Below are 288358 nucleotides of genomic sequence, written 5' to 3' on the forward strand. Positions count from 1 at the left end.
TTCCTCCCCGCCACGATCCCTTGCAGTGAGTCCTGCACCTCCTTTATCTCCCACAGCACCCATCCACCCCCTGCTAGGCCACGTGTGTCTCAGCAACTTCCTGGGAGCAGAGCGCCCCGGCATGTGTCATGGAAATTGTGGCATGATTATGGAAGTGACACATGAGCAGTGCCGTGGTAGCCAGGGTGTCCCAGGCTGTGTGGCACCCAGGGTGGATGAGGGAGCAGCTTTGAGCAGCCCTGCTTCTGGTGGCGAGAAAGAGAAGCTTTCAAGCTCCACCCCACATCTCAGAAAGCTGCTCTGGGTCATGCCTGAGGAATGCCAAATGCCTGCACCACGGGGAAGGGCTCAGGGTAGGTGGCATCTCTCTCGCCACCAGAAGTGGGTGTTCTTCCCTCACCCTACGGAGCAGTGCAGCCCACCTCCCTCCCCAGGGACTCCTGGCAGAGGGACGTCACTGCGGCAGTTCTGACAAACACGCACAAACTCCCCCATTTTGGCCCTGAAGCTCTTTGGGGTCCAGATCGCAGGCTGGTGCCCAGGCTCTGTGTCTCCTCTGAAGGGCCCCAGCCTTATTCCTCGGCCCCAGGCCTGGGCGCAAGCAGTGTCCCTATACGTGGGGTGAATGGTGCGTCCCACAGGGTGCCCTGGTGCCTGCAAGCTTTCCTTTCTCTGGGAGCTGGTTGCTTCGTCCCAGCAGGGCTCTTGCCTGCTGCCTGCTTTGCCTAACCTGTGGGTTTTAGGGCTCCTTCTATTAACTCATCTTAAAGACAACTAGCCAATTTTTTTCCCAGTCTGTTCCTCTTACAAAAGGATTTCAGCCTGGGCTCCTTTCAGCCTGGGCTCAGGCCTCTTATCCTGTGTAGTTTGATGGCCTTGGGCTCATAGCCCATTTGCCGCCATCGTCCACCCATTGTGGATCCTGGGTGCTGCATGGATTGGAATGCAGGCAACCCAGGAGCATGGTCCTGCAGCCAGCGCTGGGGAGTGGCCCTGGGGGGGGCCATATTGACCCATCTGAATTTATAAGGGATCATGAGGCTGGCTGGAGCAGATGAATTTGTGCCCCGCACACCCCCCCCCGCACCCCTTCAGTACCCAGAGGCCCTCGTGCTCTTCCTGCCATAATGTGAGGCTAAGGCCAGGCTCGCGGTTGTCTGTCTGGTGTGGGCTTGAGTTGGTTCAAATCCCTGGGCCGTGCAAGTCTGCAGCTGTTGCAAAGTGGAAGCTTTGCCTGTGGCGTAGAGGATGTTCGTGGTGCGTTCAAGTGTCCATAGGAAAGCGGGACACTGATTACACCTCTGGGACAGCCACAAGCTGTGGAATTTGCATTCTCCATCTTGTTAGCATAACCATGACTGGACTGAAGGCCTGTTTCTGTGGCATGAGGTGACAGAGCCATGGCCAGATGGACATAGGTGGCAGCGTTGGTTCCGCTAGTGATTTGGGCAGAAAAACCTTTAAGTGCAGGAGCTCAGATGTGGCTGAAGATTAGAAATTATGTTTCCCTCTTCTTACCGATAAAGCCCTCTTGTCCACCCTTAAGCCCCCAGTTGGTCCCTGCATATGTTAAGCTCCAACAGCTGTCTCTGTGCCGTGGTAATGATGACACTGGGGACCCTGGATGCCTTTCGCAATGCTGGAAGTGCATGCCCCCCACCCCCCCCCGTCCCGCCCATCCCCAGTTCTGTCGGAGTGGTGCGTTTCAGCTGGCGCTGCCGAGGAGGTAAGGCTAGGCTGTCTTTCCTTGGCATACCCTAGTGTTGTATAGTTGGATTTGTCTGTATATGCTCGGAAATCACCGGGGTGCTGATTTGTGCTATAACCAAGCATGTGTTGTGAAATTCAGTAGGTAGGTTTTTGGACTCCCCACCCACAGCCTTGGGTGCTCGGTACTGAGCTAGAATTCAGCCAAAGCGACTCTCACTGTTGCCTGTTAATCAGCAAAGGGTGAGAGCCAAGCCTGGCGCAAGCCAGAGACAAAGAGCTGGATGGGGCATGCACCAAGTCGGTACCAGCTTGTGATGGGAAATGTATTGCCAGAACTAGAGGTTCTGGCCCCATGAGCAAGGGCGGCTTTTCTGGAAGTTTGGCATGCGAGAGAGAGGGGTTTGCAATGCTTAGCTGGTGAAATTGGCCTGCTAGGGAATGGGATGTGATTGCTGAGCCCCATTCTCCCCCCTGTGCACCACTGGGCCAGGCAGTCTTCATGAGAAGCCTCAGGTGACGAGGTCGCTCCAGCTTCCTCAAGAAGGGCTGGGTATAGCCACCGCCCATGACCACCTTTCCCAAAGCCACATGGTGCCATGAGCAGCTGGTGGTGTCTGTAGTGGCAATGGAGGTTGGCAGGCCTGCCTAGCATTTTATTGGGGGTGGGGGGCACCATCACCCCTCCAGGCCAGGGGATTGTGTTGCTTAGCTGCCCGGTGACCTGCAGCGGGTGGACTACGCTGGAGGCTGGTGGATTTTGGAATCACCAAAGCACGGTCCCCATCCCATCAATGCCCTCCGGGCGGCAGGGAGGGGGATTTATCCAGTGTGCCACTGAGTCATTGTCTGCCACCAGGGAGACCGTCCATTTCCCAGGAGCACCAGTGCCTCTGTTACCCGGTGCCCAGCTGACAAGGGACCCAGAGGGCAGCACTAGCTGCCCTGGTCCGCACTGGGTAATGCCTAGCTGGTGGCTGGGAGCAAGGCTGACTTTTGTGCTGCTGCCCACATGCCCCTGGAGAGGGCCAGGGGCTGGGTAAGGTACAACAGGCATCACTGGTAGGAAATGCTGTGTTGGTCCCCTCCTGTAGCTCCACCCTTAAACCCCCTTGCAGAAGTTGGGGGCCTGATGGAGCCAGGACCAGGTTCTCCACTATGCTAATCGACCAGCCATTGCCTCCCTTTGGGCCTGATGGGCTGGTCCAGCATGAGCAGGCACCAGCCAGGCTTGCTCCTATGCAGGGGGCTGGGTGCTGGGCACTCAGAGGGTGATGGGCACCCAGCCCCCTCCTCCCAAAGCTGGGGCCTTGCTGGAGTCTAGCTGCTGCTGAAATTGCACCCAGGTGTGGCACTGCCTGGGCCCTACCACTGGGGCGGCTCCCTGTGGTGAAGGCCAAAGGCTGACTTGGAATTTGCAAGGCTGGGAAGTTGGGCGACTTCCTGGGGCTTTGGAATAGAAATGCTGCTCAGGGCCCTGCTCTGGCCTGGCGGGGTGTGTGTGTGTGTTGGGTCAGCCAGGTCCTAGGCCTGGGTGGTCGTGACTTGTTTACACAGCATGGCTGAATGCAAATGAAGGGTGAAACAAGAAAATAGTCTGCTGCTGCTTTTGTTGCTACGGCAACGTATTCAGACAGAGGAGGTGGTCCAGGCCCAGGCTGCGGCTTGCCATCCCTACCCCTGCTGGGTGGGCGGTTCCTCGCTGCACCCTTTAGGTATGGCTGCCTGCCAGAGGCTCAGAGCCTCTGCTGCCAGGTGAGTCTCAGCCCATGGGTGGCCCCAGTTGCCTGTTGCAAGCCGGGTGGGGTGGCACAGGGGTTAGGTCAGGGCTGGACCTGCAACAGGAGCTGGGCTGCTGGCCTGGAGTCAACCAAGTAAGTCTGCTGGTCAGAGCCTGCCTGTGGCACCCCAACCATCTACCCCTGCCCCCCCATGGCCCCTCTCTAGCCCAGGTCACAACCCCCTTGGTCACCCTGCCCCCCCCCAATCCCCCTTCTGCACCCAGCCTCCACTAATATCCAGGCTGAGTGCAGTCCTTGATCCCCTTCCAAATTCTAGGAGGGACCCCCCCCCCCCCACAAAAAACACCCACCCCTGGTCGAGGTGAAAATAAGCCTGAGGAGCTGGTCTGAGCAAGGCTGCAGACCAGGGCTGGCTGGGTCCCTCAGCTCTGGGCCCACCCCTGCCCCATTCCCTGTCATCCCAGCCTTAGCCGACCCAGCAAAGGGCCTGGGTAGGGCCCTGGGAGAAGCTGTTTGCCGGCAAGGGGCAAGCCCAGTGTGAACAGCAAGGCACTAGTCACTGTTCCCAGGCTGTTCCGTGGCATGTGGCCTTGCTCAGCCGCCTGTCCTGCAGGCTGTTGCAGCCTGAGTCCCTCTGATGAGCGGAGGCAGCTGTGGGGTTAGTAGCTGAGGAGTGTGTTCTGGGCACAAGCCCTCCTGAGGCTAACAGCAGGATTTGGCCTGGGGCTCAGCACAAGACTGCCACAGAGTCTGCGGTGACGCCCTGCTCCTATGGCACCTCTAGGCCTGGCTCATTGCATGGTGGCTGGCTGCACAGCTGAGGGGGTTGCCACACTGGGGGTGTGTGTGGGGTGTGTGTGTGCTGTACTGAAATTGATTTCAGCTTTCGCTAGATGTCAGTTGTAGGTTTGAAGCAGAGTTGGGCCATGGGGGGTGGGGGCATGCAGCATAAATCCTGGCCTGGTGTTTTGGCATTGAGCAATGGGTTGAATTTGGTTGGGGGCTGGCACAGCCAGGTAGTTACTATTGCTTGTTCTGCTCAGGCCCTGAGGAAACCACTTGGCTGGCTCAGCTTTTACCACTGAAGGGGCAAAGGGCACTGCCTGCCAGGGTGTGAGTGGCAAGCAAGGTTGCGGAGCAGCCAACGCTTTCATTTCCACAGAGGTTTCCATGTTCGCTGCATTCTGTGGAGATGCAGCCTTGGTTGCTTTGTGCCTCCTGCCAGTTGTGGCTGGCTCAGAGCATGGGGCGCCTGCATTTGTTGGCACTAGGTCCACTTAATTGGACTCTATGATTGTAAGAACTTGTAAAGCCTGTGATTATCTTTGTATCATTGTGGGATGGTAGGAACTCTAGGAGCTTTCTGTCCTCTGTACATGAGCACCTGGGAGAACAAATCTGTTAACCCCCTTTTAACTCTTCTCAGCTGAAGATGGGGCAGCTGCAGCTCTAACTCTTTAGCCAACTTTCACTGACTACACCATGGCCCAGCAGCGTTACGTCTTTCTGCAGTCCCCTACCTTGGCCAGCCCTGCTGCATCCTGGCCCAGGCAGAGGGGTTGGGAGGATCTCTTTCCACATAGTGCCAATTACTGGAGTTGGGGAGGGGGGGGGGGGGGTTAGTTTCATTAACTCTTAAACTCCTGCCCTGAATGTCATTCTTGAGAATTTAGAAGTCTGTTTCTGCTTGTGACTGTTAAGAGTCCTCTGTCCCTGAACCAATAGTGCTGAGTCCAGCAGGGCTGCTGCTTTGCAGCCCCCTGCTGTGCTACTTACACATTTCACCCTTTCCAGGTGTGCCCCAGCTCTCTTGCTGCATCTAGACACTTACCTTCTCCTTCCAGCATAGTAACCAGTCCCCGAACCCCAGCCTGACCTCCCAGCCCCTAGAACAGGGGCATTTCACAGACTTCCCTTCCCTGGGACTTAGAGATTTACTGCTAAGGAGTGGTCCCCTGGACTGTGCTGTTCCTTTGCTACACAAGATTTTGGTCTGAAAAGGGTTAAAACTGGCCCTATAGAACCATGTTTTTGGAACACCAAACACTTGTTACATGAATTTGAAGTAGCAAAAAGACACTGCTGGTATTTGCAATTCCTGTGACTCCCTTTTTAATTTTGGGGAAAGGGGTGGGAGGGTTAATCTCTGGCTGATCATCCTAGCTTAGCTTTGTCTGTGACTGTCCATAGTGTACTGTGTGTTTTAACAACTGGTTTACACTGTTGCTGTACAAGTGAATTTGGAAATAAAAGTCATTACTACAATAAAAACCTGCTGCCTTGGTGTGTCTGTGGGGGAGGGACTGCGGGTATCTTGCAAACACACTTTGTGGGGAGCTGCCCTAAGAGTGGAACGTTCCTGCTGCCCAGGGCCCTGCAAAAACCAAACATTTAGCAGTGTGGAAAATCGTCCTGTACTGCAGAAAGTACTAAGGACAAAGTGACACCTGGAGTTGGATTTTGGGCAAGTGAGCAGCTGGAATTCTTCCCCTCCCAGTGTTCAGCTTGGATTTGTCACTGAGTTAAATGTATGTGATGCACTTGCCAAGAGTCATGACAACTATGTTTCCACCTGCATTTATCCCCAGATAAGCTGGGGGCCATGATTTATAGGCTCCTACCCAGGTGAGAACCAAGCTCTTGCCAAGGACATGGGTAGGTTCTGCATATTAAAAGCAAGTCTGTGTAACTTGCAAGGGCTCTGAACACAGCAAGGGCTGCATGATAAGGAAAGGGGAAACAGGCTAGAGCCTGAGAGATTTCTGGCTGCCCAGGAATTTAGGTCACATGCTTTTGGGGGCCTGAGCTCACCACCACACATCTGCCTCATGTTTGTCCCAGCTGTAGGGTTCAGAAGGATTTTTTTTCCCCCATGCCAAAGGCTGGATGGGGGTGTTTCTCAGGGACATTGGGGTTGGATGTTGGGGAAGTGATCAGCTGGAATTCTTCCCCTCCCAGAGCTGCACTTGGACCTGAGTTACTCAGTTGTCATGACTCTGGGCAAGTGCATCACACGCTTGCTGACTGGCGATGCCCTTTAGAGCTCTGGAAACAGGGCATACGTGAATCAGAGCAGCAGGGCTGAGGGGTCAAGGTGCTTCCCCCCCCGACTCCTCAGTGAGGGAATGCTCATGGCAACTCAGGTTGCCAACTCAGACCACCCCAACTGGTGCACAGTCTATTTGTTTTGGGAGAGGTGGGACAAGCATTCTTTAGAAGCTGAGCAGGAGCCATTCCAATACTGCCCAGCCATCTAGCCCTGTTATTGTTCAAGCCAACTAGCACAGGATTAGAGGGAACAGTGGTTAGAAACCTTAGCAGCCACCCTCCCCACACCCTTGCCTCCTGCCCTGGGAGTCTCCAGCAACTGACAAAGGCTTGGGGTGGGGGTCAAGGATGAGACTGTGCAGGGTTGGTTAAACTAAACTCTAACCCCCTCCTGCCCCAGCAGACCACTAGCAGAGCAGAGTTCTTTTGGGAAAGAGCCCCTGGATGTATTGGCACACCACTGCTGTTCTCAAATCCTGAGTGACTCCTCTGCCCTGTGCCTCAGCAGCATGAGAGCAACACACTCCTCCCAGTGGTCATGCCCCCTCCAGTCTAGTCCAAGTATGGCCTCAGACATTGGGGCTGTGATTTTTATGTAACAAGGGTACTTGTCTTATGGAAGGACAGACCACACCCTATGCACCTCAGGCCTGTAAAGCTTAGCTTGAACACACCTGCTGGAGAGCATGGGACAGGACATAAGCAATCAAGGAGGTATTACTGGGGGAAGAAACAGGACTCAACCAAGCTCAAACAGCTTCTGAACATGGCTAGAGAAATTATTATAACAACATGACCCTAACATGGCATCTTCAGCCAAACATGGGAGAACCCTGCCTCTCAGGTCAACCAAGAGCTAGCCCAGCCCTCTGCAGTCAAACTATCAAAGCAGGGAAGTGCAAGGTGGGGCAGGCCAAGGTAACTAACTTGGCCTACAGGGTAGGCAGTAGCTGCTTAAAGCCAGAGCCAGCTGAAGTGGAAGCCATCAGATTAGCCAGTGCCCCAGACTCAAACAGATCCAGGCCTTCACTGGGATGGCAGAACACCTAGGGGGTTTGTACCCTACTTCAGCTCCATCCCAGCCCTGCTCATGGCACTATATAAAGTTAAGCCAGACAAGGTGATCTACAGCAAGCAGAGCTGGGGGCTCTCTCTGTGCTGAAGGTGGCCCCAGTGCTGGTAGACCCACATTCTGACAAGCCCTTTATGGCACTCGCCAATGCCTTGCATTGTGCAGCTGCCAAGAACCCCCACCACCCACTTTCCTACCCCTGCCCCAAGGGAGAAGGGCACAGATGCAAAGGTGGGTCAGGGTTGACCTAAACAGGCTCAACTTCTCCCAGGGTGGGAAACAGGCAGCCAAATTTACTGACCCTCAGCCACATACCACCATCTTCAGAAGCTCACAAGTCACACACTCTGTCTCATGGCATGGTACCTGCTGAGGTGTGGGGCTTCTGTCCCAATACCCCTCCACTGGGTTTGGACCACCTCTTGCAGCAAGGCAGAAGCTCTGAGGGGGCCCCCTGCCCCCGTACATGAAGCATGGGAGAGGTGGGGTACCAGGTGCTGTACTTTGAATGAGCCACAAGGGGCTCATGAGCCAGTGTGGCAACACCTGGTTTAAAAGGTGCTTCTTTATGGTAACAGCTGGCACCTCAGGGTTCCCCCTCCCCCACCCTTTGCCTGTTTTCACCTTGAAAATAAGAGCCTCAGAGACCGACTTCCCTGCCTGCTGCAGGATTCAACACCACGAAACCTGAGCTGCTGTGGGGGATTCTGTGGGGCAGAGGCAAAAGGGCAGAATGGTTACAATGCAGTGAAGTCCCTGGCTTGCTCGCACACCTTAAACAAAGCTTCCAAGCATTGGCAGGAGTTAGCCCACCACCCCTGGAAGCAGGAATGCTAATTCCATCCTGGCTGCCGACCTACTCTGCCCGTCAGTCCACAAAATGGGCTTTGCAGAGCACACGACGTGTTTTAAATTTTTTTTTTTAATCTTTTCTTTTTTTTTTTTTTTTTATAAGCACATCTGTGCTTTGCAAACAGAATCAGGACATTAACAAAGATCAGCTTCTCAGAAGAAAAGCGTTTCTATAGAACAAGGACATTACACAGCTCAAAGCAGGAAAAGAAAATATTTACAAAATACAAGGTGGTTTTTTTTTTTATATAATGCTAAAAGGGTTATTCAGAATTTTCAACCTTATAAATAAAAAAGCACTTATGCAAAGGGATATGGTAGCATTGTTTTAAAGAAACGATGACAAATCCTTTAAACTAGAAGAGAACCAAAAACACTAGATAATGTTGAAAATTGTGAAAAAACCCCAACCATTAAGCAGTTTAGCTACTATTTCTTTACGATTACAAAATGGAAAAAAAAATTATGTCTTTTTTTTTTCCTTTTGGTGATGTGATTATACATAAGACAGGCACAATGCTAACAACAGGAGAAGGACCAAGAGCCGCACCACTGGGGTCAGAAAACATTAGAGGCAAACAGTGTGTGGGATCCAAGAGTCTCGGGGGCAGGGGAGAATAGGTGCGGGGAGTGGTGGTGGCATTTTAAAATGAAATACACCTGTCAAACTTCATGGTCATTGTCAGACCAAAAATGAAACAGACTAAACATTTGTTTTTAAAATGTGTGTGGCAGTGGAGTTAAGCAGTGGTGAAAAACTAATTCCTGATCTCTTCCTAAGCCATGAGCCAAGACAACTCTTCAGAATGGGACTTCTGAGCAGCACGTAGCACCTGCTTTTTCTTAGGGCTTTTATTTTTAAATAGCTCAAACCAACTGAGGTGAAACAAAAATTAGCAGCCTATGCACCGCAGCCTACACCCTTCACAGGGTGAGCTGCCAGAGTCCTGCTCCTCCCAGCTGAACACACCTCCTGGCAGCTGCAGCTCAGGCTGGCTTCTAAGCAGTAACAGAGGTTGACACTCTGCTAGCCAGCTGCTAACTTAGCCTGAAACTTACTGTGATGGGAAGAACATCAACAAGGCAAATTCACAAGTGGGTAAGAGAACTGCATTTCCTGCAGCAGAACTTGGACATCTGCATGTCGGAGCCGAGCAGAGGGAGTCCTTAAGGGTACTGGAAAAACTCCACTCCTGCCGAGGAGCTGAACATGCTGCTTTGGGCTCCCACTTCCTTGCTCTCCACCTAATGCAGAACCACAAGGTGTGAACTGAACCAGGCTGCTTCTGAACACCCCCCCTCCAGGCTGTGCATTAAGCAGCTGTGAGGGGCCTTACTTTCACTGGCCGACGGAGGCATGCCCATGCCCTCCTTGAGGCAATCTGCTGCTCTAAAAGCATGAGTGGAGACAGGAAGAGATCAAGGGCAGTGCAATGCAGCCTGGGGAAGTCATGGAGGTATCACCTGGAACTACAACCTAGCAACCAAAGTGACACAGGGAAGGGAGGAGGGGGAGAGATCACTAGTGCAGGGAGGTTGCATTCCACAGACATCACTTTTCATCACTAGTTTCACTCTGCTAAAACTTTCCAGGGAGGAGTCAGCAGAGAGAGAGAGAAAAAGACCCTTTGCTTGAGAAAACCAGCCCCCCAGTCTGCTTCTCAGCTAAATCCTGTGCTCTAGGATCATACAGCCTGCACCCGGGGAGGGCGGAAGGCTGCCTGACAGACTGCTCTCCGCCCAAGGCTTCACTCTGCTGGGAAGAAGCGAGGGGTTGGGGAGGTGGGCTCTGACTGTGTGACAAGGAAACATGGAGAAAAAAAAAAAACAAAAAAAAAAAAAAACAAAAAAGGAAAAAAACAGTTTCTAAACTCCTTAAATTCACTAAAAACTGTGAAAATTCCCGGCAGGATGTTTGAATATCAAACGCAGATTTCGGAAGCTTTAATGCCAAGAGTTAGTTCTCTGTGTTGGTTTCGCTCCTTCCTTCTCGTCCATCTCTATCTGTGCGCCGGCCGCTGAACTGCTGCTGCTGAGGAGGCCACGGCTGGGTTCCGGCTCTTGGGGCTGGGGAGCGCCGGCAAGGGGAGGGTGCTGTCTGGCTCCCGGGCCGACTTGCTGCCCGATGTGCGCCGGGTGCAGCGTGACAACCGGTCTTGGGGATCAGCTTGGTCCTCGCACTCCGTCTTGGGGTTGTAGGCGAGTGGGAAGTTGCGTCGCTCCCAGGGCTGCACAGCCTGATGGGGAACAAGGAACAGCTATTTGCAGGGAGCATAGGTGCAGATGTGCACAGGGGCCCTTTCGGGTTATACTCACAGAGCTAAGGCAGGGGTGCAAGTGGGTTCCACCTCTTACCACTACCGGGGGATGCACCATCGGGGGGGGGCAGCACAGGATCCCTCTTGTTCCCTGCCCACGATCCACCTCCCTCATCTGGTGCCTCTGTCATCACAGTGGAGAACGGAATGGAACGTGGGGCTGCCATGCAGCCCCACCAGCCAGCCCCACCAGAGGAGAGCATGGTGGGGGAAGGGAGAGGCACAGTTACCCAGTGACTCCACTCCTTTCCCTGCTGTGCTTCCCGGGAAAGCCCTGAACCACAGGACTCTGAGGAACCGCAGCAGGTAAAGAAGCAGAACATAGGGCCATCAAGTGGCCCCACCACGCAAGCCCTCCAGCATGGCTGTACCAGCCCTGTCACCTCCAGCTGTGCAGACAACTCAGTGCTTGTACCTGGAAGTGGTACACATGTACTGGGAGAAACTGCTGCCCCTTGTTCCAGCACACTGTACCCATTATAATATCCTGCTGGTCTGGTTCACTGTATTGCACCTGCTTATACTGCTGGGCTTCGGATATCCCACCTCTATCCACTCATCCTTGACATACGACAGCCCTGGCCAAAGCTCCCTTTAAAGGTGCTTCACATATTGTGCAGGTTCAGCCACTGCATGGGGAGAGTCCACAAGGGACCAGGCCAAAGCCAACGCCCCCCAGTACTGGCAGAGTGAGGCTGCACCACCTATGGCCAGCCAGGACCAGAGCTAGCTTATTTCCCAAATACATACAAGGGGAAAAAAAGTGAGACAAATTGATGCAAATGGGAAGTATCATTGGACTTTAATCCCCACCACACCTCACACACACGGGCCACATGGACCCAGTTAGATCTCAGTTCAGACCTGCCAAGAATTCGCTCCTCCTCACTTTTCAGCTTGCTGGAGAGCTTTAAAGGGAGAAGCATCACAATGTAGCTGCTCAAAAAACTAAAACACACATCAGGTGGCAGTAAGATCAGCTGACACAGCCCCTCACACTGCAGAGAGTTTCACTTGGGGTCATTTCTGAGCATTTGTTCTGCCCCCACGTTAATATCGTAGGAGGATGAGGTTCTTCGAGTGCTTACAGCGAAGGACAAGTGCCCAAGGAAAAGCTGCCAGACAGGTCAGATCTGGCCTTCCAAAGCGGAATAAGAACGGATTTTTCCTTCAATTTGGCAGTCTCCCGCAAACTCTCTGAACTATTTTCCCAGGGAAGTAAGCTCTACTTTGACAAACATACCAGAAGTCTAAATTAGACATTTAGCCTCAAAAAACCAACAGCTCCTCAGTCCTGGACCCTTCCACCCACCAGAAGGGACAAAGTTCAGGCAGATGCTCACCTGTTCGTCAAGACCAGCCTCAGGGGTGGAGCAACGGGTGTCCTCATTGGACAGCAGTCGCATGGAGTCCCGGGAAAGCGGCGTGAGGGGAGCTGAGTGCAGTTCAGGGCTGACAGGACTGCATGGTGAGTGAGTGTGGGAAAAGTCAGAATGGGAGTGGCAGGTGCCCACGTCAGGGGATGGTGGCTGGGGCGTGCAGGGGTTCCCCAGCTGAGGGGTTGTCCGACCGTCTGCTGATCTGTAAGACCTGGAATTTTTAAAAAAAAAGCATTTAAGAGGCTCATTTTACATTTCACCACTGGCAATCCTCAAACGCCTCATTTGCCACTAGCCATACCATGCCCTGGAGCAGTGTTACACGACCCGCCCCCCTCCAAATGTACAACATGATGTGCCAGTCAAATCAGCAAGACAAACATACCCAAACTGAGTCACTGCTTGGCCTTAGTCCTGCAATCTGTCTGATCTGACCAATGTGTCACTGTATCAAGTCACGCTCAGAATCATCTTTTTGGGAGAGGTTTGGTTTGTTGTGGGGGAGGGTGTGGGCGGGGGGTGTTGCTTCTGTAGAGCACATGCCTACTATACATCTCAACACTGTATACTTATAGTAGCCACCCCCCAAAGCCAGGCACTTAAGTCAGTTTTCCTGTGTTCTCCTGACACCACCTATACACCAGGTAACAAAGCCATTTGTCCAAACAGCTGAACTACTAAATAATGGTGACTTGAATATAATGACCCCTTTGAGCAGGTTAGAAGCCAAAACCCGAAGAGAAAAGGGAATATAAAAATGAGGAAGTTTGTCAAAGACTCAAACATCAAACCTGAGGGATTTAAAACCCTTCATAAAGGCACAAACATCTGACACAAAGGGAATCACCAAACAAACGTATGGCTGAATGGCAAAGTTCAAAAGGGTTGTCTGAACTCATCATATAGAAATCCAACCTAGTAAAACTAATAAAAAGGAGCACATGCTACAGCTGGAAAAAAACAGAAGGACTAATCATGCTTTGTTCTTCACATTCTAAGACAAAAACAGCCAAGGTATTCTCCAAGTACATCAGAACCAGGAAGATCATGAGATCATCAGTAGGAGGGTCTGCTTGAACAATTACAAAGAAGCTAGACAATGTATTTGCATTGCTCTTCACCACAGAGAAAATGTTGGGATATTATCCATCTCACTGTCTTCTGGTTCCAGGGATGAAGGAATCAAAAGTAGTAGTACTGGAACAAACCGATACATTGGACAAGAATTTAGTCATCAAGTCCAAAGGGTAAGTGTTACCCAAGAAGAACATGGCTCAGAGCAGCTCTTACAATCTTGTTACACTGAATATCTGGAAGGGAACAAACACTATACCCAGGATTTTTTTAAAAGACTGTAGACCAGTAAGCCTTATTTTTGTATCTGGCAAAACAGTTGAAATTATAGTTAAAAAAAGAATCATTAACCCTCTAGATCAGCGATTCCCAACCTGGGGTCTGTGAAAAAAAATAAAAGATACTTTCTATTATCATTTTTATGTAAGTTTTAAATAAATTGCAAGGGTACAATCTATTATTTTTAAATGAAATATCTTCCAAGAATGTTAACTGCTGTCCAAAAGTCACTGTGTCCCTTTTCAGTTAAGTGTACATAGTGGCTAGAATCGGCTTTGACGGGGGAGCGTGAATGGTTGGTTGGGGAGCGGGGTGTAACTGAGGGGTCTGCACTAATGAAAAAAGGCCAGGAACCACTGCTCTAGATGATAGTAAAATAACAGGATCTAAACTACCATGGTTGCTGTAAAAGCTCCTCGTGATTTCTGGCATCAGACGGGGATGGACAATTCACACAACAGCATCCCATTGGAAAAGATCAGCCAATTAGAAGCTTACCAGTTCCACTGCCGTGTATTTGCAGACACTCCATTGCTTCCCCAAAGCCCAACACCTCTTAGCCCCTACTGCACAAAGAGCCCTTTAAGATTCTCCAATACTACTGCTATTCAGGGCATGAATCTCAATAAATCAGTCTTTTGCACCCTGCTCCCTCTCTAGAGAAAGAGGGCTTTTTAGTTAACATCAATACAAGCCGGAATGAAGGACAGCTTTCCCACACAAGGCTCATCCAGCAAAACTGAGAAGCAGCAGTCTGCGCCCCCTGAACATCCTTTCCAGTGGCATTAGAGAGCTTGGAGCACCAGAATGGCCAAGGCCAGGACAGCTGCAGAGAGCAGGCGACTAGGCTTACCTGCTGCCTCGCCGCTGAGGGGGCAGACTGGTGCTCCACAGCCACCTTGCCCGCTCAATCTCTTCACACTTGGCATGGAGAGCAGCAAAGGCGGAATCAGACAGGTCCTCTATCTGGAAAGGGATGGTCATGGCAGTGTGAGATCTTTGACACAAGGGGTTTGCATACACAACAACATTATACTGGCATAACCCAAGGTGTGAATTTACACCAGCACAGCTGGAGGACTGTGCGAGAACCTTTTCTCAGTTTAGCTTAGGGAGGGGGTTTAAGCTAAGTGGAATGCCAGAGTTAAGTGCGTCCACACAGGCTGATACAGCTCCGCTGGTTTAACTAATAGTGGTATAATTACACCAATAAAAGCGGCAAAGCTTGTGTGTGTAGACAAGGCTTCAGGTCTTTCTCAAAGGCTAAGGCACCTCATGAAAGAAACCAGCCTCCTGGCTGGAACACAGACACATGCAACACTAACTAACTAGTGTATTCTACCTCAGCAATCACTTCCCCCCCAGCGTGGGTATCAGCTGGGCTTTGTACTGAAAAGCAGGAAGGACTGACCAAACCCTTCCTATTAATCTCTTAATAGCAAATCAAGATGCCTCACACCTCTGAGACACGTATCAGCGTCTCCTTTCCAGGCACTTCACACTCTCTTGTGCGGAACATCCTACTTGAAAGGAAGTTGTGGCTACCACCAAATCCATCCTCAGGAGAAGGAAACTCCTGAATTGGTTACAGATATCAAACAACCATCATTACCTCCTCATTGTCTTCCTCTGGGCTCACTTTCAGAGCACTGATGTCCACTTCACGCCAGCTGCAATACACCATTGAAAACAGTGTCAGTCACCGTCATGGGAAAGCACGTGTAACAGCCAGAGTTTTGGGTGGGGATACTGCAGGGGAGAGGAGCAGTAAACCCACCTTGTACACATGGTAATTTTGCCTCCCCAAATAACTGGTGGCCTACAGAAAGGCTACAACCTACTACTAAGTGACAAATTCCAATTCAAGTAGTTACCTTCTGCCTCCTGAACACCCCCAGCAGTTTCAAATGCCTATGAAATTTTTCACTTCCAGTACTACTGCTTCATTATGAACAAGTGTCATTCCATACAAATGGCCACCGCTTTCAGAACTTGGTCAGCAGGAGTACACCTACGGGTGAATGCAATGCAGGAGGAGACAGGAGCACCTCCCAAATCTGCCATCCTTGTGTTTTGGTGAAGGAGGACAAGGAAGGCTTCTAACCCTTCTCTTAAGGCATGCCTCCTTGCTGGTCTTCCCCACTAAATGCTCCCCTGGTCCAAACCATTCCATCTCTCCAGCCCAACTCCCATGGGTGCTGGTGCACTGTGCTGCAGTGGGCAGAGCCTGCAGCAGGGGAAGGAACTAGTTTAGGTCCTGCAAGGCCTCCTCCTTCTCCACACTGAAGAATCAGGAGCACCTACAGGTAACAGGTGGGCAGAAGAGACCAAAGATCGCCTTTGACGGAATGATATAATATTTTAAAAGGTTAAATGATCTCTCCGGGGGTTCTAACAAAGCATTCTAAACTAACACACTGCAGTGCAGAAAGTGAGCAAGCAGCAAAGAGCAGTGAGCACTTAGCATGGATTGTGAAACAGCCTCAATCTCACTTGAGTTTTTACAGGTTGAACCTCTCTCATCCAGCACCCTTGGGACCTGACCAGTGCCAGATGAGAGAATTTGCTGGACAATGGGAGGACAACTTTTTCTAGCACATTACCAACATTTCCACTTCTTACAAGGTCATTTAGGGGATTAAATTACATTTACGTAACAGCACAGAACACAGAGCCAGGACTGGTAGCTGTAAACAAACTTTATGGGACTGAGGGAAACTTGGCCACACCCATAAGTGGTCATCAGGCTAACTAAAATCATGCCAGATTATGGAGTTTGCCACACGAGAGTTCTGGATTAGAGAGGTTCAACCTCTAATCACTTTTCAGTTGTCACACACACTCCTGCACACGGGTGTACTGTTTACATTACAAATGGAGCAATGGAACATCTTCCTTGTTTAAAATAGTTTACACTGGAATTCTTAGAATCTGATTACATTTCTATTGGTTGTGTGTTCCATACAGTTTTTATTTTACAGAACTGAATATTGCAGAAAAGACAACACCCTTTTAAAAATCAGAGAGAGGAGAAAGTTACATTTCATTATTTTAGGTTCTCACCACAATTTTGGGGGTATTCTGTGGTATTTTCTGCCTCAAAAAAAAATTCTTTTTGAAGATAGTAAGTTTTTCCTCCACTGCACAGATTGAGTCCAGACAGATTTATTTAGCCAAATGGCAGCAGAAGCACGTTTCACCTCACAAGCGATTAACTCCAAAGTCTTATTTTGCACCCTGAAAGGCTAACAGCATAAAATCAGAGACTCTTAATTTCTCTACCATTTCATTAACAGACAATTAACAAAAGGAAGCTGCACTGCCATATGACACATGCTCTACTCCTGAAGTTTTGGTTATATATGAAATATAACTACTGTTTTTGTTTAAAAAAATATACATGAAACAAGGAAGATGAGATACACTACTGTGGATAAATTAGTTTTGCTTTGAAGAAAGACTTGTGAGGGGGAAAGCTTCTAGTCTGGTGTCACAGCTAGTGACACCTCCATCTATTAGAATAGATCTAACTATCTGTAGGTGTTGAGGGGGCATCTTCAGGATTCAGAGTGAGCAAAACCAGCTGCAATGAGGTTTAATGTTGCTATCGCTATTCAATCAAAGGGTACTTTGTCTTTGACCAGCATTGGCATGGGGCAACTACCTTCTTCCCAACACTGTATTCATAAGCTTGTCAGTCAGCCCCTATTTATTACAGGTTGAATCTCTCTAATCAGAAACTCTCTTGTCCAGCAACATCCATAATCTGGCATGATTTCAGTTAGCCTGACCACTTATCGTCAGTGTGAGCAAGCTTCCTGTGGTCCCATAAAGTTTGTTTACAGCCACTAGGCCTGGCTCTCGGCGTTCTGTGCTGCGATTTAGCTATAACATACCCCTAAATGTCTTCTAAGTGCCCAGTGAGCAGCAGAAGTGTTGGTAATGTGCTGGATAATATTGACCTCCTGTGGCCTAGCAAATTTTCTCCTCCACCACCAGTCAGGTCCAGAGGGTGCAAGACAAGAGAGGGTCAACCTCTAACTGTACTTGCAAATCCAGAGAAAGTTATAATTACACACACAAAATGACAATATTGACATTCAGGCTGCCCAGTAGGAATCAGTGAGAGAATATGATCTTCAGACAGTGAGGCTCCCTATGCAGTGTAACCCCTTCTCCATGTGGAAGACGACACTGCAGAACGGAAGCTGCCCAAGCACATCAGTCACTCCATGCTAGTGGAAAATCATTTTCCCGAGCAGCACTAGCAGCTGCTCAGAGAGCTCCACGGGGGTTAAGTCCCAGGACAACAGCATACTAACTACACTATACTTCCCGAACAGGGGAAGGTGAGGCACACTGCCCGGAGGCTGGGAACGCACAGCACACATACCTCGGTGTGAGGATCTCTTTGTATTGTAGTTTCTCCACACGAGTTGTTGCAGCAACAGACATTGGGATGACAATGTTATTGATGTCAAAGGAACTTTCACCTCTCCGCCTCCTCGGTTGCTGCAAAAGACAGACAAAAAACCGGTGACGAAAGCAAAGGGGGAGGAAGGGCCTTTTGGGTTCACACTAGTGGTGGGGGGAGAAAACAACACTGACTGACTGCTTCTCTAACGAGCAGCCATCATCTGCTATTACTGCCCTCTCCCGGGGGGGAGCTGTTAGCCAGAGGAGCGCCCTACACAGAGTGCTTCACTCCGCAACTGCCAATCCAACACTTTCTTCTTCTTATTGATAATAAAGAATGACAACTCCCAGCTATTTTAACAAGAGGAGCTAGAAGGGAAATTCTAAATGGGAAGCACCATCACCAGCATTCCCTGTAAGCTGAGCACTTGGGTGGCCACCCAGCAGAGAGTCAGGTGCCACCCAGCTGATTAGCAGAGCTGCCCACAGCTGGCACCCTCTGTTTCTACTGGTGGTGCACATCCCACATCCCTCGGTGCACATAACAAAACTTATTCTGCCATGGAGGGAAAAAAAATTAGGGAACAATGGTCTCAGGCCAGCGCTTCCCTGTAAGCTGAGTGCTTGGGCTACCAGCCAGGGTGCTAACCAGCTGACTTGCCGAGTGCCCACAGCCACCCACGGTGGGGGCAGCGTCTGTTTCTATTGGCAGTGCACCTCCGCACATGCTTCTGTGCATATGAAATTCAGTCTGTCCCTAGATGGAAAAAAAAATTTGAGGGAAAACCTGGTCATCTCTCCCATCTATATTCTTGTGCCTTGAAAAATTCCACTTTCCATGCAGTGAGAATTCTATTCATCAAAGTCACGTATGTTAAGAGGGAGAGGGGAAGAAACAGAGGAGGAAGTTACTTTTTTTTTTGCTTATTTGTTTTAAACAAAAGTAATCTGAACTAGTCTTAGCTCTCTAGTACACATATTTTAAACACACGGTTCAAGACTTTACTTTACTATTTAAACCTGTAGCCATCCTGGCTTTAAGAGGCAACTAAGGCACAGTCAGAAAACTAGTAGGTCTTTCACAAATGGGTAAAACCTGATTTTCAAACAGTTCAATCCATCTTCCCATCACCTTTACCAAGGGGATTTGCCATTTACCCCTTTATCTGCCTCCTCCATGTCCCATTACATGGAACACGTGGCTTTCACTCGGATAGCGTAAGACATGCAGGCAACTAATTACACTGGATCCACAATATGACACTAACAAAAGTTGGATAACATGCTTTGATGAAATGTGCTGCAGAAGTGGAGGCACCAACGGATTAAGAAGCCTCCAAGAGCCATGTATGAAGCGCTAGTGTTGAGCTGACTTACAAGAAAAATTCTGTCTCTGGATTTGCTAAAAATAGTCATGTGACAAACATCAAGTGGTTTCTATTGTTTGCCTCCTCATAGACCAGTACTGAGGTGTGAAGCAATGTTGACCAATCAGAGGAAATATGCAAATTTTGGTTACCTGACTGCACTAATGTCCCCCCCCACACACACACCCCCAAAAATATCTCCTGTCCCTTTAGCACATTAAGTTTAAAAGCAGAAGTTTTGCACTTTGGGAATTTACAGACAAAACAGAGCTTTCTACTTCTGACAAAAACATTCAGAACACATAGGAGCTAAAAGGCAGGTTCTGAGTACGTAGTACACCCAAACCCTATAGCACTTGAAGTCAAGACTCCTAGTCAGTCAAAGAACTCTTTGGGTTCGGACCAGAGTAAACCCAACACCTAAACGGACATAAATTCACTGCTTGTCCTGAAACTTTCAAGTCTTTCCCTTACTTAATTGATTTAATTCATGGTACAATTAAAAGAAAATGCCAAAAATATTCAGATGTCAGATCATCAAGCACAGGCATAATGTAGCAACACAAAGATGTAGCATCTCTTCAATTATTTAGTCCCAGAGAACAGAAGGGAAGTAAGTGCAGCTCTAAAAAGACACCAGCAGCAGCCACCATTAGGAACATTCAGAGTGGGCATGTCACGCCCCAAAAGGCATTCCTATTCCTCAGGTGCAGGCAGGATCTGAGAAGGGCAAGGAACAGGCTCAATGGGAAAATAAGACACCTTCCCAGAACCCCAATACAGAAAATAATGGGTGCTCCCTGCTTCTAAGCCCGTCACTAAATTTTCTTGGGAGGTATAGAAGTTCTTCTGACCAGGACTTTATTCCAGCAGCCAAAGATGGCAGGGGGCACACCAAAACCAGACTGCAATAGTTCACTGATGCGGAGATAGGTGAGCCAGGGATCCAGACACACAGCTGGATCCTCTCTACATGTGTTGCCCTTGAATTTATTTGCAGAATACCTCCTACAGTAAAAAGGAACCACAACTTACTAGTCCTTTACAACTAATCAACGAGAAAGGCATGAGCTAGTTCACAGTGAAATAAAATGCTGGACCTTGGTCCACCCTCCTCAGAAGGATTCCCAAAGCATGCCTTCTCTACCAACTCCCCACAGGTCAACTTGGCTTTGTCACCAGTTTGACAAATGGAGGAAAAGACCGGCATTTCACGTCAGTGACCGAGGTGAGCAAGGAATCCAGTTACAAGTCACATGAGACATTTCTGCGCCACTATGATTCAGCTGTAAAACCAGTTCCAATGCACCTAACAACATTCTGATCACCCAAACGATTCTGGCTAGTAGGATGCTTTATAAACTCAGAGCAAACAGATCTGTCCCAGTAGTGCTACAAGCAGTCCACTGAGCTGGAGACCTCTACATGCCCTGCTTGGGACCTTTTATTGGAGGGACTGGCACTGCCTCATGTGGAAAGGCAAGCCCACTGGCACCACTATACAAGCTAGGGCAAACAAACTCTATTCAGGTCTCTGTTAAAAAGGCTAATCATAGCTAGCAAAACATTGAGAGGCTATCATCTACTCTCGTACCTCCCAGCCTGGGCACACCAAACCATGGTCATGAAGGAAAGACCAACACCTCTTTCTCAAGTTCCTTGCTGATGTTGGCTCAATAGTTCAGCAGAATTTACAACTGTTTTTCATGAGCTCAATAGGACTACAGGATCTGGGAATAAATGGAGCCATGTGGTTCTAGTCTTTCCAGTCAAGCTATTCCAGCAAGTAGTGCTGGGTGGAGCTTCCTCGCCTCTTCAGCAGCTTTCCCAAGTGAAATCCCCCAAAGGTCAAATTCTGCCACTGCTTCAATATCTTCTGCAAATCTGAGGGAGACTAAAAAGAGACCTGGTATAAAGGGGTGGCTGTGGTCTGACTAGGCACAACAGAAGAGGGAACCAGAGAGTCCTGTCTCTACTAGTGATTCGCTTTATGAAGATGTTCAAGCCTGTTCACCTCTCTGCTTTGGTCTCCCTTCCTGTAAAAAAAAAAATGCAAATAGTGCTGGCCCACTGCTGTAAAGCAGTCTGAGGTCCACTGATGAAACAGCAGTGTGAGAGGAAGTGATTTTGCTGGCATCAGTGTACTGACCCCCACCACATGCCTCCTTCCCATCAGATTTAATCATGACCATCCCCAGGCTCTTGCAAAGAATGACAAAGCCTGAGACTTGGACTAAGGCTGAAGCTCAACCAAGGTAAGACAATTAAAACTAAACAGCAGAAGGAAACACTGAGAATACTAAACCATCAAACTGCTCAAGCAGTTAAGGCCATCTGCACAACCAGGGCCAATTACTAAGCTTATAATTTGCTGTTATAGTCCCAAAATGCACCAGTGACCACCAATACTGTCAATCTATAACTGACTCTCAGCAGCTCAGCCACTCTGTCAGTGCATGACCATGCCCTGATCAGATACTTACAGACATGCTAGAGGTGCTCTGTGAACTCGTGCTGGCAGGAGCAGAACTTTCAGAGGACGTGGACAGCTGCCGCACTATGGGGCTATGGGATATAGAGGCTGCTGTCGCCGCCAGGTAGCTCGGGCCTCCAACATCTGTGTGATGCTTTAACACTACAGGAGAAGAGAAAAACGGACAATGATTTTTTTAGCAAAAAAATAAATAAATAAATAAATAGGTTTACAGCATGTGCTTAAAAGTAAGCAGGGTTGAAGACCACCGTGCATGAAGTAGAAGCTTCCTCTCACTGGAGCCGCCAGCTTTGCAGGCCCTGGAGGAATGAGCCATTAGAGCACGCAGGAATAGCTGCAGGGTAACAGCAGCCCATTAGTCCCAGAAGCAGCACACTCCCCTTCTCCAAGGGGAAAGAGATTGGGAATGCAGCAAAGCCCAAGCTCCGGCTGAGAGACCTGACTATGGGAGCCTACCTTCACTTCTCTCAGGTGAGTGGTCCCACAATTGCTTTTTATCATGTGCAGGAGGCAGGATAAGTGAGCGCTCTGGCGCTCTGTTGGCCTTGGCCACAGCCATTAGATCATCTAAGGGCTGCCTGTGGGCCTTGTCTGGCTGGATTCTGTGTGGTGAGCATTCTGAGGAGGGGAACAGAAAAAGAGCTATGAAACATCTGTTTTCCCCTTCTCTTTGTTAGCACAGGAGAGGCACTGGGGCAGATGCAGGTAGAGCAGTGGAGTCCTTTAGGACTGCCCATGTCTGACCAGGAAAAGTCACATTGTGCAGGAAGTAGCTCCTATGCCATTTAGGCCCAATTGGATTCTCACCTGCACACACCGTATCTCCATCCCAGGTCTTGCAATGTAACTGCCACAGGCCCAGTCTAAAACTCACCATAAAGAGGGCAGTCACATGTAGGTCTCTTTTTCACTGCACTCCCTTAGGTAATTAGCAGGGTTAGTTGGAGTTTACAAGCAAACCCTTGTGAGAAAAAAGGGACTCTTACTGGCTGCAGTGAAGAAGGAGTTGACCAACTTGTGGCGGTCTCGACGAGCAGGGTCAGATAGGCTGTTGGCAGATATGGAGGCTCTATGCTTGAGCGAGAGCTTTTTCGGAGGTTTGATCTTCTCATAGGGCTTGTTCTGCCACTGGGATTTCAGCATGCTCTGGAAGTGCAGGCTTGTCGGTACATCTGCAGACGGGTACAAAGAACAACCAAGTCACGCTTGAATTCAAAACGTGGACTAGATCTTTCACCCTGGACTAGAGCCCAGGAGAGATCACAAAGTATCTATGCTGCAGTGGGATGGCAAAAGGCTTACTCCCTCCTCAACCTCAAAGGGAGGCTGAGATTGGAAGGGCTGTCTCCTCTTTAAGAAGAAAGCACATTATTCCACCTAACACAAGGACCTTCTTGGCATGGACACTAGAACAGGTAAGAGTCCAGTGCCCTTCCACATTCAATCTCACCAGCCCCATACCATCATCCTCCATCTACCAAGAAGATGGAACACAGACATAGCACACCAACATTACACTGGGAAGGGCAGGAAGGGGAAGATGCAACTTTCATCCTTCATTTAGGGTCAAGATAGAAGACTGGACACATCCACTTAATGGAGAAAGGCCTAAAAAGGGAGTCCACTTTAGAAAGCCATTTACAATTAATTGATCCTCATTAAAATAGGAAGCCACTTTAAGCTACCAACAATGGCTCTTATAACCTTACCAGTCTGAGCACAGAGGAAAAAGCAGACCCAAAACACGTTCAACCAAATAGATACTAAATAAATGGATCAGTTTTATGTGCTCTAGAGACTCTCTGATGCTGTAAGTCACCAAAAAGGGCACCTTCTGAAGAAATATATCAGAGGGCTAGCTGTGTTAGCCTGCATTTGCAAAAAACAGCAGCAAGCCCTGTGGCAGCTTATGGCATAAGCAGATTAATTCCACATATGGAATTTCCACTCCACGCATCTGACAAAGGGGGCCTTCGCCCACGAAAGCTTATGCTCCAAAATATCCGCTTGTCCGTAAGGTACCACAGGACTTCTTGTTTCTTCTGAAGAGAGGGGGTTTCTGAGGTTAAAAACACTGCGGTCCTGTCTTCCAGGAGAATTTCAGAATGAGATTGCTATCTGCCAAGACAAGATATACAGCAAAGTCTTCGGGATATATATTAGTTGTGCACAGCATCTGCCTAGTCTAGGCAGCAGGAGCTACACTGCACCAGCTGGATTTCAAGGACCTTGCTGCACCAGCTGGATTTCAAGGACTGTGACAAACAAAACTCTTTTACATTGGAGGACCATCATGACCTCTGCATTCCTGGCCAGTCCCAAGTGAGGGAAGGTATTGCAGGCTGCTGCTGCAACTCAAGAATCTCACAGCAACTGTGAGGATCCAGGAGGATGTTGCCTAAGGCTTGCCATAGGCCATCAATACGAGTTCCTGTCCATCCCTCAAATGCTGCTGCAATCACAAGAAGGAGTCTCGTGCCAGGCTTGCTGCACATTTCTCTCTCTCCTCCAGATTGTATCCTGGTAAACCACGGACAGTTTCCCCCCAGCCCCAAGTCTCTAACATGGAATAATTATCTACTCATCTACTGTGGTTCCAACAAGCTCATGGGTACGCAGATGTACTGACACACTCCTGCTGCATTTCCACTACATATATTCAGCCCCATCCCCAGGTGTGGGCACATACAGACCCCTGCACTCACCTGATGACCATGCCTATACACACATGGTCTCAACGTAAAACTCCTGGTCCCACCATAATGCACGTACATAGTCCTGGCATAAACCCATTGGCCCAGCTCACCCTATGGGCCACTCTCCTCTTCTCACAACCTTCTCTTCCCCAGAAAGCTTAACCCTATTGAGCTTTAGGAGACAATGCCTGAATTAGCAGAAGCCACTGATGAAATGGTACAGCATTGTCCTTGCACAGACAAGTTAGGAGATCACAGCTGCCCCTCGCTGGCTAGAAGACAGTCACCAAACAGGCCTTGGGATCCCAAGTGGCAACTCCCCCACATGAGGAATTGCTTACAAGTCTCACACTGATTTGGTTGCCAAAAAATATGGCACACAGTAGCAGAGCATCCTGCATGACGTCTGTTTTGTCCCTCAGACACCAGTCATCAGGGTTTCTCTCACTGCTCACAGAGCAGCAGGAAAAGCCTCAGCCTGAATAGAAGAAAGTGGTCTGCTGATGTAAACGGTGAGAAAGGAGGCCTGTACCCAATGCCACTACCTGCTATCTAACATACATTACTGGTAGCCCATCCATCTGCCTTCCTGCTACACAGCAGCAGAACAACTGGCATCTTGCCTCCACCACCAAGGAAACATCTCAACTGCTCAGGTACCTCATTGCCTCAGGGACTAACACCTTCACCACAACTGACAGAACAAATACTGACACCCATAGAGAGAGGGCAACATCCCTTTCTCAGATCCCAAGGACACACAGCATTTTCATAGTGCCTTTCATAAAGCAGCTCAGATCAGAGCTGAGACCTCTTCCTAGCCCCTACAGGACTGATGTATCATTTGAAATCTCTAGCACCCCCATCCACAAGCATCAAGCCTCTTGACTTGACTTAAACCCTTGTACTCCAAGTGAAGCATAGGTCAGCTACAAGTTTTCCCCCCACCTCGGCGTCTTGAGACAAAACATCTAGCTGGCTCCAAGGAGTACCCCAGGTGCTGTCCTTCAATCTCAGCAGATCTTCTCCACGCTCTGAGGTCTTCCTCTTTTGCATTTTCCTTGTGGGTTCCAGGTGAGAGGCTGGTGGACTATCACCAACCCGCTTACGCCCCACAATACGGGTCAGCAAGTTTATCAAGATTAATTATTTTAGTGTGTAACTGGAAGAGAGGAGACTTTGAACAGTGCTTGAAGCTGCCACTGGAATTCCCATCACGCCCAACCAGTTGGCATGACAAGCAGAGGTTGCCAATATGGCCCAAGGGCTGAGGCAAATGCAAACCATGCACAGGCAGGTTGGGGAGCAGGACAGAGCCCAGCAGCAGGGGACAGGGTGGACTTTGTTATTAACGACTGGACCGTGGGTTCCAGGAAGAAGGTGCTAAAGTGGTAGACATAACCTGACAGTGGAGGCTTCTGCTTTAGACTGCTATCTCAGAAGGAAGGCAAGCAGTGACGTGAGTGCAGCTGTCCTTCCATCCCCAGCACTGGAGCACAAGGAGTTCACAGAGGCATGCCCCATGCAAAGCCACAAGGAGTAAAATTAGTCAAAGCAGCAGTCAAAAAGGCTGCATTGTGGATTTATGAAACTGATTTGCCACAACATGTATTCACTTCATTTGTCTCCCTCCTCCAGACCATGCCACAATTTATTCAGAGGCTTGAAGATTTACCTACTATGGTATTTAACAGGGCTTCTCACCAGTTGTGATACAGTCTACACATTTTCTCTTTTACTTAGAACACAGCTGCAGTTCTCTTGGGGAGCAGCAGGTGGCGATCAGACAGTGCAGTTTTCAACCCAAGTGAACATCCTTGTTACCAAGGTTATTACATCATCTCAAAATTCCCAGACTAAAAATCAAATGAATCAGACACCTGGAAGGACACAGCGCTGATGATGTAGCACTGCAAAGGATTAAAACCCATGACATACATGCCTGCTGACCAAAGTGTAACATGGATCCTCCTCCAGAGGTGTGTGTCTGGCACATAATGGCCAAGAAACCCAGCCTTGGGCACCACAGTTTTAAAGGTGCCAAAGAGAAGTGGATTCAAGATGAGAGTTTAATGAGAGAGAGCCAGTTCAAGTCCAGGCACTGAAAAAGTTCCATCCTCAAGTTCCTCCAGATTTCCTGTATGGAAACGTACCACATCTCTCCAGCTAGTCTAGAAAGGTTGTGTTATATTTTTGGAAGTGGGCACAGCGAAAATTTGAGAGAGAGAAAGAGAAACAGAGAATGGCCAGTCAGGTTCATCCTAGCTGTGACTATGGAATCTCTCTGTCAGCTGGGGAATTGTGATGCAGCCACAAAGAATATTACCCGGATTTCCCTGCCCCCAACAGCCCACCTTCTTTCAGGTTGTGAGAGGATTAAAACGCCAGCCTCTGGGATAATCAAAGGAGGTCACACATGTCTCGGAGGACTGAGGGCAATCTAAACTAAGACAAATGGTCGTGTTTTTTATGGGTTAGTAAACATGCTTAACACCGAGTTCAAGGAAGATTTTATAAACCGAACAAGTCAGGTTTAAAAATGTCAGGAGATCCAGACAACCCCTATGAATATGGGATTTACTCTACTTGTGACTGCTAGTCTCTGGCTGTGGCAAGTGACTGATTTGAAAGTTTATTCACCCTCAGAAGTATCTGGCCGAGAGTGCATGCAGGGGGTGGAAGAAAAAGTCCTTCATGATTCCTGGAACATGTTTACACCTTGAAGCATTAAAACTTAAGTTCCTATCTAGGATCTGAACGCTCACAAGAGATGCTCCACACTACTGTCCCGACTCTACTAACCCCATTTTACAGTTGTGGAAATTGACTCTCAGAGATTCAGCAAGTTGCTCAAGGTCACCCAGGGAGCCAGCTGCTGTCAGCCTGAGTGGACGGCCTTGAAGGAAGCTCTCTAGCCACAGAGCAGGGATAAAAGTGGAAGCTGCAGTGCAAGCTCCCCCAAACTGCCACAAGCCAACATGTCTCATACCTGAGGTGGACAGACATCTTCTAGTGAAGGACTAGGTTCAGCTAACATGGCCTATTCACACTGAGAGGGTGTGTCTGCTGAGAGCACCACCAAGGGAGCCAGCATGTATCAACTGTAGTGAGGTTTCTGTGATGGGGGTCCCATATGTAGAGACACTGATAGTTCTTGGTCACCACAAACCAGGCTGGTTTTTAGCTGATAGCTCAAGGGATCTGGAAACCATTACCAAACACAATACACTTCATAGACTGAATCTGGAAATGCTGCCAGGCTTTGCTGTAATGCACTACAGTCTGTTTATCACCTAGGGCGTACGCCACTAATGGAGAGACCTTAAAATATAGGCTTAGCGCTCCCAAGAAATCCTGTAATGGGAGTTACATCCTCGTACTAGTTGTACATTAACCTCAAATTCACAGCACATTACAGGTAATGCAGCTAGAACAGACCCTCCTTGGAGCTAAGACACACTTTTTATATAAATGTTTCCGAACAGTGTGATCAAATACATTCTAGATTGGTTTCTAAAACACAGGCAGCAGAACGCTTAAAGTCTGATGCAAGGCTCCCAATCAGCAAGTTCTGCTCTCTAAGCCCACAAAACCAGATGCCAAGCCAATGACACACCAGTGCATTCTCATAGTAATATGGAGTCAGTATTTATGAATTTCCTTTCACCTTTCCGCTAAGGTCATGTCTATCTCCCTCGGTCAACAACAGCAGCACACACTTCAGTCCAAGCAATGTGCCTAGTACATTCCTAAGGAAAGTGGATGAGTATCTTAGGGCAGGTCTACACCACCCCCAGATGATCAACCCCTCAGGGTCAATTTCCCCAGATTGGATTTTGCACATCCAGCAGAGATGTGATGTCAATGAGACAAACTTCCCCTGTACAGACATCCAAGCCAGCCAAGCGCAGATACATCCATTTTAGCTATACCACTGCCATAGCCAGAACTGCATATAGGAGGTCAACTTTCTTAGCTTACAGTAGACATAGCCTAAAAGTCCTACAGCAGAGCCAGGTGGGCAGGTCCTCGAGCAACTGGATTACAGTAGCCCCAGTGCTACCCAGGCTCTGGCCTATTCATTTCATGCCCTTTGGTATTTCTCTCCCCAAACCTCACTGGCCATTTCATTAAGTGCCTGTGCTTACCATCTGGGAATGATAGAACAGGGTGGACGCAGGAGTCCAGCTGGGAGAGGCGCTCCAGCAAAGGGGCTTCATACTGGATTTCTGGAGACAGGGAGCTTCGGGTGCCACAGAGGACACACATTGGGTTTACATCACAGCTGCATCGCACCATGCTGTTACGCTGAACCTGTCCCAAAAAAGAACATATATTTCAATATACTAAGCTCAAAGCAGCTATGATGTTTAGCCCTGCTCATTCCACGCACAATCCCCCCGGCCATTTGCTGAAAAATCCTAGAAGCCGTATCCTTTTTAGACCAAAATACGAGCTGCTAGCCTTACGAACACTAGGAAGAGAACTTCCTCCACCCCGTATCAAGTTTTAAACAACCAAAAATCCTACTGAACACCAAGATGTAGCTAACCTTGACTGAACATTCTGAACTGTGTTGACAAGGAGGTTTTCAATCAACTTGAGATGGCTCACGCCAGCTAACTAAGGGGGAAAGCACTTTACTTTCTAGCCTACACAAGGCCAGCATGAGAAATGACTGTGCCGAATGTTGACATTACAGCTATGGCTTGAGAAAGAAAGAAAGAGGGTTTTCAGTGATGTTAGCTCAATTAAGAGGGGCACTTCAATTCACTGATGTACAGACTAAGGCCTCAAAGGACCACTAAGATCATCTAGTTTGATTTCCCGCATGACTCTGGCCACAGACTCTTCCACCCTCAAAGGTCTACATCAAGCCCATAATTTGTGAGTTACATGAAACATTTTTGAAAGACACAGTCTTGACTCAGAGTTCAAGTGATGGCAAATCCACACACCCCTAAGGCATTGTTCCAACTGGTTGTTAACCACTCTGTTAAAGTTACCTACCTCACATAACTGTTGTTCTTCAAGATGTATTGTTCATGTCCATTTCAAGAAGGTGGGTACATGCTGCATGCAGTTGCCAGGAGTGCTCCCACAGCAGGACCCATTGGGTTGGCTGGGGAGCCTCCTGGAGCTGCACTGTCATAGCAATGCATATAGGTCTCTGCAGCATCTTTAGCTCTATCTTCCAGATAGTCCAACAGAAAGAGCCAGGTAGGTGGGTCTTGGAATGAAGGTGTGCAATACATCTCAAAGAACAGTTACGAAAGGCAGGGAACTGTTTTTATTTTGAGTGATTGTTCACGTCAATTCCAAGCAGGCAATTCTCAAGCAGTTCGTAGGAGGTGAAGGCAGATTTTATGAAGTCAGAGACCATTCTGCTAATTGCAGCAGCATCTCTACCCTTCTCTGCGATGACATAGTACAATGTAAAAGTGTGAACAGATGACCATGTCACTGCCTTGCAGAGGCCTTAACTAGGGAACTGCAGCAGAAATGCTGCAGAGGAAGCTTGCACTCTGGTGGAGTGCGCTGTTAATGCTGGAGCTGGTATCTTTGCTAGATTTTAGCACGCACTGATACAAGCCATGATCCATAAAGGGATCCCTTGGGATGACACCTGGAGCCCCCTCAGTTGCTGAGCAACCGTAATGAAGAGCAGCGTCATTTCCAAAATGGCTTTGCCGGCTCAATGTAAAAAGCTAATGCTTGTCTGACATCCAAGGAATAGAGCAGCCATTCCAGTTTATCAGCATGAGGCTTGGGGGTGGGAGGGACAATGCTGGAAGAACAACGTACTGATTTATGTGAAACTGCAAAACTATCTTGGGAGGAAAGCTCAAGGTGGCCCTATACTTTGTATTTATAAAACGCAGTACGAGGGGTCAGATGTCATGGTCTTGAGCTCAGACACCTCCCCCCGCCCACACTTCCAGACAGTATTCCTAGGCCAGACTGCACAACCGCTCCAGCTGGGGGTGGCCTGCAAGCTGGGTGTTTGAGACCCCGGTCTAGATCCCCCTCCTTACACTCCTGCACCAGGGAGTCCACTAGAACCAGACTTTATGGACCTCACTGTGAAGCCAGGGTCAATGGAGCTACATGGAGTTGGAACAGGTTGTCCTTGCATGGGAAAAACACCACACTGGTGCCTCCTCAGTCCACTACTTTAGTAGGTAAGCAACCTCCATCCATTATCTTTTCTTGTGCGGCACCAACGAATGGGAGCAATGCCAAGCTCCTGCACTGGAGGAGGTCTTCAGTACCACGGAACGGTGATACCAAGGGTAGCCAGGAGGGAAGATGTAATTGGGGGAGAACCTCAAACTGAAAATTATCTGAACTAACGAACAATTTAATCAAAACCCACTAAGTATTTTTAACTATTTTTGTGCAACGAGAAAAAGTCAACTGGGGGTTTGCTTACTGTTAGCAAGAGAAGAGCTCCTCTAATAAAAGTCACTGGTGATAAGATATACACTATCAGAACAAAAAGCAGTCAAGTAGCACTTTAAAGACTAGCAAAATAGTTTATTAGGTGAGCTTTTGTGAGACAGACCCACTTCTTCAGACCATAGCCAGACCAGAACAGACTCAATATTTAAGACACAGAGAACTAAAAACAGTAAGCAAGGAGGACAAATCAGAAAAAGATAATCAAGGTGAGCAAATCAGAGAGTGGAGGGGTGGGGGGGGAAGATCAAGAATTAGATTGAGTTAAGTATGCAGACGAGCCCCTATAGTGACTCAAAGTTCACATCACGATTTAAACCATGTGTTAATGTGCCAAATTTGAATATAAATGTCAATTCGTCCACTTCCCTTTCTACAAAAGGAGCGATAATTTCTTTTCAGTAACACACATACCTTGAGGTCATTGACAGAATGGCCCATTCCATTAAAATGTTGACTGACTGGTTTGTGGATCTGGAGTGTTTTGATGTCTGTTTTGTGCCCGTTGACCCTTTGTCTAAGGGAGTTAGAAGTCTGTCCGATATACAAAGCATCTGGGCATCGTTGGCACATGATGGCACGTATGATGTTAGTAGAGGAGCATGAGAAAGTGCCCGTGATTCTGTGAGTAACCTGCTTAGGTCCAGTGATGGTATTTCCAGAGAAGATATGGGGACAAAGCTGGCAGCGGGCTTTGTTGCAGGGAAAGGTTCCAGGACTGGTGTTCCTGGGGTATAGACTGTGGCTGTTAGTGAGGATCCTCATGAGGTTGGGAGGTTGTCTGTAGGAGAGAACAGGTATGTCACCCAGGGCCTTCTGGAGTGTAGCATCCTGATTAAGAATAGGTTGTAGGTTGCAGTGGTCTGAGTTGGGGGGCTGTAAGTGATGACCAGTGGTGTTCTGTCCTTGGCTTTTTTGGGCTGATCTTGGAGTAGCTGGTTTCTGGGTATGCGTCTGGCCCTGTCGATTTGGTTTTTTTTTTTTTTTTTTTTTTTTTACTTCTCCTGGTGGGTAACTCAGGTTTATGAATATTTGGTAAAGTTCTTGTAGTTTTTGGTCTCTGTCAGCTGGATCAGAACAAATGCGATTATACCCAAGAGCTTGACTGTAAACAATGGATCTAGTCACATGTGCAGGATGGAAACTAGAAGGGTGTAGGTAAGTATAGTGATCAGTAGGTTTTCGGTACAGTGTGGTACTGATCAGGCCATCCTTGATTAGTACTGTAGTGTCCAGGAAATGTATCTCTTGCATGTTGTAATCGAGGCATAAGTTGATGGTGGGGTGCAGATTGTTAAAGTGTCTGTGGAATTCTTCTAGAGCCTAAAACCTACTAGAACCTGATCGCTATACTTATCTACACCCTTCTAGTTTCCATCCTGCACACGTGACCTAGATCCATTGTTTACAGTCAAGCTCTTGGGTATAATCGCATTTGTTCTGATCCAGCTGACAGAGACCAAAAACTACAAGAACTTTACCAAATATTCATAAACCTGAGTTACCCACCAGGAGAAGTAAAAAAAACAAATCGACAGGGCCAGACGCATACCCAGAAACCAGCTACTCCAAGATCAGCCCAAAAAAGCCAAGGACAGAACACCACTGGTCATCACTTACAGCCCCCCAACTCAGACCACTGCAACCTACAACCTATTCTTAATCAGGATGCTACACTCCAGAAGGCCCTGGGTGACATACCTGTTCTCTCCTACAGACAACCTCCCAACCTTATGAGGATCCTCACTAACAGCCACAGTCTATACCCCAGGAACACCAGTCCTGGAACCTTTCCCTGCAACAAAGCCCGCTGCCAGCTTTGTCCCCATATCTTCTCTGGAAATACCATCACTGGACCTAAGCAGGTTACTCACAGAATCACGGGCACTTTCTCATGCTCCTCTACTAACATCATACGTGCCATCATGTGCCAACGATGCCCAGATGCTTTGTATATTGGACAGACTTCTAACTCCCTTAGACAAAGGGTCAACGGGCACAAAACAGACATCAAAACACTCCAGATCCACAAACCAGTCAGTCAACATTTTAATGGAATGGGCCATTCTGTCAATGACCTCAAGGTATGTGTGTTACTGAAAAGAAATTATCGCTCCTTTTGTAGAAAGGGAAGTGGACGAATTGACATTTATATTCAAATTCGGCACATTAACACATGGTTTAAATCGTGATGTGAACTTTCTGAGTCACTATAGGGGCTCGTCTGCATACTTAACTCAATCTAATTCTTGATCTTTCCCCCCACCCCTCCACTCTCTGATTTGCTCACCTTGATTATCTTTTTCTGATTTGTCCTCCTTGCTTACTGTTTTTAGTTCTCTGTGTCTTAAATATTGAGTCTGTTCTGGTCTGGCTATGGTCTGAAGAAGTGGGTCTGTCCCACGAAAGCTCACCTAATAAACTATTTTGCTAGTCTTTAGAGTGCTACTTGACTGCTTTTTGTTCTGATAGTGTATGGACTAGCATGGCTTACTCTCTGGTGATAAGATGTAAGTGAAAAGACAGCAGGTCGACCAAGACCCACACCCACACCCGTCTAGGGGACTTCTCAGCTGACCAGACAGATACTACTAGAAGAGATGCCTTCCGATGCCTGTGCAATGTGCATACACCTACTTGAAACTGGCATGAGCAATCACGTGAAGAAAAACCTGCATCTTTTTTTCTAATCTCAGATTGGAAACTGAAGCTAGAACAATCATTGACCTTGTTGTGCTTTTCTCAGCTAGACTGGAGAGCCATATAGTCAGAAATCTCGTTCCCACATAAATACCTATGAGGCAGTGATCAAAGTCTTCATTGAACCTTCTTTAGAATAAGTCCAAATCTCTTTAAACTTTCTCCCTGCAAGGCATGTTTTTCAATTTTCAATCATTCCTGCAGCTCATTCCTAAATCCTTTCCAGTTCAACAGCACTGCATTAGCAACTCACTGTTCAACTGGTTATCTATGGTGATCCTTAAGTGCCTTTTAAATGTCACTGTGTATCACGGCATAGTTCCCCCATCTGGTAACAATGACCTACCTTCTTTGTTCTGAAAGGCGTGTCCTTGCATTTGTCTGTGTTAGGACATATGTAATTAACATGAACCCACATCCTCAAGTGAACCAGATTACTCATTACAGCTTCTGTCACTATCAGCATTTACCTCTTAAATTTCACTCATCTGCAAGTTTTAGCAGCAATGATTTCATTAATTTCTTCCAAGCCACTGAAAAGTATTCAAAGTCACTGGGTCAAGAAAAGATCTTGCAGAACCCTTTAGAAATACTCACAACCGGATGATAAATCCCATTTTACACGTGTATTAAACTAAACTAATGTAACTGATCTAACAACTGAAATGTGCCCTTTTTGTTCACGAATGGAGTACCACACTGAACCAACTGTCTAAATGATAGTACCTTGAGACTTACACTTCCACGCAGCTCACTGGACTTATATAACCTTACAATAATACAGTCTGGATTGAAACCCTTTGTGCACTGCTGTAACAAGACTGGTTTGTCTGTATAACGGTTCTTTAATCAAGAGCCACCCCAAATCCAACTAAACTTCCACTAAGCATGAAGCCACAAAGATTCCCATACCTCCATTGCTAATGCGGTCCTCTAGACTTGTGTCTAAATGGTTTGCTATGACCAAAGGACGGAGATGGTGATGCTGCTTTACAAAATTCCTTTCTGCATTACTTACCCAGACGACATCATAAAAAGCAAAAAGTGAGCTATGATAGTCCCTCCACAAAGAAATGTGCTCTATCTCCCACTCTGCTCCAGCCCCACCTCCCATCCACCTCTCCTCCACAGCAGGGCTGGACATTGCTCTCTCTAGAGTTTGGGTGAGCTACAAGCAAGACTGAAGAGAGAAAAGTCTTACGTTCCCTGAACCAGCTCACCAGAGCAAAGCTCCTTTCCTGCTTCAGCAGCAGAAACAGAAGCATTGCAAGAGGAAAGGACGGCAAGAACACATGGAAGAGCATAGGAAAAGGGGAACAATACAGGAAAATAAGATCATCTGTCTCAAGACTGAAGGTAACAGATTATTTTTATATTATACATATTATGAAATCGGGTAACAATGCCTATAGTTAGGGCTCCAGGTTTCCATGACCTCCAGGACTTCTGTGAGCCTCTAGTGTGCCTGACCCTACAGATACCAATACAGCCTAGAGAACAGCCACAGTGGCCACTAATGGAGTAGTCTGGTAACCAGCCACACATCAGATGCTGATAGAAAAGCTCCAGGGCCAGCTGCCATGGCCATGCCTTGGGGACCACTAAGTAGCAGCAGATGAGACTACCTCAAAGGGCTACCAAAATAGTCCTGAGTGTGGCCAGAACAGTTGTGGGTGGACAGTCAACTGGGTAACCCTGTGGCCAGCTGGTGCAACCCTAGGGCCAACACACCAGCTGCCTTCCTCATGGGCTACTCCAGTAACCAAAAGATACAGCTGGTGGATGCAGCAGGGGCCAGAGCTGCCGCTGATCATTGCCATGCCCCCTCCCACAGCAGTAGCGCCCAAAGGAAGCCCCTCACACATAACACTCACCAGCCTCAGATTTGGTTAGGGATATTTTATATGGACCATGAATTTTCATTTATTACCTATGACCTGCTCGTGAATTTTCCTAAAAATATCCACATCTAAATCGTACCCTCTCTGACAGTTATGGCTGCGCAACAATTCTATTTTAAACTGCTTATAACTTTACTAAACTTTTAATAGTTCAGAATGAAGTTTGCCATCCTGGGTACCTGCCTCTGCCTTTTTTTAAATTTTATCTAGTGTTCAGTAAAAGATAATTGTGATACAATTCCTCCCCAAATACTTATTATCCCCTCTTCCCTTATGCAAGAGTTGCAATCATCATCATCACAATCAATCAACTGAAAGATTGCATGGTTTTCCTACGGCGTCTACAACAGCTTCAATGCCTTCTGCTAAAATTCTCTCCCTTTTTTAATAAATGACTGAGCTCAATCCTCATAAAAAAAAAAAGCAAACATTCATACATTAGGGGAATAAGGGACTATTTCACCTTTGTCTTTACTGTGGTGGAAGTACACCACTGACTACTGCATTAATACCTCAGTTCTCTCTCGGGTCACGCAAACTTCCTACCAACAAATCCCACATCAAATAAAGCAGAGCAAGAGGACACTGGCACACACTGACCTTTTTGGAGAGGGGGATGATGTTGATAGGCCGAACTAGCCGTCGCTTCTTGCAGCTCAGTACCGGGCGGGTGCGAGCTGCGACACAGGTTCCATCAGAAGAAGAGACCATGTTCAGTCGCTGCTTTTTATGCAATAGCTCCTCAACATCTGAGCCATCTCCCTGAGCATGTTCTGCCAAGCCAGACTGAAGACTGCCCAAGAGCAGAAGAAATTTAGAGGATTAGACATTTTTACTCATTTTGCTGTGCAGTGGATAGTCGCCACCCAAAGAGCCTAACTGAGCTCACAATTCTGAGTACACTGTTCTGTTTCCTTTTCCCCCATGACCTTTCAAGTTAAAACAAAACAAAAAACCACAGACCTCCAGCTGTATCAATGAATACCTCAATCCCGACATGGAGAATTCCCTGACATCCCAGTCCTGAATCTCTTGAGATACTAACAGGTTATCTGTAATGGGCTGCAATGCCAGAGCATAGCAGTCCAAGAAACAAATTCACAGGAACTGATCCTTGGAACTGAGACTTGAACCCCAAATCTGAATGCTAGTACAGAACTGTGTGACTAAAATGGTGCAATGTTCGCCTTATCTTCTTGTGCGCACCAAATACCATGTCCACACACACCATCCCTGCTGTAGCATCATACTGTGTACCTACCTTAATTCCAACACAAAACCCCATCCCATTGGTCAGAGCAGTTTTCTCCTCATTAGTGTATAATGCGTAAGTTTTATAAGTGAAATACATGGCTCTCAAATGTGCAGCCTTGATGACAGAACTAACTACAGGCATATCAAGGCATTCTGTTGGCATACTAGGATAATCAATTATACTGAGGTAACTGATATCATAGCTTTCTGTTCAAAGAGCGTATCAATAAGAGAAAAAAATGCAGCGGTGCTGGAAACATCTATGAACACCTGCAAGCACCGGTGAGTACCAGATGCATGGCAGAAATTTCCAACAGTGCTTGCAATACTAAAATTCTCTACGGCAGATCAGGTTTTCATTCCTTCTTTCACCTAACAATAAATCCCACTATGTTCTCTTAATGGCAACACCTCTAAGGTAGGACCAATTCCATCTTGGTCTATGGTACCAATCTGAGGTACAGCTAAAGGGTCCATGGGGGGGGAGGGGGGGGGGGGGAGGGAGAGGAGACTGATCACAGAAAATAGATTTGAAATAAATTGCAGAGTTACAAATCAATTGTTATTTTTAAATTAAATACCTTCCAATAACGTTATTAATTGCTGTCTGGAAAAAAAACCTGTTGTGTTTTCTCTTTTCATTTAATGAAGTGTACATAGTGGCTACAATTAGCTTTGATGGGGGTCTGTGTACGGTTGGGGGTCCACACTAGTGAAAAGGTTGGAAACCAATGCCTGACGTAGGTAGCCTACAGCATTATTTCTGAGCACATCCCCAACTAGGGTTAGGTGTAGACTTAAGCAGTACTACAAGGGAGACTATATCCATACTTTTTTCAGGTAACCCAGGTACAAACTCTAGAGTGGACCAGGCCTAATTCATAAAGGAATATTGGCATCATCACCAGAGGCACAAAACTTCCCCAGGCAGCCCATGCAAGAAACTTACGCATTAATAACTCCGTTGACCGGTCTCAGCGCTCCACAGGCTTTGGAGGGAAGGGTTTCTGGAGTATTCCCAGCAGATGTACCAAGATTTGCTACTGGCTGGGAAATGGAACCACCCTGCAGAGGAAAAAGAAAGGGCACAATAGATAAAGTTTCCCACATAGCCATGCACATTTCCCTCATTCCTACCGCTGCACTGCCAGAGACCACAACAATAGGCTTCCCATGCAGAACTTCAATTCCCAGAGGCTTCACAAACAAGCAAATGCCATAAACACAGAAATCAGACTGAGGAGGAGGATTTTGGAAAAGGTTCTCCACCAGAGCTGGTCAGGAGCACATTTCCAGGCTTCTCAGGTAGTTACACTGCTTCAGTGGCCAGGAGCAAAGCAAACCATGAAATAAGGTCCTATTAGGAAGATTTTAGCATTATGCCTCACTGTAGTTCAATAACCACTCATGTAAACTAGCCTCAAGCTCCACTACAATGCAAACCTTGAAGTTCAGTAGCTTTAGACCCCAGAAGCTGCCAGCACCACCCTGCAGCCTGTTCTGTGTTAAGGAAAAAGTAGCAAATTAAGGAAGATACCTGTACACTGTCAGGCACCTAAACTCGGTCCTAATCGTATTTTAAAACATGTTACAACCTTGGTGTACATAAGGGTTTTGTACATGTTGGATGCCACACTACAGCTTCTGCAAATGCTGTGTGTTTAGTAGGTATTTTAAACCTGTCCCATTTTCCAAGTGCAGTCCAAGCGCAGTCCAAGCAGGGTAACAAGTAGTCAGCCCACGATACTCTGAAGATCCCCAGGAAAAGGCTGAAGAATAGGACATCAGAAGATAAACACCAGAAATTTCCTCTTGGTGGGATGGTGTGTGTGTGGAGGGTGAATGACCCATTTCATCCTCTCATCTGGCCCCTCTTCCTGAATGTCCTCGATAGTGGTGGGCACCCTGCAGCCCACCAGGGTTTTACATTTGGTCTGTGACATTATTTACTATTGCCCATGCGCAGGCTTGCAAGATTCTGCTGGTTTCTGTCTATGTGGTTTGTGTCCTATGGATATTATTACAGAGACATGCACATAAAGCAAAGGACATGAAGTGACGTGTGTGCTGACGGCACACAACATTGACTGCAAACATCACACACACTATCTGCAGCCAAAGTGCTACTTTGGTTCAATCGGCATGCCCACAAACCCTAGGTAAGCAAATGCAGTTAGCAAAAAACTACCTTATCATGGGGGATAGTCTTGGTTAAAAAAATATTGTGGCCCACTGAGATGGGCTACTCATGCAGCCCACTCACTAGCCTAGATTGCTGCTCTGACTTTTCAGAGGGATTTCAACAGATTCTTCTGCCTCCCAAGTTCATGGGCTTTAAATTAAAGAAACAGACTTTAGGACAGCGATGGGCAATCTGACCCCCTGTGCAGCTTGCCCATTCACTCCCAGTAAGGGATGGGATGAACTGAAAGTAAGGGAGAGGGAACCGCTGAGTGGTGATCCAACAGGGAACATTCTATAAACCAAGGCAGGATAGCTCCTTTAGACTAAGCAAAGGGAGGGAAAAGTTGTTACTGAGGTCCTTTATTTTCTGTGTCCTACACCTTGAAATTTCTGGTGCTCTCTGGGAGCACAGCAGCAGGCTGCTATTTCACTCAGGCCAGCGGCTAGCCTGCCACAGTCATACACAGAGACCCTGAATGGAGACTATTTTTGCTCTTCGTTGACTTGCTTACACCAGGATAAAGGAAATTTAGAATGTGGTATTGGTTTGCTGCATCTATGACGTACAAGGGGGTGGAGTGAAGGTAGCAAGAGCAGCCTGCTCTGCACTCTAGGCACAGAGGCAGTGTTGTTCAAATAGGCCTAGACTGAGAGGCAGCAGAGCTAATACAGTTGTCTGGTGACTACAGCTTGGAAAAAGTGGGCTGGAGACCCTGGAGCAGTTGAAAACCCAGGATGAGGGGAAGCTCCTAAAACAAAAGCAGGACCAAGCCTCTAGGAGGCTGTACCTATAGTTGTGCTAACCAGGTTCGTCTATTTGCTGCATGGGAAGAGCATCTGCTCTGCTAGGGCTGTGGGTGTTGAGCCATTCACCACAACAGAGTATCTAAGGGCACTGGCAGCCTCCTAATCACCCTGCAACTGGTTTCAAGTATCAGAGGGGTAGCCATGTTAGTCTCTATCCACAAAAACAACAGGAAGTCCTGTGGCAACTTATAGGCTAAGAAATATTTTGGCACATAAGCTTTCATGGGTAAAGACCCACTTTGTCAGATGCAATGTCACACACAAGGAATTTATAATGAATTTCTCCCAACAATTATGAGGCAACATTCCACACGCCCTGCTCAATGCTGGAGGACAGAAAATCACTCCACCCAATGGCCAACACCTGTGAGAACATCCCGGAGCCCCACACACTGACCAGAGAAAGTGACTGAATGGGGGGGCTGGGGGGGGGGAAGAGAATATGGACACTCAGGAACCACCAGCGATGGATCCAAGCTCCCTTCCCCTTTCATACCTCATCTCTCTTCCCGTTGCAGCTTACTCTGCAGCCAGGAAATGGGTGCAGCCAAAGAGAATGGTATTCTTCTCGCAGCATTAAGGATGGTGAGATAGTACTGCAGAACTCTGGAGCCTGGGCTGAGCTGAACAGCTAGGGTGTAACATGAAAGAGGAGATAAAGCTGTCCTAATATGAGTTCTAGTGCAACATGAATGTACTCTGGATTTGTTTTCTGGCTCTGTGCAAGCCAGACCTCTTCCTGACTCACCACTCCACCCTCTTTGTGAGCAAGTGTAACTAAGCTCATGAATAATCCTGCAGGGGGAGCATAACTGCTTGGTGCCTGAAGGGGACATTTCCTGTGGCTGACGCCCTCAGCATTATCTCCCGCAGCCAGGAGGCTCAGAACGAAACAAAAGGTGGGAGACTGGGAAAGGACTAAACAGGCAGCCGCATAGGGGTGATAAGACAACTTCAAATGAGGCCCCTACATGAAGGGGATAAGGATGAGTATTTCTGCTGTCAGGTAAGAGCCCTCAGGAAGAATAGAGTTTGAGGAGCAGGTTCCAGCAGTGACCACACGCCTGTGTTATGCAAAAAAGCAATCTCAGCACATGCTTCATTATTTCTTGGCAGCTATTTTTATTGCTGTAGCACACAGGAGGATCAGGGTCCCCTTGTGCTAACAACTGTACAGACAAATATAGGGCACTATCCTGAAAAGATGACTTTCCAAGTAAAAGAAGAGAGACAAGTAGATCTAAAACTAAGAAACAGAAACACAAGACAGCAGTCAGCGGATTACTATCAGTGTGACCCCATGGTACCAGCACACCATCTGACTGGACAGACTTTACACCTATATTTTTTTCCTTTTGGAAAATCAAATTGGCATTGGTATAATTCTCAGCAATACTTCATGATTTAAACAGACAATCAAGAAGAAAATGAAGTCTTCCTGCCACTATTCAACTTAACTATTCATCCCCATCTTCAATCACTGCTGATTCGCTTAAGTAACAGGAAACTTATCACTGTACGGGTTTGCCTTCTTTGAAGCGATCACAGAATTTTGTTTTATTAATTTTCCTGTTGTTCCCTGTCAATTATTTGGCTGTCATGAGAGACTGTAAATCATCAGTGGTCACTGTGTGAGCTAAAGCACCTTCTGTTATTCTTGCTCTGTTAGTGTACCTGAATCTTGACCTATAGCATATACTCTGCCATTCTGGTCCTAAGCAAACCCTGTTAAATGGAGCAAATGATGCAGTAAGTTTTATGATGGGAAGAACCCATATTCAAGGACTAAGAAGAGACCCCAAATAAGCGTACAGTAGGGTCGCAACGTTTGTGAGTGTTCAGTGTTAAGAACCCTTGCGAATGTTGAATTTTGCAAATACGGTGGGACTTAGAGCCCCGGGGAAGCGGCAGCTGCCAGCGCTCCCAGCCCGGGTGAAGCAATGTTCGCGAATGTCAAACATTGCTGTATCTGATTCCCAGTTTCAAGAGGCAAAAATCCAGTACAAGTTATCTGTACCACCATCTGTCCTTTACAGTTCAATCTGACAGTAATTTGGTATTCTTGTCCATTACTGATTGGTATTGGTAATTTTACATTCTTGTCCTTTATAAGGTTTGGCAAAAAATAGTTTTGACAGATTATTTCAATGTTTATTTTTCAGCTTTTTTATATGTTTTAACTTACATTTCCACTTTGGGGGAAATTATGCCTCCAATTACTCCATGACTGCAGACATTGAGATTCAGAATGATACACCTTTGCAACAGTTAAAACTCAAACGGTCAACATAACATGCCAAAATATGCAAAGAAAGTAATTTTAAATCAAGTAAGTTCCTAAGTTATATTTTTTCTTATACCAACTCCCTCCCATGTGTGTCAGCAGAGAAACTGGCATTAATTAATTAAAAAAAAAAAATCTAATCTTTCCAAGCCTAATTATGAGAAAAATATCAGGGCTGACACTTGTATGTGTCTGAGAGAATACTCAAAGCTTTCAAAACAGGTTCTCAAAATAATGGTACTCTCTCTGTTTTGGAAGCCAAATTCCAAAACTGGCAACAAAGAAAACCACAGGTTTTGTTCAAAAGTTCACCCACAGAAGGAGGTCTCTATGCCAAGTAAGATTGCCACTTGTTCAATTTGGTGATTTTTATCTGTGTGGCTCCATGATCGTTTATCTTAGCTTATAAATTCACAGGAGGAGATACTAGTTTTTCTTCTGTACAAGGCAAAGGGTTGGTAAGCAAAGTGTACACATTCCTTGGGTGCCCTTAAATTTTGCTCCATTTCTAAAATTTACCCACACCCCAGCAGCTGGTCCTTTATTGGTCACTTCCAGCGTGATGAGCTAGAGGTCCATCCAAGTGTGGTTTACAGTACTGTGTAGCAGTTTGCAAAAGCTCATCTTTAATATATGGGTGTTACCATACACGACTACAGGATCACACTAAGCCAGCCTGGACTGCAGGATGAAACCCAGTCTGTATTAAATGGTAAATATTAAGCTCTTCATATAGTTCCCACCCATGGATCTCACAGCATCTTATTCCCATTTTGTGGATAGTGCAAGTGATGTACAGATCAATCACTTTTCCCAGATGCATTCATAAGCCGTGTGCCCCTCTATCCCTTGATGTGTGATCAAGACATTTTTGCTAAAGGGAAGAAGGTCAGAGACTGATTTAGGTCTTTAGAGTGCTTTTTAAGGACATACATACCCATTTAATTACTTAACCAGTTAAATGTTAGGTGTAACCAGTTAACCAATTAAGGGAAGGAGGGGCTGCTGCTCCGTAGCACTGGAGAAGCCCTTGTCCACAGTGGCCCAGCCTTGAAACGCTGCAGGACAGTGGGCTTACAGCCTGGCCAGAGCAGCCCTGATCCCTAGCCCCTACCAGTTAACTGTAACTGGTAAGTCTCATTCATTTAGGGTGAAGCTTTCAGGTTAAACATCCCTAGTGCTTTTCACTTGTAAAACATTACATAAATGTTAAAGCTTATTGTGAGGGTTTCTAGGGGAACCCTGTTCTAAAAAAAGTCCAAATCACTGTATTTGTTAGACCCAGACCTTGAAAAAAAACCATCCTCACTGCTATCAATTCTCTAGTAAAGCCCCACTAAGAGGCCTCATTTCAGGATTTCCATGAAGTAGAAGCTGACCAAGCTGTGCACCACTTTAAAAAGGGCTTCCAGGCACCACAGTAAGGGTCTGTCTTCCAGGACACACAATATGCACCAGTACATGCAGACATGAATCCATTTCTGTTCTTATCTTTGACGCTTACCAGTCTGTCAGTCCCAGGCTCCAGCTTAACTTCTGCACTAAGAGGATGGGATGAATCATCTACTGCAGGATCCAGGCATGATGCTTCACCAAGGACTATCAGTCCCTAGAGGAAAAGAAAAATAAAATTATTACTGTAGCACGGTGCGTGGATTTCGCCAGACTCATGTTGTCTCCTCCTTTTTCACTCTTCAGAAACCACTGCCACCACGTGAAGTTTGTGTGCCTACAGCACTGTCCGAGTAGGATGCAAACTGAATCCGAGCTGTACTGATTTTCACATCATCTAACCTAAACTGCTGAGGATCCCATGGCTTTGACCCCATCTGCAGCATACAGTCAGCTCCCTCTCAGACAAGACTGCTGAAGCGGTGCCCTTCCTCTCTCATGTACTGAGTATATGCTGAAGTCAGCTAGCCATAAGTGAGCAAATACAAAGAGAACATTTCAATGGCATGGGAAAAGGAATTCCTTCTCGTAATAAAGGAACAAGCTCGAAGCCCCATCACAGCAAGACAAGGGGAAGGCAAGGAAACAAAGACAACAAACCCTGGCTAAAAACCTCACAACCAACTAGGAGCTCAAAACAGATTTTCCTCAATGGATGCTGCAGTCTCACAGTTCAATAAAGGAAAGAAGAACGTAATATTTTAATCAGTGACAGGGTGGAGAGTTGTTTTATCAAGGCTCTAATTATATTAATTCTCTTCTGTTTTTCTTCTTTTTGCACCACAGCACTTGGATTTGATCTATGGCTAGAACTATTCTAAGCATATACTCAGCAGATACTCATAATTCATCATGGCTGTATGGGAATTAGGAGCTGACAAAGATGACCTATTTAACATTCACAGGGAGGCGGAGAAGAACCCTTTTTCTATGATCTAACTGGGAAGCAGTGGGGGGAAGGTAAGAGGTGGGCCACAAGGACAACATTGGCTCCGATACGTGCAACACCCTCCACCCAACGTATACATAATTTAAAGGTGACAAGGGAAAGAAACTGTAAACGAAAGGGTAACAGTAGTGACGGGGCAGCACTAATGAGAACAGAAGGACAATAAAGCTTTCTAGAGTGGTGGGAGCGGGTGCAGAGCTACACTGTGAAGAGAAGGCAAATTAGGACAATGGGCATCTTTGATCATGGGGATGACTGGTTCTCCCCTGGGATGCAAGCAAGCCTATTTGGAATGAGGTAGCCAAACTGGAATCAGCCACTTAAAAGCTCATTGGCTACACATGGAATCCGAGCCTTTACAGAAGGCTAACATCACGTCTTGAGGGAATCAGATCTAGAATAGTAGCCCACTGGGTGTCCAGAAAAATCATGGTGGCTGCCCATAATCTAGTAATTGAATTTCTGTCTGCCATGCTTCTGCTTCATTATTACACATAGGAAAACTAGCCAATGCCCAGGGTGGATGTATTACATTCCATGGTTTTTTGAGTGTTGTATGATGGGGCTGGGAGTTACTGGCTTCTGGAATCCTAGTAATGATTAAATGTTGTTGGGCTTCTCCCAACCTCCCAAAATGGCCCATCACCTTCTGCAATCAGCTCCAAACTCACCAGAGCCTGGGAACCAGAACCAGGAATGTAGGTTACATAGAGAGTAACCGGCAGTGAGCTAGGAAGAGAGACTGGCCATGGTGAAAGGTGTGATGGAAAGCCAAGGGGACCCTTTTTTTCTCCTAACATTCATGGATGTATGTGCCCACTGTTTTGCTCAGGGAAAGCAAAAGGGGAGGAGGCTGACAAAGTCAGGGTTGTGAAGGACTTTATTAATTTTCAATTCATCTTAAGTAAGAACAAAAGTGGATGAGGAAAACAGTTTTGTAGATTCCCAGGAAAACTGCAGTGATGATGTCTAGGGCCTTAGGTAAGTATTAATAGTAAAATGGATTTGTATTTTTAAATGTCAGTCACCATTTCATTCTCAGCACCCAAATACTCCATCAAACCCCCCATTGTATAGTTCTTAGCCAGAGAGAGAGTTTCTAGTCTGATGACAGATATATATCTCAATATCAAATCAGAGCTTTAAGAATGCAGCTTACCACATGGAATGCAGGGGAGAGGAAGTCTATTTTAAAAATAAAAGCTGATGTTTTAAAAACCTTCATTTAAAATTTTGAAAGTAGCTCCTGAGCTTTTTATGCTTCCATATGGGATATTTATTACCAATGCTTACCTTACATTCTCTTTAAGGGCCCTCTATCCTGACTTGGGCTGTGGGAAATGGCTACTACTTTCATCCAAAACCTATGTAGTTTATCATAGTATCAAAAGGGCATCATTTAGATGGTTTTGTGTTTTACTTTTTCAAGCTTCAATGACTTGCTCTGCTTTAAAACGGAGATTAGAGCACTAATTGAGTTTACAGTTCAACTCCTCTTTAATGTATGAGAAGTAGAAGGAATCACTGAGCTCTGTCAAAGACTCAGAAGGACTCCTTGTATTTACTACTTAGTCTGATAACTTCACCCCATGCAGATTTTATTAATTAGGACGGGATTAACTGGAAGCCATCTGTACACCCCATCCGAGAACATGACATCCCCCAGAAGCAAAGTGCTCATGTTCCTACAGCATCAGCCAGTCTCTGACAAGGGGCAGGAATGCAAACTTGTACTAGAAGAGGCACAGTTTTAGATTAAGCTCCTCACGCAGAGGCTGTAGAGTTATCTTCACACCCTAATATATAAATCTGGTCCATAGTTATTCCAAGCTTTAGTAGGAGGAGATGTGTACATGGAAACTGCTAAAAAAAAAATTTATATTACTTTTTCTAGCAACAAGCTCCTCCCAGTAGCTGTTTCAGATCCTTCCCTCCCATCCCCACCCCACCCCCCCACCCACCAATGACTCATACATAACAAAATCCCTGGGTTTCTTCCAGATTAGCAACATTAAATGGGCCACATAACTGTATGCACTGGGAAAGGTTTACCACCAAGCATCTAGACTAAGAAGGGATTTATTATACTACGTCTATCAGTCTGAATCGAGAAACAATTTGAACCCAGTCTGCAGAAGTTTTTTGTTTTTGTTTTTTAAAAAAAGGCAGCAAGCTACCCCAACCCCTACCTGCTTTCCAGGAAGTAATTTCACTCAACCTCTTTACACTTGAGCCGCACTGATAAGAGCATATCATTTAATGCAAAGCTCTTAAAACCTACAATTATGCCTCACTAATCCCATGCGAGATCTTTCACAGGAATGAAAACTTGAAGCAGAGAGAGAGTACATTCACTGATCTCCTCCTCAGACAGGATGCTCTACCACCCACAGAGGCACTGCTCCCATTGCAAGGGTGGGCAAATTTTTTTGAAAAAGCATTTGCCTGTTTGCCAACAGCTATGTTCCGGGATAGGTTTGTCTTTCTCTAATCTGAAAAACCAAGCAATGGGAGAGATGGCCAAGAAAGTTTTATGAAATTAAGACAGACACTATTATGAAATTTACTTAATAAGCACATTTATTCCCTCCCAAACATAATAAGCAGACACAGTTAAGTCCAAAATAAAGTGACTACAATGAGTAAAAAGAATTACATAAAAACAAGTCTCAAGTTTGCTACTAGCTAGGCCTACAACCCTGGGAACTTCTCTGTAAATACATGCAGATTTCACATATTTGGGTTTTCAGCACGCAGCTCGTTATAAAAAAAAAGTTTCAATTCAACCCATCCAGATACATTGAAAAAAACACACCTGACTGATGCTGAGCTGGCTTGATAGCCTTACAGATCTTGTGAAAACTGATATTCTGAATTTAACTCCCTTGTCGTCCAATACTTCACTTCCACAACTCTGCCCTATTTTGATGCAGTGAAATGATGCCGTTTCCTTTACAAATGGAGATTTGGAATAAAAAACTCTGAATGCTCAGTTTTAAATCAAGTAAAAAAACGGAATTCAGGACTGACTCAGCAGCAACCATATTTTAAGTCTTATGCATGTTCTAACTTCAACTTCTGACTGATCTGGAATCAAACTGTGTTGTCTAAGCAATCAAAAGATTCTACTGCTGTGAATCACTGTTCAATTTTGTCCTTGTGCATTTCCAGACCCAGCCAGATTTCTAGAGACCATAACACTAGTATCAGCTGCTTTCACTTTATCAAGTCCATCTGAAATCTCCTTCAATTGCTCTTTCTGAAGTCAAATCCCACATCTCTCCCATTTACTTCCTGCTTCAAAATGTCCAACTTTTTCAGGGTCACGTCTTCTCAATTTGCCTCTGATGTCACATCCCACACAGACCATTACAGCTTATGTAATAGCACAGTGGAAGATTTGTATAAAGGTCAAGTGTGATATTATGACCCACAGGAAGCAAATCTGTGTCTGTATCCACATAAAAGCAGTTGCTCTTATCCCCCCAAAATCCTAACTGTAGTATTTTCCTCCCCACTATCTCCTCTTTCAATATTTGTGTAAGTATCTCACTATTTTTTGCCCCTTCACCCATTCAAATGTTATCCATTTCTGCTGGGGGAAATCTCCCCCAACATCTGAAACCCCATGTATTAACGCTATGGCACTTTAACTCTGTGCCATCTGATGGTGTTCAAACACCCCCCCGTCCCCCATCAACCCACCCCCCCTTTTGGGAATAAAGTAGAGATTAGCTTCTTCTTCCCCAGACTTCTCTGGCTCTGCCACTCCTTATACGCACCCTCAAGTACTCTCACGAGAAAAACAAAAACAAAAAAACTAGCTATAACTACCTTCCCAGCCAGTGCGTGAAAGCAACGCTCAGCACCAGCCCTGTTTAACAGTTACACTCACTAGCTTAAGCAGCACAGATGAATTTATGCTCTTTGTCACCCCAGATGGAAGAATTGTTCCTGACACGTGTTCAAATTAATATTAGAACTAACCACATTTGTGCAACGTGCCTAGCGGCAGCAGACACACATATTAAGCCACAACATCCAGAACATGACGTATGATTGCCCACGCACACCCTGCCTTCTCTGAAATTAAATAACCTTTGGGGGGAAAAAAAACGAGTGTCCCCAAATCCCCCCATTCCTTACCTTATTGGCGCGAATTTGCTTGTAAATATCTGTCTGTTGTCGGATTCGGTATTCCAGGTCTGAGACATGAGCCTGGAGCCAGTTCCAGCGACTCACTATAGCTGCTCGGTCTGCTGCCCATCTCCATTCTGCCCGTCTCCTCCTGAAAGGAGGAAACAAGTACTTGAACCCAACTCCAAAAAACACACACAGACAAAACTTTGAGTGGCTCAAAGAACTGATGCATCAAAACAAACCTAAAATGGCATAAATACTTTCCTCTCAAACACAACATTAATCTGCTGCAGAATTAAAGAGACCTATTACAATAGACTACATTGTTCATGTTTGAAGTTTCTAAACTCTCATGCTTCAGTGTCTGACAGTCACCCACCAGGGTCAGGAAGGAAATCAATAAGAAAAAATGGTAGTTTTGCTAAGGGCCCACCCTCCCAAGGCAGTCTGGCACACCGCGATATAGGGTGGAAGCCATAAAGGCTTCGTTTCTCAACAGCAAGGAAATCCACTTAGAAAGAAAAAAGGAAACTATATTAAGTTTCTTACTTTAACAAGTATAAACAAACACAGATTAGAGACGATACAGTCTATTTCAATTCCAGTCCACTCAAACAAACCTTCAAGTACGATACGGATATCTAATCTGCATACTGAAGGGAAGCTAAACGTATGTGGTATGCACTAAAAGTTAAGTTTCAGAACACCTGAGCAATTATCACAAGATTTATTTACTTTTTAAAAGCAGCTCCTCTCCAACACACATAGCTTTGTTTCTGCTGTTGTCCTCAAGATGCTCCATTTAGAGAAGCAGCAGCAGCACTTGGCACGTTGCAAAGGACAAGGTACATCAGTCAGCTTGAGCTTTGTTCCTGATAATTGGTTCTGGTGTACAGAGAAACATTAGGAACCTACTAACAGCTAAAATGATCTGTCTCACCTCTGTAACAAAAGGCAGAAAATCAGACCACCTTCATAAAAAAAACCTGTTTGACCTTTCCCTAAATTCACCACCCCTGCAACAAACACTACAGTGAACTCTGTCATATACAGCGTTCTATCATACAGAACTCTCAAATAACTGGCATTTTAGTTATGTTTTCTGTAAGTATAGTATAGTGAAAATAAATACAAATACAGCAAACAGTACAAGCTTACAGTGTACAATACTACTGTTGCTGGTAAATCAAGTACTCCGCACACATTTGTTTCTTAACATCTAATCTTGTTTTTCTTTTGTGTTATGCATTGCCAGGTATACCACTCAGTTATCCAGAGTGTCTGGCAACCTGCCAGTCTTGGAGCTGCCAGATATGAAAGTGTTTACTCTATACAGTACTGCAAGATGTTAAGAACAGCCATAATGGGTCAGAACAAACGTCCACCTAGCCCAGTGTTCTGTCTTCTGACAGAGGCCAATGCCAGATGATGCCCCAGAGGGAGAACACGGAACAGAATCGATGAGTGATCCCTCTCTGGTCATCCATTTCCAAACTCTGACCAAGCGAGGCTACGGACACCATTCCTACACATCCTGGCTAATTCCATTGATAGAACTAATCTTCATGAATTTATCTAGTTTGTATTTGCAGGAGATAATGCTGCCCACTTCTTTGTTTACAATGTCACCTGACAGCAGGAACAGGCGCTCTCATGGCACTGTTGTAGCAGACATCACAAGGTGTTGTCCAGGTGGACAGATGGAGTTGGATGGACATGTCCAAAAGTTTTGTAATTTCCTTTACTCACCTAAAGCAAGGACATGGATTCAGGACCCTTTCCAACCCACCCTTCTATGGAGAGAAGGCTATAGCCAGATGATTTTCCAATGTGTTTGTAAGTGACTTAAATCTACTGTTTGGATATGACCTATGAAGGTGATGGGTAAGAGGGGATTGGAAGGAATACAGATGATATATTTTTGCCAATCCCAGACAAGCTTCACGAACCCGCCACCCCCCGAAAAAGCAAAAACCCCTAAGCAAATGTGAAATAAGACACATACACTATGTAGGCATAGTTACTAAAATAGTGAGGGGCGGGGGGAGACATTTTCTGCCAAGAATGAAGCCTTCACTATTTACTGCAATGACCAAAGTTCCTAAATTCATCTATGGCTCTTTTGCAGCTGCCATTAAATACAAGCAGCTACCAATATATTTGCCTTTCCATCGCCAGATCTGTTCCAAGTAAAACAAACAAAAACAAGAACACCAAAGCAATGCATCACAAAAATACACAAGAAGTGTTAAAAACTTGCTGGGCAACAGAGCTGGTTTTGAGAAACTGATGAAATTCTGAATTCAACTGTCATGTTTTCTATGACTCTCTTTTATTTTCACTGTTTTGCTTTAACAAGCTATGTCAATCTCCAGCAGAGCTTTGTGTGAGGAGACCTGGACCATCAATGTTAGAACTGAGAAAAATTTAGAACAGCCTTTCAGAAGTCACAGTTCAGCCTCCTCCTCTTCCTCTTCCGAGCTTTACCCATGATTGACTTGGAAAAAAATTATCCTTGTAAGTACTGGAGAGACTCCATAGTTTCTTCAAATCATTTTATTTTGTCTTTATGTGGTTCCAATTCTTCCCTGTTGAAGAAAATCATGCCAGATTTCCACAGATTGTAACAATGTCAGTTGCATGTAATTTATCACATCCCTTGGAAACCACATTCAATGGCTTTTGTAAATTTAATCTTTCTCCCTGCTGTCCCTCTGTGTAAAAAATGCATGTTATGTTTTAGTCAAAGATGGCATCACACTCAATGCGTGTTCAAAACACTAATGGTAGCTGGATCTTGACACAAATAGAAAAAACTTGACCAACTGCATTCCACACATGCGCATGAGCCAGAGAAGGCTACAACGGTGGCCCAGTGTTAACGTTGGGCAAAGATCTAATGAGCCCATGACATCCTCAGAGCAGTCACAGGACTAGTCTGACTGCCCTGGCTGGTACAGTCCCCTTGGGTCTATTCTGCCATTCCAGCATCATCAGATCACAATTAGCTCTAGCTGAGCTCTTAAGCTTTGTTATGCTCTATTTTGCCCCAAGAGGAGAGGTTGGTAAGGTAACTGTAAGCTGCCATGGAACCCCTTTACAATAAGATTTCCTACCTACCTCTTCATGGCAGCATTAAATCATCTTTGTACTACTGAAATGGAGCAAAGTGGATGGTAATGTGAGCAGAGAATGTTTTTCTGATTTCCAAGTAATTGGTCCAGTTTTCAAATCAACTATAATGACAGTGACGGCAGCATATTTTAAATTTCCCATGAGTACAATCCTGAAGTTTGTTATGTTGCATTTTTCGCAGTTTGATTTAAATGGTATATGCATACTCGCACAAGAGTTTGGGATGTTATGAGCTGGGTTTTTCTGTGTTTTGTTTGAGCAAATGGCAAAGACCTCCTTGTCACCTCTCCCTGCATTCTTTGACAGCATCTTCAGTATCTAGGGACACAGTGTTTTGCTCTGCCCTCCTTGCAGGAGTTTCTAGATACTCAAGAGAAGCATGAGATAAAAATCAGTCTACTGCCCTGGATTCTACCAGGGGCTCCTCTCCACTACTGACATTATCTATTCCCTTCCTCACTAGATTTCTAGAAAGCTTTTTGATGCAGAATTAGTCTTAACATGCTTAGGAAGCTTTATGTGATTATTCCCATTCAAATTAAAATCCTAGAGTTTCTAGTATTAAAAACTATTTGTGTATCAACAAAAAGGCAGTCAAGTAGCACTTTAAAGACTAACAAAATTAATTTATTAGATGATGAGCTTTCGTGGGACAGACCCACTTCTTCAGATCATAGCCTTACCAGAACAGACTCTATATATAAAGCAGAGTCCAAAAATTGTTATCAAGGTTGACAAATCAAAAGAGCAGAGAGAGGTGGCAGGAAGAGGTGTGGGGTGGGGAAGTTAAGAGTTAGATTTAAAAAGTATGCATACGAGTCCTTACAATTGGCCAGGTAATTGCTGTCCCGGTTCAAACCGCATGTTAATGTGTCAAATCTGAATATAAAACAACAGTTCTGAGGACTCCCTCTGTAAACGACTGTTAAACTTCCTTTTCAGTAAAGCACAGAGTTTCAGGTCACTAACAGAATGGCCCATCCCATTAAAGTGCTGGTTGGCAGGTTTGAGAGTTAGAGGCGTTTTTTGACATCTGTTTTGCATCTATTCATTCTTTGTCAAAGAGTGCTTACAGTCTGTCCTATATACACAGTGTGTGGGCATCGTTGGCACATGATGGCATATAGGATGTTAGCTGAGGAACAGGAGAATGTGCCCGTGATTCCGTGAACAACATGGTTTGGTCCAGTGATGGTATCTCCAGAAGAGATAGATGGACAAAGTTGGCAACGGGGCTTGTTGCAAGGAAAAGTTCCAGGACTGGTATTATTGTGGTATAACCTGCAGTTGCTAGTGAGAATCCTCATAAGGTTGGGGGGTTGTCTATAGGAGAGAACAGGCCTGTCACCTAGGGCCTTCTGGAGTGTGGCATCCCGATTTAGGATAGACTGTAGGTCTTTAGTGATGCGTTGCAGTGGTTTGAGCTAGGTAATGACCAGGGGTGTTCTGTTATTGGCTTTTTTGGACTTATCTTGGAGCAGCTGGTTTCTGGGTATTCGTCTGACCCTGTCTGTTTGTTTTTTCACTTCTCCCAGTGGGTTATTCAGGTTTATGAATGTTTGGTAGAGATCTTGTAGTTTTTGGTCTCTGTCAGCAGGATCAGATCAGATGTGATTGTACCTAAGGGATTGACTGTAAAAGATGGATTTTGTTAAGCGTGCAGGATGGAGGCTAGAAGCATACAGGTAAGTGTGGTGGTCAGTGGGTTTCCGATAGAGTGTGGTACTGATCAGGCCATCATTGATTTGTACTGAAGTGTCCACGAAACGTCTCTCTCATGTGGAGTGGTCAAGGCATAAGTTCATGGTGGGGTGCAGATTGTTAAAGTCTCTGTGGAAGTCTTCTGGAGTCTTTTTACCATGGGTCCAAATCATAAAGAGGTCATCGATGTATGGTAAGTAAAGGAGGAGTAATAGGGGACAAGAGCTGAAGAACTGTTGTTCCTAGTCAGCTATAAATATATTAGCATATTGTGGGGCCATGCGGGTGTCCATAGCAATGCCACTGATCTGGAGGTATAAGTTGTCCCCAAATCGTAAATAATTGTGGGCGAGAACAAAGTTACAGAGGTCAAACACCAGATTGGCTGTGGTAACATCAGGGTTTCCTGATCGCTTGTAGTCCATCTTCATGTGGAATATTAGCATACAGAGCCTCTACATCCATGGTGGCAAGGAAGGTGTTGTCAGGAACTTTTCCGATGTTTTGTAATTTCCTCAGGAAGTCAGTGGTACCTCGGAGATAGCTGGGAGTGTTAGCGGTAAAGGGTTTGAGAAGGGAGTCTACACATAACTGGACAGTCCAGTATTAAGGGTGCCAATACCTGAAATGATAGAGCGTTCAGGGTTTCCAGGTTTGTGGATTTTGGGAAGTAAACAGAATAATCCAGGTTGGGGCTCAGACAGGGTGTCTGAGTGAATAAGGTCCCAAGTAGCAGCAGGGAGTTCCTTAAGTAGCTGTTGTAATTTCTTTTGGAATTCCAAAGTGGGATCAGAGGAGAGAGGTCTGTAAAATGTGGTGTTGGAGAGTTGCCTGGCTGCCTCCTGTTCCTAGCCTGACTTATTCATGACGACAACAGCACCCCCTTTGTCGGCTGGCTTGATTATATTATAATGTCTGGGTTATTTCTGAGACTCTGGACAGCACAGCGTTCAGCATAGTTGAGACTGTCTCATTTGGTATTGTTTGCGCATAACATCAGCCTGTGAATGGTTGCAGAAGCACTGTATGTAGGAATCCAGACTTTCACTACAGCCATTGGGGGAGTCCACAGAGTTCTTATTTTGGCCCTGGGTTTTGGGGGGCGGGAGGGGGGAGGTCAGAGTCAGACTGATGTTCATAGGTGTGTTGGAAGAATTACTTTAGACAGAGACAGCAAAGGAAGGCTTCAAGGTCACCACAGAATTGTATTAAGTTTGTGGAGGAAGTGGGGCAGAAAGACCCCAAGATAAGAGAGACTTCTTCTGCTGGGCTGCGTTTGTAGCTGGAAAGGTAACAATATTGTTCATTGAGCTGTGGTTGTTGGAGTTGTAGTACATCCTGAGGTATGAAGTAATTTAGACAGTTTATTGTCCTCTCTGTTTTTGCACTCCAGTAACACAGTTGTTACCCAACTGACGTTCCATCTCACAGCTTCATCAAGAGGCCCGGGGGGTGCAGTGGGGGACACGACAGGTTTTTACATCCCCACTGAACATAAAGTACACAGCCCCACTCACCTGATACCTTGCAGCACAGCTGATGGATATGGAAGGCTCAACCATACTTTCAAACATGGCATTGAACACAGCCTGGGCTTTTATTTATAGATCATCTGATCAGCAGTGTTTCAACTACACCAACTGCCAACAGCATAGCCACCGGTAACTTTATTTTTTAAAAATTTCCATGCACTAGGAATCTGTATAACTTGAAGTCCCTTCTTCTCTGGGCTTCCTCCAAGGGTCAGTTCCATTTCTCTGACCTGCACTAAAGGGCAAAACTTTGTACACCACCATTCATGAAGTAGCTGAGGCAGTTAACGTTTTGGAGGGGAGAGAAAACAGTCTGTCGAATCAGTGTGACAAAAAAAGAAGCCTCCAAAAGAGGCTAACATGCATTTTTTTAATCAATCTTCCTCACTTCCTAAATACGAGAAAGTCACACTCCTATTTTAAGTGACCTGTCTACTTCAGCTGTGGTGCAGTTTCAGATTTAACACAACACCACAATGTGCAAGGCAGCTAGCCATATGGCTCGGCAGGATCTGTATCATTCCCAATGGGCTACCTGAGATCTTTCGGAAGTGCTGACAAGGCCAACTGTACCCCAAGCCAAGGTGGACCAGTCGGTGCACACTAGTCAGGGCAGAGTCATTAAGGACTACCATGGTGGGCAGTTCCTGCTTCCTCCACAGCTAACTGCTAAAATTATCTATCCTGCTCGTGTGTGTTCCGTACATTTGTCAGCGCACACAACAGCATGTATCACTGCTTCTATGTGTGTAACAAAAATATTTATGTACAGAACTAAATGCCAATCACATTCCACAACATATTTTAGTATCAGTGCAGAAAGTCAATTTATAAAGACTGTTCAGTATCTTTCCATTAATCCTGAATTTCAAAACAGCAGCATGTAGAGATTATGAATGATGCACAGGTGTGTGAACACACGGGACTTCAGTCTTTACACAGTCCCGAGACACGAATTCCTGTGTACTTCTACTGGGGATGAGGGACAGGAGGCCGAACAGAGAGCAGGCAGAGCCAAGGGCAGCAAGACGTGCCGTGACACTGCAAAAAAATGAGGTGCCTGAATTAAAACAGGAGCTGGGCTTCACTATGAAGCAGTGGGTCTGTCCCATGAGAGCTCATCACCGAATAAATCACTGTTAGTCTTTCAAGTGCTACATTTCTGCTGCTTTGTTTTGCCAAGTTAGCTTTGAAAGAGACTATGACTCCAGAGGATACTTTGAAATATCTTTAAAACGCAGATGCAGATCCGAGGCCTGTTCTCTCAAAAGCAGCGAGTGACACCACTCGTCTGGCTGGGGACTCCTGCCAGGCAGTGCTTCTTTCTAGAAGTACCGAAGAGAGCAAGTGCGGTTGCACAACACCAGGCGGCCAGAAGGCAGACTGCTGCAGGACAGGAAGTTGGCCAGGAGATGTAGCTAAATGGCACCAAGCCCACTCTAAGTGCCTGCGCATGCACACGGCTGGCAGTACACAGCTTGACTGACAAGGACACTGGCCTAGAAATGTAAGTGGATGGTAAACAGAGCGCGTGTGCACAGAATTAGCTGCCATACGTCTCCTTGCACGCTAACATCACGTCACAAAAAGGAACAGAATTAACGGGTGCTCAAGTCCCAGCCCTTTTTCTTTGTTAAATGGGGAGGACCCCAGCAGGGAAGGTAAAGAGAGGCAGCAAACCAGGCTGACCAGAAAGGGAGAAACCAAGAGGAGACTGGAAAGGCTCAAGTTCAGCCTGCAGGGTTATAAATACTGCACGGGATGATTAAATGCCATGACTTCCAGGTAGGTTCCCTCCTCCTCCTCCCTTTGAAGGGGTGGAGTCATGCAGAAGGATCATATCTCCTCAACATGCTCATGTGACCCATGGCAGAGAGCCCTGCTGTCATTTGGCACCTTGAGATAGGCAGGGAAAAACCTCAGGATGTAAACAACTCTTTAGGGAACAGGGAAATAGGAGAGCCTGTGGGAGACGCAGCCCATGGCAGGGACAATCATGGCTCTAAAAATGAGCCTTGTGCAGCTATTCAACATGCAGGTCTACCTCAATATGAAAAGCATTCTTCATTAGGCAGAGTATAAAATGAAGGGAAGCATCCCGGAGATCCACCCCTATGAGCACACTTCTTCCTTACCTGAAGGAGGAGACAAGGAAGTAGCAGATATAAGCCATATGACCTGGCCAGACAAAGCAAGCTTTAGGAATACACCCCTTTGAGGACAGCATTTAATCCTATTTTAGGAACTAGCAAATGGAGGAGGGAAGGACTTGGCCCAGGTCATACAGCAGCTCCCTGGCAAAACTGGGAAGTTACTCAACTTGTGCAGTAACAATCATTCCTGAGATGTGTGAACCTATGGGAACCCCACAGTAGGTATGCCTGTCTCCCCCTACTTCTGATCAGAGATTTTTGGTCGCAGTGTCCATTCAGCCAGTGCACGTGCTCTCCCTCAAAGCTAACGAGCATGGGGCAAACCACCCACTCTGTTCCTTCTCTCCCACAAAGCCAGCACTGAGATCTCCAAAGTAGGGGGTGGATTGTGGAGCACTCACAGACACACAGATCTTAAAGAATTATCGTTACTGCACATCATGAAACTTCCTCTTTGAGTAGCGCTCCTGTGAGTGCTCTGCTGTAGGCGTTTCCTGAGCAGCATCCCGATGAGCGGCGGCAGCTTCAGAGCACAGTCTGGTATAGGTGATGACACTGTGGAACCAAAAATAGAGCTGGAAGGTGACTCTCTAGTAAGTGTGTAGTGTTCTGGGAAGAAGCAAGCAGGTGCCCAAGTCACTGCCATGTAGATTTCCCACATAAGAACACTCCTTAGGAAGGCACTAGAGCTGGAAACCAATCTCACGGAATGTGTGCAAATTCCAGACAGACGGAACAAACTGAACACACAGTAATACAGTTTGAGACCTAGCTGGAGCATCTGGGCCAATATTGCTACACCTTTAAACCCTTCCACAACGGCTAGAAATAGCTTGGGAGATTTCCTAGAGGGCTTCCTCCTGCTCAAATAAAGAGGCCAAGGCTCTCTTAATGTCTGATGTACAGAGCACAACCTCCCTGCTGTCAGTGTGAGGGCTTGGGTAAAAGCCAGGGAGATGAACAACAGGGTGTATGACAAGACACTGCCACTTTGGGGATAAACTCTGAGGCCTAACTATCTTTAAAGAATGCTGTGAAAGGGGTGTTTGTCATTAGGTCCACTAACTCCTCTATTCTCCTTGCCAAAGCAATAGCCACCATAAGTGCTGTCTTCCTGCACAGGTATGTAAAGCAAGGAAGTGGCCCTAGGTTCACATGTCTAATTAGACTCCTAGTAACTAGATATAGATCTCCGCATTAGAGTAAGGAGTCTGGGTTGGGGAAAAAGGAGGTTCACTATGTCCTTGACCAAGCATGTTGTAGTTAGTTGGGGGTGGGAGGAGTGTCCTTCTGTTGGCCGCCACATGGTGTACTGGAGCAATATGAGGGATAGCCTTGTTCTTGTAAGATCCGGTACGTAATCTGAACACCACGGGGAGCACAAAAGATGTTGGGGTGGATTTCTTTGAAAATGTACCACCAAAACTGGAACCTTTCCCACATTTGCAGGTAAATGCATCAGGTAGCAGGATTTCAACTGTACAGAAGAACTTCCTGCACTTTCACGAAGGAGGCAAGGCTTAAGCCAGAAAAAGCCACAGGTGGGGTGGAGAGTTTGTCCCTCATTCTGTGAGAGAAGGTTAGGAGTGGGTTGAAGAGCGATTTGGTGAGGGAAGAGAGATCCCTAGTTTTGACAGGCAGTGCTCCCTGTAAGCTGAGCACTTGGGCGGCCTCGCAGGAGATATTCGGGTGACACCCAACTGATCAGCACAGTTCTCACATCATGTCTCTCTACTGGTGGTACATATCCACAGATGTCTTGGCACACAAAAATTATTCTATACATGGATAAAAAAATTGGAGGGAACACTAGTGACTGATACAAGCAACCAATGTGACTTGGCTAGATGGCAGCCATCAGTTTAAAATGTGTGCTTTTTCTCTTTCCTTTTATCAGGGCCTTGCACAGCAGAGGAAATGGTTGAAAAAGATGCACAGGAGGCTTTTGTCTCATTGGAGGAGGAGTGTGTTGCCTAATGAATGTTTTCCCAGTCCAGCTGTGGAGCACAGAGTCAGCATTTCCTGTTCCAGTAAGCTGTGAACAAAGTTTGTCAGAGTCTCCAACTGAAGGAATATTCTGCTGAACACCACTGGGCGTGGGAGAACTCGTGGCAGACTGCTGTAGTATTCTGTACACCCAGTAGATAAGCGCTAATACCAGAATGTTTGCCACAACATACCAGCGCCATAGCTTTAGAACTTCCGTGCACAAAGATGATGAACTGGTGCCCCTGTGGCTGTTAATGTAGCACAGGCATATGTCGGGTCATGATTTTCATGAGTGCATCCCTGTTTGCAGGGAAAAAAGTGAACAAGCATTTCCGCTTCCGAGTTCAAGGAGGTTGATGTGAAGAGTCGATTCCATGGGAGGGGACCAGTTGTCCAGGGTCTTGAGCTCCCTGGCCTATTAAGGGTATGTCTGTAGTTAAAAGCAGCATCTGCAGCACCAGGGAGGGGAAGGGGTGGTCTGAGTGAACGAGACAGCCATACAGATACACGTCGGTCTTTCCACCTTTGCAGAGATTGTTTGACCCTGGAAGGCATTGAGAGAGATTTAGCTAATGTGTATTTGGTCAGTAGACAGGTCTGAGCTATGCCTGTAAGCATTTTGTGTGGGGCATGCCCTGAGATACTACAATCATACCTGTCAACATGTGACCAAGAAGCTGGAGGTAAATGTCTGGTTGGGGTGTTTGCAGAATTACCTGAACTGTGTGTGGCCAGAGTGTAAAATCTGTGTTGTGGTGGAAGTAGTCTCACTTGTAGAGAGATAAGATCAGCCCCTATTAACTCCAAGCACCAATGCTGATTTGTAGACCCATACTCCCATAGTTACCTTGGGTGGTTTGTAGGACAACTTCAACAGGAGCAGGTTCTGAGCAGCTTAAATAAGGTAAATCATGGATACCCACGGAACATAGATGAGCTGCTACTACAAAAACGACCTTGGAAAAACACTCTGGGAGACAACAAAAGGTCGAAAGGAAGTACTGTGTGTGGGTAATGGTCTTCACCTAGAAAAGATCTGAGGCACTGTCTGTGGGATGGTTAAACACCAGAAGAAAAAGAGACACTAAGGCTCTGTCTACATCTGCAGCATTAAAGCACTGCTTTAATGCAATAGTGTGGTTGTGGCACCAGTCCTGGGAGAGTGCTCTCTCAGCCCTTTAGAGAAACTTCCATGACAGGAATTACTTCCAATTCCAGGAACCTGTCTATACTGGCAAGCTTCCGGGCTAAAGCGTGCTGTCCTCAAGAGTGGCAATTTTGCACACCCAGAGCAAGAACATTTCAGGGAAGTAACTTGTCGGTGTAAACAAGCTCTAAGAATAGCTGCAAGAAAATAGTAAAGATTACTCTGTCTCAGCCAGTGGCTGTCGAGAAAGACAGAGGGTGGTTCCTCCACAACAAGCTAATTAGCCTTGAGGCACCAGAAAAGGGAGGGAGAGCACATGCGTGGGCTGAATGGACACTGCTACCAAAGATCTCCAATTACACGGGCAGGGAGGCAGACTGGCCTGCAGTGGAGCACCAACAGGGGCAATACTCAAAGAAAAATGAACCATTCCCACATTGCCAGTTGAGCTGGTTTCATGGGTGGCATTATTAGGAACACAAATGCAGGGTGGGTCTAAGCCATCTTTACATGGTGTAAGCAAATTTTGATTAGCTGCATGAATTTTCTTCCAAAATCAGTGTTTAGCAGTGTAAGTCTTGAGCTGACAAAGTATAGTCACTTCCCCTTGCTCTAGGACAGTGATTTTCAAAAACACTGAGTGTGAGCCACCCCCTTGTAAATGAGACACTTTTTTGCGTTTAAGACAACATAAATGCTAGAGGGCAAAGAAGAGTGGAGGATGAAAGCCCACAAATCCCCAGTTTGAGAACTACTGCTCTATTGAGCAAGCTGTACCAGTATGACACATACACTGGTATCATTACATCTATGCTAGGAGTGATATCCTGCTTAATTAATGGGGTACCCCTGTGTGTACACATGAACTCAGCTAAGCCAGTCCTTCAATGTAATTCCTTACCAAACCAGCTTAAAAAAATAAACTCCGGCTAAACCAGATTTCAACCAAATTAAGAGCACTTTCACAGGATTTCTGCAGGGTTTTTATTCAATTCATTTTGGGCTGCTCTACAACGATGTCAGATAAATATTTAAAAGTTTCTGCTTACCTAAGAGTTCAATTATGTTTGCCTGAATTTGCAGGCAATGTGAAAAAGCACACAGGTGTACAAACTGCTCCATTCCATCTTAAGTACAGAGAACTTCAGCACACAACTAAGCAGCCTGGTTACAGAGGTCCTGAGCACGTAAGTCAACTTTGAAAATAGGGATTAATGTTTAAAAGGTCACTACCTCAAGCTACCAGTTTGCTGCAGCATTCACATACAAAAGTATTACACATCCTGCTGCAAGATTTAAGTCCAACTTGCCATAGTTAAGCCTTTACAATAAATCCCTAAATAAGGAAGCTTGCATGTACAATCAGAACGCATATGCCTCCGAAACTACAAATATGCTAAAAACAGCACTCTGCCAAAAATTAGGACAAACTGCAACAGATGAGTTGGGCGTATAATACAGGAACTTCAGAATGCAAACAGTGAAGCAAAAGACAGGACACTAATACAATTAGTAAACAAATGAAAAGTGATCTGTCTGCCAGAATCCAACAATATGATCCAAAACTCTCTGTACCTGAGAGTTGTTAACTTACTGAACTACAGGAAACACCACTCTTAAGTAGAGGTGAGGGGTGTTAGAACATGATTAGGGCCCCTAGCATGCTACCAGTAGGACTGCGGGGGGGGGGAGGGGGGGTGGGCAGGCAGACACACACATACCTAGTATTTTTTGCAGCTTGAATTCCTCAGAGCTTTAGAAACCAGATGAAAGTGAGGGCTATTCATTTCTGAGTTATTACACCATTAGCTTTAAATATAACCCAAGGAAAAAAAACGTGCTGCTGTTCTACGAAATTGGGGAGCAGAGCTCATCAAGTGTAAATGGTGCAGACCCTACAAAGTCTAATCAAACAATCCACAGGAAGGTGTGCGTGTGATGCTGAACAGCTTCAGGTCTGAAGCAAAGATGACTTCACACCCAGGAAAATCTGAATTGTTTTTTGGCAGTTTCCACACAACCTACTGCCCATGCTCATTTTCTTTTTAAATAACCATTAGCATACGGTCACTTCTAACACAAATATATTATAAGCTCTAGGGTTGTGTCGTCCCTTCAGAACTTGTCAAGCGAAGAAGGGCATAGCCGATCAAATCTATTTGAACTGGAAGCACAGAAAAGTACTTGGAAATGTTTGGAAGTCACTCATGTTCAGATCTCAAAGCTCCAGTCCAAGGGACTGCTGCCTCTTCCCTCTCTTCCTCAGTAACACTACCTAATTTATAACCCTGTGGGCCTTCCCTAGAGGAGAGGCTGAACACAATGCTACAGGTCCATGCAAGCAGATCACCATGATTGCATACTAGTGGCCACATTCAGAGGCAGTAATTGAAATGAAGCAAGCAAGACTTCCCTAAAACCAAATATAAAAAGGAGCCACTGCTGATATCATTTACACACAAGGAGGAACTAGCAGAATGTGCAAATTTAGTTTTTGAGCAGAGATGGGCTAAATGTACACCTTTAGTCAGAACTTCTTGCTACATTCCTCAGTTTTGTATCAAGTCAAAATCCTCATTTAACCCTACAATATGTTGAACAAATTTCATGAATAGACAGAAGTGTTCTCCAATTTCCAGGGCAGGACAAGGAAACTTCATGTATGAAGAACTAGTAACGTGGAGTGATCTCCTAGAGTCTCCAAAGGATCCCTTCAATTCTGACTGTGCACCACCTCTCCCCACAAAATTAAGAGAGTTTATCCATGCAGCTGTGAAGGAAACCAGTGCTCTATTACCAGACAGCTTCCTCCTCCTTTGCAGGTACACCAAACAATACTAGACAGCCTGAATAGAAACATGCCTACAAAGGATTTCAGGAAGATCATCCCTTTGGTTTCTTCTGAGACTAAAATTGAGGGAAGGGAAGAATTCCTATAATTTTTCTTAAGCATAAAAGAATGGAATCATCCTAGCTCCCTGAGACCACTGACAATCCTTTTGAAATAGTCATGTATCCAGAGCTTGAAACCCTCATTTGCTATTCCGAAGGGTTTTGATTTGTAAGAGCCCAATGTAGCAAATGTGAGGGAGACTAGGTCTGTGACCTGAGGAGCCAGAGGCTCATGTTTCTCAGACTATAAACTGCAGACAGTTGCTTACACTGAACAGGCACAGATATAAGCAGTCTTGTGTGTGAACAGTCTGGCCTAGTCCGAAAAACTTAAATCAGTGACACACACCATTTTTTATTACAATCTCATACCGCTGCTCCACCAAAGAGACAAAGGCAAATCCACAAGATCGAAAACCAAAGCATCACTAAACAGCAGCCATCCTGTGGCTTTCAGCTTACTGGTAAAATGGGGTTATGTGGCTGTACCAAAGAGCATCTGAAGTAGTAACATCCCTATCCGATTTTTGTCTGAGCAAAGTTTTGATGAATCACTTTTAGGCCCCCTACAGGCACATGTTAAGCTGCAAACTCCACAGGACACACCCTAACTCTTTAAAATACACTGTTCTGATAACTAAAGAGGCTATTGCCCAATGCTGAGTCAGGCTTACAAATTCACATCCTGGGGAAGAGTAGCAATATTTGAAAAAAATTTTAAACAGTGATGTTAGCGAGAAGGAACATTCGTGCTACACCTGCACTCCAACTGGTCGACGTACTGTGGTAGCAGAGACCTAGCCTTAGGATCAGAACAGAGGTGGGCAAAAATGAGCCGGGGGGGGGTGGGAAGGAGGGTGCCGCCTGATCTGACCCACCAAGCATTTCTCTCCAGCCCGCCCAGCTATTAGTAGAGCATGCACACTTACAGCCAGCACCATGTATTCAGCTGCCCTTCCCCCAACCTTGTTCCTCCCACAGCTGAGCTGCTCCTAAGATTCTCCTGCTAGCTGTACAAAGGAATAGGTGATGGAGGGAAGAGGGTAGTACTAAAGTCAGGGTGTTCCACTACCCCCTGTGCCCCATCTCTGCAGAGTAGGGATTGGTTAGAGAGGAGGACACAGAGGGACTGCCCCAGTCTGAAGCATGAATGGTAAGTGACTCACTCTGGAATACAGAGCAAGGGATGGAGAGACAACAGAGCAGGACAGATTTCCCTTAGAGGGGCAGAGGGTGACTTCTCAGAAACTTACCCAGTAGCACCCAGCACCCACACAGTCACTGTCACACATACCCAGTCTGCACCAAACGAGTATAGTCACTGTCACATATACATTGCAGCACACACAGTGTCACGATAGCTCAATGTCAGAGCACTGTCCTCCTAAACCCAGGTTTTGAATTCAATCCCTGAGAGGGCCATTTAGGTGTATGGGGCAAATAGGTCTTGCTGTGAAGGCAGAGGACTGGATTCGATGACCTCTCAAGGTCCCTTCCTGCTCTAAAAGATATGTATATGTAAATGTAAATCACTCACACTGTGTGTGTGTGTGTGTGTGTCTGTCTGTCTGTCTGTCTGTCTGTCAGTAGCCTCTGGCCCCACCCCTTCTACCTGAAGCCCCAACCCTTTTGGGGATCCCAGAGCTGGCCCACAACCACTACCAAAATAAGTGGGAGTGGCCCCCTCTGTGAAAATTACCATTCCCCTTGATCTAGAAGTCAAAGCCTGAACTCTTTGTCTGGCCCTGCTACGCTTCAGCAAGCCTGCAAACTTGGTATCAGCTGTTACAAACACAAAAAAGAGGGAGAGCTGAGGCATAGTTGTCGGTAGGGGGGGGAAATAGAGCCCACCAAAGTATCAGAGAAGCCAGCTGTGTGCAGGCAGAGACCGCTTGGCAGGTGTTTTTACATGTGCGTGAGCACACTCACTCACCATTTAAAACAAGAATATGCTAAACTGTAATGGAAAAAAGAGAATCCACAATGTTTTGCCTGCACAAGAAAGTCAGTATGAGCCACAGCTCGAGCTCACTCCTTTCAGCTAAGCCCCTACCCCATACTCAATTTACATGAGGACAGGGCTACCCCTAACAATACGCACCCAACTGCCACAAATTTTGTACTATCCTAGCAACTGCATGCTGCATATTGGCTCTGGTGGCCCCCAGCCCTGCCCCCCAGCTATACCCCAGTGCAGGCAGAGCCCAGCTACTGGCTCACCAAGTGGTGGTGAGTGGTGTGAGCCTGTGGACCAAAGGATTTTCACACAGAAGGGCGAAGTGCTTCTCCTCTCCTGCCTACGGCTCCTCTTGAGTCCTTCTGGCTGCAAGCTCACACCATCACTGTATACTCCCCAAGGCTGCAGGTGAGCCTCCCTCCTTGAAGTGCTTCTGTATGCCCATGGGAGGGACAGAGGGGGACGGTTTGCAGATGCTGGGCTGCACTGAGTACGAGTATTGTTGGGACAGCCTCTTTTGCAAGCTGCTAGAACCACCTCTATGTAGTGAAGATACAAGTTAGTGCCAAAATATAACTGATCAGGCTCCACTGTTTCCCAGTGTTTCCTAGGTCCATTATCTTGCCATTTAACTAGTCCATGCATGTATTTAAGGAACATCTGCCCCATTCACAACTCATGGGAGGAGCCAAAGCAACAGTTGCCTTGCAGACACCCTTTGCTAGAGAAGCAACAGCTTACCCATATCAAAATTATTTAACACAGATGTGTAAATGTGGGGTAGACAGCTTCATTTGTCAGTAGCAATGTGCTTCTTGTCCAGTATGTTCCTTCTCGTTTGAATGTCCTAGCGTTTAAGAACTGGAATGGAGTTATTTGCATAGACTCTGGAAAACAGTGCCTCTCATATGCAAGCTGAGGTCACTAATGGCTGCATTACAAATAGAGTCCTACAATTCTGTTTTTGGTTCTGTTACATAACCAGTCAGCATAAGAGTCATCAGGCACTAAAAACTCCATCAGCTGTCTCTACTCCTCCAGCATCACATGGCACTTGTACTTTCTCCTTAAGAAAGCATGTCACTGCTTTCTCATGGCACTAAGCTTTCCTCATGCCCTCTTTCTCCCTCCCCTTGCAGAAGTGTAAGTTGCATTTGTGCCAACATGAGACACAAGTCATTGGTCCAAGCTGGATCACTACTTTGCCACCAGGTAGAAAGCCAGCCAGATGCAGACAGAAGACTAGAATGGGCCATGCTGGAATTAGTTTACTTAAGTTACTTGGGTTTGTGCCATGTTTGCCCATGATCCGCAGGAAAGGAAGAGATTTTGTACAATGCAGTGAAAAGGCATTAGAGTAGCATAGTTTCTGTGCCCCCAAAAGTCTTGGCAACACACACGCACGTAGAGTGTTAGAGCAGCATTAGATTAACTATTCCCACCCTTTAGCACCTCACTACTACTCTGTACTGTGGCCACTCTCCCCTATGATAGGCTCACATGGGGAAATTAACTCCAAGTTAGTTTGCTATGGCAGACTGTGTTCAGAAATAAACTGAAATCCATCTCACTGCCTCAATGGAGAGCGAAGAGACAGATTTGGAACAGATTTGCAATCACCCAACTTTTTTCCACCCCTTACCCTACTTCCCCCCTCCCGCCCCAAAAAGCCCCACACCATATGTAAATGCTCCACAGGCTTTTTTTTTTTTTTTCTTTTTTTTAAATGGAAAGAGCAGTCCTCGTGGCAGTCGATTTTCCGATCCCTGTCCCATTCTTTCGGAAGAGCAGGGGCTATGTGGACACAATCGAAAGAGCAGACCGATCTTTCAATCACCTTTTTTTGTGAGCGGACACGCTCTTTTGAAAGAAGATCTTCTGGAAAATCATCTTTTGAAAAATTACTGTAACGTAGAAGTGGCCAAATATAAATTGTCCATTGAGCCATTACCTCCTCTTTCAAGATCAACTCACAACTGGGTCTCCCGAGTGGGGAAAGTTATCTGTGAAGAAAGATGGCCCTGCAACTCTTAAAACCCAACAAGTACTTAGATATTATGAGCTGCTAATGAGATCAGCTTCTTCACAGGCAGAAATGAACTGAATTTGTTCAGCTCCACACCCACCCCACACCCCTTCTGGAAGGAAAGAGGTTCTGAAGAATCCTTCTATTCATAGCCTGCACTCAACAGTGATCTGCACCAACAAGAGTGTTTTTTCTGAAAACTTACATCTAGTTCAAACCTGAAGAACAATTCATACATTGCAATATTGTGAAAGACAACTGAGGTCTTCAGGCAGAAAGCGAAGAGCTCCACTGTTCCCCACTGAATAGCCCAATGGTGAAAAGGAAGTTAATGAACACAGAGCCTAACGCACTTCAGTCAGTTAGCACTTCTAAGAGAGGCACCCAAACTGTATCCAATAAAGGGCAGCACTGGTAGCCTGCCAGGACTCCAAGGGCTATGTGTAACTAGCATTAAAATGAAGCAGACCACAACCACTCATTTTTTAATTGCGAGAAGCACACAGGCACTACTGGCCCCAACAATTAGTCTTGGAGAGTTGCCTCTTCTCAGACCAAATTGCATACCTCTGCATTGTAACCAGCTGTTACCTCCTAAAATCTGCTTTCATGATTAAAAAAAAAGGATTGACCTAGGCCAGATCAGTCAGCACAGAGACACTTAATTCCCAGTTTGGAATTCTGGCAGGATGAATCCACTGGGCCTACAAGTAAAGCAGAGTAGAATAAAAAAAAAAAAAACACAGACATAAGCTACAGAGCAACTGGTCTCCAGTCAACAAAGCACGTGGCACCAATGACAACATGCAATCAGCTACAGATAATCTGCTGCAAGCCAATACATTTGGCAACCCATATCACTGAAGTCATGCTGGACAACCTGGGGAGGAGAGAGTCATGCCAACCCAGCTGAGAGCAACAAATCGCTGAGGCTATGTCTACACTTGCAATTGACTGAAAACTTTTTATTCACGGGTGCTTGAACACCTTTCCCTCCACCCCCAAAAAAACTAAATTTTGCTATTGCAAGCGCTCTGCTGCCAAAGTGAAATCTGCTTGTTACCTGCTCTTACCCTTTGCTGCTGTGGCCAATGCCCTGGTCCTGTTCAGTTTCTTATTACCAAATCCTAGGACAGCTTGTCACTCTTCTAAGAGCTGGCTCCAAGGAATGGTAAGTGGGGCTTCAAGCCTTGGTGCAGCTCTTCCCAATTCTCAGAACTGATGGCAGTGCAAAAGTGGCAAAGGAAAAGGGAAGACTCCTGAATTCTATACATACCAGTTTTCCCAATAAGTTGAGCACTTGGGCAGCCACCCAGGACACTTTTAAATGCTGCCCAGCTGCTTAGCAGACCTCCCGCAGCCAATGGCATGTGTTTCTACTAGCGGTGCACATCCACACATACCTGTACACATAACATTTACTCCACGCAGATGGAAAAAATTAGAGGGATCATTGACACTGACCCCCCCAGTCCCCAAACATACCTCTTCTGATCTGCAACTGAAAACGTAACCTGAAGTCCATCATCCTATGATTCATGTGTCACAATGCTTTTCAATTACAATCACACAATTTCAGCAAGTTGCAAAACAATTTCTCTTGATTATTTTATAAAAGAGTTGTGTCCCCTGGAATACTGACAAATAAAATCCAGGAATGTTATCTGATCTCAGGGAAGGAACGAACAGCAGCCTAGAAATGAGGAGAGGCTCAGACCTTGAATTTATCATTGAATTTTTACATTTATGCTTTTCTAGTATCCACACATCTGGCCACTGGGCTTATCCAGGTAAAATTTACCACTCTTGTAAACACACCATAGGATAAAATTCCCACAGAATAAAAAACCAAATAAATTTCCTCACAAAACTGTTTTTTCTCCCCCTCCCAATTATATTTTCAGTTTTTAAAACAGACCAAATTGAAAGCAGAACTTACTCTAACTCTGCTGAAGCCTATAATACTCAGAAGGTGGACACAGAACAGAACCCTGATTTTTTTTTTTTTTTTTTTTTTAAAAAAAACCCACACGTTTCAAAGAAATGTCCAACATGCAGGGAAATACCACCCCACTTTCAGGTCTCCTGCAGTTGCAACGAACGTACCCTCTCCTTTTCTATCCATGTGCATATTTTTCCATCCACTTGTGGAATACACTTTTCTACATGCACTGAGGCACACGCACTACCAGTAGCAACAAAAACCTGAACTTGGGGCACTCTACTAATCATCTGCAGGGCATCTGAATCTCTCCTGTGCATGACACAAGAGCACAGCTTAAAAGGGACACTTGGTCCCCATGCATACGCTTTTGGTGAGGCTATGTACCAGCAAAACAGCAGTCATGCTTAACCTCAAAAGGTGATCATGTAAAATTGTTGCCCAAGCAATCCTTACATACACCCAAGCTTAGGGTAGGCAGGTGCTATACAGAAGGACGCCAATGTGCTCGTTTCTTGGACTTTACACATTAACTGCCACTCTTCTCTTTAAAACTATTATATAAAACACACTAGGTCCGGTACTGAGCCAAGTTATAACCCTTCAAACTCATGTTTCACCATTTAACAAGCCTTCAACCTTCAGTACTGCAACATTCAAGGACAAAAACTGCCACTCCAGGGTAGGCAGCTGTGCATCTCATTCTTCTGTGTCAGAGAGATGCTGAGTCATTCTACTGACTGTACATACTGGCTCCTTCCCCCTGCCCACCATATAATCTCCACAGAAAAATGATTCATCTGTAGATTAACAGAGATCAGCTTTCATGAAATCTATGCAGTGTAAGAACCACCTGTATTTAAAAGGCAGAGCACCATGATTAATATACTTATCGAGCACAGTGTCAGGATTCATCGCCATAGAAGACACACCCTGCTCTTACAAGTACTGTTTTAGGGTATGCTTACTTCGGCACGGCTACTGTGTCACCGTAGCATAGACACTTTCTACACTAACAGGAGTTTCTCCATTCTATGCAGTCAATCCATTTCTCCAAGAACAGGTAGCTAGATGAAGGGAAGAATGCTTCCGTCAACCTAGCTCTGCTCTATGGGGATTAGGGGGACCTAGCTAAAGCGCTCAAGAGTGTGAAATTTTTCAAAGACCTGAGCAACATAGTTAAGCAGAGCTAATTTCTAAGTGTAAATTAGGCCCAACTAGGCCATGAATCCCTCTTTGAATACACCACTCCTGCTACAAAGGAAAGCCAGAGTTCTATATATGTTATCAGCTCACTGTTCCTCCACCATTATCTCATTCATACATAAAATTATCTCTTGCCAAGCCACTCCTTGTCTACAAACAGTGAAAGGAGCGAGGGAACATGCACTAATGAGTCTAGTATACCCAGATGCTGACCAGTGAATGTGGATGGTATTTGAGCGTGACAACACCTGTGCCTAACGGCAACATTCAAATTCCGGATCCCAAATACAGTCTCACAGAGAAAGCTCTGGCTAATTCACTATCTTTTTGAATATGAGGCATATGTAAACCCCTCCATCTGCCGCAAAGCCACAGAATGGCTTCTGGAACACCACACGTCTACCATTCATACGCGCAAATTGGGCAGAGTCTGAAAACAGGATACAAGCAACAAGATGGTAGAGAGAACAGTGCAAGACTGATTAGAGATTGTTTACATTGGGAGATATTCCTGATTTATTCCAAAATAGAACACATCCCTACAGGCGCTTAGATGGCCTTATTTTAAAACTATCTGAATTCACTTCCAAAAAGGATTAAGACTTTTCGACTCTAAAGATAGGGGCATCTGTGCAGAGAGCTCATTGGGAATGGCTATTCTGCTCTAAAAATAACCTATTTTAATCTAAATTAACTTCCTAGTGCAGACAATTTAGCAGGCCCCGTCTTCCCTCCTGCCCTGTGCCTCTCCTGCCCATTAGGGCAGAGCAGCAACTCTGCAGCAGCAGCCTTCTGACTGGGCCATGCCATTGCATCATAATGCCTTCCAGCAGCATTAGATACTTTCCTCTCTGCCCCTCCTCAAAACATCACATCCTATGTGAACTGGCTTGGAGGAAAACACGGTGACAGCATGCTCGTTGCTCCTTTAAAACTGAGGAGGAAGAGCCCAATATGGGACAAATTGGAGCCAATTCAATACAGCAGTGTACATCTTTGCTAAAATTCAGCCCCTAAGTGCTGTGCATATCCCCTTCGATATCTCCCACGGCTCAGACTCCTCCATTAATAGGAGATTCTATTGTGGCTGAAGGACTAGGGAGAGGGGGGGAACAAATACAAAAACACACGGAGCAACAGCAACCAATACTTAGGCTTTCCCATTGTATTTTCAAGCTACTGGACAACCCAATCAGTTTTACCAATGCACATAATACTGCACTTCAAACAGGTGTTTAATATACAACGTGACAATAGGTTGGAGAGATTTTGTTCACTTGTATTTGCTGACTTCTCTTTACCTCCTTCCCCATTGGCTGAGTTCTACTGATCATTTACCTTGGTTCATTTAAATTGTTTTGAGCACTTGTGTTCTGCAAGCATATGCATTCTGTTTGAAGTTGGATCTCTTGCTACATCTGAACACATTCAAATACAGCTCTAATTATTCCTTCTCCCCATAAACATAAAACCTACCCCTACGCTCTACCATTATACTAGTTCTCAGGGTTATTTGCATTTTCAAGCCGGTCAGTAGGTCTTTGTCTACAAAAATCTTGCTGTTGCATGAGGTTAGGAGAAAAGTAAACTGCACCAGGGGCCTGATTTTTAACACCCCTCCCTGCTGCAGCATGTCAGTTACGCCCGAACTGGTTCCAGACCTACAAAATACTGCTTTATTATACTGCTTTTTGTTGCATCATGACTCATCCACATTCACTGAGCAATGCACCGGTAAGAAGGAACAAAACAGCCCAGGTCCAGAGCATTTCTTGAGCAACAGACCATGAACTTATACAATTCTCTCTTGCTAACTTCTTGGAAGCTTTAGCTCTTACCTCTAGTTCCTCACACTGGCTCTCAGGTTTCCTCACAATGGCTCTCAGGTTTGGGTTTGTACCCCTTTTTGTAATTTCAGGCACGAAGCTCTCCAATTAATAGAATATAAGCATTCATTTAACTGGCAGCCTGGAAAATGCCAGGATTCTGAGGTACAGCTGCTTTTAAATGTGGTTACTGGTAACAACCATTTCAAAAGAGCTAAACCTAATTTTTGGTTTCTATCTGCCCCATCCTGCCACTGCTTCACCATGTGGATCCTTCAGTGACTTGATAGCCGGGGTGGTCAACCCGGAGCCCTATGCAACTCTTTGAGCCATTAAATACAGTTGCTCCTCAGAGGACCGCGCTGGGAATGTTGTCTACCATTCTGTGCATGTGCCCCACCATTTCTAGGGAGAAGAATGTGGCGGAAGTTCCGGGGGGGCTGCAGCAACAAGTTAGAGCTGGAGAGGCTGGGCTCTAGGGGAGGTGGGGACTGAGTTAGAGCAGGAGGGTGGAGATGCCTGGCTCTGGGGAGGCATGGGGATTGAGTTAGACCATGGAGCTGGGTGTGCCTGACTCTTGGGGTGGGCACTGAGCCAGATATATTTAATTTTTATCTATATATAGATGTTTATCCATCAATAGTGGCTCTTTGTCCTTAACTAGTTGGCCACTCCAGATATAACCTCAGAGAAGTAGCTGTTTTAGTCTGTAGCTACACAAAAAAAAAAATCATGCTGTTCTGTGGCACCTTAATTTGTTCGTCTTTAAGGTGCTACATGTCAGGGATTTTTTATCCCTTTGGGCATTATCGTCCCCGTGGGCCAGGGGAAACAAGCCTTTGGCCTATTTAATATCATTGCAGGGGCAGGCAGACTCTAAAGATACAGGGGGCTGCTAAATGGCAGCCGATGTAACGGTCACTCTGTGTCAGCTGGTTTCCCTGGTAACCTGAATTCACAAACATCTCAGAATCATGGATTTGAAATCCAGGCTCCTCATTGGGTGCAGGTGAGCAGCTTCTAGAAGCTTCCCTGGCCCAGAGGACCTGTTTGAAAACATGTGCTTAGAACCTTCGTATGGAAATTAGCTTATGAATCATGTTTGTACTCTACCTATATAAGCCAGGCTGGTCCTGGCATTCGGGGCCCTTGGGTACTGCAGGCAAGCATCCTGCTGACCCTATACAGAACAGCGAGGCCACTAGGCGGCTGCTGAGAGTTCCGAGGCCAGGCTTAAAAGCCGCGTTTGCGGCTTAGAGCTGAAATCACCTCAGCACTCGCCTCTGAGCGGTGCTGAACAGAGCTAAATCTCTGCTTGGCTAGTTACACCTAGCCACCTCAGCCATTGCTGACAGGACCCTGAGCCGCCTTGTGGCCTGAAGCAGCATCTTCGCGCCATCACGCCTCACCGCTCTCTAGCGTCGAGGAGCGGCAAGCAGCCCTGAGGTGGATCAGGCGGGTGGCGACCTGGCCTCACCACTAGGGTGAGGTACTGAGTGCTCGCCTGCTGAAACCCAGGGCCTGCCATCACAGCGGCACCTTCGCTCCCGCCGCCAGCCATCTTGCGGCATCGACACTTCACCGCCACCAGACTGGACTCTTACTGGACTAGACCTTACCTAACCGGACTGGACACACAAAATTGCCTTAACACAGCTATATACATATACTATATTCACTCCCACCTGGGAAATCAGGACCCTCTGTGAGGGAACGGGGGGGTTGCTCCTCCGTTGTTCCTTCCTCTGACGAGGGGAGGGAAGCGCCCGACCCCCTGAGGCCAGGCCTGGACACCCCAGGCAGGGTTCACTATATTAACCAGACCTCAGCACATTTAATTAATAATTAATGTTTGTTAGTAAGTTTAAGTTGTTATAGTTTATCTAGCTCTTAACGGTTTAACAATAAGGCAAAAGTTCTAACTTCCCTTTTCCCTTCTGTCCTTTTCCCCCTATCCTTACTCACCTCCTCTAAATAGATTGCAGGAGAAGGCATCACCTCCCTCAGTTGTCAAATCCTACCATAGTGACCTGAGGAAGAGCATAAGCCTCCCAGGTACACTTAGTTGGACCCACTAAGGGAGTACCGTGGGCCCCCCGAAAGAGGGACAGCCCAGACTGGCTCTTGCGTACCAACCCCTTGGGTCAGGCTATTAACCTGACCCCGCACGGAGGTGGGGCTTAGCACCCCCACCCCGGCTTTGGAAGGAGACAGCGGAGATTTCTCAAACTCCCAACACCCCTCATTCCTAAACTCCTCTATCCTTTACCTTTTGTTCCTATAACCAATTCATTTGCCTTGCGGTACAATAAAACCAGCTCAAGGTCCAAAAGAAAGCCACCAAATGGACACAGTTTCAAACATAAGCGTACTTATCATTAGAGCGTAAATAAGTTTACATCTTAGAATTCCTACTTGTTATAGTTCTAACCTTGTTGTGTCCCTTAATAAAAATCTTAGTTACTTTGTGTTTTTTTAACCTTACAACCCTTGTCCTTGTCTCATTGTTCCTGCCAGCCTCTCTTTTCCAGGAGGCTCTAGTGGAGACCCAAAAGATTCACCTGAGTAGCATCATCCGGTTTGGGGTTTGTAGCAGGGATTTGATCTGGGTTCTGGCATCGAAGAAACAGGGGGTTCACGTACTCCCTTATTCAGGGACTCATTTAAATATTTTAATTACCTGTCCATCCAGAGAGTCCCGTCACTACAGATCTGCTTCTGAAGTTTTGTTTGTTTGTTTTAAAATAACCTCTGCTTCTAGATACAAGAATTGGAGTGTTAATGACAGGACATAAGAAAGAATGTCAACATTCAATTCAGTGGGGAAGGTTTGGTGAGGTTCAACTATCTATAGCTAGCTATGCTGGGAGAGTAGGACGAGCCACCTACCATCATCAATAACAGTTATTAGAATTGTGAAGGTAAAACTCTCCACAAGTCAAATAACTACCAGCGTAACTCTAACTTAGTTCATCTCAGCACGTATGTTTTAACGACCAACAGATTATAAAATAAACTAGAATAGGCTGCATGATCCTAGAGAACAGATCCTGGAAGAAAACAACTGGAGTACACATGCATGAAAGCAGTTAAATTAATACCGCTGTGGATGCCGTAAGACATGCATTTTGTACAATACTTGACTGAAACAAAACCCTTTAAAAAGTTTCTAAGTATCCCACGCTTAACACCAATATCTCAATGAAATTCTCATCTCGCTAAACCTTTCCCTTCCCAACCATGAAGCTAACACACACACTAGGGTCAGACCCCAGCAGAACCCTGCTGAAATTAATGGGGTGCAACCAAAGAGCAGGATATTCCAAGTGCCCTAGAATTTACAGAATTCAGGTCTTTGTTGCTATTGTAATTTCTTTTGCCGGACAGAGAGATTTCTGCAGTACTGACCTAAACAAGGCAGAAGCATACCGACTAACATTATGCCTAAATATTTACAATGAGAAAAAAAGTTTTAATGAAAGCTTCACATGGCATTTTAAAAAATTATTTTTCAAAGATTATCATCGAACAATTTGTCAATGTTTTTCCTTTATCCTGACATGAAAGCTGGATTTTAAACAATTTTTTTGCTGCCGCTTTCTCAAATGAGAACTTACTAATACTCTGGGGGGAATTCTGCACCAAAAAACAATTAAAAATTCTGTGTACAATATTTTAAAGTACTGCAAGTTTTGTCAAAAACACTACATAATCTGTGCCGGTTTCAATTTCAAAACACTTCTCAGCAAGTATATTCGTAACAATAGAGAGATACACAATACAAAAATTCCCCCAAGCGTAGAGAGTTAGTCATTACGAGAACCCATACCCTGTTTTTCTGCATCCTTCCACAGAGCCAAGCCACTCCCCTCCACCCCAGTCCAGACACTCTCACCCCTGTCAGGCTACCTCAGGAACCAGCCATGTCCCTCCCTCCCAGGACAATCACACCCCCTTCTCTCCAGAGCCCAAGCATTCACATCCTCTCCCCCATCCCCTCCAGCCCAGTGATTCAGAGAAACACCTCCTTCCTTCAGGACTTGCTTGGAACCACAGCTGCAGGGAATACTGCAGTTCCCTTTCCCTTCCCCTCCTCTTCTATTTGCAAGCTGGGCTCTGCCAGATCTGACTGGGCAGCCAACATTTCCGTAGCCTAGTGGTGCAGAATTCCCCAAGGAATAAACTTTACAACCTGAATCCGGCAAAGTCCCTGTTCAGGCCAGGTAGGAAAAACCATGAGTAGAAGAAAATATTACTCAAGGGATTTTTCTAGAACAACTTTATTTTTACCACCAGCTCTCGCAAAACTGGTAGTCCTTGGTAGCTGGGTGCCCAGTGTAAGACTGCACAGCAAGAGACCAATTCTTTTTTGGTATTCTCAAAAATAGCAAATAACGGGCTTGAGTAAAGGAATAAGGGAATTAGAATGGAAATTGCTTTTGAAATCTCAACTACCTGCATAGCAATTGCAACCCACATCTGCTATTCTTAGTTCTCCAGAGCCATCCATTCCGAGGAATCCCAGAGGGCTTTACAAGATGCAATACAGCATGTATACCTCTGCCTGGTCGCTACCCACTGACCCCGTACACTAAATGTGAATATAGAGAAGTTACTCCCCTGTAGTGACGATGGTTCTTCAAGATGTGTCCCCGTGGGTGCTCCACAATAGGTGTCGGGCTCACCCAGCACCACAGATGGGAATTCTTCTAGCAGTTTCTACTGGATCGCGCATGTGCCGACGCGCGCCGCTCCCTTGCGCGTCCCCCGCCATGTGCGCGATCCGGTCCACGCCAGTTCCTTGACCAACCGCCTTGAATGCTCCTGAAAAACATCAGACAGAGATTCCGAAGCGGGGAGGATGGGCGGGTGGTGGAGCACCCACGGGGACGCATCTTGAAGAACCATCGTTACTACAGGTGAGTAACTTCTCTTTCTTCTTCAAGTGGTCCCCATGGGTGCTCCACAATAGGTGACTACCCAGCAGTAACCCAAGTAAGGAGGTGGGTAATTGATTCATGTGCAGCTTGCCCCCGAGAGGACTGCTGTCGACAGACGGGTATCCTCCTCGAATACCCGATGTAGGGCATAATGCTTGGCGAAGGTGTTGTAGGATGACCAGGTCGCCACTCTACGTATGTCTTTTAATGTGATGCCCTTGAAGAAGGCTGTTGACACTGCCACTGCCCTGGTGCAGTGAGCCCTAGGTGGGGCCAGCAAAGGGGTCTTTCGAAGCTTGTAGCACATTTTTATACAGGACACGATGTGCTTTGAAATTCTCTGGGAAGAGAGGCATTTCCCTTTTGACCTGGGAGCAAGAGACACTAGAAGCCTGTCTGTTTTCCGGAAGGACTTAGTTCTGTCTATGTAGAAGGCCAACACCCTTCTCACGTCCAGGAGATGTAGGCGTGCCTCCTTGCCGGAGCTGTGAGGCTTTGGGTAAAATGAGGGTAAAACTATTGGTTCATTAAGATGGAACTCCGAAGAAACTTTTGGAATGAAGGCTGGGTGTAATCGTAAGGCTACCGCCCCCTTTGAGAATACTGTGCAGGGTGGCGTTGCCATCACTGCTGCAAGCTCGCTCACCCTGCGGGCTGACATAATTGCAAGCAAAAAGGTTGTTTTCATCGTAAGGAGTTGGAGGGGTACCGTGGCTAACGGTTTGAAGGGTGGTGCCAATAGCGTGCTGAGCACCAAGTCCAAACTCCACAACGGTGGAAGCGGTTTTCGAGGAGGGTACAGGTTTACCAGCCCCTTCAACAACCTTGTGACGATAGGGTGGGCGAATACAGTGGGCCCTTCCTCTGTATGCCGAAAAGCTGATACAGCAGCGAGGTGGACCTTTAACGAGGATAGAGAGAGCCTGTCTTGTTTGAGGTCCAATAGGTATTCTAGTATTACGGTTATAGGAACGTCAAGGGGAGCTAACTCCCTGGCGGAACACCAGGCTGTAAATCGAGTCCATTTCTGTTCCTAAGTCCTCCTGGTGGAGGTCCTTCGGCTACACTCCAGGACTTGTTGTACTCCCTCCGTACACGTGCTCTCCAAGGCGCCAAGCCATGGATTAACCATGCTTGTAGACGCAGACCCTGAGGGTGCGGGTGCACTATGGACCCCTGAGCCTGCGTGAGTAAGTCCAGCGCCACCGGTAGGGGAAGTAGTGGGCGATCCGACATGCGCAGAAGCAAGGGAAACCATTGTTGCCGGTCCCAAGTTGGGACTATAAGTATCAGGCGAGCTCTCTCCCTTCTGGCTTTCTGCAGAACCTTGTGGATAAGCGTTGGGGGGAGGGGAAACGCGTAAAGTAGAGGGCCCTTCCATGAAATCACGAATGCGTCCCCCAGGGACCCCCCGCCCTATTCCTGCTCTGGAGCAGTACTGGGGACTTCTTGTTGTACTGGGTGGCAAACAAATCGACTTGGGGAAACCCCCATGTACGAAATATACGCCGTAGCAGGTCGGAGCGGATCTGCCATTCGTGCGTGAGTGCGAAGCTCCTGCTCAGCTGATCTGCCTTCACGTTGCGAGCGCCCGGCAAGTACGAGGCTCTCAACATTGTGTTGTTGGCAATGCACCAGTTCCACAATCGGACTGCTTCCGCACATAGCGCATGGGATCGTGCCCCTCCTTGTCGATTGATGTAGAACATAGTGGAGGTATTGTCAGTATTGATCCCGACTACTTTGCTATGCAGGTAAACTCGAAAATGTCTGCACGCGTTGAACAGTGCTCTGAGCTCCAGTATGTTTATGTGCGGTATCTGTTCCGCAGGGGACCATAGCCCTTGCGTCACCTTGCTGCCAATGTGCGCTCCCCATCCTATGTGGGAGGTGTCGGTAGTAAGAAAAATAGAAATTTGTGGTTGGTGAAAAGGCACCCCCACTAGCAGATTCTTGGGATTTTCCCACCACGCTAGGGATCTGTGCGCCTCTGTCATGGGCGACACTACCTTGTGGACAGTTTGGGATGCCAGTTTGTAAACACTCGCCAGCCAATGCTGCAGGCTTCGCATGTGTAATCTGGCATTCTGTACCACAAACGTCGCTGCCGCCATGTGGCCCAACAGCTGAAGGCACGTTTAGGACCGGCACCGTGGGGCTGTACGTCATGACTTGCACCAGTGAGCTGATGGCGTGGAAGTGGGCATCGGGCAGGTATACTCTTGCTGTGATAGAGTTTATGCGTGCCCCTATGAACTCTATATCTTGTGTGAGTTCGGTCTTTGACTTTGCGAGGTTGATAACTAGGCCCAGCGAAGTAAATGTGTCCGCAGTGACACGTATCATGCGTAAGACCTCTGCCTTTGAGGCCCCTTTCAGCAGGCAGTCGTCCAGATATGGGAAAATAAAGACCCCCTGTCTGTGCAGGTAGGCTGATACCACTACCAGGGTTTTGGTAAAAACTCTGGGAGACGAGGATAGGTCGAACAGAAGAACCCTGTACTGGAAATGTTCCCTGCCAACCGTGAAGAAGAGGAAGCGTCTGTGTGCTGGGTGGATTGTTATATGGAAGTAAGCATCTTGTAAGTCAAGGGCTGCAAAACCAGTCTCCATCATCCAGTGCCGTAAGTATGGAGGCAACTGTGATCATCCAAAAGCGTTGCTTGCGCAAGTAACAGCTGAGGCCCCGTAGATCCAAGATCGGCCTCCAGCCTCCTGTTTTCTTCTCTGTTAGGAAGTAGTGTGAATAAAAACCTTTCCCCTGGAATTGCTCCGGCACTCTCTCCACCGCCCCTATGAACATAAGGTGATCCACCTCCTGCTTGAGCCTCGCCTCGCGGGCAGCGTCTCTGAGATGAGGCCTGGCAGGAGGCTTCGTCGGTGGAAGTGACTGAAGGGGATCGTGTAACCCGTGGCTATAATCTCTAGCACCCATCTGTCCGTGGTGATCTCTTGCCATTGGGAGTGGAACGGTTTGAGGCGATGAGGGAACATGAGATGAGAGTGACATTGAGCAATGGTGTTGATAGTGCAGCCCCCGACATACCCGTCAAACTTGTCGTCTTTGGGCCTGCCCCGAGGGTGTACGGCTTTGTTGAGAACGTCGCCTGGGAGTTCTGTACTGCTGCTGCTGTTGATGGTGCCCTTGGTCGTAGTCTCGCTGATATTGAGCACACTGTGGTTGGTAAGCGTAGCGTCTTTGCTGAGGATAAAGTTGTTTCTTCTTGTATGTGGGGAGTATAAATGCCCAAGGTTCTAAGTGTGGCCCTCGAGTACTTGCTGGAGTGGACGACCGAGTTGGTTGAGTCCGCAAACAGCTTTTGTTTATCAAAGGGAAGATCCACGATCTTCACCTGCAGGTCCCTCGGGATACCAGACGTCTGGAGCCAGGATTCCCTACGCATGACCACTGCTGTAGCTGTTGAACGTGCCGCTGTGTCCGCCACGTCCAGGGCAATCTGGACCCCTGTCTGCGACACTGCATAGCCCTGTTGAACAATCACCTTTAACACCGGTTTCTTGTCTTCCGGGAGTGAATCCATGAGGGGAGTAAGTCTGGAGTAATTGTCAAAGTTGTGGTTTGATAGGTGTGCCGCGTAATTTGCCACTCTCAATAATAGGACAGAGGAGGAATATACCCTCCTGCCAAACAGCTCTAGCTTCTTAGCATCTTTATCCGGTCCCCACGATTTGTACTGAGACGCCTTCGAACTCTGCTGGGACGATTCGACCACCAAAGAATTTGGTTGTGGGTGACTAAAGAGGAACTCCATGCCCTTGGCTGGGACGAAGTACTTCTTATCCATTCTCTTGTTCATAGGCGGAATAGAGGCTGGGGTCTGCCATATGTTAGTGGCTGACTCCATAACGGCTTCGTCCAGTGGGATAGCGATTTCGGATGAAGCCGGGGGTCTCAAATTTTTCAGGAGTTTATGATGCTTCTCCTGCACATCTGCTATTTGAATGTCCTGCATGAAAGCTAAGCTTTTGAACAGTTCCTGGAATTGTTTAAGGTCATCCGGGGGGGAGACATCCCCGGGGGCCGTGGCCTCATCTGGGGAGGATGAGGAGGAACCACTGGGGTAAACCTCCCTCAAATCCTCTGGTTCCCGCGGTCGATGATATACTTGCTCCCTGGAGGATTGTGAAGGAAGGTCCCAGGATTCTGGACCTAACTCCCCGAGACAACCGTGTTCCCATCCCTGAGCGAGAGAGTGTACACGGGGGTATTGAGGACCTGCCCCTGGATCTAGACCTGTGGTGTCTGTGTTCAGCATGATGAGGACGACCATAGCAGCATGGGCAAGGGCTCGGTGATGGAGACCTGGACCACGATCGGAGAGTGTACCCATGACGTCTGGAAGAGCGGGACCTCCGCGACAACATAGATAGTGGTGAAGCTGGTTTGTGATAGTACTCAAGGGGATCCGTGCCCAAAAATGGTGAAGGTGGCCCAAGCCACGGCAAAATTGGTTGGAGGAATGGAGAGGGAGGTCCTAGATAAGCCGGTGGAGTCACAGCCCGCCGGTGTGGCATGTGTATCTCGGGGGGAGGGCTAGGTGATAAGGGCAGCACAGCCCTGTCTGGAGATGGACTGCGGTGCCGAGCTTTTGCTTTTGCCTTGCCCCTCCCCTGCAGGGTGGGTGCCGCCCCTTCCCGTGCCGGGGATCTCGGCCCCGTTGTCGGCACTGCGCTCGGCACAGTCAGCTGCGGTGCCACGCAGGTAGCTTCCTCCGGCACCGGTAGGCTCCGTGCCGGGTGCCCCTGCACTGTCGGCGCCGCCGATTCCGGCGCTTGCCTCGCTGGCACTCGCAGCGTCTTACGTGCCATCTGTTGTGTAATCGGAGGCTCAGCCTCTGCCACGTGCGCTGCCGCTTTCATGAGCTTGCGGCTGGGGACTCTGCGTTCCACTCGTCCTGCCCGCTGGGCCCGCCAGCAAGGATGGAGCCGGGGAAGAGTTTCCTCCTCTTCTGCACCGAGGGGGTCAAAGAGGCTGCCTTCCTCTTATGCAACCCAGAGGGCCCTTCTGCATGAGGCTTCTCCAGCGGTTCAGGCTGGAGAGTCTTATCAAACAAGAGCATTTTGAGCCTCATCTCTCTGTCTTTCCTGGCCCTGGCTGTAAGCTTAGCACAGTGAGAACACTTCTGGGTAACATGCAATTCCCCCAGGCAGCAAATGCATTCACTATGCCCATCGGAGGCTGGCATAGCTTCGCGGCATGACTCACGCTTCTTAAACCCCGAGGAGGCCATCGTGCTGAGTCTTTACTGTTAATAGGGTACTTAGCCTGTAATCAGTGCCTTTTTACCCCAAATAATCACCGGCCTGCGGGGCAGCGGATGGCTTAACTTGCCTTCTTGTCTGCCCCTCTCTCCTTCATTCCTCTTCTTTCTGCTAGCTGATATTCTCTCTCTCTTTCCCCCCCCCCCCCCAATAGTGACAAAACAAACAAAACTACACGTAAAAACAACTCTCTTATCTGACTCTGGCTTTAGCCTGAGCGGATTCCGTCTGCAGCCAATGGCGGTTGAGAAGGAACTGGCGGGTACCGGATTGCGCACATGGCCGGGGGCACGCGCAAGGGAGCAGCACGCATCGGCGCATGCACGATCCAATAGAAACTGCTAGAAGAATTCCGATCTGCGGTGCCGGGCGAGCCCAACACCTATTGTGGAGCATCCCCAGGGACCACTCAAAGCAGCAGCAAGGATTCTGGCAATGGGGGTGGGGGGAGGTTAAACCTCCAGAATGCACTTGCACAAATCCAAGCTCCCCACTCAGCAGCTCACTAAAAACAAACGGCTTTTAACACTCTTAACTGCAGACAACTGTAGAGCAGTGACTGACAAATCTCATCAGGAGGAACCAATAGTTTAAAGGAGGTTCCTATGTCATCAAGCTGCTCCCTACCTGCCTCTGTCTCCTCCAGACGTCAGAAACAAAGTCGCCCCCTCACACTTCACAGCCTGGGGAAAAAAAGACTGTATAGAGATTACTATAAACCTAACTTCCCAGCAGCGACACAGTTGAAGCAGCAAACAGGACAGGCAGAGGAGATGCAAGGAGGCTTAAATAAATCCTTTAATTACCTATAACTGCACACCATAGGAAAGAGAGAACTGCAGCACAAAGTAAACCGTGGCAAAAAAGTTATTATCCTTGTTCAGTAGCAGTTTTTTGTACGTGTGCAAACAAAAACAGTTCGGTGCATGTCCTTCCACTTTGATACTGTAGAACAGGCGTGTCCAACCCGCGGGCCGCATGCGGCCCTGGACAGCTAGTAATGCGGCCCCACAAGATCGTAAACTTTTAACATTATTATGTGATTTATTAACTATATTATATATTTTATATGCGGCCCAAGACAATTCCTCTTCACTCAATGCAGCCCAGGCAAGCCAAAAGGTTGGACACCCATGCTGTAGAACTTCCGTGGCACACTCCCTGGAGAACAGGGAATGGAAACTATGCAAATCAGAATTATTGTTAAAAGGGTTAATTTATTCACATTCCCGAGCAGCAGCAATCCAGGAGCATAACAATTGGTGAGGCCCTTCTGCTGAAGCACATTTTATATTTCACAATAAATCAAGTATCCCCAATATAGAAACCATGTTAAATATTACCAGTGCAAGGAGGAAGAGGGCTCAGAATGCCGTTACGTATACAGGAATATTAATAGGGTGTTGTTGTGAAAGGGTAAGTCCCTGGACTAGATTAGCTTTGTTTTAAAAAACAAAAAAAAAATGGAGTTTACAGAAGGAAGACACGGAACAGACCTCCCAGGCTGCTGAAGCCCTCAGCCTACCCCCATAACAGGTACATAACCAGCCTCCTGTGTGCAGCCCCTAGACGTGCCCTGAGCAAATTCAACAATAACCTTCATGCTGGTGCACGACTGCTCTACAGATTAGTGATGTTACACAAACTTGCAGACAACTAGTGTGCCTCCACCCTGAGAGGCCTCAGTTTCCCTGATCCGTTCACTCCTTGTCCTTTTTGCCTAATAGAAGTTGCCAAGCAGTCTTTAATGAGCACCATCAGGTGGACGGCTGCCCAACGGGTAGAGTCCTGTGTGGGTACAAAAAATGTGGATCCACAGCCTTCAGGCTCAATTCCTCATGTGACCCACAGAACAGCAAGGAGGGAGCAAGGTAACACAGGAAAGAATCACAGAACACTAGAACTGGAAGGAACCTAAAGAGGCCACCGAGTCCAGTTTCCTGCCCTCCAGGCAGGCCAAATAATCTAGATCATCCCCGACAGGCGTCTATCTAACCTGCTCTTAAGTATCTCCAGTGACGGAGATTCCACAGCCAGCCTAAGTAACTTATTCCAGCATCTAAAAGAGGCAAGCAGCAGGAAAGCAGGGATGGGGGTTAAGGGGCAGGAGGTACCCAGGGCTGACCAGGCAGGGATGGCACTCAGCACCTCCTGAACAGAGATTTAGGAAAAAGGACACAAACAACAAGCTCCATCCTGTCAGCAGGGCAAGGTCCTGCCCTCCTCTCCTCCCCCTGGCTCAGCAGGAGAGGAGAGGAATGGGAGCCCCGCATGGGTATCCCTCCCAAGATCCGCAAACATGCAGGGTGCTACCAGTGGGGCTTCGGTTCATGGTCTATCCTTTTTCATGTATGCCACGGCACAGTAACCAACTTTTAATTGTTACCAATCCAAATTGCTTTGAAACTAGCGATACAGGAATGAAAGGCTCCAGTCCGCCTTTTTGAGAGTCATCCACTCAAAGAAATAAAGATTTTTTTATGTTGTTCCATCTACTTCCCCTTGCCACAGTAAGTACCAGATCTCAACATGAAGATACCCATGTAAAAGGAAGAAAGAATTAAGTACTTCAAGTCTGCCATTAGAGTTTGGAATCACTAATATAAAGACACAGACACAGTCCAAAACACCTGAATCAGGAAGGCTCAAAAAAGTAAAGCTTTTCATCCAGCCTTAAGGCACCTTTTTAAGAAAACAGGGCAAACTGCTTAATGCTACAGTGGTGGTAAAATGAAAGCTATTTTAAATTAATGAAGTTACTTTGAGAAATGTGACCCATCTCTCCACTGTAATAGGCAAGTAGTGGGAACAAAAGGAAAAAAGTTGCCTCTATTTCATAACTATTATTCTTTGAGATGAGTTTCTCACATCCATTCCATTTTAGGTATATGCACACCCACGTGCACAGCTGCTGAAGAAGATTTCTTAGTATTATCCATAAGGCTGGCTGTGGAGCTCCCATGCACAGGTATATCAGGCATCATCAGCCCTGCACCCTCTCAGTTCCTTTGACAGCAGGGTAGCAGGGCAGGAAATGGAATGGACACAAGCAACTCAGAGCATGTTACAAAAAGGTAAGTAATTTTCTTCCAGTGCTTGTTCACGTCAATGGGATTTAAATTTGACTCACAAGCAGTATCCAGAGAAATGAACTCAGAATTCACAGCTTAGCAGCTTGCAGCACTGCCCCAGTTCTGCTGGGTCAACCCATAGTGGGATGTTAACAATACGGACAGATGACGAGGTGGCTGCTCTGCAGGTGTCCTCCACAGGCACATGGGCCAGAAAGGTGACGGAGGAAGCCTGTGCCCCAGTAGAATGCGCACTGACTATCTCAAGAGGCAGCACCTTCACGTGGTTATTAGCAGAGTGAATGCAGGCAGTGATCCAAGAAATTCTTTGATTGGAGCCAAGGCAACGCTGCAGCCTGTTAGCCACATGACAAATTGCCTAGACCAGGGGGTCAGCAACCTTACCAAGGCGGACTGCCCAAACTTGACCTTTTTGTATGGTCCAAAATGACACTTTTTTTTTTTTTAAAGTCATTAACAGTTCTACATATAAAAGAGCTTCATTACAGATGCAGAGCTTTACCATTTAGGTGGGGGTTGGTAGCATTAGCTCATCTTTTGTTGATTCACAGGGGGGCATGGCTTTGAGCAAGCTCCTGGCTACATGGGGGAAGCGGAATGGGTCAGAGCTCCCACATCACATGCCTCTCTTGGCATGCTGACCCCTGGTGTAGACTTGCAGAATACCTTGGTTCTGTCAGTGTAAGGCCACAGCCTTCCAGAAGCCCAAGGCCCCTTCTCCAATTTGTGTGGCCTTGGAAAAGTGACTGAATCGACACCAAACCGAGAAAAACTCTTGGGAGTGGGGGGGGAAAAAACACCAGGTGCAGCGTGAGCTGGACCACGTCCTTGTACAAAGCAGTGTATTGTTCTGAGATGACCGCATGAATCTCAGATACTCCCTGGTCCAACATCACTGCAGATAGGAACATGGCCTTCCAAGAAAGGAGAATGAGCACACACAAAGCCAAAAGGCTCCAAGACAAGACCCATGAACTTCGACAGCAGCATATTTAAGTCCCATGGCAGAATGGAATCCTTGACTGGCAAGCAGAGATGCTCCAAGGCCCTTAAGGCATCTGGCTGTGATATCCTGAGCAAAACCAACCTGTCCTCAGACACCAAGTGGAAGGCCAAGACAGTTGTTAAATGGGCAGTGACCAATCAAAGGCACAAGCCCCTGAACCTGAGGTGCAGGAGGCAGTCAAGCTGCAGAGAAGCCCACTGGGGCTGGACACCTTTATCTGAAATCCTTCAGATGAACCACATCCATTACATCGCAGCAGATGGCATATAAGGTCAGCCTAGCACCGCCCTCTTGCTCATTCAGTCACACATCAGATAGACCATCAGATGTAATGCTACCGGGATGGGTGCAGCAGACCATCATGGTTCTGGTACAACTAGTCGGATCTGAGAGGTTCCTGGAAGGGCATTACCACTGAGAGGTTCAGTGCCCCGTAAAGTTTTGACACCACATTGGCTGGTACTGTCCCCTTCTTTCTCAGAAGCACTCCCTCAATGCCGGGCTTCAAACCTGCTGCCTCAGCCTCAACACCGTGCTCCGATTATGGTGCCAGCGGTGTGTCACAGCTGGCTTGTCCCATGCAGCAAGGCAGGGCTGGGAATAGTCAATCACTGGCATGCCTCACAGGTCCCAGTACTGCTACAGGGCAGAGGGAGCACTACCCCTGTTGCACAGGCACCAAGTGTGGGAATCTGGGACAGCACCACATCTGGTGAGTCATCGCTTCTTGGCAACAGGCTACGGTCCAACTCCAGTCCCACCCACTGTCCCTTCAGCAAGAAAGGAGGGACCACTGAGGCCTGCATTTGTCTGCTGATCCTGGTGGGCAAACAGCAGACAATGGAGAGTACCACTGCCTGCCTGAGGGACAGTAAAGGGGCAAGCAAGACGGACAAAATGCTGAACAACTCCTTCAAGAGAGCAACCAACACTGGGGGTGAGGGACACTATTTGAAAGAGGCTGCTCAACATCTAGGTGACCTGCAGTTGGGGGTCTGCTGATACTAGGATCGCTGCCCTGAATCTGGAGTCTTGTGCATGATAGGCAAGGATATCATCAGGGTCCTGGGCCTTCTGGACAGTGACATGGGGCACAGTGCTGGGGACCAAAGCCAGAGGAGGGAGAACAAAGAGCGCTCCCACTGGGCCCAGTCCTCTGGTTAACTGGTAAACATGCCAGTAAGGCTAACGCTTACTGGTCAATCATTTACATCCCCACTGCTAGCTAATGACTACAGTTAGCATCTCCTTAACTAACACTATTAACATATTATTTACAAAGTCCCTAAAGCATGAAGTCTATGGGGAAAAAACTGCTTATCAAGAAAAGGCCTTTTGACCAACCCCACAGGTGTTAATAAGGAACTGAGAGGGCACGAAGCTGACAGGGCCTAATATACCACTGCCTGGGAGCCCCACTCTAGAGGATGCCACCACCAGCTCTACAGGTATTTTGAAGGCTAAACTCTCCAGTAACCACACAGGCAGGTGGGCACACACCTAAAATGGAATCAACATGAGCAAGCACTTGAAGGAAAAAAACAGTCAGATATTAGCATTTGTTTCTTAAAATGATGATGAAGAGGACGTACGTCTGTTTCACTGAACACAGAAGAGGTCAGAATTAAAAAAAATGCTGAATTTTAAGGGTATTTACAAGCAGCATATTACTGCTCAAAACATATCTGCACTACAGCTGGTTTCCTGCAGGACTGTGTAAGTTTCTTTCTGAAATACTGAACTGACCTCTCAGCTTCTTTCTCCCCATATTAGCTGGGGCTTTGGAGGGAAGGACAAGGCATGTCAACGGTGTTTGTTGATTTAAATCTAAAATGTCATATTCCTGATCATTCAAAAGGCACAACTTGACTGCCTTTGAACTACAGAACAAGCCTAGAATGGTGCCACTGTCCCTTATTATATGATGCTTTCTACATTTAAATTCAGAAGCCAAGGAGAAGAAAATGAACTACTAGAAAAAACACAGTGCAGACAGAAACCTGGAAGGATTTCCTGAAGGACGAGAAGCTGAGTGTTAATTATTTCAAGTTGCAATACCGTGGAAATAAATGGCTGGGGTGGGGGATTTACAGAACTATTTTATGACATGTTAACTATAAACACAGGGTGGCTGACGTGAATTCTTCAGTAATGGCACCAATGCCTCCAAATAGTCCGCCCTTGAAGGGAGAGCTGAAAATTCAAATTATTTCTTTAGTAGTAAGCACACATGTTCTAGGATGTTTCACAGGGGAAGGAGAGGGCAGCAGAAAGCTGCATGCATGTGTGGGCCTCCATCTTATGCCCACTCAATCATGAAACTGCCCTGATTTCCACGTCTTTGATCTGCTTTTATCACTTCAGTGCAGAAGCGAAAACGAGAACAGTTTTAGCTGGAAGAACAGGGAGGTCATTTTTAGTAAGGTTCAATGAAGAATTCCAATACTAATCTGTCCGGTACAAAGTCCAAAACAAAATTGTATTACCCCATAAACTACCGTGAAAGCAGAAGCAACAAGTCTGCCTCACAAAAGGGATACGATAGTGGTGGACAAGGCTGGCTGTTTTGTTTACGGTTAGTGTTAGCGAATACTATTCTTTTGCAAAGGCGCCCTTCAACAGTTAGCAAAACCACGTAGTCTAAGCTTAACGTCCGAGTCTGGCTTTAAAATTACATCCCTTCTCCCCATACCTACCAGTCTTATTCAAAGCAATGAGAGCATCTGATTTTCTAAGAAAAAGGGACGCAAGAAGTACTCTAGTAATATTTTTGAAGTGCGTATCAGTCCCACGACAGTCCTCCTCATGCCACCTACCTTTGTACCCAGAACTACAGAAAGAAGGAGAATTTGAGAAACTGTATATACACACACAGAGAAATACCACTCCACCTCACCCACTATAAGTCGCCCAGCAACCTCTGATCCCCTCCTTACTTTTAATTTTTTAAGAAGATAAAACTACACCATATTAACAGTGAAGGTCACTTGGTGTAGAGAAAAGAGTAGTCTTGCTTTTCTGGCACTGATCCAAGCAAGCTTTCATCTTCTAGCCCAAAACAATTGTTAAAGCTAACACATTACAAATACAGTAAATGCTACTGACTCTTCAGAAAATGGGGTTTAAAGAGTCATGACAGAAAGGTGTATCAGCTCCCTCACTAAACTGACTAGTCAGTGCGACAGTGTCAAGAAGTCTTGAGAAAATGGTGGCAAGGCCACAGGTGGGGAGAGGGAGGAGGAGATGGGGATGGGATTAAAGGGAAAAACAGAAGCTTCTGTGCAAGTTAGTGCTGTATTCGGTTTTGCTTCAGGACATGGGGGGAAAAAAGGCACATGGTAGAAACAAACAAGGACATTTAAAAAGGTCCTGGTGAAGGGGGCCTGCTTTGTCACCTAATGGGCAAAAAGTGATGTCAGAAACAGAAGACCAGAAGACAAATTAAGAAATTAGCAATTATACTCCACATTGAGGGAAACAGAAAGGCTTCCCGCCATTAAATCAATTAGGAGAACTGGACTGGACAAACCACACTAGGGTAATGAATATTTGCTCATCTAGCAACTTGTAAGGCAAAAGTGGAGATGAATTTAGCTCAGTTTTCACTGTCTTGGTATGGGCAAGGTAGACTCTGCCAATGCCCCGTACTGGAAGAGCAAAGGGCCAAAGAAAACCCTACTAACAATGTTTCAGAAAAAGCTTTCCAGTAAATGGAGGCACAACTTTTGAAGAGCAAGAACTAGTAGCTACAGCATGGGACTCAAAACACACAAGCTCAAAAGACCATGTTATGCCACTACTCTCCAAAAAAGAAGTAACCCAAGGCCAGGCTGCACAATCTTTAGAAAAAGCCACCATAGCTACCCCTGTGGTGTGCCTATTTTACTCGGACTGCATCTTACATTTCATAAGCCTCTCCCTCTGATGGGGGAAACATAGGGCAGACTGAAGTGTCTCTCTGTCAACCCTGTATGTTATTTATCTGTGTATACTGACATCTCCAGAGACTCCATTTAGCAGATCAATACATTTCAAAGGGTAAGGATGTAGAGAATGAATAGGTCCTAACAAGTCTGTCTCTCTCTGAATTTCTGTGACTAAAAGGTCATTGAAGTCAATGGGAGATTGAGTCCTCAGAGTTTCGTAAAACCAAGCCATTTTTTAGACAACAGTATATCAATTTAGGACATCTAACTTTAAATACCCAGTTTTGAAAGTTCTGGATCTAGAATAAATACTAAGAGGTTCTTACTCACCATCCTGGTAAATGCAAGTAAAGAACATGCTTTTGCATATGGCTAAATGTAAACATATCCCTCTACAAAGAAAGAATGTGGGCCGTACTCACATAATGAGGAACCCTATGCTGGGAAGCAGCAACTCTGCAAAGGATATGAAGCTTATGGCAGATAGCCAGTTCCCCATGAGCCCACAGAACAGAGAGGTTATTTTAACCTGTATATTTGGTACTGATGCAGCAGCAGCTGCTGAAATGCTATGTCTAGTTCTGGTATTTTGTAATTCATGAAAGGAGGTTGATACCCTGATGAGGGTTCACAGAAGATGTGTGAGAATGAGTAAAGTAGTTTACCACTGTGAGGCATCTTTGCTAATCAAAGAGTTCAATTTATGTAGACTTTTCAAAAATATAGTTACTATTTGTAAGTATTTAACATGGTGAACAAATATTTAATGGGTTCTTCAATCTAGCAGAGAAATGTATAACATGCGCCAGCAGCCAGAAGCTAAAATTTGACTAATTCAGACTAGAAATAAAGGCGTAAGGTTTTAACAGTCAAGGTAATTAACTATTGTAACAATGTATCAATGGTCACGAGGGATTCTCCATCACTTACTGTTTTTAAATTAAAACTGGATATTGTTTCAACAGGTATGTTCTATGAATTAATTTGTAGAAATTCTATGGACTGTGTTGCCCTGGAAGGCAGACAAGATGGTCATAAAGGTTCCTTCTGGCCTTGGAGTTTATGAGTCTATGGAAAGTGTCCCGTCCCCGCCCCCCCGCCCCAACCCTCCCACTAGCTAGACTGGAACATTAGGTTCAGCCTGCACCCTTTCCTACTCAGGAGTATTTTCCTGAATGCGACTGCTCATTTAAGTAAGTGCTCCCCAGTGAGTCAGATGCACATGATATGGTATGACATGTTATGTCTACACTGCAATTGGGACCTTGCTTCCTAATCTGTGCAATGCAGATAAATGTGCAAGCTGAGCTTGAGTTATCATGCTAAGAATGGAAGCGAGGACACTGCAGTATGGGCTAGTCACCCAAGCGCTACTTTTCAACTAGGGCTGGGTGGGAAACTTCCAGGTACAGTGCAAAGCTACTCTAAAAGAAAAGGCCAACATTTAAGCAAATATTAATGGAAACAAAGTCACAAGGGAAAACCTATCCTCTTGATGGCCAGGCTCAGCAGACATCAAAAACTGAATCAGTCTGAATCAGTTGCACTTTGATACAAGAACAATATGCACCAGCAGTGAGAGGAGTCAGTATGTCTGTGGGCATGGCTGAGGAGAGAAATATTGAATTACCGCTGCATATATTTACCCTCGTGACAGAAAACTTCTGTCTCCACAGGTCTCAAGACGACTTCTTTCAATTGCACCAAATCCACTAGGAAAAAAAATTAGGAACCCCTTTCCAAGAATTCCGGTTCAAAGAAAACCATAGCTATTCATTGTGAGCTGACAGAGGCTTTAACATTTGAACTTAAGAGATACTCTTTACTTGGCTAGAGAGAGCATCAGGTAATTCAAACCCACTGAGCGCATCCATGCCATCTGTGGGAGAGGGCAGGATTTGAAGAAATCTTCACAGCTCCCTCCCTTCTTCAGGAATTAAGGCTATTCCACTGCATGTAAACATCACTAGCTAAATGCAAAGTACCTACTTCTCAAACCCCTATCTGCTGAATGGATGCAATGCTTTGCAAACTACCATGAGAGCCTACAAGCTGGGAACTGGTCACCTATTCTGGGGCCCCACCCACAATGACCTGGTAGTTTGTTCATTAATTGCATATGCAGTTGCATGTATTCTGGCAGCAATTTCAGATGCAGCACCCATACCAATAAATAGAAGGGCCGGGGCATGCCAAATACATGCATCCAAACCATGCCACTCAAGCGCATGTGGTAGAACAGGGACATGCAAAGTGTGCATGGGCCCCCTTGGGGTGTGTGAAATTTTATAAGGGGGCCACAGCACAATCAGCTGATGGGTCACAGACTTATCCATCCAATTAAAAATGTTGAACTGTTACTGCTTTTATGTATGTGTACTCACATTTATATACTTTCATAATTTTTTTTTATGTTCTACACACTTATTTTCTTACGTGTGCTGAAAGGTCTTTTTTTCATATGACTAAATAAAATTTCTGTGGGTTTGGATTCATTTCATAGTTTGGGGGGCCCTGCTAATTGTAGGGATGAAAAGTGGGGCCTGACATAAGGTTCGGTCACCCCTGTGATGGAGCAGTGCTGAAGTGATGTGGAGAACCACATTGGCATTTAGGTGGCTGTGAAGTAGGCTTCAAAAACGGACACTATTCAAAAAAGAACACTACTCAAGAAACACGTGGGGGTCGGTAGTTCACACCTCTGAGGTTTCCACTTCAGTTTGGCTGCTGATTCAGGACAGAAAGGTTTACTTCAGCCAAAGCTACAGCCACAGAAAAATCAGAAGTTTTAGATAAAAGATACAGGTATGTTAAACAACAAAACGTGTAGGAAATCCCAGCCTCACAATAGAGATTATAAAGGTTAAAACAAATTCTTGTAAAGCACCGAGATCCTTGCATGACACTGGTAAGTTCCGAGTAATAATATTTTGAATTAGCGATTTACAGTACGTTACATCTTCATTACTCTGAACATTTCAGCCTTTTTAAGACCAGTCCGGCTTAGCATCTACACAAAGAAATTAGAAATATCAAAATATTTCACCAACTCTTCTATGTCTCTTTCACGCTTCATTTCAGCTTACATCAGGGATTCTTATAAAGCAGTTAGAAATGCAATTTTGTTTCACAATTTATTTTAAAACTATAATGGACAAGGTGCCCCAAAAAATCTTAGGGACCACTTCGAACTTGCCTCAATTGCACAATACATTGAATACTCTCTCTCTCTCAGGTCTGCGGATGCACCTCAACTCTTACCCAGTCAGGCTCTTCATCCAGAAAGACCATTCTAGTAAAAATCCCCAATGACGTTAGAGTGGATGGACATTTTCAGAGAGGAAAAAAGTGGTTACCCCCCCTTTTTTTTTTTTGGTAAGTGTTGTTCTTTGCGATGCTTTGCTCATAACTATTCCAATTAGGTGTGTCTGCATTGCATGCGGCAATGGTTTGAAGGTTGTCCCTAGCAGTACCTGTCAGATCAGCTGTAGAGCTTGCTGGAGTGGTACCTTCATGACAATGTATATAGGCCCCTGCCAATCCACCACCTGTTCAGTCCCTTTTTGTTGGAAACCTACAACAGAGGGAAGGCAGGTGGGCCTAGGAATGAATATGAACAATTCATTTAAAAGAAAAAGGAGTTACCAAAAAGTAACTTTCTTCCTGGAGCGTTGGCTCATGTCCAGTCCAGTTAGGTGAATCCCAAGCCGTTTCCTCAGAAAAGGGGTCAGAGCTCACAGGGTTGCAGAACAAAAGGGCAGTTCTGCAAAGCTTGCATTGTCTCCAGCTGGTTGGGTAATGCCACAGTGCGACAGAAAGGTGTCTACTTCCCAGGGGAACCTCCGCAATCAAGTCCAAGCACTGGTGTTCTGATTGGTCCAACTATGGAAGAGGGTCTGTGGGCCACTGAGACTACCAACATGGCTCTGCAGCTCGATTCCTGGGCCTGATGGTGGGCCCATTGTGTTCAAGAAGGCCACTTGTAGTAGATGTTGCCATTGAGTTGGCCAGGCCACAAGTGACATCATTTGTCCTTCATCTCACATGGGGCAGCGACAGGGTCAGGAGTGGCACCAGCTTCATTGAGATACAGAGGACTCCACCTCCAACTCAGAGGAACAGGCAAAGTGGATCCGGAGAGTGCTAGAGAGAGTGGTGCTCCATCATCAGTCTTGTTAGCATGCTGGATCAGAGGCAGCACAAACCACCAGTGTCAGAACTTGCACTGGTTTCTGTGCTGGTGAGAGAACTGGTGTGCAGGTTTGCAGGGTCAGGGATTGTGCTACCAATGCAGTCAGCTCCTGCATCATCACTTCAAGTATGTATGGTGTGGAGGGGAGAAAAAAGGTACACCAACTCCACCCCAAATCAGGGATTCCACCAGCATCTGATTCAATGGGTCTCCTGAGAAGCCAAAGTCAAAAGGTGCTGGTAATTGTGTCCCAATTTAATTGGGGAATGGCACCCCTCTACTCCCCCCACCCCTGCCTTTCCTTGCACAAACACCAAAATCTGCCATTGGCACCACATGCTGGAGCTGGCATTCTGAGACAGAGTGATGATGATGCTCTTTAGAAGAGTCCTTTGTCAGCGCCATGATGTCCTGCACTGAAACTGGCATGCTATGCACCAAGAGCACCAGAGTTTCAGGCACAAGTTCCACTCCTCCTTCGTTCAAGCCCACGCAAATCTTGCACCTGTCCATCTAATGACCTTTGTCCAGACATTTAAGATAGGAGTCATGTGGATCCTCTCTGGACATAGGCTTAAAGCCCTGAGACTGAGGCAGGCCAAGGTCCATGGGGAGAAAAAAAGGAGGAAGGGTTCCCCAAAGTAAACTTACTACCTCTAATACTATACCTATAACAAGAGAGAAAGGGGAAGTCTACTAGGGAGGCACTCGTGAATGCAAAAGACTGAACTGCTCCAACCATAGCTGCTGGCAGTAAGAACAACTTCAACAGGTGGCAGGGACCTATGTACAACTGCCATGAATTTACCTCGGGGGCGGGGGGGTGGGGGGGAGTGCTTCACTCCCAACATGACAGGTACGGGGGGGGATTTCCATGAGACATACACATATTTAAGTGGAATGGACATGAGCAACCACTCAAAACAGCAACAAATCGTCCATACAGAAATGCAGAGCAAACTAATTCACTTGCAGTCCTGGCCCAAAAAAATATTTTTAAATGGGGCTTTTGATCTCAGGTTTGTAGCATCAACAATCCTTGTATTATTCCACTGACCCATAGAAGCTACCTCCTTCCTCTCTAATTTTCCACATATGTAAGTTAGTTTCTCATCCCACAATGCAAAAAGGGCTCCTCTTTCAAGAATTTTAAGACACCGGTTTGAGGCTGAGTGCCAGGTTCCAGTTATTTCTATTTTATAGCATAAAACGTAGCCTGAGTGCTAGTCTAGAAGCAAATCTAAAACCACAATTAGCAAAATTTGGTTTAGATACACTCTGTAGATTTCAAACGCACAACAAAAAAACTTAAGATGCCACAACGTGCAGTTCAATTATCATTCATAAAATGCACATGGATGTCATTTCACTCCATCTTTACATCTGCGCCATATATACAGATGAAACTCAAGGCCACCCCTGCACCAAATTCTATACAGAAGTACAACACAAATTATATGCCCCCTCTGATCTGGTTGAAATTCATCAACAGGGATCATTCTTAACTCTGTTAGTGATTCAAACAGGCCTGCCGGTAACTGAGTAAAAGCGTGGCCAAGAGATGTCGTGAACAAAGCACATGCAGCACCTTCCAACAAACATACTTAAGCTAAACAAAGAAATTCAAGTTCACGTATGCTCCAGCTTCGCAGTATCTAACCCAAATTTTCACTTCTGGCTTTGGACTTCTGAATCTAGTTTAAAAGCCACATACAAGAAACAAAATTCCTCACTGCACTAGCAATGGATTGATTTTCAACATTTACCTCTCCATTAATAGAGCATCAGGTTCTTCTATATTCCACCATATACTGTAAGACATTCGATGCTACAGCCCCTCTGCAGCTCTTGCTGTCCAATACAGATACTCTGGACTGTGTCTGCTTCAGCCAGTTTGTAACAGTTTCCCCTACCCAAAAGTAGGCCTAATACTAGAGGCCTACTAATTGCAGTCAATATGAGATCTTTATTAAAAACAGGAAAATATTACATTTAAAGATACAGCATGAAGTGAAGGAAGCATGCAAGGCATCTGTACCCAAGCTCCACATCCAGCTGAGAGTTTCTGCACTTAGAACCAGTTATAAATTGAAGGGTAGCTTTAGCAACCCCTCAGTTCTCTGTATCAGAGGGGTAGCCGTGTTAGTCTGGATCTGTAGAGCAACGAAGGGTCCTGTGGCACCTTATAGACTAACAGAAAAGTTTAGAGCATGAGCTTTCGTGAGTTAACTCACTTCTTCAGAAGTGAGTTAACTCACGAAAGCTCATGCTCTAAACTTTTCTGTTAGTCTATAAGGTGCCTCACTTCTCTGTAGTAACTTAGAGAGCTCCCCATCTAATGGGTCTGACCCCTGAGGCCACACGCCTCTGCAGGCAGTCTTACCCTCTCCCTGAGCCTGTTAAGTTTAGGCCTGAAACTAGTTAGGGTTTTTACCCCTACTGCTCCTCTCAGAAGACTACTTCAGAATTTAGCTATCAGCAGAGTGAACTTGATGTAAACTTGTTGATGGATAGAAGCTTCTATATGGGAAAACCAAAAAGGTAAACCTAAAAAGATCAGAACATACTGACACTTCTATCACATTTTACTTAGAGAACAGCAAAAACTACAGAGATGCAGTGAAATCTGGGAAGCCCACAACTACTCTACTTTGAGAGAAACAAGCCTTTGGCAGCCTGCACAACACATGAAATCATGCAGTTTAAGGCTACAGCATAAACAAGCTGGCAACCAACCATATCATGACAGTCTCACATGACAAAATCATCAAGGAAACCAGGTGCTGTATACAACATTGTTATATACTATCTCCTCCTCCTCCTCCCTGCAGTATATTAGAATGCCCCAGAGACTTACTCCATTCCCTCTTAAATTCATTTTTTCCATGCGTTTGCTATTTTATAGAATCACAGAACAACAGAGCTGGAAGAGACCTAAAAAAGCCATTGAGTCCAGCCCCCCTGCTCTACGCAGGGCAAAACCCATCATATCAGCCCTGCCAGGGCTTTGTCAAGGCAAGACTTAAAACACCTCCAGGGATGGAGACTCCACTACTTCCCTGGGTAGACCATTCCAATGCTTCAGCACCCTCCTAGTGAAAAAGTTTTTCCTCATGTTCAACCTGGACCTTTCCAACCGCAACCCGAGACCATTGTTCCATGTTCTGCCATCCGTGACCACTGTGAAAAGCCTCTCTCCAGCCTCTTTGCAGCATCCCTTCAGTAAGTTGAAGGCTGTTATCAAGTCCCCCCTCAGTCTTCTCTTCTGCAGACTAAACAGTCCAATTCCCTCAACCTTTCTTCATAGGTCATATGCTCCAGCCCTCTAATTATTTTGGTCGCCCTCCACTGGACCCTCTCCAGTGTATCCACATCCTTTCTATAAATGGGGGCCCAGAACTGGACACAGTACTCCAGATACGGCCTCACCAAAGCCAAACAAAGAGAAATAAATCACTTCTCTTGATGACCAGCAATGCTCCTCTTGACTACTAGCAACGCTCCTATTAAGGAGCAAGACATTAAAAGTGGACATCCTGTAATCTTCATTGACTGCTAGAATTCTACAGTCATTTGAAATGTCAAGAGGCGGCACTCAAACCAATTCCAAAATGGTGCTGTGGTTAAGGCAGCACAAGATCAGTAGCTGGATGATGAGAATTCCCTGCTCTGCCACTGACTCACCACTGCAGGATCCTGAACCTTTCATTTCACCTCAATCTTAGGTTCACCTTCACTAAGAAAGGAGTATTAAGGATTTTACTTAGTAGAGAACAGTTAACCCAGCAATATTTCATCTCGTACTCTGAGGGCTACTTAAAATGTTCCTGAATTTAGAAGCCAAGTAATTCCATCATAACTATTAATTTAAGAGTTGTACATGCTGAAAAGCCTCCCTTTGAACTGGAGGGAATCCTCACAACCACAGCTCATGTTAGCCCATAAGACTGAAAACACACAGCAGAGGGGGTTTTCACATTATGTCAGAACTGCTCACAAGATTGCACACACAAACCACAAAGGGTAAAGCCTGCAGGTAATTACACGTCTTATGAAGCAGAAAATACTAAAAGGAACTGAAATAAGATCCAGAAAATTGTATTTAATCTTGTTAATCCACAGCTCTTCTTAAGTGTAGCAAATGGAACAGTCCACAGTTAGTAGCAGTGGTTAAACAAAAGTTAATCCTTTATTAGCTCAGCAACATAATGCATCCTCTCTCCAAAATTTAAAGGAATAGGAATGTTCAGCCCTTCCTGCCCTGTGATTGGCTATACGGTCCCCATTGCTTTATAATCATCTCCCCCCACAATGCAGGTTCTTCCAGCCATGCTCTGGCCTCTGTTAATTTGAAAAACAAGAGGGAGGACACTTAGTGCTCCCATTTTTCCCCCCTTGTGGGCCATTTCTTCTTTCCATATCACAAGAAGATTTTAGCCCTCACCCACAACAAGTGCGCGCATTTTTGCATGCATCCATGTGGGTGAATCAACCCATTTCATCTTCCTCTCCCTACCCCCTCCTTCAAAACAACATCTCTAACTTCAGACAACCTTGCCTGCTTGTGCTTCAGAGAGTAGACAAGCGGGTGACTTAAAAAGGAAACTACAAAATTCCCTAGATCTCTAAATAGAGACAAAGCCAGATGCAGTGGTAACAAGGAACTCAGATAAGCTTACTAAAGCCTGAAATCCTTTCAGAACCAGCTGCATTGAAGTGCTCTAATTATGAGCAGCTGTATTAAACATCTAGGTTGACAGGAAAACACCTGGGCATATACACATTACAACAAATGGCCCAATACTCAAAAGCAACTTGAACTAAAATGCGCTGTTTCCCACTACAAGGTCAGAAGAGGTTAAAAGAGGACTGAATTCTCACCCATTCTTAAAACAAACACAAGCAAGGTGTACCCCTGGGGAAGCAGGTAGAAAGAAATGAGTGAACAAGTGACTAGGCAGAACTGCAAAATTAAAGATCTCATAGCCAATTCTAAATCTCACTGCACTGATTGCTGCAGCATAGCACAATTGGGCCTTGCTTATTCTAGTTTTTAAAACTAAAATTATGTATGTATAATTTCCCACACTAAACTCAGAAACTCAAGCACGTCCTGAATGTCCAAAATCGTCTACTCCTACTGGATAGCTGCCTGATAAGAATTCTTCGGGAGCAGTAATGTAGAAAAGGTCTTTGTATAAAGACTCTACTTCATAGCTTCTGCCAACATCAACCCAAAACCATGACCTCTCATATCACCTTTATAGTCATATCAGGTTCCTCAAAGCAGCAGTTGGACAATTTATGAATACGGGTGTATACTGGAAATGTCTTTGTCCATATTGGCTGGTCTGCAGACCAATGTTCCCTGTAAGCTGAACACATGGGAGGCCACTCAGGAGAGACTCGGGTGCAGTCCAACTGTTCAGCAGAGCTCCCACAGTGGGAAGCATGAGTTTTTGTTGGTGCATGTAGAATTTATTCTGCCCATGGATGGAAAAATAAAAAGAGGGAACCGTGATGCAGACAACAAAGAACTGAATGAATGTTAAGCAGGACCATCAAGGGAGGGCTAGGGATATTTGATAGGGAAGAAGCTGCTGTAGCATCATGCATCCCCAGGAAGTGGATCAGAAAAGGGGGAACTTATCCAGTGGTTAAGGACTTTGTTATTGACCACTTTAGAGCAGGCATGAGAAACCTACAGCTCAACTTGTGGCTCCCCCACGCCCCAGAGGTGCAAGCTCACACACACTCAAGCCATGGAGTATCAATACCAGCTCCATGCCCAGGGTGGAGGAGAGCAGAGCCCAACGTGCAACAGCGAAGTATTCCCTGCAGCTATGTACACCCACCCACCCTACAACTCCCACTGGCTGGGAACCGCAGTCAACAGGAGTGGGGAAGGCACCTTCCTGCTGCACTGAAAGCCAATTGAAAACATCTGTCTTCCCATCACTCCCATCCTCCGCCCACAAGCTGTACCAGGTAGGCAACCCCATCCCCTGCCTGTACCCAGACCACTCCCCCAACCACTCCTGCCCCCTCTCCCTCCCACCCAATCAACCCACACACTTCCAGGCCACTCCCAGGCAGACCCCTCCCACACACTGAACCTCTTGTTTTTGACTCCAAATCAGATCATGGGGGGACCCATATAGCCCACTAGTCCTGGGCCTCCAGAAGAGTTAATCCAGCCCTGGGCGTAAGCCTTGAGCTGCAGCACATCCCCACCCCGACATCTTGTGGGGCTGGAGCTTGAGGGGAATCACCCCCCCGCCCCCATCGCTTCTCGGTCGGGGGCCACATCTGTGAGGGCTGCAGGGTTTCGGGAGAGGGGTTGTGCTTCTCATTTGTGTGCTCCCCAAGTGACTTTTCTGTGCATCACTGCCCCCAAACCAGAAGTTTCCTCACCCCTACTTTAAAGGCTGTAAATAGGCAAAGCAAAACACTGAAGTGGAAGTGAGGATTAGGCATTTCTACAAAGGAAAAAATTTAAATCAAGTGGCAGAAACAACTGGTTTTAAAGATGGCTACACTCCTACTTCTGCATGTAAGCTACAGGGGCAGATTTCTTTGCTTCTACTAACCTAGATAACTCCGATGATTCTGACTCAAATCCAATGGATTTTGAACCTCTTTCTCCCTATACACTCCTGTCCTGGGAGCTGGGAAAGAAATGAGCCACTGAAGAAAAACTGGACAATGAGTTTGTCTTATTGCTGCTCACCTGACATACTTACGAACCAAGCATCACATAAGATTACAATAAAAAAAAAAAAATAGAGAGAGTCCTAAAAGCCATCTCAATTCTGAGACCTACTGAAATCTTACTCAGGTTTACAGACTTCTCTCTCTCACTCTCTAATAAATGCAACCACCACGCACAATAAGGGAGAACAACAGCGATCATACGGAGGGTAGGGACCCAGCATAAGTCTTCCCAAGATATGCCAGATCTCATATCCAAGTCTATGCTTTAGTACATTATTTTGGAAGAAACTTTTAGGACTACTGCTGGCAACAGACTTTTTCAGGAATCTATGCTGGGAGACAAGAGCAAGAAACATGAAAGCAGCAGAAAATGGGAACAAGTACAGTACATTATAAGATTCTACCACTGTTGCACAGGAGCAAGAACCTGTAACTGCCATATTTTATTCCATTTCTCACTGTGTCGCCTAACTTTTTTTTCCCCCCAGGCAGCCTGCAGCTGGCTGAAATTCTGAACCCCAATGCAAAAAAAGACAGAGCAAACAGATCTGCTGAAAGACTGAAGTGATTGGCTTCCTCTGCCTGACTAACAGGTGTGTGGACTCAACCTGGACTGGTGACAGAATCTCAAACTCCCCCTCACACCGCACATTCCTGGGGCAATGAAATCAGTGCCTAAAGCTTCAAAAATAAAAACCCCTCTGTGAAAAAGGCCCACAGGCACCACTACTACAAGTAACCCCTCCTAAACAAGGAGCATACAAACACCAACCTCCAGACAGAACGACTGCTCTCACATCCTGTCTCCAACCCCTCCTAGAAAATGTTGACCCATATGGATAGCAAAACTGACACTCCTTGAATTTAGAATGTCACAGAAAGCATGAAAGCCCCAAACGATTCTGGCTGGGCACCTGACCGTTCTGAAAAGCAGAATGAAAGGAAAAAGAGGAAGGGAGTCTGTTCAGAATTCAAAAAACACTTTTCTGCAATGATTATATAAAAAGGAGTTGTGCATACTGATTTAATAAATAGGCCAGTAAAAAGTACAAGCAAATGAGAACCAGCTGGCTTTAAAGCAGGAAAGTCAAGAAGAAAAGAGTAACAATGATCCAGAAAGAAATGTCCAAAGAATTGTGAAGTGAAATAACTCGCCTCAGCCACATCATCATCAGGGAGACTCCCATGCTCTGATAAAAAAAGTAACTTCACCTTACCTTCCTAACCTCATTTAGGAATTTATTTTGTATTAATACACATCCGCCGCTCAGCACACATTATACTATATACTTCAAAAACTCCTCCCTTCACAGGTGTTTAAAAAAGCGTTCTATGGAGAAAGAACTTTATTTTTAATTAATCTGTAGGATACAAGTTTAGGACAGAGCCCTCAAATTCACAGTGGAATGTTGACTTACACAGACCTGCCCTGCCAGAATGCAACCCCCACATAAGTTGGGAGCCTACTCTATGTAATAAACAATTTTTCCCCCCTATAGCATAATAGCTCATACAGCTGACATTCTGCTGTAAAATTATAGCCATGACTTGCTTAGTTGTAACCTTTGACTTAAAACAACACACCTCACCTCCATTTCTCACCCTCCACTTGTTTGCTTTGCTCCCACCCCTTTCCCTATTACGTTCTTTAAAGTCCAAATAGTTACATCAATAATGTCATCATTCGGACTTAGCCCCAAACACCTCCCGTAAGTGCTGGGAAGTTCAGATCTCCCTCGTCAGTTTCAGAGCACCTGTGGCCTGAGCAATGTAACACTGCATCAGATTGAGGCAGTATTTTTTGTAACCATGAGAACTAGAATTTTAATGAAGTGAAAACAGGTTCTTAAGAATCAGAATATAACCTCCAAATCACATGAGCACACCACACAGGCCAGGGGACCTGAAAGACCTTTCTCCTTGATGCTTCCCTAAGTCTGACTATCATTATGCTGCACAACTGTGCTCCTCTCCTTCAAATTCACTGTTGGTAGAAACAATAGATAGGAAAAAGGTCACGACTCCCTGCTTTTACTTGATTTACTGTAGTTCAGAGGTCAGCAACCCCCAGCATGAGCGTGAAGAGCAGCAGGCAAGCAGATTTTCAGTGGCACGTGAGGCGGGAGCTCAGCCCCACCCTTCCCTCCCTCTGCAGGCGGGAGCTTGCAAAGCCATACCATCTGTGGATTAACAAAAGACCACCTAATGCTACCAACCACCATCTAAACAGTAAAGCTCTGCATTTTTTTTTTTTTATTTATTAATGAAGCTGTTGTAAGTAGGACTATTAGTGACTTTAAAAAGTATCACCAGCACTTGGACCAGACAGAGGTCAAAAAGGTCAAATTTCAGCACTCTGCCTCAGAAAGGGCTGCTGACCCCGTTAGTTCAACAACGTAACAAAAGCTTGGGGAATAGTCTATGCTTAATTTGGTTGTATGACCACTTTGCATTTGTGCCACATCCCTATGCCTCAAAAATTTTGATTGTTAGCTTTCTTAAATGCTTTTGAAGTACTTACCAACACTGACGAAAACTGCATAGAGTAAAAATATAAATTACAAGTTTTAGATGAGATTACAAATTTGACTGGGAAATGTTGCTCTGCCATATCTGGGACTTCTATAAGGCTTCTGATTTGGCAATACACAACATTTAGTTCTGAAACTAGGACAATTCAAACAACATAGCATACATTAAGTGAATTTAATTACTAACTGATCAGTCTCGGTATAACTGTAAATAGGGGAGCACTGTGTTTTAACATGTTTCTAATGGGGTCCCACTGGGACCAACTCCAAGGCCTATGCTATTTAATATTTTTAATCAGGTCACCTGGAAGAAAACAAAATAAATTAAGGATAACAAAAGATCACAGAAGTGTTAAATGATGAAGAGTGTGTCAGACTGCCAAGCAATCCAAATTGTACTAACTGAATAAAAGCAAACAATATGTACTCTAATACAGCCAAAATGTGAAGCCAGACATCTATGAACAAAGAACATATGCCTTATTTACAGGATGTGAATGAGGCTACATTGGGAAACAGTGACTGTGAAGAGAATAACTTAGGGGTCAGGGTGGGTAATCAATTCCACATGAGCTGTCATTGTGAAGCAATGACCAAAAAGGCTAATGCAATCCTTGAACAACCATCTTAAGGAGTAGAAGAGAGATTATGTTACCTCTGTGTTTGGTACTGGTACAACCACTGCTGGGACATGGAGTCTAATTAGGATGTTCGCAAAACAAGAAAGGTTGATAAGCTGGGGAGGATTCAGAGAAGAGGCACTGGAAAAACCACAGCGTGTATGGAGTTTCTCAAAAGACCAAACACGAAAACTTATGCTCCAATAAATTTGTTAGTCTATAAAGGTGACACCAGCCATCTCATTGTTCCTCCATCATTGGTAGTTTTTAAAATCAAAAATTGGTTTTTCCTCCTCCTATATGAGAATAGTTGAAACAAGAATTAATTCAGGAAAAAGTTCTGTCGCCTGCTTTATGCAGGAGGTCAGACCAGAATACCAAATTAGTCTCTTCTGGTTTTATAACCTAAAAACCAGAATAGTTTGGTCAGGCCTACAACTGGTGTCTTCTATTATTCCTGACTTATTGTCAGCTCTCTCCACGTCACAGTGTCTCTACATGTCGTCCTAGTGCTCCTTTCTCTATTTCGTACTTCACCCAGATTCATCTGCACCAATTTTATCCTGTTCTCATATTCCCATCAGTGTTCCCTGTAAGCTGAGTGCTTGTGCGGCTGCTCAACAGAAATTCAGATGCCACCTAGCTGATCAGTACAGCGCCAACAGATGTACATTTCTACTGCTGGTGCACACTCCCCATATGCCTTGATACATGTCATCACCATCAACCATGGGCTCAGTGCCCCTTGGTGTCCAAAGCCTCCTTCAGTATTTCCTTCCATCTTTCCCTCTCCAGTGCAGAGTGGCCTCACTTCTGTAGACTAGCTCCATACCAATCTACCCATTTTCTGTGGGATCTGCCTCTCCTATGCGAGCCGTGCCTCATGCCGAATACCGGAGTCTTGACTTTTCACTTCTTATTCATTCTGCCGTAACAAAAAGTTTCTTCAACCCATGGATTGTGGGGGGGAAAACCCTGAATCCCTTCCTTACTTTTGTCCTCTTCTTTTTTGTTCACACTGCATTAGACAGACAGATTGCCAGCCAAATAGAGACTCCCAGGGACACACCAAAATCTTTTTATTTTCAATTTTCTTCTCTTGAGTCTGGACCTTGACTAATACTTTGACCAAATAATTTTGACAAACAATAACTATCTGCTCCCCTAGATATTTTCTTAAACTGCTGTCTAAAGAGGTACTTAACTTAATTTAAAAAAAAATTGAGAGAAGTGGGTGGCTCAGTCTGACAATGGAACAAGATTTTTTCAAGTTTCTGACAGAATGCATTCCAGATCAGTAGTGACCAGAGATGTCACCCAGTACCTGCTTGGCACCAACTATGAAACAGTCTGTTCTCATCAGGGATGGTATTACAAAGTCTAACAGTACTAGAGTGTGTGACTGTCTGGCACAGCTCAGGATGTGTGTGTTTCAACTATCTGACTAGATCAGAAGTTTCCCATTTTTTTTTTTTTAAATTAAAGATGGCATACCAACCAGTAAAGTTTTGTAGCCACTGGTCTGGATATTTGCAGCATCCTGAGGAGTGACATATCAGATTCTCTCTAAACAGACCTGAGCTTATCTGCTATACTGTTTTGTCCACATTACAGCCTCTCATGCTAGAGCACCGGGATCCCTAACCTTGCCAGTCAGTACATATAGGCTTGATTAGCTTTCCATCAAGATAATAAATTAGACTTAAGCTTAGCTGGGACCTGACTTTACTAGACGACAGGCACACATCCCAGATGACAATGAAAGTAGCACTCATGAGTCTGTTTGCCAATCTCCACAGAAGAGCCAAAGAATGGATGTCTTTCACCCCTCTAGAAGTGTTCTCGGCCAGTGGGTGTGTAAACACAGTCAGGCAAGAGGGCAGCCTGGAGGAACCGACAGCAAGTGTTCCTACCACTGCTACATTTCTTTGGCTGATAAAGGAAAAACAAGTCTCCAGTGCACTCAAGCCAGTACTTCACTGCCATTAAGCCCAGTTTAAAAGAAAGACTCACCAGAAAAAAAACAGATGATCCACGCCAGTACACCAAAGAAAAGTGACTCAAAACACCCTCTTAGCTCAAATCTCTTACAGGTACTGGAAGTGCAAAACAACAATGGAGTCCTTTTTAGGGACCATGGTTTGCATGCTCCAATGATCCTCAGAGCTAAACTGTCAAGAGCTTCAAGCTGTTGGGAGGGTCTCCCAGTTCCAAGGTAAACAGGCCTCAGGGAAGCTCCCAAATGAAACACGATCCAATCCCTCAAGTCCTCAGCAGTGGATCAGGTGGAAGAGAGTCTGGAACCTTCCCCAACACTAGGCCCCAGACTTCCAGCTTGTCACGATCTACGAGATCACTACAGGTGTACCAGCTTCCCCACGTGATTTCTTTTAACATGTAGGCTTCTACCAGAGAAATATCTTTCCAGCCTTCCAGGCCCTGCTATGAAAGACTAGTAGTGACAGGGATAAAAAAAGTCTAACAGTCATGAATCTCCACTTACGAGCATTTGTTAAATGGTCTTGCACCTCGACTGAGATAATACCTGCCAAAATGCAGCCCTATCATGACTGAGCAGTCCTCTTTAGAATCAACTCTGCTCACTCCACACGGGGCGAGGACTACAAAAGATGCCCTAAATCTAGGCTGTCCGACACTCCTGGCTGGATTAGCACTTCCCAGTGGGATTACTCCACTTGCTGTTAAACCTGTAACAAGTTAATGACTTTTGAAAAACAAAAATCTGTTTCCTAGCAGACAGCTGGCTTGCCACAGAACATCTATGAGTGGTGTTGGGGTTCCAGGATTGGAACTAAGTCAACTCGTGATCCATTTGTAAATCCACTGTAGGGATCACCCTCAAATCAAGGGACTGCCAATGAATGCAACAATGAAAAGGTACTATAGCAGGATGACAACAATGTTCATACTCATACAGATAAGGATTTGCTAAATTTTTCCCCCCTTCAAGAATGAGAAGTGCTAAGAAAGGAACTCCCTTTCCCAAGAGAAACACACACACTCTTTCACACCCCTTGGGGTTTTTTTGGCCCAGTCTGGAGACCCCCCCAAAAAGAACTACGTTCCCTATCCAGCTCTTCCGAAAATGAAGCTGGCTGACGCTAAGGGGAAAGACACAGAAACAAGCATAAATGTCCCAGTCAGACAGGGTTTCCCCCAAACTGGGTGATGGAATAAGTCAGTGCTTTAGATCTCAGAAATCAAACCTGTTGAAAGATGTAACGAAAGATAATTTAAGAAAAGGGATGTAAAAATACCCATGTGGTTTTCCAAAGCGCTACAAGCAGGCCCCAGGAGAGGTTAAATGACTTGCACATGGTCACAGTGGCTTGGTGCTCAACAAATATTAGGAATCTGGATTCTCACCCTCACTTCTTCCTGAGAAGCAGAGTAAAGGCAAAGTTTTCCTGGCACAGATGCCCGCTAAATGTAAAATGCAATTAAACACTTGCAGCTGACTTGGGCTATAGGGCTCTTTAATTGTGATGCAGACCTTTAAACTGCAGTCCAGGCACTGGAACCCTCTGGCACTTGCAGGGTCCCAAAGCTCAGGCTAGAGCCTAAACATGTACACAACAATGAAACAGCCCTGTAGCTCAAGCCTGCAGAACTCCAATTTCACGTCCATACAAGAATTGACAAAAACACAACAGGTTGCCTTTCCTGTTCAGCAGAGAAGCAAGGGACATGACGACAACAGCCCATGTAAGGAAGGAAGAAAAGAGAAAGGAACAGACCAGGAGAAACCTCAAAAAGCCCATACATGACAAATATATTCACCTCTCCAATACTTAGTATTCCAGGACAAATTCTCATCCCCTCCCCAGAGATATCAGCTACATACCACCAAGACTGTCCTTTTGCTCACATACTACCATAAGCTGCTTCTTAGATCCTGTGTTCATATGTACATTCAGCAGCTTGCTTCCCACTTACATAAACTTTACCAAATGAAAGTTTAAAGCTTAAAACTAAGTTGTCTGTAGAATGTTTAAGATAAAAGCAACACATGACAAGCATCATCATCAGATCTAAGGAAACTAATCTTAGTTCTGGTATAGATGCATGAAAATTACACAATTTTAAACACAAATAAAAACAAGTGAGCCCCTTCCAATGCAGCTGATGAAGACTTCACTAAGTATACAAATATGATGCATGCATTCAATGAAAAGCAATCTCAAAACCAAGATGACTAAAATGGAAAAGTGCTAAATGGCCTGAAAATGCCCTGAAAACCTGAAGACCAAGAAGCAACCTCGGGGGGGGGGGGGGGGGGGGGGGGGGGGGGGGGAGGGGAAGAGTGGGAACTTATATCTTTGGGTCTTCCATTTTTATTTATTTGTTTTTTAAACTATCTGTGGTATTATCAGTTCAAGAGGCTTCCAGAGCATACCTGAAAAAATTCAAGTTTTCCTCCTTAAAGTGTATTAAACGCCAAAGAACTGGCCACTTTACTGGCTGATAAACAGATTTTGAAAACTCATGAAATCAAACACACATTCAGATTTGCAGAATTTGTTAATTCAGAACAAATCCAACCCTAGAAACAATGAGCTATGCAAGTGGTTCTCAAACCCAGAGACCACTTGAAAGTGTTGAGGGTCTTGGTACAAATGACATTTGGAAAGATCATTACGTGGTCTGCTGTTTAGATCACTCTTTTAAAGTGCCTTGGATAAGAGTGTTACATAAAAATCTTTATAATTAATTCTTCCCGCCACTCCCTCTTCTAACCCCACTGTCCCTCTCCTAACTACCACTTCACCTTAGATATGATAGTCCAGGCACCTAACTAGTGGCCTGTGAGCCATGAATTGAGGGGTGGGGTTAACCACTCTCTTCTGTGCATCCACCCAGGTGCACATCTTATAGATAACTATGTGCAGATTACCTGAATGGAGCTTGCAGACCACTGATGGTCCACAGAACACCGTTCAAGAATCTCTAATCTACACAACCAAATGTCCATGCTGTTACATCAATGAAAGTCTATGGAAAAAAAACAAATTTAAGCGCTACAATCAGAGATTATAGTCTGCTGCTACAAAAGCCTGAAGAAGATGGGATCTCATAGGAAAAAAATGGGAGGTTACAAGAACCTTGTGGGGGGAAAGAACAGCACTATTAAATCTCACCACCATCACATTCAAGGTAAAATCAGAACAACTGCTAGAACCAGCACTCAGCATCTGGCTAAAGAAGTGGCTACACTAAAAAGAGAATGTTCAAGATAAAAAGCTACAGAGTCAGAAAAGGAGCTTCCCATGGCAAGTGCATGAAACAAAGTGCGGAATACAGGGTTACGAGGCTGTTCACTGAGGACAAAAGAGGTTACTCCTTGCGGGGGGGGAGGAGAAGAGAGACCCTCAATGGAGTGCCCTCCTTCCCCTACCTGAAAGGGCTCTTTAAATGTTACTCAGATAATCTGCAGAGGCTAACCTACTCTTCAAAACAGAACTACATTCCCCCCGCCCCCTGCCACAGCTGATAGTATGCCTTGGCATGTCTGTATTGCAAGAAAGAAGGCAGAATTACTAAACTGAAAACTCTAGCCCCTTTATACTTATTTTTTCTCCTTAAAAGTAACCAGATCAATTTGAATTCTTAGGTTTTTGTACAGAGAGCAAACCACCATCAAGGGAAACAAGAACCAGACTGCCTCCACAGACCTCATCCATGCGGGCCACTGTTCTGCAAGAAACTGAGTTAGTTAATAAATTTCTTGTTTTCCTGAGCATTTGTGGAGTTGGGAAGCTCTCTCATGGAAGAGACAATACGAAAATAAAGGTAGCCCACATATTGGTGAACTGAAAGCGATGTTAACAGGAATTAACCATATCTGCCTCTTGTTTAACCACATATAAAAGATGTCAAGATGAGACTTTCAAATGCCTGCCAGAGTTTGTAGGGAACATTTTTTCCATTAGATAGAATGTAACACTTAGCTGAATTTTCATATTCTCTTCCTGCCTTAATTAACAGCACAACAGCCACTGCAATTCATCCTCCCCTATAGGTCTCTCCCTAACCCACAGTGAGCTCCGTCAGGCACACCCTACTGAGATTTGCAAAAACGGACCCCAAAACCTTGCCATGCAGGCACCTGTTCTGCAAGAAACCAAGTGAATCAATTCACTTGATACAAAAACGTAGGAAATAAATTTCACTCAGTTGTTTCTCCATCTGACCATCAGAGTAGCTGGAAGACAGGTGCCCCTCCCCCCCAAACACGCTGGAGGATGGGTGCTTATCCTGCAGCCCCAGAGCTGCCATGGCAGTCAGAAAAAGCTGTGGGGAAGTCTTCTCTCCCTGCTGTAGCCTTGGAGCACCAACATGAAGTGTTACAGACAGGAAGCCTTGTTAGTCTGTATCTTCACAAAACAAAAAAGCAGTCAGATGGCACTTTGAAAACTAAACAAAATAATTTATTAGGTAATGAGCTTTTATGGGACAGACCCACTTTGTTGTGTCAGTATGAAAAGTGTCACACATCACCTCTACACTGGTGCACATAAAATTAATTCCTGCTCCTGGATGTGAAAAGCTAGAAGGAACATGGATGCAACTTTCTTTCAGGTTGCAAAAGGGGTTGGATGACTAGAAGGGGGAAGAGATGATTTGCAACCTTGCTCACCCTTACTTATGCACGGTCTTCAGCCATTCAGGTCTGAAGAACAGCGATGGTTGGCCAGACACCCAGCCCTGAAGGTAGCTCCCCACAAGCAGAATCACAGAAGGGTGGCAGTACCACACAATCCTTCTGTGCTGCTTAGAGATTTAAGGGTTAAACTTAGCACTTGTTAAACTTGGCAATCTCCAGTCTCAAACTGTAATAGCCACAACCCCCAGGCTCACACTTGGCCCAGAAGTAGCTCAGCATCTGTCCTGCTGTCACCAAAAAAATCATCCTTCAACTTAATGAGAAAAGAAATATTTTTAAAGCATTTCACTCCTCTGACAAAAATAAGCAATAAGTTCTATGGACCCAGCACAAAGAGCAGAAGTTGCTGAGATACCCTAGTGAGGTAAATTAGTGCAAAGGAGTCCTTGCTGATGGTGACACACACAAACAGAGCTAAAAAAGCCTCATGTACTGTGATGTGTGGTCAATATGAATGTGTGCGCACCCATACACAAGAGAACTGGAAGGGGATGTAACCTCAAGGACTTTTCACAAATGCTTCCTGATTCACAAGAATCTCTTCCTAAACAAGTTCAACCCACATGCATCAGTTCCTCTAGTCAGGCAAGTTTATGCTTGGCACTGTGTATTAGCATGCTTTTCCACAAAGGGGGTGGGGGGGGGAAAGCCAGCAGTTCAAAGGGTTGAGCAGTGTTTAAAATAAGTACTGTGCTCATGGGTAAAAACCGTCTTGGACATTGTTCTAGTCCAGGACATACTGGTACACTATACTGAGAGTTAAATTCATCAGAGCACCAGATATTCTGAAATACATGTCTGCTTAAGTCCCACACTCTGAAAGGCAAACTATCTCCTCAAAAAAGGGTTTTTCAAAAACAAAACCAGTCAGTAATCCACACCACAGAAGAGGTAATGAACCCCAGAAGCGTCACTGTCTAGCTGCTATTTAAAAATCCTATTCTGCTGTTTTATATACTCTGATTCCAAAAGGGCCTCAATACCCCAGGAAAGGAGAGAAGCAAACTCCTGAACAAACAAAATATATTACAAATGGAGTTTATTTAAAATAAAACATTCAAGGAAATGCCACCTGTCCAAAATGTCCACTGTAGGCCATTCAACTTTGCAGGTCTGTGGCAAATAGGCAGCCCAATCATTGTCAGAAAGGGAGAGACCTATAGATGGAATTGACAGCTTTAATACTGAATGACAAGCACAAAGTATGCAAAAACATCTTGACTACACCCTACCAAAAAATTTAGACAGAGGGGAGATGAACGGAAGAGCCAATACTATTTTCTTGCTTTTAATTTGAAACACAAGACTCCAGCCTCTGCTAACTTTGTCATCATGAAGGCTTATACAGAAAGAGGCAGCAACTTAAAATCCTTGTAGAGTAGGGGTTCTGTTGCTTCTCATACAAGAATTATGCCACAGAACACCTCAAGGAGTAGTTATGAGAGAGACCTGCATATTCTGAGGCAAAAGGGAGCCTGGAAGGAAAGACCTGGTTAAACCACCTCCCTATATCTTGAAGGGACTTTTTAGTCTGAAACTACTTCACTATATTTGGAGGGGGAAGAAGTAAAGTGCAATGAAGCATGAAAAGCAAGAGCTTAGCTAGCTGAAAAGTCTAAGCTGTCTTTTGTCGGGGGGGGGGGGGGGGGGGGGGGGGGGGGGGGGCGAAGAGTCTCTCAAAAGACAAGGTCTCAAAAGGTGACAACATAGCTGGCAGCCTCCAATTACATAAACTTTATACCCATCTACTGCAACAGATAGGACCATTTGGATATATTCCTCCAACTTCACCACCAATTTCAAATTTCCAAGACCTCCTCATCCCAAATAAAGGCCTCACCACCAAAAAAACCCACCCTACTGTAGTACTATTTACACCTTTCTGCCAGCACCTTTCATGTGCAAAGCTCTGACCAAGATATTAAGTGAGAACCTTCCATTGTCAATTTCAACCCAAATCACAGATGTGGCAGACAAGCATCACACTGGCCAACAAGGATATCCAACATAAATAGCTGTTACAGTTTCTCCTCTTCCCACTCCTGCTAGGGTTTGCAGCTGTAACAAAGCCCATTTACCTCTCCAAATCAGGATATCTGTGCAACTGTGGTACTAACCCATTGGTTTTGGCAAGCAAGTCTCCCTGCATTTAACCCCCCGCCCTTCCCTACACAGTTACATAAAGAAGAATGACTATTTAAGACTTCCTTACACAAATGAGCAAAAAATGAACAACCCAGGGTTGTGAGTTCATTCCTCGAGGCAGCCATTTAGGGGTCTGGAGCAAATAAATTTAAAAAAAAAAGGTCAAGGATGATGCTTGGCCCTGCCGTGGGGGTAGGGGACTGGACTTGACCTCCTGAGGTCCCTTCCAGCTCTACGAAATACAGATATATCTTCATGTATGTATAAAGACAACACTCTAGCTTCGTACTAAACAAATGGCTAACCTTCATAAAAATCTTTCTGCAAGAGAGCTTTATTTTCCTGAAATGCAAAGTTACTTTGATGGACAACACTTACCAATGCAAGAGAGACTCAAAGGAGAGAAGGGTTACAAAAAGAACATCCCACTAGCTAGAACAGGAGTGAGCAAACTAGCAAACTTTTTAACACTGGGCCCCCACTTCATCCCTGCAATTAGTCAGGGCCCCCCAACCAGTCTAATAAAATGAAAACCAACGAAAATGTGCTATGTTCATACAAAAAAAAAAAACCACACACAAACTACTCACCCCCTTTTGTCATGTATCAATCTATGTGAAGTAGCAACATAAACTGCAATGGTGTAAGTACAATGCACACAATAGGAGAGAGGATACTCACTATACAGATGGAAGCAAAGCATGTTTGAAGAGCCATCTTCCCCAGCCCTCCCAAGCAGCTATTAAAACAAAAAAAAAAAATCATTTTGTTTCAAGAGCCTTCCCAACTCCAGCAGGTCCAAGTAGTTTATCATGCTGTTTCAAGAGCCCAACCCAGCTTAGAAGAAATAAAACAGCAGGACCTACTGCCCCTCCCCCCCCCACCTTTTCCAGCCCTCCTGGGCAGCATTTTCAAAGTTAAACAAAAGAGCTAAACAGAAGATCGACACTTTAAAAACAGCCTGGACTCTCTCAGGAAGCTGAAACAAGGGGCCATCCGGGTAAAAACACAAATCTCTTACCCCCCACTCAGATGCCTCTGCAAAACTTTGGGGAAGCAGTGGGGGTTGGGGGGGGAGAAGAGAGAAAGAACCAGAAACAATGGATGAGACTATGGGAGTCAGGGAAGAGGGAAGCTGAGCCAAGAGTGGCTGCAGGGAGGCAACAGAGGGCCCCGGGGGGGTGGGGGAAGAGCACGATGATAGATGGACACAAAGCACAACATGACACAGGACGATGTCCCAGAATGACAACTGAAATGAAGCTGGCCCTCTCCCAATGGCAGGCAGCACAGCACAGAAGCTACAAGGAGGCAGCAGGGGACCCCTACGGGGTTGGGGGGGGAATTGTGCTGCACCCTCCTTTTGAATTTCGCATGCCCCCAGTTTATGAACCCCTGAGCTAGAGAACCCCAAACATTCTGGAGCCAAAGTGACACACTACAACAATTACTGAGATGACTTATCAGTTCAAAAATACACAGCTCTGGATCAATAAGGGAGGAAGATATGCATTCCCAAAGCAACATCCTGATATTGGAGAAAGAAAGGAAGCTAGCAAAGATTAATGAAGCAGCATTGTTCCTTAACAAGGAGCCAGTGCTGGGATACATTTCTAGAGGAAGTTTACCTGTTAGTTTAGAGATGGTCTTACTAGACATAATACAAGTGTCCAACATGCATATTGAGAGACAAAGTGATCCGAAATTTTAAGAGAAAGCCGACATACCTTTACCTTTAGAATGGAACAGGCCCGAGAGCCTCCTAACAGCTATTGAGACCACACACCCCCGTATGTAGTATTTCCTTTTGAACAAAACCATTGACAATTCCAAACAAGATGGAACGTCTATGTAGAGACTTTTATATTGGATGGTAAATATCGAGGTATTTCCATTGCTTTTATCCCCCACACTGGGACCAATGGTTTGTACTCTAACCCATCTCTCAAAGATGCTGAAGAATTTGACATCTCAGGCTTTGCCTTCCAAAGCCTCTACAAAACCACATGTATTGGACCCAGAACTGGAATGGGTTTTGGGAAGTTACCCCATGAAGTCTGGGCAAGAACTGTCCTGGAGCTGAACTCCTAGGCACGTTAGTAACCACATGGACTCAGGTTTTTCCAAGAACTCACTCACAATCCCAGTTTCAAATGAAGGCTTGTTAAGAAACCCCTCATTTATTTGCTGCTGTCTGAGAAATTCTGCTTTTAAAAAAAGAGTGGAAGCCATTCATCCAAGCATGACAACATTTTCCATAAAGGCTTGCCACAGCAGTAACAAGTTTGAAACAGAAATACTCAGGGACCAGAGGGTAAATTTGAACAGCCTCCTGAACAGGACCATCCCAGAAAACCAAGCCACTAAGTCATGTTATATTTGGGACTACCAGCTCAAACAGCTATCCTGAAGATGAAGGAATGAAAACCAACTGACAAGAACACTGTCCTGGCAGATTCTACTTTCAGCTGTCTCAAATCAGCATTTAAAAATTGGTTATACCAATGAAAGTTCTCCAAAATTTTTTGAACCCAAAAGTTAACTAAGAGAATGGAGCGCTTCCTGGTAGCATTGTTTAAGACACACAACTGCTTCTAGCTCTGGTAGAGTGAACAGTACCCCATTTATCGGCAGGTGTTGGCAAAAACTGAGCCCAAAGGATCTGGATGAGGGAGGCAAACTACTTGAGACTGGTGCAACTGTGGAATACTGCTTAATGCCTAACTTCATACAAGACTGGACACAAGACATATGGTTTCTACTAGGAGGCTGGGGGAGTACTTCAAGCTCTGAGTTACAAACTCTCCAGTGTACTTATATGATTGTATAATGTCTTGCTCTTCTCTGATGCAGAACCTTGCTAAAAAGAGAGCTTAGCAATAGACAGAGCCCCGCTTCTGGCCCCGCTCAGGAAGGTGCAGCAAAATAGGTGTGTTTTAGACATTCCTGGTTTTGAATGCAATCTAAACCAGTGCATCATCTCCTGACTAAGCTTCTAGTCGAGTCAAGGTTATAGGCAGGAGAAGATGTTACCCTATTGCTTCATGGCCCACAATTCAAAGCAGGAGGATACAATGTGGAGAAGCCAGAATTCTTATTGATGTAGCGACCTGTCATATGAGATGACCGGCACACAACCTGACTATTACAGAACTGAAAGGTGCCATTTAAAAAAAATTCTGGAAACTACTGCCTGTTCACTCTGGAAGAAGTGAGCATTTACAGTCAAGAAGTCAGAAATAAAAGTCTGCCACTGAGCTGATTTAATGAAGGGATAAAATTAGCAACATCTACATTTAGGTATATCAAATGCTGGATTTCTGTCAGAGCAGGTAGGAATATCAGGTTACACAAGTTTAAAATAAGCATCCACAAGGGCTTAGGTTTCTTGGTGCACAGCAGACCAGAACGTTAATTGTTGAACAAACTTCATTCAAACTTTTGAAAATTGCAGATTTAACCCCTGGATTGTAAAGGAAGCTAACAAATACTCTGACCATCCAAAAATAAATACACTACCAAACTCAGTGAGAGATTATGTACTTTTCCCACTCGGTGTAGACCGTGAAGCTTACTGCCAGAGGCCAAGAATGCGACAATGGTAAAGAAGGAATTGGAGCTACAGCAATACATTTTAAAAGGAGTATTTATTATCTCTTTTGTTTCAGGGCTTAAGCCAATCTCTAATGAGTTGCATGAAAATCTGCGTGGAAGGCAAATTATCCCACATGCACAGTTTTACACCATTCTCTGAGGCATATGGTACTGGTCACTATTAGACACAGTGTAGTGACCTCAGGAATTACCATACTGGATAAACCTATGCTCTCTAATGGCCCTTAAAAATGTTGCTGTTCTGCTCTGGTTTGGGATTTACAAAAAAAGTTACTCATGTTTAATCATTTGTCTGTTCAAAGATACTTACCCACACACTGTCGTGAACATTAAAAATAAAATAAAAAGGTCATTTCAGATGCAAAATGATGCTCATGACTTCTGACTTTTTCCAGAATACACTCTACAGCTTTTGGCCAGGACTCCCTGAATTTCCCTTAATATTGCCAAAACCAAACCCACAAATTTAACTGCACACTGGGAATAGTCAGAGTGGTAGCTGTGTTCACAAACAAAACAAGCAGTGCTGTAGCACCTTAAAAAGATAGCAAATTTATTAGGTAATGAGCTTTTGTGGGAGATCAGCACTGTGCTTTTAGAAGAGCATTACAGTACAGTCAGCGTTAGGACTCCTGGGTTCTGTTTCTGTTTGAGTCCCAAAACCACCCAATGCAATAGCTTATAGACTGTCTGGAAGAGACCTAAAATGATAGTTTTGATTGTCTATTTTCTCTTGTAAAAACAAGTAATCCATTGTTCACTTGTTTAGAAATAAGGGTCATTCAGAGTCTTTAAAAACTTATAAGGGAGAGACTGACAGCTGGCAAACAGCTATAATGTCTGGTGTACGTATGCATGCATGCAAGCATGCAAGCTCATTTGTTTGTTTAAAAAAAAAAAAAAAAAAAAAAACTACTGTGCTTTGCTCTCATATTTAGTAGCGGTCCTACATTTGTCTTTGCAATAAAGTGTTTCCTTATAGTGTGTGTGTCTCACTCTCTCTCTCTAGGTGCTGGAAATACTTTAACTAGTTGCCAGTTAGCCTATCCCAGTATTTTCTATTTGAATATGGTTCTTACTCACGAAAGCTCATGACTTTTGTTGCTGTTAATATATTTAATACTTATCTAGAGTGCAAATTAACATGGTGGGAGGTTGTGTCCATTTGACACATGCCTTTAGAACTTGTGCAAAAGTAACCAAAAGGAATTCTCTGTATTTATTACTCTTTAATTGTCCTGCTGGTGAATCTGGAAGCAAAAGCCAACTTCTGTATCTGGGGAGCCAGACTGAAGTCAGAACAAAATAATGGGTATCTGAATCCTTATTTCTAGGTTTCACATGGAATAAATTCCACAAAATGGACGAGTAAAATGCTGTCGCAATTCAAGAACAAGCATTCTCTGCCTCTTAAACAGCATGTCCTCCAATATCACTGTCTTTTTTTCCCCCTGATTTACCAATAACTCAACCCCACAAAAATAACTCACTTTTTAAAATTCCTCTTCCAGATGGCCAGGCAAATTACAGCAACAGTCTTTCCTTATCAAGGAAAGTGCAGAGTTACGTCCAGAAGATATTTCTAAGCTGGCATGTTTGACACTGCCAAGCAACTCATCTCCCTTCTGCTTTTACTAATACAGAAGTAATGAGAATTCCCTAAATAAAAAAACCAAGGAAGTCTGTGGCAAAGAATATTGCTGTGGGCAAAGCAAAAGACTAGGTGGTGTAGAAGACTGTTAAATAGGCTACAGAGTTTTCTTTTCTCCTCCTTCAAATCCAGTCCAGAATGGCCATGGAGTGACCTGGCTAGACAGGTTGGCTGTTGCGTGTCCTAAATTGATTTCAGTTCTTTTGAGCAGGCCTGCGAGAATTGCACGCTGGCTCTCCCTCCAAAGCATAACTAGTTCAGATCAACAAGAGGACTGAATGCAGCTCAGACAAACTAAATTTTACCTGCACTGTGAACATGATAATGGGGTAATCGTTAGCATCATTTTCCCAATCTGCTCTGACTATAAAAATGGGAGAGAGAAACCTGTCTCTCACCACCCTGATCCTAGAGACCAAAGGCAGGCTCTGGCAAATAGCCTCTGAAGTGAATCCATTATCTCAGGTCAGTTCCTAATGAACTGGTTATCAGCATCACAGAGTGCCAGACCAACAGCTATCATTGCTGACAACTACACCGAATACAGACCGAACAATCCTCTCGACAATGATCAAAGAAAAGAGCCATGAAATACACTATAAAGAAGTTTAGGGAAAGAAGTGTACAACTTTCAGGAGAAAGCAGTGGAAACAGAGACCCCCAGAAGAAGTGAGAAAGTTAAACAGCTGAGTTGTTTAGAGAGACAGACAATTACCACTTTTGGTGTCAAAATACAACAAAATGTTTCCTCCTTGTATTTTCTGGGCTACCAATATATTCTGTTTTTCTGCTAGCCCTTCCAACAACCTGCGTAACCTCACGTAAGTCAAATTTCAGGTTACTTGGGGGAGCCAGGAAACTGATCAGCACATCAGTGATTGACAGCTTCCTGTCTCCTGTGACCAGAGTACAGCTGGGAGCCAGCCTCCAGCTGTCTGCTACTCACAGAGTGGGGAAAAATGACCAGTGGGAAAACCACTCCTGTCAGGGATGGCAAGAGTCAGGCTGCCACCACTGACAGGAGCAGTTTCGATGCTCCTGTCAGTGGCAGCAGCCAAGAATCCAGCTCTAGGCTGCCACCACTGACAGGAGCAGGGAGCTGGTGCCTGGTTTCCAGCTGCCTGCCACTCACAGGAGCTGGGAAACTGATCAGCACTGTTGCACTGGGTCAGTTTCCCAGCTCCCCTGAGTGGAGGGCAGCCTGCAGCCACATGCCAGCTCCCTACCACTCAGCTGTGTTAACCGGAAATTCATGCAACTTGAGTGCATGTATCTCAGGGTTCTACTGTACACAACGTGTGATGTGTCACTTTGCACAGTTTTATTCTTTTAAAAACTGGTCTATTTCTTTAACATGGATTTTTGCACCTAAAAAGCAGATGGATGTTCACTGACAGAGCTATCGTTCTAAGGGATTCCTCCAAACAGTGAGGGATGGGGGTAAAAGAAGGGAGAACTGGTAACAGGGAAAGCATTAGCATGAATGGAAGTTGCTCTGCCTCTGCTGCTATTCACCATTTAATAGGAGGCAAGAAACAAAGAGGACATAAAAGAACTAGACTATTAGGCCCCCAGACTGCACAAAAACAAACAATGAACAAAATAAACACAATGTGCACTGGTGGTAAATGGGGTCCTCATTTTATTTTAAGGGAAGAAAAAAAAGACTCCCAAAAAATGTATTTTGGAGATATTTAGGACACTGGCCGCCCTATCTACTCACAAATCATGAGTCAGACACACATCTATGCCAAAATGACACTGGGTTAAAAGTGGGGGGGGGGAAATCTCTGAAAGTGCATTTTGTGTTTACTTGCCTTCTGGTTTCTGAGCTTTGAGGGTACAGTGCAGTCACATTTTTATGCTCCTCTGCAAAAATGAAGGCTTAAATAAAAGATGAGACTTCACATTCACATGACTACAAAACTTTAAAGGAAGATACCAAAGCCCTAATACCACAAGATTCACAATAAAATCCTGACAATTATCAGGGAGTTATTTGCAAGACTTAATGAACACAACAAGTGAATGGAACGTAAATTTTTTAATGCTGACTTCATACACCACAGAACTTTATTTCAGGACATGCAAGAAAAAAAAATCCAAAAACATTCTGTATCCATACATCCAAGGACTGCTGGAAATTTAAAGAATATGAGATTCAAGGCAGAAGCGATCCAAAGTCTGATCGCCATTTTAAGCAATGAGTAACGTGATTGTTTGCAATACACATTACTGTGCTTGGGCCCAAAAGGCAGCGTGCCAGACACCCAAATAACTGGTTCAGACAGATGCTGATTCTATCCAAGTGTTATCTGCATCATACAGAGCTAAGAAGAGGAGTGTAGAATATTCACATATGCATCTATAAAGTTAAGATATCTCTAAGCATTGCACAATAAAATGGACTGATGTCAATCAGAAACAAAAAAGAAATGACTGCCCCATAGAACCAAAGAGTTAGGCAACCCAAACAGTAAACAATTCCCACCAGACACTAACTAGGAAAGAACAGGGCTTCCCAACCTTTCCCGAAGGTTTTTTGTTTTTTATATCCTTCTCTGAATCTAGCTCTGAATCAGCAGCTTTTTTAAAAAAAGAGCTTTGTGCCCTGAACGGAGGAAGTCTTCCCTAAACCCTGCCTGCTGTCAAAATGAATCTTGGGACATGGTAAACACCCAATCCCAGCCCCCTCATTTGCAAATAGCGGGCATAAACACAGGCAGTCACTGAAATGGTACAGGCCTATGCATTAAGGATCATTAACACAAGGGCCCAGAATTGCAACCTAGTCCATCCCTACCAATATGCAAAATACTGAGCTGCAGAGGGCATCATGAAATTTGGAGCAAAAAATTGTCCCCAATTCCATGGTACCCTAGGCAGCTACGTAAGGGGCAGTGCCAAATCCAGCAGACAACCCCATTCCCCGGCTCCGCTTCCCACCACTCCCCTGGGTTGCAGGACCCGAGACAGCTCCCTAGTTCTGTCCCCATCCTACTGACGGTCCGTTCTCCCATCCAACCTGAGGGATGAGAAGGGGGTCTAGACCACTCCTGCACTCACTGGTTTCAGGCAGTGAAGCAAAGCAGCCCCAGTCCACTCTGCTCCACCAGCGCCCAACCAAGTTGCTCCACTTCCCGTCACCAGTCAGTGAGGGTGCAGTTCCACCACTTCCAAAATCCCCTCTCCAAGCAGAGTCTTTGAACTGAGGGGTCTGGGTTACTCTGCTTTCTACTGCCACCAGCAAGTGCAAGGGCAGGCGAGACCCCCTACTGCCTCCTTGCTCTGCTCCTGCCCCCCCACAGCTGTGAGAGGACTGCAGAGGACACCAAAACTTTTAGGGATGACCCCGAGTACAAAACACAAGCCACACACAAAATGCGTTAGCTATAAGTGATCAGACCAGAAGACTAGAAAGATCAGGATGATGGTCCAATACCACCTATAAAGAAGGTGAAAGAAACCCTATAATTCTCAAATGATGGACTAACCTACCTGTAAGCAACTGTTTCATCTTAGGGCTGACAAAGTGGCAGTCATGAACTATCCTGCTTCAGTACATGTCCCCTTTTTTGAAATCCAGTCTATGTTCAAATTATCTAGACAAACGTTTAATCCTGAGGTGCAGGAGATCAGGACTGTTACTCAAGATGAATGCCAAACAAACATCTTCCAATTTTGCACTTGCAGATACTGCAGTGAACAAGTTAATTACACAGAAACAGAAGAGAGGTTAGTATTCTCAGAAGTCAGCTAAGGTCAGAAGTGACACTGTAGGCCAATGCATTTAACAAATTTAATCCCTTGGTTTATTTTTTTTAAGATGCAACCCCTGCTTAGTGATGTATTTGAAAGGAAATAAGGAAAAGGGAGGCGGGAAAGAGGAAAAAGATTAAAGTTTTTCAAATGCAGACAAAAATATGCTTCATTCCAGCATCAAAACACACACAAACCTACCCCTTCACAACCAGGCTATCCGACAAATCCTCATTCCTGATTTGAACCATCACAAATCCCAACTAACACCACAGGACAGGAACTTCATGCATTTTCTGATTAGCTTTTACCTGCATATGAAAAAGGAACCACAACACAAGCAGTCTGCGTCTCCTGTCCAAATGCAAGTCACACACTAGCATGACCAGGGACTGTTGCCAACAAGGCTGGTGCCCATCCCACCTGCGGGGCTGGAGACAGGGCAGACACATAAGAACTACCTGTATGTAATGCTGGTTCCTGCAAAGAGCAGCTCAACATGCTGCTGCCTTCACTGCTTCAGTTCCCAGTAGAGCACTGCAGCTTCGCAGGAATCCACATCCCCAGATGCAGATTTTGTATCTGCACTGGGCTCTTCACATTTGGGTTGTTTGTTTTATCTCCTGGGTTGGAATATTTAGGGTTCATATTTTTGAGCTCCTCTTTGAAGCCAGGAGGAACAGATCCCCCCCCCCCCCCCCGACAAAGAGAGGCTGCAGGGGAATTCCCCACTAACAGCTTGCTCTCAGGTACTGGATCTTTAAGTATCACAAGACTTACAATAAGTATCAGTTAGCAGCACTAGATCTTTTACAGACCAGATTCCCCAAAACTCAAGGACAAATCTCTACCCTGCCCCCCATGACAGAGGAGTCACCACAAGCTCAAACCTAATTCCAATATTTTCCCTCCACTGTGCTCTAACCTATATAAGCAGCAAGGGGTAGGAGAGCTGATAAAAGCATTTAAAAACCATTTTAATGCCACACCTCTCCCCCACTCCAGGACATAGATGCAGCCTCTGATGGACCTACATTTTGTCTTCCTCCTGGTTTCACCCATCATTCTATTGCACTCCAGAAAGGCATGAAGAGGCTTAGTCAACTGCAACTTCACACAGATTTGCAGGGGGGAGGGGGGAGGAGGGGAGGGCGCGACTCCCTTCCTGTGCTCTGGAGAACAACCACAATCAGCAGAGCTGTGGCAATTCTACAGCCAAAACTGAGAAGCTTTTCGGAACTGTCTAAATGCTACTGTGGTAAAAGTAAAACTGGTTCTGAACCCCCGGGCCACCTCCTTCCTGTTAGGGTCAAACAGGTGTTGCTTTATCTACAAAGTTGCAAGTAGGTTGAAGACCCCCACATAAACCAGCCTCAGTACAAAAGAAGGTTGCTTTATTATTTCTCTCTATGCTTTAGAACAGAATGTAAGATAGTCTGCCTTTTAAAGAGCAGCTGCACACCAAGCAGATGTTTATACCAATATGTCCACCACATTGCCTATGTCATAAAAGTATAGAACTGGAGGGAACCTCAGGAAGTCATCTAATCCCGTCACCCACACTCAAGGCAAGATTCAAGTATCTTCCCATTGGTCTTCTCACCAGCTATTAATATCCAACAAGGGAGATTCCACAACGTCCCCAGGCAACTTACTAGCACATAGCCACCTAATAGCCAATCTGAACCTCTCTTGCTGCAATTCAAGTCTGTTGTTTCTTGTCCTATCCTCAGAAGTTAGAAAACGTTTTCCTTCCTCCTGCAGATGTTGTTCAAGTAGTGTATACAAAAGGTTATTGCGTCTCTTCTTCCACCCCCACCTACCTCACACAATCCCTTCTCCAGACTAAACAAGAGTCATATTTTCTAGACCTTTAATGTTTTTTGATGCTCTCCTTTGGACTTTTCCTCCAGTCTGCCCACGTCTTTTCTGAAACAAGGCTCAAGAACCGGACACAACAGTCTAGCTCAGCCTGGAATGCAGATCAGAGAAGAATTACTTCTCATGTATGGCTTACAACGCTCCTCCTAATACATCCCAGAACGTTTACCCATCTGAGCAGTGAGGATAGGGGACGAATGAGCTGGGACAGCAACTGTTTTACACTGTTGGCTTTTACCTAGCTCATGATCTGCTCAGTAGAGCTCCTTCCTAGGCAGTCACCTCTCATTTCATATGCATGTAGCTGACTGCTCCTTCCTAAATAAAGTATTTTGTGTTTGCCTTTACTGAACTGCATCCTAATTACTTCAGACTTTCTCCAGTATGTCCAGATCATTTTGAATTTTAAGCCTGTCCTCGAAAACACTTGCAACCTCTCCCAGCTTGGGACTGTTTGCAAACTCTATGGCACCAACTCATTTATGAAGATACTGAGCAGAAATGGACTCTGAACAGATGCCTGGCACATTCTCCTGAATATACTCTTCCAGCCTGATTGTGAACCACCAATTACTGCTCTCTGGGAACAGTTTTCCAATCAGGTTTGCACACAACCTAACAGCTCCAGCTAGATTACATGTCTATAAAAGAGTCTTATGAGACAGTACCAAAAACCTTATAAAAAGTCAAAATATACCACATCTACAGCTTTCTCCCATCCACAAGTCTTGCTACCCCGACCCAAAAAAAGCCATTAGGTTGGTTTGACAAACCCATGCTGTCGTTTATTGCAAAGAATACAATTTCATCACGGATGTCAGATTCTGTGACTAACAGACCTCATATCTTCAGCTTTAGTCCCCACTACCAGCAACTACAGCTCAAGCATTCAGCTGTTTAGTCCCTTCCCCCAACCCACTGGTTCCCCCAACCCACAAGACAAATTGTGAGCTTACTTTTATTATTATTATTATTATTATTGCCTGGAACTTATCCAGGAGTTTTAGTAAAAATGACTGACAGTCTTCTTACTTTAGTGTCTAAGTATTTGCAAACTGATCGCTTATTTGCAATGTTATCATTCCTGGTACTGAAGTTAACCTGGGGAATTAGACCCAGTTTTTCCAATCCTCTGCAATCTCTCCCATCTTCCATGGCTTTTCAAACATAATCACGAACAGCTCATATATCACCTCAACTTGACTACTCTCAGATGCATTTCATCACTCTCTCATTTCTCAAAAGACATCTAACAGGTCTAAGTAATTTTTAATTCGTTTATCTATTTGAGCCGCAGATCCTACCTCATTTTCATTGGTGTTCTCTCTGAATATAAAAAAGTCATTTAGCATGTCTGCTATCTCCATAATTTTCTCCTATTGGTTCTCCCGCTGCCCACTGAGTAGATGATCTACCCTGTCCTTATTCTTCCTGACGTATTTGTAGAATATTCGCTTGCTACCCATTATATCTTTAGTTAATCTCCTTTTGTGCCTTGGCCTATTTCATCTTTTTCAATTTAACCTAATTTCCACTATTCATAGGGCTTTTTGTTTGGTTTTTTTTTTTTGTTTTGTTCTTTTTTTTAAGTTTCAGATAACTCAAGATCACCTGATTAACTTAGCATGGTTTCTTGCCATACATCCTATCTTTCCAACACAATGGAATAGCTGTTGCTCTTGTGCCCTAAAGAGGGACTGAAAAACTGCAAACTTTCTACAACTGTTTTGCCCTTATGCTTGCTTCCCACTGGATCCTATCAACTCCAAGTATTTCAGGAAGGCAAACATCAGCACAAAAAAGATGGATTCCCTACCATTCTTAAAATTGGTGATAATTTCATAAGCACTTTCACCCCAAGCTGCCTGTCAATTTCAAACATTCAACCAGTTCCTCCTTTTAAAAAAAAAAAACTACTCTAGAATAGCATTCCCTCTAGTAATTTTTCCCAACTTTTGACGTGAAATTGGAGATGAGTCTTTTCTAAGAATTGGTTGGGTAATCTGTGCTGCTATTAGCCAGTAGAGTAAAATTTAAACAAAGGTATATTTCCAATTGTTCCTATCGACATGAATTACTTTATTCCTCTACACTGACTAAACTTGCTGTATTTGCAAGAAAATACAAAAAAAAGTTCTGGAATAAATTCCATATACTAAAGCATCACTGCTGCAAAGAGACGTATTTCTTTAAAATGCTAAATATGCAAGCTCAGCAACAGCCCACAGTTTTTTTTGTTTTTTTTTGAAGAAATCTCTTATGAGCATGAAGGATCCATGTCTTCCCAGATCAATTTGTAACAATTAACTACAGAACTATCAAAGACCATCATCCATTTTCAATTCCATAAAGCTGCAACATACTCGGGCTTCTTCGAAGTCCAGGGTTTTTTCCCGCCCCCCACTAGTACATCTTGGCACAGAGAGTAACCAATGCAAGGTTGAGGACAGAGAGGTGCGCACACACACAGTGTTGCCTCCAAGATTGATATTTTACCACTAAATACTGAAATGGTTAAAATTTTCCAACCACAACTAACTGAAACAGAGAAAGCAGCACATTCAAAACGTAGGTTATAATGAGAAGTTGGGCAGGGTGTAGAATTATCCTCCTCAACTCAGAGTGTGATAGACAGTTGCAAACTATATATAAACTAAAGTCACAGGTCAGCTGGTCAGTGTTAAGCAGAAATCCAACAAAAAATAATGAAGACTACAAGAGAAGACAAGTGTTTAAGTGAAATATTTCTCTGTATTGCTACATTTCTTACCTCTAGGTATACAGAAAGAAAAACAGAAGTAGACAAGGACTGATCATATGAGTATGAAACCAACTGTCCCAGGGTCGTCTCCTCCGAAATGGCCACACCAGTTACAGACAATAACACATAGCATAGAAATAATAATGTTGTGGTCTTATGAACCCCAGACATCCAGCAGCCTGTTCTCAGTTACAGCATTTAAAAAGAGGCATAGAAGGACAGGCTGAGAAAACACAGCATGGACAAATGAAAGGATAAAAGATGGAGAGAATACCTAGCTGTTCCTTTTTACTCTTTTAGCACAGGAACCAAGAGGACATTGAGTGAAACTGAAGAACTTACAACACTAGGGCCATGTCTACACTAGCCAAAAAACTTGGAAATGGCCATGCAAATGGCCATTTTGAAATTTACTAATGAAGCGCTGAAATGCATATTCAGCGCCTCATTAGCATGCGGGCGGCCACAGCACTTCAAAATTGACGCAGCTCGTCACCACGCAGCTCCTCCACACAGGGCTCCTTTTCGAAAGGACTCCGCCTACTTCGAAGTCCCCTTACTCCCATGTGCTCATTGGAATAAGGGGACTTCGAAGTAGGCAGGGTCCTTTCGAAAAGGAGCCCCGTCTGGATGAGCCGCGCAGCGACGAGCCGTGTCAATTTTGAAGTGCCGCGGCCACCCGCATGCTAATGAGGCGCTGAATGTGTATTTCTGCACTTCATTAGTAAACTCCAAAATGGCCATTTCGAAGTTTTTGGCTGGTGTAGACATAGTCCCTATGTCATAAACTTATGCACAGAAAGAACTACCCACAGAGTCAAGATGGCAGCGTGGACACAGTCATCTCCCATGCTAACTGCTACATAAGCCTGAGGAGGGGAGACACAGTGGAGAAGAGCATCACTACATCTCATCCCCCACAATTCAGTTACGGTGCATCTCCCTCCCCCGACCCCACCAGGAGTTTTAGAGGGGCCAGTCAACAAGGAACCAAGAAGCCATAACCAGCTCTTCGTGCCTCCAGGGGAGAACTGGATCACAAAGCATAATTAACCTACAGAATTCGCTTCTAGAGACCTTTCCCCACAAGTTACCAGTGAGGTTAAAGAGCTCAGCAAGCCACATGTACATGAGGATTCAAATACTCATGTTTCACAGCTTAGGTCAACTTCTATTGAAGTAGGTTGGCAAGAAATTTCTATGGGCCATTCATTTCAAAATTGTCTTGAAATGTCCACATCCCTCCACCAAATTATTTGGCTGGTAACCACTGCCAGCCAGGATGCTAGACCAAAACAGGCCACTGGTTTTGTCCCGTTATAGCCATTTCAATCTCAGTTTCATAGCTCAGAGGCTAGTCACCCAAAGCTTCTACTGCTAGTCAAGCCATTTTACAATTATGTGCGTGCACACACTGCTCTCCAGTTCCCATTTCTACAGGAAACAATCCTGGAGACGTTTATGTGACAAAAAGCTTCCCTTCCACTCAAAAATCTGGTCTCTTGCCTAGATCAGGTTTGGATTTGATCATGCAATGCAGAATTGTCAGCACCAAAGTAGCAAAAACCCAGTATGTTGTTAAGTTGCAGCCACCAGAGAGAGCTCGCTAAACCTAGAAGGCTTTGAATGCTATATTGGCCACTGTCCTATTACAAGTGATTTAGACTACAACGGTCCATTTTTCAAACCCACAACAGGATTCTTAGTTAGGCTTAACAAACAAAAACTGTACAGGCTATGCATCTGTTATAGGGTTTGGACTGAAAGAGTACACAAGCCAGTTAAAGTCTAAATATGAACAGGCTGCAGTGAAAAGCATGTAGTCATCACACTGGTAAGACTTTAATTGTTTTCACCCAGTAGTGGAGACAGGACGCAAGAATAAGCAAGGACCCACGTACAAAAAAATATGCGAAACCAGAAGATTAAAAAACACACAGATATTCAAGCCCCTCAAATTTTGCCATCAGGCTCACTTAAGCACTGGAAGTAAATGAAATGCAAATGGAAGAGGTAAATCTACAGCACTAAAAAGCTTGCCACTAGTTTGTAAGTTATATTAAAGCATTTTAACCCACTTAATTTCCATATATACTTTTAATTCACATTTCCTTTAAGTAATATTTGTGGAAAAAACTACTCTAATACAAATGAAGTTTTTAAATTCTAATTTGTTGCTACGGGAATTACTGAAATGTCAGGAAGTACAAGACTGCATCTTTACTACCAAGAAGGGGGAAAAAACCATCAAGAGCAGAAAGTCCTAAAAACCTGGTGGTTAGACGTCTTCAGATTAAGCAACACTTGAACATTGTCTCAGATTATTAGATCAAGATGAGCATATTATATCAAAGAAGGTGTGTGTGTGTGTGTGTGTGTGTGTGTGTGTGAAAAGACAAATGCAAGTCAGATTCCTTTCCAAGAATAAAAGATTCCACAGCCAAGTCATGCTGACCCTCTGTTCAGCTTGGGACAGTTTTTTTTTTTTTTTTAAAGCAATAGTTTTTGTGTCATGCCTCAAGACAAGTGTTGTCCTTATGACAATGATCAAAAGTAGAAGACATCTTAAGTACAACTGACATCCTAGGTACATATGAAAGGCAAGTCTCCCTCCATCTGACTGAAAAATTCCTCCCACAAACATAGGAAAAGTATATATAGACCACTAACTGGCAATTAAAATGTGTGCTCTGTACAAATACAAGTGCCATCCAACTGTATCAAGATAAGATTATACGCACACACTCATTCCAGCAGAAAATAATCCACTGCATTTGAGGCCCAAAACTCCAACAGTTACCTAAAGCAAACTCTCCACATAAACAGAGTGATCCAAACTTTGAAAGGACAATTTTGCATAAAGCACTGATAGTCAGCATGTGTCTTAGAGAGCTCTGGGTTACATACATCAACATTCTGGAGCTTAGTGATGATGAATTAAGTAGTCCAGAGTGGGAACTGTGTTCTTGTGAGCTATAGCCGTAAGATGAAGCAAAAAAAAAAACAAACAAAAAAAACTCTTCAGGTTACACAAAAGCAAAGCAATCAGATGGTGGGGACCTTCGTCCATGCACTATTCCATTCATGGGGTCCCCCCCCCATAAGCTTCATACTAATATTGTGTTCTCAGTTATATTTGAGCACCACCGATAGAATTTGGCCAGACTGCTTTTTTTCCAACCACAAAATATAACACTGTTGCCCTGTGACAAGCAAAAAACAAGAGAACACACTACTGTGATTCTCTACCTGTTTAAATCACAAGTAGTAATTGCAAAAACAGCCTATGTATTGCCACACTAATTCCAATCTACTTTCAGAGCTATCACCTGGGAAAAAACGCAAGCTGCCTATTTCATCTTTTAGATGGGCTGCTTGTGACAGATCATTAGTGACAAAACTACCTTATACCACAACAAATCAAGCTGGGGCTCCAAATCTTCTCCTTTTGACCTAATTCAATAAAAGTAGCTCTCTTACCTGCACCCCCTTGAATATAGCACCTTACACTGTTGTTTCCACCCACATCACTAGTCCTGTAACAGAAGGCTGGAATTCCACTATATTCAGTTATTGGGTGTACTCTGTCATAATTAGCAGATGCTGCAGGTAAATTGCTGTTCTGCTCAGGATATGTTTTGCACAGCACCCATCAAAATAGGGTGCCCACTGCTCAAGCTCTGTTCTCCAGTTATTAAAAAGGAAAAAAAAAATTAGACAACGTTCAAAAACTAATCTACAATGAGTAAGGTTAAAGGCACCTGAATTGTGCACTGTTCTACAGCATTTAAACCAAAGGTGGCCCAACAAAGCTGAACTGCCTGCCAAGCATTTGAAATCAGGCTCATCATACTCAGGGTGGGCCCACAACAGACTGCGTGGAAAAATCTGGGGGGGGAGTACCAGTGTAGCAAGAAAAACATTTGCCCCCAGCTGGAAGAGGAGTGCAGTACTGCAACTGAGCTAGTACAACCAAAGTATCTGCTGGGGAAAAAAAAAAAAAAAAAAACAAAGGGGGAAAAAAAAAATCCCACAAATATGAGTGTGACACAAAAGCCAAACCATTTTAGAGGAACAAATATAAGCTGCATGCTCAACGTATAAACAGTCAGTTTTCACCTCCTGCCAACAGTACTAGCAGGAAAAGGTTTTTAGCAAGAGAAGAAAACGAGTCAAGAGGCTTCCCTGCAATAAGACACTGGAATCTACCATTGACCTCTCCTCTCACCAGTGGTGGGTGAGCCATCACTGTGGCATTTTTACAGCTACCTGCTCCACTAATCTATTTCCATGCCCAGCAATAAGCAGGAGTATTACTCAACATTATGTCTCCAGTGCTCACCTTTCTTGTAAGCTACCCCCGCCACACTCAAAGTTCTAGGCTATGTCTACACTAGACACAGAAGTCAAATGCACATACATGAATTTAGCTATGCCAATTGCATATCTTTAAAACAAAAAACACAACATATCTACGCTTAGCTAACCTGTCTGTGTCTTAAGAGAGCAGGGTTGAAGGAAGACTTTCTCCTGTTCGCCTTCTTTACTCCTTGCCTCTCGTAAGGAGCAGGGTGGTTGACTTTGACCTGAGAGCGCGATTTTGTACAGGCATGAAATCAAAACCCCAGAAGATCGATCCTGGGCAGGTCAATCTTCCACAGTAGTGTAGATTAACTCATACATGACTTTCAGAGAAAAGCAAGTGAACTGGTGAGAGACACATTCTATGGAAAGCGCCATTGTTACATAATTAAAATTGGTGCACTAGGGTATAAATTCAAAACTGCATCTACTAAGCCTGGGGTCTAAAACCAAAATAGCAAGAGCAGCTGTTTTTTCAAATTCAGTTTCCAAAAATCAGTAACTCAAGAGCCACAATGCACATGAATACGAGACAGTTCTGTACATCAAACCACACTATTTGTAAACCCTACTTTAAGAACAGTGATCATAATGCTTTATACAGGTTAGAAAGTTGAAGTTACTTTCCACCAATGTATTGGAGAGCAAATGAGGCCAAGGAAAACACTGCACCTGAAGATTGCCTCTTCCTGCTTAAGAGCCTATGTTTGCATCTCTCTCTCTCTCTCTCTCTCACACACACACACACACACACACACTTTACCCCCCCCTCAGCCTCAAAGCCATCCCCCATAGCCAAGCTTTACCCATCTCAGGCCTTGATTCCCCACCCCACCCCCCATTACCAGGCTTAACCCCTCTCAGCTCCAAACCCACTCCATCATCCACAGGATTAGCCAGCCTCAGCTGACAAGCTCCTCCAGCTAGGCAGCCATTGAACCAATTACATTATATCAGTGGAGGCTGGACACTGCAAGAGGGGGTCAGCTTTAGCAGTGTTGGAGCCACAACTGGCTCTGCAAAGAGCCACAGGTTGCTGACCCCTGCACTACACAGTCAATCTTCCACTTTTATTACAGTGAGGTTTGCATACTTCTATACACACCCAGATTTTAATCATCGCATTCATCATCTCTCAAGGGTAAAGCAGACTCTCCCTTATGACAGTAGAAAGAAGAGAGGTAAAAAGGGCACAACTAGCCATTGTTTTTATGTTTCTTCTATCTACCTTGAATCTCTCCCATCACACTTACACAATAACTCAAATCCCATTCATTACCATCTTCTTCCCAGACTTATTTGTTCAAGTGATCAGAAAATAAATAGTGTTAAACACTTCAAATGAGATATGGGGTGTGGAAAAGGGGGGAGGGGACAGCTCTTCAGGTTATCTACACAAGTCTGCAAATGCCACTGAATCAATAACAACTAGGTCTAATGTCATTGCAACCATGCAGTCAATTTTGTTTCACACACACACACACACACACACACACACACACAGAGTGATCATGCAGGCTACAGGATCTCTCTCTTCTCCAAAAATATACAGTAAACTCTTTCATACCCAGCAACTCCAGGACTGGGAGCCTACCAGATATTCCAATACAGTCTGAGCAGAGTGGTGCACAGGAATCCTTTCTGGGCAGCTCACCTATGGCCAGGCTGTAAGCCGCTCCGGGAGTGCGCCGTGCGGGGAGCTGTGCCCCACAGGGGACCATTCTGGCTGGCTTATGTCTAGCCATGCACCTCTCTGGCCAGCTCATGCATTACCACACCTCAAGCCGCTCTGGGCGGTTCCCGCATGGCCATGGCGCCATGCCATGCGGTGAGCTGCTCTAGGTGGGAGAGTGGAGGAGCCGCCAGCTGCTCACATGAGACTGCTGGTTAATACCAGTTAAACCAATATATAAAGAACTTGGATCCAGTGCCCAAACCAGATGTTTTGACACTGTAGCTCATGTAACATCACGAAACAGCACTAACCAAACCAAGGCCTCTTAAAAAAAAAAAAAAAAAATTTTTGGCTTCTCTTCCTTCCCTTTACCAGCTGCTTTCTGTTCTCCCCTTTCAATAGTTCTACTTCTCTTCTCTCACCTAGATGCACCTCTGTTTTCTATTCTATTCACCAACACCTATAATCCCACCATCTCCTGCTTTTACAGGTCAGCAGCCTTCTGTTTGTTCATTCCCACCACCACCACCACCTGCTCTTTCACACAACTATCATCTCCTTCACACCATACTGCTATCCTTCCTCATGAAGGCCATGGACTGCAGAAGGAAGCTTATCTAGATCATCTACCGAACCAAAAAATAAAGATGACAGAGCAAGACAGGTAAACACAAGAGCACATGAGAGAATAGGTGTCAGAGGCAAAAACTCCCAGTGTGATGGGAGTCAAGTACCCACTTTTAAAAGTGTAAAGGACCTCTGCATTAGGATTACTGTTAAATCTCATTTGCGTCTGGGGTATCCTACTACAAAAAAGAAAACCCAGTTTTTCTTAGACAGGACAAAAGGAAAAGCCACAGAAACCTAAAGTTATTGATCTGCCAAAATACCACTCGGACCTCCACTATTTATAACAAGACAGACAAACAAGCAGCAAAATCTAAAGTACCCTAATATGTTGCCAGAAACCACTTAGAAATTTTCACCAGGCCCTGTGCAAGATGGAACGTCATTTCTTCTTCACAGGAAGACTGAGCTGAGTACTGAACTAGGAATAAAATACCTTTTTTGCCATGAATACCCAATTGGCACCCATAGGTTGTGGGCCAGGAAGACTGAAGAAGTCATCAAATCAGAGTACAAAGGGCCACGCGCCCTGTGATAAGATTCCCAATGCATGCTGTACTTTAGATACTCAGCTGTAACCTGATGCCTGACTGTCTCTAACCACTATCCAGTGACCACTTCAGCACAAGACAAAGACAAACAGACTAGTTTAATCGGTTTAAGTCTCCACAGTCAACAGCATGAGTAAAGACGAAGCAATAGTGTAGGAAAATGACTAGCTCAACCTTTGACTTACCCCCGGTTTAGTCTATAAATTTATGTCAGTACAGCTAAGTTGCTTGGGGAAGGAAAGGGAGAGAACATCTACACCCCATGTAACAATTATACCAAACCAACCCTCGGTGTAGGTCATGGTTTCCCAAACAGGGGTGGGTGTGAAGAAATTCCACGGGGGGCATGAGGTGACCCAGCCACCCCCCCCCCAATCATTCCCCCCACCTGAAGAAAGAGACAGCCTTTGTTTCCGGCTCTCAGCCCCAGGACATTTTACATGGGTGACCTGGAGCAGCCACTACAAAATAGCTGCCTCCTGCAAAGATGAGTGAGTGGGGCGGAAGGAGGGAAGGCTTGTGGGAATTGTGGTGCTTGGGAGGTTGCCCACAGTAGCGCAGGACTCGGGCAGCTCCAGCTGGCAGGCAGGTGGCTGGCCCCAGCAGCATGGAGCTCAGGATGGCAAGCAGGCAGCTAGCCCTGGCAGCATGGGGCTTGGGTGGGCAGCTCAAACAGCTGGCCTGCACCTGGCTGCAGGTGGTTAGTGGGCAGGCAGCTGGCCCCATGCCACCGACGCTTGAGCAGCGCATGTCTCAAGCAGGCAGGCAGCTGGCAAGGAGCTCAGGTATCTGGCCAGCTGGGGCTGCACCAGGCACCTGCAAAGGGGTGAAGAAAAACTATTTGCACTTATTTTTAATTTTAAACAACATTGTATATCAAGTTTTTGTGTTTATTTTAAAATTGATTTTTTTTGTTAAGGGGGGGTTGGAAGATGGTAAAGAAGGGGGGGCACATGAAGGTTTCTCAAAAAAAGCAAAAAAAGGGGCGTGACGCCAAAAAGTTTGGGAACCATTGGTATAGACAGAAGCCCTTCTCTTGGCACAGCACTCTCAACGTAAAAGCTACTTCTCAGAGAGCTCAATCTCTTATGACAACAGGAGACATTCTCCTTTTGGTGTAAGTAAGTGCTTCAGCTCTCCTGCTGCACTACTGCAAATGGGAACAAGACCTGAGAAAGGAGGACTGGTTTACAGCTGCAGTTTCACTTAAACTTTTAACTCCTTTAAAAAAAAATATACTGCTTCAGAACCTAAGATTTGCAAAAGTGTTACTGGAATGAAGTTTGAATAGTTTTTGATTTAAACAACTTCTATCCAAGGCATGAGGACACTAGACTCGTGTTCAGAGAGAGGCTGTATCGCTTCAGTTTCTTCCCTAAATCACATCCAAGGCCTGCTCTACATTGCAAGCTGCATAAAAATGTTAAGTTCTCTTGCGTCAACCCATTTAAGCACGTCTACACTCGAATTCATCTCCGGTCAATGCAAAGTTTCCATTAGAACAATCACAGTAAAGCCACTGCGAGCAAATCAGCATGTGCCTGCACTTTTCCTTACAAATATTAAAATGGAAAGATGGCAACCTGGCTCATACCCAGGTCAAAAGTTATTTTCTTTGTTTTGCTTGTACTGAGATACATGAAAAATACCAGTTGGTGTCTGTTTTATCACTCCCCATTGACCAAGATGGGACATGTGCTGTACTTTATTCACATACACACTATGTCCTTGAATCCTCCCTAAGAGGTCCCAGTGAAAAGGATTTCATGAAGATACTTAGCAATCCTTTCCTAAAAGGTTTTAAAGGGATGGCTGCCTTATTTTGTCCTCTGTAGTAGTACACTTTCCTACACTACCCTGTAGTGATTTCAGTTGGTATCACTGCTGGCAACAGTTGTGTTCTTTGTGACTTTCACGAATGAGATATAGTTAAAACCCCCACAGCTCCTACTGAAAGTGGTGCCAATATTTAGTACCATTGGCCTCCAATCAACAGAACAGGGACTGAAATTTGCTTTCATGCAGTAGAAAATTCCACGTTTAGATGGATTACTTGAACAAGCCCAATGAGACTTCACCCCTGGTATGTGATGCTTATGCTTGTGCTCAATACCTGTGCCATGTCAAGGTGTTCTGAAGCTGAAGTATCAATGAGCATTTCTGTATCCACACACGCTTTTAATTAGGAAAAGGAGTTTTGAAACTCCTCTTTCCACTTCTCTTGTGACTATAAATCCAATGGTATATCTACAGTAAGTTCTGACATGGCAGCATTGAAGGGTATCCCCTCTAGATCCCAAAACATCTACCAGATATGGGAGTTGGGGGTGGATAAAGACTAAAGAGATAACTTCAGTGAAGTACTGGCTCAGATTTTTCTGGACAGCAAACACAGAGCTTGTGGAACCAATGTGGCCAACAGAAGAGAGAAGGAAAGAGGACTGAAGAAAAGCCCAGGAGTCTGAGAAGCACAAGGGGAGAAATATATACCAGGTTACAACAGGCCTTCTCCATCATCCCAAAAAAACCAAAAGCCACAAAACAAACACACACACAAAAAATATCCACACCCAGAAACATTGCAGAAACCAGTTGGCTAAGAGGTCCACTCGGTTGCAATTTTAACCCTTTGGCTCACACATTAAAATACATGATGGCAGCTATTGCCACTGCAATACTTTTCTGCTGGAGAAACAGTCCTGTAAACAACGACCACCCGCGTGCCTTAAATCTTCCGAAAGCACATTCAGCCATTCTGCAAATGCTTAACTAGCACCTGCATCTGCCCTGTGTGCTGTTGAGGAGGCCAGTGTAAGCAAGGGGACTAAGAGGGAGAGTAAATGCCTCCCCCCTGCCAAAAAAAAAACAAAACCCACACCACATTTACTGACATTTCAGTATTATGACTAGCAATCCGTCAGTCAGAAAAGAATACACCTCCTTGTAGCTTTCTGTACAGTCTTCTGTTCTTAGTGTCATGTATGTTCATGGATCAGATCAGATACTGGTAAAGTATCCCTAGATACCCAGAACGCTTGTAAGTATATTGCAAGGCACTTTATATCCAAGTGACCTCTTGGATTTAAGCAAAAGAGGGATGTGTGCACAGTTTGAGAGCCCTACTACTGCAAACTCACCCACTGCACATTAATCAGAGTCCCAGCCCCACATAGCAGGGAATGATTTACATTCTTACATGGTATCCCCTACTGTGGATTTTCCACCTCCAAAATGATTTCCCACTGGCATGTATCAATCCAGCACTGCTAGCTTCCAGATGGTGGAGAACTGAAAGGTCATCATTGTCACTGCAGGTCTCATTCTGGGGTCCCTGTACTGGAGCAGTGAATCAAGCAAGCATGCAATTCCAAGAATGGGCCATTCCACACCCAAAACTTCTGCAGCCACTTCTCCCTGTCCCAAACCTACATGTGTGATCGCACCAGTCAGCTCATTTCTCAGACCCAGAAACAGTGCTGCACTGTCTGCAGCTGCTCAATGGCCAACTACAAAACCTGAAATCTTCTTTACTGTGTCCTCGAAGAAATCACGTTCCCCACTGTTGCAATACTTCCTGCAAACAGAGGAGGAGAACATCGCATCCTCCATTTGCAAAACTAATGAGAACAGTGCAGAGTTCTGCAGGCTCCATGCCTCTGTCAGAGATGGCAGAGGCTGAAATGTGCCATGCATGTTTGTGGGATTCTCCCTCCCCCCCCACCTCAAAAAAAAAAGAGTTACACAAATCATGCAAAATGGATGGCTGTGTGGAACGAAGAATATTGCACACTGGGAAACCTGACTAACTCCCAGTGATTGCTGGACACACAATTTCTATCCCACAACATGTCATTAAAGTTTCCCAAAAGGCACTACGCTGGACAGCAGCATGGGGCACACTGGGGTACCTACCTTCAGTAGGCTGTTCTTTGCATCAAGCACTGCTGATAAGTATGTACAGCATCAATGGAAGCAGCCAAATAGGCACGTACCTGAGCCATGCATAAACTTCAGCAGCTGTGTGTCAACATAAACTGATTGCATCAAAGATGCTAGTTTAGGCATGGCTTGGAAGACTCAGAACATAGTACCAGAGCAAGGGGTTCCAAGCTGTGCACAGACTATGGTAGACAGAAGCAGTGCTGACCAGACAGGGTTATCCAAAAAACAGAGAATGACTAATTTTACTTGACCTCTGAAAGCAAGAGAAGTTGTAGCCCATTTGGTTCAGACAAGTAGGCTTTGGCAGACAGAAAAGCAGCACAACTTCAGAGCTGCCCATTCCATACTTAAGAGTTTTTGACAATACACATAAAAACCTGCACAGCTTTCCATAATTTCTGGCAGTGTGCCATTTTCATAAATACATTGCTATCATCTAGCAAGCAAATCTCACCCTGAAAAGTACAACCCTCAGGAAAAATGAAGTGGTAACTATTCTCATAATTTATACAGAACAAAAACAAAAAAAAGATAACATTTCAGTGCATTTACACCAAACAACCTTAACTGAAGGTATGTGCAATGCTTTGCTTGTTTTGCTTATAAAATTACAAGCTTGTTTTGCAGAATGTTTTTAGGAGTTTTTTTAAACATCTGTTTCTGCACAAATGCAAAAAAAAAAAAAAAAGTTACTTACCTTCCTGCAGGATTCTCACACCAGGGAATCATGTCTCCAACAGAAACAAGACAAGAGCTCTGCCCTACTGACATGCAGTGACTATATCTCAATGAGCCTAAATATTCCACCAGTTCCTTTCAAGAGAAAGAAGCAAGAGTTTTGCTAAATGTTTCACTTCATGGAAGAATTTAAAAAACTGTTTTCTCCTTTCCTTTAAGGAAAAAAGGATTGCAGAGGAGTCCATTCTTCCAGACCAGGAATGGCTATGCAAGCCCCCTGAAAGCAAACCCAAACCAAAGCCCTCAAAAGGCTGAAGAATAGAGTAGGCAAGTTAAAATCCTATCTGAGGATATCGTCAGAGAAGCAGTATTATAAGGTCAGCAATTTTCCACAAATGGCATATTTTTGGAAGACGGAGGATTCCCCACAACAGAAGTGGGATAGATAAGCTTTAGTTAAGTTCCTAGTGAGTACTTGTGAACACTTCCACACTTCGTTTGGAGGCCAAAACAAAAAAAAAAAAGGTAGTAGGAAGAAAGTAAGTTTTGCAAAACAGAAAGTTTGTGGCTGCTTTGCACAAAAACAATGTTTTTTTCAGTCCTGCCTCTGGCTCACAGTGGAAGCAGCTAAGCTGAGGACAACATTGGATTTGATAGCTTTTAATTGCACACCATGATGTCACAGCCATGAAAAATCCTATTAAGCAGCCCTTTGAATATGGTCTTCTCTGCAAAAAAAATCACTACACAGAAAATTTGATGCAGAAGAAGAGGTGAATATAATTTTTTAGTTGCTTCAGAAGATTCACACATTTCCCCAAAAATCTTTAACATTAGGTATATAGAAAAATTCCTCCTCTCCAAAAGGGCATTTGGGTTTGAGAATCTCACTGGAAGAAAAACAGACTCCATAACAAAGATGCCAGAAATTCAAAACACAGGCTGCGTATTCCAGTGGAGAGGACACTGAGCTAAGATTTAAGATCTGGGTGGTCCATTTCTGGCTGAACTAGCTATTTGGTTACCATGAGACTTTTGCCATTTCATACCTAGTTTCCTCATCTAGAAGAATTTTTTTTTTGCCTAAAGTTGATGGATAATAGTGTTTATTTAATCATTAATTTTAAATCACTTAGTGATGCTAGTCCTACCAGTAGCTTGAGATACCAAGAACAACTTGTGCCACATCTCAAAAAGACAGATCTCTACACAACCCCACTGTCAGAAACCAAGATGCTAGATAGTCAGGTTTTCAGACTGGAAATGGAGCCAAGTGCCCTCATTCCAAATGATCATCCACAATTGGTTTGTCAGTCTCCTGGGCTGCCATCTAGCCACTTAACAGTGCAGAGAACCTACCGGCCATGGCAGGTCGGTCTGGAAAACATTACAATCAAACTTGTGTCTGACTAGTCATGCACATATAAAACTGGCAACCGCAGCTGCAAAATGATCTGCAAAGTTCTGAATCAGACACCCAAGGATATAAAGCAAGTGTCTATGGATTTCCAGGGCTCTACCTTTGCTATCCGAAGTACTGAAGTAGAATGTAAGAGGCCTCTTCTTGGTGAATGAGCAGCACAGTATTCATGCAAAGGCAATTTCATCTGTCACTTTTCAGTTCAGAGGCCATTTCCTAAGTGCTATCTCAGATCACTTCAGTCTGCCTGTATGCTTTCGTCCTTCCCAGGCAGATGCACAGCTGTCAGCAATGTCTTGTGAAACCAACCCTATATCCAAAGGGCTTTCCAACATGGGGAGCGCAATCCTGCATCTCCCTGCTTCTGAAAGCCCATGATGGTCTGGTTGTGCATTTGAAATACAGCCACCATTTAGATTACCAGGTACCTAAACAGCCTTTCAAAGATATGGAACTATCATCTACTAACTGCGCATTTGTTGCTCCTAGAACACCAATTCTCTGGTCATTCAATTCTTATGTATGGTGCTCCCCACCCAAGACTGAAATTCTAGTGACCAGTGGATAGTGTCTGTTTGAAAGTCCATTCCTAATTAAATACGGAATCCCACCAGGCCAGAAAGGTCCGGAAGTCAGCCATCAGCCAGACGTGATGCAAGGAGCCCCTGTGATACTTCAGCATCCAACTGTCACATGGAAACCATGTTGTTGGCATTATGAATATAGTGGCAACTATAAGACACAACAACATTTGCACAATAATCCAGCAATCACTTGCTGGCTCTTAGTTATCCTTTCTTCCAGATAAGTGAGGTACTGTTATCTTTCCTGAAGCAGGAAGGCTCAGTATTAAGCTATATCTACCACGTATCTTATGTACTCCAGTTGCCAACTAGGGAGAAATGTGTACACACTGCCTAGTTTAATCAAGAACACCTGTGATCCTAACATACTGGTAGTAACAAAATATGATCTTCTGGCTCCATCAAGAGTGATGTTCTTGACTAGTCAGACATGGAAACACATCAGACACTCCAGACAGGCAAGAATTTCATGAAAAAAATATCAAGCAGATGACAGCAAAAACCGGCACTGCTGTTTCCCCTCTAGACCAACCTATCGGTTGCGTGTAAGCACCGCATCAGCAAGCTCCAGAGAGCACAGGCAGCTTTCCTTTAGAGATACCAGTTAAAATCTAAGAGGTTGCAGAGACGACAAATCATCAAAAAGTGCCTAGTGAGCAGGCATTTCCTGTGTTGTTTGGTGGGACAATTCCATAATAGCCTTTGCAAGGAAGGACTGGGATTTGCTGTTATGTCTCCTCCCAATCAGATCTCAATAGATGACAGCCCAGCCATTAAAAATCTAGTGGTTGCGGATTTCAGGGACATTTCAGCCCAATGAACAATATCTATGTCTCAACTCACTTTACTGGAGAACAGCTGTGGTGAAGGCCCTCCCAAGGGTGCCTCCAACAGAGAAAAATTCAGCAGGTGACAAAAACTGGCTGTACACAGCCAAACTTTCAAGGCCCTTCACTTCTGAGTAGTCATTCAAACAAAGCTTTTTCCAGTGTTTTATCCCAAGGCAGATTATCAGTGGAGATTCAGCCCTGTATTGCAGAGGGAGCTCCATGTTACCAAAGAGAGAATGGGACCATTCCAACAACATTCCAGAACGCAGTCAGTCCCAGTGACTAAGTTCTGACAACAAGAGTTATCAAGTCCCTATGAATACAAGCATGATGGGATTTAGAGATATTACACAGTCAGCTAAATGCAGTTCCAGTGATGTGCTATAGAATTCTGGTTGCAACACTTAGGCTCAGACCTGATTGTAAAAGTACCGGAGTCAGAAATTCTTTAATCTCAAAGACACTCAAGCTCACCAGGATAGAGAACACTGACCCTTCAGGTGTCTGAAGGCTTCATTCCTGTACAGTCAGAAGCACAGGCCGCTTTAGTGTGCCCAGTCCAGATACAAAAAGGACCTGTATGCACCAACTACAGTACCTGTAAAAAGTATGGGGTGGAGTCCTTGTCGAGATCTAGAATTTCTCAGGTTCCAGGGGGGCCGGGGGGAACAAAAATTAAATGGGGAGTTTAATCAGGCCTCTCAGTCTTGAGGCACAACAGAGAGCAATAAAGTATCTCATACACTCTCCTCTTCTTCCACACATCCAAGTTCCGCCACTCCCACCCTTTAAAGGGTTGAAAGATTTCCATTGCACTAGAAAATTATATCAACTATGAACTCAGAGGATTTAGTGATATTTGAGAAATCCCAAGTTGATGAACCTATGGAATCACTCCTCCCACAATGACTGTACAATTTTAATCTTTACAAAATGCGTTAAACCATGAAGTGCTGCTCTACAATCTATAGCCTCAATGTTATATCTAATTTACATTTACTTCCCCAATAGAATGCTTATATTTCCATATTAGCACTGACTTATGCCATTTATGTTTAAATCCCACTATGGAAAAATGTTTTAAGTCATGCAGCTTTTTAAAAAGGTAACAATTCACATAGAAAAGTTTACTCTTGTATTTGAGACTTCAGTACCGAACAAGAGATCTGCCATACTGTGTCAGACCAATGAGCCATCTAGCTCAACACCTGGTTTTCCAAACAAACAGTGACCAAGCTTAGATGCTTCAGAAGAAATTGAGAGAGCAGGGCAGTCATCGAGTGGTCTATTCTGTCATCTAAAACTAGTCTGGTACAAGACAAAGGCTGCGTCTACATTACCACCTTCCCTCGAAGGAAGGATGGTAAATGAGGCGTCCCCAATAAGTAGTGCTGTGGATCAGCAGCACTTCATTAAGCAAATTCCACCCCCCCATGGCAACTCTTAAGTTTTAAACTCGGAAGTACCAGCACGCATCTAGCCATGGCGCACCCACCGGTACTTCGAAGTGCCGGGGCATCTTACTCGGAGTAAGGGGACTTCAAAGATGCCCCGGCACTTCGAAGTACCAGCGGGTGCAGCATGGCTAGATGCGTGTGAGTACTTCAAAGTTTAAAACTTCAGAGTTGCCACGTTGGGGGGGGGGGGGGGGGGAAGAGAGAAATCGATCTGCTTAATGAAGTGCTGCCTATCCACAGCAGCACTTCATTAGTAAACTCCAAACAGCCTCATTACCATCCTTCCTTCAAAAGGAAGGTGGTAATGTAGACACAGCCAAAGAAAAAACACTCCATTTCAAAAGGGATTTCCGCCCCCCCCCATTTAAATCAATCAAGAATTTGGGGATACTCTTCAATGTAATATTTTACCACACAGTCCAGTGTTCCCTGTAAGCTGAGCAGCCACCCAGGAAAGAGTCAAATGCTGTTCAGCTGATTACCAGAGTGCACACAACAAGCAGCATGTTTTTAATGGTGGTGCACCTTTGCACAAATTTATTCTGCACATGGACAGAAAAAAATTAGAGGAAACATTGTCAGCTACTGATCAAGTACTTGAGAGACCTGTACTTACATGACAGTGGTTCGAAAGGAGTTCACCCTGAAGCAATATGGTGGTAGTAACCGTCCCTCATTAAGGCAATTACAAAAGATCTCTCAAGAGTACCCTTTATCCTTTAAAGTACTGGTGTCTTCCAGTCAGAGAGCCAAAATCATTCTGTGGAAGCCAATCTCCATTTTTAATTATGATCTATGGGCTGACTCTATAAATTTAGGACTTTATAGGTCCTTCAATACAGATGACACTCCTATTGTTGTCTGCAGAAAATATGCCCAGAGACCAGGTCACAACACAGCCTTTGTTATTTGGTTAGTACCTTACTGTTGCATTCAGTAATCACTACCTGGGAAAACATTAACCTTTAGGAAAACTACATCCCTCCTGTATCCTCCTTCTGTACACCTTCCCAGCCTTTCACCATTTTTACTTAATCAATTCCCATTCCCTCCCATCTGCTTTAACTGCCAGCAATAACTACACATTACTGTCCACATTAACTATACAAAGTAACAATGAGCTCACCTCTTCCCTATTAAGAGTTCACAGCTCTTCTACTGCTGTAGAAAGCCTGAAACATCAGTTTATACTTTTCCACGTATTTTCAGGGCTAAATGTTTTCCTTCTAAAAAAAGCGTTCTGCAGAACCTGAATACACATCAGATACATAAATACATCCTCCTGCCCATCTTTTACACACTATTGGGTGAGGATCTGAAGCGAAATCTCTATTGCCACAGTGGAACAGGTCAGTTTGAAAGGGAAGATCCAACCCAAGAACAATTTTAGACAGAAAAGAATTGCACACTGATTACATGATTGGACCTGAAGCATGGGTATGGTGGGATGCCTTGGGCAGCCCTAGTTCCATATCTTCAAAGAGATGTCTTGTGTTCCGCAAATTCCAGGCCACTTAAAAACTTGCTCACAAAATTTCAAAAATGAAAAAAGGGTCACAACACACTACTGAGAAGTTGCTTACTTTCTCTTTTACCATAAGTTGTAACATAAATCATAACCCCCAGGTTGAGAAGCACGACAGTATACAGAGCGATAAGTAAATTGTCTGTATGAAGCATTAGTTATTGATTTTGCTAGTGCTTTTCATGGTGCCTTTTGTAAAAGACTAAAATCTAGACGAGATGATGTAACCCCCTACAAGATTTCTGCAGCCCCGCCAGTGCTATACATACCTGCAGTTGAGGATCAGTCATAATGCCGCACATACAGTTGTTCATTTTAGAAATGGATTCTAAACTACAATTTCTCTAAAAATTAGGACTATACAGCCAAGCTTGGCACACAAACACTGGCTCTTCCTTCCATGAAATGGTCTTACAAACACGATCCTTCCAAATACCTCTGGAGCACCTTTCAAACCCTTCTTACCTTACCCCACCTCACCCCAATAGAGCTAAGCAAAGTTTCAGCACTACTCACAGTGGTACATGATGCTGTTCTGGCTCTGCTTTGGTCAGTTCCTCTTCCTCAATGTCAGACTCCCCTCCTGAGCTGCTGTCAGTGACATCCGAATCAAATGCTTGTTCACTGGATCTCAAATTGGCCATCCCACTGGCTGTAAATTTCTCCAGTTCCTCTGAAATAGAGTCACTCCTCAGGAAGCTGCTTAATCCTTCTGATGGACTTGTTTCACTTGCCGCTTTCCTCAAGGCTGCTTCTGCCTTGCGGGTGAGCATCAGCTGGCTCCGATGCCTTAGAGTCTCCAAGTTTGGCAGCTTGCTCAGAGTCTCTGCTAAGAAGCCACCCAGCTGTTGCTGGATGTGTCTCTCTACCTGCTTGGCCTGCACCACCTGCAGGCGTTTTTGCAGCCTGCGAGCACGGTTCTCAATGTCTGCCTGCCGCCGCAGCAGCGCCCTTGTCCTCAAATCAGAGTCCATGGCACTGAAGAGACTAGTCGGCAGAGGAGATTTCTGCTCCTCTGTCTTACCACCCACAAAATCAGGATGGGCATCTACACCAGACAACCTATTCTCTCCACTGCCTCCTTCAATCACCAGTTGCTGCTCTGCAGAGTTAAGGGACGATTTGTTTGCAGTGCTATTATTGCTAAAAGGAGCTGTGCGCTCAACATCAAGGCTTCTATGTGGGAGAGTGCAATTGGTCAAACCCGTCTTCATGTCCCCTGACTCAGAACCCCCTACAGTGTTAGAGTCAAAACCTTGGAGGGTGACAGAGAGAGGGGCACGCTTCCCGCCATTCAGTGAACTGGAGTTTTCATGCTCGGAATTGGTACTTTTAGCCAATTTCTTAGCCAAGCCATTCACGGGTGCTTGTGGAAGAGGTGGCTGACCACTAGTACTCATGGTTTTTAGGTTTTCCAAAGAAAACTCCAACACTGGCTGTCTTGCCAACAGATCACTTGTTTTCAAGAAGGACTGAGATAAGAGAGAGTGAGGTTTAAGAACTGTCTGCTTGTTGAAGACTCCTTGCAGCTTCAAAGGGTCTTTTGAAGGAACAGATGTTACATCCGAGCAGAGATAAGAGGCCACCAGTGGCTGCAGCTTGCCCAGCTCCTCCTTCGTAGGGTTATTACGGAAATCTACACTGGGATCCTCTGAAGCAATGGCTTTCCTTTTGGTGCCGTTGGCAGTGAGGAGGATGTTGTTGGCGTTGCCGTTGTTCTCGGCACTGCCAGGTGACAAGGTGGAGGATGGGGGAGCCAGTTTGAACCGGATGTGGTGAGCTTCAGCTGCTGCGTCAGTGAGAGCGGGCGCCATCGCAGCCATTCAGCACAGAGAGACGGGAAATCCAGCCTCTCCCAGTGCGGAGGCCAGCTCCACTGCCTCTTACTGCCTCGCCTGAGGACAGCCTAAAAAAAGAAAGCAAAGTCACCGGATCAGATAAATAGTAAACAAAATCCTGATGAGCATCTGAGATGCAGATCTAGACTCATGGTGCGTCATACTGCAACATAACAGAAGCAAGCACAGTCAAGTGGACTGAATGCAAAACTAATGGTCAGAAAAAATTAAGTCCCAGTGCTGGTTCTGAAACACCAAATTTGCAATGAGACCTTTCAGCAGCTCACTTCCATTCTGTGCTTTCGTTTCCACAGCTGCTGCAAAACTGAGCCAAGACCAGGACTTCAGGGGTAACTACAAAGCAACCCGCTCGTTTTCTAGACATCCATCTCTATCCCTTTGAGCATTCAGCAGCTCTCGATGTTTGCCTAACCCTTTTGCTATTCAAATCAATAATAAAACTATTGATTTCAGTGAGAGCAAGGTTAGGCTCAACACTCAGCACTTTTTTCCAAATCTCTCCATTACTATTCAGCATACTTCACAAATTCTAAATTATCATCTTTGCACCCAGAGATTCCCCACAATGCGAGGCATTATTTACTCACAGTAAGATAATCCTGGCCCACAGAGTTGCACTATAAACAGTAAATATCTCAAATTTTAAAGACAAATGTTAACTTGCCCAAGATCACACAGAAAATCTGTGGCAGAGCCGAGCTAAATCTGCATTACTCAAATTCCAAGTGCACTGCCTTACCCACAAGGCCATATACCTTTGAAATTCTTCAGAGCTCTGCATGGAAAGAGTCCCCCCCACCCACCTCCGAGTATCTAAGCATCCTCCTCATCCCAAATAAGTTAACTGCCTTATATACCTCTCCAACCTACATCAGTACCAGATTGCATAGGTCAGGTCTACACTACAACATCCACTTCAGTTTCCACTGACAAGGCTGCATTCATGGTAGATTACTGCTTAAATTTGCCAGCATAGGTGGATACAGCTTTGCATGGAACAAGTCTCCACCTGCACTGACTCCAGTGGTTAGAAAAAAAAATACATTCCTATCTAGCAAAACAATCCCAGTGGCTTTCTTTAAAAAAAAACCTAGTAAGTTTGACCTTTTCAGGTTTCATAATCATGGGAACTAGCTATTTTCCAAATTCAAGGCTTAAAACACAATACTAACAATAGTGTAGGCTGCCCTAAGTTTTTCCCCTAGTACAGGGTGCATACTGAAACCAGCTGTTCATATGGTCCCTCCCTTTTCTAAATTCTTGCTGCATGACAATTTCATCTCTATTCACCATGACACAGTACCTCCCCACTTAGTAATAAAAATCACTCTTTTTGAATGCTGAATGTAACATTCAACTCACAAAACAGGAGTTGAGTGACTGATGACATTTTACTTATGGATATTGAAGTTTTCCCCTCAAGATTGACGGAAGTATTTTAACAACTTAAGTTGGATCTTGTATAGCTTTGTATTATCTTCCATTTGTTTATCTGCAGCATAAAAACATGTCCCAGGTTTTGTATTGTATTTCAATACCTAACATGAAGAGCAGAAGTGAAAAGTTCAAAGCAACCCTAAACCAAAATATTTGTATCCTATAAACCAATTCCTCAATGCTATATCAGTTTACCTTACTTAAGGTTATGACGACAATGGGAGCCACCCATAATAGACAAAGAATAATATGAAGAAGTATTTTAAAAACCCCAGATGTCTGTACCTATCACTAATCCCATTTTAGATTAAGATTAGTTTCCTAGGAATTTGTTTTCCACCTACCCCGCTTCATGTTTTTTAGGATTTACTCATCTAGAGCTAAAACCAGTTTTTGTTAATAGCCCATTTGTTTTGCTTTCTAGTTCTGCTATGCACAATTAGGATATTGCAATGTTTACATTACAAAGTGCTAGAAAGTTTTATTACCTTAAAAATAACCTTTCCACAAAAACCGAGGAAAAAAAAAAAAAAAAGAAAGAAAAAACAAGGTGTACAAGGTAATATTTTTCACTGAACTGAACCAGCTTTTATTAGCAGAAGAGTCTAGCTTTTGAGTCAAATTGTCATCACATTGTCTCACATCCTGGGACCAACATGCCTACAGCTACTACTGAAAACAGAACTCAAACATTTCTACTGAGGTACAGGATTTTGGGAGAGGAGGGTTCTTTAAGAAGAAACCAACTCTAGAGACTAAACTGATTGTAAACTCCATTTATGGGGAATATCCAGCTCTTTACAGAGGTCAAGATCATTATCACCATTTCAGAGAGACAGGGAGGGAAGCAACTTGCCAAAGAACACCTAACAGGCCTAGTGACAGAGTTGAGACATCTGGAGTTCCTGTCCAGTACTCGAGCCACCTAGAATAAAGAAATCCTTAGAACTGTTTTCTGTGTAGTTTGCTTTCCTAGTAAGAAGCCCCATTTTTAAAACATATATGTGCAAGATAATGTGTAACGCCCAGTTCTGCTCTTAAATACATACTAAACCATGTCAAAAAAAAGATTTCAATGAACATAATTTACCCCCTACATATTAGCATGCAGATTGTAATTCCAGTTGTTGCAAACACTCTATTTGCAAAGAAGGTGGGCCTTGGACAGAAAAAGCAGTTTCACTACAGAAGGCTTCCTTCACTTAAATTCCCTACCAAGGCCCTCACTGACAAGACTTTAAGGCTGTGTCTACACCAGCCAAAAACATCGAAAAGGTCATTTCGAAGTTTACTAATGAAACGCTGAAATACATATTCAGTTCCTCATTAGCATGTGGGCGGCCACGGCACTTCGAAATTGACGCGGCTCGCCACCATGCGGCTCGTCCAGACAGAGCTCCCTTTCGAAAGGACCCCTGCTACTTCAAAGTCCCCTTATTCCTATCTGCTCATAGGACTAAGGGGACTTCGAAGTAGGCGGAGTCCTTTTGAAAAGGAGCTCCGTCTGGACGAGCTGCGTCAATTTTGAAGGGCTGCGGCTGCCCGCATGCTAATGAGGCACTGAATATGTATTTCAGCACTTCATTAGTAAACTTCGAAAAGGCCATTTGCATGGCAATTTCGACATTTTTGGCTAGTATAGACATGGCCTAAGAGTTTGATCAGCTGTTTATTTCATAAGCACTGCTGTAAAAAAGCATTCCCTCACACTTCTGTGTTTCAATTTCCCTTAAAAAAAAAAAAAAAAAAAAGTATTTGCGTCAACTGCATTTGAAAACCTTATCTTGACATTTTTATTCAGAGGGTTTTTTCCCCTCTTTTTAAGCTTAAAAAAAAAATAGAAGACAATGACAAGATTGGTTTCCGACAGTGGGAATCCACAGATTTCTCTAAACAAAAGAAGTTTTCACCAGCTGAAATTCAATAAGGGCAAATGTCAGCACAGACACTTACTTTGTAATAAGAGCAATTTGTTTTGTAGACTTTAAACTTGTTTCTAATCAACTTAATCTAAACCAAAATAAACTTAATTAACAGAAATGAGTGTTCACAGGTTTAAATCCAATTGAGAAATCACATCTTCCATTAAGAAAGAAGAGGGATGGAACCTTATGATTTACAAAAATGTTTACAAATACTCCTTATTCAGTAAATTCCCTTTTCATTTTTTGTTCCACTAACTTAAGAGGCCTCCAATTGTTCTTAACAACTTACCTGTAAACTTTTTTTTCTTTTAAATTATTGCTTTTAAAAAAATTCCCAAGAAGGAAAAGCCATAACTAATAGAAATTACTAGAGGTGCATGTAAAACCAGTGTTTTGGAGAACATTTGCCCAATTAAAGGTGACCTTCGGGGGGGGCGGGGGGGTTATGCCTTAAGGGGAGGAGCTACTGCAGCTTTGACTTTTGGAACAAACCTCTTCCTTCCTTGCTCTTGCTGGCTGATGAGAACTCAGAAGTTGGTGCTGTCAGTCCTCAACTGAAGGGGTGGAAGCACTCACATACAGAGATCTTTAACCTATGTTTCTCAGCTGAAATAAAACCCTAAGTTGAAATAAAAACCTGAGGTTTACACTTCCACCTTGCCACAAAAAAGTCAGACTGACTAAAAGTCCCTCTCCTCAAAATGTTCACATTATACTCTTGTAATATGTGCAATATCATAGCCCCATAGTTCAAGTCCTCCAGAGTCTTCCAAGAAACACTAGATAAGGCCCAATATTAATCTTTAAAGCCAAAACTTCTATACTTTGCAACCTTCCTTCCTCCTTCAGAAAGCTTTTTAATTTTGGCCTGTAGAGGGCACATTTAAAATTTTCAGCAGCCCAGGTGGCACATAGGGTTTCTCTGCCACTGAGCCACATTGCTGCTAGATTATATAGACAAAGAACCATTACCTTTATTTTAATGAATCTTCACCCACTTTTACGGCCCTTGTGTTGTCAACAGAAGAAACAAATAACTTCGTTTTTGCAGTATAGCAAGATACTAAGATATTGCAACAGTGTTAACTAAGTACCCCTTCTAACACAGTAGTATATTATCTCAGAGGTCTTGAGTATTCACACCACACCTCCTAGGTGGGCAACTTTATAGCTCCAGCTTATCTGGGCCCCAATGCATGACTCTAATCCTATCTGGTGTCCCCCTTCATGTCCATTTAAGTTAGGGTGCCACAGCCACTGACTTCTGGGGAAGCAGCCCTGAAAGACTGTAGAGTCCTCCAGCATCTTAAAGACTTAAGAAATTTATTTGGCCATCCAGCCCATATAAGCTGAACAGATGTTTCTACCAGAGGCCAAAAATTTCCACAGAAGACCAGTATTTTATGATACTCTAAAATTTACCTGAAACCCTGATTACACTTTGGAAGTATTGCCAAAGAAATCTCACTAGATAGTAAAGGTCAACAACTCTTGTAGGCAGTTAGGGTAACACAATCACCCACATCCCTCACCTTTTTCAGGGGGATTCTAAGTTGTATGATCAAAGAAAAGCAACTCTTCGGGTCATCCAATCAAGGAGTTGCCAATAATAGCAGCGTCCCCAATCAACTCTTTCAACAGGAACTGCTCATAAGACCTAGGTTACATCTACACTATGAGATAAATACAAATTTAAGGCAGTTAGTTCACCACTGTCTTGGTTATTACCACATGAATACCATTAGCTCAATTTAGGAAGCACTAATATTGATAGCATAACATCTTCAGTACCTGCCACATGTAACATCGAGTCTGAATTAAGGCCAGTGAGGAAGCATGTGTCTTCAAAATTAAAAATTTATCAGACACCAGAGGTGTCCTGTATGTAACCCACAATGCCCCACAGTCCTTCACTCTGGCCGCTGCTCTCCAGGTGTGCGAGAGCTGGGTTACAGGAAGACCATGAATTTCAAATTGGAACAGGAAGTCTTTGGTTGTGGGGTCATGTTTGTATGAAAGTCTCAGAAATATCTTTCCTTCTTTGCTCTTAGCACTGTGAGTGTATCTACCCATTACAAATAGCCTCAGCACAGAGTTCATGGTTCTGTCTCTACACTTGGTATTTTTTTCCTGCACTGCCTGGCTCCAGCCACTGCCTCGCCACACCACACGGCAGCAAGGCTGTTGTGAGGGTCATGCTTGCATAAGTGGCTGAGAAACAGAGGTTTACATTTGTGCATGTTCTTCCTCCCTTCCCTACAGGCACTATGAGCACAAGACCGACCCCAAATGCAAGTATATCATGTGGGCAGCCCCCCGACCCAATAAAGGACATTCCTGCCATTCATTGCTGACCATGCTGCCAGGCAGCACCATGTCCTGGCTTGCGCACACTTAGAGCTTCAAGGGCGGGAAAGAATTTTGGGGGCTTGAAGCTGCTGGGGGAAGTCTCCTCCCATTAGTAATGTTTTTTGAAGCCTTTCTGACGCATGGGGAGGACTACTTCAACAGTCCCTCCCCCCCCCGCCCCCGCCACTGAAACCACCCCACAACCCAATGAGCACCCAGGGAGCTAGCCGCTGCCGGAGAGAAGTCTCCCAGCTAAGATTTTCAGGGTATTGCTGCCATCCCCTGTGTTGGCAATTTGTGTGCAGTGAAGAGGGAAGACAAATCTTTTCTCCTAGCCTTTTCTATCGTCTTTCTTCTAACTCTGCACACCTTTACTCAGGGAAGAGTGGGTGGAAGGCCAGCTGAGAATACTAAATTGTGCACAGAAGTGATATAACGAAGCGGGAAGCCAAATCCCCTCCACTCAACTCTCTTTTCCAAATCTTTACCACCTACTCTTTGTTCATGCTTTTCATTGTCCCTGTGTTATTTTCAAAGATCAGATGCAATGAGGGGTGGGGGGGGGTGAGTGGACAGCCAGTTCAGAAGAGACACATTTGCTAATTTTTATAACATCCTTGATAATTCAGTTACAGAAGAAAGCAATTTGTCAACTTTGCCATCCTTTGTGATGCCCTACTTTTCCTTCCTTCCGACTAGAAAAATGGACATTTGCTTACCATGGGAGGAGAATCAGGGCAATGCAATGTGGGAAGATGTCAAATACCAGCAAACATACCCAGAATACTACGGAGATGAGGGAACTGTGGGATAAGTTCCCACAATGCACTGCTGCAACAGTCAATGTTTGCCAATTGCGTCTGGCAGCAAAAAGTTGACTTTGTGAGGAGTGCGTGAATTTATAAAATCCAGTGTTACATTCGCATTCATTAATATTGATTTTGTATCTTGTAGACAGCCTCAGATTCTTATAAGATTTGGAGTTCAGAGCCAGGGAATGGGGGGAGTCAAAACAGTAAGGGCACTCTGTCCATAAGGGACATGTGCTGGCATAGCTTCTGAGCAGCTACCACACAGACACAGCCACTCTGATTAGCGCAAAGCATTATTCAAGCAGTAGGTTTATGAAAATCCTGTTTTATTAGAGCTTTGACTCAGCACCAGATTTTCAAAATGTTTTTCCTATGACAACTTCAACAGATAACTGTCAAAAGGGACCCCCTGCTGCCAGGAAACTCAGAATGCTGAGGAAACACATGCTCAATCCCACCTATGGATCTTCCCCCTCCAGTCAGAATTTCCAGAAGAAGGATGGGGGCCATCTGCACCTATCCATAATATGGTATTCCATTTTTCTCAATCTCTCCAAACGGTGGTGGGGGCAGGTTATATCCAGAACTCCCCATCTGAGGGGAGAAAAGCAGTGCAAGAGAGTAGAGGAGGAAAGGAGGGAACCAGATGTGCAATGGGAAATACAGGGAGCATAGAGTTCTGCTCCCCAAACATCCCCCTCCATTTCGGTTTTCCATTCTAAATTACGCCCTTTGTTTCCTGGTTTTCAGAGATTTATGTTCGGCTTAGCTCAATGACCTCTAATGAAGCTGGGGGGTTTTGTTTTTTTGCTCACTGATCTGCTCTAATGACTTTGAACACACCCTCTGTCCAATCCTGCAAGTATCAATCAATTCTTCCTAGTTCATCCACCACACACTTCAAACCCTACACAGGTGAAACACTCATCTTTCCCTTCAGAGGCATGGCGGCAATTTTAACCAAGATTCATAACTTTACTAAATCTTGGATTCCAACCTCTCTGCAACACCTCCCTCTACCTCCAAATGCCCCCCCCACCCCCCCAACATATCCAGGATGCCACTAATTTCCTAGTGTAGGCCAGGCCTTAGCTTGGTATAACCGCATCACTTATGGATGTGACAAATCCACACCCTAAGTGACACAGTGAAACTGACCTATCACCCAGTGTAGATACTGCTAGAATGACGGGAGAGGTGGAAAAGTATGCATGTCAGGGGCTCTCAAATTGGGGGTCATAACTCCTCAGGGTTATTAAAAGGCAGTCATGAGCTATGAGCCTCCGCTCCCAAACCATGCTTCACCTCCAGCATTTATAACAGAACCACAGGAGTGGTCCTGGCAGGATCATGCACCATCTGGACTAGCGGTGAGCAATGATTTTTGATGGGGAAGGCCACTCCAGGCTTTTTCCAAGTGGTAAAGGGACGCATTTTTCTATGGAGCAGGTGCACAATGGGTACAGAATAGAGCTTGGGGTAGCAAACATGGGTGCCAGAGGTAATGTGGGGTTGAGGGGGAGTTTGGGTGAAGGAGGTTGTGACCTGGGGCATGATACTGGGGTACAGCAACCGGGATGTGCAGCAGAGGATTCTGGCCTGGGACAGGGTGCAGGAAAGGGGGTGCAAGAGACAGGATCTGGTCACCTAAGCAGCTCCAAGCCACCAGCACTTTCAGGAAGTCTTCCAAACTGCTTGTTGTTAGCCCCAGCCCATGGGCTATTCCACGTGGCTCTGGAAGCTGAAGCTCGGGCAGAGAGGGCAAGGCTTCACACATTGCCCTTTCCCCCAGCAAAAGTTTCTCAGCTCCCATTGGCTGGTTTCCACAGCAAAGAGAGCAGGCGGCTACTTTAAGCAGCACCGTTCCCTGCCACAGGAGCAGGTAGCAGAGCGGATTAAAAGGCTTAGCAGGCTGTATCTGGCCCACCATCCTGACAGGCATTTATCTAACCTGCTCCCAAAAATCTCCAGCGATGGCGATTCCACAACCTCCCTCTGCAATCTACTCCAGTACTTAACCACTTAACCTCCCAACATCCAACCTAAACCTCACTTGCTGCCACTTAAACCCACTGCTTCTTATTCTATCAAGAAAGGTTAAGGAAGATCATTTTTCCTCCCGCCTCCTTATAAACAACATTTTTAGGTACTTGATAAGCTTATGTCCCCTCTCAGCCTTCCCTTTCAAAAGCTAAGCAAACCCTTTCCCTCACTCCCCACCCCAGTTACTCCTCCTTTCTTACAACATTCCAGCTAATACAGCCCAGAACACAGCCACTATTTCAGCGGCAGCAGGGCAGGGAGCCCCTCATTTGCCCCACTACCCGAGCGGCCTCACCCCTCTAGTGGGCAAGTTTCAGCTCATCCCCGCCAGTGGAACACCTCCAGGCCAGCCTTCCTTTTGCTGGGCACATGGTCACCGGTGTAAGCTCCCCAGAAAGCACCATGGATGGGTTAGGGTTGAGCAGATTAATCCTGGGAATAGGGTTCCACAAAATTCTTTCAAGTTCAAAAGGGTTCCTTGGCCAAACAAAATTGAGGAACGCTGCTCTATCCATTTCCCAAGCCTGTCCCTTTCAATTCATCAAGGCCCTGAGCCACACCTTGATAACCTTCCAGACCGACTACTGTGATGTCTTCCTACCCGACTGTTGTCTTACAATCAATCTCTCTCCTATGGATCTCTGCTGCCAAAGTCATTGTTCCCTGCCATGTCATCTATCATCATTCAAAAACTCTCAGAGGGATCTGAAACTCCTGCAACAAAGTTTTTAACTCATGGTCTTCACTTTCAAAATGTCACCTCTTACTTCCTCGCTCAAATCTTCTGCTCAACCATATGCAAGCTTCACTAGGCTTCATGACCATTTTGAGGCCTCCTGCCACTAGGTACCTTCATCTTTTCCCATTTTACCCCACTAATTTCTGTACCAGGAAACCTCCCTCTATTTCAAAATCTACTTACTTTAACTAGCTTTCCATCACCTTTGCCCATTCCCAAAATTTCTACCATGGCCAAACAAAAGCTTAACAGTGCCTGTAGACAAAAGTATTATTGTGCACGTAACCAGATGTTTAAAAAAAAAAAAAATCAAATAACCTCATGTTCATAAGCTACATAAACCTCACGTGCGTCCCTTCACTCTCAACTTCTTTGGGCAAGTGTGTTATGTCCAAGCTGAATGTAGGCTCCTCAAAGCAGGAATCACTCTTATCCATCTACCTCAGTCCATACTTTCAGCACTATTTAAACATTAACATTGGAGAGATTTTGAGAAAAAGATATCCATTTTCAGAAATGACACCAAGCTCATCCAGTGGGAAAAAGGTAGTGAAGTCAACCTAGTGCATACACAAGAGATTACAGACATTATTTTCTAGTATTTTTACAACAACATGAACAGGAAAAGTGGTTAAACAAGTGGCTGCAAGCATACAAAACAAGCCTCTAAAACTGAAAGGCCTAAAAGCAGGCCTTTGAAACTTCTGTTCTTAGACTTTTTTCCCCCCATAAAGCAAGTTCTCAGTATAAAACTCTAGATACTTTTTTTTTTTTTTTTTTTGAAGGAGTGGGGGCTGATGCCTTTTTTAGGCAAAGAAAAAGCCCTCATCATTCAATGTTCTCTAGTTGAACAACATAACTGCCAATTTGGAAGTATTTCCTTCAAATACAAAACTCAAAAAACTTTAAGAAAACAATGCGACAAAAAATTTAGAATGGAGCAGTTACGCCATCTCATGCACTGCATGGCTAACAATTTTAAAATCTCAAATCTTTAGAATATACAACAGTCAAGATATTAGAGGTAGCTCTCTAAGCAGGAACCAAGACACTGAACATGCATAAAATATTCCTTATCTACATTTACACGATCAGTGTCTAATGGATGTTGAGATTCAGTGTTTTATAGCATTCTATGCAAGTCCAATATTAAAGACTGTTTCTGCTCTGAAGTGACTAATAAATGCATTGTGGAGCCTCTGATTCAAGACACTATTTATTCAGTTTATAAAATATAAATAAAGTCAAGCCTGCAATGAACTCTGGAATCTTAATGTCAACCCAGGCTTTCCTTCTCAGGCATCTCTGCTAATGGCAATCCTTAAAACAAATCATATTCTTAATAGCAATCTTCAAAATGACATATATTATACCGACCCAATCCCTCAGGTGCCCAACAGAGCTTGCACAAGAGTCAGTACTTAGCAATTCGTTCTACACAGTGCTAAACTGCGAACAAAGAGGAAGAGGCAAGCCTATCGGCTCCCAGAGGAAGTTGGAAGGCTGGTAGTTATGTATAAGAATTAACATTCACTTGCAAAGTGGTCTAGTTTGATATCAAGTCTTTGATATGAAATCCACTTTTTTTTTTTTTTTTTTTTTTCTCCACAAATTTTTTTGATTTTTTTTTTTTTAAATAATGTGGAATCACTCTTTAGAGCAAAGTTGCACTTAAGAGCCCAATGGAAAAGTAAAATGTAAGCAGTGGAATGTTCACAAAAAAAAAAAATGTTTTTCATCTAAGCAAAATATCTGAAAACTCCGCTCTCCTTTATTTACAAAACAGCTCAAAGACTGGCTTTCCTCCATCAAAACAGATACCGCCACAAACCCACAATGCACAGAGCTTTCCTGTACCTGTATTCCGGGCAGCTTGCCAAGGAAATGCAGTCCTGAACACTATATTTAGATAAAATGAGAACAATTTTTTAAGATATATTCATATTTGTTGTGCATACTCTATCGCTGCAGTTAAAGTAATCCCTTCTTAAGCTCCTACTTTGAGAAAGGTGTTAAGGTCAAAACATTAAAATTGATTTTCCAGTATTTTGCCAAAATGTGTCACCGTCATAGAACACTTTGCATTTCAAGCCACTGTACAGTAGACCCCCAACTTATGTGTAGGTTGCATTCCTGGGCAACCATACGCAAGTCAAATTTTGCACAAGCTGGGATCAGGTATGGGAGGGGTTCTGCCACCTTCGGGTCCCCCAGTCCTGGCTGCACCTGGGTCCTTGCTCCCATGAGTGGCAGGGAGCCAGGAAGGAGGCAGCAGCCTAGCTCCAGGCTCCCCTTGGCTTGTGGGAGCAGTGAAATTGACCAGCATGTCTGCACTGGTCAGTCTTCCAGCCCCCAGGAGGGGCAGGGAGTGGAGAGCAAAGTTCCCAGCTCTGGGCCACTTGAAACTGACCAGATGAGAACAGCAGCAATGGTCAGTGCCCCAGCTCCTGCAAGCAAAGGGGAGTCAGGCTGCCACCTGGTTCCTGGCTCCTTGCCATTCACAATTTTGACTCCTGTTATTACAGGAAACACATAAGTTGAAATTGTGTAAGTAGGGGGTCTACTGTACAAATGTTAACTAAACAGTTTGACACCCTTGGGAGAGAATTCCAGGTTTTCATCATTTTACTGGTGAGGAAACAGTTTAAGTCATCCACCCTATGTCATATGGCGAATTAGCAGCAGGGAGACTAGAACACAAGAGCTCTCTAACCCCATACTAACCTCTCTTGGGACATTGAAGTGTCTTATTCAACACTGAATCAATAACCCAGTACACCTTTATCTGAGCCATAAACCAAAAGCTAAAAATTTAGCAAACTGCTTGCAAAGAGCCAATAGATCACTGTTTTAAGAACTGCTTAGGATCTCACAGTGGAGCGCAATTCATGGGGATCACCACCCCAGCATCCATCAGTGACAGGAAGTAAGTTTCAAAGTAAGGGTGCCAAACACTATTTTCTAATAAAAAGAAGCTGCAGTGTGTGAAAGCCTTAAGTCATAGTTATTATGCGGTAACTGGTTTGTCACATCATTTGAGGACCAAAAATACAAATTGAAGAAAACTTTCCACTCACAATACACTGCTACACTGTTATTGCAGGCCTCAATAATACAACTTTAAAAAAAAAGAGGGGGGGGGGGCGGGGGGGGGGAGACACAACATTGGCATAACTTTGTAGAGACTTCATAATAAAGCCAGAATTACCAGACTTTATGCTACTAACTTGACTCAAGTCTTCATCAGCCTTCAGTAAACAAACAGATTTTAATAAAGCTACTTTAAAAAAAATTTCAGCCTAGATGTTGCATAGAGCTGCTACAGAAAAGTAATTCTGCCACAACAAGTCTAAACTGAGGAGCTGACAAAGATATGGTCAAACAGGTCTGAACAGACCCATAGTAAGTACCCTCTCCTCTGATCAGGTACGTTTCAGCTATTTTTTTTTTAATTTGTTGTTCCTTAACCATCTAAAAAAAGTAAGATTTTTCATCCGATTCATTTAAAGCAGTGCCCAAGTTCCACTCTTCAGAATTAGATCTCCTTGATCATCAAAACTTCTATTTTAGTTCCTGCAATCATTCATTAATTTACAGTGTGCTGAGAAACCAGTTATGAGAAGCTACACTTCCCTTTTCTGCCTGTAGTCTGAACAGTTTTGTAGTAAACTGATTGCATTCATGGGGGTTTGAACGTACTTTGAAAAGAATAGACTTGTGGCATAACACATTAAATGACTACATAGCCAGGACTCAGATGTGTGGCAGCTCTTCGTCCAACTGAGAAGAGACAGGAGGAAGCTCTTTATACATAATAAAAGAAGCAGGCAAGTACGTAAGACTCCCATCCTTCCCAGGTCACCTTAACTGTGTTGTAATTATGTCCATAATATGGACTTAGTTTGCAGCATAGACAGGACCTAATATGGATTTACAGTGATCCCACCAAGATACCAAGTGTTCTGAGGTACACTTAAGGAAAAAAAATTAGAACCATATATGTGAACAATAATTTAGGAGCCTGGGGAAAATTCTCTTTTTACGAAGGAGAAGAATGCTAATACAAGTTTTCTGGACATTCATTCTAGATATACAGAGTGTATTAAAAAATGTTATGACTTGGGAAATGATATTTATTAAATAAAAACAAAGCAAACTGTACTTCACAGATCACCTGCCATTCCAATCACCCAAGTGTTCAAAGACTCCAAAAACACACTGAATATAAAGGACCATGCACAGAAACTATGTGGTATGTGACCAAATCAGCATATTATGGGATATTCAGAAAATGTTAACTGAATGATAGTGTCTCATTTAAGGGCTAGCTGATGCAACAACTTGTTCCTATCACACAGACACACAGGGCTTGATTAAAAAAAAAGTGAGTGGGAGGTAAGACAGCAGAGAAGTTTATAATAAGCAAAACAATTTGCACACCTTCAAAATTAGTTTTCAGAAGAGATTTAGAATTTCTAACAAGAGTATAAGGAACAATCCCTGAAAAACTGGTTCACCTTTTGTTGTTATCTGCCTCCTTTTAGGATGCAAGCATGAAGAATGCCTGAATACATTTCTTATTTACCTTTTTAGAATATTAAATCTGATCTCTCTGGCTTTGCTAGTGAGCTACTGGGGGAACACAAAGCATGCATATTTCAGCTCTCAACTGAAAAGATAAGGTGTTGACATTCCAGAGACATGTTTTGTCCAAAGTCTTCATTGGATGTTGGTATTACAAATGTTAAGAAAACCACATGTTATAGTTAAAGCCACTTAAAAATTATTCAGCTTTTACTCTCCTGATTTGTGATATATTCTCCAGTCACCACAATCTTAGAGTGGACTTCACTTGCATTTAAAATGATTAAAAAAAAAAAAAAAGCCAGGGCAGGGACCGAAAAAAAAAACAAACACACAACTAGCTACTTATAATATTTTGGGCATTCTTTATAAATATAACAAAAGCAGGAGAGTACATAAGAAAAAAAGACTTCCAACCTTCCCAAGTCTCCTGTAACTGTGTTGTAATTAACTCCACAATATGGATTTAAGTTTTAACACAGACAGGGCCTAATATGGATTTACAGTGACCTCAATGAAATGGTACAGTTAAGGAAGAAAATTCCACAGCCCCTCCTCCCCAAACAAGGCTTTGCCAACAGTTTACCTTAGGAGGTCCCACTATCAAGTTCCCATCTCAAAGCAAAAACTCAAGAGATCAAAATCATCTTAGATTTAAATATAATAAAACTGACTAAAATCTTTAAAGCATCATCACTACCCATATATTTACCTCATGCTGGATAGGAGATTTTAAGGGAGAATATACAGAATGCATAATGTTAATTTACCCATTCTCCTCTGAAAACAAACACAGGATTTTGAAAAACAAACACTATTAAATTTGATTAAGAACGGAGATCTATGTTTTTCTCCTAGATAAAACTTTTTTTAAAAACAAAGTTATAGGGTAAGTTATAATATATTAGTATATCAACTGGACTGTCCAGAAAAAAAAAGAGGCAGTTTATTACTTGTCAGAATGTTATGACTGAAGTACTGCCTCAGTCTCACAACACAATTTAAACTTCCCTGAGGATGGGCTTTTTACCTCATTTTATTTTTAGAAATACACATCACACAGTACGTATCACATGACATGATGTAACTGCTAGCAAGAAAATGGCCCAAACTGTTCTAAATACAGTGGTCAGACCAAAAAAAAAAAAAAAAAAACGAAAACAACAGCAATTTCTCATGTACCATGGCCTGTTTTATGGAATTCTGTTTGTCACTCAGACTCATAGTATAAAACATACTGGCTAAATTTAGAATACACATAGATTTCATTAGTAGGAAAGACTATGCTCCAATTTACAAAAAAAAAAAAAAAAAAAAAAAAAAAAAAAATTGTAGCCACCATCAATGGATAAACACATTACAAAAAACAAAGAGATATTCCTTTAAAAATCCTAAGCAGATCTACTGGCAGGCAAATTCTCTGCAAGAGAGCATCACAAATGTGCTAAATGTAACATATATGCAAGAACAGAATAGCCTTTTAAAACGTGAATAAAGTCATATGCTTCTTTTTACAGAAGAGAAAAATTTCCCCCCCCAATCCAAAATTATTAAAAACCACAAACTTTCAACTGGGGTTTAATGGATAAAACCTATGTCAGAAAACAGAACACTCTAAGCCCCAAAACCAGTAGAGGGGAAGCCTAGACACATACTTACAAATACATTAATTGATGTATTTAAAACTATGAGAAGGTGACATTTCACACTTAATTTTGCACTTGGGCCCAAAGGCAGTATGAAGGGGCAAGCTCCCTCACACACAGTTATGCAAGCTGAAGATTATGCAACTTTCTTGGGTTTACTTTAAATAAAAAAGGGGGGAACCCCAAAATCGGAGTTTTAAATACCCTAACCCCTTTGTTCTCTTCCAAAGGGTAGCTTTGAGTTGGCTTCTTTGTTTTTTTGAGAGAGAGACTTCAAATTAAGACTAGTGTATAGTATTACACACCATACAAACACCACCACCACCACACCACAATGACGGCCAACCACGTGACAGAGAAATGGCAACACACACGGGAGGGGAGTGTGAATGGAACGGGCGGGGGGGAGGGTCGGCAATGCAGGATTCTCTTTTGGAACTTTAAGGTCCTCCACATTCGAATAACCAGACTGGAAGCGTTCCATCCGCGACCATTCAAGTTTCTGAACAAGCCGCGAAAGGTTCCAGCCCTTGTACAAGATTTCAATTTAAAGTGGCGCCATCAAAGCAACCTCCTCGCTACCGCCACCTGCGCAATGGATCCGCAGTACTTTGCTAGCCACGCGCGCTAGGGGAGGGAATCGAAACAGACACAGACATTAGCACAAGGCGAGCTACCTACAGAGGAAGGCTTAGCAGGCAGGGCTCAGCAAGAGCACACCAACCACTTCCACCAGGAAGGCACCAAGCACAGCCGCGAAAACAAAGTCAGGCCCCTGCTCTCCCCCACCCTGCCTCCCACACATGCTCCCCTCCCCCGGAGGAGCCTGGCTGAAAGATCCGCTACCGTGACCCCGAGTACTTTACCCAACACACCACCAGGAGCCCCGAACGCGCCTGGCACGGGGAGGGGTGCGGGGGAACACGCAGCCGGGCAGAGAAGTTGGGGCTGAAGCCGGGACGGGCAGAAACCCACATCAGACACGTTCAGAGGCGGCGGCGCCGGGCACCGAGGCAGCCGCGGTCGCAGATGGCGAGGGTGGGAGCTAGCCCCCCCTTCTTCCCCTCCCCTTCAATGCACACGGCAGGAGCCCCGCCGAGGGAGCAGGAGCCATTTAAAGTTGCCTGGCTCCGCTGGGCCGGCGGTAGTTGCAGTAACAAAGGGGCAGCGGGAGGGAGGGCGGGAGGGAAGGAGAAAGGGCAGCGGGCGGAGGGGAGAGCGAGCGGGGCGGCAGCGGCACCTACCACGTGATGGAGCCGAGAGCACAGTCCGGGCGGATTCAGCCCCGCACAAAATGGGCGCAGTTTGCAAACAAGCGCCGACCGAGGGGAGAAGCGAAGCCGCAGCCGGCACAGGCACCGCCAGCCCCGGCTGCAGCCCCAGCTTCCCCCCCCCGCTCGGACCCGCCCTGACTCCGCCGGCGGCGGGGGACTGGGTTCTTCTCCCTCTCCCTTCCCGGGTGCAGAACGGCGGCGGCGGCTGCAACCCGGGCTGGGGCGGGGGGAGAAGCTGCCCCCCCACCCCCGGCGCGGGGAGCGCCCCGGAGCCGCCGGCTGTGGTCCTCGCCTGCACGCGGGCGGCGGCAGCGTCGGGCGAGCGGGCGCTCCGTCTCCCTCTGCGCCCGGGGTGCGGCGACGGAGCGGGCGCTGCGGTGCTTCCCCCCCGCTCCGGGTCAGAACGGCGGCGGCGCTGCTCGGAAAATGGCGGCCAGGCTCCTTCTCGGCCCTCCCCCTCCCTTTAATCGGAGAATGCACCGGGCGGGGGGGGGGAAGGGAAGCCAGGCGCAGCGCCCCCGCCGGCCGCCAAGCGCACTGCGCCCGCGCCGCCCGCTCGCAGCCAGGGGGCCCCGCAGAGCCGGCTGCCGAGGGCGCGGGCCGCCTCCTCCCGCGCCAGCCGCGCCGCGCACGCCACTGCGGCGCCGAGCCCTGCCTGAGCCACGCGGGGCGAAGCAGCTCCCCCTGCACGTGCGGCGTTGCTGGCGGGCGGCGGGGGCGCAGAGGCTGTGGGCTGGTCCCACCGCGGAGCGAACCCGGGGAGTGGGGGGTATTGTACAGTGCTGGGTCCGGACCCAGTCTGGCCCGTCGGGCTGCGCCCGGCCGTGCACTGGACCCTGGCCCGGGCACTCGGAGCCTCGCGGCCTATTGTCCTGCTGCTGGTGCAGTCAGGCGCCACTTACGCTGCAGCAAGGAGCTGCGGCGCCCTGCAAAGCACCCGCAAGCCGCCAGGGGGCGTGGCACCCGCGTTCACTCCGCATGCGCCCGCGGCCGCAGAGCTTGCTGGGAGGCGTAGTCCCCACATCCGCCCCCGCTCACCTCTACTAGCTGTGTGCCAGCTCTGTCAGCACAGTCCCAAGATAGCCCAGCCTGCAGCTATGCACACACAGCCCCAGGGGCTCTGTAACGACTCAGTGGAACATTCACCAAAAGCATGCAGGAGCTAGATCTGTACAGACTGTTACTATCCATGCTCAAAGGATCAAAGGAGAGTAGCAGCGTTAGTCTGTATCTGCAAACACACAAGTCCTGGGGCACCTTATGAAACTTAAATATTTTGGAGCATAAGCTTTCGTGGGCAAAGATGCATCTGACAAAGTGGGTCTTTGCCCATGAAAGTTTACACTCCAAAATATCTGTTAGTCCATAAGGTGCCACATGCCAAAGGAAGTTCTTTCTCCAAAGGGGAACTGTGCCAGGGACAATAGGACATCACTGTAAATACAACACAGTGTTGAGACAACTGCTTGGAAGAAGAGACTGAACTTGCCTTTTTCAGCAAAGCTCAAAGTCATGTGAAATTCTTAGCCACCTTAACATTTTAAAAAAAACACCCTACACAAATCTACTAATGCAACCACCTATCTCCGCAGGGATGAACTCTGGCACCACAACATGAGACTTCTATGCTGGTGCATAAACATATACAGGTTTAACCAGTCTAATCTGGCACTCTTGGAACCTCAGCAGTGCTGGAGGAGAGAGTTACCAGAGCATTGGAGGTCAATATTATCTAGCAGCAATAATGGCACTTGCAGGGCTTACTGGGCTCTTAGCCATTTAGAGATAAATTAGAGCTAAATAAGCACCGAACACAGAGCCAGGACTGGTGGCTGGGAAAACAAAACAAAAATTTATGGAACCACAGGAAACTTGTCCGCAACCATGATAGGTGGTCATCCAGCTAACTAAAATCATGCCAAATTACAGACGTTGCCAGTTTAGCGCTCCAGCCTGTAGTGACATAACTATCAAAATATTAGTACATGCCAACATGTGCTCTGTACCCAAACCATTAAACAATGTAGAACAGAGAGCATCATTAAAAGCCATCACAGAAGACCTTAAGCGTGCAACAATTGTTTCCTACAGTAATACAGGAGCTCAAACTAGTACAGCTTATAAAGGGCGCAGAGGTGTCTTAGGTCAATACGGCCATGTCTACACTAGCCCCAAACTTCGAAATGGCCATTTCGAAGTTTACTAATGAAGCGCTGAAATACATATGAGCAGATGGGAATAAGAGGACTTCGAAGTAGGCGGGGTCCTTTCAAAAAGGAGCCCTGTCTGGACGAGCCGCGTCAATTTCGAAGTGCCTCAGCCACCCGCATGCTAATGAGGCGCTAATATGTATTTCAGCGCTTCATTAGTAAACTTCGAAATGGTCATCTGAATGGCCATTTTGAAGTTTTTGGCTAGTGTAGACATGGCCTATGTGTTTTTTATTGGTAGATTGGGGATATATGTTTTCCCTTTGAGTTCAGCAACTTCAAGCAAAGATTGGTGTGCTGCTCAGAAGCTCATTCAGATATACACATCAGCTGAGCCTTAATCACATCAAAATATAGCTAGTAAGTTTTTATCTTGATTGAAGGTAATGTAAATATGTGCTACAGGAAGCAACATTATCCAGCTACCATAAAATTGCACCTCAGGCAAACATACTGCTAACTGCTACTAAAACCCTTCTTTCTTCACTCTGAAAAAATAAGTGCAGCAATCCTGAAAGGCATATTAGAGATGGAGGGAGGGGTTGGCAAAAACTTATTCAAGGATTATTAAACAGTTTCCTAGTGAAGGGAAGGAGATTTCTAAAGAACAAACTTAGTCATGTGTATCTGTGTACGTGAGAGAGAGAGATACATTTAATAAGTAAAGAAAGGTCAATATTAAACTCAGAAGAATATTTAAAAAATAGGAAACCATTTTCAAAAGGCCTCCTTAAATAGAAATGAAACAAAAATATAAAATTAGTTTATTAAAAAATAGAGGAGATTGCTATATAGTTTAACAGACATGTCCTCTGAAATGCAATATTTATCACCCAGAGTACTTTATTTGTACATTGTTTCTCCCCATCTTTTGTCTGCTCTGTCTTTATAAAAAGTTTAATATGCTTGAGAGCAGAGACTCTGACTTCCTATACTTCTGTACACCATCTAGCACATATCTGATATTTTAATATTAGGTTTGGAAACTGGCTAATTCTTTCAGCTGTATTACTTTAGTAAGACCCACACAAGCACTCTCTTCTGCCCACATGGAGTCCCAGTGACTTCAGTGAGGATCCACATAGGTACAAGGGTCTGCCCACGTGGTTCTGATTGAAGGAATGAGCCTTGTATGTTTAACCCACTAGTAGGCAGCCATCAGTCTGCATGGGGCCCACCAAGGTAGTGGCAGGCCGTAAGACATTTTCCTGACATTAACCATCTACAGGCCTGGTTCCCCCACTGCTCCCATTGGTGGGGAATGGTGGAAGCTGATAGGGTGGGGGAGGGCTGTGTTTGCTGACAGTCAAGATCAGCAAAATGTCTTGCAATGTACCAGTGGATTACCTGGATGGGTCACAGGTTGCCCACCAATTTGACACTTTAAAAAGGAAAGAAAATGGATATTCTCTTCCACTCCTTACCTTTTTACAAGTTGTCCAAGGAAAGCCTTATTTAGTTTTTAACCCCCTATTTGTTTTTACAGGATATTCATGTCTTGTCCTTACGTCTTAGGGGAAAAAGATAGGTAGACAATTCATAAGCCAGTTGTACTATCACAGTTAGCAATGCAGTGAAATCTGAGTGAGAGGAAATTTTTAGACAGTGTTTAAAAATGTGGTAGGAGGGAGGAGGAGCTGGACTTGTTTATTTTTATACCATTTATTTAGTTTAAATGCCTGACAAATAATAGGAATTAAAGTTTTTAAAGATTCAATACCCCTGCTCTTTCAATTTATGGTGAGCTAATGCCAGAAGTACCAGAACTTTAGAAGCACATTTAAGGGGTCAGTCTCCATTAAACTGGTAGCTTATTTTGCCTTATGCGGAAAATCCTTTTCTGCTCCTGCTGCAAATGAAATACACACTGACAGAGCAATATGAAGGAACTTTAATGGAAAATGAGAATCAGGTCCTATTGTTATGTAACTGTACCACAAAAATCCACTACAGCAACCTCCTGAACTTCACAAATGAGGCACTCTGTTAGTATGCATTGTAACCCTGACTCTGAAAACATTTATATGCATGCTTAATTATAACATCAATTCACAGCCACTGACTTCAATGGAACTCTCTAAAGCTCAACTTTCAACATGTACATTAAATAGTCATGGGATCAAGGCCTAGTACATATTTTCATTTGCAGCAAAACCTGACCGTAAGAATTGTACTACTAGTTAAGTAGCAGATGGAACTACAGAGCTGACCCAGAGGCAGTGTGGTATACAGAAATTAGTTTGGGACAAATAATCACACTCAAGTTATGCTCTGGGCTCCACCACCAATAGATTGCAATGTACCTATTTTACGTTTACATCTCAGTTTCCCCAGCTGTAAGATGATTATATTTAGGCATTTCACAGGACAGTTGGGAGCGAATAACTACATAATATTTGACATGTACAGTGCTTTGAACAAGTGCTAGCGATCAACAATGCTTGTTAAATAAGCAGACTGCTCACTAGTGACTTATCAAAAGCACCCCTCCCTTTCCTGAGGCCTAGTCTCCACGTAGATTTTGTAGTGATACATCAGGGTGTGATTTCCCCCGCACCCCTTATTAAAATAGTTATACCAGTATGACCTCTACTGTAGATGCAGTATGGAGAAAGAGAAGCAACCTGAACAGGGGATTAGTTGTTGACTATACAGAAAGTTACCAGAGGGAAATCAGTGGGACCTAGGCAACACTTCAGCAATCTACACACAAATGCAAGGAGTCCAGTAGAACCATCAAGTTCCACAAGGGTTCCATTCCATGCACCCTCGCATAACCTGGATTTCACGTAAGTGGGGGTCTGGCTATTTACCCAGCAGAACACACGTTCTGCAGCAGGGGAAGCAGCAGAAAGGTAAGTCCTGTGGTGGGGTGGCAGTTGGGGAGGGTTAAGGCCGCAGGAGGCGGGGGGGGGATGACTAAGCCTGGGGTAGGTTAGGGCTGCAGGGGGAACGAGGGATGGAGTTGAGCCAGAGGTGTGCATGAGGGTTGTGAGCTGGGGCCTTGCTCAGGTGTGAGCCAGGCTGCAGGGGTTGAACCAGGGCTGCGTGGGGGGGTTTAAACCAGGGCAGGTGTGGGGTTGAACTGGAGCTGCACCGGAGGGGTGGTGAGTTGGAGCCAGAGCCAGGGTGGGGGCTGAGCTGGAGCCATTCATGGGTGGTGAGTTGGCGGGGGAGGGGCTGAAGCAGGGCAGGGGAGGTTAAGGCAGAGTTGTGCCTGAGAGGTGGTGAGCTAGAGCCAGAGGCAGTGGTGGGGGATAAGCAGGAGCTATGCAGGGTGGGGGAGGGCTGAGCCAGGGCCACACAGAGCCTGGGGGAAGCGAGTTAAGTGCAACTGGAAATTGTGCATTTCCAGGGTTTACTGTAGGACTTGGGGGTCAGCTGCGTAAGAGTGGAGTCGTGTACTCTGGGTTCGCATACTCCGAGACCTTATGGTTTAAGAAATAAAAACAGGGAAGTATTAGCATACAGGATAATTTACAACTTAATTGGCATCACAGGAGCTTTGGATTAGAGAGGCCTATCACTTCTTCAGGAAGGACAGAGAAGGTTAAGGAGGAGGTGTTGCATTATACATGAAGGAGATCGATCGATCGATCGCTCTCGCTCTCGCTCTCGCTCTCGCTCTCTAAAAAGTAATATATTAAAACACAGTTTCCAGTAAGTTCCTGGGATGTTTTGGGGATAACTTTTTTGTTCCAGGAGGAGGAAGTAATAACCACAGGGGAGAGCTACTTTAGAACTGAATCTGCCCAATGGGGAGGAATTGCTAGAAAATCTGAAGGTGGAAAGCAATTTGGGTAAAAGTTATCATGCAATGACAGATTTCGTGATCCTCAGGCAAAAAGAAAAGGAGTAAAAACAGCAAAATAAGGATAGTTTGACTTAGAGAGTTTACTTTTAAAAAAAAACAAACAAACAAACAAACAATCAACCAGAGGTTGTAGATAAGGTTTCAGGGGAAGAAAATCAAAAGCATTCAGGAGAGCTGGAATTAAAACCAAGCCTACACTTGGCATTAGATTAGACTGTAGATATGCAAGTCTAGCTATGGCAATTGCATAGCTAGACTCAACTTATCTGCAATCAACTTACCTGGCTGTCCTCACAGAGGGAAGTCCATGGGAGAACTCTCCTATCTACCTCCCTTACTCCTCACAATATTGAGGGGGGTACAGGGGTTGACTGCCAACCCCAGATAGTTAAAGAATATTTAGGTAAATTAGATATGTTCAAGTCAGCAGAGCCTGTTGAAATTCACTCTGCAGTACTTCAAGAACCAGAAAAAACAACCTCACAACCACTAGCAATAATCTTTGACAACTCCTGAAGGACAGGTAAAGTGCCAGAATACTGGCGGAAAGGGATTTTTTAGTCATGAGAAAAGATGACAGAAATGGGACCTGGCAAATATGTGAAGTGCTGTTGGCAAGAGAAAAGTGGATCAATTGCTCTCCAGGCCCATGGAAGGTAGGTGATGAAGTAACAAGCTTAATCTCCAGCCAGGGAGATTTAGCTATAGGTTGAACCTCTCTAATCCGGCACTCCCTCATCTGGCAAAATCCCTAATCCGGGATGATTTTAGTCACTAGAATGACCATTTATCATGGGTGTGGCCAAGTTTGCCATGGTCACATAAAGTTTGTTGCAGCCACCAGTCAGTGTTCTGTGCTGTTATTTAGCTATAATTCATCCCTAAATGTCTTCTGAAAACCCAGTAAGCATGGGAAGCATTAGTAATGCTGCCAGACAATATTGATCTCTCATGGTCTGGCAAATTCTCTCATTCGGAACCAGTCAGGTCCTGAGGGTACCAGGCTAGAGAGGTTCAATCTGTACTAGGAACAGCTTTCTAGCTATTAAGGTTGTCTGAGAGAGGCTTAGTATATGGAGATATACATCTCATACAACTGGAAGGGACCATGGAAGGTCATCAAGTCCGGTTGCCTGCCCTTCTAGAAGCTCCAAGCGCCATCCCTTTTTTAACCTATTTACCCTGATCCCTAAATGGCCCCCTCAGGGATGGGACTCACAACCTTGGGTTTAGCACGCCAATGCTCAAACCACTGAGCTATCCCTCCCCAAGTGGGGCTGCAGAATTCCCATCATTGGAGTTTTTTCTAAAAAAAAAAAAAAAAAAGGGGGGGGGGGTAGAACAAACATCAATGAGTTGAGTTAGATTTACCCGATCTTGACCAGGGCAGGATGCTGGATTTGATTATTTCTCAAGGTCTCTTCTAAGCCTACATTTCTGTGATTTTTATTATAAGTACAACAGGTACCTTATAACGGTTGCTTTTTCCTGTACAGTAATAAATTATACCAATATAAGCACTTTTTATACTCATTAACAGCATGCACATTAAGGGATTGTACCAATAACTACACCACAAGACTAGTACTATCACCTACACACTGGCTTAGGTAAAACAGTACCACCGTCTTGTTTATATAAGACCCAAATGCACTGCCCCTGCTGCCTAGAAGCAACACACTGGTGATTTTCTTTGCCAAATGAGTGCTGCTTTGGGTCTGCCCATCGTTGCTTTTAGTCATGTGACTTCTTGCGGTCCTAAATCCCCGCCTTTTGTCTGACAGCTTCATTGTTCCAGTGGAACATATCTGTCATTAAAGGTCATGGAGGAAGAGACAACCTCTCAGGTAGCTAGGACCAAATCCATGTATGACCTTGAAAATCAGCTCAGTGTCCTTGAACCATGATCTGTATTTAAACAAAGGGTAGCCAGTGCAAAGATTAGCCTATCAAGGCAATGTGTCCTCAGCAGTGTTGGATAAAGTACAGAGCTGGGCTATGCCAGAGCTATACTGACTTCCTAAGGGTAATATAAAAAAAAACAACTGTTCGCAAGACAAGGGGAAACGATGAAGGTCTAGCTACCAGCAGTGTTCATAATGAGCTCCAGATCTATTTCCCACTGATCCAAGAAAGCCTGCTCTCTAGAATGACCCACGTGTACTATATTAAACTATGATATTATTTTTAAATGGTAAAAGAATCCTTGGTCTCAAACACAACAAAATATCTGATACATATGCACTCTCTCTCTCTGACAAACGCACCACAGACATGGAAAGACAATTGTGGCAGACTGAACTGTTGAAAAATAGCAATGAAGAGGAAAACAAATATGAATGGAGAGAGGATGGGAAGCTTTCTGCCTTGGAAGAGTTTTTGCTAAACCAAAAGCCCTAACTGAGAATCAAGATTTCTAGTTCTGTGCCTCCCGATAGCCCTTTTGGCTGCACATCTCACCGCCTTTCCCCTAACCTAGGGGTCTCGCTATTTTGGTTGCAGAAGAGCTAGTTTTTCCAAATTCAGTCACAAAAATCAACCCCTCAGGAGCTGCAATGCCTGTGAACAGGAAACAGTCCTTAATAACTAACATCAAACCATACTTTTTGTAACCCCTATTTTAAGAACAATGCACACACAATGATTTGTAATGAGATCCATGTAGATAGTTAACTCTTTTCTGAGTCCTAGTTAAGATCCAATATCAGGCCCATCTACTGGCCATAAGCACCAGAAAATTAATTGCAAATCCAAAGGGGGTCAATTTAGGAGCATACACTATAGTAATCTTATTTAAAAAAGGATGCTCGTTGCATTTGTATAAACAGCTCATGATCTTACATTTCTACTTTATTATAAAAGGTCTCTCTTTCAAACATGCTACTAACTGTCTCCGAATCTCTAACTTCTTTATTGAATCTCATTACAGCATTTGCCTCTCTTCTTTATTTCCAGTTACTACATCACATTCAAAGACAATTAAAATACATTAAACACATTCATAAATATTTTTCCATGTAAGCAACGGATGACTTTACCAGAGAGATGTTAGCTCTTCACAAATGCACAGATAGGTAGCGGTCCATGGAAAAAAAAAAAAAAGTCTCTTTTCAGATATGAAGCAAAAACATTTAATAATCCCCATTTTAAATCTGGGGAGAGGGACACACCCAAATTGCTCCATACCATCTGGAATGGGACCCTGCTCACCACAGCCTGCTCCACTCGAGCCCAAACAGGATCTGGACCCCACAGGGAGAATTTCGCAAAAAAAAAAAAATACACAGCGTATAGCAATAGGGCCAGCTCATTCCCCCCAGCCACCTCCCTGCCCTGCCCAGACATGAGAGGAGGAGGAGGATAGATTGAGCGTCAGCCAGCCCCACCTCCTGTCCTGGCCAGATGTGAGAAGAGAAGGAGGGAAAGTCGAGCACTGGCCAGGCAGGAGATACACTGCTATTGTTGCAGCAGCGGCAGGGCAGGCTCATTCCAGCATCTGGCACCGCAGAGGAGTCAGCACAGGTTGCCAACCGCTGCCCTAGCCACACAGTTAAAACACTTGCTTGGGCCCTTGTCCCTCATAGGCTATATCTACACTAGAAGTATCTGTCTAGAGAAGTTACTGTTGGAAGAGATGTTCTGAGAACTTCTACCGACCAATCGCGTCTACACATAAACCAAACGATCTCTTGTTCCGCTCTTGACAAAAGGGTCTCCTAGAGTACCTACACAGCTTTTTTGTGGACAGTTTCTGTCAAGAAAATACATTGCGTGTACAAAAGCACTCAGTTTTGTCTACAAAACTCTCTATGGTACACGTAGCTATACTGTAACTTTGGCATTTACCACATCACCACCACTTCATGATCTCCCTTCAAAATCCTGCTCCAAAGCCATTTTTATTCAGGCTCCAGCCTCCTTTGCTCCATCCACCACAGCATTCAGCTCAAGCTTCTTGTCTTTTCTTTTAAGGCACTTGACAGCTTAGTTTCACCTTTCCTATTCACCTCACATACATTACTGGACAGTTAACCCCTGCCTCAGTCAACCAACAATACCAGCCTCCATAAGTCACAAGTCCCCTTTTTCCCCTCAAACATTGTCATATTTTCTCCAATTCCTTCCCTTATACACAGAAAATTCTCCAGAACGTTACGTTAACCTGCTTCGAATCTCTTAAAACCCTCCCCTGCTGTGATGGTTATAAAAACACTTGACAATGGGTAGTCAACTGGCATGCTGACTACTGCTTATTACACCGATTATACTTGACAATAACCCTGTGTTCTCTCGCTTGTTGCGCTTAGATTTTAAATTCTTTGGGGCAAGAACAGTCTCTGTTATGTGTGTATACAGTGGATGAAGTGTGTCCCCAGGTCTGACTGGGACCTTTAAGTGTTACAGCCCCCATGCCCCAAACCACCCCCCCCCGGCACCCAGGCCCAAACCCTGCAGACACAGACCCAACCCCCATAACTACCCCCCGCCCCCCCAAGGCTGGCTCAGCACACGCGTGGGGCTGCAACCTGCCACCCACTCAAGCACCCTGTTCAACCCTTCTCCCACCTAGCTCAAACCCCCCACGGTCCCAGCTCATCCCCTCCCACCTCCCGCACTTGGGGCTCCCCTGCCAGCTCCACCTACCCCTGACCCAGTTCACCCCCAGTCAATGCCCCCTCTTCCCAGCTGAACATCCCCCCCCGGCACACACTGGGGTATCAGTCAGAGCACACACATGCGGGGCTCCAGCTGTCAGATGCTGCAGGTGCATGAGGCTCTACCCCCCCCAGCTACCCTCACCCCCCCAATTCCCCATGGCCCCACCTCACACTCTCCAGCATGTGTGGCTCCAGTGTCAACCTGTGCCCAGGGCTCCAGTTCCAACCCCTCTACCCACCACCCCCAGCTCCAACCCCTGGCCAGGCTCAACCCCCACCCCAACCCCCTGCTGCCCGGGTCCTACCCCCCGTAAGTCCCAGCCCAACTGCAACCTCCCACCAGCCCTGCCACCCTAACACACCCCAGGCTTAAACCCCACCCGCTCCTTCCCCAACTTATGCAAAATTTGAGGTACACGAGGGTTGGATGGAACGCAACCCTCACATACCTCGAGGGGTTACAGTATAAGGGTATTTCTGACTTACGACCAAATTGAATTACAACCGGGTATTTGGTATGTAACCTATTAGTAAACTAGGGACTATTTGTACACTTGTATTTGCATTGCAGGCAATGATTTCATATTAGTTTGCAATATTCCAATACAAGTTTAAGGAAGCCTATCCCTTATTGAGGGAATAAAGCAATGTGCGATTTGGGGAAAAGGAGTAAAAAAAAAGGTCGGGGGGGGCGGGGGGGGAAGAAGAGAAACACGCATGCGGAAATGTAATCCTGCACCAAATATAAAGCCTTTGCCATCTGACAGAAAAGCTTTATCAGGCACCAACTACATGTGAACTAGAACCACTATCAATGAGAAATCCTGTGGCACCTTGTAGGCCAACAGATTTTTTGGAGCCTAGGCTTTCATGGGCAAAGACCTGCTTCATCAGATGCACGTAGTGGAAATTCCAGAAAGCTTATGCTCCAAAAAAATCTGTTGGTCTACCAGTGGTTCACAAACTTTTTGAGACAGGGACCCATTTTGACAATTCAGAAAGACTTTGTGACCCAAGGCACTTCAAAACAAAGTGAGAAGCTGGGCGGGGGGAACCCCACACACAAACCCCTCACTGATACGGCCCCTGACTGAGACATCTCACTCCCCTTGTGGTCCTGCACCATGGGAAGGGATGGGGAGAACGGGGGAACTTAAGTTCAGGGCTTCCCCCAGGCCAGATTCACTCTTCTGGGAGTTTGGGGTGGTACCAAAAATGAAGGGTTCAGAATTCAGTGTGTGGGAGGGGACTGTCAAGTAGCAGGTGTGAGGTTTGGATGGAGTTAAGGTGCATACGTGGGCTGGAAGCCGTGGAGAAGGGAAGGGCTGGGTCAGGAGTGGGGTGTAGGAACAGGCTGAGGATAGGCAGACTGGTAAGGAAAGGAGGGCAGAAGTAGACTTGAGGGCGAGGCATCTGGGCGATGGGAAGGGACACTTACTGCCACACATCCCCACTGCTGCCCCCTCCCACATCTGGGGGAATGTTCCCTAGAGAGGCTTTTCTCCCTGCCTCTCCCAGACACTGCCCTCCCATTGCTCTGAATGGCTGAACTCCCCAAGTAGGAGAAGGGGCAGTGGCAGCTGTGCTGCTTCCCTGCTAGGCAGAGCCGGTGAGCCAGATACAGCCCCAGTTTGCCTGATCCAGATGCTGAGGAGGGGAGTCCTGGGCCCTGGGGGCCAGATCTGGACAGCCACAGTCTGGATCTGGGCCATGGCCTGGGGGTTCCCCACCCCTGCCCTACTCTTTTCATAGCTTTCATTTTTCGGTTCTCTCTCAGCCACCAAGAACAGCTCTTTAACAACTGGAAGCAGCAGTATGAAGTTGACGTGGTTTGTCTGTTTCAGTAAGGTCTAGTGGGCCTAAACATCCCAGTTAAACTGACCAGAATCTTCTCATGTTACTCTTCACTTTTCTTCCTGTGTTCCAGGTGGAAAAGCAGAGCTAGCTAATTTTTTGTTTTAAATCAGAATACTAGCTGCAGACAGCAACTAATTTATAAAAAAAAAAAAAAAAAAATCCTTAAGTGCAATATAATTAGTTGATACTGTAAATCTCAAGTCATAAGGCTGACCACTTTAATGCTATAAGGTGTCCCAGGAGAAAAAAGTGCATTGTATATCTATGGCAAACTCCTGCCTACTTAATCCCCTAATTAATACATGACAATTATAAAACTGGAAAAAAAAAAAAATCTATTGAGACAGATTAACCAAACATGTGTAGGGCTTGTTTTCATAGTTGCTGTGCAAGTATAGCTGCCATCAACAGAAATTACAGGAGGCACAACATCTCTGGGGGTGGGGAGGGAGAGGAAAAACAAAACAAAAACGAAAAAAAAAAAGCACACACACACACACACACACACACACACACTAAAAGAGAGAGAGGCAATCTCTAAATCTTATAGAGAAGAAGTAACTGAAATAAGTAGTATTAGGATTTTACGTTATTGACTATTTTGTAACTACATACACAATATAGGAGTTTACACAAGCTGGTCAGCATAACTAGGGTAGACTTGTCTAAATATCCATAACAATAAATATATTATTTTCTGTAACAGAATGTTTAAATTCCACACTCTGCAATCCCACCGAAGGCAGGTCTTCCAGTTGGCCTTTATAATTTAGGAGTAGAGGACTTGGCTTTCATGACAACTAAGAACAATGCTTAGCATGGCAATGGATCATGACCCTCTCTCCTTTTATGACCATTGCCATTTTTTATTTTTATTAAATGCATAAAGATGAAAAAAACAAGGCCCAGAGAGATAAAGTAACTTACCCATCCCAAGAAGGGACTCAGCAGAAGACTCAGGATTACAATTTTAGATTTCCTAAAACAATGTTGAGTACACTAAGCCCTGCTGACTAAAACAGAGGTAAAACTCTGTGGCAATTACAAGCCCATGTAACACCACCAGGATCCATATCAGAAGAGCAAAGCGAAGAGGATAGCCATGTACAAACATTTGAGGAAGGTGCACAAAGAGAAAAAGACACATTAGTTTGAAGCGATTCAAGTAGGAACCCTGGACGAATAGGATGAATCTACAAGTGGGGGAGAAAAGGCTGAACATCAGGAAGCACTTCCTAATGGTGAGATCAGACAGACTGAAGCTATACTCAATGAGTCAATTAAAACTAGGATGAACAAAGCATTAGAAATAATACCTGTAGAATTAGCCTTGCACTAACTGGAGAGACAGGAGCTGCATTAGAATAAACTATATGGGACTCAGTAGATGCGTTCCTTTCTCCACATGGTTGTAATAATTTCTAACATGTTTCAAGCGTCCCTGATGTTTTCTGTCTTATGCATAAAATGTTCACTTTGTCAAACCCTATCAGGTGTTTGCAAGAGACAGAAAAGCTCAACAGACTTGGCAGTCGCAGGTTACAAACTTCACACAGTGGGAGTGGGGTTGACAGTATGGAAACATTGTGTCAATTAAAATTCATCTGAAGATCTCAAAATAGATTTTGTCCTGTTTGGTCAGGTTTTCAGACTGCACTGATTTACAGCCTGGAAAGTAATTTTTACTAATTCTGTGAATGATCAAAAATATTAAAGGACATTATTCCAATGATCTTTGGGCCCCACATTATCAATAGGAACTACCCATCTAATGGTTAGCAACACAGTGTAATTGGGAGGAAGGCTGATACAGCATTGCTGGTTTCATGCCAAATGATCTTGAAACTCTTACGTAAAATTACAATTATTAGTAAGTATGTTTTTTTTGACTATTAAAAATTCACATAAAAATACATACACACAAACTCACAAGAAGCTAAAGTTATTATACTTTCTTAATTTTAAGCCACTTGTCTTTCTGAAGAAGAAAATATGAAATCTAAAAAGAGTTCACTTTCTATATTCCTGGATCTCTCTTTTTTTTGGTTAAATATATTTGTTATGAACATGACAGGGAACAGTGCTCCCTATAAGCTGTGTGCTTGTGCAGTCACTCAGAAGAGATTCAAATACTACCCAGACCATTAGCAGAGCACCCACAGCTGGTTTTTGTTTTTTTTTTTTTTGTTTGTTTGTTTTTTCCTGTGGATGTGCATGTTCGCATATGCCTTGTGGCACATGAAAAAGTTTATTCTGCACATGCATGGAAGAGATAAAAGCGAATATTGGAGAAGGGCCCTGGTATCAAAACATCTCCTGAGAATAAATAGCACCAACAAAAATTTCAGATACCACAGTAGTTTCCACAACTCAGACATTTCTGTATTGAGGAGAAGCTCGAAAACAGTGTACAATTATACAAATGAAGAGATGGCAGGTCCTACCGTGCCGGACATCTTGACAGAATCCATAGTGTCTGGAGCAATTCAAAAAGACTTAGAATGAAGTTTTGAGGAACTCAGTCTTTCCAGGTCCAACCAAGTGAGGCAAATCTTTCTTATCTCATGAAGTGGAAATCTTATCTGCAAGGGGGAAAAAAGTTAGGGGAAAGAAATACACCTTGCAAACAAAACATACATGACTGTTTGTTTTTAAGGCAAGTTAAAAAAAAAAAAAAAAAGCACGATTGGGGCAGGGGGTGGGGAGGATGGGACTTTTTACCACTACCTGACACCAGAAGGACAGAAGACAGAGCACATGCAGAAAGCAAACTGTGTAAAGAATTACAACTAGAAAACTAGGCACACCCCTGTAAACTACTGGAGGACAAAACAGTCGGAGAGTACAGACAAAAATATGCACATGCTATAGATTACTGATTCAGTTTAAGAGATCAAAAGAATATAAAAAAGGATCAGGATTTAAGCACCTAACTCCCTGAGGCTCTTATGAATAACCCATTTTAGGAAACTTCCTCCATGTGAAATTAGACAATCACTCACATTTATGAATGCCTCACCCACCAAAGTAAATCTATTTTGCAAAATAAGATCTTTGGCCTCGTGAGGAGAATTGATCACAACCCTCAAAAAGTCATTAGTTATTTCCGATTTTTTTTTTAAATATGACTAAAACCCACCTTAAGAGTTTGAAATTTGCCATTTTTTAAAAACGCCTGGGTAAAATGGAGGATCAGAAAAAAGGGGAAAATCTAAAAAGATATTTCCTATCGTGTAACAGCTGAAGCCGTTAGGCCCTTTATGCCATGTCTGCCTCTGCAGCGCCTTTGCCATGCTCGGGCCCCAGCCTCCTTCTTTGCCCTGTACATTCCTTGGGGCGGGTCGGGATTCTGCCCATCTGTGGTCATCTTGTTCCCTTAACACGAGTCACCGAACAAACCCGAGTGGCCGAGGAGAAGCCACCAACAGCCTGAAAACTCAAAGGCTGCAGCTCGGCAGTTACCAACTGTCCCAGCGCCTGGCACTCGAAACCCTCCTCAAACACGACGCCAGCCCACAGCCTTGCTCGAGACCCGAGCCCCCGCCTGCGCATCGGCGCTGCAAGGGGGCGAGCGGGTGGGATCGCAGCCCCTCAATCCCGGTGCCCCAGCAGCTCCCAGCATTGTCCTGCTCGCTGAGCCATCACCATTGTTGCAAATACCGCCCCCCACCCCATTTGGAGTGTGGGGAGCAGCTGCGGGGTTCTCCCTGGAGATCCGCGTTGCACGTCCAGCTTCAGAGTGAATCTCCCTCAGCCCCATTACCAACCCCCCCAACTCACTTGGGGCTGTGCAAGAACCATTCCTCTTCCTTCCCCCTCCCCCCGCCGTGGCCTGCTGAATTAGCTCTCAGCAACCACTCCTCCCTGGAGCAGGCACAGCAGCGGTGCCGCTTGCAGAGCGGCAGGAACCAGGCTCAATGGCCCGAGCAAATAAAGTTCGGGCTCTTCCCCCACGCCGCCAGCGCCCCCCGCCCCGGGGACTCCCCAGACAAAGTTGCCGGAGCGGGGCTCCTAGCACTACTTGGCCTGTTGGCTATGGCAGCACCGTAGGGGGTGATCGGTCCCTCGGCCAGCCCCACGCTCCCTCTCTCCCGGCCGCATGCGTTTGCAAGGCTGCGGCCTCCCCCCGGCCTTGCCCTCGGCCGGCCCTGCCCAGTGACCCCCAGCCCATCCCTGCGCAGCTCCCTGGTTTCCTTCCCCGATTGCACCAGCTCCAGCTTTTGCACCCACATCCCAGCACCTACCTGCACAGCTCAACCAGCCTTGAAGTGGGGGATCTTCCGCCCTCCTCCCCTCTCATTGGCTGCGGGGAGGGCATGGGCCCGTGTGGTTGGAGGAGGGGGTGTCAGTCAGAGTCAGGGGGTGGGGCAGGAGGTGTGATTGATGCTGGTGTCTCGGCTTGTCCCTGCCTCTGCTTGTGTTTCCCGGAGATGTGGAGGGGGGGAGGGCTGCTTGGGGCAGCCAGGCCTGGACCATCCACTGGCTCAGACCCTTCGCCCTCTGCTCTGCTCACTCACCCTCATGCTTGAATTAGATAAGGGACAAGCTACCCAGCTGACCCTCCACCCCCCAGTTCTGTGCATGCAGATCCTGGGAGAAATGGGGAGTGGGGAGGCACAGTCCTAGCGTAAAGAAGGATGGTAAGAAAGGGGGGATCCTGTTGGATCAGCATCACCTGCTTCTGAGAGCACAGGGGCCCCACTGGCCTCAGAGGCAGAGACCAGAGCAGAGAGAGGGTTTGACAAAGGTGGGCACAGGCCACCACACCCCATGAGGGCCAAAAGGGGGAAGGAAAAGCAGGGGAGCTCGTGTCATGCTGCAGCACCCAGGTCTGAGCTGGGAAACACACACGAGAGGGAGATGGAACAGCTGCAGGATTCCTGCAGTTGGGGTGTTCCTGAAAACTAACAAAAGGAAATTTTTCTTCACACAGCACAGGGTTGGCCTGTGGAACTCCTTGCCGGAGGAGGTTGTGGAGACCAAGACTTTAACAGGGTTCAGGAAAGAACTCGGTAAATTCCTGGAGGTTAGGACTAGCAATGGCTATTAGCAAGGACAGGTAAGAATGGTGTCCCTGGCCTGTGTTTGTCAGAGGTTGGAAATGGATGTCAGGAGAGGGATCGCTTTTGTGATAACCTGTTCTGTTCACTCCCTCTGGGGCATCAGGCTTTGGCCTCTGTTGGAAGACAGGATACTGCACTAGATGGACCTTTGGTCTGACCCAGTGTGGCTGTTCTTATGGTCTAATATTTTTTCAGCATCTGTCCCTGTTGCTTTTACGAGACAAACAAAAGTTGTTTTACCCGTTGTTGGGCACATAACCTATTAGCCATTCTGCCACAGGACACCGCCCCCCCGAAGAAACTACTAGCTAAGACAGGGCAACTGTTAACAGACTAAGTGCAAAAGGCCCACAAGGGTTGTCCATGACCATATCTGTGGCACATTGGAGGCCTCCACACAATACTTTCCAGTGATCACCCACATCCACCTAAACCAAGGGAAAGTGCACCTCTCCCTGCAACCACCACCACTGAGGCAGGGTTCCAGTGCCAAGGCATGGGGTGTAGCAGCAACTGGTGAGTCCTTCACCAGCAGTTTTGTTCAGTATAGTGCACCCACACGTTTAAATGGGAGACTACATTTGCTCCTGTTTTTTAATACTTAAAAATCCTAATGCAAAAATAGACAATTTACAGTTTTAACTCATTAGCCTAATAGGCTATTTCCTGGGGTTTATCTTGACCTGCTAACATGGTAAAACTCCAGCTTGCTACAGCAACATTAGGATGCTATCACGTATTAGAACATATTTTTTCGTAAAGGCTAGACCTTTATGTTGGTTTTTCCCATTATACTGTAAACTTCTTCATTCTCATGGGAGTAAGTGCATTCACTGCTGTTGTGGCAATTTATTCAATAACAACATTTAGATAAAAGGTAACAATCCATATCCAGGAGACCCAGGATAGGGAAAACATGGTGGTGGGGGAGGGGGGTTACTGCATATAAAGTGAGCCTCTCACGTTTTTTATCCAGCAATTTTTTTCAGCTGTGGCATGAGTAGCATACAGCTGATAAACTTGCAGCTTTCAAGAGGTCTTTACATCGCCGGTAGTTGTTTCATCTTCTCCTCATCTGCCCTGAAGATAAAAAAGGCCAACCATTTTTAAGTATGGGACTCTCCCTGAAATGTAAGACTAAAAATGCTAAATTGTTAAGTAATCTGATTTATTTTAGGCACTTCACAGAGCAGCCTTGTGTTCTGTTTATGTTTAATATCCTTTGCACATAAATGGCCAAATTATTCCATGCATTGTAATAGGGAGGATCTGACCCAGGGCCTGAGAGTGATTAAATAATATTACTCAGTACTCTACATTTTCGAGGCACTGTTCAACTATTAGCAGAGTTAATGAGTTAAACCTTACAACACTGCTATAAAATAGGTATAAATATTCCCATTTGAGAGAACTGAAGCGAGGAGGTTAAAGCTGCGTCTACACGTGCACGCTACTTCGAAGTAGCGGCACCAACTTCGAAATAGCGCCCGTCGCGTCTACACGCGTCGGGCGCTATTTCGAAGTTAACTTCGACGTTAGGCGGCGAGACGTCGAAGTCGCTAACCTCATGAGGAGATAGGAATAGCGCCCTACTTTGACGTTGAACGTCGAAGTAGGGACCGTGTAGACGATCCGCGTCCCGCAATGTCGAAATTGCCGGGTCCTCCATGGCGGCCATCAGCTGGGGGGTTGAGAGATGCTCTCTCTCCAGCCCCTGCGGGGCTCTATGGTCACCATGGGCAGCAGCCCTTAGCCCAGGGCTTCTGGCTGCTTCTGCGGCAACGGGGGATCTATGCTGCAGGCACAGGGTCTGCAACCAGTTGTCAACTCTGTGTATCTTGTGTTGTTTAGTGCAACTGTGTCTGGGAGGGGCCCTTTAAGGGAGCAGCTGGCTGTTGAGTCCGCCCTGTGACCCTGTCTGCAGCTGTGCCTGGCATCCCTATTTCGATGTGTGCTACTTTGACGTGTAGACGTTCCCTCGCTGCGCCTATTTCGATGTTGGGCTGAGCAACGTCGAAGTTGAACATCGACGTTGCCGGCCCTGGAGGACGTGTAGACGTTATTCATCGAAATAGACTATTTCGATGTCGCAACATCGAAATAAGCTATTTCGATGTTGGCTGCACGTGTAGACGTAGCCTAAGTGTCTTATCCAAGATGAGCCAGTGCTAGAGTTAGTATTAGAACACAATGCCTGATTTTTTGCTGCATACTCTAGACTCTTGATCGCACCTAAAAGAATAAAAGTTTTTAACATTCAAAACTGTGGAAAGGTGAGCCGAGCCTGAAGCTCTGCAGAAAAAAAGTTCCAATTCCTTGGGACAGAAGGTTCGGGCATCCACTGATCTTGCTATGATCAAAAGTCAAAGTCGTGCAATCCATCTGCTTAGTCTGAGAGTCTAATACAGCCAGTGGCTTTGAAATGTGACTGGCTGAACATACCAAAATACAGCTGACATGCAAAAAGCCTGACATTAAGCTTTTGTGTAAAGTCCAACATGACAATCATACTGCACAGGATGATATTCCTAAACCTAATAGAGAAACCAGCGAAAGGATATCTGTGCCTCAGACATCATGGCTGTGGAATTCCCCTTCTATCCTTACTTAGCATTGGATCCTCATTTTTTAAGTATGTCTTTAATTTTGTAGGTTACTTGGTTGAGCAGGCACTGGGAATATGGGGAATTTGTGTTCTGTCCTCTCCATAAACCATTCAGAAGGAATTCTAGGAGAGAATAACGATAGACTAGCACCTGATCTGAGGAGTGTTTGTATGATTTAAGAACAGCGGGATTTTTAAATCTGTTTAGCTGAAGAATCTATGCTATAAACCTCTTAATGGAGTTTCTCCAATTGACTTCTCTTACTACTCACAAATGCAAGGAGTAACGGAGTCAATGGGGATGTCCTCAGCATTTGATTTATCACATCCCTACTAGGCCCCCTAAATCAGTCCCCACGAGATCAGCCTCAGGAGCATCAACTCTCCAGTAAGCATAGACAAGACCTAAGCATGCCCATTCCTCCTAGGTCAGTTTTTTTTAAATATTCTAGTATTGTTGATGACGTCTGAGTTGACCACAGTTAATGATTAAAGTGTCTCATGAGACTGGCTTGGGGACAGTCTACTAGGCACAAACAGGAGACTTGAAGGCACTAACTTTTTACTGGGTGCTGTTGGTTTCCTAGTTCCTTACCCTTAGTGTCAACTGAATGGGGAAGCCCTAAAGTGGCATAATAGCACTCAGGTGCTACATCTACATGAAAGTGTTTTTCCAACAAAATCCAGCTTTTGTCAAAAAAAACCCGTAGAGCGTCTACATGCAAAATGCCCTTTGTTGACAATTCATCAACAAAACCTGGCACATCCACCGGCAGCATTGTGCCTCTCCATGTTGAGGAATAAAGCATTTGTTGACAGTTTCCTGTTGACAAGAAGATGCTCCAGGACCTTTTTATCAACAGAGAGGGCTTCCGGTTCACCGAGCACCTTGTTTGCTGTGCTACCGGTTGGCCATCCTGTTGAGAGAGCGGCCAGGAAGTCCAGCCACTCTCTGTCTACAGAGCAGATGGTTCTTTCAATCCGCTTTTGTGTGTGGACATGATCTGTCAACAGAAATTTTGGTTGAAGATGTCTTCTGACAGTAACTTCTGTCGACTGATTGGTGTAGTGTAGACGTAGCCAGGGCCTGCCTCGACTTTGGATGCAATGGCTTTATGGCCGTGTGGTTTGATCTGTAACAACAGACACTTGGGCCAAAGTATTTTTGGTGTCAAATTGAACAAGGAGCCTCAAGCAAGATTTACAAGAATTTTCAGAGTTTTTTTTCCCTCTCCAGAAAAGGGATTAAAAAGATCAAGTCCCCAGTTAATTTTTTCAAGAGTAAGGGCCTCCAAAATAAACATCTTAGTTGGACACTGAATCATTTTGGACACTTTTCATCCTCACTGGTTTAAAAATACCTCAGAAAATCCATTAATTAAATTTGGTGTCAAAATTATTAATTTTAGATTGGAGACTTGATGCTTTTAATGCTTTTTCTAAAAAAGAAAACAAAAAGCCACAATCTTCTTTTCAATCCCTGATGGATTTTGGAAGGCTTCCCGGGCCCTCCGTACATAAATAAATGAAAATCAAGCTTTTGAAGGAATTTTTCAAGATTAGAGATTAATAAACACAAACTCCTGTGTGAGCCCCAATAAACCCAAAATCTTTTTGGTATTTAATTCAATTTGGAGCCTCCTTAAAAGGAATTTCCTTAAGTTAAAAAAAGATGAAACGACACACTAGCAGGAGGCCCAATTAAAAATGACCTTTACGGAGGGTTGAACGGGCTTCAAAATATCAACAAGGAGGCTGCAGACTCTCAAAAGCCTTTAAAAGAAACTTTCTGAGGTAAATTGTCTTTAGACTGAAGTGTTGCAAGACCGCAGGGCAGTTCAAAGGTGGTTTTGTCCACAGAAGGAGCAGTGGAGGCAAAACAAAACAAGCAGGGCTTCTCAGTCTGCAGAGCCCATCCTGGACCAGGTTTCATCTGCAGACCCACTGTTTTGAATATCTGCACCTGAGTTTAGAGTTAATGTGCCCTACAGGCCATTGCAGGGGAGTCCTCAGCCACTCCACGCTGCCAACTTTGTAAAGCAGCAGCAGCCAGAATCTAGGCCCTTTCTGTTCAGAATTGCTAGAAACAATGGATCCTATGTATGTTGTGGGAAATGGATGGAGTTATTTTTATATTTAAAAACAGAGGGTTGAGTCAGCCCTTCAGTCTTCCCCTGTGCAAGGCAGTGAGATAAGTCAGAGCACCTTTGGCTTTCAAGAAGATGGCATTCCTCAGGCCATTTCCCCATCTCGGGCCTTGTTCCTTCCCTTCCCCTTTCTTCACCTCATGATGTTGTTTGTCACAGGTCTTTTCTCACAGACTTTACCCAGGGTCTCCTTAGCCTCCCTGCTCACCTTCTCTCTCCTCCTCTGCAAGGATAGGGGAGTGCCCTGCTGCTGTTGCTGTGTCCATCCGATTACCATCAGCTGTGGTACGCTCTGGGAGCTTCTGTTCCCAGCTGCCATCTGTTCCATGCCAGCAAAGAGACACCTCAGCCCTTCTGCCACCAACTGCCAAGGAACCTGCCCTGCCCTTCTGCTCCCACCTGTCACAGAACCTGCCCTGCCCTTCTCCCACCAACTGCCATGGAATGTTCTCTCCCCTTCCGCTCCCAACTGCCACAGCTCCTTCACCACCCTTCTGTGCCCAGCTGGCACATTTCCTTCACTGCCCTTCTGCTCCCAACTGCAATGGAATCTTCACTACTCTGCTGCTTACAACTGACACAGAAAAAAAGGTTACCTATATCCTGTAACTCATCCTTTGTTGTTGTTCCTTGAGATGTTTTGCTGATGTGCATTCTGTTTAGGTGTGCACAGTTGTCAAAAGGTTTTCCCCTAGTGGTATCAGTGTTGGAGCTATTTTGGGGATGGAGGTGCTGAGCTGCGCCCCTGCCTCTGGCCCTTTAGACCTGTTGAGATCAGGTTGCCAACTCTACTGGACTGGCTGGACCACACGCCATTGCTGGAAATGGTCTCCAGTCCAGGAGAGTTGGGAATCCTCACAGCTTCAGGCTGGGGCCACAGCTGGGGTCAGCTGCAAAGCCCTGGGCTGGCTGTGGGACCTCTTAGGCTATTGGAATGTGGCTGGAGCAAGGGCTACATGGTCCTGTACCTGTTTGTGACCTGGCCTTGATGAGCCAGTTGTCCAGGCATGGGGACACTTGAGTCCGACATTTCCAGGGAAGTTGCCTGCGACTGCCATACTCTTCACAAGCAGTTGAGGGGCTGTCATGATGGGGACTGACCATAAAACTGAGAAATAGCATGTGGGCCGGGGAATTAGGAAATGTTGGGAGTGGAGCACTTGTCCCTGGATTTTGGAGGAACCTCCTCTATCTAGGGTGAGGAACGCATGAGAACGGATCCTGATGAGGGATAGGGAAAGGGGTGGGAAGGCAGGAACAAAACTGGATAGCGTAGCCTTCCTTTACCATGCAAAGAACCCAGTGGTCTGTTGCAATCTGAGCCCAGGCATGGCAGAAATGGGATAAGTGGTTCACAAAAGAGGGTGACTGATCCAGAGATGGACTGGTGCTCTGCCCTCGAGTGCACCATCAAAACCCTGATTTGGGGCCCTGAGATTGTTTGGAGGAGCCCACCCCCTGACTGGAGAAGGATCCAGAGGACCTTCGCCTGCGAAAGTCTTGACACGAGCTTCCCTGGTAAGGGTGTGAGGGGAGATGGGGTTTAAATGGATTCTGGTAGAGGGGCAGGGGTGTAGATGTCCAGGGACTTAAGGGTTGTACTGGGTCTTTGAGGCTGTGGGGACTGCAGTTGGCTCTACAAACAGGTCCACACAGTCAAAGGGAAGGTCCTGTGTGGTGTTTTGGACTTCAGCTGCAACCAGAAATTCCTGTGCATAGTTATGTCTGTGGTCATTATGCAGGTAGTGGATTCTGCTGAACCAAGTGCATCCTGAAGGGAGGAGAGAGTGACCATCTTGACCCTCTGCTGTGACAGCTGAGAATTATGCTTGGGCATCTGAGGGAAGCAACTCCTGGTACTTGAGCAGGGCTGTCCAGGGATTGTAAGTACCTACTCAGCACCATCTGTTGATTGGCAATGTGGAGTTGGAAGCCCCTGGTCACACAGCCCTTCTGGCCAAATAGGTCCAACTTTTTAGGCTGTTTGGCTTTTACAGTGGCTGCCTCTGCCTCTCTTTATTCTTTGCTGCCTCTGTGACAAGGGTTTCCCCCAACTCTTAAATACACTAACAAACTAATGAAGAGAACTATATACAACGAAGCCAAGAGACCACGAAAAAAGGCACTTGCAGAAGGACTAAGACATTCCAACAACTGTCAGATGCAATAAGAAGGAAGTGAGGGGGTGGAGAGTAAGCAGGTGTACATATTTGCTGTCACAGAGCTGCCACTCGGTTGAGCACAACTGACCCAATGGGTACCACTTGGGGAAAACCTTCTGACAATCAGGCATGCGCTGCATACTGACCCAAATGATATGGACATGAGCAAGCGTTTGAAGGAGAAGCTGCTGTTCAAGTGCCCTGGAACTTCCTGACCCTGACATTTCATCCCTTCTTAAAAGAGGCATAAGGCCTCCTGGATGCTTGAAGCATCAGAGAAAGGAACAGGTTCTGGGTCTGTGTGTAACTCATCCCATTCTCCTTTCTCATAACTATGGACTCTCAAAGCGAGCCTCGAACCTTTACCATCCCAATATTACATGTGTATTGCTTTCTTCTCAACATTATTTGATACACAAATGCTCAAGCGAAGAAGCCAGTCCGTAAAGCTGAAGAGGCCCCATACACTTTTCGGGCACTGGTGACAGCAGAGCCACAGCCACAGATGTCAGGAAGTGGTAGGTGCACTTTGAGTGACTCCATCTCTGAGAGTCAGAGGGATAGTTGTGCTAGTCTGTAGCCACAAATAACAAGCATTCCTGTAGCACCTTAGAGACTAATAAATTTATCAGGTGATGAGCTTTCATGGGTAAGACCCACTTCTTCAGATGATTGGAGTAGATAAATAGAATATGGGGTTTATATAGTGGGGGAGGGCAAGAAGAAGGAGGAGAAAACAGGAGGTTACCCATCACTAGTAGGACCAGATGGTGAAGCAAATTAAGTAGGAATTGTCCAATTCCTGTGAATATCAAAGGTGGGGAAATTGCTTTTGTGTGGCACAAGATCTCTGGTCAGGACTGGGTTAAAACTGTCCAAATGAATTCCAAGTCAGATGTCTCTGTCTATAATCTTGTGCCAGCAATGCCTTTCTGCCATATACATTGGACAAACTGGACAGTCTCTGCACCAAAGGATGAATGGACTTAAATCTGACATCAGTAATTGGAATACACATAAGTCTATAGGGGAACACTTTAACCTTCCTGGATAATCAATAATAGATTTAAGAGTCGCCATTCTTCTGCAAAAGAATTTTACCACAAAATTTCAGAGGGAGACATCTGAATTGGAATTCATTTGTAAATTTGACACATATAACGCAGTCCTGAACAGAGATCTCAGCTATATCTTATGCATGACAAGGGCAAAGTCCCCATCTCTGATATTTGGAGGAATGGGACACATCCTACTTAATTTGCTTAATCAACTGGTCCTACAAGTGACAGGTAATCTCTCCTCCCCACCCCTGTATATAAACTCTGGATTCTATTTATATACTCCATTCATCTGAAGCAGCGGGTCTTGAACAAGAAAGCTAATAAATTTCTTAGTTCTGTAGCCCTTTAGAGTCTACTTGTTATCCATCACTGAGTGTATAGTTTGATGTTTGAATCCCCACTCCCTCCCCATCCTGAAGGGCTATGGACATTTTTTTTCTATCAAAGGGATGCCCGTTTTCAATGAGACTAGAATGAATATGAGGGATAGAGTAATACTGTGTACTGGCTTTTTAAGATTAGTCAAATCACAAGAAAGATCTCCCATTGGAAGAAGCTGCTGATGCAGACACAGGTGGGGATCTGCATGCTCAGAAGCCCTCTTGTTGCTGTACCTAATAAGAAGGCCTGGTTTTATATCCCTGGTCTGACTGCCTGAAGAACAGGAACTACAGCACACTCACAGGGAAGATACTTCCAGCTGCCAGACCATGCACACCACTACCCATGTCCTCATATAGCCACCTGCTGCCTGCCATTGTGTTCATGATCCACCAAGTGCTTTTCTTACAATGATGTGCTCCTGCCAGCTACATGACAGGAGATTTGAGGTGATATTCATGGTCCACAACTGACTCACAGCTGCCTCTTAGTACACAGGTGTTGCAAATGCTAGGCCTGTCATCCTCTGAAGCCAGGCCCTCCTGGGCGTTCTCCCATTCAGACTGACAGAGCAATGTGACACTCCCATGCTGTCCCAGAAGCCAGCAGCCTGGGTGACTACCCTGATTAATTCCCCACTTACCCCAACAAGGCCAGCCCTGGCAAAAGCTATGTACCATACTTCTTCTCAGACAAGAGGTGGGAGGTGGGGCTATAAGAATGCTATATTTAGAAATACTTTGTAAATCCTTTGGGGTCAAGGTCTGTCTTTTTGTTCTGTGTTTGTACAGCACCTATCAACGTGGGGTAAGACTCCTCAGTGCTAGGTAATGCAAATAGGCAGGTGAGTTACCGAGAGGTCAGAACTTTCTGGGTGAATTCTTCTCTCCCACACTTTTTCATTGGCTCATTTTATTGCTCTTTTGCTCCCTACCTTCATCTCAGAGTCCCATCCTTAACTGGAGTTCCTCTGACATGTTTTGCTTCATTGCCCTTTAGCCTTCCCTCTCTTCCTTACATACTGGGGCAGAAACATCAATCCCCCCTCCACCAGCTAGCCTAACTACCATAGTGCATTCCAGAATCATTGCAGATCAACTGGTGCAGGCATTGCAGTTCCAACACCCCATCCCATCTCCTGCCTAATGCTTTGATGTGGCAGCATGGTTCAGGGCACCAGAACCTGGGGCGTCTAGTCCCAGCTCTGCCACTGGCCTACTGGGTGACCAAAAGTGAGTCACTTCACCCCTCTAGGGCCTGTTATCTGCTCTTTGCCTTGTCTGCTTTGGTTGCAAGCTCTTAAAGGCAGAGGTGGTCTCTCGTGAAGGGTTTGCACAGTACTGATGACAAAGAAGTTCCAACCTAATTTGGAATGTTTGTGCTACCGTAATACAAAAGCAATAGCTGGAACAGTACAGAGAAAAGACAATGACAATAGTATGTAACATCCATTAAAGTATCTCTTGCCTCGAGTGGATTCTCTTCAGAAAAAGTACAGCATGTGAGAAGACCATGCAGGATCAGAAATTCTCAGGTGAAGGAATAAATTCAGAGGCAGAACCTGATACGATCTCTTTGTGAAAAACTATGTGCCCATTGTTGGACATCTGATGATATTTTTAATTTTGGTATCAAATAATGCATACAGCAAAGTCCCAAACTGCACAGTATTTCTGTGGCTGGACTAAGAGTTAGAATGTTAATTATTCCATTTTATTAAGCCTATTTTATGAACACTTTGCTTTCTTCATAAGTTTCCACGCAGTAAAAACTGCATAATTAGCTCTAGGGCAGGGGTAGGCAACCAGTTAGAGACAAAGAGGCAAAACAGCTGTGGCTAGAGTGCAAAGAGCAACGTATTATATATTTATTCTATGTATCTTCTATATCTATATATAGATATATCAAAATAAATACATAATGCATGGCTCACTGCCCTCCCACTCCCCCAGAGCCAGATGCTCCCCACTTGCTCTAACCCAATCGCCCTCCCTTACCCTGCTCTAACCCAATGCCCATTATGCCTAGGACTCACCAGAGCCACCACCATGTGCTTCTCCTTTCAGGGACTGGGGTGAGTGTGCAGAGTGAAAGTGAGCAGCCCTGGTGCATGGCTCCGAGCAGGAGCCACATTTCAAAGAGCTGTGCACAGCTTGACAGCCACAGGTTGGCCACCCCTGCTCTAGGGAGTACGCAAAGAGCTGTCATTCCTAGTGTTAGAGTGGAGGAAACCAAGGCACAGAGATTCTGACATGCCCAAAGTCACACAGCAAGTGACCCAGTGCTAAAGTGAATAGCTCTCCACATGCTTGCTCGTCTGTTACATGGTCTTGCATACAGGAGTATTGAAATGATGGAAGGCATGCAGGTACGTGAGCCTTGAAGTTCAAGCAGATGTTAGGAAAGAACTAGATTAGACACAACATAAATAATTGAAAGGAGGGTATTTATTTATTTGGGAGGCCATGGAGAACAAGTGCAGTTATAATTCTTAGGGTCCAATCCTATTGTCATTGAAGAGAAGGATGCAGAATCATGGCTTCTATACTTAGACTACTGTAAACGCTAAAAAAGCCCCTTCTGTTTTTATATTGCAGTCCTTTGCTGGGTTGTATTGTGAAGAGAACCCCCTGATTTACACTACATGCCTGTCATGAGGATCTTTACCTCTGACTATAAACTATGGCAACGATTGTTATTGGTGAAAGTAGCACTTAAGAGCCTCAGTCATAGCGCAGGGTCCTATTGCGCTGAGTGCTGTGCATACACTGAACAAAGAGATGGTCTCTGCTCCCAAAGGTCATTGGCTCTTTCTTTTCAAATCTCACGTCGACACAGCATTCCCCTTTTGGCGGAGGAATGCAAATGAGGGAGATCGAAAATGCAAATGGTTGCGTGAGGACATTTCCAGAAGAGACTTTTCTGAACACAAAAACAGCAGTGTAAATGGGGCTCCTTTGAGGGGAAAAAACCCCCCATTTCTGAAAGAAACCTTATTCCTGAGGTTTCTTTCAAAATAAGGTTTATTTCAGCAAACATTTTTTTTTCCAAAGGAACCCTATCGACATGTCTGGTTTTGGTTTTGGAAAAGTCTTTTTGGAAGACGCGATCACATGAGATTATGCAAGTAGAGTGCAAGGTTTGTAAATCAGTGAGTCATTTGCATTTTCAAATCTCCCCCAGCACTCCTCCTCCAAAAGGGGAATGGTGTGTAGACACAGCCAGATAAACTGGCTAGGGAGAGTAGGCAGAGAATTGTAAGGTTTCTCTCTCTCTCTAGAAGTAGTTGGGTGCAGCTATTGAAAGTCAGGCCAGGTCTACAGTAGACATCATAGTCAATGGGAGATAGCAGTTCTAGCTACGGCAATTGCATAGCTAGAATCAACTTATCTCCAACCCACTTATCAGGCTGTCATCTCAGAGGGAGTTAGTATGAGGAGTAAGAGAGGTTTCTCCCATCAGAGAAGTACAGGGTTGACTGCTGACCCCAGATAGTTTGATTTTGTGTGTCCCTACTAGGTGCATGAAATTGAATTGATGGGGTCAATCTTCAGCCTAATGAAGACATTCCTCTGAAGTGGCTTTTTGATCTTAGCAAGTGGGACAGTGACTATAGCCTGGATGTGGTCAATATCATCAGCTTGGAACTTTGGTTAGGTATATAGGGAAAGATTTTACACAATATAGTTGCTGTCATGTCCATCACAAGATACTCAAGAGCTCCGTGCCACTGGAAAGCTTTTCTCTCATGCCAGCAGATGTTGGTATAATAAAAGGTAAGACCTCATTTTGTTTTACAGCTGATTTTTCTTACACCATTATGTCTAATATTAAGATCCATTTTAGTTGAGAAATGCTAACAGAACAGAGCAAAAAAACAGAGCCAAGGTATGGTCAGTGCTGGATAACGCTCCTTTGTTGCTATATAAAGTCCCCTAATTAAGATGTCTCCACTGAGTAAAGCTAGGTTATAATAAGTAGCTAGACTTTTTTCTACTGAATTCTTGTTTGAGGCACTCAGAATGTGATAGTCCTGAGCCACCACATTTGAGTGGCACATGATATTTAAAGAGGCTGATGTGTTTCTCACAGAGTTTTTGTTCTTTTAAATAAGGTCATTGGCACCTCACATTAGGTTCCTAATTTGGTTATGTTTTTGTTTAAAATATTATTTATTTTATTATACACTTTATTTATACACTTTTCAACATGTATTACTGAAAACCAATGAAAGCATATTCCAGGCAAACACCAAAATATTTGAGAAAAAGGAAGTGAAATTAACCATTCTGGTTTTAGTGTTCAACATGAGAAGCTAGCTTACATAAATGGTTAAAAAAAACCTATTAATCTTTTACTAGATGGTCGTTAGCAACACAGGAAAAAATATTTTCAGTATCAGAGGAGTAACCGAGTTATTCTGTATCTTCAAAACCAACAAGAAGTGCTGTGGCACCTTACAGATTAACAGATATTTTGAAGCATAAGCTTCTGTGGGCAAAGATCCGCTTCGTCTGCATCTGATGAAACGGGTCTTTGGCCACGAAAGCTTATGCTCCAAATTATCTGTTACTCTATAAGGTGCCACGGGACTTTTTAATGTTTTCAGTGTTCCTTTAAATACCAAAATTTGACAAAAAGTTGCAAATTAAAAACAATGAAGGATGTCAGCAAGGGAAAATTGCTGTCATGCTAAATTTAAAAAAACAAACAAAATCAGTGCCCCTGTGGAACTCTATGCCACAGGAGAGAGGCCAAGATCTCAGTGGAATGTTTTAAAAAGGGAGAGATGTTGACACAGATAAAGAGAAAACCCTATTACAATAGATAGGCCATAAAAAAATTAGGCAAATATATCAGACCTTTTGTATCTAGGCTTACAAATAGAAAACTTCTCAAATGGGAACACAGTTCACTATGAAACCTTCGCCTGAAGCATATTTTTTGGTGTGCGGCTACTGGTCAGACCTGGTCCGCAAATTCGTAGGTTACGACAAGCAAATATGGAACGCAAAGTCTTGCTTTGGCTGAAGAGTTCAATACTGGTGTTTATTTAACTTCAGCCAGGATTATTTGCAGTGCTAGCTGCTGTGTTCAGACCCAAAGGCTATGTCTGCACTAGAGTGATCTATCGACAGAAGTTACTGTCGGACAATATCTTCCTATAAAACTTGTCAATAGAGTGTTGCCAGACTGCAAAGCAGACTGAAAAAGTGACAGAGAGCAGCCAGACTGCCCATTTGCTCTTTTGACACACCAGACCCTGGAACCCCGTTAGACAGGGTTGCATGGGTGGCAAGCCCTTCCAGGAGCCCTGAAGTGCACCCTTTAAGGGCCCTCCCATGCCCCTTCCCTGAGCATGCTGAGGCTTGCCTACCTTGTCAAGGGATAGCACAGCTGCTACAGCAGGGCCCACACACTTGCCAAGAGACTGTGTTTTCTAGCTAGCCATGGTGCCAGAGCAGCATGTGGGCTTGTGCTGGCTGGACTCAAAGGCGCTTCAGCTTCTGCTGAACCTCCTCACTGCTGTCCTCACCTGCTCCCCAGGACAACGCAGACACCACCGAGGAATGTGCCCTAGCTGCTGCATGGGCCTACCTGCACTCGCCCCCCCCACCCTCCTGGTGACCAGGAGGGTCTGGAGGCACAGCACCTGTGCTGATTGGTGGGGCTGGCTGGTCATGGGGCAGCAGGATGACCAGCAGTGGCTCCAGAACTTCCGCATGTGGAAGGATACCTTCCTGGAGCTCTGTGCCTGGCTTGCCCTGACCCTCTGGAGACAGGATACCCAGCTGCTGCCTGCCACCCCCCTGGAGAAGCAGGTTGCCATCGTCCTCTGGAAGCTCACCATCACTTCATCAGGAGCCAGTCTGGCATGGGGAAGTCCACTGTCAGGGCCATTCTCATGCAGGTAAGGCACTGTTGGGCTGCAGGGCATATACGGAGGGAGGGGGATTGTCCCACCAAGGAGGACCCTCAGGAAGTGTGGCCAGGGGTGTGTGAAGGCAGGAAGCCCTGTCCCCAGGGAACCATGCTGCCCTGCCTCTCACAGCCCTGCTGCTGCGGGGGCAGGAGTGCCCGGGGAACTCGGGGGAGGCGTGAGGGAATGGGATGGGGACAGAGATATCGCCCCCCCAGTGTCTAGGAAATCCCTCCCAGTCTCAGATGTGTGCTTGGTTTCCTTCCCTTGCAGGTCATGACAGCCACCAACACCATCCTTCTGCAGAGGGTCAGCTGTCTTACAGATGTGGGTGCAGTTGTGGCTGGATTTGCTGCCCAGGGGTTCCCCAGCAGCTTCAGGGAGGCTGATGGGACCATAGCATGGCCAGGTTCATCAACAGAAAATATTACTCCATCGTGCTGCAGGCCCTGGTCAATCACCAGGGGCAGTTCCTTGATGTATATGTCAGGTGCTGGGGCCAGGCACACCACAGACAGGTGTTCCGCAACTCCAGCCTGTGCCCGAGGACGGAAGCAGGAACATTCATCCCTGGCCAGGAACTGGCAGTTGGGGGTGTGCACGTGCCATTGTACATCATTGGGGATGTTGTCTACTGCACCATATAGGGCTTCATAAGCCAGGGAACCGTGCAGCTAGGCCTTAGCCAGGAAGTGTTTAACACCTGTCTCAGTCAGGTACGGATGCAGGCCGAGGGTGCTTTTGGCTGCCTGAAGGCAAGCTTCAGGTGCCTCCTCACCCAGTTGGACATGGGGGAGAGCACATCCCCCAAGTTGTCTCCCACACTGTGGAGGGGAAGTGGGAGGCCTTCTTTGCAGGGTGTGGGGTGGACTCTGGGGGTAGCTCCAATCTACCAAGCCCAGCGGGACAGGCTGTGGATTCAGGAGGCCCCAAGGGAGACCTTCACCCAAGAACACCAGCAACCTTCCCCACAGCGGGTTCCTCAGGCCCACAGCCCCATCTCATTCCCGCCACAACCTCTCCCTTTGCCCTCTCACCCCTCCCCAACCCCTTTCCAGTAAAGAGGGACACAGGTGGAGAACAAAACATTTTAGTGAACCAGAGATAAGTGAGTATAAAATAAACATTGTCATAAAAAACTATGCAATGCAGTAGACCCACCCCTCCCAAACTTACACAATTTCAACTTGCACAATTTTTGGAATAATGTGAATCAAAACCAACAAGGCTTGCTGCACCCCCTGCTGCCTGCAGCGCCCACCCTGCTGCCTGATTTCCGGGTCCCCGCCACTTGGCAGAGCTAGGAAACTGATCAATGCTGCAGCACCTGGCTGTGGGCTCCCTGCCACTCATGGCATCCAGGAACCAGGCACAGTAGGGAGCCAGGCACAGCAGTGCCGGTCAGTTTCGTAGTTCCCTGCCACTCATGGGAGCCAGGAAACCGACCATCGCTGGTGCTCCTGGCTCTGGGCTCCCCGCCACTCATGGGAGCAGGGAACCAGGCTCAGTCAGGACTGTGGGACCCAAAGGCAGCAGGGCCCTTCCCCAGCTCTGTTGCAACTCTTGCGAAATTTGACTTATACGTGGTTGCCCAGTAGTGCAACCTATGCCTGAATAGGAGGTCTACTGTAGCAGTAAACTATTGGGGGGGGACCTTGGGATCCAGGGAGGGGATGGGAGGCTTTGACCCTGTGGTGGAGCAGGACCCCAAGCGGAATCAATCTTGGGAATCCCGTCTCACTGTGGGTTCGGGATCCCTGTCAGGGATGGGTTGGGACTCGGAGCACGGGAAGGTATGAAGGTGTTGGGGTTGCAGCAGGGTCTGGGTCAACAGGAGTAGGTATGGGAGCCTGGGGAAGCAGCCCTGGTCATCACCCACTTGAGCAGGTCCAGGACAGCCTGTGGGATATCTGTGGGGAGCAGCGGTGTTGCAGGAAGCAACAGTGGCTGTGGGAAGCAGTAGCAGCAGGGGGCTGGACCAACAGGTTCCACCAGCTGCCAGTGGTGGCAAAGTGGCACATCAATTGTTCCCAGGCCCATGCCGACCACTCCTGGTCATCCTGTAGCCACCACTTGAGGAGGTCAAGTCATCCTCCAGAAGGCAGCACTGGGGACCCTCAGGAGGTCCTCTTCTGTCTGGCAACTTTCCCCCAAGCTGCAGGCCCTCTCCAGCGCTGTGGTGCAGATGGTTGACCCTGGTGGAGAGGTGGGTCTGACTCAGCCCTTGATCAGTGCAGGTCCAGCTGTAAGGAAGACAAGGTGGACAGACAGTGTCATTTTTATACAACAGCACCTAAGGCCCTGCACCCCCACCATGAGCAGCACCCAATACCACCCAGGCCATGAGACACAGATGTCTAGCAGCCAAGGAGAGGGGGTGCCTGGCCACAAAACAGTCCCCCAACTGGTGGTGGGTGACCTGGGCACAGCCCGGCCATCTCCCCCCACCTCCCCCCGCCCATGTGTGCAGCTCATAGTGCTGTCTACAGAAACAGGTGCCGACTGTCACTGAGGGCATGCCTGTGTGCCGAGAGCCACACTCCTCGGTGCGTCTCTAGCCTGCTTCCAGCTGTGGCAGGGGCTGACAGGTCCCCCCTTCCCCTAGGGCCAGCAGGTCACCTCTCCCATAGGGCTGGTCTGGCCTCTTGTGAGGCTGGCAGTGGGCTGGTGGCCATGCCCAGGGGCTGCCTACTGGGTCCAGGTGGGACAAGCTGCCTTGCATATGGTTCCATGTGCCAGGCCCACAGCATGAGATCCCAGCCAAGCCAGCCTAGCAAGGCTTGCAGAACACCCTGGGGTGTATGATGCTTGGGGTACTTATCTGAGGGTCTTTTGAACAGGTCCAGGGACACCCTAGAGGTGGCCTGGGTGGATGGGCCTGAGTCCAGGATGATGACCAGGGTGCTGCCACTGGCCTCAGAACCCGCGTCCACTTTCGGCTCTGGCAGAGATTGGGTCCCAGGGTGCTCCAGATCCTCCTGCTCAGGCTCCTGCTACGCAAGGGGTGGAGAGGGAAAGGCTCCTCAGCCAAGTCCATGCTGGCAGTCATGGGGAAGATGTCGCTGCCCTCAAGAGCTGGTGCAGCTCCATGTAGCATGGGCAGGTAGCCGGTCCCGCCCCTGACCTGTACTGGGCATCGCAGGCCCGAGGGTACCCCAGGGCAGTTCCTTCACCCGCACCTGCCTCTTGGTGTGGGCGGGGTGGCCCCATGTCACCAGGATGGTGGCCAGCTAGGCGTAGGAAGGGGTTTTCCTCCCCTTGGGAGAGGGATCCAGGAGGATGTGTTCCTCGGCCCACAGGACCAGAACATCCTAGATCTTGGGCCCAGTCCATGAGGCATCCTGGTGTTTTGTGCCCCAGGGAGGGGAGCTTCTGGGACCCCTCTGGCTGCTCTTTGGAGGGCCCTGGGGGGTTGCTTGCTGGCTCACTGCCACGCCTCTCGGATCAGCTGGGTGGAGGAGCTGACACATGGAGCAGACTGCGTGCTGCTAGGCTGCTTTCCCAATCCTTGCCATGGAGTTTCCAAGGCTCCCTGAAGCTTTAAGTATGGCCGGAGGCAGGAAGCAGAGAGCTGTGATTGCTGTGGACAGGGCGTGTCCCCCAGGGCACCTGGCCAGCGCCATGGAGGACTCTTTTTGTGGACAGCAGACCCCCATGGAGACTCCACACTGGCCTTCTGTTGAGAGAGACATTCTGCCTCATGGGGGAATGGCAGAATACTGTTAAGAGAACTGCGTTCGGTGGATTTACTGTTGACACAATGCATTTTTAACGTGGACGCTCATGAGTTTTGTCAACAAAATGCCACTTTGGCTGACAAAACTCTCTCGTGTAGACATAGCCAAATACTCCTTTGGAAACAAAATCCTTGTTTGTATTATAGGGCTGGTATCTTTTGCCTGCAAACAGACAATACGCTCGTAGGTTTGACTTCTGGTCTTTCACCAAAGTCAATATGTAATAGACAGTGGTGGGAGCAGAGTATAGAATTTGTTCCCCATCAACCACAGACTGTTCCAGCCTATCAGGCAAAAAGAAAAGAGAGGGAGGCTTGGAATCTTTATATTTTTGGCTGCACTTTTCATCGGGTGATTAAAAAACAAAAACTCCTTTGCAAATTAATATTGCCTCAAATTAGAGGAATACAAGCAATTTAAAAAGGACTTATCTGAAAGTGTTGTAACAATATATAATACACCTCGTGTTACCACAAGGGAAAGGTAAGAAATATTTCAGGATTTACTTTGTGCATTTGACAGCTCTTAGGACAGTCACTTCCCCTTTCTCTGTGTGGGTCTTTCACAGGGTTTCAAGGCTTGGCACTTACGAAATGGATGGTTGTAGGAGACTACTTGGTATTTTGATTTGGGATATCCTTTCTCCTGTATTATTTCTAAGAATTGCTATAGCAATATTAACATTATCATTATTGTTACCCTGTGGCCACTGGAGAATATTCAAACAAACAGGATACCCTGGTGTGCCAAGAGAGAAAGGGATCTTGATCTTGTCTCCTATCGCGAAAATAGCTTATACCATCCACTACCCCTAAATTGGATAAGTGTAGATGTTAGTTTAAATCTCAGTTCATAAGTATATTCACAGTTATACAGACTCCCCTGCTAAGTACTTGCAGATAATTTGCATTAAAATCCCATCTCTTCAGACAGATCAAGGATGGAATAGTCAACATCCATGGGAGGGTCCTGCTGGGACAGAGTGAGGAATGGGCACATGCATGTGCAGAATTCACAATGCTGCTGGCTGTGCTGGACTTGTTTCATACCTAAAGCAGGAATGTTAAGCCCCCGGGCTGTCATAAAGTGCTAAATGCATCATGGAGAAAAACCCAGTTTCCTTTATTGCAGCATAGTAGGTCAACAAGCTGTACACAAATGCAGCTACAGTTTGGCAGCAACCCTGATCATGTCATGTGTGAGAAATCCTACTGAACACAGTAAGCAGAGTGTGCCTATTGGACTAGGCAACTCAGAGCTACTCATGCGCTTCTTGGGGGGGGGGGGGGGGGCTGATCTGTTTGTTCATTAACCATTGAGCATGTGATTATGAAACTGCTTTTAAAAGTAGTTTATTTGGATTTTCCACATCCTTTAATGAATTGCAAATATATTAACAGAAAAGACTTTTTTCTAAGACTGTACAATTTCTGAAGTAAGTCAGGGAAAGCAAAAAAAAAAAAAAAAAGAGGAAAAAAATTACATTGTTTCAATGCAAATAGTTCACACCACACCCATCTGCTGCATTTTTTCATATTTTTGTATTAATGACAATCTGACAATGCTTCAGAGAACACATTTGCTTTAGTTTGGGTGTCATGGCACCTTCGCACTTTGCCTCCCTCAGCCCTCAATGAGCAGAGAAATTGATTGATTAAAATACTGTTCCTGTTTTTTCTTTCGTTTTTAAGATGATAAAACAGCAGCATGGTTTAAACATTACTTGCAATTCTTAAGAAAAAGAGTGATGATGTACATATGAAGCAGGGGGACAATTTAATATTTTGAGCACTAATGTTCAGTTCAGAATTTGCATCCTTTTAAAATGGTATCTGAGTTAAGAGCCCTTTGCCGGGTATTTAAAAAAAATTAATTCCAATACAACAGCTTACAACTTTTAAAAACAAAATAGTTAAAAAAAATTAAACCGCTATAAAGGGAACTCATGGTATTTCCCCCCAATATTATGGATTTGCCATTTTCCATCTCTGGACCCCAAAATAAACAAGCAGCATTTTTTGGGAGGAATCCCCAAATTAGCACATGCTCTTTGGAAACCAGACAAGCAACAAAACCAAGTCAAATTTGGGGTCTAAAACCTTCACTCACACAGCAAGACCTGAAGGCTTCAAATGAGTTCCCAAGTAGATGGGTCATGGGAAGAGAGAAATTACTGCTTTTTGTTTAGACAATGTAAACTTCAGGTACCTAAAAGTAGCCAGTTATGCTGTGTATCCAATATTCACACAGGCTGTAGCTCCAGACTGTACAATGTGCTATTGCTTTGTAACTCACTCTTGTACAAATCCTTATCATGGAGGTCTGAATCTTGGAGTGCTACAGCTGCTTTGAGACTGGAAGAAGAAAATTGCATACACACAGATAACTTAATGAACACTGCATGTGAATAGCAGGTGAGGGTACTTTAATATGGATGCAGGTTGGCCACTGGGGAATTTCAACCCTGGTGTTTTCCTTTCAAGTGGCGATTCATCATGCAAGAGTCTAACCAGAATACTTCTCTAGTGCCCAAGAAATCTTGCATCAAATGAACTCTTTACTCAGTTGAAATACTTGCATAATTTAAACTACTTTCAGAAATAAAACAGGATTTACAGTATTGACTAAAGCACAAAGCTTTATTCAATATCACGCCCCCTCACCTATGTTTTAGATTTTCAATATGACTGGAGTTCAGCATATTTTTCATGGCTGGTCTACATACTTCCAAATAATGGAGAATGGTATCTTCTGCGCAGGTGCTGTGATTTTTTTTTTTTGCTTATGGTTTTAAAAAAAAAAATGCCCTGCTTCTTACAACCAAACAGTATGTGTGACAGGACATGTTTGTACCTATTCTAGGACAAGGATGAAAAAAATATTTTAAAAAAATTGAAATTATACTAATGGTAACTAAAGATCTTCTAAAAACAATACACATAAAAAGAAAAGGAAGAGAACTCTTTTTAAGACTGATCACAACAAACACGTTGCTGTGAAATCTGAATCATTCCCAATTTATTGTGCATAATTTGCTCTTAAAAAAAAAACCAAAAAAAAAAAAACCAAAACTTACATCATACACTTTCTTTACGGTCACTGCATAAAGGGCACCAATCTTTGTTGCAGAGTGCTACAGAGAAAGATCGTTTTGGATTCTTTAATATAGCCTCGCTTTCTTCTCACAGAAAGAGACTCCAGGTTGCTCAATTCCTACAGACAGAGTGAGAATTTTCTCCAAGAAAATTAAAGAATGGATTAAAAAAATTAGACAATTGCACATTTTTGCATCCTGTTCAGACAACACTTTACAAAACAGTTTTAAAAGTATACTGTCTTAGACAAATATTTGATACATCTTACTGTAAGCTTCCAATTGTGTTAAGGCTTATACTGTCTTCCCGGGTTCTTTATCTACTTAGAAGGAAGTTGTCACTGTGGCTTATATTACTTTTATACTTTCAACACTAAAATTTTATCTACCTGTCTCTCTTTATTTTGCTCTGACAAACTTTTTATCCTCTATTAGAGCCCAATCCAAGGGGCACTTGCAGAAGAAGCAACACATTAACAATTTGTTTCTTTGATGTATCAGTTGTTGTCTACTTAATATTTTGGAAGTTAAATGAATAAATTAACTCTTGGCTAGCATATTGAAGCGTTCTGTAATAATTGCTATGCTGCAACATGCTCCTCTGGCTAAGAACAAGTTTCCACTAAGTAGGGACACTGGATATGTTCTATATTTTGACACATACTCTGAATCCCGAGCATGTGCACCGTAGTTTGTTCACTGGAGACACTTTCAAGTTGTTTACATTCCCTGGCATTTAAGTTATGCTTTAATATGCAAAAGTTTTTAACATGTCCCATCCTGCACTTAATGTGATCTTTGAAGAGACTGGAAATGAAGTTCAGCACTCTGCTTACCAAGGAAGAACCAAACTAAGACACATTTCTGTAGAAAGTACTAACGAAGCGGTTTCTTGTTCTAGTCCCACATCTATTGGCTCACTGACAGGCAACCACAAGTCTCTCTTTCATGATAGCTTTCCAACAAAGGAGTAGCTGGAAAAAATATTTTTTCCTCCTCAAACAGTCATTTTCATAAAGGAACAAGAGCCAACTGGTCAGTCTCAGTAGCAGCTGAATATTGCACTGCCATTAATTCTGTGTACGGTTAAAATCTGATGAGTAGTGCACTCATGGTCTGTGGAGAATAATGACAATGCTGGCTCAGTGATGTGAAAACCCAGTACGTGAAGGAAGGGGGGAACAAAAGAGTACCAGTCCAAGCTCAGATACTGGCTTCTGGAGGTTAAAATTCATCACTTTCAACTGCATGGAGTTGCGTGTCATCTGCATCAGTCATGCTGCTTTCTTGGGACTCATCTGTGCCAACTTTAAAACAAACAAGGGATTAGGCTCTTTGGGAGAAGACATGCATGTTTTACACAAGCAGCTCCACCATATTAGGAAACAGTGACAAGGCTCTACCACAGCTTATAGAGTGCCCCACTCTCCTCCCCTTCCTCAGTAACCTTCTCCTCACCCAGCCCCCCATTCCTGGATTGTCTTCTCTAATCCTATGTGCCCTGCAATCTCTCTCCTCTTCAAAACCCAGCCCTGTTCACTCCCTCCTCCAGTGACTCACAAGCTGAGAAGGGAATTAACATGATATTCACTTTACCTTGCAAAAGCAAGGAACCTCATTATTTTAGAGTACCCTTAACCACCGCCTGCCAAAAAGTCACAAGTCCATATTGGTCCAGTAAGCTAGGAAAGAGACTGAGTAAGATCTGATCCCTGTGTGTTAGGAATTGGAGCTGCCATTATACAGCAAATGGGGAAGGCCTGACTGATATACCTATCAGTCACGTGCTTTGCTCAGAGAGCCTCACGGCTTGAAATCCATCTTGGTTTTGTAAAACTGTAATGCTTAAGAACTATTTAATATTACAATGGAAAAAAAGCATTCAGAGTGAAATAAAACAGGATGGAAACAAGATTTGAGTACCAGATTCTGAGCTCCATGATGCAAGAGAGAGTCAAGTTTACAGCAAGAGAACTGTTGCCACGAAAAGATTCAGAAAAGCCAGCTGATACTGATTTGTCTTTAAAGGTAAACCAGTCTATCTGCAGAGAGGTCTTTTGCCATCATTCAGCTTGTATACCGGCACAGTTCACTGGTAAGGAAATACAACTTGATTTTGTAGATCTAAAAAAACCTCAGTATTCACTATGCCCACCAAAGCAAAATGAATGCACATCTAATGAGAAGCAAGTTGTATCCATGTGGAAACTAGCAGTGAAGCAAGGTAAACAGCTTAAGGAGGTGGTCACTTTGTAAGCAGGTCGATTGTGCTTACCTTCATTGCTTAAAGGCAAATTTTAGGTAGCATAGTTTAAAGTATAAAATAGTACCTTCACCTTTATCTGAATTGACAAGTTTTTGATGCAAAGTAGAATAGTAGTGTTTTATAATACTCAGATGTATGGTAGGCACTTCCAATAAGCAAGATATGGTCCCTTTCTGAAAGCTTATTATTATTAGGACATTGCCTGCACTGGGACTTAAAGTTAGATTAGAATGTAGTAGCAAACATGTCTTTGGAAGTCTATGCTACCTTATCTACTATAGGCTCAACATATGCTAAAGCGATCACTTTGAAGTTTAGATCTTTGAGGTATCTTTTTCAGTCTGTCTGCAGTCAGGCTGAGTGTATTGGTTTACACTTGAAAGACTTCTTTTTAGGGCTGTTGAGATTAAAAGATTGTGATTAATCATGTGATTAAAAGTATTAATCATGATTAAATGCACTGTAAAACATAATACCTTTATTTAAAATATTTTGGATGCTTTCTACATTTTCAAATATATTGATTTAAATTATAACATTCTTCTCAGCTGAGAGGAATAAGGGGATTTCAAAATGTGTGGGGTCCTTTTGAAAAGGACCTCCATGTAGCTGAGCCATGTGTGTTCAAAAGCATCACTTTCGAAGTGTCACAGCCGGCAGCATGCTAATGAGGTGCTGAATATTCATTTCAGCACCTCATTCGTATTCTTCAATTTGGCCATTACCATGGCCATTTCGAAGTTTTGGCCAAGTGTGGCCACAGCCAAAGTGTACAGTGGTCACTTTGGGTGTGTCTAAACAACAAAACTACTTCAGAATAACAGCTGCTATTCCAAAATAACTTTGCAAGCATCTACACAATGCAACTATTTTGAAATAATTTCAAAATTGTAGACCGCTTACTTCGAATTTGGTAAAAATGCATTCTATGAGAAATAGCACCTACGCTGAAATAGATATTTCAGAATAGGGTCTGTGCAGGCAGAGAATAGGGGCTATTTTGAAATAAACTATAGTGCATCGAGGGAATCTAATCTGAAATAGCTCTATGATGTGTGAATGTTCTATTTTGAAATAACAGATTATTCTGAAATATCAAGGATATGTCCACACAGCAGCGTTATTTATTTTGTATTACAAAGAGATTAGTATTTTTCAGTTTCCCCATCCCAAGGGCAATCTCAGGTCACAGAAGCTGACCTTACAAATATAGAATTATGTGCAAAAATCTTGCATTAAAAATAAATAGTGGCTACAGCTTCAGACCTGTTTGAACACCACAAGTCCAGGAGATCTAACAATTTTTCATGAAGTTCTCATTAATGAACAGATCAGTAATTAGAGAATTGTTGGGTGTCTGACCCGCTAACTGTGCAAACAAGTAAGTAGTTACAGTCTGGGCTTCTGCTTTCCTAAAGAACATAAAAAGCTTTCTACCAGTAAACCAGTTAATCTGGATTCTTAGCTGGAAGTACAAACCTGACTCATATGGATAACATTCGCTGATCTGCTCTTCTTGAGTTATTGGTTCCTCATCATCTGGAAGGTAACGTTTATCAATAGCCTCTTTGATCTGGTTGTTGGCTCCTTTGGGATCTAAATCCATTGCCCATGAGAAATTCATAAGGGCCAGATGAGTTTGACCCAGTTTTTTATAAACCTAAAAATAAAAACATTAAAACTGCATTTTTCATTAAGTTGCTACTTGATATCATTTGATCTAACAGTGATTTGCAGACAATAGTTAATTTTAAGTGCTACTTAACTGCTGTTATGTGAAGGACTGCTGGATGAATGGCTGTGTGTGGGGCAGTGGTCCCCAGCGCAAAAGAGGTTCCCCACCCCAGTTTAAGCATTACCATGGAAAACCCCTATTACTCTCAATATCCAGCATTTTCAAATCTCATTAAGGCTGATTCAACTCTTCAGTCTTCAAGAATGACCTGGATCCAAATACTTGTTGTGAAGAGTTCTTTAGATGAAACAATTCCTGGGCAGGTGCTTTACACACCCAATACTATATTGCTGACATTCCTTGCTAAATAATTCTGATAGCATAGATTGAGATTATGACAGGTTTCTATAAATGCATGTCAAAGAACAACCTGTTTTGGTGAGGGCTCTATCCCCAGATGAGGTAGCTTTCTATGCATTGCACATTTTTGTGTCATTCTTGTGCTGACTAAAGTCTCTGTACTTCTAGAGTTACATTTTCAGGAGAAAATGCAGCAGGGCAGACACGCAAAATAGCGTGCCTGTTTTCATACAGGCATTTAAGTATGAACCTGTTCTGTAGTCTTTAAAACAGACTGTCCTTTGAGGTTAAATGACAGTGACATGATGAAATCAGGCTTCAGGCCCCAACAGACGTAACTCTTTCAGAAACAGATCTCTACCTGAGCAAGCTGAACACACCCATTTTGATCAAACACTAATCTCAAATGCAGTTGCCTCTTTGTATGTGGTGACACACAGAGGGCACTGTGGGAATTTTTGGAACTGTCCAAAATAGAAGCAGCTTCCTGAAAACTAGCACCTCAGCTTGTTTCTTTGCAACAAAGGAACATTATAGATGCTTATGATCACAGCTATATTGCATAGGACTATGTTCAGGTTTTACCTTTCCTATTAAGAAGTAAACAAGAGACTCTTTGGGAACAATCTGTTTCAGTTCTTCAAGTTCTTGTAAAGCAGACTAAAAGAGGTGGGGGGAAAAAAAAGGTTAAATGGTTTTCTCAGTAAGTTTGAATCAGCATCTGTATCACTTCACTTTTATTACATTATAATAGACCATCTAATTAAAAGTAAACCAAACAAAAAGCTTGTTCATGGGTTTTTTTGGGATGCTATCTTGTTAATAGAAAACTCAGATGGCTACTTCTCTCTCTGAACAACTCTGCCATAATCAGATGTAAATATAATATTCTGGCAAATGCAGGGTGAATATGTATGTAAATAAGGATTTTTTTCCTCTTCCAATTTTATATCTATTCCAATTGCTAGAGTGATTGTTTAGGTTTCTTTAGTTTCCTACTTTTTGTGGTGGGTAGCATTTCAGATTTTCCATTTATTATTACTATTACTATTACTATTATTATTATTAATTTTTGTTATTTTTTATTTTTAAATTAAGATGATGTTTCACACTTAAAATGTTCATTCAGTGCTCAAGAGATTACCAAATATAGACTTGGTTAACTGGAGTCAAGAAGTCCTTCTGATAACCAGACCGCTTCATTTCAAATAAAGGAGCTATTTACATTAACGCCAAGATGACAACAATTGCTGCAGTATTACCCTGGGAAACGGCAGATCTTTCAAACAGCCATAGCCAACATGATCAGAGTGAAAGATACATTCTTGGAGCCAAGCATTGTGAAGTAATCAAGATTTGATTAAAGAATCAAGATTTGATTAAACTTCTAATGCGTCATCATTCAGACAGCTGCAGACCCTAAGGAATTCATTGAGGCTTTTGTTTCTAGCATCTGTGACTTACCTTATATTTTTCATTTGCAAATAATACAGAAGCTCTATGGAATTTGCATAGTGGGTTCTTCGGATCAATGTTAATGGCTTTGTTTAGTGTATCCAAAGCCTTTTCAGATTTTTTCAGTGCATGCTGTACCTACAACAGAACAGAGATTAATTCAAAACACCTCTTTTTTCAAAGAAGAAGAGAGGGAAACAGCAGGATCTGACTTGCCAGACTACTAAAAATATATCGCCTTCAAAATGCAGTTCAGAAGCTCATTCTGGAGTTAGATAAGACTGCACAATTTACCTTTTGCTAGTAAGCTTTTTACTTCCAGCCCACGGACTCTAGCAGAATGGTAATTTGGCCCTCGACACTGTACTTGTTCAATAACCCTGCCTACTGAACACCAATCAACATATCAGAATCTGGGGCAGGAAAAACATAATCAAGAGCTTTAGTATACTTTGCTACCATAATGTGAGTGAGAAAAGTGCAAGCAGATGATCATGTTATCAACCCCATGATACCTGTCTGCCTCGTATCATTTAATCTTAATGTATTACAAAGAACTTTCTATATTAGAACAGAGAAATTGCTGTAGTTGTATAAATACTTCAGAGAGAGAAGGGCAGGCCTAAAACAATGGCTCTGTCTTGTCAGCTTCTGAACCAGTTTGATCACAGTAAGATCTTGATCCTATCAGGTAAGCCAGCTGCTTCTTATTTAACTGTACTAGTAACACGCCGAAGTTACTCAGAAATCCCTACTCTTAGAATTAAGGGTCACCAGATAGATATGGCTATGTCTAGACTAGAGGGTTTCATTGGCAAAACAGCCATTTTGTCAACAAAATCCGCAAAGCATCCAGATTCCTAAAGGTGTTCTGTCAACAGTAAGTCAACGGAACCCAGCACTTTTGTTGACAGCTGTATCCTGCTCACCATGAGGAAGAAAGTCTCTGTCAACGAAATGCCAGTCTGGATGTTCCATGAGCCTTCTGTTGACAAAAAGGGCTCCCAGGACACTAAGCATCCCTGTCTGTGTTCTTCTGATTGGCTGTTTTACTGATAAGAGCAGCTGGGCAGTTCAGCCACTGTCGACAGAGCATGTTTACTCTTTTGAGCCACCCCGTGGTCTGGCTATGATCTGTCGACAGAAGTTTAGTTGGTAGGTATCTTACAACAAATAACTTGGGTTGACAAATCCCTCTAGTCTAGACATAGCCTATGCGATTAGTTGGTGGGAGTCGAATGTCAGTCAAAGAAGTCCCAAGTGAAAGTTCCAGGGCCTCTAGTAGCAGTTAATGACCAACATGCTAGTTACCAGCTAAGACTTTTCTACGTGACTACTCAGTTCCTTAAAACTCTCCTCCTCATACAAGGACTGACTGCAGATCCCTACTCTACCTGTGCATGTACCCACATATTGCCCAAGGGTGAACTCAAATGCTACCACCTGCATAAGCACAACCATCCAGTTTTGAGGGTATACATTTTAAATCGCATATGAAGGCACAGAAACTAGCACTGCTCCAGGACAAATACAAGGGCTGATACCCGCAAAACCCTGAAATGTGTGAGAGAATGAAATTTTAAATAGACAAGTAGAAGAAAGGCAGGGCCTCTGCTAAAAGTCTGGCCTACAATATGCTTTTTCTATTGTGACCACACACAACGTTGAAACTGCTTTTCAAGTTTAGAATTAAGTGCAATTTACTTACTACTCCAATGTGACAGAGTAAGACTGAGCTCTGAGGATTGATATCGAGGGCTTTCTGGAAATGCATTTCTGCTAGGCTGAACTTCTCCTGTTTGTAATAAATCATTCCCAGACCATACCTGCCAGTACAAAATAAGTATGTCAGATAAAATACGATTTTCTGTGAACCAGCCATTATTATTATTAAGTGTGGATTGGCAAAAGAAAATGATCTTTGGCACACTGATTTGACAGAGTAGATCAATAGAAACAAAAAATGAAGTTCTTGTTATTCAGATATACCCATTCAAGCCTTTCCAATAAATCAGTTTGGGTAAACTTAACATTGTAACCTTAACAAAAAAGCAGTAAAGTAGCACTTTAAAGACTAACAAAATAATTTCTTAGGTGAGCTTTCGTGGGACACACCCACTTCTTCAGACCATAGCCATACCAGAACAGACTCGATTGATCGAGTCTGTTCTGGTATGGCTATGGTCTGAAGAAGTGGGTGTGTCCCACGAAAGCTCACCTAAGAAATTATTTTGTTAGTCTTTAAAGTGCTACTTTACTGCTTTTTTATTTTGATAGTATATAGACTAGCACAGCTTTTTCTCTGTTACTATTGTAACCATAGCAGCACTCAACATATTGTTTCAAATTTTGGCATCTGAGTCATTCAATTCTACTGCAGAATTAAGACCATCTTCTGTTAAATAGAACAGGGCAATACAAAACAGACCAAAAAACTGTTTGTGTAAATGGGTGCAACTCTGTGGGCTTCAGACAGTTTATGCCAGCCACACATTTAATGTCCCAAGCCCTAGTGAGTACAAGAGCTCAGAGAGTAACCCCTTCATTCACAAACTCGCTAATAGCATCTCCTAATTCACAATATTCAGCTGGAAGATGAACAACTGTAGCCAAAGCACTTCAAACTGATTCGACAAGGAAATCTGATCTGCAATGAAAGCGTGTACAGCACTACAAGAGGCTGCGTCTACACTTGTCTCCAACTTTGAAGGGGGCATGGTAATCAGGTCCACAGAAGATTACTAATCAAGTGCTGAGGTGAATAGCAGCACTTCATTAGGCTAATTTTCCCCCGCGTCACCTTCGAAAGGAGCAAACTTCGAAGCGCCATCATGCATGTAGCTGCAGGCACTTCAAAGTTGCCACAGGAGAAAGTTAGCCTAATGAAGTGCTGCGTATTCACCTCAGCACCTCATTAGTGATCTCCCGTGGCCCTGATAACCATGACCCCTTTGAAGTTGGGGGCAAGTGTAGACAAGCCCAGCGAGAAGCAATAGTCATGCACTGGAGAGTGGAATCTTTTGGCCAGCAGTATCCATTGGCTTGCACTTGTAGCATCCTTGTGCCTTTTCAACCAAGGACATCAGAGGGTGGGACTGGGCCAATCAGTTCTCAATTCCTTCATTAATACAGAATTCATGTCATAAGACTCAGTAGCAACAGGCAAGCTGTGGAATAGATGTAGACCACACATCTCTAAGACTCCCAGTTACTATAAGGCAGATAGCCTCTCCTATCCTTTCAAGTGCTTAGCTATGTGAATTCCACTCTTAGGCTGTGTCTACACTAGCCAAAAACTTCAAAATGGCCATGCAAATGGCCATTTTGAAGTTTACTAATGAAGCGCTGAAATACATATTCAGCACCTCATTAGCATGCGGGCGGCCGCGGCACTTCGAAATTGACACAGCCTGCCGCCGCGCGGCTCGTCCAGACGGGGCTCCTTTTCGAAAGGACCCCGCCTACTTCGAAGTCCCCTTATTCCTATGAGCAGATGGGAATAAGGGGACTTCGAAGTAGGTGGGGTCCTTCTGAAAAGGAGCCCCGTCTGGACAAGCTGCGTCAATTTCGAAGTGCCGCAGCCACCCTCATGTTAATGAGGCGCTAAATATATATTTCAGTGCTTCATTAGTAAACTTCGAAATGGCTATTTGCATAGCCATCTCAAAGTTTTGGCTAGTGTAGACATAGCCTTAGCGATTCAAGTAGGAACCTGATGCCAGGAGGTCTAAGTGAGACTATGGTGGGTTTGCCATGAGAGCCTGTAATTCACTGAACCTGAAAGTGGAAGTAACTGCCGCTAAGGAATCTCTCTTCCACAAAGAGGAATTTTCAAGAGCTCAATGCTAATGCTTCAAAGGGGAATGCCCACAACACTGAGAAACCCAGCTAAAACCACATTAAGATCTGGGGTGATGTGTGTGTTACAGTTTTCCCCTCCCCCTCGATACAGAAGGGAATATGTGCATGAACAACCTTGAGGAATCTAAGTACTTTAGCATGCGAGAACACAGTGAGACACTGTATTGGGTGTGGGTGAGCAGGTACGGCCACTACATATACTATTACAGCTAAGAGAATCCTGATCTCTTAAAGGAGAGGAGATCATTTTATTAAAAAAAAAAAAAAAAAAAGGAACATCAGACTCCGAAGGTAAAGAGGTAACAATGCTCCACCCAAACAGTGAACCTTTTCCACCTGGTTTTGAGTGTCCTGTGGAGTCCCTTCTACTCTAAGTCAAAGTGCACTGAACATCTTTATGACAAGATTACTCTGTGTTGGTTAACCAGACAGCCTGCAGGCTGTGAAGTCCAGTGAAGCTTGGCAGCAACATTAATGGAGGCTGTACAGAGTGGATTTCATCAGATCTACATACTTCAACTGGCTGGCCAACCTGATGCAATTAGTTTCAAAGATACAGCTTCTCATCTGAACTCTCTCAACACCCTCCTTGTCAGAAAGATTGGTGAGCAAGCCTAAATCAGTCCAACAGATCATGGAATAAGGAACAAATCTGCTTAGTGAATCATAGCTACCTAGGTGGGGGTGACAAATAACTTAGGGGTAGGGCAACATTTAAATCTTGACAAAAGACCTTAGTGTTTAACTATTTACTTTCTCTGATGTTGGAGGTATGTGGTGTCACCATAGCTGTGCCAGTGCTATCAGAGCTTCATAAACTGGTTAGGTTAATCTTTCTTGCAATAAAGTACACAAGGGCTACATCTACACTAGCTCAAAACTTCAAAATGGCCATGCAAATGGCCACTTTGAAGTTTACTAATGAAGTGCTGAAACACATATTCAGCGCCTCATTAGCACGCCGGCAGCTGCACCAGCTTGCCGCCGCATGGCTTGTCCGGATGAGGCTCCTTTTCGAAAGGACCCCAGTAACTTTGAAATCCCCTTATTCCCATCTGCTGTTGGGAAAAAGGGAATTTCGAAGTTGCTGGGGTCCTTTCGAAAAGGAGCCTCATCCGGACAAGCCACGCAGCAGCAAGCCGTGGCAATTTTGAAGTGCCGTGGCTGCTGGCATGCTAATGAGGTGCTGAAAATGTGTTTCAGCGCTTCATTAGTAAACTTCAAATGGCCATTTGCATGGCCACTTCGAAGTTTTGGGCTAGTGTAGACATGGCCAAGATGTATAACTAACTAACTTTTTTTTTTTTTTTTTTTTTTTTGGTATATGATCTCTAATCTTCCAGCCATTCGTCAAAAGGAAACTATGTTATCTGGATGTGACAGCACCACTTGAACTTCAGCTGTATCAGGTGAGCAAAGAAACGGCAGCTGCAGTTAGGTCAGCAGAGTAATAATGCTCCTCAAAGGCCAGTAGCTGCCGTGCTGGAGCAGGAAAGACATGAGGATGCTGATAAAGTTGAACTCTGGTAGCAGGAGAAGGTACATGAGGTGGGCTTTCTAATGTGTTGAGGACTCCAAAGAGCCCACTAAGGCTAGGATTGTGGCCCTACGGCAATAACCTACGTATGCAGCCTGGGGCAACCCCAAGAAGAATATCCTTTCCTATTAAACCTGTACTCACATTCATGTCCATGTGCCCTAGACTCCTTGTCAGGGATATAGTTGACTGGAAAGTAATTAGGATAATCCTCCCAATTCTGGTCTGAGGCTGAAAGAGAGAAGGAACACTCGTTCTCTAGGGGCTGGACAAACAGTAGTAGAAGTCCCTTTGTTTCTTTAGGGAGATCTCATGCCAGTGTCAAATAACACACTCAGTGCTGAGAGTTTAGGAGAGCTCAATACCACAGTAAGAATGGCTAAAGACGACAAAGAGAGACTCTGGACATTGGGAGCGTGTCAAATCCCTTGGAACCATGAAGCTCAGTGTAGCCTGAGTTGGTACCTCTCCTCAGTGCCAGGGCTATGCCTACGATATTGGTACTGATTAAGCCAGTACCAATACTACTGTTGCTAGGAGTCAGGTGGTACCATGGCATCAGTGTGGGCAACTGCAAGAACCTTTTTATTAGCTAGTACTAACACATACAATGGAGTCTTTTGGTGTGTCATACAGATGAACACAGGCCTGGTGCTACCCTTTACCACAATTAATATTTGTGCCCTTTCTTTGATGACCCCTTGGATGGTGACCTAATGCTTTTTCTAAGAGTGGTGATTAGCCCTACTGGTAACTGATGACAACTTGACAGCAAGAACTGCTGCAACATGTATCAAAGTGGTAGCAGCCCATGAACTGGTAGCAAAGCCAGTGGTCACTCTGGCACTCGTGGAAGAAGACTGCTCAGAATTGAATGGATTTTGTTTACAAAGTTTAAAGAAAGCTTCTCTAGCTTTCATTCATTTTGAAAACAAACAAATTGAACATTTCGGCTATGCCTACACTAGAATTCCTCCTTCAAAAGAGGCATGCAAATGAGTGAAATGGAAAATGCAAATGAGACGCAGATTTACATATCTGGTGCCTCATTTGCATATTCTTCTTTTGAAAGAAGAAGAGCAGTGTAGATGCAACTCTTCCGAAAGTAATACCCAGCTTCAAAAGAACTGCACCCCCCTTCCCCCCCGCCTTTTTTTAAAAAAAAAAGAAGGAGGATGGGGATTACTTTTGAAAGAGCCACAGCTACACTGCTTTTCTTCTTTCAAGTGACCATCCTTTAGGAGCATGGTCATCCTCACAAAGTGCAAGCCTTAAAAATTGGGGACTTCTGTTCTACCATGAAAACTTGAGTACTGGGCAACTGGGAAAAGAAAAAAAGAAGGTCTAAAAAGCATTACCTGTACAGAAACTTACTATACACTGAACTATCAAAAGTATACTATAAATTTATCTAATTCTTGACCTTCCCCCACCACCCCTCCACTCTCTGATTTGCTCACCTTGATCACCTTTCTCTGATTTGTCCTCCTCGCTTACTGTTTTTGGTTCTCTGTGCCTTAAATATTGAGTCTGTTCTGGTCTGGCTATGGTCTGAAGAAGTGGGTCTATCCCATGAAAGCTCACCTAATAAACTATTTTGCTAGTCTTTAAAGTGCTACTTGACTGCTTTTTGTTTTTATAGAAGAGTTAACTATCCAAGTGTACAACAGCAAAGAATACTGCTTGCAGTTCTGCAGTAACGTGGTTTGAACTGGGATGGCAATTATCTGTGTCATTATAAGGACTCTTTTATATACTTTGCTTTATCTAATTCTTGACTCCACCTTCACCCCACCTTCTGCCCCTCTACTCTCTGATTTGCTCACCTTGATAAGTTTTCTGATTTGTCAACCTGCATTACTGTGTTTGGTTCTCTGTGCCTTAAATATTGAGTCTGTTCTGGTATGCCTATGATCTGAAGAAGTAGGTCTGTCCCACGAAAGTTCACCACCTAATAAATTATTTTGTTAGTCTTCGAAGTGCTACTGGACTGTTTTTTTTTTTTTATTTTTCTTGCAGTTCTGTGTTTCAGCCATGGGATGTCAGAAGGAATGCAGAGGAAGGGTGGGACTTGTCCACACTTTTATGTCATCAGGAGGGAACAGTGCCAGGTCAATCAGGGGACCAATTCAAGCATAGGCCAAAGGACACATCCAATCAAAAAGATTACAATTTCTGGTGCACGTACATGGGAAAATATGCATAGATAAGAGCTTGAAAGAATTGCTAAGTCTTCAATTGTTAATTTGGCTTCTTCTAGATCCTCTATGCTAGCCCAGAGAGTCTGCTTTTCCTACAAGCAATTGCAGACTGGAATCACATAAAACTTTTGTTTTTAAAATTACTGGTCACAACACCGACAACTGGATGATACAGGAAACAAGGCAGCCCTACCACGCACAAAGAGCAATTATAAAAAACAAAAATATCCTCATTAAGAAAGTACTCTGAATTGGGGAGGGGGGAATCAGATAATGCTGACAAAAGGCAAGAACTGAAGGACAATATAAATTAAAAAACCCAACCAACACACCACAAAGCCCAACCAACCAAAACTCCCAGAAAAGTTAATTCGCCTTCCACAGAATAAGAAATCAATGGGAATATGGTGAGCAGCTAAGCCTACCTCCTTCTGTAAGATGAGCAGTAACAGAGAGATAGCCGTGTTAGTCTGTATCTCAACAAAACAGAAAAGCAGTCATGTAGCACTTTATAGACTAACAAAATAATTTATTGTGTGATGAACTTTCGTGGGGCAGACTCATTTCTTCAGATCTGGCAATAGCCTATTTCCAGTACAGCACTATTGCCAGATCTGAAGAAATGAGTCTGCCCCACGAAAGTTCATCACACAATAAATTATTTTGTTAGTCTATAAAGTGCTACATGACTGCTCTTCTGTTTTCTTTCTATAAGGGTAGTTTAACAAAACAAGTTTGTTTTTCCTGTCCCTCACCTGCTATTAAGAGCATTTATATATTTACTACCTCAACTGGCATGGAGCAGCATGTGAGAAACTACAGCAGTGACAACAAACAAAAACGTTTAACTAAATGAAAAAGAGACAAATGCATTGTATGTTTTCATAAAGACATTAAAAAATGAATATGCTGGTTTGCCTTAACCAGAAGGACTAATTACTATCCACCAATGACACGGAGATCTGTTGTCAGATCTCTTCTCACAACAAATGCTCTTTTATTATACAAATAGCAGAAAGGAAGAAATATTAAAATTATTACGAAGTGCGCCAATACTTAACGGCAGTCAACAATATAAGAAGTTTCTTCCCTTGGTGCTTTCTTTAACAAAAAACACCAAAAACTTACCATGCATTATAATGTCTAGGATTGACTCGGATTGCATTTCTAAAACAGGCTAGTGCTTTGTCTAGTTCTTCTGTTAGTACAAATTCATGCCCCAGCAGAGTGTAGGCATACGCATAGTTTGGATCAACTTGAATGGCTCGCTGGAAGAACTTGATTGCAATGTCATGCTCTCGTTGCAAGCTGAAACAGTTTCCTGCAGCACACCATGCCTAGTAAAAAGCAACATTGCAAAGTCACTATCAAATCCATTTTACATGGGAGTGATAAAATGTTTTATCTAGAGCTTTTTACGTAAATGTATGCAACACACTTTCATCCATAGATTTTCATGAATTTCAAAGCAATTTTTAAGAATATTAGTTAAGTGTCATTCCTTATCGGTAGATAAGATTGGATGAACTTTACACATTGTGAAAATGGGGATACAGAGTTGAAGAAACACACCAAGTCAGCAGCAGTTAAATACTACAGGGATTATACAATATGGAGCTTAAAAACAGTTAACTATTCAAGCTCTAGTACTAGCAACAGCAGCAGGCTGGAGGGAGCTATAATCAAGATTCATCAGCAATGAATCTTTTCCACCCACATGTGGATTTTTTCCGTCCATGTGAGGAATACTTGTGTATGCAATGAAGCATGTGCCAATATGCACCACCAGTAGAAACAAAAACCTCACTGTGGGTGCTCTGCTAATCAGCTGGGTGGCATCTGAATCTCTCCTGTCCAAGTGCACAGCTTCCAAGGAACACTGATCATCACCCCTTCACTCTCTCCAGCAGAGCAATGAGGAACCCACCCAGGGCCACCAAATTCCAGTAGAATCCAGTACTCCCACTGTGTAACAGCAGCCTGCATCAAGACTTTGGGAATCAGAGTTTAAGACTGTCCAGTAGCAACACTCCCACCTCCTATTATGGGAGGTGGTATTTCTCTCTTCATTCTCCAAGTTCTTCTAACTGCAGTCTATTAAATGTCAAGTAAAATATCTATTTTCTCCACTTTTTCATTGCCTATAATTCACATTTTTTCTTGTTTTCCTCCTTCTCCCCAAGCCTTTGTGCACCTTTTCTGAACGACTGTCTCCACAATCTCCCACCATTCTCCCCAAACTAACACACTAGAAGAGTACGCTAAAAGTTTCTTACCTTTCTGAACTCTAATAAATGTAAAGAACAAAAATTATAAATTCATATAAAAGAACATTAATACAAAGTTTGCATGTTTACAGGTTTCGTACTATTAAAATGTGCACTACCAAGCACGCATATAGTCATAACTGCCCTCTCTATTGACAACCTATTGTTTTAGGCATTGATGAATTTAAGACTAATGCATTACATGTTTAGATGATACCTAGCAAATTTTAAGTGGCTGAGGAACTAATTAGTAGTACAGAAAAAAGGGTGTTGCAGAAAGATGTTAACAGTACCAGAGCAGGTAATCAGTAATAGTCAGTACGCATCCTTCAGTCTGGATAGATTATGAATCGCGCCCTTTATAGTTTCAATTGAGGACTTCATTTACAGCGTCTACTGTGACTATGAAGGCCCACACGAGAGTGACAGTCCTTGCTGGATCTCTTGCAGATGTGGTGGGTGTCTGGCAAGTCCTTAGTGTGCTTTCTGTGCGCTCGCTTCTCCTCTGCTAGCTGTCGGATCCTCATCTCGCCCTTCTGAAGGCCCTTGTGTAACCCCTGCCTCCACCTGCTGCGGTTGCCTGCTAGTTCTTCCCAGTTGTCCAGCTCGATGTCTGCCTCTCTGAGGTCTCTCTTGCAGACATCTTTGTAGCGCAACTGGGGGTGTCCGGGAGGTCTTTTGCCAGAGGCTAGCTCACCATACAGGATGTCTTTTGGAATCCTTCCATCATTCATCCTGTGGACGTGGCCAAGTCAGCGGATCCGATGCTGCCTGAGGAGGGTGTGCACGGTTGGGATTCCAGCTTGCTCGAGGACGGCGGTGTTGGTCACTCTGTCCTTCCATGATATTCCAAGGATGCGCCTGAGGCAGTGCAAGTGGAAGATGTTCAGACTCTTTTCCTGGCAGGCATACAGGGTCCAAGTCTCGCTGCCATAAAGGAGGGTGCTGAGGATGCACGCTCTGTAGACTTGCATTTTGGTGTCAGTGTACAGCTTGTTGTTATTCCACACTCTCTTGCTGAGTCTGGACAGAGTTGTGGCCACTTTTCCGATCCTCCTATTTAACTCAGTGTCCAACGACAGGGCGTCAGTGATGGTGGACCCGAGGTAAACGGACTCATGGACGACCTCTAACGTACAGTTGTCAATGCTGATTGATGGGGATTCAGCAACATCCTGACCGAGTACGTTTGTCTTCTTTAGGCTGATGGTAAGCCCAAAGTCCTTGCACGCTTTGGAGAACTGATCCCGCAGTTTTTGAAGCTGGTCTTCTGTGTGAGACACTACAGCAGCATCGTCTGCGAACAGCATGTCTCTGATGAGGACTTCCCCGCACCTTAGACTTAGCATTCAGCCTTGCAAGGTTAAACAGTTTCCCATCAGATCTTGTGTGCAGCAAGATGCCCTCTGTTGAAGATCCAAAGGCATGCTTCAGGAGGAGTGCGAAGAAGATCCCAAACAATGTTGGAGCAAGCATGCATCCTTGTTTGACGCCGCTCCTGATTCTGAAAGCATCTGATAATGCGCCGTCATATTGGATGATTCCTCTCATGTCTTTGTGGAACAACTGGATCATCTTGAGTAACCGTGGATGACAGACTGTCTTGTGGAGCAGTTTGAACAGACCATCCCTGCTGACCAAGTCAAAGGCCTTGGTCAGGTTGATGAAGGCTATGTAGAGTGGCTTCCTCTGCTCCCTGCACTTCTCCTGCAGCTGCCTTAGAGAGAAGACCATATCAATGGTAGACCTCTTTGTGCGGAATCCGCACTGTGATTCGGGGTACACCCTCTCAGCAATCTTCTGGAGTCCGCCAAGGATGACGCAAGTGAACAGTTTACCAGTGACGCTTAGGAGGGAGATTCCACAGTAGTTGTTGCAGTTGCTTCCGTCTCCTTTGTTCTTATACAACATTACAATGTTTGTGTCGCGCATATCCTGTGGAACCTCACCCTCTTTCCAGCACAGGCACAATAGCTCATGTTGGTGTTCCAGGTGTGTGTCCGCGGCACACTTGATTACCTCTGGTGGTATACCATCCTGGCCAGGGGCCTTTCCTTCTGCAATGCTGTCAATGGCTCTCTTCAGTTCATCCACAGTCGGCTCTTGATCCAGTTCGTCCATTACTCGTAGGAGCTCAACTGCATCGAGGGCTGCGTCAACCACAACGTTCTTGCGTGAGTACAGCTCGGAGTAGTGCTCAACCCAGCGCTCCATCTGTTTTGCTTTGTCAGCGATCACTTCACCAGATTTGGATTTCAGGAGGTGCCATCTTGTTTTGGGTGGGTCCGAATGCCTTCTTCATACCCTCGTACACTCCTCAGATTACCAAAGTCGGCACAGGTCTGGATGCTGCTGCATAGCTGGAGCCAGTGGTTGTTGGCACAGCGCCTGGCTGTCTGCTGTACTGTTTTTCTGGCTGCTCTAAGTGCTTGCTGGGTACTCTGGTTTGGTGAGCGTTTGTACTCCAGGAGTGCAGCGCGCTTCTTTTCAATGACTGGAATCATCTCATTGGAGTTAGCTTCAAACCAGTCGTTTGTGTTTCTAGCTCTTCTTCCAAACACCGACAAGGCCATCTTGTAAACTGTATCCCTCAGATGTTGCCATTTGGATGCCACATCGGTGCCCCCAAGGCTGCTGAGCAGATTTTCCTGGAGGGTCTCTCTGAACTTTTCAGCTTTCTCCGAGTTTGCCGTCTTTCCGGCGTCAATGCGGGGCCTTCCAGCAGGTTTAGAGCGGTACAGCTTCTTGGGTCTCAGCTTGAGCTTGGAGCAAACTAGTGAGTGATCTGTATCACAGTCAGCACTATGATAGCTGCGTGTCAGAAGGACGTTTTTGAGGTTATTACGCCTGGTGATGACCACGTCTAGTTGATGCCAATGCTTCGAGCGTGGGTGTCTCCCCGACACTCTGTGCTGTGGCTTCGTTTGGAAGAATGTGTTTGTGATGCACAGATTGTGGTACGTGCACAGTTCAAGGAGGCACTGTCCATTGTCATTCATTTTTCCCACACCGAAGTGTGCTAAGCAGGAAGGCCATGAGGCCCAATCATGGATCTCTCTCTCTTCTAATACAAAGTACTGCCTTCCTCGTACTAGGATGAACGGATTATAGGGGAAATCCTGCTAGATGAAAGTTGCTATGCAAATGAAAATCATAACTGATTGGGTAATGGAGCCTGTTCCATGAAGGCCGACATGCCTATTTTATAATGATGATACCTGTAACCATTGATCCCCCAGGTAAGCCAGTGGCCTTTATATTAGACAGTTCTATCACACAAATAGACTAGAGAGTTTATTTAATTTGTTCTGACTAGATCATCTTTCATCTATACCATCACAATATATTATACCTCTGGTGAATTTTTATCCATGTCTGTTAAATCTTTTGATAGGACCGAAAGTGCAACATCCTTCTGAAGATGCCATAGTGTTGTAGAGTAAATCTCCATGCCTTCAACTCTGTAGTTTTCAATCCTCCTTACTTCAGAGAATATCCTCTCAGCCTAAAAACAAATTTGAGTGAAATTCTCAAGAAACAGCACTAAAGGCAATATTAGAAAACGTTTCAGAGATACATAATGCAATGATGATGCAGATCTAATACAGGGTTCTCAATCTCATGGCCTGTGGATGGGATGGTACTGCATATACCTTCCCCAGGCCACAGTGAAGTGCCAACAGCAGCATGGAGCTAGCAGCCAGAAGCTGTTCTAGCCCTGCTGTGCTGCTGGTGGCAGGGACCCTCAGTCACCCGGGAGAGGCAGGTGGGGTCAGAGGATGAGGGCAAGGGAAAGGGGAGTGCACGGACACCCCACCCCCACCACGGGGCTTTGCCAGAGGGAGATGCCCACCGGCCCGCTAGGAGGATGTGAGGACTGACCCTGTCCCTGCCCCAAAGGTAACTTAACTATTCCTCCTTTCATTTGGGTATCTACAGAGGAATATATGTTTATCTGAGACAAGCAGAAATCTGTAATAATTCTCCACCATAGCCCGACTCAGATTACAATATTCTTTCCATTCTAATACATGAAGATAAAGGGATAACATTTGTAAAATGAAGTCAAGACATGAATTTCTATTATTGAAGATATATACTGTATAGCTGGATGGCTTTAACCACAGTAGCTAGCCATCCAGATACAGAACACTTCAAAGACTGCATTTATAATAATCACTGAAACCTTTCTAGCCACGGGTATTTGTTTACCAAATAAAGGAAAGAGAGTGCACCCTAAGAAAGGTTCCCTACAATGCATAAGTGTGTGTCAGTCAAAAGCAGTGAGGCTGGTTCACTAGGAAATAAGGGACCATAGGGGGCTACATTTTTCTACGAAGAGTTCAAAAGGAAATACAGCCTTTGTCTATCCAAAAATTCATTCTTGATTTTGTGTTACTATGACAACGCAAGCTCCTTTCACAGATTCCAAAATCATAGTACTCGTATCAGCAACAAAAACAAAAGATAGGTAAGAAAAAACATCAAACTGCAGAGGTCCATAGCTTTCTTTCAGGAAATATTAACTGTCTATACCTTCAAAGCATGTGGACATGCTCAGGATGTAAGCAAGGTTCAAGTGCATTTTTTTAAAAACTATATCATACATATTGCCTATTTTATAAAACAAAAACTAAACTTTAGAGATCTACTACATTTACTTATACATTCATAAACAGGTAAGGATTAGGAAATTGAAAATGAAAGATATTGATCTGTTGAAACAAGAACTCAACTCAAGTGCTAAGTTACATGTCTACAATATGTAAATATCTGTCACTTGAGGAATTCTATAGGATTTATTATAGTGGTTTAAAAATTACAACTGTAATTTCAGAGATTGGAGATCACCCACAGTAGGATTCCAATAGATTTGCTGCTTACACAGGTCAGGAAAAGCAACCTTGCTTGAGGTCAGTTATCATAATTTAATGTACCATGTGGTAGTAACTTATGTTGTACATGTTTTCCATACTTGCATGGGAACCTTATTGTGAGGGACTCCTTTGGGCTTCACAAACTATAGCTGCAGCCCAGCTGAAATACTGCTATCTCCAGGATGGACGCAGCAGTCAACCAGTGGTAGGGATAGAACTGTGGTGAGGCAGGTAGACTTTAGCTTATAACACTGGAGTAAACCCATACTCTGACTAAAAGTTGGAAAAGATCTTTAGTGTCTTTGCTGACTAGAAAGAACAGGATCTCAGATATGTGTGCGCGCACACGCACGCACGCATGCACGTGTGCACACCCTCATGCGTAGCTTCCCTGGAGATTTAGAAAGCCCCAGGACTACTGGCTACCACTGCTGCTACTCCAACAGTGGCTGGAGCCATGGCTGCCAGAGCCTTGGAGGCTGAATGTCTAGCCTGTCCCAGCCAGACTAAGGCCACACACCTTTCAGTGACCTGGAGCTGGACTCCCTGTGGGCTCAGCAAAGTTTTCCTTCAGCCCTGAGAATTAATGTTGGGTTTTTAATGTCTCATAAGACTTACCCACACCACAACAAAACAACACAGAACTTAATTTCACCACCTCAGAAAGTGGAAAGGCTACAGTGATCCAGATTAATCTGAAAGTGGGGTAGTGCTATTCCAACTGTAGACTACCCTTAGGTTTCACAGTAAGGCGGCAAATTCTGTTCAAAGCAAAGAAAAACAAAAATTTAAAATAAAAGTATGCATCTGCTCTATGCCTACCTGCATATATTCTGCAAGCTCGAAGTAGGCTCTCCCAATTTGGCACAGCACCCAGCCAGTATTGTAGTGGTGAGAAGGTAAATGGCTTAATATGTTTATCGCTTCTTTACAGTTGTACGAACACAAGGCTAAATAACCTTTCCCCATATCACGAAGAAGGCTCATCAAACCTTCTAGGAGAAAAATACAATAAATAAAAGGGAGACGAGAACTGAACTACTATACTTTAGAACAGGGACCTCAGAATGTACTCTGCCATACAGAGAACCATGCAGGGACTCCAAGCACAGAATCATATACTCCTCCTGGTTCAGCCGTGAAGTTTTATGCACCAGCTCCTTCAGCGAAACCAAGACAATACCATCTGCTACCTTCTTTCATGCCAAAGGTAGAATACACTTACCTACAAACTAGTAGTTAAGGGTGAGCTGAGTGTTATAGTTAAAGTCATTGAACCCGTGCTTTACCTGTGAAGAGTACTGTACATCCTCCCTAAAATTACAGCACTTACTAAGAATACACAAGGAAATTGGTTAACTAGTTTTTAAGGTAAGAATTAAAAATGGCTCCTTTAAGAAATTTGGCAACCTACAACGGACACTTTTTTGTATTAAATGATTTGACTTGAGCTTAAGTCTCTAGTATAGTTAAAACTTGTTGGGTCTTAGGCACGAAAAATCTCTTTGAATACATTTTGAAGAATATTAATGAACATATTTTGCCATTTTTTGTCCCCACAATGTGTGTCCAAATGCTATTGAAAAAGAAGCAAGTTAAAGCTTTGCTACAGAGAATTCCCTGACAAACTACTTTTCTAAAAAATTGCTGCCACTTTCTGCTCTCAATGGCTATAATCTACACTACAAAAAAATAACTTTGAAGTAGGGCACTACTCCGTTCCCGGGAATGGAGTAAGGACTTCGAAGCTGGGCTCCGTACTTAGAAGCGAGCTTCCAAGTAAGGGAAAAAAATGTGTGTAGACTCTCTACTGGCTACTTTGAGGTAGTGCCTAACTTCAAAGTTAACTTTGGAGTTAGTTCCTAGTATAGATGCAACCAATATGACTGAAGCAGACCTCACTTTGTCATGAACAAGAACAACAAAAATGACCATTTCAATTTTGTTTTTTTAAAGCTACTTTTTTCACTAGATTTATCTGACATGGTGGGTGGGGAATGTAGAGGTGAGAAAGAGTTGAAAACGAGCCAATACACTTGGCTGCTTTGTGCTGGTCCCGAATGGCATAAAGTAGTCACAATGTATTCCTAGGTCTGTCTCATAATAATTAAAGAGAAAAAATATTTAGAAGGTTGATACTACAGTAACTTTGCATTTTTCTGGACTATTAATTGCCATTAAACTTACCTGCTTGTTGCCTATAGTACAATTTCATACTTTCAATTTAAATGAAATTTGATGGTGACATTTATGAAGTGGCAGTTTTAGTTACTCAGAGGTTAAAAGGCACCACAGTGAAGAGGACAAACATACTTCACAGTGATCAAATAGTTCTCATTAACCTTAAAAACATTTGGCTCTACTACAGTCTGAGTGTATTCAGACAAACCTGACGCTGCTTTCTGTAGTGTGAAAGCCTGGATCTGTGGTGTGACAGTGGAGATTTTCCCTTCTGAAATGATGGATGAATCTAATTTCGTGATTTCCAGACTGTCATTTATGTTTGTCTGCGTTATTCCTCCTTTATTTGTTTTACTTTTTGTCTTTCTGTTTGGAATTTTTGGTGGGAACTTCATTTTCAACTTTTTACTGTTCTCCTGTAACAGGAAAAAAAGGGTTTCAAACCTGGATTTATTTACAGACAAATGGTTTGCAAATTAAAGAATACAGACATGCTCATTTGCTGTTTTACTAAAATGTAATGATGTCTAAGATGTACACACACATAAAACAACCAAGTTAACTGCGATACAAGGTCTGAAACCTAGTCATGAAATGTATACATTCACTTCAACTATAATGTTGCACTAAGATTCTTGGTTCAATTTAAAGTAGCTCGAATGAAAGCAGTAAGCTGACTTTGGCCAAAGAGGCTTTCAGTCTAGGTCATCTGTATATTGAGGATAGTGCACCTCTCATCCAGAGATCTAATTTCATTGTCAACAGTCAAGAAAGGTAAGCCATCCCAATTTTTTTTCAAAGGCTGGGGGTGGGAGGCCAGGAGAGGGGAAGAAGGGATATTCAATCATTCTCTGTCTCTCACTCTAGCTTTCTGGAACTTACTATTGAAAGCAAAAACAATAAAAATAAGGGTGCAAGAAATAGAAAGGGGAAAAAAGTAATTATTAGCTTTGTTTTCATTGCCAAGGTCCTCTCTCCCTGCTCTGGCCTCCCAGTTTGGTAGCTCAGAGACTACCTGAACAGGGAAAGGTGATCTCTGTGATATACCATTGACAGGTCAAGGAGACACATTTAATACATCCTTTGATTCACTTTACATTTTAGTATTTCATTTTTCCTATACATGTCAATTCCTAAACTAAAGCTCTCAGCATCACTAAATATTGTGGTGATTTTTACAAAGATATTATCTATAAATCTACCTATTTCTCTGCAGATGAGCTATCAGACTGTTTTCACACAATCACTTTTCACCAAAAGGGGCTCAGGGCAGTACAAAAATCAACGAGGAATACTTGTTTGCGGTCAGTTGCTTGCTGCTGCAGCAGTGTTAACAAACAGGACAGAAGCCCTTGAGCGGAGTAGTTTTTTTGGTGGATTCTCTCGCTGGGAGGAGGAATGCACATCCTAGCTGAGGATATGCAATCCCAGACTGAAATTTAACCTCCCTGAAACACATTCTATAGATTATTTATAAAGCTTATGCATCACTAATCTGAGCCTAGGCCACTCCTGGATGAATGTTCTCTTGATAAAAATACTTAGATTTTAAGACACTGATGCCATCACACAGCTATGCAGGCTAACTGAAAAATTCAAATCATGTCATGTTCATGTGGTGTAGCCAGAAGTATTTTCATAAAGTCTACACGTTAGAAGACAATTCTTCAGCTGTTTCACACATTACTCAATAGGAGCTTAATTCTGAATGGCTGAATAATCAGGTTATTAGCTATCACAAGTAGAAAGCAAAAAAAAAAAATGGACACATTACTTAGGGCATACACCCTACATTACCTTTGTTGTAGAGCTATCACTGGTAAATAGGCGAGAACTTCTTCGAGGAAGTGCATTAGGAGGAGCAGCAATAGTGGGGCTCAATACCTGAGGTGTCGTGCTACAAATAAACAATTAGAAGTAAAATTCTTCAGAAAGTTTGTTTTTTTCCCCCACTACATTGTATTAACTTAGCAGATGCCATGTGCATTGGGGTGAAGTCACCTCCTTCTCCCTGGGGTGGATTTATAAATGTGCTGCTATATGACTAACCAAAATTTTGATTTTTTTTAAACCGTTGTTTGTGAGTCACTGCAACAGTTTCTCTGTTATTTCCTTAATCAGGAAGCTTATATGCTAACAAGTAAAATCAAGCTGTTTGTTGCCCTTTCTTAGGTATAGCAAGTGCACTCTATAGGTGCAATGAGAGCTGTAAGTTTTGGATATAATGAAGGGAAGCCCTCAAACTAGTAGCCAAGAACAGCCACGTGGATGAAATGACTGTCTCTTACCATACTTCAGTCTGGGGACCCTTCTGCCACATAAGAAAACAACTCCCTCACATCAAAAATAAACTTCATGCTCATATGAATCAAGACTGAAGAGCTGTTTGTGTCACATTGTGCTTACTGCAAGTGCGAGTTAAGTATCTGCACCCAAGAAACAGGATACACATTTTACCTTTGGCAGTTTTCTGAACTGTTCAAGTGATGTATTTTAAAACCTGTTGTTTATTATCACCATAAATTACTGAAATAAATGTTGAAAAAAATCTACAACTAAGTCAGAGTTGAAATCATTCTCTGAAGTAGTAAGGCACAGTTTGGCCTCTATGTAAATGTGGTACTCTTGAAAAACGCAATTTAAAAATCCCCCTCACAAAAACAGCTTCCAAGTCAGGCTCTTCAGACCAATTGCAATTAAGCCATTCACCAAAAACTAGCTGAAAAGATTGCAGAAATCTACCAGTTTAGCACAAATACTAGTTACTATCATAAGATTTTTTTAAGTAAGAACCACTTCACATTACTTGTGTTTATGTCATAAGAGCACAAGAAGCAGAACCCATGTAAAAGATGCTGCTACTAAGGTATGTAATCTTTTCATACCTGGTCTGTGGGCCAGAACTCTGTGTTTGTGCAACAAGGACTGGAGTGACTTCCCGGCTATTTCCACTCTGCGAGAAGACCGACTTCGTGCCAGCTTGGCTTATCCTGGTGACAGACTACATAACAAAGTTTCTATAGGTTTGTTGTTATGTCTCTAAAGTATAAAATATGTTTATTTTCTCTAATTACAGTGAGTGAGGGGGAAAGACAAAAAGGTGCTGCAGTCTCTATTTGCTGGCAGGGAAAGGCCCCAAGCTTCATGCCAGGACATGCAAAGTGAAAATATGTATTTTATGTAATTTGCAAAGTCTCCCCCACTGGAATAAGACTGACTACTTGAAATGTTGTCAAACAGACAGAGTAAACAACCTGGAAAAGAAATTTCATCTTTCAGTAACAACGTTATATTAGGAGTACTCAAATGCCCCAAGCAGCATTTGAACATTTTGTTTGCACAGAGGACAAAACAGCTTACAGTAACCTTAAGTCAGGAGTGGGCAATAAGTAGCCCGGACACAGCTGCCAGGATTAGCCCCTGTGGAGCCGCCAGAAATTTCATCTACCTGTGCATCTGCAGGTATTGCCCATGCCACTTCCCCCAGTTCCCGTTGGCTAGAAACAGCAAACCATGACTACCAGAAGCTGCAGGCGCACGTAATTGCAGATGCACAGATAAATAAAACGTTTGGCAGTCTGTCAGGAGCTAACTGGTGAACTACATCTGGCTGGCAGGCCGCTTAATGCCGAACACTGCTTTAAGTGCTTGTTCATCATTCTGTTTAGTACAGATTTAATATTTCACTTCACATAGCATACTGTTTGCCAATGAGATTTTGACAATTTACTGCATATGTGCATTTACGGCAGCTGTGATGTTCACCTCTGTTACACAATATGATAAACTTGTCTCATTAAATTAGTGTAACTATGCGTTCCTTAGGAAACTCCTAGTACAAAGCATGCACAGTTACAGCTACTCAGTCTGCAAACAGTTTAAAGGTAATTTGAGTAGCGGAAATTAGACTGATGGGCAATTATTCAGATTGTCTTGCACATGCACCAGAATTCTAAGTTGTCTGTTAGAAATACGCTTTTCAATGCTTGTTTAGATAGCAACATTAAATGCAACTCAAAAGCAGGGTGGCCACATGGATTAGTCAATTGTATACCAATAAATAATTTATTATATAGCAAAAGCAAGAGCAACCACTCAACTAACAGGACTTTATTTCCTCAATATTTTAACCTACCACTTGACTCAAGGTGTATAATAGCTGTTTCAATAGAAAAATATAGTGAACCCAGATCATTTACTACAAAGAAAAAAAATCTTAACTCCTGAATTTAAAAAAAAAAATTGCATTAATATCTTTACTTAAAAACAACACTCTAAATACTTTTTTCTATGCTTATTGGTTATTAAAGTGATATTACAGTCACAGACCTCTATAAAGAGCAAAAACAAAGTGGAAAAAGGCATTTGGAACATAGAAATGCTCAAATGCAAGAACGGTTGTCTTTCAACTCTGTTCTGGAAAACAGGTTAGAAAGACAGAAATTGATTTTGAGCTACATAAAGGAGGAAAATAAGTAAAGGAAGCAAGTTTCCAGAGACTTCAGGTAAACTCTCTGGCATGCTATCAACCGGAACTCTCAAATAACCGGCATATTAACCATAAGTAAATTTTAGTTACGTCTTACATAAATACATTATAGTGAAACTAAATATAAATAAATACAGCAAATATAGCATAAGTGTTGGGTGTACAATACTACTGTTGTTGGCAAATAAAGTATTCTGCATACTTTTTTTTGTGGTTTCTTAATATCTAATCTTGTTTTTCTTTAATGTTATGCATTGTTTGGTATGCCACTCTATTACCCACAATATCTGAGTATCTGGCAACCTCCTGGTCCCAGGGCTGCCAGATATGAGAGAGTTTAATGTAGTACACAGCAGAAAGTCCATCTCTAAACAAAGCAGAGATGGAATGTGAAATTAAGGGCAGAACAAGCAAGTTCTTTGGAGGAGAACTTAATGCAAAACAGAGAGTAACTGATGGACGATACTGAAGAGTGGGTTTTAGCAACAATGAAACATGAGTGGAGGGTTTTCAAGTAAACAGTAAGGCAACTGTGCTTGTACATTTTGGTGAAAGTGACAACTCCAGTGTTCTGAAAACACATCAGGAGGCCACAGAGAAAACTTGGTAGCTACACCATTCAAAAGTAACAAATCCCTGAATAAGTGATCCAGGACAGTGAGTACTGAGTTAGTGGGAGATAATCTAGCCGGCAGATGAACTTGTAGGTCAAGTTCTCTGAAATTCTGACTAATTTATGGAAATAAAAATACAGCAAGCTAAGCACCAAACACTGAATTTGCCCAGACCACTGATAGATAATGCAAGTTCTACTTGGGAGGCGTTTGATACATTCTTTGAGACTTTCCAAACACCTTTAAAAATTCCTTTCTGAAAATATCTTTGAAAAGGACCACTATTAACAGTTAAAGCAGGAATGCCACTATATATCTATATAAAAATTTCCTAAAAAATATATTAATTGAGCCCTGAAAATCTACAGATATTTGCTCTATATCCACATATCATGTTTGCAGATAGCTGATGGATACAGATTCAAATTTTGTATCCTGAGCCCTGCAAATCTTTGTAGCCGCACACCATGTTTGTGGATCAGATGCAGATACCAATTCTACATTCCCAAGAAAGAAAAGGTGCCCTTTGCAAGGGAGTTAAATTGTTAGATTTTCTCTGATGCAAGGGTTCTTAAATTTTCAGTATCATAGATTTGCCTCCCATTTATAGCAAATAAAGCAAATGTTTTCAGGGAAAATGTTTAAAAACAGAAACAATAGTTAGCACCATGCTCTCAGCCAGCTCTCTGTGGGATCATCATGAAGTATTGTGGGCTGATTCATGGACCAGTCTGGAACTGCTGCTTCCTTATGCGTGGTAGTTCCAACTCGCTTGGTAACTCTTGCTGTACAACACATGAGGGTTCCATTCCATGCACCCTCACATAAACCTGGATTTCACGCAAGTTGGGGTCTGGCTTTTTCCCCGGCAGAACACATGTTCTGCAGCTGGGGAAGCAGCAGAAAGGTAAGTCCTGGGGTGGGGGGGGCAGTTAGGGAGGGTTAAGCCTGGTGGTGTTGGGGCTGTGAGAGGCGGGCAGGGGGTGGGGTGGGTTAGGGCTGCGGGGGTGGGGGTGAGGGGTAGAGTTGAGCACGGGTGGTGCGCTGGGCTGTGGGGGGTGTGGAGAGTTGAGCCAGAACCAGAGCCCTGCCTGGGCGGTGAGCTGGTGATTGGGGCGGGGAGGAGGTCGCACCAGAGCCACATGGGGCAGGGCGGACGGGCAGGCAGCTTCTGAGCCAGCAGGAGGGGGTCGCAACGGAGCTGCGCAGGGCGGGCAGCTTGTGAGCTGGCACAGGGGTTGCGCTGGAGCCGCGTGGGGCAGGCAGGTGGGCAGGCAGCTTGTGAGCTGGCAGGAGGAATCACACCGGAGCTGTCTGGGCAGGCGGGCAGCTTGTGAGCCAGCAGGGGGGATCATGCCGGACCTGCGTGCGGCAGGCGAGTGGCTTGTGAGCCAGCAGGGGGGATCACGCCAGAGCCGTGTGGGGCAGCTTGAGCCAGAGCCGCTTGCAGTTGGGTTTAAACTGGGCTGTGGGGTGGGGTCAGGGTCAGACGCGTAAGAGCAGGGTCACACACTCCGAGTTTGTGTACTCTGAGACTTTACTGTACTTTAAAAAAAAACAAACCTATTTAAAAACTCCAAAAACAAAAACAAACAAACAAAAAAAAAAACCCTAGATGTACAAGTGAGCGTCTGGAGGACTTGATGGAGCCTTTGGGCTCAGTTCTGCACATGGGACAATGCAAAGCTATAAACACTTGAGAGTCCCAATTGTTTCCATGTTCCTCTCATGCTGTTGGTGAATGCAACACCCTTATTAGGGCATATATTACTGCCCCCTGTACCCAGTTCTACTAGGCAGCCTATGTGAGAGAAGGCAAACCACAGCTCTGCCTCCCTCTGAAGGCTCTTGTTCTCAAAATGGATAGGGATGGTTAGGGAGAAAGAGACATGTAAGCCTTCTCTACAAACCTACACCCAAGTTATGTGGCTGTATAAAGCTGAAGTAAGATGTTTGTCCTTATTACCTACTGCAGCAACACATTCCCATGATGCAATCTTGCTTAGAAGACATTAGTAAAAGGAACACTAATACTTTTATAGGCCCCAAGTAAAAACTTAAGATCTGTTTCACTCATGAGGGACAAGCATTATGATCTCAGCCATCATATGCACCAATAGCCTGATATGAAACAACCACTCAGGAGATAGTTACCCAAAACCATGTAACCTTGGGTTTTAGAATTTGGTTAATATACAAGGGCCTATTCAATTAGATTTTTAAAAATACATAGCGGTGTTCATGTTTTAATTAGTTATCACAATTATATCTTGTTTAGTAAAATCCCTTTTTATAGCATTAACAATATTTTTGTATTATTATACCAAAGGTCTCAAAATTCACAAGTACGTCATCTAATTCCATTAGAATGTTCTAATAATGGTTCGCCTCCAAACAAAGGGGCTATCAATAGATGTGGGCAGAAAATGGTTCTAATTTTGCAAAAATTTTCATTATATCAAAATTTTTGCATCCTGATTTGAAATGGAAAAGTCAAAAATCTCAAATTTTCATGAGCCAAAAATCTGAATAAAAAAACGTTAGGGTTGAAGTGTTTCATTTTTATGTTTATCATCATTTATTTGGTATTATTAGCTTAAAATTTGAAACAAAAAAAGTTGTTTTGAACCAAAAGACTGGAATTTGTTTTGAATACAGCATGCAGTTCTATTAACGATATCTGTTAGTCTATAGAGTGCCACAGGACTTCTTGTTGTTTTTGAAAATACACACTAACTCAGCTACCTCTCTGATACATGCAGTTCTAGTTGTCCAATCTCAAAAGGAGAGAGATTAAAATTAGATAAAATACAGAGGGGGACAACAAAAGCAATTTGGGGTATGGAACAGGTTCCACATGAAGAAAGATCAAAAAGACCACAACTATTAATTTTAAAGAGAGAGCGAGATTAAGGTGAGGTGGAGAGGACAGAAGAAGGTATAGGAAAATCTTGAATGGCACGGAGAAAAAACAGGGAAATGTCATTTACCCCTTTGCACAACAGAAGAACCAGGGGTTGCTCAATGAAGTTAAAAGGACATGGACTTAAAACAGACATGAGGAAGTATTTCAAACTATGTTTAGTCAACCTGTGGGACTCACTGGCATGGAATATTGTGAAGGCCAAAACTGCATCTGTGTCAAAACACAGAATTAGATAAGCTCCGGGTGGATAGGGCCAACAATGGCTCTAGCCAAGATGGTCTGGGATGCAATCACATGCTCTGGATGGTCCTATACCTCTGATTATCAAAATATGGGACAGGATAATAGGAAGTAGACCACACACTAAAGCCGCGTCTACACGTGCACACTACTTCGAAGTAGCGGCGCCAACTTCGAAATAGCGCCCGTCACGGCTACACGTGTTGGGCGCTATTTCGAAGTTAACATCAACGTTAGGCGGCGAGACGTCGAAGTCGCTGACCCCATGAGGGGATGGGAATAGCGCCCTACTTTGACGTTCAACGTCGAAGTAGGGAACGTGTAGTCGTTGCGCGTCCCGCAACATCGAAATTGCGGGTCCTCCATGGCGGCCATCAGCTGAAGGGTTGAGAGAAGCTCTCTCCAGCCCCTGAGCTCGATGGTGGCCGCGTGGAGCGGCCCCTTAAAGCTCCCCGCCCCCTCCCTTTCTGTGCAGGAAGCTGAGAGAACGTGCAGGCAGCAGCCCAGACACACGGCCAGCCTGCACGTCCCTCAGCCGCCACAGACACCCCCCCACCCCGCTGCGACCGCCACATGCCAGCCCCCTAAGCACCCCCAGGGGACACCCCCCAAGGGGAGCCAGGGCTCACAGCCCAGCAGCCAGGCGGGGAAGCGGCAGCGGGGCCCCTCCTGGACGGAGGCTGAGCTTCGGGACCTGCTGGGGCTCTGGAGTGAGGAGGAGGTGCTCCAGGTAATGTGGAGTAAGAGGTGGAACCGCAGATGCGTTCGCTCAGCTGGCCGAGGGACTGGACGCCCGGGGTCACCCTGCCCGCACTCCGGATCATGTCCGGAGTAAAGTGAAGGAGCTACGGTAGAGTTACGCCTGGGCCCGGGATGCGTCCGGCCGATCTGGGGCCGCCCCCGTCACTTGCCCCTTTTACAGGGAGCTCAGGGACATCCTGGGCCCCCGGCACACCTCCTCCCCTCCGGCCACTCTTGATGCCTCGGCCGAGGAGCCCCAGCAGGTGGAGTCTGCCCCGGAGGCAAGCCCCGCACCCCAGGGGCCCCCCCAGGAGCCCACCCCCGGGGCACCGGAGGAGGAGGAGTCCTCCTCCAGCGACACCGGCCTCCAGATCATCGTCCCATCCAGGAGCTCCAGCCAGGCGTCTGCCCCCCGGGTGTCCCCCGACCGTGGGAGTGGACCGTCAGGTATGTACCCCCCCCCCGGTGCACACCCCTGGGGTTGAGGGGCCGGGGTAATAGATATGACCATGGCCCCAAGGACAGCAGTGGCATGTCCCTCAGAAGAGTGCATCAGCCCCTGCCCCCCCCAAGGACAACACCCCCCCGGGGCTGGGGGGAGCGGAACCTCTAGGGTCCCCCGGGGGGAGGGGGTGGGACACCCAGCAGCAGCAGAAGCAGCAGCATGTGATGGAGTGGGGGGAGTGCAAATGCGAGACTCAGGCTACATATGAGAAACAAGCTGAATAGCTCCCAGTGGCTAAGGATGACCCTGGGGCTACAACTGGCAGGTTACACCTCTGCCCTGAACAAAGAGGAGGGAGGAGCCGAGCTGGGTTTGAATCGGGGGCAGCAGTTAGAGGCTAGGGGAAGGGAGAGCTAGAAGGCAGCCAGCCTGAGGAGGGGGGAAAGCTACACCCCAGAGGGGCACCCCTCGGGGTCTTCTCCCCAGGACGTGTTGGAAGGACTGTCTCTGACTGCTGGACTGTCGCTTCTGTGAGAAGCTGGGCATCTGTTGCCTAATAAACCTCCTGTTTTACCTGCTGAGTGAGAGTCACTCCTGCCAGCGGACGGGGTGCAGTGCAGGGGGACCCCTGAACCCCATCACAGCAGCATCTCCTGGGGACGGGGAACCTGCAGCAGAGGGGTGGGGGGGACAAGGGCCACGGCTCAGGGCCCACACTAATGGCTGTCTCCACTCTTCTTCCCCCACTCCTGTGTTCCGCAGCTGCACCATCGGAAGGACCGGAAAGCGCCGGCGAGACGTCAGTGGTCCCGGACAGCCCTCCGGGGCCATCACTCCAGGCCAGCCCCTCGGCCGAGGACCAACCAGCCCCACGGAGGAGAAGACGGCGGACTCAGCACCACCAGCCGACGGCGACGGACCCCCAGCTGCTGGCCCTCCACCGTCGGCAGCTGGAAGTCGCCGAGCAGTAGGTGCAGGTGGAGGAACACCGCCTCCAGCTGCAGGAGCAGGCGCTGGCCTGGTGGACTACCTGGCCCCCCATGCCGCGTCGGCTGCCGCAGCGCCTGCCCTGCCTGCTCCACCTGCTGAGCCCCCCGCCGTCGCACGGCCACCTGCCACGGAGGGCCCTTCCGCCGAGGGGGACCTGGGGCCAGCTGACACTCGCCGGCTGTATCTCCCGGTCCGCCCGGCCCCAGCCAGGGCTGAGGCCAAGGCGGGGATCCCGGCCGCCCACTCCCAGCACTGGACTTTAGGGGTGTGGGGCCCAGGGCCCCCCTCCCCCTTTGTATATATTCCCCCCCAGTTTTAAGTTAGTTTGCTGTAAATAGTTTGTATATTTGACCCGTTACAATGCTGATCCTTACCCCCCCATGTAAATAGTTCTCCCCTTCCTTGTCTTCCCCTTTCATGTTATCCCTATTTTTATAATATATATAAGTTAGATTTTCACTGTAAATAGTCAGTCTTGTTGATAATAATAATAAGAGTTCCAAAGACATTTGAGTTGACGAACAATTGTCTGCTTTTATTTTTACAAGAAAAATGGGGGGGTGTGCTCTTGGGTGCTCTGTGGTGTGGGTGTAGGGGCAGGGAGTGTTGTGGAGGATGGGGGGGCAGTGGGGGGCCTGCCAGCGTTCACCCCGCGGCCTCATCAAACTGGGCCCGCAGGGCCTCCCGGAGCCGGGTCCCTTCGGAGTCCACCTGGCGACTGGGGGCAGCGGGTGGCTGCACATCGGCCCTGCCGGCTTCCACAGCCCAGCTCTGAAAGAAGGCCTCCCCCTTGCTCTCGACGAGGTTGTGTAGGGTGCTGCACGCACCCACAACCTGGGGGGATGTTGGTGGGGCCCACATCGAGGCGGGTGAGGAGACACCTCCAGCACCCTTTGAGGCACCCAAATGTGCGCTCCACCACTTGGCGCGCGTGGTTCAGGCGCTGGTTGAAGCGCTCCTGGCTGGCAGACAGATGGCCCGTGTACGGGTGCATGAGCCAGGGCAGGAGGGGGTATGCCACATCTGTGATGACGCAGAGGGGCATGGTGGTGTCCCCCACAGGGATCTCCCGCTGGGGTACGTAGGTCCCCGCCTCCAGCCGGCGGCACAGGCCCAAGTTCCGGAATACCCAGGCGTCGTGGGTGCTGCCAGGCCAGCCCACATAAATGTCCAGAAACGGCCCCGGCTGTCCACCAAGGCCTGGAGGACCACTGAGTGGTAGCCCTTCCTGTTTAAGTAGCGTCCTCCACTGTGTTCCGGGGCGCGGATGGGGATGTGAGTCCCATCCAGAGCCCCGAAGCAACTGGGGAAGCCCAGGGTGGCAAAGCCCGCGATGGCGGCATCCGGGTCCCCAAGCCTCACGAGCCTGTGGAGGAGCAGGGCGTTGATGGCGCGGACGACCTGCAGGGGAAGCACATGGGAGAGCACCAATGAGAGGTGTGCAGGGTGTGTGTGGCCCTCCCCTGCCAGGGCTGCCTCCCCCTCCCCCCGTGGGTCCTCTTACCTCCATGAGAACAGCCCCGACGGTGGCCTTGCCAACGCCAAACTGCTGGCCCACGGATCGGTAGCTGTCTGGAGTGGCCAGCTTCCAGACAGCGATGCCGACCCGTTTCTCGACGCTGAGGGCACGCCGCATGAAGGTGTCCTGGTGCCTCAGTGCGGGGGTGAGCCACTGGCATAGCTCCAGAAATGTCTGCCAGCTCATGCGAAAGTTCTGGAGCCAGTGGTCGTCGTCCCACTCTCCGAGCACCAGCCGCTCCCACCAGTCTGTGCGGCCGGCGGGGGAGGGAGGGGTGTGCTGCACGGTTGGGGGTTGCATCCTCCTCCCCTGCGGGCAGCTCCTCCTCTGTGGCAAGGAGGTGCTCAGCTGCCTCCTGCATGGCATGGAGCAGGGCAAGCACTGCTCATACAGGGGCAGCTGTGTGGACCTCTGGCTGCTGCTGCTGCTGGGGGTCCATGACTGCGTGGCTCGAGGTGTGCGTGCCTATGGCTCTGCAGATCGTGTGCTGTGCAGGCTGCGTGTGTCTGGGAGGGGCCCTTTAAGGGAGCGGCTAGCTGTTGCCCTGGAAGCGCTAGTCTGCCCTGTGACACTGTCTGCCGCTGTTCCTGGCACCCTTATTTCGATGTGTGCTACTTTGGCGTGTAGACGTTCCCTCGCAGCGCCTATTTCGATGTGGTGCTGCGCAACGTCGACGTTGAACGTCGACGTTGCCAGCCCTGGAGGACGTGTAGACGTGTCGCTACATCAAAATAAGCTACTTCGATGTAGCGTTCACGTGTAGACATAGCCTAAATGTCCTGTTTCATTTATTCCTTCTGAAGCACCTTTTGTTGGAAAACTCTTGACTAGCTCTAGTTATCAACTGAAAGACACAAATCAGTAAGTGAGAAAAAGAAATGTTTAGAACTTGATAAGGCTATTTGATGACACCAAAATTGAAATACTGACAATACGTGATTTTAGTTAAAAGAAATTTGATTTAATTTACCAATTTTTAATATAGACAATTTTCATTCTCCCTAAAGCCACTGAAAACATGTCCATGACTTACAAGGATGTTATAGTTGGCAGGCTGAGGGAGAAAATGTGTCTTCAAATACAAAAAAAGCCTGCAAGGGGAAAAAATATCTAACTTACCAGAGCAACTGAGCTAGCATGCAATGGTTTTATTCTTGTACTAGAGTTCGATTTTACATTCCCTTGTACTTAAAACTTAGGGCAGCAAAACACATTACCAAATGTGAAATACCTTCTTTGAAGGTGCTCCTGTAGATGGCACATCAATTACAGAAGATGAATTAGTGTAGTTTTGTAAATACGATCCATCTCCGGGGCTAGGGGTTTCTAGTGGCAAAATTCCAAAACTGAGAAACAAACAAAATGGAGACATCAGAACCAAGGCATCTTTGAAAAGCAGTATCCTACTAAAAACATTTCAGAGGAAGCTTGATCTTGCTGAGGCACATGAAATCAGGAGATCTATATTACATTTCCACCAGTGGCACTGACTTCCTATGTAAGTTTTTCTGCAAGTGTCTATGCCTCCATTAACCATCTTTAAATTAGGGATAGGAATATTTCCTGTTTCCTATCATTCCTGTCTTGTACATTTAAATTGCAAGATTTGGGGATAAGGAAGTTTTCTTACGCATATACAGTAGTTAGCACAAGAGGGCTCGGATCTCAGCTTAGGCCAACAGGCACTGCTGTAATACTAATTAATATTTTTGAAAGGAAGAAGATGGCAAGGTCATTCGTGAGACAGACTATTTACTGAGTACTGTAAATATACAATGAATACAGAAAGACAAGGGTGCTGCCCAAAGACACAAAGAAGAGCAGTAATACAAATGATCCAAAAGCAGGGTTTTAAATTCCCAACCTTACCTTGGTGTTAATGGGCTCAGAGCAGCTGGTCCTCCCAGTAAGCTCCGACCTGTTTTTGGTTTATTTTGAGCCTGTTTAGACAATATGGCAGTTCCTGATCCAAGAGGGACAGTATCCGGTGAAATTACAGCTGAGTCAATGTAAGACATAGAAGAATCTGTGTTCAAGGAGGAGTATTTTGAATTGGAAGATTCCAGGTTGAGTCTGTTTAATTCCTGAAACGGAAGAGGTCTTTATAACAACATCTGCTTGTAAGCAATTCTTTAGTCATTCATTTAAACTGATGTGACTGCTTCAAAGATCAGAGTGTTGAGTGAAACTTACAATTGTATCTTGGGGAGTTTCCATAAGGACAGTCTCAGGCTGCCTGTGGGATACGTTGTGATTAGTTACGAATGTTGTGCAGGTGTTGGGCAGACAGCTGCTGAAGTTCTGCAAAGATGTTAATTTAAATGTTTGGTCAGGGTCTGGCTTCTCACCTGCAAGAATGAAGAAAGACTTAACCAGTGTTAATATACAGGGTAAAAGCAAAATGGGAGGGACACTTGGTATCTTAAGAAAAAAAAAATAGCAAGTTTTTGTGCATTTGCTTTTAAGAAGTGTTACATTAAGGACCCTACATTATTAGGGATTTCAGCCTTAACTCTACCACCACTACCCACTTAATTTAATCTCCTGGAGAATTAGATACATTCACAGAGAATAGCACCATCAGTGTCTATTTGTCAGGGATGCAAGCACATGTCTTGAATTCCTGAAGCCTCTCACTGCCAGAAGCCAGGACTGGATGACAGGGGATGGATCAGTTGATAATTTCCTTGTTCTATTCAAGCCGTATGACTCATCTTGCAATAGCCATTGTTGCAAGACAGGATACTGGGCTAGACTGACAGCTGTTCTGATGCAGTATAGCCATTCTTATGTTCTTATCACAGGCAAAAAGTTTCTAAAAAAATATCAGGACAAGAACGTAGGAAGGCATATTGATGTATCACTGTTTATTTGTCTCAAGGAGAACTGGACAGACCATCTTCCCCTTCAAAAAAATTGACAGGAGTTGATCAGAGACCAACCACAAAATTTTGAGATTACTCCAAAACACATTTTGGGTTGATGTGAATTCAAGAGTGGTCAAAAAAAGTGTATGCTTTTAGAGGTGGGCAGGTTTCCTTAAGTTCTTGGGAGCTCTTATTATGTAAGGAGGCAGAGAGTAGAGCTGTAAAACAATTTTTCCTATTCAAGGCAAGTTTGTTTGGTGCACTCTCTCCCATCTTTTCCCCCACCTCTCCACAAAAGCTCAGTCTTGGACATCACAAAAGCCAGCCAGTCAGAAAGTAAGGAGCAGCTCCAAAATTAAACAGACCCATGAAATATTTAAATATGGATTGCTCCTATAGCTCTATCAAATAAATGTTAAGAAGTTTTTGGGTCAATTATTTGCATGAGAATACCAACTACAGAAGGCATTTTTAAAGCACACATCTTCACACTGAAAGAGCTCTGCAGACCTACCTATTTCACATAGTGATTCAAAAGGGGACCAAAGGAAAGGATTTAAACTAAGGCTCTTTTGGTAACATTCAGATCCTTTGGCAAGCCGGTCTGTCTTGCTGTAAGAGAGAGAATTAAAACAACTAGTTCAAGGAAAGTTAAAACAGCATTTACATTAAGTAAACATTCAAAAAATAGAGAAGAAACAAACAAAAACATACTTAGCGCTATAACAAGTCTAATTTTGCAGACTACTGAAAGTTAATTTAAAAACAATTCAATATTTTTACATATAAAATATTTAGGAAAAAAAGTTTTAAGTTCCCAGTGAATTAAAAGACTCAAAACCCATCATTAAGAACTGATCAAAACATAAAACTTGATCTCTTGTACAAGACAGGCATCTTGCTGGAACAAAAAAAAGTGTTCTCTGCTTCCTGGTAAACAGCTAATAAACAGAATGTATTAGCATCTGAGCCATTTCTGGTTGCGCAATGATGATTTATGTTTAACATGTTGAAATCCAGTTCAATGTAACTTTGCACTGAATAATGACTATTTTGGGGGGGGGGGGGCTATAAAAAGTAACTTATTTTAAGGTTTCTTTTCCTGTATCTGTTATTACCATGCCTGAATATTAAAAGAATAAACGGAACATGGTTTTTGGTTTTTTTTGTTCTCTTAAGGAAAGCAGCACGCTGACAATCCAGAACATGCTAAACTTCAGAAAATGCAGATGCGAAAAAGAAAAAAAAAAGTCATCAATCCTAATGGAACCTGAAGCAAGTCACAATGCAGCATTGCTATTAAATGTAATTACGAAAAATAGATCATAACACGATGTTTGGTATGTACACCTATCAACATTATATGGTAGCACAGGGTCTTGCATCCCCCAAAATGAAAAGCATTCAAAATATGCCTAATGTACTTTACAAAGATTGTACAGATTCTAAACAGATTTTTGTTTTCAAACATATTTAATCCTTCTTTAGCGCCTTCCTCAGAAGCTCACGAAACACTTAACGCATACTAACCCCTCCCATCACACCTGTGAGGTAGCCAGTAATTTCACAGCTCTCTGTGAAACAAATATACTGTTTAATAAATAATGGATTTCTGCTTTACAAAGATTAGCTAAATATCAAGGTTTTGGTGATTTTTTTGTTTTTACTGTTTCTTCTATTTCAGTAAATTTACTGAAATGCTCGTTTGTATACATAGACAAAGCACTACATGAAAGCAAAGCATTATTGTAAAATCAAATTTAATATGCCCACTTCTGAGGGGAAAAAAAGTCAAAAATTAACTGGATGAAAGTTTTGGGAGTGAGCCTCCAGAGAGGACAGCAATTCAATGCAGAAGTATTTGAGGAGAGTGGAGAGTAGTGACACATTGATCAATAGGTATCAGCCTTGAAAACATCCTCCAAAGAAGGCTAGTATTTTGTCACCCAACAGGGCGAATATTTGGGGGATAATGAGAACCAAAAAAAAATCTCAAACAGGGTTGGATTGCCAATTTAGTACCGCTCACAAAAACTCTAAAATCCACATGCCTTGCAAGAAATGTTAATATGTATTTTCATGCAACTGGCAAGACACATGAGGAAGGGCAACAGACTTCCTTTAGAGATCAGCATCATTCTGGGCTGTGATCCTGCAGTCTGCACTCTGAGCCAACACTCACCTGTGGAGCCCCTTTGCATCTGGATCAGACTACAGGATTATTTGATACGTGACATGAGAGCAGTTGCGACCTGTGTGGTTATGCCAGAAATATTTTCCCAGATGAGAACTGCCTTAGCCCAAGCAAAACACATTATTCAATAACCCCCATAATGGGGAGGGAAAAAAAAACCTTACCAGTATATATGTCCCAGTAACGACAGGGTAAAACACGCAGAGTCCCCAAACTCTGTAACAATGTCATCATGGCTTTTCTGTTTATTTAACACTCCACCAGATAAGATTTGCTCCCCTTCTGCCAGCCTTAAAAAGAACAAACACAAAGAGGCATAAAAAGTTACTAGGCTGGTAGTCCAATGTTTCTATCTTGCTGTAAACAAAAACAAGGTATGTTGTCATTAACAGTTCAAAATTGGATACTTTCCTTGATGAAGTCGCAAAATGTAGAGCAATGCACCTTCTGCTTTACAGACACTCCAATGGCCTCTGCACAGAACAGTTACCCTCCAAAAGTTAAGCACTTTTAAGGGGTGTTAAGAAAAGCAACTGGCTTTGGCTTTGTTTCCCAACACTGTATCCTAATGTTCCCTGGCATTTCCATTCTTGTGATTTATCACAGATCTGTCAAATGGACTTGGAATTTTGACACATTACAAGGACAGAACTGACAGGGAGATCAAAGGTCTGGCATGGTGTACTGCACGTACAGGGTAATAGTACATATAACCCACCAGGGATTGGTTTGAAAAGCAGGGATTTTAACATCACTCCAGTTCTTTTTTTTTGTAACTGGGGAAGAGACTGTTTTTTCAGGTCAGGGAGAGAGGAAGCTGATCAAATTTCCAAGTATGCCTTTGAGTTTGTCTCTACACCAAAGATTGTACTGCTTTACTGAAAGCAGTACAGTTTAAGTAGTATAAACCCCCTAGTGTGAAGACAGTTATGCTATTAAGAGAGACTTATTCCACCTCTTTTCTGGTGCGTAAGCTATACCAGAATAAAATTTTATACAGATGTGATTGGTTTGGAAGCAACAGAACAAGTCAGCTTTTGCTCGTGCCTTGTAAGAAGAGATTAAGCTGATTTTTGTTTCAACAGAACATTTGGCAATGAAATATTCAAGCAGCACATTATTTAGGACTTTGACAAACATATAAATTAAACTATCATTGATTGCCCCCATATTTACTTGCCCATTGCTGATGGACCAAAGTTGTCCCGAGGTTCCATCCACAAAACATCTTTCATGCAGCTTGGCTACACTAAAAGGGTGGGAACTAAAGATACAAGTTCCATCCCTCAAAAAATACACAACATGGTTACAACCTAGGAAATAAATGTGTCAAGTTCAGCCTACTGATTACACTACAAGGAAAGATAAGCATATGCTTTACAGCCCATTATTTATCAGCACTAGAGAATTCTTTGGTAACCCATAAAAACACTATCCAAGACTGTCTTGTTCCCCAGGAACCACTGTGGCACCTGTATCAGGGAGGTAGCTGTGTTAGTCTGTAGCTTCAAAAAAACCAAAAAGTCCTGTGGCACCTTATAGACTAACAGATAACACTGGCAACTGTGTTCATCTGAAACACTCTGTCTAGTCCCCAGTGAGGCTCAGAGAGGACATAGAAGACAGAGCATTCTTAGAGGAGAGCCCTTAGCTCTGGAAGTCACAGCAGGATATAGTACAAGCTGGGTCTGTTAAGTCTGTCTTCTGCTTGGTCAATATTTTGAGAGAGTCATTACGTGATCAGATATATTAAAAACATGAAGTTAAGCATAAGCTGACTGCAATGGAAAACCTTCCAAAATACAGGTCCATCTCAAATCTATGTTAAACATTCTACTCTTCTAATATGCTCTAGTTTTTCAATCACAGCTTCTCTTACAAGCTGTTTTTTCAAAAACATCTCTGCCTGCTGCTGATTGCTACGCTGCCCTCTTTGTCAGGACATAGCAGCTTTATTCATATTATTGTAAGGATTCTCTTTACCCCTCATAGTTGACTTTGTAGTCTTAAGAGGAAACCAATTCAAATGTGGGAAGAAACATTCATTAAAACGAGACCACTGCTCACAGAGATAACTAGGGGAATAAACAATAGCTAAAAAACAAAACTCAACTACATTTTTGCTGGCTCTTTTGAAACTACTGCAGGTTGCCCAACACAGTGCTGATTTTGTGATATGGATAGGAAAGATCCTGACTGAAACAAAAACCCATTCCATGGAAACAGCAAACATCATGATGGATCTAAACTAGATCTGAATCAACAACTTCCTCATTTCAGTCACAAAGTTCCCTGTGTTCCACAAAATCTAGTGTCCCCTTATTTTTATTATTGAAAATGAATCAGAAATGCAAAATTATGACTGAGAATATACAGCTTCTTAATCTAAAGAAAGGAATGCCAGAGCATTTTAAATTCCCTGCATGAACATTATTTCCCCTCTGACACGTATGTGCCCAGGTAGTTTGAGGGGGCTACGAGGATGTGAATGGGAAATGGAACATACAACCTTCCTCCCCCAAAAAGTTTACTACCTTACCAGAGAGCCAGCTACAGGTCTATAATACCACTAATGTCCCACTTAATGCTTATTTTGAAGATTTAAGTGGTGCATAAGGCTTGGGTGAACTCAAGGTTCTATTTATGCTAGTTTATAATTCAGCCAGCTTCTTTCATCTGCATCAACTTGATGAATGGCGACAGATTTACTGTTTTAAGGTTTAAATTCTAGAATCATGTTAACAGCAGTTTATGAAGTGAGCTACAACAAAATTAAGTGAATGCACTCAAGAGCACAGTTCCCAAATTGGCTTCGTAAGTGACTTTTTTATACGATTTCACAACTCCTTTGTAAAGCACTCGATACCTTTCATTGGTTTCTGCAATATGGGTAATGCAGTGGATTTCTGCAATTACGCCCAAATCTGAAAGCAAAATGAATTCCACTTGTGACAATCCCGAAAGCTAAAAATCCAGGGAATTACCAGTTTATGCAACACATTTTACTAAAAAGCTAATAGAATACTGCAATAGAAACTGATTACTTACTTGCTGAGGTCAACACAACACTTGGCCAGCAGATATTTACATTGTGGGGTGGTACAGCTATGTCCCTTTAGGAGTCTGTATGCTTTATATGCCTTTCCTGAGCGGTAGTAACAAGTTGCCAGCAAAAACAGTGCTTCGTCTGAGTGTACTAAACAAAAAAAAAAGTTGTTATCCTTTGATCATTGAATATTTTGGTATAAGTGGTGGAGCTCCATAGGTTTGCTGGCAACAGTATGCACAAATAACGTGACTCCTGCTGTGAGGGGAAAAAAACAGCACAGATAACAGTAATCAAGTATATTTCCTTCATGAGCTACAGTAAAAGAAACTTTATCCCATGATCTCATAGTGATGCTGGCTGCCCCTAACAAATTGTACCTCATTGGTCCAGCATGGACAGGACCTGACCAGTCCCAAATGAGAGAATTTGCCAGACCAGAGGAGGTCCCCTGCCATGGGCCCCCAGGTGCCTGCTTCAGCTCCCCACAAATCTTCTTGCCTGGCTACTGACACACGGCTGCCAAGTGGCTGCAATCAGCACTGTGGCTGGGACTGCTCAGGGCTGCAGCATGGCTCTGGCTGGCCTTACGGACAGAGCGTCAACACCAGCCCAGGGCTCCCGGGGTGCCAGCGGGTTTCTGGACAGCCCACTGCATGGAGCTCCAGACCTGGGTCTGCAGTTGGGCTCTGGTTTTCCCCATGAATAGGGCTCCAGCCCTGGTCCTGGGCTGCTTGGGGCACGATTAATGCAAAAAAAGCATATGTTCATGTAACTAAATCATACTATAGATAGACAAGGGTGCTGGATTAACTTATGCAGGCATCCTTAATTGAGATTTCCTATAGTTTCAGCTCTTGATCTTGTGACCTTAAAGTACTTTTAACATACACCACACACAGAAATTATGCTGCCATGTACTGAATAAATATTAGGAGATAAATAATGGGTGGATAGTTCGGAGAGATACGGTCAAGATACAGATACAAGTCTGTAGGTAAAGTTTTCAAAAGCATCTAAGACGACTCATTTGACTTTTCAACAATATATAAAAAACCGCATATGCACAGTTCTCAGCAAAGGAAAGGAACTCTTAATAAGACAAAAGAAGCGAGGGCCAAAAATTCTTATTTTTTAAAAAAACTAATTAGCTTTTAGTACAAAGTGATTTATTATCTTGGCAAACTGTTAAAAGTTTTGCGTATAAATCAAAATAAATTAAAAATTAGTAGCTAAATAAAATTACACACTATGGTCAGCGAACTTCAGTTATTGAATAGTTTGTTATGGAACAAGATGCAGGTCAGCACATGATTTATAGCAAAGCATTGTGGTGTTGTACTGGAGAACCAGATTCAAAAGCAATTTTTGGACAATAGCTCTTTGATCCAAAGAAGTTTAAATGAATGACAAAAGGTGATATGTTTGAGCTCAGAGACACTTTTCTTCCTGCTGGCCAATTTGTGCAGCAATGATTCTGAAAGCCTTTATGTCCAGCATGAAGCGAGGTGCTACAATTGGAAACTGGACCTGGGCTAAACAAAACTCATGTAAGTTATCCAAGCATAAAAAAAAAAAAAATTATGTAAATGCAAGGAATTCCAAACCAGAATCAAGCCTGGCAAATAAAGGTCCTGAAAGCATCTCTTTTCAAAAAAATTTAAATACACACAGATTGATGTCACTTTATAAGTATTTGTCAGACAGGCCATAATGAAGGAGAATCATATACCTGGAATCTATTCAGTTAAATAAGAAGTAGTTTCTTCTACCATATCCACCTCACCAAATGGAGATTTTTAAAAAACACATTTTAAAAAATATTTCTCCATTGTTGCTACATTAGAGACCCAAACAAACACAGTAAACTAATAAAGTAGTGGGGAGAACAGTGAAATAGTTGTCTGGGGGATGCAGCAAATGGACATGATAAAGTAAAAGAAAAATATTTTGTTTCACAGGAAATTTAGGTAACACCCAATACTGTTACAAGTAATGACGACTTTCAAAATGACAGTGTCTCCTTAATTGCAGGGGAGTTTTAGAAAAAAACAAAATAAGCCTTAAACTATCAAAAGAGAAAAGCAGCCCCAAACATATTAAGCAAATTAAATCATTAATTCAATACTAGCAAGGCACATACCTTCTGCATATAGTCTTTCTGCCAGAAACACCGCATCTCGATAAGCATAATGATTAAGTGCTTGCCATATAGCAGCCTGTGGAAGAGTAAAACATATACACCATGCTTCATTTTCTGATGTGTAAATGGATACAGATCATTCAGAATTCACAGGGAAAATCTTTTTTAAAATCCACATTAAGCCAAAGAAATACCAAGAACCAGCTTCCATTGCCAAAGGCCTATCAAAAATTAAATTTCCTAGTGAGTGTTTAATCTTGAAAGGCCATACAATTAAAAAAAAAAAACAAAAAAAACAACAAACAAAAAAAACTTGAGAATAATTTTAAAATAACTGCCTGAGAGAGATGCATGTAAGGGGTGGATCCATAGTGCAGAAGACCTCACTACATTTTAAAAAGGTTTAATATGATCTAACTCAGCACAGATGTTATGTCCTCTTTCCATCCCTCCCAACCCCCAGCTACAAGTGTGTGTTGCTGTAAAGCAAAACTTTCTATGAACCAGATCCAGCTCTCACTAAGTCAAGGGAAGGCTTTTCTACTCAGTGAAAGTTGAACTGTGAGCTATATGTGATTCAATATTGCTGTAAGAAGTTACTACCACAAATTATATATCTAAAGCAAAGGACAAGAACATACTCAGAAGCCTATAGTGATACTGAGCAACTTAAATTTGTTCTTGTTTGCAGCTTTTATTAAATTAATAAACACTGAGCAAAGAAAGTTAATCTGAACCCTAGTACATGTTAATCAAGATCTAAACAATTCAGTGCAATTCTGTGAGTTTTCACTAACAGCTGATTAGTTCACCACATACTACACTGAGACAACTTAGAGATCATGCCAAAGGAAAACATTAACCATTGTGGGGTTGTTAACTTTCCACTGCATTAGCTGATTGGCCTTCTCTGTGAAGATACAGCTGCACACATTCCACGTGAGCTAAGATGATCATCCTCCATTGTTAGCTATCATGTGAAAAAAAAACCAAATTCTTACATCCACAGATTGGGATTCAGATTCCACAGAGGAATGCAAAAACTGCAGTGAGATGTCTCCAGAATTGCTACATATCACAAAGATTACACTTACACACTTGAACACAGACTGTGTAGTTTACTCACCTATTTCTGGACAGTCAAGTTACCATTGTCCTTACCATTAGTCCTTCAATTTTTTAAAAACATGAATATCGAAGATCACAATGCTTCAAGGCCATGTCTACACTAGAAGCATCTGTCGACAGACGTTACTGTTGACATGGAAATCTCGACAGAACCTGTCAACAGATTGCATCTACACACAACCTGCTCTATCGACAGAGAACTGCCAAACTGCACTGCCCTTTGGTGCCAGAAAGCAGAATGGCAGCTCTGCAAAGAGGGCTGCCCAGCAACCAGAAGTCCTCTCTACTGACAGAAGTGTCTACACTGCACTTCTGACGACAGTACTCTGTCGGCAGATTGTTATGCCTCAAATTTTTGAGGGATAATACTGTCGAGGCAAATACAGAGATCTGTTGAGCCTCTGTCAATAGAATGCTTGCAGTGTGTGGATGCTCCCCGAGTTATGTTGACAAAGCCCACTTCTGTCGACAACTCTCTAGTGTAGACCCAGCCCAAGTGATTAGCACATTCTATAGCTATAGATGAAATATCAGCTTTATTTTTATTTATGCTGGTGATAAATATTACTGCATTTTAGAACACTCAGAGAACATATGTGCCATTTTCTTGAAGCTTTGTGTCAGTTTTGTCTGCACTGCATGCTTCCACTAACCTGTTCAAAAGAGATGAGGAGTAACGGGCACAAGACAGGACAACTGGAAATAAGTTTAACATTTTTTATTTTACACAAGTTAAAACTGACTTCCCTTCTAACTGTGAAGTGCAATAGGTGCATGGAAATGGCATTCTAGATGTGATATTAATAGCGTTATTCAGGTTACTGCCACTACTAAGATGATGTATTTATATTTATTGTACCAGACACAGCAAGCTCCACAAGTTGTGCTCTCAACAAGTAGGCCACTACAGAGTTTTGTTGGCATACCTACATCAGTCGGGGTGACACTGCTGACATTGGATGGACAGGGCCAAGGTGGCACAAAGCATCTCTATCTCAGGTGCTTTGCTGGATGGTTCTTGCTCTCAAGTTCAAGATCTTCATGTCTGGAAGTAATTTTCTCCTCAAGCTCATGCCAATCCGACTTGATTTTTTTTTTTTTTTGCCTTCCTCTGCTGCATACTGGTTAGCTAGTGTTTTCTTATACAATCATTTCCCTGCCTCCACTGGGCACTCAGGCACTTATGCACCTTCTTTTTGCCTGTGGCACATAAATGGAGTCTCCTCTAGGAAGTTATCCTTCCACCTAATTTCAGTTGTTGAGTTTAGTGTGTGGGTAGAATGAGCATGAATGAGTAGAATGAGTGTTGGTGACCGATGCTACATGACTAAATGATCTGGTTGTCAAACCAGCCTTTAAACTCTATGGCTACAGTTACACCAGTGAGTTTTGCCAGCAAAATCCTGGTTTTGTCGACAAAACTAGTGGAGTGTCCACACAAAGTGGGATTTGTCAACAGTACCTTGACAAAACACAGCACTTTTGCTGGCAGCGTTGAAGCATAACACTGCTGTCCACAGATTGTGTCGACAAAAAAGCTGTATGGATACTCAAGGCTGGGAGGCCTTCTCTTGACAGACAGGGCACTGAAAACAACAGGCAGCCCTGTTTGCTGTGCTTCTGGGTGCTTGTTTTGTTGGAAGAGCAGCTGGGCAGTCTAGCTGCTCTGCTGACAGAGAAGAGTGTTCTTCCAGTTGGCTTTTGTGCGTGGCCATGATCTGTCGACAGAAGTTTTGTAAGTAAATCTTTTCTGACAGTGACTTCTGTCAACAGATTGCTGTAGTGTAACTGTAGTCTACAACTCTAATAGGCACCAACTGTGGTGTCACGTTATTAATTGTATGGAAACGATATAAAGCCTACACAGTTGAGTTTTGAACAACTTATGTGGATTATTATATCGAAAATTCCTGCATGAGACTGTTTACCTTTCACCTGCAGACACCTACAATACATTTAAAACATGACAGCTTTAAATCCCTGTGAAAGCCATTTTGACCAACTCTCTTGGTTTGATTTCAATACTTCAAGTATTGTATTTTATCAGTTTAAAAGCCCAGCTCACAATATTATTGTTGTGTGTCCAACAGGATTTCAGAGGTCAGGAAGCATGATCCTCAGCACCCCAGGAATCTGGCAGTTGGGCAGTGTGATCCCCACTGTCCTTGCCAGCCCCAAGCCCTGAGCTGCCTCGCACCCAAAACACACCCCAACCCTCTACCATGAGCTTCTTGAACTCCATTCCACATTCAAATTTCTTACAGGTACTATGGTATCACAAGCCCTGAACTCTCACCACAACTTCTTGCCCTGAGTCCCTGCAGGGGGCTTTCAATACAACAGAACCGGCATGAAATTTAAAGTACTTTAACCCCTGCCCACATAAACAACAGATCATTTCTTTTGAGGGTATATTTTTCTTGGGACAAGGACCTTGGGTTTGTAAAACACCAAGCATAACTTTGATGTAACAGAAAAGTCAGTATCCTTCTGGTAAACTGCTCTTACTTGAGAGATAATCTCGACCAAGTCTGGCACAGGCCACGAGTGACTTTAGTTGTAGTAAAGTAACGAGTCACTTCTATATAATAAAACTGATATCACACAGTGGCCCAGCCAACCAGCACTGCTGATTAGAGGCCCAAATTGGTAAAAGGGCAGTGGAGTGAGTTAATAGAATTCATCCTGTACAATGACAATAATTCTGTACCCAAAAAAAAGCAAGTTTTATGGCCTGAATCCATTAATGGATAACAGTCAGATTGGTGACTCTCATGTTGCAAGTTTAACTTGCCTTTGGCTTCAGACTGCCAACAAGAGTGAGCAATTAATTGTGGCGATACTTTCTTCACCTTGCAGAAACAAAGAAAGGAAACTATAACTGCCATTGAACACATTAAGGCAGTTGTTACCAAGATAAATGTAGCATTCAGCACCTCCAAACTGCAGCAGTACCTCTGACAGAACCATTCTGGTGCTTCCCTGGCAGTAATCTGTCTATAGTGGCTGTATCAGTGCATTCTGAGAAATACAAAACACCAATCCACAAGGTCCAGAACTGTTGCTGGAAACAGGTGCTTTGGTATATTATCTCAACAAAAGCTACTCCTTCGAATTTAGAACTGACTGAACTACTGCAGCTGGAGTGTGGTCTCACCTGCAATAAGGCTAAGCCTTTTTAGGTGGCACCTGTTCCTCCAGGCCGGAGGTAAAAGGTTTCACCACCATTGCAAACAACATTTAAATGCATCAGAGAGGTAGCCTTATTAGTCTGTAGCTTCGAGAACAACAAGAAGTCTTGTGGCACCTTATAGACTAACATATTTTGGAGCATGAGCTTCCATGGGCAAAGACCCACTTCATCAGATGCATAAGTAGGGAGGGTGGTTTCAGAGGGGTGTTTAAAGAGGGGGGTCCCAGTAAAAGGGAGGGCCAGAGCTGACAAGGTCTATTCAGCAAGGTGGAAATGGCCCAGTATCAATAGTACTTATAAAAAAGAGGAAAAAACAAGTTAGATCAGACAGGGGGATGTGAGCCTATGTCAGAGTCTAATGGGGAGATATTAACACCCAGGGCACAGAAGCTGTTTTTGTAAGCTGTGAGCCACTCCCAGTCTCTGTTTAATCCTTGGTTAATGGAGTCAAATTTGCAAATAAATTGCAGCTCAGAGATCTCTCTCTCCATTTGGTTTTTGAAATTTCTTTGTTTCAGCACTGTCACTCTTAAATCTGCCACTGAGAGTCCAGGGAGATTGAAGTGTTCACCCATGGGCTTCTGTACATTACCGTTCCTGATGTCTGATTTATGTCCATTTATTCTTTTACGGAGAGACTGTCCAGTTTGGCCAATGTATATTGCAGTGGGGCCTTGCTAGCACATATTATATTAGTAGATGTGCAGGTAAAGGAGCCCCTGATGGTATGGTTGATGTTAAGTCCTGTGATGTCGTCACTGGTGTAGATATGCGAGCAGAGTTGGCAGCGAGGACTGTTGCAGGGGGTGGTTCCAGGCCCAGAGTCACTGGTTTGTGATTTGTAGTGGCTGGTGAGGATTTGTTTAAGGTTGGCAGGCTGTCTGTAGGCGAGGACAGGCCTGCCTCCCAAGGTCTGTGAGAGTGAAAGATCATTGTTCAGGATGGGTTGCAGATCACTGATGCTGAGTTGGAGAGGCCTTATGTGGAGGCTGTATGTGATGGTGCACTACATTGATGACACCTTCATCATCTGGACCCAGGGGAAGGAGGCTCTTGAAGAGTTCCACTGTGATTTCAACAGTTTCCACCCCACCATCAACCTTAGCCTGGACCAGTCCACACAAAAAATTCACTGTCTGGACAATACTGTGCAGATAAGCGACGGTCACAAATACCACCCTATACCAAAAACCCACGTACCACTATGCTTATCTACACGCCTCCAGCTTCCATACAGGGCATACTACCCGATCCATTGTTTACAGCCAGGCACTCAGGTACAACCGTATTTGCTCTGATCCATCAGAGAGAGACAAACATCTACAAGACTTTCACCAAGCTTTCCTCAAACTACAATATCTACCTAAGGAAGTGAGGAAACAGAGCCAGACAGGTGCCCAGAAGCCACCTGCTACAAGACAGGCCGCACAAGGAAAACAAGAGAACACAACTGACCATCACATACAGCCCCCACCTAAGGCTTCTCCAGCGCATCATCAGTGATCTGCAACCCATCCTGAACAATGACCTTTCACTCTCACAGACCTTGGGAGGCAGGCCTGTCCTTGCCTACAGACAGCCTGCCAACCTTAAACAAATCCTCACCAGCCACTACAAATCACAAACCAGTGACTCTGGGACTGGAACCAGCCCTTGCAACAGTCCTCGCTGCCAACTCCGCTCGCATATCTACACCAGTGACATCATCACAGGACCCAACATCAACCATACCATCAGGGGCTCCTTTACCTGCACATCTACTAATATAATACGTGCTAGCAAGGCCCCACTGCAATATACATTGGCCAAACTGGACAGTCTCTCCGTAAAAGAATAAATGGACATAAATCAGACATCAGGAACGGTAATGTACAGAAGCCCATGGGTGAACACTTCAATCTCCCTGGACTCTCAGTGGCAGATTTAAGAGTGACAGGCCTGAAACAAAGAAGTTTCAAAAACCAAATGGAGAGAGAATCTCTGGGCTGCAATTTATTTGCAAATTTGACTCCATTAACCAAGGATTAAACAGAGACTGGGAGTGGCTCACAGCTTACAAAAACAGCTTCTGTGCCCTGGGTGTTAATATCTCCCCATTAGACCCTGACAAAGGCTCACATCCCCCGTCTGATCTGACTTGTTTTTTCCTCTTTTATAAGTACTGTTGATACTGGGCCATTTCCACCTTGCTGAATAGACCTTGTCAGCTCTGGCCCTCCCTTTTACTGGGACCCCCCTCTTTAAATACCCCTCTGAAACCACCCCCCCCCCCGACTTATGCATCTGATGAAGCGGGTCTTTGCCCGCGAAAGCTCGTGCTCCAAAATACCTCTTAGTCTATAAGAGCAACGAAGGGTCCTGTGGCACCTTACAGACTAACAGAAAAGTTTTGAGCATGAGCTTTCATGAGCACACACTCACTTCATCAGATGCTGTGACTGATGAAGTGAGTCTGTGCTCACGAAAGCTCATGCTCAAAACTTTTCTGTTAGTCTATAAGGTGCCACAGGACCCTTCATTGCTGTTACAGATCCAGACTAACACGGCTACCCCTCCGATACTTAGCCTATAAGGTGCCACAAGAATTCTTGCTGTTCATGAAACATTTAAATGATACAGAGAGCTGCTCTGTATGGACACATGTATCAGGGGATGCAGATTCAAACAGTTTCAACCAATAGTTTACCATAACACTTTCCTAGAGTAGACCAGGGTGGGCAGGATCCAGCCCACCAAGCTTTTTGATCTGGTCCACAGCACCACTCTGCTAGAATCCTGAGGCACACTCTCTGCCTGCCATAGTGCCAGGCTACATCTATACTGGGGGACTAAGTCAGTTTCAGATAGACAATTCTAGGTACAACAATTGAGTAGCTAGAATTGACGTATCGGAAGTCAACTTACCTGACTGTCTTCACTAAGGAAGGCTGAGGGGAGCATTTATCCCCTTGACTTCCCTTACTCCGCTAGATATCAAGGCGTATAGGTATCGACCACAGAGAGATCAATTTTAAGTGTCTTTACCATAGTACAGACAAGCCCTCAGGCTGCTCCAAACAACTGGCTGCTCCATCCACGTGCCTCTAGGCTTGATGCTCCCCTGTTGGGAAGGGGGAGGAAATCAGGGATGATTGGGCTAGGGATAAGGGAAGTGCACAAAGTCTTGCCCTCCCCCACCCACTTCCGGCGCATGGCACATAGAGGTTTATGGAAAATAAGGTAGTGGCTACTGACCAAGGACCTAGCTCTGATGGCAGCAGTGCAAAGTAAATGTAGTTGTACTGCAAACCCCCAGCAACAACATTGCAACCTCCCCACAACTCGTATTTGGGTCAAGATCCCTAAAAGTTCACCAGGAAAATTCAGATTTAAATAACTGAAATAATGAAATGTATACATTTTTAAAATCCTATGACCATGAAATTGACCAAACTGTACTGTGAATTTGGAAGGACCCTAATCATTAGACTTAGTCATGCCAGCCAATGCAAGATATTCAATATGACGAAAACACAAGGAAGTGAAACATCCAAAAAAATTGTTAGGAGCTAAATTGCTGAAACTACAGGTTTTTAGAGATGAAAATTAAAATGCACATGTGGTATAGGCCAACACAAAGACTGCAGATCTTAATAATCAGCAGTTCTCAAACAGGGATCAGGACCCCAAACTGGGTTACAAACCCATTTAAAGGGTAAAAGAGAGCTACATGACTGACCATTTAAATAGGGTCACCAGGCTAATAATTAGACTTGCTGGGTGCCTGACAGTGGTGAGGCTCAGGCTGAGGCCCAGGCCCATTCTCACTGCAACCAGGGTGGCAGGGCTCAGGTTCTCCTCCTGCTTCACTGCCCAGGTTGTATAATAATTGTTGCAGAAGGGGGTTGCAATGCAATGAAATTTGAGAACCTGGGCTTAATTCCTCTTTGAAGTTTGAAAGTTTAGTCCTGTGGCACTGTGTAGACTAACAGATATTTTGGAGCATAAGCTTTCATGAGCAAAGACCTGCTTTGTCAGATGCACAAGTGGGTCTTTGCCCATGAAAGCTTATGCTCCAAAATATCTGTTAGTCTATAAGGTGCCATAGGACTTCTTATTTTTGAAGATACAGACTAACACACAGTTACCTCTCTGATACCGGAAAATTTAGTGTCTTCATTGAAATAATTAGAGATACACATCTGCTAGAACTGGAAGGGACCTTGGGAGGTCATCAGGAGTCTAGTCCCCTGCCCTCTTGACAGGACCAAGCACCATCCCTGACATCTATTTGCCCCAATCCCTAAATGGCCTCCTCAAAGATTGAACTCACAACCCTGGGTTTAGCAGGCCACTGCTCAAACCACTGAGCTATCCCTCCCCCCCCATTAGGGCATATAAAATGGTATGCTGACTATTCAGGACAAAAATGCTGCCACCTTTATTTACCACAAGTAGGGGAGTCAGAGCTGGCTCATAAATCAGAAGCTCTTCAAAGTAAGTGTCTGTCATCTTACGTGCTTTAAAAAAAGCTTCTTATTCAATAAAACTACTACAGCACTCACCAAGATCGTAAATGCAACAGCTTTTTAAAAGCTACAACAACAATGTGCTTTTGCAAGGTGGTGAGGGGACAGATGATTAGGGTAGTGAAAGGTCTCTTGATGACCATCAGCATGTGTTACACAAAGATACAGGAAAAAAAATCTGTTTTTACATATACATGCATCACTAATAATGCTGACGACTCAGAAGTGATGCCTACTCTTTCAGAACATGTGTAAGAAGGATGGGATGTACCAGGAGTCCAGCCAAGCAATGAACATGTAACCCAACAGTTTCATTTAATTCTGTACTGCAAGGCAGTCTGAATGTCATAGGCTTATTATATTAGTGTCAGAATGCATCAGAATCCTGTAGTTTCACTGCATTTGTTACAACTGTCAGAATCACTGCACCACTGAAGCTTACTTTTAAGTGACTACAGATTACCAAGGTAGACTTCTATGAGGTCATCAAAGGAGGACAGATAAACTAAGAGGCTGCATTGAAAATGGCATTTTAGGTTCTGCAATTCCCTCACCACTGCAATCCAGCTTGTAGAAGCAATGGTGGAGGCTGTGACTTTTACAAAACTCATGTTTTCACCACCTTGTCATCTAGCACTTAAGCTGTGCCTACAATACAATCACCATTATTGCCGCCCTGGGGATTGAGATGGACGCATGATATGGTTCTTTCATGCACAATTGTATACCTAATGATTGTGCACTGATATTGGACTGATGTTAGCTTCTCTTATACTGCTATCCAAATAAGTCTGGAACTTCATTAAGTGCACAGAATCCAGCTTGGGTTTTGTCTATATTTCCAGGTTTAAAGGGCTGCCATGGCAGCCTTTTAACATGGCAGTGTGGTCAGAGAACAAACACTGGGAGAGAGCTTGCCCAGCATTCTAGGTAAACCACCTCCATGAGGGGAGAAGTTCCCAGTGCTGGGAGCCTGTTTACACTGATTCTTCACCTTGATGTGGTTGGGTACATTTTTTTCCATACTCCTGTGCAAGAAAACTACAGGGCAATAACTTGCCAGTGTAGAAAAACCCTGGTTTTGAGTGATCAAGAAAGCCCAGCGTCATTAACAGCACTGCCAAGTTAGAAAAGAAAATATTAAAAGCATCTGCCCATTTTACAAACCAAACAACATATTTCAAATAAAATACTTCATATCTTTGCCAAGGAAATTACACAATATCAAATATTTCCCACCTGGTTAGCCATAATTAGGAAAGCTGATTAAGTGCATTAATAAAAATGTTAGATACTGTTTGCTGTTATCCTCTGTGCCAGTGGGTGTTTTTCTTCCTTTCTGCACTGAAGCATACACTAGGACTTTATCCCAAATGTTTCTGACACCTGTCCAGATCCTAAGATGGTTAACAGTTGAGTGGTAATACTGGTAAAAGGGCTCCAGGTGGCTAGAAGTGTTTTTAGCACCATGTTGTCTAATGTTGAGCAGAGCAAAACTATCGAGTTTGGTGTAAAGAACATCAACTCATCTACAGTAAGTGTCACCACTGATGCCACCTCCTTGCATAGACCAAATCAACGAGGTAGATGTTGTCACCCACAAAAAGCTACAGCTAGAGCCACACTACCATGGAAGACTGACCCTGAGCGGGTCAATATTCTGGTGATTTGTTTTGTGCATGTGTGAAACAGCGCTTTCCGTGTCAAAGTCAACCCCAGAATTCCTCGCGAGCATTGACAGGAGAAATGCTCCCATTGACCTTCCTCTATGTAGACAGACATCAAAGTCGACTGCTGATAAGTCGACTTTAGCTATGCAAATGGCCTAGGTAAAACTGCATATTGGCATTCGATTTCTATGTCTAGTGTAGACACAGCCTACTTATTTTTTTTTTTGAGAGAGAGAGAAAAGGAAAAAGAAATTACTGATACTTTTGTTGTGATAAACATTGTTATGATGAAAAACTGAACATTTTGCTAAGCATCTCAGCTGTGTGGAAGCTGAGAAAGGTTTACATATAACCAGGAAAAAACAGTCTGCATGTATCTATTTAAAGTCATTTAAACCAATTTATTTCTAAAGACAGAAACCTGGAAGACACTGGAGTTCTGGTGAAGGGGGAGGAGAAAACATGGGAAAGATTGAAGTGGGGGGAACACAGACAGGATAGCTAAGGCAAAATTGATATGGAAAAGAGAGAAGGATGGGCAACTTCCAAGAGTGCATCACGTCTGAGAAAAGACTGAGGCTATGTCTACACTAGGCTAAGAAAGTCGACTGCAGATATACAATTGCCGTAGCTAGAATTGCATAACTAAACATCAACATATCTGCATTTAGCTAACTTGGCTCTCTGTACTGGAGAACGTTGATGGTAGAGCTTCTCCCATTGACCTCCCTTAAACCTTGCATCTTGCCAGGAGGAGAGGGGTCAACGGCAACCCCTGAGAGGCTGATTTTGCACATCCATACTAGATGTGTGAAATCAAACCCCACAAGATCAACACGGAGCAGGCTGATCTTCCAGGGTAATGCAGAGCTGCCCTAAGACAAAAGGGAAAATACACTGCAAAATAAAAGTTAGACTTAAAAAACCAAAACTTAAATTATTTGCTCCTCTGGGTCTTTCAAACATGCCATGTCTTTTAGAGTGCAAGTTCCTGAAGATGACAAATTCCTTCATTTAATGTATAATCCACAGAAATAAGCACAATGTACACATTTAAATTCTAAAACAGCAGATGTGGAGAGTGGCTGAAATAAGAAAGGCGGAATCAGGGGTTCCATAAGCCGTTAGAGTGGAGCAGTAGAGATGGGAGTAGTCCCTCTTGGAAGTGAGCTATCCAGTATCATACCAGCCAATGTCAACTCATTTCCTTGTGCGCCCTCCCCTACCTGTCCGTTGTCACCCATTGTCTATCCTTTTATGCTTAGCTTGCAAAAACCATTGGGGGCAGGGATTATATTTTTGTCCTGAGCATATACAGCACCTAGCACAGTGAGGAGTCCTGATTTACTATCAGGGCTCACAAGTGCTACAGGAATACAAATAGTAGTAATAAGAGCAGGGCTGTGGTGGGGAAAGGAGATTGCTCTGGGAGAACAGCAAATGGCCGTGGCAGGTCTGCCCTGGAAGGGAAGCAGAAATGGGGGGGCCTCTGGGGAGTCCGGGGGGAGCCCTCCCTGCAAGCGGGACATGTCTGGGAAGGGGTATCTCTGGGAGGGGTCTGCCTGGGTCAGTTGTGTCCATCTCGGGGAAGGAGTGCGGGGGGGGTTGGGGTCCCATTCTGGGCGGGAGGGGGCCCCAGGTGGGAGGAGGCCGAGGGTCCCAGCTCTGACGCGGGCTCCTACCTCCCCGGGGGTGATGGAGGGTTCCCCTCAGGCGGGGGCCAAGGGCCCCTCTGAGCGGGATACACCCGCAGACGACTGCGGTCCCACCGCAGCGGGGGTCCCCCAGGCCGCGGCGGGTCAGCCCTTGCCCCGGTCCGGCTCGGGAGAGGCCAGGCCCCGGTAGGCCGGGTCGGCTGCGGCGAGCGGCTCCGTACCTGAACGGGCTCCTGCAGCACCGTCATCCTGTCCCCTCAGCGCCCGCGGCGCGGCGGGCTCAAGCGCCACCTCAGTCCGGGTCCCGGCTCAGCCCAGCCCGGCCCGGCCCCAGCTCATTTAAACTCACAGCGACCGTTACCGGGGCAGGCACCAGAGAGGGAAGGAAGGAGGCCGGCCAGCCGCCGACTCCTTCCGAGCGAGGGCGGAAACACCCGAGGGTAGCCGGAAATAGACGAACGGGTCCGGAAGTACCCGAGGGCGGAGCGGGCCTCCCCCGCTGGGACGGAGAGCGCCGAACGGGTACGGAAACACCCGAGCAGCGGCCTTGGGGCCCGAGCTGACGGAAATAGCCGAGCGCTGCCTGCGTCGGAGCCGTGCGGACAGCCAGAGCGTCGAAGGGTAGCGACAGCGGTGCCCATCCCTGCCGGTCTGCCTGTCCGGGCCTCCTCGTCATCGCCTTCATCTCCTCCCTCCTCATCTACCCCCACCCTCCGTGTTCCCTCTCGTCCCCTCTCACGCTTCTCCTTTCCCTTCCCTCTCTTCCCCCCTCCTTCCCTCCTCGTCCTCTTCCTCTTCCCGTCCCCCCACTGCTGTCACTTTCCCATTCCCTTCCTCCTCTTCCCCGTGCGCTCTCCTTCATCCCCTCCTCCTCCTCCTCCTCTTCCCCGTGCGCTCTCCTTCATCCCCTCCTCCTCCTCCTCCTCTTCCCCGTGCGCTCTCCTTCATCCCCTCCTCCTCTTCCTCCTCTTCCCCGTGCGCTCTCCTTCATCCCCTCCTCCTCTTCCTCCTCTTCCCCGTGCGCTCTCCTTCATCCCCTCATCCTCTTCCTCCTCTTCCCCGTGCACTCTCCTTCATCCCCTCCTCTTCCTCCTCTTCCCCGTGCGCTCTCCTTCATCCCCTCCTCCTCCTCCTCTTCCCCGTGCGCTCTCCTTCATCCCCTCCTCCTCCTCCTCTTCCCCGTGCGCTCCCCTTCATCCCCTCCTCCTCTTTCCCGTGCGCTCTCCTTCATCCCCTCCTCCTCTTCCTCCTCTTCCCCGTGCGCTCTCCTTCATCCCCTCCTCCTCTTCCTCCTCTTCCCCGTGCGCTCTCCTTCATCCCCTCCTCCTCTTCCCCGTGCACTCTCCTTCATCCCCTCCTCTTCCTCCTCTTCCCCGTGCGCTCTCCTTCATCCCCTCCTCCTCCTCCTCTTCCCCGTGCGCTCCCCTTCATCCCCTCCTCCTCTTCCCCGTGCGCTCTCCTTCATCCCCTCCTCCTCTTCCTCCTCTTCCCCGTGCGCTCTCCTTCATCCCCTCCTCCTCTTCCTCCTCTTCCCCGTGCGCTCTCCTTCATCCCCTCCTCCTCCTCCTCTTCCCCGTGCGCTCCCCTTCACCCCCTCTTCTTCCTCTGCCCCGTGCGCTCTCCTTCATCCCCTCCTCCTCCTCTTCCTCGTGCGCTCTCCTTCATCCCCTCCTCCTCCTCCTCCTCCTCTTCCCCGTGCGCTCTCCTTCATCCCCTCCTCCTCCAACTCCTCTTCCCCGTGCGCTCTCCTTCATCCCCTCCTCTTCCCCGTGCGCTCTCCTTCATCCCCTCCTCCTCCTCCTCCTCCTCCTCTTCCCCGTGCGCTCTCCTTCATCCCCTCCTCCTCCTCCTCTTCCCCGTGCGCTCTCCTTCATCCCCTCCTCTTCCTCCTCTTCCCCGTGCGCTCTCCTTCATCCCCTCCTCCTCCTCCTCCTCCTCTTCCCCGTGCGCTCTCCTTCATCCCCTCCTCCTCCTCCTCCTCTTTCCCTACTCACCTTTTCTTGCCCCTTCCCTTCCCTCCCCTGTCCTTCTCTCTCTCTCTTCCCGTCCTCGTCCCCACCCCAGTCCCCGCTTTCCTTTCCCGGGAACATTGCTCACCTTTTCCCTGCAGCAGCAGCGGCCTCTGGCGGCTACTGGCGGCTCCTCCATGACTGGCTCCTCGCGTGTGGAAGTCATTCCCCCGCCCCCGGGTCCTCCCCTCCAGCTGGCCGGCCCCAGGGCTGCGATGCGCCCTCTTCCCGCCGCCTCGCGACAGCCCAGCAGAGGGAGTGTCTGCAACTTGTGCGAACTTGTCTACACGGGGGAAATGAAAAACAGAATAATTATCTGACCTCAGGTGTGCTGGAATAATTCCTGGTGTGGGCCAGAATAGATTCACGCCTACCTTAATCTGGTCTAATTTCCCCATGTACACAAGCCCGAGCTGTCTATGCTGAAGTGCTGAGAAGTTGAGGTTCTTGCATGGCAAGAATGTCTCTTAAATTTGCATTTCAGAGGCAGATTCTTCTTTTTATTTCCCTCCCCCGCCCCGCCATTTATCTTTAAATATAGGGAGATAGACATATCTTGTAGAAATGGAAGGGACCTTGAGAAGTTATCAAGTCCAGTCCCCTGCCCACCCAGCAGGACTAACCACCATCCCTGACAGATTTTGTTTTTTTTTAATCTATTTGTCCCACACCCTTAAATGGCCTCCTCAGGGATCAGAGGAGTAGCCGAGTTAGTCTGTATTGTCAAAAACAAGAAGTCCTGTGGCACCTTGTAGACTAACAGATATTTTGGAGCATAAGCTTTTGTGAGCAAAGACACACTTCATCAGATGCATCTGACAAAGCAGGTCTTTGTCCACAAAAACTTATGTTCCAAAATATCAAAACAAAAAGCAGTCAAGTAGCACTTTAAAGACTAGCAAAATAGTTTATTAGGTGAGCTTTCGTGGGACAGACCCACTTCTTCAGACCATAGCCATATCAGAACAGACTCGATTGTTATTATGATAATAATAATAATAATAATAATACTATCGAGTCTGTTCTGATATGGCTATGGTCTGAAGAAGTGGGTCTTTCCCACGAAAGCTCACCTAATAAACTATTTCGCTAGTCTTTAAAGTGCTACTTGACTGCTTTTTGTTTTGATACTGTATAGACTAGCACAGCTTCCTCTCTGTTCCAAAATATCTGTTAGTCTATAAGGTCCCACAGGACTACTCAGAGATGGAGCTCGCAACCCTGGGTTTACAAGGCTGCTACACAAACTGTTGAGCTATTTATCCCTCCCACCAACAACATGGATATATACACAGCTTGTAGAATTGGAAGGGACTGGAGAGGTCATCAAAATCCAGTCCCTGTGCTCACAGCAGCACCCATCACCATCCCTGACAATTTTTTTTAAATCCAGTCTCCCCCAGACCTTAGGAAGACCCCCTTAAGGATTGAACACGGTCTCATTTTACAAGGCCAATGCTCTGACCACTGAGTGACACCCCCCATTACTCACAAAGAGCACTGCATTACAAAAGTATTTTTAAAGTTGCAAATGCAAATACTCAGCACTGAGAAAATACCAGGGGTGTTCACAAGTTCAGCTTGGATGTTTCCTCCCCAGTAAGTGGTCTTGTGTAGCTTTACTTGTAGGGTGACCATCCATCCTGTATTAGGCGTCCCAATGTATTTTTAAAAGGGACTCATTGTCCTGTATTTGGGCTGGTCCCTGCTGACCTCTTTTGCCAGCAGCTGCACAGGCGCAGCTGCTGGTGGGAGTCATTTCCCGGTGCTTTGGGGAAGCAGGGGGAGCGTGGGCAGCTGCTGCATCCCTGCCACTTCCCTGGGGCGCCCAGGGCACACTGGCAGCTGCTGCTTTCCTGGAGCTCCTGGGGAACGCCGGCAGCTGCTGCTTTCCTGGGGCTCTTGGGGACCTCCACTGGCTGCCACTTCCCCGGGCTCCCAGGAAGTGCTGGGGGCACTGGGGGGGACCTCCTGCCACATATCTCCCTGCCCCATATTTGGGACAGGGAGACATGGTTGCCCTATTCACCTGTTTCTTTAGCCTATCAGTTAAATATTAGTACGGGAATACTATAGAACACATTTCATTTGCCAGGGAGCACATGTTGTATATCCTTGCAACCATGAAAGCTAGTAACTTACCTTTCCAAACAGAGCTGGGCTTCTCTGGTAATAATCAACAAGAAGTCCTGTGGCACCTCATAGCCTAACAGATATTTTGGAGGATAAGCTTTCATGGGCAAAGACCCACTTTGGAAGTGGGTCTTTGCCCATGAAAGCTTATGCTCCAAAATATCTATCAGTCTATAAGGTGCCACAGGACTTCTTGTTTTTGAAGATACAGACTAACACAGATACCTCTCTGATGCTTGTCATCTGGTAATTATCTGATACTGAGGGCAGGGACATTAAGAGAAACACCAAATATTAGAGGACTCATAATAAACATCACAAAATTTGTCTCATTGGGGAATAACCCTGCAAAGTTGTGAAACCTTCAACTCCCATTGACATTCCTTTGTGGAGTGTGTGTGTGGGGGTGCTGTGGAACAAGGCAGGGTGGGGGGATTACAGTGCAGTGCCCTGGGGGACTTTCAAGGGAGGGGCAATGTGATGGCAATGCAGAAGGGACAGTGTGAAATGCTGCTCCTGGGAAGTAAGATATTTCAATGCTGAGGCGAAGCGTTGTTTCCTCTTCTCTCTTTACATTCCTTCATCTTTCTGTATTTCTCTTTTGTGTGTGCCTCTCACTGTAGCTGGAAACAATTTATTCAAAGTTATTTACATATGTGTGATTTTCCAAATTTGCAATCATTTCACTGAGTGCTTTCTTTGAGCCTCCTGGCAGGTATGTATATGAAGGCTGAGGGAAAGATGGTACCAGTGGTGAGAAAACATTTTTAAGAGTGGGCTTGCTGAAATCCTGGCCACCCCACAATCCTGACTGAGGCCAGGAGCAAAGTACAGGCATGGGGTGTCAGCTACCAGGACTACAGGCTCAGGTCTGGCAGTATAACCCCCTTGGCACATGGGACTAGGAGCTGGGACTGCAGGCTCAGCCATCAGGGATGGCAACAAAGTTCCCTGGCATGTGGAAGGGCAGAAAAGACCCTGGGCACAGAGGCAGCATGCATGACAGTGGCCAGGAACTTTGGGGTGCTGCAGCCCCCTCCTGTCATCCCCCCCAGCACTCTTAAGCTGTGTCTACACGTGCACGCTACTTCGAAGTTAACTTCGACGTTAGGCGGCGAGACGTCGAAGTCGCTAACCCCATGAGGGGATCGGAATAGTGCCCTACTTCGACGTTCAACGTCAAAGTAGGGCCCGTGTAGACGATCCGCGTCCCGCAACGTCGAAATTGTGGGGTCCTCCATGGCAGCCATCAGCTGGGGGGTTGAGAGACGCTGTCTCTCCAACCCGTGTGGGGCTCTATGGTCACCGTGGGCAGCAGCCCTTAGCCCAGGGCTTCTGGCTGCTGCTGCGGCAGCTGGGGATCCATGCTGCAGGCACAGGGTCTGCAACCAGTTGTCGGCTCTGTGGATCTTGTGTTGTTTAGTGCAACTGTGTCTGGGAGGGGCCCTTTAAGGGAGCGGCTTGCTGTTGAGTCCGCCCTGTGACCCTGTCTGCAGCTGTGCCTGGCACCCTTATTTCGATGTGTGCTACTTTGGCGTGTAGACGTACCCTCGCAGCGCCTATTTCAATGTGGTGCCGCGCAACGTCGAAGTTGAACATCGACGTTGCCAGCCCTGGAGGACGTGTAGACGTTATTCATCGAAATAGCCTATTTCGATGTTGGCCTCACGTGTAGACGTAGCCTTAGTTATTGTGCCTATGGATGATATGATATTCCTTAGAGTCTCCTCTGCAACTGCCTAGAAGATGGCCAATATAACTGTGGTGTTTGTAACACAGACAAGTAGAATGAGACTCCTCTACTCATTTCATACTCACTGAACAACTGGGCATTGCATCTAACTGTGTGATACACAGAAGCATCTGAAAACTCAAGAAACCTTTGTCCTCTGCTGATAAGTGCAAGAGATGCGAGGGGTCTTAAGGGGGCAGGATATGGATTAATTTTTCCAGCTTCATCTCACAGTCTTATCTCCATGCAGAGAGCAAGTGACTCCTCAAAATGACAGCCTGTGCCATCTGCCTCTTCCCCTCCACAAGGGACAGTGCTGAGTCTCCTAGCATCCAAGCCATCTTTGGTATGAAATGCCTCCTTATCTGAGACAGAAAGAGATGCTGCCACAAGCTCTCCTTAGAATGGGAACCTATTTTTACCCCTCCTCAGAGCTCCCAGGACGTGAGCAAAGCATCCAAACTATAAAAGGACACAGCATCAGCTATTGTCCTGGGACTCACTTGGTATCGAGTGATGATTTATATAGCCTGCTTCAGCTGCAAAGTGTAATTCTGCAGGAGGGGCAATGCTGATGTTAACGGATGCTTTCTATAAATGCTCCTGACCTTATGACCACCCACCCTCTGGGAGCCTCAACATCATCAGTGGTAGGGTCAGGTGGTGTAATGGGTTTATGAGGACCTGGGTTTGGGGGCAGCTGCACAAACAGTTTTCATGACAGTCTCACATTGCAATGCTATTTTGCCCTTCCAGACTTTCCCAAAGACTAACCAGGTGAAGTTTGCAGCAGATACCCCCTAAATCAACAGTAGTAATCTGTGTTCTGCAGAAACAGAATAGACCCTCATGAGGTCAACAGTGACTCTCCATACTCCTGAGTGGTTTTCAAAGGCTGGATTTTTTAATAATGATTTGCCTTTACTTCCCTCCCACATCTCTCTTTCATCCTCTCCTTTTCGGACATCTTTCTTTTTCTCTTTCTTCTGGGTGTCTAGTTCTTTCTCTGCAGAGTGATTTCTGTCTGTAATGGCAGATTCATTTTCACGGATTATTTTACAGGAAGAGTTGAAAGATAGGGCAGGACATCAAAGCCAGCAATGCCTTCTGGCTTGACGTTTACTAGAACTGGACAAGTTCTGGAGAAGTGGCCCATAAATAAATATTTGAATTTTTAAACATAGTTGCTTTGACCATGTTTGCATTTCTTTTATATGTACTCTCAAGTTGTACTGGCTTGGATGCTCGCAGACAAGAAGGCTAATGTAGTAGCTAGAGCACAGTCTAGGACTTGGGAGACCTGTGTTTAACTCCTTGCTGTGCCACAGTTTTCCCATGTGACCTTGGGCAAATAACAATCTCCGTGTGCCTCAGCTTCTGTTCTGTAAAATGAGGACAACAGCACTACCTTGCCTCACCGTGAGGCTAAATACACTAAAGACTGTGAGGTATTCAGATACTACAGTAGAGAAGAGCAAATTCTAATCTCGCACTCATGACAAAGCTCATTTTAAATTTGCTTTTTATGACCTTTTGCACCAACACTTGAGGATGGAAGTAAGGCTTATTCAATCAGCGATCAGGTGACTACCATAGCCAATCACATCTAAATAAGTCAACCTGAAGTTCAAGTTGTGAACCACCAAGCAAAGGAAATGCACAAAAATGCGGTCAGATAAAGGAATTGTCTTCTCCTGGGTATTTTGTGACCCGACGTGAAATAAGTCAAACACAGGGTTCATTAGGAATTATGCATCATCTCTATCATGGTTATGTTTGGCATATGGAAAGCTAGATGGCCACCAACATATTTCACATAGGCTGATGACCAGACATTAGAGGGGGATGCTGTTGAATATCTGTTGCCTATAGGAAACATAGTCCTGGTTGGTTTCTGCCCCAGAGCTGTAGGGATATTATCCATTCTCCAACTATTTCAGCACCTCCATCTTGCCCACACATCCTTAGCATCCTCTTCAGCATCATCCCTCCTCCCAGCTTCTTCCTGACAATTCCCATCCACTCAGCTGCTCACTTTCTGCCCATTCCAGGAGCAGCCATGACAGCCACCAGCCACCCTTAACATTACCAGGCAGCCTCTCCATTTTGCAGGTTGGCATGAATTCACAGTAAGTCCCTGCTTTTCAAATGATGCTGCTTCTTATTTTTTATTTCTTCCTGGTAGCAGTGAAATTACTGCTAGCCCATTTAAGAGAAAAGGCAGAAAACGAATCCTGAAGTTGGTTTGTAAGACACGGGAAGGGAGGAACAGAAAGAAGAGACATTCTCCTCCCTGCTAGGCATGGTATAGGGACAAGCAGAAGCGTGTTTGCCATGTGGCTGCCATATCAAACACAGGGACAGGAGCAAGGTACAGGATCCTAATCCAGTTCCCGGCTGTCAGCTTTCCCAAGACTTGTAGTGTAAAACTGACTGTTTCTTGACAATTTCATTGCTGCCAAGTGTTCAGAATAGCAGCATGGACTCTAATCAGCCTTATTTCACTATGCTGCTACTTTGCAAAGCCGGATTTAATAGGGTATGCATGCTTGATCACAGCCTTCACGCCACATCCTCTTGGCGGGTTGCTGAAGGCTGAATTCTTTCCTCTCTGGGATAAACTGAATACAGGGTGTGATGGTTTGGGGTGTGGGAAGTCCCCCAGTCTCCCTACTGAGCTGACAGATGTTCTGTGGATGGGCCCTAATTTGTACCACTGCAAGCAGGGGATGGAGCCAAATCCAGCTTTAATGAAACAGAGCATGAGGGCTTCTACCACTGTAAGCAGCCTGCCCACAAATGCATGTGGGAGAAAGAAAGAGAAGCTTGTGAGAACACTTCAGGATAGCAGATACTAATTCAACCACCCATAGAGGGGGTGGAGTCTGTTGGAGAACTTCTGGAGACCACAGAAGGGAAAAGCAAATCTAAGTTTGAACTGCTCTGTCCTAGACCATAATCTGCCAATGCAGTGAATGTAGAGGCACAATCTAAGGGAGAAGCAGAAGAAAAAGGCGCCTCCTATTCTGGATAGGTACCACACATCCATCACTCCACTTCCAGGAAATGGCTGGCCTGTGGCTGGAAGAATACCACAGCTGTGTGATAAAATTGGCCTTCAGCTCCTGAAAAAATGAAACTGGAAGTGAGATTTCTTTTTTGAACTTTCAAAGCTATATAGAAAAAGAACATTGTTTCTCACTGTGGGGTTTTTCCGCCTTCAGTGAGTTATTTTGTGCCTTAGAGCAGGATTTGTCCACGGAGCAGGGGCAGCGGCTGTGTAAGCTTTCCCCACGGCCCAGTTTAACCATGGGGCACACCCCCATTTTAGTGGAGAGAGACCAGAGTTCTGTTGCCTTGGACTGTAGTGTCCTCTCAATCTCTTCTGGCTCCCCAGGTCCCTTTTTTCTACCCAAAACTGTCTACATCTGGTAGATCACTCAGCTGTGTTCAGAGAGGAATAGAACTCATAGCTCCACTTTCAATTTGGGGCCAGATTACAGAGGCTACCTGCCCTATAGAGCTCATCTCCTACTTCACATGCTGTTTCCAGGGCTCCCAAAAGTTGTCTCTGTGCCTTTCCTGCACAAATTCCTTTTCCATCCTGCTTCCTTGTGAACTCTCCCAGTTGACATCTTGCAAGATGATCATCCCCACCCTTAACTTCTCACCCCTTCTCCACTCCCTAGTTCACCTTTAGTGAGCATGCCCAGTAAGCAAGAAAGATATTGGAACTAGCTTTAAAAAGGACCAAAGCCAACAAGATGCCATTCAGAGAGTGTGTGAAATTTAATAGGCCAAATGACTCGGGGGAGGTGGGGAGGGGGAAATCAAAAGAATAAATTAAGATTAAAAACGGAAGGGCAGACATGTCCTTTTATATACAGAGGTGATCGCACACAATGGTGTAGGATTGGTACATGCGGTTAGGACTCTGTTGTGGCTCATGAAAGATATAGCTGTGGACTCAGGACATTTTAACAAGGGATAAGGCTCAAGCATTGCTGCTGCTGGTAACGTTGACTTGGATGGAAACATTTCAGAAAACCTGGAAGGCAAAGCATATAACATTTTACTGTAATGACAAGAATGATAATAATAAGTCTGTGAAATAATAGAACCAATGTGTAGACGGAGGCAAAATATTACTAGCAATGCTTTCATGACCTTACAAATAATATTCCATTAAAATGGTTGTGTTTGGAATTAAAAGTCCCCCAGCAGGGTTTCCCACCTAAACATTGCAGCATTGAGCTAGTAGTGCATGAGAATGTAAGAGAAAATTAAAAGAAATTGATACAAGATGGGACATAATTTACTTAGAAATCAGATTTGTCTGTAACCTTTTTTCTCTCTTTTTCTTTTTTTTTTCCCCCGTTGTTTCCAATAACACCTAAAACTGATGGAGACTGGAAGGGAAAGAAAGGTTTCCATTTCTTTGGGTTTCGTTTATTTCATGTGTTTGACAGCACTTTGCACAGTCTCCAGGGGGACAGACAGAGTTGCTGGGCCACTGGGCAAGCTGTGGGGGAAGTGGGGGGGGTCGCTCCCCATTCCCAGAAGAGGCACAATCTCAGGCAGAAAGGGTGGGGCTGGGGAAAGCCAGCCCTTCAGCACTGCTGAGAGCGTGCCACACAGTATTTTGGTGATGATTTAAAGGGCCCAGTGACCGTCACGGCCTCAATAGTGGCAGCAGTGGCCTAGAGTCCTGGACCCTTTTGAATTGCAGGGCTTGAGGGCGATTGTCTCCTTTACCCTGTCCCTGAGTTACTCTTTCTCCCCATTGTTTGTAGGGGTCTTTCACAAAGCAGCAGGAGAGAAAATGTAGACAAACACAAGACATTGAGCTAGTGAAATCACAAAATATCAGGAAGGGAACTCAGTAGCATCTCACATTACTTTCAAATAATTTTTTAAAAAATTCATTAGATTTCAAGTTAAGAATGTCTCCCCTGTGGAAAGTGTAACTTACTGCTCCGTTTTCCTTGTCCAAACCAAGTGAAATGCAAAACAAATGGTATAAACTATGAATTATTTATGTTTTTAGTTTTAATAGGAGTTTTAAGAATAAACATAAGGATTCTTTTTCATAGGCTTGTAGGACTGAAAGTGACCTCAGGAGGTCCTTGAGTCCAGCCCCCTGCCCAAAGCATGACCGGCCCCAACTAAGTCATCCCAGCTGGGACTTTGTTAAGACAGGATTTAAAATCCTCTAGGGATGGAGATTCTACCACCTCTCTAGGTAACACATTCCAGTGCTTCTCCACCCTCTTGGTGAAATTGTTTTTCCTAATCTCCAAACTAGACCTCCCCCAATTAACAACTTTTTAAGCATGTCAGTATCCCAGCCGTCATAGATTTTAAGGCCAAAAGGAACTGCTAAAATAATCTCGTTCATCTTGCTCCACAACAGGCCAAAGATCCTTACCGCATAATCTCTGTATCTAGCCAATAAGATCTGTTTGAGTTACAACAATTTTTGGAAAGTGGTCTGGTCTTAATTTCAAGATTTCAGGTGATAGAGAATCTACCACATCCCTAAGAGTTTGTTCCTATAGTTAATAAAAACCTTTCTGATTAAAAATCTGCATTTTTTTCTAGTCTAAATTTGTCTAGCTTCCCTTTCCAACCACTTCCTTTCAGTGATCCTTATAGTACTAAATGAAAGAGCTATCTACTGTTAGAAACAGCCTTAAATAAATACTTGGAGACCATAATCATATCAGCCCTTAGCTGGCTCACAGGTATCTTGTTTATCATTTTTAAATACTAAGACAAGATTAGCTTTTCCCTAGTAGAGCTTCCCCGATAATCTAAAATATGTTAAACATCAACATTAATAGTTCAGAGATCTATTTGGCTAATTCTTTTAATACTCTTGGGTATCATGTCTTGCAGATTTGAAAACACTCCACCTTCTCCAGTTACTGATGGAATAGAAAGTATTTTGTTCTCTCTCCAATATATAAGCACATCATCCTGCTTATCTACTATATATTTGAGAGTGTTTGTCTGTGTGCCTGTTTGTTCAAAAACTCACCCTAAATAATAAGAGCCAGGACCAGCAAATTTGGTATACAACTTCCTTTTAGCAAAACTTAAAGCAAAGTCAGGGTTTGGTTGTGTCAGGAAAAGGGGATGTGCCTGGAATGGGATTGTTTCTCCTAAACACATGGAAAAAAGAGACAGAATCACCAGGCAGCATGGGGGGCTTGCCTGAGGCCCAGTTCCTCTCTCAGGACTATCCTAGCCCCAAGATTCCCAACCCCAGCCCTTTTGGGAGGGGTGGGGAGGTTGAAGGTTCCCTTCCACCCCAGCTAGTGTGGGAACATTGCTGGGTGCTCCCCTTCATCTGGAAGTGAGGGAAAAATGCATTCCTTGCTCTGGCTGGTGAGCACAGGGGGCAGACAAACCTGGACCTGCCCCAGCTGTTGGACATGCACCCTTCCTCCAACTGTGCCCACTGCAATGGCCATAGAGAGGTACTTGGCACCTGGCCACAAGCTGCTGAAGTGAGTGAAGGCTGGGGTAGTCCTCTCTCTCCAGGGCAGCCTGCATACTGAATCCTTCAACCCCAGCCCTATGACTTAAATGAAGCATGTATGTTTTCATTTTCTCTTCCAAAAAACAAAAAAGCAAAAAAACCAAAAACCACAGAAATGAATTGATTTAAGGACCTGAGCAATGCTGGGTAAATCTTCTCATTTACAAATACAGAACAGCAACTTCTGCCTTCTCTAAATCAGGCCTGACACCCATACAACTCACGCCCCTAAAAAATCTTTTTTTAAAATAACACCATTGTGAATACAGCTCATGAGCAAGAACTTTTTTGTTTGCGTCTTGATGGTATTTCTTTGCATGGCCACCCAAGGGTGTTGGTTCAAACATTTTAAGGTAAACAATGAAAGATCATGACAAACTCACCCTGAAGAGTCTTGTTTCAACCGGACATGATGTGCTTGACAAAAGCTGAGCAGGAGATAACAAGAAAGACATTAAGAAATCTGCTCAAAACAAAATGTGAGGTCTTGCTTTCTGGCACTCACAACGCATCACAGCCATTCCCAGCCCTTTTGGGCAACTCCATTAGTTAACCAGATGTGGGGACAAATATCCTATAGGGCTTGGCATAAGATTTCCAAGCACTCTGTACCTCCCCAGATCAGGAAAGCTTCAAAACGTGCTCTGCTCTGACCAGTTCTTATTGTGCCACTTCCCGCCAGATTCTCAAAAAACCTCAGCACCCTGCACACATTCAACATGCAGAGCACATTTGAAAACTTTGCCCTGGTCTTTTGAAAATGCCAGTCTCAGAGATCAGCTGCACCATTTAATACCAACCACTTTCCACTTAACTGAGATATACACAATGTCTTCATATGTCATGGAAATGCAGCCATCTCTGGGGTGGATTAGCTGAAATAATACTGACAATAAAAGGCATTTGCTGGTACATCTTATTTAATTCAGGAGCTGATATAAGCTATACCAGCCAAAAGCACTGGTGTTCACTAGGAAGGTTTGCTGGTCTAGATAGAATTCTCCAGTTATACTAGTTCTCAACAAGTGGGCCATCTAGAGTTTGGGTGCTCAAGGTGTGGGGTGGAGGCATGAAATTTCATAAGTGGGGCAAAGCACAATCAGCTGCTGAGTCTTAGGCTCATTCATGTCATTTAAATGTTGAAATATGTCACCGTTTTTATGTCTACGTACTCGCATTTACATACCGATTCATAAAGGTTTTGCATTCTACAGACTTATTTTCTCACACCTGCCGAAAGGTTGTTTTGTTTTGTTTTTTTTCATATGACTGTAACTGAGATTTCCATTGGTTTGGATGACATTAGATTACATTGGGGGGGAGAAGGGGGCACTAAATGCAGGGACAAAAGTGGGGCCCGAAGTGAAAAGTTTGCTCACGCCTGCTCTAGAGGATCCCTTCCCCTGCTACTGAAATGGCATATAATGAATCTTGGAGCATTTGGACTGGAGAGTATGGGAGATCTTGTCTTGCATTTTGAATTCACAAGACCCAGCAACAATGAACTCTGTCCCACCTCCGTCCCACTGACACAGCAAAGCACCGTTGGGTCTAATTCTGCCCTCAATCCCCTGCCTCTGCACATGTGACCATTAGGCAGATTGCATCCTGGAAACTTCTTGCTGGAAATCTCTGGTGGACAGGCGTCACGTGGGTTTTCCCCATTCACTGACCCCTCAGTTTCCATGTGACCAGAAGAGGCCATGAACCTCTCAGAGCAGACTGAAAGGGCTGAAGTATCCCTGGAAGGAATCTTCTCCTCCTACCTTCATAGTTGATACAGCCGTTGGCATCTTCCTGTCCTGCCATGAGTTGCTCCACCTCACTTTCCGTCAGCTTCTCGCCTAGGAGTGGAAGGAGAAGGACAGGCTGATTAGGATGTGGACTCTAGCTTTGCCTCTACCTGGGATTCATGCTGCTGTGAATTATGTCTCCCCAAAGCCTTCCAGACAGCAGGTTAATATCTGGGAGAGGTTTCGTCTTTGGCTAGTGACTGTCTCCAAGGTTGGTTAACAGAGCAGACATGAAACAAAGGGTTACATATCTCACACCACTAAGGGACCCAGAGGAGAAAGGAATAAGAGGGCAGTTGTCAGATAGTTGGGAATAACTTTGAGTTATTAACCAGATTGGGTTGCATTTGAGCTAGTGCCATGGATGCAAAACAATCTCTATTCTGGAGCAATTCACTCCTCCTGATGCCAGCACTGTAATATCCATATTACCATGAATTTTGGCCTTGGCTAGAGTCAGTATTTGGAAAAGGAGGCTTTATGTGTGTCTGCCACAGACAAAAGGGTCTCCCCAGTTCATTATACCCAAGCAAGGTCCCATTCACAGGACTTCACCCCAACCTGCAATGGATGGGATCTCTGACACCTGGAACAGACCCTGCCACCTGGACTGCACAGCTACAGGTCAGCCATGCCTAGCTTTGGCACCAGCCCATACCCAGCGTGGCAAGCACATGGCGGAGTTCTGCACCCATGACCGTGCCGTTCCCCTCCTTGTCAAAGACACGTAGGCCTTCCACAAAATCCTCAAAAGTTCCCTGGTCCTTGGAGCGGGAGATGTGCTGCAACATTGGCAGGAAGGTCTCGAAGTCCAGCATCTTTGTGTTCATTTCTGATGGAGATGACAAAGAAGGTGGCATTACTTAACTAGTCTGTGGCACCTTTTAGCCCAAAGCACTTTATATGGCAGTCACTTTGTCCATCACTCACAGGCAGCCACCTCTGAGTCGGAACCAGGGACCTCTCAAACTGTGTATAAGGCAAGGAAGTGGGGAAAAATACTGTGTCCAAACTGAAACTACAGAAGCAAATTGATGGAAGCAGGTTGGTGATTAAATATATTAGAATGTGGTTGGGAAACTCATGTTACAGTAAACTCTTGTGGGAATTGCCTTGGATGCTTTAATGGGCTCAGGTGAGTAGACTTGGGCATGAACGCTTATTCAAAAAAGTCCAGCATCTACGAACACATTGGTTCTATACTGACCCAGCAAAAGCACATGGGTGATACCACTTCCTTTAGCACCCAGGGTTGTCTCTGGGGTTTCCCCATTCAAATGTCGATCACACCTCCCCAGTTTCTTAGCTTGTGCATGGCTCCTATGAGCCCTCACAAGGGGATATAGTGGCACAGAGGTCAGATTTGACCTGTCTTAAGTACTGTCCAGCACCGAGCCACCTTTAAATTCCATAAGCTATGATGCACCTGCATATGCTATGCATATTCCCAACTGAAGTAGTCAGTCACCCCCGGCACAGGTGCCAAGAGAGGCACGTGAGCTGATTTTCATTGGCATGAAAGGCAGAAGCTCAGCTCTGACCCTTCTCCCTCATGCAGCCAGGAGCTTGCTGAAAGCCTGTGGATTAACAAAAGACCAGGTAGTGCCACCAACCAGCACCTAAATGGTAAAGCTTTAATGTGTTTATTAACGAAGCTGTTGTAAGTCAGACTGTTAGCGATTTTAAAAAGTATCACCAGCACGTGGCCTGTACTTAGGGGTCAAAACGTCAAATTTCAGCACTTTGCCTCGAAAGGTAGCCTCTCCTTTTCCAGCCAGGGACTCTGAGCTCCGACTTGTGCCATCCACAGGTCACATGCTACCACGTTGGAGTCTGGGGTTTCTTTCACCTACATCTTCATTCTCTTCCCCTTATGCCCCCTTCCCTTCGCCCACACCCTTCCTCACAGCACGGTGATAGAGACACAGCACTCACTGATGGAGGGAAAGTAGCCCTACTGGCATAATGCCTTTGCTTCTCAGCCAATAGGAAGTGTGAAAGAACCGAATGTGATGATTATTTCCTCATCCCACTCTGAGCCTTTTAGATGAAACTCTTTAGTCCTATTGAAAAAGCTTTTTTTATGTGCCAAGACCCAGAGTCCAGGGACTACTGAGGAAGTCAGGTTAGATTTGTGAGGCTGAGTAGACTCCATCAGCTGGGTTCCCTTTGCCCTACATCATGTGCAGTTGTTTACACCGGGGTGACCAGCCTGTGGCTTTCGAGTCACAGGCAGCTCTCTGAGCCATTAAATGCGGCTCCTCCACGGAGCCGTGCACTGGGAGTGCTGCGTACTGCTCTGTGCGCACACCCCAGGGCTTGGTTGGAGAAGCACATGGTGGCAGCAGTGGTTCCTGCAAGTCACTGGCATCGAATTTGAGTGGGGTGTTGGGGGGTGCCTGGCTCTCGATGACAAGTGGGAGATTGGGTTATAGTGGAAAGCTGGGCATGCCTGGTTCTGGAGGAGGGGAGGGAGACTTGGTGAGAATTGGGGGCTGGGGGTGCCTGGCTCTGAGGTGGGGAGAGGGAGGGCATTGAGCCATCTATCTATCTATCATCTGTCCAGCTCTAGAACAGAGACTTCACTCTTCCTTGTTAGTGGTCTCAGCCTCAGGGGTTACATATTGATCGGTCGATTGATTGACCAATCGATATAACACGTGGCTCTTTGCACTCTATCCACGTGACTCTTTGCATTCTATCCATGGCTCTTTGTCCCTGACTGGTTGGCCATCCCTGGTTTACACTACACAACATGGATACAAAACACAATTAAATCCAGGCAGAGGAGAATCAGGGCTCGGTCCACGGCTCTGGCTGTGCAGGGCTAACAAGAATAACGATGTGTGTGTGTCAGTCAAGCCAGGAGAAGTGACTTAAAACACAGTGAGTAGTTCTGCCAAGTCTGAAGGTGCTGGTTTTTATGCAGTTACTTCTTGGATCATGGCTGGGCTTAAAAAAAAACGTTTCTTGACTTTGAAGAGTGTCTGTGATATAATCACTCATCTCTGTGGCTTTGATGTAGTGTTGTTGAGTCTTGCTACTTCACATGGGAGTTTTGCAAAAGCACCAGCTACTGGAATCAGGAGACTGAACAAGAAACTCAGCTGTCATTTAAAATGTACGTGTTTCTAGTCCTCTGCATGGTGGAGAACAGCTTGAAAATGTGACTCTCGTGCACTGGAAGGGCTCCGACAATAGAAGGCAATAAAAAATACTCCCCTGATGTTTATTTCAAAGGTTATGTATTTGGGGGTCTGACTCATGTTTTTTGAATGCTTGAGGTTGGTCACCATGGAGATCAGCTGATCTGCCTTTGCTAACAGCCCCTGGATTTGGGTTGAAGGTGATGGGGGCAGCCTGTTCTCAGCGAACAGTGGTAGAATTCACTTCCCTTGTCGGTTTGTCAGAGTCCCTGTTTTTTACCATCAGGGCATTACTTTGCTTCTGCTTTCTCCTGGGACAAGAGGCTGCATACAAGTGGGGGCAGTACCGTGGATTCATATGGCCTCATACTCCTTTGGGAACTGGTTTATGGACATTGTTCATGCACCCAGAGAATTTGCCAATCAGCAGGTTGTTATTAAACAAAAAGCAAAATCAAAGAGCCACATCTGCAGCTGCCATGAAGTCACATCACTCCATTGGAACAGAGAGAAAGCCGTGCTAGTCTAAGTCAATGAAGCTACATGGATTTATACCTGCTGAGGATCTGGCCGGAGAACAGTGAAATTAAGGATGAGTCATCCAATGGGGGTAGTATGTCCTCTGAGCTGGATCAAGCTTGATATTTAGTAAGGGGAGGGGAGGAATTATCCAGGCATGAAGCATCTCAGAGTCATTTTCTTTAACTGATGAAAATGCCAGAGCAGGAATTAGCCTGGCAGGTTTGTCTCTCCATGGGGCCATCTCCTGTTATGGTATTGGCTCCATTTCCCCTTCAGGCCTCCAGGAGGGATCAGAGGTGGTCTGCCCACTAAACCCTTCAAAGGGCATTGTCAGGGAGATACAGGCTGCAGAAGGGGAGGGTTCTATTCTAGCTGCAGAGAGAGCTTGTTTGCAAAGGGCATCAGCTGTGGGAAGGGCCTGAGGGAAAGGGAGGGTCAGGAAGCAGAGCACCAACAGCCTGGTAGACACTGAGTCTGGGTGAGTAAGAAGACGGTCCAGCAGCTTTTGGTAACTGCAACTAACCGAGCAGTGAAAGATTTTGCAGCTGGGGGATCCTGGCCTTGAGCTTTCTTTGCTAGCGGTCCTGCTATAACCTGCTCCCTGTCCCCAAACCCCAGCACTCTCACCGCGCCCTGGGAGACAACCCCCTTGGCCAGCCTGCCTCATGTCCAGAATGGGTCACTGTGGGTCCCAGATGGGAAGCTGTGTGGCTTTCTGTTCCATCTCTTCCTGCCCTAAAGGATTTTCTGTGCTAAAGAAGAGCTGGTAAGGGAAAGGGATCCTGCTGCAGGAGTTAAGGTGCACTGAGCCATTGTTATCCTGACAGCCCTAGGATGGCTGAATGAGTGCACCATAGGCTGCCTTCACTGGGCAGGGTGCAAGAGCCACAGAGACCAAGGCAAGGACCTCGCATGGGACTTCCTCTTGCAGACATGATTGTCTCAGAGCTCCAATACAGAACAGAAGCCTTGTGAACAGAAACCCACTTCCTCGCTGCCTCCACACTTCTGCCTTTGATCTTCTTTTCTTCCCTACTCCTCCTTGTCATTTCATCTATGCAGTGAACTGTGAGCTGGTCAATATTCCCTCTAATCTTTTCCACCCACACATGGATTTTTTCCATCCATGGGTGGAATATTTTTTTCTGCACCAACACACACAAATGTGCACCACCAGCAGAATTTAAAAAAAAAAACCCTAGCTGTGAGCTCTCTGCTAATCAGCTGGGCACATGAACACACAGCTTACTGGTGCTGGTGAAAGGTGTTAGACTGAAGGCCCGAGTGACCAATCTATCTACAAAACAGTTCAGCATATGCGTCCCCACCCCTACCCTGCTATCCTCCACCTCTGCCCTGCAAGAACTGCACATAAAAGGAGAGCGGGGCACATTTTTTTGCCCAGAAATAGAGACTGGGGTGACCAATATAATTGACTCATTTGGGTTGATATTTTTGTTTCAGCTCCAAAAAACACTTCTGTTGTTTTTCTGCCCCTTTGGTGTTTGCTTTCTATTCATATTTGTGCCATCAGATTTCATAGCACAGATAATCAACAGGGTTGTGGTCCTTGACTAACCCTCAGAGGTCCTACAAGTTCATGGGCATAAACACTCGCAAAAAGCTCATTTAAGTTTGGTGTCCCTCAGCATTTGCACTAGAAAACTGATGGTGAAGGTGACTTTTGTACAACCTGTGACAAAGTCCCTTGTCAGCCTCTGTGGGTCCCTGTGCTTCCTGGCGGATCTGTGCTGCCTCAGAGACTCACACAGGCCCCCCTTTTGCCCAGGCCCTTCCAAAGGCAGGGGTCTCCGCTTAGCGAACCATCCTCATCGTAGGCAGGACCAGTACAGGGAGAATAATACCAGCCCCCTTGCAGGCCCACACCTGCTCCAGTAAAGTGAGCCCTCGGGGGAAGGGTGAGGGGAGTCCAGACCCACCCTCTACCCTGGACTCCAGCCCAGGGTCCCTATGAGAACAAGAGGCAACCGGCAGGGCCTTCACCCCTGCCCCAAAGTAGTAGCCTCACCCTGGGCCACTTTGCCCACCACTTCCCCATGGTACCTTTTTGCTGCGCTCCTGCTGCTGTGGTACACCTCCCAAAACCTTCCCCCCTGCTACCCAACGGGGAGCCTTTTATAGGGAGCACAGGGCCTATCTGACCAATGAAGGTCTGGGCCTGGACAGGCGACAGAAGTGCATTGGCGCACCACCCACTATACTGTCCTTCTAGAAGGCTCCGGCAGCTTCCAGGTAAGGGTCGGCCACCGGGTTTACCACACACCAATGAACTGAAAGGCACCAGATGACTTACACAAGCAAGCACCACTCAGCAATGTGGCTGGAATTATGAGTGGTAAGTCAGGGACTAAATGAAATTTGCAAGAAAATGTCATCCGGAATAGAAAAACGGAGAGAATAATTACTGTTTGCTCCTGGAGGATTTGCTAATGGAAGAAGTGAAGTGAGTTAACCAGGGCCAGGTCTACACTATATCAAAAAGTTGATTTTAGATACACAACTCCAGCTATGACAATTGTGTAGCTGCAGTTGACGTACCATAGATCGACTTTTCTAGCCTTCCCCACAGCTGGAGGTCAATGGGAGAGTTTCTCCCGTCGATCTCCCTTACTCCTAGCAACAGAGAGGAGTACCAGGGTTGAGGGTAGAGCCCTGATGGTTCGATTTCACCTGCCCCCCACTTGGGCTACGTCTACATGTGAAGCCTACATCGAAGTAGCTTATTTCGATGTAGCAACATCGAAATAGGCTATTTCGATGAATAACATCTACACGTCCTCCAGGGATGGCAACGTCGATGTTCAACTTCGACGTTGCGCAGCACCACATCGAAATAGGCGCTGCGAGGGAATGTCTACACGCCAAAGTAGCACACATCGAAATAAGGGTGCCAGGCACAGCTGCAGACAAGGTCACAGGGCGGACTCAACAGCAAGCCGCTCCCTTAAAGGGCCCCTCCCAGACACAGTTGCACTAAACAACACAAGATCCACAGAGCCGACAACTGGTTGCAGACCCTGTGCCTGCAGCATGGATCCCCAGCTGCAGCAGCAGCAGCCAGAAGCCCTGGGCTAAGGGCTGCTGCCCACGGTCACCATAGAGCCCCGCAGGGGCTGGAGAGAGAGCGTCTCTCAACCCCTCAGCTGATGGCCGCCATGGCAGACCCCGCTATTTCGAAGTTGTGGACGCGCAATGACTACACGGTCCCTACTTCGACGTTGAACGTCGAAGTAGGGCGCTATCCCCATCTCCTGATGAGGATAGCGACTTTGACGTCTCACCGCCTAACGTCGAAGTTAACTTCGAAATAGTGCCCGACGCGTGTAGCCGTGACGGGCGCTATTTCGAAGTTAGTGCCGCTACTTCGAAGTAGCGTGCACGTGTAGACACGGCTTAGTGTGCTAAATCAAACCCTGAAAGATCAACATGATTGAGTCAATCTTCTGAAAAGTATAGACATGCCCTAAGTTATGAATTATTCACTCAGCTCTGGAGTGGTGACAAATGGAGCATAAATGCCTAACCCAACAGCAGGACATGTGGGCCGTGTCTACACTAGCCCCAAACTTCGAAATGGCCACGCAAATGGCCATTTTGAAGTTTACTAATGAAGCACTGAAATGCATATTCAGCGCTTCATTAGCATGCGGGCGGCCGCGGCACTTCGAAATTGACGCGCCTTGCCACCGCGCGGCTCCATTTTGAAAGGACCCTGCCTACTTCGAAGTCCCCTTATTCCCATGAGCTGATGGGAATAAGGGGACTTCAAAGTAGGCGGGGTCCTTTCGAAAAGGAGCCCCGTTGGGACGAGCCGCATGGCGGCGAGGCGTGTCAATTTCGAAGTGCTGCAGCCGCCCGCATGCTAATGAAGTGCTGAATATGCATTTCAGCGCTTCATTAGTAAACTTCGAAATGGCCATTTGCGTGGCCATTTCGAAGTTTGGGGCTAGTGTAGACGTAGCCGTGGTTGGTTATAGGTTGACAGACAGGTATATAGACATAGATATGCCAGTGTTCATTTCACACAGATCATTGCACAGACATTAGATAGGAATGAAGCTGGAGGTCTAACTCCTACCGGAAAAAGAGTCCTTTCCTTGCAGCTATTAACAAATGAACCCCGTGTCTCTCCACCTTGGCCCAGTTTCTCTTACCTTCTGGTTTGGGTTTACCCAGCACCTTCAGGACTTCAGCATTGGTTGGGTTCTGCCCAAGAGCTCTCAGGACATCACCACACTGACTGTACATGATCTTCATCTCCCCAGTTGGGGTTCTGTCAAACAGCATGAAGGCCTCCTTGAACTCTGCAGAAAGGAAAGAAGAGAATCAGCTGTTGTCTTCCTGTAACACCTTCACATCTCCCTGGTGGGAAGCCTAGCCCTGTAAAAATGACCTGGTCCAGAAACAGCCACTGCTGGACAGAGATGGTGGGGTTTTGAGCACTGTGTATGGGAATTTTCAGTAGGGATAACCTTTAATCAGTTCTTCCAGTTAAATGTCTTCCAAGACAGAAAGGCTACGTCTACACTAGCCAAAAACTTTGAAATGGCCACGCAAATGGCCATTTCGAAGTTTACTAATGAAGCACTGAAATGCATATTCAGCGCCTCATTAGCATGCGGGTGGCTGCGGCACTTTGAAATTGACGCGGCTCGCCACTGCTTGGCTCGTCCAGACGGGGCTCCTTTTCAAAAGGACCCCGCTTACTTCGAAGTCCCCTTATTCCCATCTGCTCATAGGAATAAGGGGACTTCGAAGTAGGTGGGGTCCTTTCGAAAAGCAGACCCGTCTGGATGAGCCACGCGGCGGCAAGCCGCGTCAATTTCGAAGTGCCGCGGCCGCCCACATGCTAATGAGGAGCTGAATATGCATTTCAGTGCTTCATTAGTAAACTTCGAAATGGCCATTCGCTTGGCCATTTTGAAGTTTTTGGCTAGTGTAGACATGGCCAAAATCTTCCCTTGCCCAAGAGCATCCTCAAGCACAACTGCATTTCTGCTGTGGTCCTCCTTGTCTTGGTCCTCCATCAGGCTCCTAAGGCCCATAACCTTCACTCAGAACACCCCCTTATTTCCCACCTCTCTGCCTGGGGCCTTTTTAGCAACTTTCCCCATTTTGTTTGCTACTCCAGCTCCACCCTTGCTGAGACGTTCCTCCCTGTCTGCATCTCCTCGTACCTGTGTGGCTACTGCTCTCTTCTCTCTGACCTCCCCAACTCTCCTTATTCCCACCTGTGCAGCATGCTGCTGCCTGGTGTCCCTCCTGTACAAAGGATCCTTCCCTTGAGGGAGCCCGATGCATTTTAGGTTCTAGAACTGCCATTTCCAGTTTATACAGCAACCTCCCACCAGCCTAGCACCCACAACTCCTGTTACCTTCAGGGAGGGGGCCTAAATCTGGAAAGATCAGGATCTGCTTCCTCCTGTACATAATATTCTTCAGCCTCTTGGCTTGCTGTAATATTTTCTCTCTATCTCTTAAGTCTGCCAAGCGAGCGATTACAGTCCGGCACTTGTCTGGCCCAGGCTTATGCCTCCTGTTTGTTTCCCTGTAGGCTCTCTCCACGACAATGGGGTCTCCAGCTGTGTCTAGCCGCAGAATGCTGGGCAGCCATTTCTCCAGGAATGCTATCAAATCTCTTCCCTCCTCTTTTTCCGGTAGCCCAAGAATCCGCAGAGTGCAGGCCTGTGCCTGGCTCTCCATTAACTCCATGCGGGAGCCAAGGTGGCTGTTTTCTTGGGCCAAGCGTTCCAAGGCCCAGGAGCATTGTTGGGTTTTCACCTGTTGCCTTTTGACCCAGGAATCAGTCTGAGTGGCCGACTGGGCCAGGCTGGTTACTAGTCCTTCCAGTGCATCCATGCGAGTACTGAAAGCCGTGATTTTGCCATCAAAAGCTGTCACAATCTCTAGGTTCTTATCTGTTTTCTTCCTGATGTCTAGCAATAACTCTCTCAAGCAGGCATCACCACTGTTTCTGCTGCCACATGGGCTCAGATGTGTGGGGTCTGCTTGCGGTGACCAAGGCTCAGAGGCCCAAGATGTGGTTTCTTTGGTTTGGTAAAAATCCCTGGACAGGATTTTGGGTTTGCTTGGCTTATTACTTGGCATCTTCATAACAACTGCAGGGCTTTGCCTTACTGAGGATCTGGACTATGAATGCCCATGGCTTGGTCCTGTCAGCCTAGATGCCTGACCAAACTCTGTGTCAATCCCTTGCGATCCAACTCCTGCACGTGATGTCTTTTTCTTCATACCATCCCCCTTTCCTTTCCTACATGGTGAGGGGGCAAACCTGGAGCTGCTGCTGTTGCATGTGACATCACAATGCCACTTCTCTGCTAGGGGTTTTGTGCTGCACTGGCTTTGTGCATGCGAGAGAGACAGCGAGGTCATCGGTTAGTGGCTCAGCCTGCAGGGACTACGATAGGGATCTGTGACAAAAGTCAGCTGAGGGCATTCTCCTTAAGTTCCTGCGACCAGCACCTGTCTATTTGGAATGGAAGGAGAAGAGTTCTGGTCCTGTCTTCCCAAGAGGAGTGTGTAGTTAACAGAGAGAAATTATTTCTTGAAGTCACTGGAGGGTTGTACTCTCTCTCTACGGGCCTCAAGTCTCTCCAGGAGTGGTAAAAGCAAACATCTGACCAAACTGGATTCTACCCAGAAGTGGGTAAGTGGCACATTGGTCCCATTAGAAGGATGTAAGGTGCCACATTCAACTTAGTATTGGTGCAACAAAATACTGCGATACTGGTACTTGTTTTACATTTCCCACTGTCTTTTATTTATTTATTTTTCCATCACAAGGACCATTTATGAGGCCCAGCCTAATGTGAGACCTGATCTTCCAACAGGATAGGTTGGCTCTCTCTAGTGCAGCACTCTCCGGTCTGGCAATATCCCTGAGGGTCCGGCATGAATCTACTCAGTCGGATGGCCACTTACCATGCACGTGGCCAAGTTTTCTGCGGACCCATAAAGTTAGTTTCTAGCCACCAGTCCTAGCTCTAGTGTTGTGTGCTGTTATTTAGCTGTAATTTACCCCTAAATATCTTCTGAAAGCCCAGTAAGCAGTGGAGGGGTTGGTAATGTGCTAGACAATATTGCCCTCCCATGGTTTGGCAAATTCCCTGGTTCAGCACCAGTCAGGCACTGAGGGTGCCGGAATAGAGGGGTTCAACCTGTATTTTCACGAGCCTGAATCGGAATCTAGATCTTGGCTGTAGCCAAAAGGGTTGACAAAGCCGATCAGAAGTGCAGACATAGCCACTGCCCACCCCCTACCCGTGGGGGGAGGGCTCTCTATGTGCCTCGGGTCTGCCCAGTCAGAGGGAGTCCCTGATTTCAAGCTGAGGTCACTTCGTTCAGCATACACCCAAAATGTTTTTCTCTTGCCAGGACCCCAGGCAGGAGTTAGGCACCATTTTTCATGGCATCCTCAGCAGCAGAGCAGAGACGGGGATGGGTTCCAAATAGTCCTTCTGCTTCTTTAAGAGTTTGTTTCCTTGGTGAATTCCTGGCTTGGATCCCATTCATCTTCCTTACTCACTTCTATTTATATTTCCACTCCTGTCTCCATGCCTCCAGCCTGCCCTGCCACTGCCCAGGCCCCTTTCTGAGTGCTCCAGAGGGCTCACCCTTCCTAGCCTCTGAGAAGGAAGCGTTGTCCCTCTCCTCACCGCTTGTAGTGCTGGGTCTGACACTAGTGTGCTTGTGCACTTTTGGCTTGTGCAATCAAGCCTTGACGTGACTCATTTCATATGCACCTTCTAATGACTCGGAAAGGGCAAGGACCAATAGCTAGAAGAAGTGGATGTAGTGGTTAGAGCAGTGGGGCCCCAGCTGCGGGGCAGGAGGCCTGTGCAGGGTGGCAGGATATATTTCCTCTGATCAATTGCATCCAGGTACAGATTTTTTCCATCTATGTACCGAATACATTTTATTAGGTGCCCCAAAGCATGTGTGAGTGTGTGTGCCACCAGCAGAAACATAACCCAGGTGGGGGGGTCTCTGCTAACCAGCTGGGTGACATCGGAATTTCTCCCAAGCAGCCGCCCAAGTGTTCAGCATACGGGGAAGGCGGGTGGCACGGCAGGGCCCAGGCCAGCCCCCAAAGTGGGGAGGGAAGAGAGAACCACCCAGCCCAGCTCCACTCCAGCCCCAGCTCTGAGCTGTGGCTCCGATCCCGGCCCAAACCTCACCCTTGGCTCCTGATTATGGCCTTGCAGTGGCTTCTGTTCCTGGCCCCTTCCCCGGCTACAGCCCAAGCCTCGGTTCCCTTACTCCACCCTGGAGCTGTGTTTCCCACTGCTGGCCCTATGAGGCTGGGGGCATGGAAAGGGGTGAGGGTGTGCGCCCGTGAAAAGTTTGGGGATCGCTGGGTAAGGTCATGGGAAGCTGGGGGTCAGGACTTCTGGGTTCCACCCACTGTTCCCTGTAAACTGAGTGCTTGGGAGATTCAGGTGCTGCCCAGCTGATTAGCAGAGCACCCACAGCCGGCAGCAGGTGTCTCTACATGCTTTGGTTCTCATAATAAAATTTATTCTGCACCAGGATGGAAAAAAATGGAGGGCCCATTGGTTCCATCTCCAGTGATTTGGCAGTGTTGTCTAATGATTAGCGTAGAAGAAGGACTAGGAGTCAGGACAACTCTTCTAGCTTCAGAACAGCGAAGTAGTGCTGTCCAGTGGCTAGGAGAAGCAGGTCAGAGGCCAGAATCCTGGTTTTTACTGCGATCTCTCCAAGACAGTGTATCCTAGTGGTTAAAGCAGAGTCAGGGTAACTGGTCTCTAATGCTCCCTGTCCATAGCGATGCAGCAAGCTGTGCACTCACCTTCAATCTGGTCAGCACTGAATTCAATCTAAAGGAAAAAAAAAACAGAGCAGAGCCGTTAGAGCCCCACTGCTGCTCTTCCTGCCACTGGAGCCCAACACAAACCCCACCACCAGGCCTAGCCACAACCCCCAGCCCTGTGCAGCACAGCAGTAACTCAGCAAAACCAACCAGGTCCAGCCCCACCTCAGAGCAGGGAGAACTCATCCTCTGAGCCCCATTTCCCTGTCTGGGGAACAATCCTGGCTGTGGCTGGGGGCCCCCCCTCGCAACACAAGAAGCTCCTCAGCATCGCCACAAGTGAGAGTGGGGAGCCAGGACTGTCAAACCAAATCACTCAACTCTAATACTGCTGTGTTCTCATCTCATAGAGCTGGAAGGGACCTCAAAAGGTCATTGATTCCAGTCCCCTGCCCTCTTGGCAGGGCCAAGCACCATTTCTTTATCCCTAAATGGCCCCCTCAAGAACTGAGCTCACAACTCCAGGTTTAGCAGGCCAATGCTCAAACCACAAACCATTGAACTTCTCCTGTATGCTGGGCTGCCCTTAGGAATTCTGGTGCCCTACGTAGCCTGAGCACTTGTTCCCTCATCCCCTTTGCATGTGTGTGTGTGTGTGGTGCAGGACCAGAGCAGGGAGGCGGTGGGGAGGGGGGAACAAGTGGAAAGGTGAGCTGTGCAGCCTGCCAGTGCTGTGGGCTGGTGGATTTGGGACACCAGACCGGGGAGCTGCGGAATTCAGCCGCCAAGGGCAGATGCGGAGGAGTTGAGCAGGGGGTGTTTGGGCTGCTGGGCCGGGAAGCAGGGTGGGGGCCAGTGGATTTGGTTGCTGGGGCTGGGCTATGGAGTTGGGGGTCAGGGGATTTGGGGAGCCAGGACTAGGTGAGAGTGGGGGGGGATTCAGGACACTGGAGCCAGGTGCAGGAAGGGCAGGATTTGGGCCAGTGGGGCCTGGAGATGGAGCAGGGGCTGCCAGGCCAGGGGATTGGGCCCCCAAGAAGCAAAGCAGCAGCTGGAGAACAGGGGACTGGGCCAGGTTGAGTGGGCCTCACTAGGCATATGCAGCACAGGGCATGGGACAGAGGTGCCCCAGATTTAGTGGTGCCCTACCCAGCTGCAAACTGCATATGCCTGGGGATGGCCCTGCCTGTATGCATGTGTGGGAGGGCAAGAGGCAAGGCTGGCTTCTTCACTAGGCAGTGAGATCCATGCCAACTGGGGACTGAGGGAGGAACGTTCCCCCCAACACATACTAAAAGTTAATATAGGGGAGCTTGGAGCCCAAAGAAATCGCTGAGTGTGCTTCTGCCTACCGCCACCTCCGAGCAAGGTCACTGGAACGCAGGCGACTGACCCCTGCTGCACAGCGAGGGTGGGGCTTAATCATTCTGTGTCCTAGACTGACCCAGAGGCCTCTTGGCTGCTGTAAAAAAGGCCCACCTGAGAAAGAAAAACACGGCCTCCTGCTGTCGGTGGTGCTAAATGCCGGTCCCCTTAGCCCTGGGGCTGGGAGCTAGGCTTGGTTCCCATCTTTCCACCGCTTGTGGGACCCAGGAAACTGACCAGCTCATGGCTGGTCAGTTTCCTGGTTCCCGCAAGCAAAGCAGAGGGGAATCAAGTGGCAGCCTCATCTGAGGCTGCTGGTGGAAGCTGAGCTGGGAGCCCAGCCACTTCCCAGCCACGGGGCTGTGGGGATTCTGGGTTTCCCTGCCCTCGGCCAGGGACCCCAAGGTTGGAGCTGCCAGCTTCCAGCCGTGGGGTTGCAGGTCTCCCCACCCACTGGCTGGGAACCCCGCAGCTGGCTCTGCTGGCCTCTAGAGACGGGGCTGTGGGTCTCCCTGCCTCCCCATGGCACTGACCCCCCCCCGCCCCCACAACCCCTCTTACGTAAATGCAAGATATGTGCATTTCAAATGGGTGTATCTTGAGGGATTACTGTATTACAATACAGCACAATGCAGCCAGGCAGTAGCCAGTACAGTTTCTGCCAGCCCTGGAACTCCTCACTAGCCATGAGGCTTAAGAAAGGTCGATGGGAGACGTGCACCTGTCGACCCTCTGCTGCGAAGACAGCGGTGGAAGTCGATGGCTGCACAGTTGATTTTTATTACACAATCAGTGCACCAAAAATCGCATAGCCCAGTCGACCTTCCAGGTAAGTGTAGATTTAGCCCCAGTTACATTGACACGTAAGACCTACTGTATTGACTCAGACCAGGGTCTGCCAACTGGACTATCCTGTCTCCAACCACCCCCGACCCAAAGGTGGAGTGACTCTGATACAGGGACCTCTGAAAGGATAGATGGGTGGCAGAAGGGCATGATACTAGGACCCAGCCAGAGTTCAGAAGTGATCACAGATTTTTCTGGGAGACTGGTGGGAAATGTGCTGGGTCCCGATTTTCGTAACAGCTCAGCAGAGTGGGTCGATGGTGGATGCTGAGCAGTTTTGAAACCCTGGCTCGATGGTCTCATTCCCAGCGGTGCTAGGGTCTAGTCCCTCCCGTTAAACTCAAGAGAGTCACATCTGGGTAGGTTTGGACCCAACTGTGAACAATACTTGGAAGTCTTTAGTGGGTCAAATTCTGCCCTGGCACAAACTGGGGCAGCTCCCATTGATCTAAGGGGGACTGTATCAGCTTACATCAAGGCTGAATTTTGGGCAAGGGAA

The 288358-nt window shown here is 45.2% G+C and overlaps 4 protein-coding genes across 8 annotated transcripts in view; all 4 read right to left on the bottom strand.

Moving 5' to 3' along the window:
• Positions 1 to 7881: 7881 nt before the first annotated feature.
• KANSL1 (KAT8 regulatory NSL complex subunit 1) lies at positions 7882 to 179397 on the bottom strand. 4 transcript variants are annotated; one of them, XM_074979002.1, is made up of 16 exons: positions 178879 to 179397; positions 178184 to 178321; positions 145049 to 146438; positions 48581 to 48722; positions 43538 to 43642; positions 37708 to 37823; positions 36105 to 36297; positions 28593 to 28758; positions 22735 to 22920; positions 22205 to 22366; positions 21738 to 21889; positions 17865 to 17983; positions 15084 to 15141; positions 14325 to 14437; positions 12083 to 12329; positions 7882 to 10658 (listed from the first exon to the last, which is right to left on the bottom strand). In XM_074979002.1, the coding sequence occupies exons 3-16, from the start codon at positions 146353 to 146355 to the stop codon at positions 10422 to 10424; spliced, it is 3303 nt and encodes a 1100-aa protein (XP_074835103.1). In that variant the 5' UTR covers positions 146356 to 146438; positions 178184 to 178321; positions 178879 to 179397; the 3' UTR covers positions 7882 to 10421. The 4 variants fall into 4 exon arrangements, with proteins under 4 accessions (XP_074835103.1, XP_074835102.1, XP_074835104.1 ...); XM_074979001.1 differs by lacking the exons at positions 178184 to 178321; positions 178879 to 179397 and adding an exon at positions 163171 to 163624; XM_074979003.1 differs by lacking the exons at positions 178184 to 178321; positions 178879 to 179397 and adding an exon at positions 162902 to 162929.
• A 20702-nt stretch (positions 179398 to 200099) lies between these two features.
• CDC27 (cell division cycle 27) lies at positions 200100 to 259605 on the bottom strand. 2 transcript variants are annotated; one of them, XM_074978845.1, is made up of 19 exons: positions 259179 to 259605; positions 246804 to 246879; positions 244663 to 244810; positions 241779 to 241904; positions 239935 to 240032; positions 238747 to 238901; positions 238423 to 238637; positions 237785 to 237899; positions 227475 to 227590; positions 226387 to 226486; positions 224798 to 225005; positions 223231 to 223400; positions 220884 to 221036; positions 216393 to 216601; positions 209374 to 209491; positions 207675 to 207803; positions 206796 to 206870; positions 205655 to 205835; positions 200100 to 203216 (listed from the first exon to the last, which is right to left on the bottom strand). In XM_074978845.1, exons 1-19 carry the CDS (start codon positions 259203 to 259205, stop codon positions 203134 to 203136), a joined length of 2502 nt encoding a protein of 833 aa, XP_074834946.1. In that variant the 5' UTR covers positions 259206 to 259605; the 3' UTR covers positions 200100 to 203133. The 2 variants fall into 2 exon arrangements, with proteins under 2 accessions (XP_074834946.1, XP_074834945.1); XM_074978844.1 differs by having other exon boundaries at positions 223231 to 223403.
• LOC142002613 (uncharacterized) lies at positions 235411 to 237229 on the bottom strand. Its single transcript, XM_074978846.1, has 2 exons — positions 236539 to 237229; positions 235411 to 236435 (listed from the first exon to the last, which is right to left on the bottom strand). The coding sequence occupies exons 1-2, from the start codon at positions 236917 to 236919 to the stop codon at positions 235971 to 235973; spliced, it is 846 nt and encodes a 281-aa protein (XP_074834947.1). The 5' UTR covers positions 236920 to 237229; the 3' UTR covers positions 235411 to 235970.
• An 8994-nt stretch (positions 259606 to 268599) lies between the features above and the next one.
• Positions 268600 to 288358, bottom strand: part of MYL4 (myosin light chain 4) — a 29581-nt gene continuing 9822 nt past the window's right edge. Inside the window, exons 2-7 of the mRNA XM_074978929.1 lie at positions 285688 to 285715; positions 281012 to 281161; positions 273827 to 274000; positions 273142 to 273219; positions 271759 to 271803; positions 268600 to 268879 (exon numbers count right to left, since the gene is read on the bottom strand). Coding sequence (XP_074835030.1) covers positions 271775 to 271803; positions 273142 to 273219; positions 273827 to 274000; positions 281012 to 281161; positions 285688 to 285715 — 459 coding nt within the window. The 3' untranslated portion in view covers positions 268600 to 268879; positions 271759 to 271774. The remainder of the gene's footprint in view (positions 268880 to 271758; positions 271804 to 273141; positions 273220 to 273826; positions 274001 to 281011; positions 281162 to 285687; positions 285716 to 288358) is intronic.

This window comes from Carettochelys insculpta, chromosome 28, assembly GCF_033958435.1.
Source record: "Carettochelys insculpta isolate YL-2023 chromosome 28, ASM3395843v1, whole genome shotgun sequence".
Classification (NCBI taxonomy): domain Eukaryota; kingdom Metazoa; phylum Chordata; order Testudines; family Carettochelyidae; genus Carettochelys; species Carettochelys insculpta.

Coding starts and splice junctions, on each gene's coding strand:
- CDC27 (XM_074978844.1), bottom strand. CDS start 259,205: ATGACGGTGCTGCAGGAGCCCGTTCAG. Junction 238,902..239,934: donor TGAATCACTATGTGAAATAG/GTAGGTCTGCAG, acceptor TCATTCTTGCAG/GTGAGAAGCCAGACCCTGAC. Junction 209,492..216,392: donor CCTAGACATTATAATGCATG/GTAAGTTTTTGG, acceptor TTGTACTGGCAG/GTATGGTCTGGGAATGATTT.
- KANSL1 (XM_074979002.1), bottom strand. CDS start 146,355: ATGGCTGCGATGGCGCCCGCTCTCACTGACGCAGCAGCTGAAGCTCAC. Junction 12,330..14,324: donor CCTCAGCGGCGAGGCAGCAG/GTAAGCCTAGTC, acceptor TAAAAATTCCAG/GTCTTACAGATCAGCAGACG. Junction 10,659..12,082: donor AGGCTGGTCTTGACGAACAG/GTGAGCATCTGC, acceptor GTTCCCCATCAG/GCTGTGCAGCCCTGGGAGCG.
- LOC142002613 (XM_074978846.1), bottom strand. CDS start 236,919: ATGCCATGCAGGAGGCAGCTGAGCACCTCCTTGCCACAGAGGAGGAGC. Junction 236,436..236,538: donor TCGGGGCTGTTCTCATGGAG/GTAAGAGGACCC, acceptor CTTCCCCTGCAG/GTCGTCCGCGCCATCAACGC.